Here is a 232,440-nt window from a genome sequence, read left to right on the forward strand (position 1 = left end):
GACATGTAAATCACATATGACAAAACTGGTCCTTTTTCTGAAAACTGTTCCTTTTCTCAAGGATACTGTATCCTTGATTTTCTTCAAAGGGGTTGGAAAACAATCCGGGCTCCAAATTGGCTAAAGTGATACAGAGATGAAAGGGTATTGGGAGGCCTTTTTGTTTATACATGAGACTTTAGACCACATCTTTCATGTGTTAGAAGTGACCTGTATAATGAAAGGGGAGTGGTCAGTCCTGAAAGCTGAATTCTTGTTGTTAGTCAGTTCAGTTCAGCTGTGGGCTGTGTGGAAACTGACTGCTCGATTTTCTCTCCTTCTGCCCTTCTAACTTCGACCTATAAACGTTTGTTTCATTTTTGCTCTGCGTTTAAGGGTTTTGTTTACTGGGACTGTTGCACATATTTTTTGGAACAACATAATTAATGTCTAGTTTGGATAGACTGCAATCTGTAGATATTCTTATTTAGAGTCACAGAGATGTACAGCATGGAAACAGACCCTTTGGTCCAACCCATCCATGCCAACCAGATATCCCAACCCAATCTAGTCCCACCTGCCAGCACCCGGCCCATATCCCTCCAAACCCTTCCTATTCATATACCCATCCAAATGCCTCTTAAATGTTGCAATTGTACCAGCCTCCAACACTTCCTCTGGCAGCTCATTCCATACACATACCACCCTCTGCATGAAAACGTTGCCCCTTAGGTCTCTTTTATATCTTTCCCCTCTCATCCTAAACCTATGCCCTCTAGTTCTGGCCACCCCACCCCAGGGAAAAGACTTTGTCTATTTATCCTATCCATGCACCTCATAATTTTGTAAACCTCTATAAGGTCACCCCTCAGCATCTGACGCTCCAGGGAAAACAGCTCAAGCCTGTTCAGCCTCTCCCTGTAGCTCAGATTTTGTTCTTTGTGTTTCATTCTGTTATTTTGTGAATTTTTTTGTCTGTTTTAAAACCTGGCAGTCAACCTAGCTAACTTACTCGGTAATTTTTAATGTATACTTACTGAAACAAATAGCAAAGTTATGGTCTGGGCTGCCTGCTTAAGAATGTTTTGAGTGGTCTAGCTGAGTTCATAATGTGTATAGTCAATGTAGTGTATTTAAATTTTTTTTTAAATGATACTGTGTGGTTGATCTTTTTTCAGAGGGGTGAAAAACAATCCAGGCTCCAAATTGGCTGAAGTGTACAGAGATGAAAGGGTATTGGGAGACCTTTTTGTTTATAGGTAGACAGGTGAGACTTGAGACCACAGCTTTCATGTTTTAGAAGTGACCTGTATAATGAAAGGGGAGTGGTTAATCCTGAAAGCTGAATTCTTGTTGTTAGTCAGTTCAGTTCTGCTGTGGTCTGTATGAAAACAGGCTGCTTGATTTTCTCTCCTTCTGCCCTTCTAACTTCGACCTGTAAGCTTTTTTGTTTCATTTTTGCTCTGTGTTAAGGGCTTGCTTATTGGGACTGTTGCATGTATTTTTTTGGAACAACATAATTAAGTCTAGTTTTGATAGACTGCGTTCTGTAGGTAGTCTTTATTCTGTTCTTTGTGTTTCATGTTGTGTAATTTTGTGATTTTTTTTGTCTGTTTTAAATGCTGGTAGTCAACCTAACTAACTTACTCCAGGTAATTTTCACTATACACTTTCCGAAACAATTAGCAAAGTTACGATCTGGGCTGCCTGCTTAAGAATGTTTTGAGTGGCCTGGCCTGGTTCATAACACAGAATCACTGCTTCACCTGAAGGAATATCTGGGGTTTTGGATAGTGAAAGGAGATTATGTAAAAGGGTTGGTGATGTATGTCCTCATTTATCTTGTGAAGGGATTTTGAGGTGATTGTCCATTCTTCAGTGGTGTCATGGAGTGATAAATCCCTCCAGAATACTGAAAAGAGAGAGGAAGATATTTTATTGACGGCATCATACTGGAAGTGGTGGTGAATAATCCATTAGATGCAGAAACTGGTAGGTTAGAAGGTGATGGCAAGAGTGAATAGTCCTGGGATGGAGGGGGAATGAGAGCAGATGTGTGGGAAATGGAACAGTGCTGAGTCAGGGGTCTGTCAACCATCGTGGGGAAGAGTAAGGAAGACATATCCACGATGCTGGTTGAAAGTTTACAGCAGGAAAGATAGAAACTGATGTCCTGACAGGATTTAAAATGTGACCAAGTGTGGTCCAGGCAAATGTTTGAACAAACAGGCTTGTGCTGAATATTTGCTGATGGTTATTTCTAGAAATGGAGACAGAAAAGTCCTGGAAGTTTCAGAGGTGAACCTTGTGAAGATGAAAGGAAGACAGTATTCGAAATAAAATTGAAAGTTTTTCCATTTCAGTGTGAAATCTCAATGTACCAAAATAAGAAATGACAAAGTATGACTGGAGCGATGCATGTTCCACATATCCCGCTGAAGATAGGCTTAGCTAAAACCAAAGCAGCAATCCACAAGTATTAGGTAAGAAATTCATCATAGTCTACAAGAGCCATCTTTAGCCATCAGAAAGAGATCATTTCTTATTTTGTAGCTTGAGGGACATCACTCTTTGCAATAAAATGAATAAATGGAGCTGTGTCCATTATCTAAATGATGACTACCTAAAATTTTATCAACAGCTATCTGAGGAAGCAAACATTCTCAGGACTCGGACTTAGACTTGGTCGTGAGTATAAAATCAAATTCAATTTGTAAAATAAATTAATTGCAATCGCCAATCTGTCTAGTATAGGATGCAAGATTATAGAAATATTCTGAGGGAGTTGCTGGTCTGCTAAACTTAAAACTTGCAACATATGACATTATTAGAATGTGATTGAATTACATTCTTGCAACTCCCTCCCAGCTCTCCACTGTTGCAGGCACTGGTTAGTTGTGTAAGTATTGTCCCAGCTAACACAGCATTATATTTGAGAGGCTTCCTATTGAACAAGTATGAATTATGTTGTGTCTAAGTTCACTGATCATGGGTTTTATCTAACCCAAATCCCCTTAAATTAGCTCACCCTCTAGCAATAGGCTGATAAGACATTTGGCAGAGGAAGACTCAAGCATGGCTTTTGAAAGGGAATGTGATACTTATCTGAAGAGACTAGGGGAAAGGTGGGATGCACTGAGCCACATGCCCAGAACGCTGGTCAGAAGTCACCAAAGGAAGGAGCAGCGGTCAGAAAGTTTGTGATTTCAAATAAACCTATTGAACGATAACCTGGTGTCATGTGACTTTTGACCTTGTCCACCCCAGTCCAACACCAACACCTCCACATCATGGCCCAGAGAGTTGACAGGGACGTGACGGGCCAAACATCCTCCTTGTAAACCAAGGCTGTAATTGTTACTTGCTAGTTGAAAATGTGAGCAAAAACCAATCGTGGAATGGACTGAAAGGACTGTGTTTGTAATCTACAAACCTGGAGATACTGGGGACAATGGGGTTAAATATGTGCTTGGAAAGCGGATTTTGTTTCTGAAGGTAGAAGTTTCTGAATAGTGTTTTCTTCAAATAAGAATGTTCACAAACGAAGACTAGTTTGTTTCTCACTCATTTTGATTCTCCTTATGGTAGTGGAGGTGGGTGGGTCATGAGATGACAATGTGTTGGTGACTGAGGGAGGGAAGGGTAAGGGCTTTGTACAAGGGGATCTGAATGCTCTGTGTGTGGGTCACCGACAGGTGGCCCCCGTGAGCTCCCACCCAGCCAGCCCCACTCTGTCAGCTCGGATTTCTTGAGCGCAGGAACCAGGCTTGAAAGTCTTTCAGTCTCCAGGAGAGAGAGAGAGATCAGATCCACACATAGCCCAAGGATCGGCAGGGAGAAGGAGGCTGCTTAATCCAGGGACTGGGAGTAGCATCGCTTCCATTTGAGAAGCTAAAACGTTTATTTTTTTTTGTGTGAAGAAAATGTCAAATAACCAACAACAGCTTCCAGAGGAACAATAATTATATATAAAGCTGCAAGATTGCGCATTAGTCCGAATCAGAAAATCCGCACTTGGGTATACTGGTGATAAAGTTGTGTATCTGAATTCTGCTGTGTATTAAGGGCTGTACGTGAGCAAGGTGAAAACAGTGAGGATGTGAGGTTTGTTTTAAAAGAGCCTGTGCTCTTGACTGTGTTCCTGTGACCCAGCGCCATGTATCAGCAGCAGGTACTGTACAATCCGACCTACTGCCAAGAATCATGAAGGACGGAGGAGAATCTAAAGACCAACAATTGACTGTAAGTTCCTTTCTAGCCCCCCCCCCCCCACAAATGACATTTTGGAAAGCGAATAATCTGTTTGAACATAAACCGTATTCCCTGGGTAGAATTAGCGTTTAAACATCCGCGCCAAGTGTCCACATCCATGGTAACATTTAATGAATTTTCTTTCTTGCATTTATCATGCTTAATAATTCTGCATGATTAGAAACAGAAAGTGACTAGATCTTTGGAAGTACAATAGCACCTTGCCCTCTGGAATTCTGTATCAATACTTGAGTTTCATGGGATGCACTTAACAGGTGCTTTTGAAAATGGGACTGGTTGTTAAATTTCACTTCTGCTCAGTGTTACCATCGCAGAAGAAGGTTAATCTGTAAAACCTGTTTGTCCAGAGTTGTGAATCAGATGTCCTGTGGGTATCAGGTTGTGTAAAATATTCAATATTTTAAGTTCATTTTCCAAAGCCATCCAAATGCCTTGTTAGAAAACTGCTGCTGTCTACCTGATACACTCTTGATAGTATTTATGTAAAGGGAGTATTGATAATATATTCTTAATTGCCATTGAGAGGTAAAAATGATCTACCTTCTTGAATCACTACAGTCCCTATGATGTAGGGACACACGGATGTGTTCTTAGGCAAGTTTCAGGCTTGGGACCCAGTGACAATGGGAGGTCAGCAATATCAGTCAGGATGGTATGTGATTTGAGAGGACTTTACAGGTGGTGGTGTGCCCAAGTATTTGCAGCTGTTCTTCCAGTGATACATATCAGAGACTTGGGTGATGAACTCAAAGGAGCCTTGGTGAATTGCTGAAAAGCACGTTGTAAATGGGTTGCATTGCAGTCCTTATATGTTGTTGTTGGAAGGAATGAATGTTGAAGATTAGATTAGATTTAGATTAGATTCCCTACATTATGGAATCGGGCCCTTGAGCCCAGCAAGTCCACACCGACTGTTCAAAGAGTAACCCACCCAGATTAATTCCTCTACCCTATATTTGCCCCTGTAAACCACGGGGTGGCACGGTGGCTCAGTGGTTATCACTGCCTCACAGAAGCAGGGACCCAGGTTCAATTCCTGCATTGGGTGACTGTGTGGAGTTTGCACATTCTCCCCACATCTGTGTGGGTTCCCTCCGGGTGCTCCAGTTTCCTCCCACAATCCAAAGATGTGCTTGCCAGGTGAGTTGGCCATGCTAAATTACCCATAGTGTTAGGTGCATTAGTCAGGGGTAAATATATGGTAGAGAATGGGTTTGGATGGGTTATGCTTCGGAGGGTCGTTATGGACTTGTTGGGCCAAAGGGTGTGTTTCTGTACTGTTGGAAATCTAATCTAAAGTTAAGTTGTGCCTTACAGATGGTATGCAGGCTTTGTGGAATCAGGAGGTGAGTTCACAATAAATAGCATCTGGTCTGTTCTTGTAGCCACAGTGTTTTATGTGACTGGTTCAGCTCAGTGTCTGGTCAATGGTAACCCTAGGATGTTGATAGTGAGGATTCAGCAATGGTAATGTCAAGGGGAGATGATTGGATTCTCTCCTGTTGGTAATGTTCTTTGCTTGGCACTTATGTGGTGTAATTGTTACGTACCACTTGTCAGTAGTACCTGGATGTTGCCCAGGTTTTGCTGGATGGGCATGGGCTGTGTCAGTATCTGAGGAGTCATGAATGGTGCGAAATATTGTGCAGTCAGAGACAATCCCTATCCATGTCTTTGTGATGGAAAGAATATCATTGATCAAGCAGTTGAAGATGGTCGTGCACAGGGCACTACCCCCAATAATTCCTACAGTGATGTCCTGAAGCTGAGATAACCGAGAGTTAATAATCACAGACATTTTCTGATGCACCAGGTATGATTTCAACCAATGTGAATTTTCCTCTTGAGTCCCCTTGATTCCAGTTTTGCTTGGGCTGCTTGATGCCATATTTGGTCAAATGCTGCCTTGATGTCAACGGCAATCACTCTAACCTCATCTTTCAATTTCAGCTCTATTGTACATGTTTATGGAGCATCACTGAGCAGGTTATTATTAAATAAATAGTCATACTGCATGGAAACAGAGTCTTTGATCCAACTTGTTTGTACCGACCAGATATCCCAATCTGACCTAGTCCCTACTTGATTGACATTTCGTAACCCCTTCCTTCATTTACTGATGAGGCACTAATTGGCTAGATTCTTTTTGACCCGCTTTTTGTAGACTGACCAATTTTCTAATTCATTGAGTAGGAGATGCTAATGATGTAACATCTTGGCCAGGGCTTGGCAAGTTTTGCAGCACAAGTCTTCAATGTCAGAATGTTGTCAGTGCCCGTAGCCGTTGCATATGTCCAGTGCCTTCAGCTGTTTCTTCATATCATATGAAGTGAATCAAACGGCTGAAGACTTGCTTCCATTATGCTGGGGAGGTCAGGAAGAGACTGAAACTTATCCTTAAATTTTTTTTAAGGCAAGGGTCGATAAATTCTTAATCTATAGTCTCCTTATTTATCAACAGGAATAAGTGGGAATGCAAAGTAATCAGATCAATATTGATCTTATTAAATCCCACAGCAGGGTCAAGAGGCTGGATGGCCTAGTGCTGCTCCTAATTCATATCTTTGTATCATCTACTTGGCATTTCTGGCTGAAAATGGTTGCAAAAGCATCAGCTTTGCCTTTTGCGCTGATGTGCTGGGCTCCCTGATCATTGAGGATGGGGGTATTCTTGGGGCTTCCTCTTGTTATTTGTTTAATGGACCACAATCATTCAAGGCTGTTTGTAACAAGACTGCATCACTTCAATTCAATCCATATCCTGTGGGATTGCTTCACCCCGTCAATTGGGAGTATTTCAATTACAAATCTGAATTATTGCATTTAAATACAGTTGAAAATAGAGGTGAATCTGGTGAATTTTCCTAATTGCAATTAACTTAAGAATATAGGACTTAGAAACATATGACTTAGGAACAGGTGCAGACCATTCAGCCCTTCAAGCTGCTGCACATTCAATAAGATCTGGTTGTAGCCTCAATTCCACCTTCCTGCTTGTCCCTGATATCCCTTAACTCCCTTTTCCATCAAAAATCAGTCTAGCTCTGCCTTGAATAATTTCAATGACCTTGTTTCCACTGCATTCTGAAGAGATAGAAGTAATCCTCACTCCCATCATAAAAGAGAGACCTCTTTCTTAAACTGTGTCTCCTGGTTCTGGTCTCCCCAAGAGGAAACATTGTCCTGGTATCCACCCTAGCAAGTTGACTCAACATCTTGTGTGTTTCAATAAAATTTCCTTTACTCCTCTGAATTCCATTAGATATAGGCTCAAACTGTCAATCTTTCTTCATAAGATATACCATTTATTCCAGGGATGAGTGGAATTAACCTTCTCGGAACTGCCTTTAAAATATATATCTTTTCAACAAGGAAGACTAAAACTGTATGTAGAGCTTCAGTTGTGGTCTCACCAAGGCCCAGTACAACTGCAGTAAAATGTCCCTACTTTTATGTTTCATAATCCCTGAAGTTTCGCCAGACTCAAACATTTCATAAAGGTCAACAAATTAATACCCTTTAACTTTTTCTCATTTTTCACTTTATGTTCAATTTCTCTTCCAAAGATGCTGATGTGTCCTCCTTAGCAGAAGCCAATTGCAACCTTCTCTGATCTTGCACTCACTGAACATGCACATTTGCTAACAAGACACATTATGAAGGAAAACTCAGAAAATTTTATTCCCCTTCACTTAAACATTTAAGGGATGAGAATAACTTGACCTATACTTCATTTATGGGTTGAAAAGTATAGCGCTGGAAAAGCGCAGCAGGTCAGGCAGCATTCGAGGAGCAGGAGAATCAATTTTGCAGACATAAGCCCTTCATCAGGAAAATCTTTATTTAGCTTAGATGGTTTGGGGGATGATCTGATTGAACTTTTAAAAATGATTGATGAGATTTAATAAGGTACTTTCTTTTTAAAATAAGATAGTGTCATCTTAAAGTTAGAGTTAGGCCTTTCTGGAATGTAATTGGAAAGGAGCTTTACATATAATGGAAGCCAGATTATCCTCCCAGTAACATCTGTGGATGCTGTGTCAACTGTAGTTTTTGAAACATAATTTGATAGACTTCTAATGGATGAGTATCAAGGAATGTGGAACAAAGGTAAGTAAATGGAGTTTCTGATACAGATCAGCTGTGATTGAATGAAATGGCAGAACAGGCACATACCAGTACTTTAGAAGCTGTAGAGTGCTAAAACTATTGTTCCGATGAGTATTGCCAAGGCCGAAATTATTGAGAGCTTTTCTTTAAGTAGCATCTTATCACATTCACAAAATGTCTCAAAGCACTTCACATGCAATGAATTATTTTTTGAGTGTAGCCATTGTTATGTAGAAAAACATTGCAGACCTTGTGCACTGTTAAATCATTCAAACAGAAGCGGAGACAACCAATTAATATGTGGTGATTTGGTTGAGAGAGGGATTTCAGTTAATGTATCCTTGTACTTTTTGTATCTATTGTAAACAGGTAGCTAGACCAGAATGATAACTCATTCACAAGCACATCTATTTACAAATCTTCGGATACAGAAGTAGTTTGTGCCATCTTGCAGGCTTCAGTTGATAAATGGCAAGTAATATTTGCTTTATATAAGGGCCAGGCAATGGCCATCTGCAGTGGGAGCATCTAACCATTGACCCTTGACATTCAGCAACATTATCTTCATTGAAACTGCCCCTATCAACATTCTGAGAGTTTCAGTTGACCAGTTGGATCATCCAAATTAATACCATGGGAGTCGAGAGTACTATTTGCAACATGCATTGTGGCAACTCACCAAGACTCCTTCTACACAATTCACAAGTCTATTACCTCTAGATTCTACAAGACCAAGGATGCATGTGAATACCATCCCATGTAGGATCCCCTCCAAATCATGGACAATCATAAAATAACACTGCATCACCATTTCTTCGCTGCTGATTAGCCAAAATACTGGAATTCCCTTCCTAATAGCAAAGATAGTACAATTATACCATATCAACTACTGCAATATTAGAAGTTCTTGTGTGTTTTCCCATAGACCACCTGCCTTTAGTCCAGTCTGCAACTGTATTGTTCAGAACATAGCCAACTCAAACCAACAGTGCTACTGAGCCAGTCTTGGTCATGGCCATTGAAATCTCCTAACCAGAGTACAATCAGTGCCCTTGCTACCTTCAGTACTTCTACCACATGGAGAAGCACTTATTCGTCAGCACTGTGGGGGGTTTAGCAAGCTATAATCAGCTGGAGGTTTCCATGCTTATGTTTGATTTGATGTCATTTGACTTCATGGGGTCCAGAGTCACTGCAGAGCACTACAAGCACCATTCCATCCTAACTGTATGCTAATGGACCACTACCCACCAGCAGCACAAAACATCTTCAGGGTTAGTGATTAAGATGGATGTTGACTGAAATGTAAGACTGTGTAAGCCTCACTTGTGTAGATGTTGCTTGTCTCACCTAAGGGATGGCTGTCCTATTTTTGGCATAAATCTCCAGATGTTAGTCATGTGGATTTGACAGGGCTGCCTGGACATTGTCAAGCTCAAATTCAATGCCTTAGTTGGTACTGGAGGACCCATTTAAATGTTATTCTTTCTTTTGTTAACTGGCTTGCTGAGCCATACCAGATGACAGTGAAGAGTTAATCACTTTCCTCCAGATTTGGAGCATATTTAGGTCAAACCAGGTAAGGACTACATGCTGCCTTTCCTAAAGGGCATCAATGAGCCATTTGTGTTTCTCCCATTACTGTTATTGATATAGTACATAGAACATAGAATAATACATCACAGAACAGGCCCTTCAGCCCACGATGTTGTGCCAAACATTTGTCCTAGCTTAAGCACCTATCCATGTACCTATCCAATTGCCGCTTAAAGGTCACCAATGATTCTGACTCTGCCACTCCCACAGGCAGTGCATTCCATGGGTAAAGAACCTACCCCTGACATCCTCCCTATACCTTCCACCCTTCACCTTACATTTATGTCCCCATGTAACACTCTGTCGCTCCAATGAGAAAAGGCCTAGCACTCTCAACCTATCCTCGTATGACCTATTCTCCATTCCAGGCAACATCCTGATAAATCTCCTCTGCACCCTCTCCAAAGTTTCCACATCTTTCCTAAAATGAGGCTACCAGAACTGCACATAGGACTCCAAATGTGGCCTTACCAAAGTCCTATACAGCTGCATCATCACCTCACGACTCTTGAATTCAATCCCTCTGCTAATGAACGCTAGTACACCATAGACCTTCTTACAAGCTCTATCCACCTGAGTGGCAATTTTCAAAGAGCTATGAACATAGACCTCAAGATCCCTCTGCACCTCCACCTTACTAAGAACCCTACCGTTAACCCTGTATTCCGAATTCTTATTTGTCCTTCCAAAATGGACAACCTCACACTTGACAGGGTTGAACTCCATCTGCCACTCCTCAGCCCATCATATCTAAATCCCTTTGCAGCTGACAACAGCCCTCCTCACTATCCACAACTCCACCAATCTTTGTATCATCTGCAAATTTACTGACCCACCCTTCGACTCCCTCTTCCAAGTCGTTAATAAAAATTACAAACAGCAGAGGACTCAGAACTGATCCCTGCGGAACTCCACTTGTAACTGGGCTCCAGGCTGAATATTTACCATCTACCACCGCTCTCTGACTTCGACCGGTTAGCCAGTTCTCTATCCAATTGGCCAAACTTCCCACTATCCCATGCCTCCTGACTTTCCGCATAAGCCTACCATGGGGAACCTTATCAAATGTCTTACTAAAATCCATGTACACTACATCCACTGCTCTACCCTCATCCACATGCTTGGTCATCTCCTCAAAGAATTCAATAAAACTTGTAAGGCAAGACCTACCCCTCACAAATCTGTGCTGGCTGTCCCTAATCAAGCAGTGTCTTTCCAGATACTCATAAATCCTATCCCTCAGTACCCTTTCCATTACTTTGCATACCTTTGAAGTAAGACTAACTGGCCTGTAATTCCTGGTGTTATCCCTATTCCCTTTTTTGAACAGGGGCACATTCGCCACTCTCCAGTCCCCTGACACCACCCCCATTGACAGTGAAGATGAAAAGCTTCACTGAAATGAAGACAAGCTTCTTATTATTTCCAAACTCATTGCACTAGCTACATTTAAATTCCCCAATGGCCATGATACATTTTATGCTCCGGGTGGACCATTAATTGAGGCCTTTGGATGGTAATATTTGAAAACTGAAAATTTAGAGAGTTTTTCATATAGTTCTACTCAACTGCACTTGCTTGGGAACCAACCAAAGCCTGAAGAGTGTCACAGGGACCTGAACAAAACACCTTAATATTTGCATTCCTCGTGCAAATACTCAGCCCTCCAACTGATCTCTCCCTCTGAAGGGAATCTGTGCTGGAGAGCAACATTGGTACACCTGCCAGGATCATAGCGCACAGAATTTCAGATGTGTCATTCGGGTTAAAATTAGTGGTTCAATTTATTTATAGGAATTACATTTACACAAAGGGAATTAAGTATAACAAGTAGATTGCAATGTGGTTATTGTCTTACCCTCTAAATGGTCGCAAAAGCAATTGGCAAAATTTTTTGTTCTGCATCAGAACCATTTAATTGAGTATGTAATTAAACCGTCAAATCCATGGAGCCAGTAACTCCAGTTACTGCATTGCTCAAACTGACAGATACACCAGAGGATGAGCATTGTGGAGAACTGTTGGAGTGTTATTCTGAGCTTTTGCTTCTTCAGGGAATCTTGCTAGCAGCAAATGTGGTTGGTTAAATGAAAAGGTTAATAGTATTGTGTTATCTCTGGCCAAGACTGGCATCCACTAAGTCTCTGCACCAGTAACAGAGCCTGCCAGAATTATCCCTGTGGTGTGGCTTTCAGTGAGGTGGAGACAGGTTTCTGTTGAAGAACAATCAAATCTTTCTCAACAATCTGATAATCAGAGTATTAATTATTTTGCTATTCAGCTGGCTAGGATGAGAATAGCAGCCCTGATGGACTGATTCACTTATCTGGCCAGTTCATGAAAGGAAGCCTATTAGAGTTTCATTTGGCATGATACTCATTTGATCGCTCCAACAATCACAAATATATTAGCCTTCGCAAACTAAAGGTAGTGGCCATGCAAACTCGATCTGACAGTCTCACTAACAAAAGGGGATCACCTCTCCTTCAAACAGTAGCTATCTCGTGTATCTGTTCAGTTTAAGAACCTGTTTAATATGGAAAGTTAAAGAAAATAAATAGCGGTTGAAGTACTGTTCTGCTGACACTTGTGTTTCTCTGAACTGCTCTTTGGGACCTATTTTAAATGTACACTGTTTGGCCAAATATGCAAAGTCATACTTCTAATTAAAATTAACTCCCAACTCTTGGTCTAGCCTGAGAGGTGTGGAGTGCTACCTGAGTCAGAGAGTTGGCTCAGTGTTGGGTTTTTTTTTGGTTGGTTGCCCATATAAAAGCATTGGGATACCTTCCTAGAAGAAATAGGCTATCATGATAGCATTCGTTTATCCAGGAAAAATATCACATTGTGGGTTCTCCAGAAGGTTGCATGTAGCTGTGATGGAAAGTATTATGAATGCTAGTCACCTGCAACAGAGACAATTTCAGAACATATTAGAGTCACTCCTGTGTATTTCACATAGTAACACAACCTGAAGGTAGTAAACAAATGGGGCTGGCAAGACTCCAGCCAAAAATATTAAAACTCATCTATCTATTTGTTAGTGTCCACAATTCCTGTTCCTGGTGGCACCCAAAGAATATGCCCACTATTGTGGGCACAGTAGATTCAAAAAGGAGTTTTTTTTATTGTTAAAATCTGTATTAATGGTAAGGATGCAAGGTAACAGCAGACCGATTGCTAGGATTTTTGATGCAAATATACGACTGCTGATTGTGAAAATAAATCAAGCTTTGTTACTTACAAATACTGATGTATTGTCCAGTTCCAATTGATGTGTCTTCATTCACTAGAATCTGTAATAGTATTCCTGTCTGTCTCATACTTATGATTTGTAGAGGGTGCTGGAATCTCACTTGTTCTGCATTTTCACCAATGGTTGTTCTTCCTTTTGCCCTGTACAGGTGGCCCTACGAATTCGGCCCATCAATGAGACGGAAGTAGAGGAAGGAGCCACAATCATCGCTCACAAAGTTGATGAGCAGGTCAGGTGTTTCCAAATACTTTTACACGAACATGTTTTAAAAGAACTTTTCAGAAGATTACAACTGGTGCCTGGAAGTTGCTGCATAAGAGGTTCTGAAATACCCTCAAAGGAGATCAATTCACATGTTTTATTTCAAAATGTCAGCTAACTGTGACAGTTCTGTATATAATCTAGGATATGTTTATTTCAGATTTTATCATCTCAAGGACAGTTGCAGGCTACAACAGTTCAATCAGTGATTCCTTTCCAAGTATAATTTATCAAATAGGATTACATGTCTTTAAAAAAAATGCTTAAGTGTTTTTGAAAGAACTGTGGATCAAATGGGAAACTTGGAAAAATTAATTTTATATGATATTAAAAGACATGAAAGAAAAGTGTTGTGGCTATATTTGAGTTATATAAAGTAGGAAAGAGCACATGGGAGTTTTTAAGGATAGAAAGTAGGGGGGAGACAATACAGGAGATATTTCAGCCATTATATTAATAAACACCTTCACTATAGATAATGCTGGTATCTCTTCTGGAGCTGAGTGGGGAAAATAATGGCATGTGAAATACTGAACAGGAAAAAATAGAATTTCAAACACATGAGTGGCTAGGCCAGATTAATATAAGAAAAATACTGAGGAGAATGAGGTTTCCCTGGGATGGGCGTGTCCAGACCTGGAGGTTAAAGATTTAGGGTGAGAGGAGAAAAATTTAAAAAGGACCTAAGGGACAACTTTTTCATGCAGAGGATGGTGTGTATATGGAATGAGCTGCTAGAGGAAGTGGTGGAGACTGGTACAATTACAGCATTTAAAGGAATCTGGACAGGTATGTGAATAGGAACGGTTTAGAGGGATTTGGGCCAAGTGCTGGCAAATGGGACTAGATTAGATTAGAATATCTGGTAGGCATGGGCAGGTTGGATCAAAGTGTCTGTTTCCATGCTATACATCTTCAAATCTATATCAAGACTGGAGAGAAGCTGTGTCTGAAACTAGAGAGAAAATCATAGCAACATAAATAACGGCTCACATGAAACCCCTTACTTCATCTGCAATGAATCATAGCCATATAAATCACTCATTAAGTCACACAATGCACAGGAACTCTAAGTGTCATTAATTATATGAAAGCAGTCCTGCAATCATTCTTCATTGAATCTCAGGACTGTTAGATCTCCCCCATGCGCAATATGATTTATCTTCACTACAATGAGGAACATAATATAACTTCTTGAATTTACCACAGGAGATTATTTCTATTTTACAGGGATCAATGCTCAGCTGTTAGCTATTTAAAAGCTGCACTAATTACTTTAGTGAAGAGACCAGCAGTAACATATGTTAAGTTTGCATACAATATGGCTGGTGAAAATGCCAGTTGTGAAGCAGACACAAAAATCCAGAGATCTAGAGCGGTTGTGTGATACAGAAGAAACTGTTGAAATGTAAGGTTATTCATTTTGGCCATAAGAATAGAAAAGCAAATTTTTTTTTTGAAAAGTGTGATTTTTAAAATTTTTGTGTTCAAGGATTATCAAAACTTAGCATTGTTAACTTACTTAAATGAAATTTTAAAATATATAAATAAGTTTGGGTTTTGAATTTTGAGTCAATATTATATGGCTTTTCCGTGTGTCGAAGGTTAACTTGGGCTTCGTCCGGAGCCTCAGTGAAGATGTTACCTAGTAGAGTGACGAAATGTCTGAAAATGAACCTTCTAGCACAGCAAGCAAACCTACATCCTTAACTTAGGTGTTTCTGTAGCCCTGGTGATTTCTTTTTCAAAACCATTTGTAAGAGCTACTTTGGTAGGCTAATGGATTTATATTTCTATCAGGATTTTATGACCTAGCAAGATAGACAATTGTACCTCAAGGTTTTTGTTTGAATTCTTTAAACTAGGCTCTTTTATTTCAGCACAAGGGAACATGCATAGTAGAGAAATTCTGTTTGCTTTACTTCAATTGAGTTAGTTTTGTGAAATCTTAGCATTAACAGACAGATGTAAGCGCACAGGTCCACAGTTCCCAGAAAATGAACTATCGGGGGGTTGTCAATGATTTAACTTTACAGTGTTGCCAATACGGAGTTGAAAGGGCTAATTTGGTTCATGAATTGGAGTTGCCAGCGTTGGAGTGGGATTTACAAAGTTAAAAGTCACACAACACCAGGTTATAGTCCAACAGGTTTATTTGGAAGCACTAGCTTTCGGAGCGCTGCTCCTTCATCAGGTGGTTGTAAAGTGGGGATTACTTGCTAGGGCACGCATTTATTGCCCATCCCTAATTGCCCAAAAAGCAGTTAAAAGTCAACCAGATTGTGGGTCTGGAGTCACATATAGGCCAGACCAGGTAAGGATGGCAGTTTCTTCCCCTAAAGGACATTAGTAAACCAGATTTTTTTTCCCCTCTTAGAATTGACAATGGCTTTAGGGCCATTGATAGACTTTTAATTCCAGATTTTAATTGAATTTAAATTCTACCATCTGTGTGGGCAGGGATTAGAACCGGGTCCATGGAACATTTTCTGGATGTATGCATTAACAGTTTAACAGTTTAATATCACATGGCCATCACCTCCCCAGCTGGAGCATTGTGTCCAATTCTCTAAGTCACCTTTCAGGAGGAATTTTTAAGGCCTTGAGAGAAGTTGCAGAAGATGTTATGAGACTATTATATCCTTGGAACCAATTACAAGGACAAACCAGAGAAGCTGGAATTATTCTCATTATAGCAGAGAAAGTTATGGTTTAATAGAATGTTTTAAAGTCATTAACGATTTCGACACAGTAGAAGCAGAAAAACTGTTTCAAAGAATGAAAGGTAAATAAACAGAAGGCACACCTGATTTTAAAAAGAATCAGAGGTGACGTGGGGGAGCTTCACAGTGAGTGGTTAGGATTTGGAATGCGCTGGCGATCGGAGATGGATATAGTTTCAACGGAGCCATTGAAAAGAAATTCGATAAGTTCCTAATGGCGAAACAATACACAAAGGAATGTGTCGGGTGTGGAAATAACTGAATTGCTCTTAAACACAATAAACCGAATGACCGTCTGTCTTGTCTATGATCTGCTGTATTTAAACTCCCTACCAGCATACTGACATTCCTGTTTGAAGATAACGCTTCTAGTGCATTCACAGGAAAGGTACTATCATGAACTCCCTGTATTTGCAGCCACTCTGAGCTTGGTGTTGGCAAACGTTAAACTCCTTTTGCATTTGCTCAACTTCATAATTCATTCACTTAAAATATAAATCCCCTATTCAAAAGGATGTTCTAATCATTACACACCAGTTGCAGGGAAGTGAATTACCAAACCATGTCTAGCTCAGAAGATCAACTCATACAAAAAATCTTAGAGGTCTCAGGTCAGATTTGTAATTCATTCATAACCCATCCAAATGTGTAAGGTTATAATTAATTCTGAGATGGTGTTATTTCCTGAACTGGAAGGCAGTTCAATTTCATTTTGAAGTTGTTTTAGAGAATAGGCTTCCTTTAGGATTTTTTAAGGTTTTGGTGCCAGGGGAGATGGGAATGTGATTTGTGCCATGGTATTTCCAGATAACACTCTGAGTTGAAGGAAACCAGTCCATGAAGAATTACCAGAATCAACTCCCTTCCCATTGGATTGTAGCACAATGTGTTTGAACACTGACTCACCACACTGCTCAATCATTTAGCAGATGGTGTACACTATATAGTATTCAGTCACATTTTTACCATGAATATAGTCCCCTTATGTGTTGTCAAGGGTTTTTTGAATTTTGAATTTCTCAGCTGTGTGATTCGTTACAAAGGCCACTACTGTGCTTATTTTAAGATGCAGTACATGAAGATGTAGTAGACTGCATGACAGGACCAGGAATTTATTCCAGCTGTGTTAGAATTTCTAAAGGTCCAGTACATGTTTTGTTGCTGTTTATCATGGCTGTCAATTGAGAACACCTGAGCATAGTGCCACAAGTGGGATTAGATTGACGCAGTCCTAAAATGGCAGAGGAGAGATAAATCTCTCAAAGCTCTAATGGCAAAAATCCATCATCTGTGGGTTATAATTGTGTTTACTGATCAGATTATATTCCACAAAGGAACAATCCCAGCAAGAAATGCTTGCTTGCTGCAGTGTCAGCAATGTTTTAATCAGATTGTTGGTAAAGAAGTAAGAGATCAGCAATTTATTTTCCTGTGCATGTCCTTTTCTGGGTTTTATTATTTTTCATGGTACATGAATACCTTCCCATCCTGCAAATGTGCTTGGGGACAGGCTCATGAGTAACAGGTGGAAATGATATTAAAACAAACAGCCATTAAGTGCAATAAATATCAAAAATGCTGGGCAATGTTGATGAGAGAGAAATCGAATGATGTTTAGTTAGAGTCATAGAGTCATCGAGATGTAAAGCACGGAAACAGACCCTTTCATCCAACTAGAACTTGCCGATCAGATGTTCTAAATTAATCATGTCCCATTTGCCAACATTTGGCCCATATCTCTCTAAACCCTTCCTATTGATGTGCCCACCCAGATGCCTTTTAAATGTTGCAATTGCATGAACCTCCATCACTTCCTCTGGCAGCTCATTCCATAAACACACCATGCTCTGCATGAAGAAGTTGCCCCTTAGGTCCCTTTTAAATCTTTCCTCTCCAACTTTAAACCTAGGCCCTCTAATTTTGGATTCCCCTATCCTGGGTTAAGACCTAGGCTATTCCCCTATTTCTCAATCTCTATAAGGTCACCTGTCCACCTCTGATGCTCCAGGGAAAATTGTGAAGAATTTTAATCAGAATTAGAAAACGTTAGGGAAATATCTATGGGAATATGATCATGGTGCAGTCACTGTGACATAGTTGAAAGAAGGACAGGACTGGCAGCTCAACATTCCAGGGTATAGAGGTTTCTGGCAAGAGCTGGGGGCATTGCATTATTGGTAAAGGAAACCATCATCGCAATAATGAGGGAGGATGACTTACAAGTCTTCAAATGAGGCAATTTGGGTAGAGCTTAGAAACAAAATGGGAGATTATTTTGTTGACACTATAACACAGGCCTCCCAAAAGTCAACAAATCACAGAAAGGTAGGAGAGAAACAGGGTTATAGTTGTAGGGAACTTCAACTTTGCTAACATTAACTGAGTGTGAAACGGTTAGACAATGTGTAATCTAGAAGAGTTTTTTGTGCTAGTATGTAAATAGTCCCACTAAAGATGGGGTAGTTCTAGACCTAATCCGAGGGAATGAAGCCCCTTTGAGTGGTTGAAGTTTTAGTGGGTGAGCATTTGGGAGTTAGTGACCATAACTCTAAGTTTTAAAGTTGTTATGGAATGGGATAAGGATAGTGCACAAGTTGTGTCTAAATGGGGTGGGGAGGGAGGGAGGGATGGTGGAGGCTGATTTCAATATCATTAGACAAAATTTGGTAAACTTAAATAGGAGCAGCTACTTGCAGGTAAGTCTACATTTGGAAAGAGGGAGTCTTTTAAAAATAGTATAATGAGAATCCAGGGCCAGTGTGGTCCTCAAAGAGTAAAGAGCAAGGGGAGCAAGTCCATAGAACCCGAAATGTCAAGGGATATCCAGCATTTGATAAAGAAAAAGAAGGAAGCATATATCAGGTATAGAGCATTAAAACAGGAGAGGCCCTTCAAAGGGATAGCATGCAGGAGGTTGTTGGAAAGGGAACTGAGGAGAGCAAAGAAGGCTGTGAAATATTTTTGGCAGATAAGATCAAGGAAATCCACAAGGCTTTTTTATAAGTATATTAACAGTAAGAAAATTACCAGGGAAAGACTGCAACCTATTAGAGACCAAAGAGGTAACCTGTGCATAGAACCAGTGAATGTGAGTTAGGTCTTAATTGAATATCTCTCATCTGTATTCACACAGGAGAATGGCACTGTAGCTGGGGATACCAGTTGGGATGGTGAGGTTCTGGAAAACGTTAAGACTATAAGAGGGGAGGTATTAGATGTTTTAATAGGTATTCAAGTGCGTAAGTCCCCAGAGCCTGCTGAGATATATCCTAGGTGCAATGGGAGGGAAGGGCAGTGATTGCTGGGGCTGTAGTGAAGATATTTAGTATGTTGTTGGCCATAGGTGACTAGACTTTGGTCCAACCCATCCATGCCGACCAGATATCCCAAACCAATCTAGTCCCACCTGCCAACACCCAGCCCATATCCCTCCAAACCCTTCCTATTCATATACCCATCCAAATGCCTCTTAAATGTTACATTTGTACCAGCCTCCACCACTTCCTCTGGCAGCTCAATCCATACACGTACCACCCTCTGCATGAAACAGTTGCCCCTTAGGTCTCTTTTAGATCATTCCTCTCTCATCCTAAACCTGTGGCCTCTAGTTCTGAACTTCCCGACCCCAGGGAAAAGACTTTGCCTATTTACCATATCCATGCCCCTCATAATTTTGTAAACCTCTATAAGGTCACCCCTCAGCCTCCGACATTCCAGGGAAAACAGCCCCAGCCTGTTCAGCCTCTCTCTATAGCTCAAATCCTCCAACTCTGGCAACATCCTTGTGCATCTTTCCTGAACCCTTTCAAGTTTCACAACAAATTTCCGATAGGAAGGAGACCAGAATTGCATGCAATATTCCAACAGTGACCAAACCAATTTCCTGTACAGCCGCAACATGACCTCCCAACTCCTGTACTCAATACTCTGACCAATAAAAGAAAGCATACCAAACGCCGTCTTCACTATCCTATCTACCTGTGACACCTCTTTCAAGGAAATATGAACCTGCACTCCAAGGTCTCTTTGTTCAGCAACACTCCCTACGACCTTACCATTAAATGTATAAGTCCTGCTAAGATTTGCTTTCCCAAAATGCAGCACCTTACATTTATCTGAATTAACTTCATCTGCCACTTCTCAGCCCATTGGCCCATCTGGTCCAGATCCTGTTGTAATCTGAGGTAACCTTCTTCACTATCCACTACACCTCCAATTTTGATGTCATCTGCAAACTTACTAACTGTACCTCTTATGTTCGCATCCACATCATTTATGTAAATGACAAAAAGTAGAGGACCCAGCACCGATCCTTGTGGCACTCCAATGGTCACAGGCCTCCAGTCTGAAAAACAACCCTCCACCACCACCCTCTGTCTTCTACCTTTGAGCCAGTTCTGTATCCAAATGGCTAGTTCCCCTGTATTCCATGAGATCTAACCTTGCTAATCAGTCTCCCATGGGGAACCTTGTTGAACCCTTTACTGAGGTCCATATGGATCACATCTACTGCTCTGCCCTCATCAATCCTCTTTGTTACTTCCTCAAAAAACGCAATCAAGTTTGTGAGACTTGATTTCCCACGCATAAAGCCATGTTGACTATCCCTAATCAGTCCTTGCCTTTCCAAATACATGTACATCATGTCCCTCAGGATTCCCCCCAATAATTTGCCCACCACAGACATCAGGCTCACCAGTCTATAGTTCCCTGGCTTGTCTTTACCACCCTTCTTAAACAGTGACACCACGTTTGCGAACCTCCAGTCCTCCGGCACCTCACTTGTGACTATCGATGATACAAGTATCTCAGCAAGAGGTCCAGCAATCACTTCCCTAGCTTCCCACAAAGTTCTCGGGTACACCTGATCAGGTCCTGGGGATTTATCCACCTTTACCCATTTCAAGACATCCAGCACTTCCTCCTCTGTAATCTGGACATTTTGCAAGATGTCACCGTCTATTTCCCTCCAGTCTATGTCTTTCATATCCTTTTCCACAGTAAATACTGATGCAAAATATTCATTTAGTATCTCCCCCATTTTCTGCGGCTCCACACAAAGGCTGCCTTGCTGATCTTTGAGGGACCCTATTCTCTCCCTAGTTATCCTTTTGTCCTTAATGTATTTGTAAAAGTCCTTTGGATTTTCCTTAATTCTATTTGCCAAAGCTATCCTATGTCCCTTTTTTGCCCTCCTGATTTCCCTCTTAAGTATACTCCTACTTCCTTTATACTCTTCTAAGGATTCACTCAATCTATCCTGTCTATACCTGACATATGCTTCCTTCTTTTTCTTAACCAAACCCTCAATTTTTTAAATCATCCAGCATTTCCTATACCTACCAGTCTTCCCTTTCACCCTGACAGGAATATATTTTATCTGGATTCTTGTTATCTCATTTCTGAAGGCTTCCCATTTTCCAGCTGTCCCTTTACCTGCGAACATCTGCCTCCAATCAGCTTTTGAAAGTTCTTCCCTAATACCGTCAAAATTGGTCTTTCTCCAACTTAGAACTTCAACTTTTAGGTCTGGTCTATCCTTTTCCATCACTATTTTAAAATGAATAGAATTATGCTTGCTGGCCCCAAAGTGCTCCCCCACTGACACCTCAGTCAGTTGCCCTTCCTTATTTCCCAAAAGTAGATCAAGTTTTGCACTTTCTGTAGTAGGTACATCCACATACTGAATCAAAAAATTGTCTTGTACACACGTAAGGAATTCCTCTCCATCTAAACCTTTAACACCATGGCAGTCCCAGTCAATGTTTGGAAAGTTAAAATCTCCTACCATAACTACCCTATTATTCTTACTGATATTTGTGATCTCCTTACAAGTTTGTTTATCAATTTCCCTCTGACTATTATGGCATCTATAATACAATCCCAATAAGGTGATCATCCCTTTCTTATTTCTCAGTCCCACCCAAATAACTTCCCTGGATGTATTTCCAGGAATATCCTCCCTCAGCACAGCTGTAATGCTATCCCTTATCAAAAATGGCACTCCCCCTCCTCTCTTGCCTCCCTTTCTATCCTTCCTGTAGCATTTGTATCCTGGAACATTAAGCTGCCAGTTCTGCCCATCCCTGAGCCATGTTTCTGTAATTGCTATAATATCCCAGTCCCATGTTCCTAACCATGCCTTGAGTTCATCTGCTTTCCCTGTTAGGCCTCTTGCATTGAAATAAATACAGTTTAATTTATTAGTCCTACCTTGTCCCTGCCTGCCCTGACTCTTTGCCTCACTTCTGTTCTCAATGGTACCAGTCTCAGATTGATCTCTTTCCTCACTATCACCCTGGGTCCCATCCCACTCCCCCCCACCTTACTAGTTTAAATCCTCATGAGCAGTTCTAGCAAATTTCCCTGCCAGTATATTAGTCCCCTTCCAATTTAGGTGCAATCTGTCCTTCCTGTATAGGTCACTTCTATCCCAAAAGAGATTCCAATGATCCAAAAATGTGAATCCTTCTCCCATACACCAGCTCCTCAGCCATGCATTCATCTGCTCTATCCTCCTATTCCTGCCCTCCCTGACTCGTAGCACTGGGAGTAATCCAGATATTACTACCCTTGAAGACCTCCTTTTTAAATTTCTGCCTAACTCTCTGTGATCTCCATTCAGAATCTCAAGCTTTTCTCTTCCTATATCGTTGGTTCCAATGTGGACAATGACCTCGTGCTGACCCCTCTTCCCAGTGAGAATATTCTGCACCCTCTCTGAGACATCCTTGATCCTGGCACCATGGAAAAACACACCATTCTGCTTTTTCTCCATTGGCCACAGAAACGTCTGTCTGTACCTCGGACTACAGAATCCCCTAACACAATTGACCTCTTGGAAGCCGATGTACCCCTCGTTGCATTAGAGCCAGTCTCAATACTAGAAACTTGGCTGTTCGTGCTACGTTCCCCTCAGAATCCATCAGTCCCCACATTTTCCAAAACAGCATACCTGTTTGAAATGGGTATATCCACAAAAGACTCCTGCCCTAGGTGTCTACCTCTGTTACCCTTCCTGGAGTTAACTCATCTATGTGTGATTGTATCTGAGACTTTGCTCGTTCCTATAACTGCCATTCATCACATACTGTTGCTGTTGCAAATTCCTCATCGCTTCTAACTGTCTCTCCAACTGATCCATTCGATCTGATAAGATTCACATCCAACCGCATTTATGGCAGATATAATCCGCAGTAACCCTTAAACTCTCTTTAAACTCCCACATCTGACAAGAAGTATATATCACTGCAAAGGCCATATTTGCTCCTTCACAATCTACAGAAAATAACACCATCCTATTCCTCTACAAAACCTGCACCGGGTTAAATTAATAGTTATGGCTTATATTTTAAGTTTAATTAAGAAACTTATCTCCAAAAACATATAATCAAGAAAGAACCCACTGTACTCACTACTGCAGCCTACTTTAATTGAATTTTTTTGAAAAGATGACTAAATATATTGATGAGAGTAATGCAGCTGGTGCGATTTACAGTAAGGTCTTTGACCAGGTCCCACATGGAAGGCTGGTCCAAAAGCTAAGAACCCCTGGGATCCAAGGCAAGTTGGAAAACTGGATCCAAAATTCGCTTATATATAGGAGACAAAGCTGCAGGGGGATTCGTACTTGGAAGCCTCTGGCCAGCAGTTTACCACAGGGATCACAGCTGGGACCCTTGCTATGTTATGTACATCAGTGACTTGGATGTGAATGCAGAAGGTTTAATTAATAATTTGGGTGTTGTTAGTAGCAAGGAGGATAGCCTCTGGCTACAGTCTGATATTGACCAGATGGTAAATTAGGCAGACCAACGGTAGATGGAATTTAAGCTTGCCTTCATTAGTCAGGACATAGAATAAAGGAGCAACTTTATGAAACATTGGTTCGGCCATGGATAGAATACTGTGTGCAGTTCTGAACACCACAAATATGTAATTGTACAGAGGAGATTCAGCAGGATGTTGCCCGGGATGAAAAGTAAATGTAACAATCTGTGATTACAGGGGCAGGTCAGAAGCTGGGAAACCTGCTCTGAGTAACTCACCTCCTGACTGTCCAATACTTGTTCACCATCTACAAGGCACAAGTCTGGAGTGTGATGGAATACTCCAACAACAGCAGCAGTTTGATTGGCACCACAATAAGCAAACATTCAGGCCTTGCACCACTGACGCACAGGAGCAGTAGGACACACCATCTACAAGGTGCAAGGCTCCTTAGACAACATCTTCTGTATCCATATCATCTAGAAAAACAAGCACACCACTCTACTGGAGAATAAAGTCTTATATTTAATCTGAGACAAGATGTTTGAATAATGCTATATTTTGCCCTAAGTCAACTCGCTCAAAAAAAAGCTTCTGCCACGGATTTGCACAACTGGAGATTTTTTTGTTTTGATTTTTGTTTTGTTTGTGCAGTAAGGAATATAGGGATAAGGTGTAAAAGTGGAGTTGATGTGGAAGTGGATCCATAACCTAATTAAATGGCAGATGGGTTTGAGGTTCCAAATGATCTGCTTCTCGTTCCTGTGTTCTCAAATTAAAGTGGCTACATTATGTTGATTTATTTTTGGCCTTTTTTATCACACCCTCTCCATTATAGCTTGCCCATTTTGCAATGAAAACACATTTTTAAAGGATGAAAGTACCACAAGGTTGTCTACTAAGAGGACATAATTCTAACTTCACATTTCAGGCGAATGGCAGCTTCAAAGGGCAGAAAAATCAGTGAGATTATTTGTTTTCTAAAAGTACATATTAAATGTACACTGTTTGTTTAAAATCTGTTTAAATCATTTGCAAATGTAATTGCTAAATGAGGCTTCAGAGTCATATTGGAGCTAAATCATGGTTGTGAAGTCTGCATCCATAATCAACAAGCTGACTTAGTCAAGCATCAGTGACCTGTTTGATATGCATCATAAGCTTTATGGTTGATCTCATCCAAATGAACTTGGCCTCAACTCCATGGTTTTTTTTTGTGCTAGTGTAAGCTGAGACAGGGCAACAGATGGGACTGCCACCTGTGTTCATCTTCCAATGTTCACATTGACTGCTCAGCACTTATTGACTCAGACATTACTCGAACAGTGCAATCAAATGTAAGCCTTAAAGGGACCTGCAACACTATTGATGATAAGTTTAAAAACCTCCGGCTCTGAAATGAAGTTTGTCATCATCAGTGGTTCACACCAACATCAGTCTTCACTGGCTATTGTCCATTTGTTACAATTGCTAATAAAATCTCAAGGTAGTGCAAAGCAAATCTGACCTATGCATGCATGAACATTATGTCTATTTAGTCATGTGATAAGGTGTTTCCTCCCCATGAATAAATTACTTGGGATAGAGAAACAAGTGCATTTATTTGTCAGAGCAGGGACCTGAAAGTGGTCAATTTCTGTTTCATTTCTATCATAGCTCATAAGCTGAGTAGGAGATTTATAAGGTAAATAGGAAAGAGACTAACTGCATATACCAAAGTAAACAGAATGCCATTTGAGTTTTAAGAGATGTGGATCAAAGGCAGGAGTTAGGCCACAGATTAGCCTTGATCTCATTGAATGAAAGAACAGCGGGTGAATGGCCTACTATTCTTCCTATGTTCCTTGATCAACTGTTATGCCTTGCTAATGTATAACCAATCCATGTAGTCAGTCACTATCATTAAAACATTGCAGGTTAAAAGATCTAGAAATCTTTTTCTAAAACCTGTGTCATTTTAGAAAAGATCCTTAAATGAGAAAAGGATAAGGTTAGTATGTATGTATCTGATTCTACTTAAACTGAATAAATACCTCTGTCTATCATTTAAACTTTTTAATTGCCAGACAGGTTCCATTTGGTGACTTGCATGCAATTCTTGAGATTAGTGATACAAGGATGTTTTATTTCTTTCATGAGTATGGGTGTCGCTGGCAATGATTTGTTGCTGATCCATAATGGCTCTTCAGTTGAGTAGCTTGCTAGGCCATTTCAGAGGGCAGTTAAGAGTTAATATACATTGTTGATGAGTCCTGACTCAGAGGGAGACCAGACTAGATAAGGACATTAGTGATGTAGATGGGTTTTTTGCAACAATCAATGATAGTTTCATGCTCGCTATTATTAGCACTAGCTTTCAATTCCAGATTTATTTTTTCTAAACAATCTTTTCAGAGATGTTACTACACACCTCTGGAACAGGTGAGACTTGAACCCAGGCCCCTCGGCTCAAAGAAAGGGGCACTGCCACTGCACCACAAGACTCCATCTCAGTTCCAAATTTATTAATTGGAGACTTAGATTTGATCTTGAATTACTAAGCGAATACCATGACCACTGTTTCCACCTATATCCATAACAGAATGTCCTTTATTCTAGTTGGTCCGAAGAACCTGTAAATTCCTTTAGAATTTGCCTAAGTGTAGGTAGAATATTTCAAACATTCTTATTTAATAATCTTGATGCTTTATTTTCCTTTGGTTATTAATTTCTAACTAATGTAAGGCAAATGCAAGTAGAAAGCATGTAAAACATATGAACACAAGAACACAATAGCAGGCACAGGCTATTTGGCCCCTCTTTGCCTGTCCCACTACTCAGTAAGATTATGGCTGATCCGTCTCAAGCCTCAATTTCTCTTTTGGCCAGCACATCATAGCCCTCAACTCAGTAAGGTTTCAAAAATCTAGAGAATTCCAGACATTCACAACCCTCTGAGAGAAGATTTTTTTCACATCTCACTTTACAATATCTGTAACTATGTCCTCAAGTTTGAGATTATCCCAATAGCGGAAACATCTTCCCAACATCTACTCCGTCAAGCCCTCCTCCAGTATCCAGTATGTTTCAAGATGATCACCCCTCATTTCTGTTTTTTAATTCACTCATGGGGCATGAGTGTTGCTGGCTGGCCAGCATTTATTGCTGCTCCCTAGCTGCCCTTGAACTGAGTGGTTTACTTGGCCATTTCAGAGAGCAGATGAGAGTTAGCCACATTGCTGTGGGTCTGGGTTCATGTATAGGCCAGACCAAGTGACAATGGCATATTAGTTCAGTATCATTTTAATTTTAATATTTTAATATTCATTATTAAATTAGAGTCAACTGTAAGATAAAAAAACTGATGGGTAGTGTCATAAAACCTGGTAAGTTGCTTGTAAAGCTTATGACTCAATGATGGTGGTCAAAAAATGTGGCGCAAGAAAAGCACAGCAGGTCAGACAGCATCTGAGGAGCAGGAGAGTCGACGTTTTAGGCATAAGCCCTTCATCTCGATTATGCCCGAAACGTCGACTGTCCTGCTCCTCAGATGCTGCCTGACCTGCTGTGCTTTTCTGGCGCCACATGTTTCGACTCTGATCTCCAGCATTTGCAGTCTTGACGTTCTCCTTCTATCTTAATGGTGCCCAGCTGGCAGAAGCTCAGTCATATAATTAAAAGGAATCACATTCAGATATGAAGGTTAGAGTGGTATGCAGTTCACCTTGTAACCGAGGACCAAAGGAAACATTATCAGTAAGAGGTAGAATAGAGTCATTTTTGTTTTAAAAATCAACTTTTTTCCCGTAATTTAGCAATGGCACAGAAGGCAATTGCTGTTTGCCTGTTACTTGCATAATCTTACCCGCTGATTATCTTGTGAGACAGAATAAGGCGATTAGTTCAGTATCCTGGTCTGATTGTGTGACTTGCCCAGGAGAAGATCCTTTTCTGTTCATTATGTCTTTGGCTCAGATCCAATGAAGAATTAATCTTAAAATGTACAGTTTTGTATCTACTGCAGCTTGAAATCCCTTCAGTTTCGGAGCAATGCGACAATGCATTCACAAACTGATATATAGGTTCCACTTGTGAAAAATATGAAGGCTGGTCTGAACAAAATGTGCAAAAGTTTAATTTTAACAAATATTAAAATGTAATAAGATGTGTTCAGGTTCAGTTAAGCATTGTGATTTCCAATGCATTCATTTTGAGATTGTACATTGCGCTCTGGTTGTCCACCTAGAGTAGGCACAAACAAAATTTAACATGCAATGAAATTCTGAAAGAATTATTTGACATTTCTAACATTTCAGTATCTTTTAGTCCATGTTTATTTTTGAGTTTTCTCAACATGCTCAGAATATTGAAAGCTTATTTTCAAACTAAAAGAGCTGATTATCTTTCTCTGTCTCTTGGGATATGAGCATCAATGGCAAGGTTTGTTTGCGATTACCCTGAGAAAGTGATAGTGAGATTTCACCTTGATTTGCTAGGTTGTGTGGCGAAGGTGCTTTCACAACATATTATGTGGGGATTTCGAGCTTTTTGAAACAGTGAGGATAAAGGAATGATGATTATATTTCGAAACCAGGATGTTTAGTATCTTGGAGGAGAGAGTTGGAAATGCTGGTTCCAGTGCTCTGCCACTCATAGCTTACTAGGTGATGAAAGTTGCATGCTAGGGATGTTCTGCTAAAATAGTCTGTAATTGTGCATTCTGTACATAGTGTGCAATACATTCATGATGAGTACTTAGGGTAGTGGATGAGAGGCCTCTAAAGTTGATTACTTTGTTATGAATAGTGTCAGAGTACTTGACTATTGTTGCTCTTGCAAACTTTCAAAAGAGTAGATGTCGAAAGTATGGCTATCCAAGATAAGCAATGGCAGCATGGCAGACTCGGTTTGAGCAAGCAGTAAATGCAGTGCTTTCTGGAATGTGCGTTTGACCAATATTGCAGGTGAATCAAAGTCTTTTCCATGTCAGTTTTTTTGAGCTGCGACAGTTATGACAGCCCCTGTTGAGAATTTGCCTCTATCAAGGTGTGCTGTATCAGATGTGGCACTGCTTAGGTTGCATTCTGAAATATTGACCATGGGACATTACACAACAGCACCTTGGCCTACATGGTAATGCTGATGGCAATGACCCTAGTGAAGGTACAGCAGGGTGCTAAACTCTCCTGATGTCTGTCATTGAACAATATCTATATTCCACAGGCCATTAACAGGCCTGAGCAGGGCTGAGACCGGGTCACATTCATTGCTGCCCTGTTCCATTACTTTCCCACGATTCCATTTCTCACTTGTACATTGGGTGTTTGCCAGGTGCTTCTTACCCTTTCACAAAGATAAAACATTTATTCAGCTTTTGAGAAAGATACCGTAGCTTGTCTTTCTTTGCATCCTTTTACCCAATTGTGCCCCTTGTTGCCAAACCAAACAAGGCTGGGAGCTGGTCTTGTGGTGGTAATGAGGGTCAACCCCAGAAAATCCAGCAGTGCTGCTCCTTCCTGATTTTGTCTGATTGCAAAGCCAGCAGCCTCTCGTTCTCCAACCTCAACAAGATCTCCACTATAGTGAATTTCATTCAATTATAATTGCTTATTCTACTCTACAAGTTAGAGATCGATGATGATAAGGCTGATTAGTTACAAGTGAGCAAATGATTTCTGTATGTCATTAGAGATGAATGTCGGGAACTGAGTGCTTGTGAAAATAAATTTCAAAGATCTTCTATACTAAAACTAAATGAAACTCAAGTTTTCACATGCCTGTTATTAGAATCGTAATTCAGCAAAATACAGTCACTGACTTCATATTATGACTACTGCAGAGTTTTAATCAAAAGATGTATTTGTTGTTGATGATGGCAAAACTCTAATTCTTGAAATAACTTCCACTCAAAGAATTTAACTTCTAGTTTTCATGATGACTCAAAATACACTTTTTTTAAATACTGATGTTTTAAAAAAATCACCAACAAAACTTATCAGTTTAGGTGGTGTTGATGAGGAAATATTAAGTGAAGTCTTTTATTCAGCCCACACATCAGGTTTCTATGCTTATTCAGGCATTTCACATCTTCAGCTAGTAAAAAAAAAGCAATGGACCCATTATTGGGAATGTCACGCCTTGTTGACTAACAATAAAAACAGCGTCTCGTAAGCTAAGGGCTGTCTTTATGTGCTGTATCCATGAACTTCACTCAAGACAATTCACTAAGTCATTGGTGTGCAGATGTTTTATTCTAGCGCGGTGTAGCCATGGAAGCAGGGCTCAAAGGTCAGGGGCTGTTCTTTTAGGAACAGTGGACCTCTGGCAGGAAGTGTGCAATGTAACTTGTTACACCAGTGGCTGAAATTGTGTGGAGGACACGTCCACATATTGCACTGATGGAATAGAACATCAACCTGCGAAGTGTTGCATCTGCAATCTATCATTATAAAGGTCCAGCAATCACAAGATTGCCATACCTGCATTATGGTAAACTAATGTAGAAGCTGGACACACCCTCTGCTCTCTGGGCTATCGGAAAAGTTAACAGTCCTCAGGAAAATTGGATAGGTACCATCATTGATCTGTTTGTGTAGGATTTGCAGCTTGTTGACACTCACTGAAGCTAAAGCATTTCATAATTTGTTCCTAAATTATTGTTAGAAGTTCAAGAAAATGAAATTTCAAAACAGTATCATTTGAAAATTTGATCATTTCTGATGCTCCAGCCCCAGCAGCATGCCCTTACCTCTTTCTAATCTAAGCCGCTATAATGTAGCTTTGATCACTTCGATCTCGACATCGCCAGATACATTTGCAGTGCTGTTGAATGGAGGTAACCTCAGTTTAAAAAAAACATACAGCTTTGAAATACCTTTCCAATTTGAAAGCTGGACTCATGAATTTTAAAATTCACTAGATGCTGGGCTATTTAAATTACTTAACTTGCAGTGGAATATGAAATTTGTATAAAATGGGTCAATTGCTAGATTTCTAACCATTGAGTTGACCAAAGAATTGATGGGACTTTTCCAGAAAAGAAGTCGTCAGGCTCCCTGAATCTGAGTGTCTGAGATTGTTTGTTGTTTTTATTCCACAAGTTAATTATATTTCAAGCTTGCTTATTCTTGGTTTTTACTCACGCTACTGGTTAGCCCTATTAACAGAAATCAGAATGCAAATAGGCTACGTGACGAGTATTTTCAGAAAATAAGCTGTAATTGGAATCTTGCTCAGTGAAGTCAGCCATTATCTTCTTGCATTCAACAGCAGGACCAGTGAGGTACATGTTTCATGGATCTGTTGTACAGTAACATAAAAGAGTTGGCACAAGAACAAGAACACCATTGATTTTCAGAAAAAAAACTACTTTAGTTCCCTGTAAGAAGTACAGATACACTGTGTAACGTGTTTTTATATTGCAGGTAAAACCATCATTTAAAACTGCAACTGTTCAGCCAGCTCTTATCATTAAAACAAAAAAAATTTAAGTAATCTTAGTGAGAGTTGAGCATTTCCAGTAATCATTATGAAACTTCTGCAGAGGTCAGTAAAATCATTGTTTCAATGAGAAGTGAGTAATGATCATTCACCTTGCTTTGATCTGTTATGCAATGCTATCAATTACAGAATACATTCAGATATAATTTACTGCGCTCCCAGGTGGATCATTGTATTTGATTTTGTGAAGGTCTTCCAAAAGATTATACGCTGTCACAATGTTCTCTTTGTAGCTTCAAACTGTACCAGGTATTTTGTTTTCTTTCATCTACTCCCCTCCCAAATTAAAAAGTGTCTGATCAGAAACTGCCTTTCCTCATCCTTTGTATAACAGAAGTAAATGGAAATTTAACAACTAAGGTTTATTTTAAATTAAATGCTTGAAATTTTATGATGTGATTTTTGAAAATGACATTAAGATTGTTGTTTCCTTTGGCCCTATCAAAACATGTTTGTGTTAAATTTGATTTACTGTATTTACATTATACTGCACATTAGTATTATTCATCAACAACAAAATAATGGTACAAACCTAACGGTTACTTAGTATGGAGCACACTGTGTCTCGGGTCGGCATTGATAAAGCACTAGTGAGTAAAGATCTTGGAGCTGATCTTACCTCATGTACCATCCCTGAATACAAAATCATTAAGGATATCTGAAAAGTCATTAATAGAACACAAGTTATTAATTACAATTGGTGAGTGAATTGGACAAATGAATATGTGCCAGATAATTTTGAATGCTGACAAGTCCAAAGTACTACACGTCTGTTAGGAATTTAAGCAAGAAATATAAATCATGAATGTTGTTGAAATTGCTAAGGATAAGGTTAAAAGACATCTACACACCACCCATTAAACCTTGCAAGCCAATGCAAAGCAATAAATCAACAAGCCAATGAAGTCAAAACAATTGAAAGTAAGTTAGAGAAGTTTTAATCAGTATTGAAGTGAGAGGCCACTGCTGCATTCAGATCTGAGTGCCAAGACACACAGGAGACATTCAACCAGATGTTCTGATGAGCAACAGATAAGTGAAATGGAAAAGATAAATCTGTATATTACCTTTAAATACATTGTGGACCTTTTTTTTGAGAGATTAGATTCCCTACAGTGTGGAGGCAGGCTCTTTGGCCAACAAGTCCACACTGAACCTCAGAAGTCCACCCCACTCTGACTAATGCACCTAACAATTTAGCATGGCCAATTCACCTGACCTGCACATCTTTGGACTGTGGGAGGAAATCCATGCAGACACAGGGAGAATGTGCAAACTCCACACAGATAGTCGCCCAAGGCTGGAATTGAACCTGGGACCCTGGTGGTGTGAGGCAGCATTGCTAATCACTGAGCTGCAAGGGAAAATAGATTAAAAGTAATAAGAAGTAATTGTAGGATTCATGACAAAGGGGGGTGATCGGAATGAAACGAAAGCTGAGTGGTGGCAGCATAGAAATCTCATTCAAACCCTTTCCAGGAATGAGAGATCTGCATACCACTCACAGATGGATAACTAAAATGGGCCACCCTTAATTTCCACACCCTTATTTTCTTGTGAATACCTATTATTTGACCTTCCAAACTACAGCCCAGGAGAAATGGGAAGGCCATAAAGTCTCAAAGCATTGGTGACTAGGTTCCATTTGCATTTCCGGGAGTTTTGATTTGGAGGGTGCTGCTCTTAGAATATGGCAATCTAAAAGGTAAGTGACAACACCAGGATCAATTTGTGCCCAAATCCATCTTGTGATGTATGCCAGTGCAAAGAAATGTTGAGTTATAGTAATTTGTAAGCCACGTAAACAAACGCTGAACCTCTTGTTAAGTTTAATCAGGGATATTTTGTTTTAGTTTGATCAAAGAATTATCTAAGTATGTGTACTTTGTGTGAATTAGGGCTTTTTTGTAAACCTACAGGATGTATCTAGAAAAGAAATGTTTTGTGAAAGAAGGACATTGCATGCTCCATGTGATGTGATGAAAGGCACTTGGTTAATCATGAAATTAACCTTTTTTTGTTGCACTGCAGAATGTAATGTACGAATCCTGGAGATAAGAAATAAATCTTGTGATGACAGTAGCATGATGCGTTAACAAAGGTTGTATTTTACTCAAAAAGTCTGTTAATTATGTACGTTCTGAAAGACAGGAACTGAATGACTTTGCAAAAAAATTATATTCACTGTAGTGATTGTATTTCACTGTAACTATACTTCCAAGTTTGGAAAATGTATGCAAGGTGTTTGTTTGTTTGAACAGCACCTAAATTTATTACCTTTCATAACAGTTGCATCATATCGCATGCATTATGCGGACTGGAACTGATGCCCAATTTAATGATATAAATATATTGCATACTGTACTTGTAAGGTGCAGAAGTGGAAAGTGTTTGCTCTCCCACATCCCTTTAAAAGAATCAAAAGATCTAGCTAATTTTAAACCTAAGCAACTTTTTTAAAGAGGGCATGAGGACATTTGGGCTCTAGTGTCATGAAGATTAGTGCCACAATTGTTTAGAGTTTCTCAGAGTGGCTCCTTTGAGAATCATTGATTCAGACAGTGAAGTACAAAATTACATAGAACACCTACCAGATCATGATTAATATCTTACACGAAGCTCCTATCTTTTTTGAACAGGAGCCCTGGCTGCCATTTCAAAAAAGCTCAAAGTTGATGGTTTTCTTTTCATGAATTACTTCCTAGGTATGGTCACTGTGGGCAGGGTCCCTCTGATAAATGAAATGAAAGCTCTGTTATATATCTAATGAGGATGAATACGGAGAGGGCAACTCTGAATCATGCTGCAGGGTTTTTATGAACCACTAGAGTAAGGTGATGGGTTCTCAGTTTAATATGGAAAGATGGATGTTCCAACTCAAGTAACATTCTTAGAAGTTCACTTTGCAGAGTCACAAATTTAATTTGCAGAGAGATAGGTGTTCTAATGTATCCAATTCTAGATATGACAGTTTAGGAAGGAGCTCAAACCCTTACAGAACATGCAGAAGAGATTTACTAGTATAATACCAGAAATGAAAATCTTCAGTTACATGAATAGATTAGAGATACTGTGCTTGCTCTTTTTAGGGCAGACAAAGTTGAGGGGAAATTTGGTAAAAGTTCAAAATATTGAAGATTTTGACAGAGTAAGAGAGAAGTGATTTCAGTAACCAAAGGGAATAGCGTTACAGTAATTGGGATGTAAGGAATTTTTAATGACATTGCAAGTCCTTTTGATTCATTGTGTGAAAGCTGTTAGAAGCAGACTTAGTTGTGACATCTAAAAAGGAATCAGTTAAATGCTTAAATACAGCAGCAGTGTGGGCAGTATTACCTCCTTCTGTGCTCTCTCATTCTATATTCAGGAAAGTTTTTCAGGATCGCTCAGTCTTATTTCTTCTAAGTTTGTTAAAAGGCAGACTAGTATGTACTGTTGAGAACAGCTTCATAATTTGATAGATCTTCATACAATCTAATCAAGCTATGATGTTTTGCTACTTGTGTGTACTTTAGCCATATCTTTCAAATGTTTGACTTTAAATATTTACTTGCATCAGCTAAACATTTTACATGTATCATGATTATAATTTCTTGGCAGTTCACTATATGCTGAGGCTGCCAAAGCATTGTTGGCACAGCTGTCTAGTATTAACATGGACATTGGGACCACTGATATGGACATTAGGACCACTGGTGCACTGTCCAGTTACTCCTAGTATTCGGAACCCATTATAGAAATATTGCATCATTTAGACCAACAATTTGGCCTACTGTAAAGTGGTACTGTCGGCATTACATTTTAATTTTGTCGACAGGTAAATATTTGTCATTAAGGATCTGAAGTGCCAAGCCGCAATGAGCAATTATATCCCATTGTTCATGAGGTGACGCAAAATTAAAATGATGTTGATACTGTACATTGGTATAAATTAAACAACCTCATTCTGCATTGGGTGTAAAGGACACATCCGCCTTGGATGTTATCTTTTTAAATTAAATATAGTGAGCCATGTTTTTGCTCCTCTTATTTTTGCGTTTTTTACTTGTTTTTTTTTAAAGCTTCCTATTTTTAATCTCCCTCTAAGTTTTCTAATTCACAAAATAATATTTAATTGCTTTTGCTTCTTAATTTTATTTCTCTCTTCTGGCTCTCTGCCTTTTTCCTCATGATGTTGTTTTTGCCCCAACGCATTTCTCCCCTTTTATCAGTTTTTTCAGGGTTTTATTATTTCAATTCAAAGCATCTCTCTGTCAGATATATCTGCATTCCAACCACTTGTTTTTTCTTAACTATTGATCTTCTTAACTATTGATCTACACATTACAATTCTGCTTGATCTGTTCCTGTACAGCTGCAACACTGGCATCTACGTGACAATGTGCAGGTCAAATCTAATACAATCAATTACCACCCCATTAGTCTGCTCTTCAGCAAAGTAATGGAAAATGACGTCGACAGTGTTCTCAAGTCATACTCGGTACTTTTTATAATTCATTCATGGATGAGGGCATCTCTGGCTAGGCCAGCATTAAATTGCCTATCCCGAATTGCTCAGAGGGCAGTTAAGAGTCAACCACATTGCTGTCGGTCTGGAGTCACAGCCAGCCGGGACTGTTCACATTAGTGAACCAGTTTTACCAACAATTGATGATGGATTCATGGTTGTCATTACTCTTAATCCCCGGATTTTTATTGAATTCAAATGCCGCCATCTATCTGCCATGGTGGGATTTCGAATCCGAGTCCCTAGAACATTACTTGAGGTTGCTGGATTGACAGTCCAGCAATAATACCACTCGGCTGTCGCCTTCCCTAACATGTTCATCAATGCCCAGTTTCGATTCTCCTTGATTCAAGACTTTATCCAAGCCTTGGTTAAGAGCTTAGATGAAAATAATTGCCCTGGACCTCATGGCAGCATTTGACCAAGTATGGAATTTAGGAGCCCTTGCAAAACCGGAATCAATGATAATCTGTGGGGGAAAAAAACTGTGCAGTGATTGGAGTCATACCTAGCACAAAAGATCATTGTGGTTGTTGGAAGGCAGTGATCTCAACCCCATCACACCATTACAGGAGTTCCCCAGGGTCGCGTCCTAGGCTGAACCACCTATAGTCGCTTTAGCAATGATCCATCCTTCACCATAAGGACCTACTATTGGGCATATAATGATGTAAGTATGCCTTAAAATACTTAGTGTATATTTAGATAATTCAATTTAATCTATATCACCATTTATGTATATAATTTCTACATCTGTCTGGAATTTACTTTCATTTCATTCCCCTGCCCTTGTAGAGGTTCGTGATATGGTGATGGGCTGTTGTTAAACGAGGACGTGCCGACAGCAAACAGCAAGAATGAAAATATTTTTTTCTTTGTGAACATAGATCTAACCTGCTCATTACCAGTGTAATGGGATCTTTCAATTGAACTGTCTGAGCTGCTGACAGATGCTGACAGTTTTACAGCTAAACGGGAAACCAAATGTGGTTCAGCTGCTTTATCAGTCATTAATAGTACTTAGGTTTGTGTTGCTGCTTGTTAATAAGCAACTATCTTTATTTTGTGTGGTATTTTCTACATTCAAAACTACACTTAATCTAAACTAACTGCAGTAAAGCGCTGCTTTGTCAATCCTCTGCAAGTATTTATGTGGATCACTTTTTTTGTTCAAACCAATCTTCTCTGGCTCTCCATTATCCTTGTCTGTGGACAGTCATGGCAAACTGTGGATGTGATACTGGGAGATATGTGATAGTTGGAGTCATCCATCCTTGTTCTCCCTACATAGTGGGTGCCTTACTAATTGATAGTTATTCTGATGAGCTCTGGTGAGATTGAAGATTCCAAGACTTATTCATCCCTTATTTTTTTGAAAGATCTCTTTAGTATGATATTGTCAAAATCAGTTTTGAAATTTGAACAAAATAATCTTCTCAATGTAGGAACTGGAATCGGTGCTCTGAGGCCCAACTTACAATGAATCACAATGACCTTGGCAATGAGACTTCAGAGGGAAAGAATGTGTACCACCTGGAGTTGAACAAGTTCCTATGAATCAATAGACCATTTACATGGTCAATCTGAAGAAGTATAATCACTCAGTCTTTTCAATCTAAAGAACTGCAGTTTATTAAACTATTAGACTTTCAAGATATACATGGAGTTTTATACTCGCTTTCATGCCAATCCTATTCTTGATGAGTGGGTTTACGTTTGAGAGGTTGTGTTCAACTGCATAAATTAGAAATGGACAATTCATTAGAGAACCGTGCTGAATAGATCTTGTTCCAGGTTTCCTATGCATTCACAATGTAGTGCCATTGTTACAACTGAGAGCAGCATAGCAACATGGTGCAGTAAGAATAGCATAGCACCACGATCCAAAATTTTGTTTACAGCTATTCAGGCAGACATTTGAGCACAAACTGTTTCTTGTGAAAAGAACTTTAAGTGTTAAATGATTTATACTGCTTGTGGTTAAAGTCTGATTTCATAGAACCTTGACTTTCTAACCAAATGTTTTAATGTTAAAAGCTAAGTTGCTAATGGTTTATTTCTGATGATCATTGAGAAGTGAATATTGAATTTTACTATTTAGATTTTCTCATCGTAATGGCTCACTACAGAATAACTGCATCTTGTCTTGCATTTCTGCAAAAGTATAATGGAAAATGTGATATCTAGAAAAGGTTGTTGGAAATGTGCTGATATTCAGTAAAATCTGTTTTATAAAGTGCTTTGGATAGCTGCTGTATTGTGAATTAACTTCAGCATCTTTTATATTTTACCATCAGCATAATCTATAAACACCTCTTCCATTTTTGGTCTTTCTAAGCCTTATTATCTTTTAGATTATTCCAGTTTCTGACTGTTTAATTTCTTAGACTTAACTTCTTAAAACTTATGAGAATTGTTTCTAAGGTTCTGTTGTTGATAATTACTGTTAGGTATTAAGCTATCTCCAAATCTGAGATTCCACTTTAGCAGTATCACACGTGACCTAATTTAAAAATATGAAAGAAATCATTGAATAATATAGCACAAAAGCCATTCAACCCATTGTTCTGATGCTGGGTGAGCAAGTAAGTATTCCAGCAATGTTATAATTCTGCTGTGCATTTAAGCCTCAAGTGAACAAGATTACACTGCCCTGACTCTTGTTCCCAAGATTTTGCTTCATGCTGTCTGTGGCTGTGACGTTGTCTCAAAGGCCCTCACCTCATCCATCATCAAAACCACTCTATAACTCTATAAGTGTGAACTCTTGCTATGGCTAAGTTTGTGTGTTATGGACCAGTCCAGACCCCATCAAAACATTTCAAGAAAGTAGCCTGAACCCTAACTTTGCTAGTTGTTTTAAGCAGGTGTGAAGTGGATATTCCAGGACAGATGCAGCTGGGCCATTCACTTAATTTTAAACAAGACAGAATTTATTTACAAGATTACCGAATGAAACACAAACAAAAGAGAACAGAATGCAGAACAGCTTAATCTATCTGAAAACCTAACATATTAGCCCAACTTAATTATGCTGTTCCAAATACTTGCAATAATCCCCATCAACACCCCTTAGCAAGGAAGGTAAAATCGAACACAGGATCTTACAAGAGAGGTGTCAAAGAGGGGGAGGATCAGCGTGGATCTACTTCTTTGCATTAAGCAGTTTCACAACATAACTGCTTGCTAAAACCAAACCAAACCAGGGAAAAACGCAGCTGGGAGAACTGGCCAATTACATTTCATTGTAAGATATGAAACTTTAAAAAAAAACTTTGATTGCCTTTTGCCTGAAGAAGTATTTGTTAGCTATAATCAAATTGGCCTGAACACCCACCCAAGCCAGACCTCTCAGAATCGCTGCTTTAACAACCTCCCTGGAAAAAAAATACCAAGGAAACAACCTTGTTAAAGGAGCAGCATTGTCACATGGGCTTTCAAGGTTTTTCTCAATCCTGGAATTTGACCTCTAAACCCATTTGATTAGAACATTTTTGGGTGTGTGGACAATGTTTCCTGCCCTTGAATGATGAGGCTGAGGGCATCCTTGGTATTGGGTATCAGGTCTCGCTACAACAATCAGCCAAGTTGAGGTACTGCGAGTGTCCCCAGGAAAATGAACTGACAGAAAGTGGATAGTGTCAGACGTGGATGCTGATAATATGTTTGAAATGAGCTGAAGGTCACAAAGGGCAGTGGTTTTCTTTGAGAAGAATAGGACTGGCTCTACTGACAAGCTCTATATTCAGATCAATAACTTTGTAAAAAGCTATCTTTCAGGGTTGTCCCAAGGTCTGGACCTGCTGAATGCAGTTACTGCTATGGCTGACCAGTCTTGAACTGGAGGCCTCAATCATTCAATTCCTTATTTTCATATTCAAAGGACCTAATACCAGTCTTAGGTATGGACCATGGATGCCTAGTTCTTTCTGACATCAAAGTGGAAGCTTCTTAAAAATGCATTATTTCATGGAATGTGTGTGTCACCGTCTAGCCAGTGCTTTTTGGTGATCTCTAAAAGGATGGTTATAAACATCCTTGCAGCTTGGAAAAGTGCACCAGGATTTTGAAGTGCAATGACATTGAAGGAACAGTGACATAGTTCCAAGGTTGTATTGGAGGGGAACTTACAAATGGTGGTGTTCCCATGCAGCTGCTATATTGTTCTAGGTGGTGCAGGTCTAGAAATCACTTCAGATGGAGCCTTGGTGAGTTACTGTCAGGCATCTTGTAGATGGTACAGTGTAACAATTTAGCAAGGCTTTTTAACATCATAGCAGGCTACAGTTTTCACCTATAGCTGAAAATAATAGGCCCAAAAGTTTTGAGTAAGTGTGGGTCCTTTGGATTAAGATGTCTCAATTTTCTGAATGTGTTGTTGTTTGATAGTTTGAAATTAGTGCCTTAAGGATTTTAGATTAGATTAATCTTTACGCTTTGTAATTCCAAGATTGGATTTTTTTTACTTCTTTAGGTTAATGCTAAAATTCTGTAATAGAAAATGGATTGAGACAGTAACATTTTATATTTTAAAAAATTACCAAAATTTCACATTGGAAGTTAATAACAATGAAGGTTGGGTTGGACTTTTTAACATATTGGTTCTAGGGTTTAAGCTGCTGGTCTTTTGAGCATTCAGCTGACTGGGCTGGGACTTTGCATTTCTATCATTTTGAGCATTCAAACTGCATATTTTTTCAGGTCACACAACATGATCTATATGAACGATTGATTGTTTACACATTGTTATAGCAACATGTATTTCCATTGCAATGTCTGTCAGTTCCCCATCATGTAGAAGTTAAATGTTAACCAGAATTCAATAACACTCCGAATGAACTGCAGATCAGATTTTAAAATGAAATAAGTGTTGAGTTGCACTGTGGTATTTTGTGATTTTTTAAAAAATCTGAGTCATTGTTGGAATAGACAAGGCCATTCAACTCATCAAACTCATGATGGCTCCTCACCAAGCAATCCAGTCAGTCTCACTCACTAAATCAAACCCTGTAGTCCCATACGGTTATTCCTTCTGTGCTTATCCAATCTCCTATTTATAGCTCCAACTATTTACTGCTTCCACTTCCTCCAGCTTTGTGAGCAGTGAGATCCAAGTTATACCAAAACATTGGAAGGGAGTAAAGAGTAAGGGTGAAAACTCTCTGGTGGTTGGAATCATACCTGGCATAATGGTTTTGGTTGTTGACCATCAGTCATCTCAGCTCCAGGATCTTCTTTGCAGGAGTTCTTCAGGGTAGTATCTTAGGCTTAACCATTTTCAGCTGCTTTGTCAATGACCATCCCTTCATCACAAGGTCAAGTGAGTGCTGATGATTGCACCATGTTCAACACCATTTGTGACTCTCTACTACTGAAGCCATCCAGGTCCAAATGGATCAAGAGGTGGACAGTATTGAACTTTGGACTGACAAGTAGTAAGTAACATTCATGCCATATAATAGATGGGCAATGATCATTTCCAACAAGAAAGAAGCTAACCATTGCCTTGAAATTTAATGCAATTATCATCATTAAAATCACCAGTATCAACCTCCTGGATGTTGCCTTTAACCAGAAGCTGAACTGGAGTAGCCACATAAACATGATAAAACACATAAAAGCTGGTCAGAGGCATTGAATTCTGCAACAAATAAGTCACCATCTGACTCCCCAAAGCCTGTCCACTATTTACAAGGCAGAAGTCAGGAGTGTGATGGAACACTCCCCACTTACCTGGATGGGTGCAACTCCAACAACACTCAAGAAACTTGAAAACTTGACACTGTTCAGGACAGCAGTCCACTTGGCTATCACTACACCCACAAACACTCTCTGCACCACTTAAGATCAGTCACAGCAGTGATTTCCCCTGTACATGCTGTACTAGAGAAACACACCAAGACTCCATAATTAGCACCATCCAAAACCATGACCACTACCATCTAGAGAATGGAGGATACATGTGAGTTTCGCCACCTGCAAGTGGTCTTCCAAATTGCTCACAATCCAGATTTGGGAATAAAACACCCTTCAGTGTCGTTATTGGCGCCATCTTAAGTACAAGTACCTCGGTACAAATCTTAGATGCAAAAGAGGAATTTTTTAAAAAGTAGTTGTGTTACTTTAGTGTTTAAAGAATAAGTTAGAAATAAGACATAGTTAAAGGAGTGACATTACAGTCATGTTAAAAAGAAAATTCAAATAAATGTTACAGTGCAGTAGGATATGAGGAGCAGGAAAATCGACCTTTCGGGCAAAAGCCCTTCATTAGGAATAGAGGCAGGGTGCCTGCAGTGGAGAGATAAATGAGAGTGGGGTGTGGGTGGGGAGAAAGTAGCAAAGATTACAGTGGGTGAATGGGGGTGGGGATGAAGGTGATAGGTCAGAGAGGAGGATGGAGTGGATAGGTGGACAAGAAGATAGGCAGGTAGGACAGGTCATGAGGGCGGTGCTGAGCTGGAAGGGGAAATGAGGAAACTGGAGAAACCCACATTGATGCCGTGGAGTTGAAGTGTTCCGAGGCGGAAGATGAAGCATTCTTCCTCCAGGCGTCGGGTGGTGAGGGAGCAGAAGTGGAGGAGGCCCAGGACCTGCATGTCCTCGGCAGAGTGAGAGGGAGAGTTGAAATGTTGGGCTACAGGGTGGTGGGGTTGATTGGTGCGGGTGTCCCGGAGATGTTCCCTAAAGCACTGTGCTAGGAGGCGTCCAGTGTCACTGCACCACTTGCCATGCCCCACTGCCGCTGAGACATTAACTGCCTCAACCTGTCTATCCCCCTCCCCCACTCCAACCTCTCACCTGCACAATGTGCAGCCCTCTAATCCCTGTCTGCTCCAATCCCAACCTCACCATCAAACCAGCAGATAAAGGGGGTGCAGTGGTAGTTTGGCACACTGACCTCTACACCGCTGAAGCCAGACGCCAACTCAAAGACACACCTCCGCCTACCACCCCCTCGACCATGACCCTACCCCCCATCACCAAACTGTCATCTCCCAGACCATACAGAACCTCATCACCTCAGGAGATCTCCCACCCACAGCTTCTAACCTTATAGTCTGGGAACCCCACACTGCCCGGTTCTACCTCCTTCCCAAGATCCACAAGCCTGAACACCCTGGCCGACCCATTGTCTCAACATGCTCCTGCCCAACCGAACTCATCTCCACCTACCTTGACACTGTCCTAGTCCTCCTAGTCCAGGAACTCCCCACATACGTTCAAGACACCACCCATGCCCTCCACCTCCTCCAAGACTTCCCTGGCCCCCAACGCCTCATCTTCACCGTGGATATCCAGTCCCTCTACACCTCCATCCGCCATGACCAGGGCCTCCAAGCCCTCTGTTTCTTCCTCTCTCAACGTCCCCAACAGTATCCTTCCACTGACCCTCTCATTCATTTCGCTGAACTGGTACTCACCCTTAACAATTTTTCCTTTGAATCCTCCCCCTTCCTCCAGACCAAAGAGGCCCAGCTATGCCTGTCTCTTTGTTGGCCATGTAGAACAGTCCATCTTCTGTAATTACATCGGCCCCACTCCCCACCTCTTCCTCCGCTACATTGATGATTGCATTGGCGCCAGTTTGTGCTCCCGCGAGGAGGTTGAGCAGTTCATCAACTTCACCAACACGTTCCACCCAACCTTAAATTTACCTGAACCATCTCTGACACCTTCCTCCCCTTTCTGGACCTCTCCATCTCCATTAATGACGACCGACTTGACACTGACTTTTTTACAAACCCACCGACTCCCACAGCTACCTGGATTATACCTCTTCCCACCCTGCCTCCTGCAAAAATGCCATCCCATATTCCCAATTCCTCTGCCTTCGCTGTATCTGCTCCCAGGAGGACCAATTCTACCACAGAACATACCAGATGGCCTCCTTCTTTAGAGACTGCAATTTCCCTTTCCACATGGTTAACGATGCCCTCCAACACATCTCATCCACATCCTGCCCCTCTGCCCTCAAACCCCACCCCTCCAACTGTAACAAGGACAGAACACCCCTCCCCTCCCAGTGCTCACCTTCCACCCTACCAACCTTCGCATAAACCACATCATCTGACGACATTTCCACCACTTCCAAACAGACCCCACCACTAGGGATATATTTCCCTCCCCACCCATTTCAGCTTTCCGCAAATACCGTTCCCTCCGTGACTACCTGGTCAGGTCCACGCCGCCCACAAACAACCCTCCCTTCCTGGCACCCTCCCCTGCCAGTGCTGGAATTGCAAAACCTGCTCCCTCACCTCCATCCAAGGCCCCAAAGGAGCCTTCCACATCCATCAAAGTTTTACCTGCACATCCACCAATATCATTTATTGTATCCGTTGCTCCTGATGCGGTCTCCTCTACATTGCGGAGACTAGACGCCTTCTAGCAGAGCGCTTTAGGGAACATCTCTGGAACACCCTCACCAATCAACCCCTCCACCCTGTACCCCAACATTTCAACTCCTCCTCCCACTCTGCCGAGGACATGCAGGTCCTGGGCCTCCTCCACCGCCACTCCCTCACCACCCGACGCCTGGAGGAAGAACGCCTCAACTTCCGCCTTGGAACACTTCAATCCCAGGGCATCAATGTGGATTTCTCCAGTTTCCTCATTTCCCCTTCCCCCACCTCAACCCAGCTCTAGCCTTCCAGCTCAGCACCGCCCTCATGACCTGTCCTACCTGCCTATCTTCCTTTCCACCTATCCACTCCATCCTCCTCTCTGACCTATCACCTTCATCCCCACCCCCATTCACCTATTGTACTCTTTGCTACTTTCTCCCCACCCCCACCCTCTCTCATTTATCTCTCTACTGCAGGCACCCTGCCTCTATTCCTGATGAAGGGCTTTTGCTCGAAACGTCGATTTTCCTGCTCCTAGGATGCTGCCTGACCTGCTGTGTTTTTCCAGCACCACTCTAATCTAGAATCTGGTTTCCAGCATCTGCAGTCCTTGTTTTTACCTATTACATTGCAGTAGCTGACCACCAGCACCACACCCCAGTCCAACAACCATCCCTGCTCCAAGCCCTCAGTCTGCTCCACAGTCTGCTCCTATGTTGCTCCAAGGTAAGTTTTCTCCAGGACTGCTTCCCCAGGTTGACCCTCTTCCTGGCACCAGTTGATGTCCAACAGGGTTGTGCTGTTAATCAGGGAATGGATCCATTTTATGAGTGAGAGAGAGTGTGTCTGATCAGAAGGACAGGGTGTAGAATCTTTTGCATGGAGCTAACAAAGAGCATGAGTAGCAAATATTAGTTGAAGTAGATCATAGATCACCAAACTGTCATGGTTATATACGGCATGAATATCATTATCCATATCAGGAAATTAGAGGCAAATATATCAATCAGAATCAGTAATCAAGGGTGACCTCATTCTAAATATTGACTGGGTAAATCTAATGAGCACCAATCCTACTAAGGAAGAATTCCTGTAATATGTTTGAGGTTGGTTTCTGTAGCAATATGTTGAGAAATCAACCAGAGCACAGGCTATTTTAGATGTAGTATTAATGACATGAGAAAAGGTTAGTTAATAATTTGATACAAAGACCTTTCGGACAGAATTGCCCAAAGTGGGGGTCGGTACCCCAAGTAGGATGATGAGCTAATATTTTAGCGTTATGACCTCCAATACAGCAATGGCCACCATGTACCTCTGACTGAATTATAACTGGATTGCACAGTAACAGAAACTCCCTGCTTACATAGGAACTCGCATGTGCTCTCCGGTCTCCTATTCACCAATTCCTCTCCCCCCCCACCCCACCACTCTCATTTCTCAATTGCTGTTGCAACAATTTTCAAGCCTCAAAATTGGTTCATTGTAGGAGATATTTGGGAAACATTGCTTTAGGGAACAGTGACTATAGAATTCTCCATTAATATTTAAAAAGATACTGTTCAATTTTGAACTATGGTCTTCAGTCTAAACATAAGGACAAGTATGATTGTATGAGGAAGCTGACTGTGGTGAATTGAAACTGAACATTAAAAATTTTGATGGTAGATGGAGAATGTTTAGTATTTAAATAATTAACATATGGTTATCAAAAATACATACATACCTTGAAGAGCCATGGCGAACACAATAAATTGAACATTGACTACCTCCAGCAAAATCTGTTTCACTATCACCTTCTATTTTTATTCTGCAATATTTTGCTTTCATATTAAAGATAGTATTGGATCAGAGGAAGAGACTTTTAAAGTTACAAAAAGATTTTGTAAGTCTAAAGGTTGGGATGTTTTGAATTCAGCAGAGGACAACTAAGCAATCAGTAAAGAAACAGTGTGATATAGGATGTGAGATTTATCATTCAATTTTACATTTTGATTTTTGAATGTTGACTTAATGACATATGGGTTTTTCTTGTCTCTGATGGGTTTAATGTTTAGCCTGTAAGTATTTCTGTAGCCATAGTAATTTCTTTTAATACAATTTGATAGAGGTAGCCTTCAGGACTAATGTATCTTGTGAATCATTAGGAGAATTTACCACCAAACCTGCACCAGGATTTCTATTAGAATTTTCTGGTAGTTTTTCTTAAGCTTTGATGAAACACCCATACTTTAGAGATTTTTTTTGTTTCAGTTTGGGCCAGTTCTGCAGAAGTTCTGTAAAGATGGATATATAAAGTAACACTCCTGAGAAAGAGATGCAATCTTGTTCAAATAGAGTATCTAAAAGAAAGGAATTTAGTAATTGCTTTGGACCAAAAACATTCACATAAGATCCTGGCAAGGTTATTTGAAGCTAAGAACATTTAAACTCTGATGTATAGCAGGAATAAATTATCAGATTTTTCAAACTGTGAATTGAAGTCACAGTTGATTTAAACCCGTTGAGATTTTAGAGACAGTTTTTGTTTCTCTCTGGCATGACTGCTGTACAAGGAAAGCTTTTAAGCACTTTATAGGGGTATTTCTGGATTTTCAGAAGGCTTTTGATAAAGTCCCATTCATGAATTTAGTAAACTATATCAAAGTACATGGGATTAAGGGTAGTATGTTAATATGCAGAAGATTTGTAGAAATCAGAACAGGATAAAAATGGCCAAAAAACTGAAAGAACTGCAGATGCTGGAAATCTGAATTGAATTGAATTTATTGTCACGTGTTCCAAGGCACAGTGAAAAGCTTTGTCTTGCGAGCAATACAGGCAGCTCACAGTTAAGTAGCATAGATAGTAAATAATAGCTAAACAGCAGCATAAACAAAAACACAGGTACAGTCAAATGTTAAGAGTTTGTGAATCCATTCAATATTCTAACAACAGTAAGGTAGAAACTGTTTCGAAACCGGCTGGTGCATGTGTTCAGGCTTCTGTACCTTCTCCTCGATGGTAGAGGTTGTAGAAAAACATTGCCAGGGTGGGATTGATCTTTGAGAATGTAGGCTGCCTTTCCTTGACAGCGGGCCTGGTAGATGGATTCTGTAGATGAGAGGTTGGCCTTTGTGATTGTCCGGTCTGAGTTCACAACTCTCTGTAACCATCTCCAATCTTGAATGGTACAGTTACCATACCAGGTACTGATATATCCAGGCAGAATGTTCTCAATGGGTGCACCTATAAAAGTTGGCAAGGGTATTCACCAAATTTTCTCAGCTGTCTGAGGAAGAAGAGACATTTTTGGGCCTTTGTAACCAGTGCGTCCACATGAAGAGTCCAAGAAAGTTTGTTGTTGGTGACCACTCCCAGGCGCTTGACACTCTCCACTTGTTCCACCTCTGTGCTGTTGGTATGTGGGGGGGCATGAGTAACATCCCGCCAAAAGTCAATAATGAGTTCCTTGGTTTTGCTGGCATTGAGAGCTAGTTGTTCTCAGTGCACCATTTTTCCAGGTCTTCTACCTCCATCTGAGATTCAACCGACTATAGTGGTGTCATCAACGAACTTGTAAATGGCATTAGTCTGGTATTTGGCGACACAGTCATGGGTATACAATGAGTACAGTAGGGGGATGAGTACACACCCCTGCAGTGTTGAGTGTTAGTGAGGATGAAATATTGTCCCCAATCTTCACTGGTTGAAGCTTGTGGGTCAGGAAACTGAGGAACCAGTTGCAGAGAGTGGCGCTTAGTCCAGGATCACTATGTTTAGTAATCTGAAGCAAAAACAGAAATTGCTGGGGAACCTCAGAAGATCTGGCAGCATCTGTGGAGAGAAATCAGAGTTAATGTTTTGGGTCCAGTGACTTTTCTTCAGAAGAGATAAAAATAGGCTATTTTGAGTTTGGTAGGCTTAGAATGACAAGTGGAGTGCCACAAAGATCAGTGCTTAGCCCCCAAATGTTTAAATCTAAATCATTGATTTGGCTGCAGTGACCAGTTTTAATTTTAGCAATTTGCTGATGACACAAAACTTGGAAAGAATGAGTTGTGAGGAGAATGCAAAGCGACTTAAAGGATTTAGACAGGCTGAGTGAGAGAGCAACAGCGTAATAATTGGAAGGTACCATGGATAATGCAAGGTTATGGTAGGGGGTAAAAAGGTGAAAAGTATTTGTTAAATGGCTAGAGATGGGAATGTGGTGATGTTCAAAGGTGTCATTGTTCAGAAGTCCCTGAAAGCTAACTTGCAGCTGCATGCAGTTTGGAAAGTAAGTGGTTTACTAGCCTTTATCACAAGAGGATTGGAGTATAGGAGCAAATAAGTTTTGCTTCGCTCCTGGTGAAACCTCATCTGGCGTATGGTGTATAGTCTGGTGCTCTTGCATTAGGAAGGATATATTTACTGTAGGGAGAGTACAGTAGACGTTTATCAAACTGATTTCTGAAATGGTGGCAGTACCTTTGAGTGGAGGTTGAGGACATTAAGCTGTTATTCTCTTAGGTTTAGAAGAAGAAATGGCATTTCACATATAAACTTCAATTCTTGAAGGTAGAGACCGAGGCAATACAGAGAGGATGTTTCCTCTGGTTGTGGAGTATTAAACTAAGGGATGTCATCTCAGATTTACAGGCAAGCTGAGATGAGGATGAATGTCCACATGCAGAGATTGATGAATCTTTGGAATTCTCTATCCCAAAGAACTGTTCGAACTCAGCCATCAAATAAGTCCAAGTTAGTGAGTGATTGATCTTTAGTTACTCATCAAATCAAAGGATATGGGGATAATACAGGATTGGGGCCTTGATGGGAGGTAATCAGCTCTGATCCAGAATAGCAGAGCTGGCTTTAGGAGCTGAATGGTCTTCTCCTCCTATGTTCTATCTTCCTACTTCTGCTCTGGCTAGCATCTGGCATGGGGGCAGGTAATCTAGAAATTATACCCTCGAGATCTACTTTGTAACTTTCTCCCTGGCTCCTGAAAATCTGTTCTTAGCACCTCATGGTGGCTCAGTGGTTAGCACTACTACTCCACAGCACCAGGGATCCAGGTTCAATTCCAGCCTTGGGCAACTGCCTGTGTGGAGTTTGCACATTCTCCCCGTGCCTGCGGGGGCTTCCTCCGGGTGCTCCAGTTTCCTCCCACAGTCCAAAGATGTGCGGGCTAGGTGAATTGGCCATGCTAATTTGCCTGTAGTGTTAGGTGTATTTGTCAGGGGTGAATGTAGGGGAATGGATCTGGGTGGGTTGCTCTTCAGAGGGTCGGGGTGGACTTGTTGGGCCGAAGGGCCTGCTTCCACATTGTAGGGAATCTAACCTCAATACTTGCCCTCTCTCTAACACAATTGCTGACTCATTCTCTTTTTCCTTGTAAAATATTCCACACTCTCCATGATGTCCTTTAACCTGGCACACTGTATTGGAACTAACAATGTCAGGTTTGGAAATACCTGTTTGTCCCTTTAACTATGGAATCTCCCATTTCAAAAAAAACATTTCTGTGCTTTGCTGTTCCCTCCTTTACTATCCTTTGCCTATTGGTACTGTGGTCTGGTTTGTGCTCCTTCAGGGTATCATTTCCATCTGCCTCTGATCCTGAGTTTTTGTTTGAGATTAGTACAAGCCCTGGATACTCTGGTTTTACTTGCCCCTTCCAGAAGGCCACTCACCTACTGTCTGAACTCTGGTTGCTTATGGGAAGGCCTAAAAGGAACAATTCAGGAAACTCCCAGTAGTGGTGCTTTACAGTGACTGCACCTGCCCCACAAACTCTGAAATCCTTTGCCTGAGCTGGAGGTACTTCCAACATGTGGTCACCCATGAATTGTCTTGAATTTGGGGTGGCACGGTGGCTCAGTGGTTAGCACTGCTGCCTCACAGCACTAGGAACCCAGGTTTGATTCCAGCCTTGGGCGACTGTCTGTATGGAGTTTTCACATTCTCCCCGTGTCTGTGTGGGTTTCTTCTTACAGTCCAAAGATGTGCAGGTTAGGTGAATTGCTCATACTAAATTGCCCCTAGAGTTAGGTGCATTAGTCAGGAGGAATGGGTCCGGGTGGGTTACTCTTTGGAGAGTCGGTGTGGACTAGTTGGGCTGAAGGGCCTGTTTCCACACAGTAGGGAATCTAATCATTTCCTACATTTGTAAATTGATTCTGCACCATTAGTTCATGGCCTGTTTTGTTACAACACTAAATATTTTTTGTTATGCTGCCTGAGAAGTAAGAATTCATTTAACTTAAGAGTTGAATGGACAACAATGTTTGAAGATGCCAAGCCTGTTTTGTTGCAGTTGAATGCTGTTGTCACTTACATGTGGACTCCATATGTTCTTAACATTGGCCTTACCTCACTTCATGGATAATATATATTTCTCAGCATTATTAACTCATTCCAGTGGAGCCCCTAGATGTTTATGTCTAAATCATTGACTTGGCTGCAGTGACCAGTTTCAATGTTACCAATTTGCTGATGACACAAAACTTGGAGAGAATGAGTTGTGAGGAGAATGCAAAGAGAGTGCATCCCAGTGCAGCCAATATGAAAGGTCAACAATCCAAAAAGGTTACTGAGCTCATTTAGCTATACAATGCCAATATTTAAGACACACTCTCACCAATTGTTTTTCTCTTAAGCCCTGTCATAAAGCTTTGCATCTGAATTGCTTATTGTATAAGATTCTGGATATTGTCAATTCTGTGGCAACAAATCAGTACACTAAATGGATACCCTCCTTCAGAAGCACCATTGGTGAAAAGCTAATGTTATTCACATGACTAGAAGCGGGCAGTGGTGAGAATGGGGCCTTTTAAGGTCAGATGGGGAGACACAAAGAGGGAGTGTATCCTGGGTGGGAGGGTGCCCCCACATGACACATGACACAAGGCACATCACAAATGATGTGACCCCTTTCCTTCCTGCCTTTCTACCAAAGATGTTGAGAATGTGGCATCCCCATTCTCCCCTGCCTGCCACTATCCAGCATAACATGGGAGGGAAAAATGGATTGAGGACTTTAAAAGGGCAGTAAATGTGCACTTAAGGCTTTTAATAAGTCAAAGGTGGGCAAGCTATTGGGTACCTGACCTAAATCCCGACATGTTATGTGGGACTAAGTTGGGAATGGGAGTGAGGGCTGGCGTTGCTGAAAACACACCTGGCTAGGGGTTGGGTTTAGTAAAATCTAAAAGTAAGGTATGAATAATTTCAGGCAAAATAGCACAGATGCAAACTTGTAAATCACTGAAAACATTCCTATCTCGTGAACTGGATTTCTGGCTCAGTTCAATCATTCATAAATAAACACCCTGAGTCTTGAACAATAAGCAATTAAGATGTAAAGTTAATGCCAGGGCTGAAGGGAAATACAAATATTGTGAGTATGTCCTACATATTGGCATCATTTAGCTAAATGAGCTCAGTGACCTTTTTGAACAATTCACCCTTAACTTTGGCTGCACTGGGATGAGGTAATAATGCTGAGAAATATACATTAGCTATGCAGTGAAGGAAAGTTGATATTAAGGACATGTGGAGTCCATGTGTAAATAACAATAGTGTTCAGGATATAATTCACCATTGTTTGGGAATAATCTGATGGTTAAACTGTTACTATTTTTATCTTTTGAAACTCAGCAGCAACTTCTAAACTCTGCACATATGTAGTAAAGAGTGGAAATTGCTCCCGGTGATTCCATCCTCTCCATTTGCTATATTGTTGAAGTATATACGACCTATAATCAATGAGAATTGACAAGAACATTCACTTTTTAAAATATTAGATTCACGGTAAATAGCGTTGGAAACAATGCTTTGTTGAATGAGGTGCAGCTGGATTTCTAATAACAAATTTATTGTTGCTTCTAATTGACCTCTCAGGCCCTGAAAAGCTGATATTTGCAAAATGTTAAATTTCTTCAATATGATCAATTTCATATTTTATTTTTGATATTTGATATTTCATCTTCCTACTTGATCCCATGTGTATTTCACAATCATGATTTTTCTTTCTGTAAGATGATGCCAAAAAGTGAAATGACACAACACCTTTAACCTCCTGCTTTGCCACCTGAGAGAATCCCCAATGCGAATAGCTGCTCCCTCCGTTTCTTGACATCACTGTTTCTGATTGCCTCTTTGTGTCCTTGAATTAGCACCAGTTTCAAACTGATATTGAGATGAGTGAAATCCATGCCACAGAAGTTACTATCTATTTTGTGGGCAGCTTTCTTTTTGTGAGTAATGAGTACATTTCTTTGCCGTTGACCATGAAGTCCAATGCACCAATAAGATTTCAGGACTTGCTTGACAGGAATAAGAACATAACATAAGAAATATGAGCAGGAGTAGGCCATCTGACCCATCCGGCCTGCTCTGCCTTTCAATAAGGGCATGGCTGATCTTTTTGTGGACTCAGCTCCATTTACATGTACACGCCTGCTCACCATAACCCTCAGTTCCTTTACTACCTTTTTATCTACCTTTGCCTTTGCCTTACCCATTGTTCATCTTTTGATTTTTGTATTTGTTTCTTCTGTGTGTGAAAGCTGAGCTGTTGTATAACCTAACAGTTTTGTGCAACAGTCAAAATAAAATTGACCTCTTTAATGGATAAGATGCATTCCTTTCCAGACCTTTTAGATTGTGTAGCTTGATGAATGAGCTCACCCTAATGCTTTGTAAGCCTGTCAAAGCAGCATGATTTGGCTTTTGTTTTTGCTTGTTTGTTTTCTTGTTTGCATTATTAAACAGATTATTTCACCACCTCTGAGCCAATTAGCCTCATCTCAGTTTAAAAATTGTTTTAATCTTCACTCGGTATTGGCAGTTTTTCCACCATACAAGAATGGGGTTGGTGAGGATGGAAGGGAATGTGCCAGAGATGGGAAGTACTATCTGCAGTGCCTCTGAATAAGTCCAATGTGACACAATTATCCCTGTTCAATTAGACATACTGTGTATCCATGAGCGGGAGTACTCGCAATGTCAGAAAGAGAAGCTTGCACCATCAGTGACTATGTGCATAATAGCTGCAATATAATTGCACTCATCTTTCTTGGCCTGTTAAGACCTTCTCTTTGTTCTCCAGATATAGCACTCCAAAGTAAATTCTTGCCCACTTTGCTTGCTGTGGATAAGATACATCTTTACATTGAGAAATAGCAGTTGGAAGCAGGCTTACTGTAGCAAAAGGGGTATAAATGACAGATTTGCAGTGTGTAAAGATTGATCTAATCAGCAGCTAAATAGAAGGCAACAATGAAAATGCAGTTGAGAAAAAAATGTATCACACGTTTTCAGGAGCCAACATTTAAAGGTCAAGGCATCCTGACAGCCTTGTGCCTACTTTAAAAGAGACAGGAGCACTATGGGTATTAAGGTATTAGCATTTCTGAAGACGTTTGTTATGAACAACAGTATGACTGTTAAAAATTAATTTACAAAAAACGTGAGGTTTGATTCTGGCACAGAATGAATTGGGTTTCTAGATTACTGCACCTGATCTTGTAACTCATACTCACATCCTAGAAGCTCAGTATTGTGAGCAAACTCTGATAATATCAAGCATATTATGTGTATTAACTACAAAAGTAAGTACATGTTTAAACAAAATTTACGCTAGACTGCCATTGTCTAAACAACTTGGACTCATATTGTTCAAAAGATTTTTAAAGGTTTCTAAAGGTAGTTTTTACAATGAACTTTATATAAATTCTATTAATATCTCAAACAATGTTAGTTCAGTATGGAAAGAAATGCGTAGTATGATTATAGTATTTACACACAAGAGCATGTTGTTGTTCAGCCAATTCAGATAAGCAGTTGGGTTCACAGGAGTAGTGATAAGATAAAGTAATTTCTACTAAATTACAATTATGCAATAACCAGGACCAGATTCATGGATCTGAATAGAAGGAAATTTCTGTATCTTGTGAGGCTGTGTGTCTCAGGGGGTTTGCAGTTGCTGTAACAGATGGACCTGTATACACAGTTGATTTATAGTGGTTTGCATACAGCTGCTCGATTTAATAACCTCGGACCTTTCTCTGCAAAACATTAGAAAACATAACGTACTAAAGTGATTCTTTCATTTCAGCTGATTATTAGTTATTACTCTGCAATAAGTTTATTTAACAAATGATTGCGAGCCATTTGTTATAAAACAGTTAGTACCTATGCTACTATTAAAAATATTGTGCTGATCAGTTCAATTCACTGATGCATTAATGCATATGCAATATGCAATATTAAAATAGCATTTTCACCAATGTTTGTGAATCATTCCAGGACCATTCACAGGAACTAGGAAAATAGTGGATAAAATTTCAAAATACAGTCCAAGATTCCATTCACATTCATTTGCATGAACATGAATTATTTGGGTCAAATTCTGGAAGTCCCTCCCTAACAGTATTGTGGATCTACCTACGTAAAATGAACTGCAGTAATTCAATCGGCAGTTGACCACCATCTTTTCAAGGGCAATACAGTAAACAAATGTCCATTTCCCCTAAATGAATAAAGAGCGTAAGGTATTCCATGAATCAGTAAAATTGGGCAGTGTTATAGAACCTGGTTTTACCTGCTAACATGTTTTGCAACCTCTGGTATATTTGCATTTCAAAATTCCCCTGTTCTTCCACCTCTAGATTTGTTTCGGAGACATAACTGTTAGACGCAAAGAGTCACTTTATACTACAACATTTTCTCATGTTTTACAGTGGAAGATTCCATTGTCATTAAATCTTGCCAAATGCTGTTGATTGAATAGTTATGTGCAATTGAATAGCAATGTGCAGGCCACTGTAACATTCTAAGTAATAAGTGACCTTCACATTCTTCTTACCAAAATGTACAACCTCCTCTTTGCCTGCATTGAATTTTATTTGACATTCACTTGTCCATTTTGCAAAGTTAGGGAATTTACTATTTAGTCGATGCAAATTATGTAGCTATCTAGTAAGTTAAAGATTTTTGAATATTTAAAAGATGTCTATTAGTATCCTTGCACCTAAAAAAATCTTAATTTTCAATGCCTTCTTGAAGACTTGCAAACTGCTGCAATTTGTGGATACTCACATAAGTGATCTGAAGATGTGGCTTTGTCCTAGATTATTTTATCTTGAAAAGACTTCACATTTCTAGAGACATATGAGACAGATATAGCATGTGTCTATGCCTGTTTTGTGTAGCTGGTGCTTTAATCATGGAATCCCCACAGTGTGTTGCAATAGACAGTAGACAATAGGTACAGGAGTAGGCCATTCTGCCCTTCGAGCCTGCACCACCATTCAATATGATCATGGCTGATCATCCTTAATCAGTATCCTGTTCCTGCCCTATCTCCATAACCCTTGATTCCAGTATCCTTGAGAGCTCTATCTAACTCTTTCTTAAATGAATCCAAAGACTGGGCCTCCACTGCCCTCTGGGGGAGAGCATTCCACAAAACCACCACTCTCTGGGTGAAGATGTTTCTTCTCATCGCTGTCCTAAATGGTCTACCCTGTATTTTTAAGCTGTGTCCTTTGGTTCGGCACTCACCCATCAGCGGAAACATGTTTCCTGCCTCCAGAGTGTCCAATCCTTTAATAATCTTATATGTCGCAATCAGAACACCTCTCAGTCTTCTAAACTCAAGGGTATACAAGCCCAGTCGCTGCAGTCTTTCAGCACAAGGTAGTCCTGCCCATTCCAAGAGTTGACCTCGTGAACCTACGCAGCACTCCCTCAATAGCCAGAGTGCCTTTCCTCAAATTTGGAGACCAGAATTGCACACAGTACTCTAGGTGTGGTCTCACCAGGGCCCTGTACAGCTACAGAAGAACCTCTTTGCTTCTATACTCAATCCCTCTTGTTATGAAGGCCAGCATGCTATTAGCCTTCTTCACTACCTGCTGTATCTGCATGCTTACCTTCATTGACTGGTGTACAAGAACACCCAGATCTCGTTGTACTGCCCCTTTACCTAAATTGATTCCATTTAGGAAGTAATCTGCTTTCCTGTTCTTGCCACCAAAGTGGATAACCATACATTTATCAACATTAAACTGCATCTGCCATGCATCTGACCACTCACCTAACCTGTCCAGGTCACCCTGTAATCTCCTAACATCCTCCTCACATTTCATCCTGCCACCTAGCTTAGTATCATCAGCAAACTTGCTAATGTTATTACTAATACCATCTTCTATATCATTAACATATATTGTAAAAAGCTGTGGTCCCAACACTGATCCCTGTGGTACTCCACTGGTCACTGCATGCCATTCCGAAATGGAGTCATTTATCACTATTCTTTGTTTCCTATCAGCCAACCAACTTTCAATCCAAGTTAGTACTTTGCCCCCAGTACCATGCACCCTAATTATGCTCACCAGCCTCCTATGTGGGACTTTATCAAAAGCTTTCTTAAAGTCCAGGTACACTACATCTACTGGATCTCCCTCGTCTATCTTCAGAGTTACATCCTCAAACAATTCCAGAAGATTAGTCAAGCATGATTTCCCTTTCATAAATCCATGCTGACTCAGACCTATCCAGTTACTACTATCTAGATATGTCGTAATTTCATCCTTTATAATAGACTCCAGCATATTTCCCACCACTGAGGTCAGACTAACTGGTCTATAATTTCCTGCTTTCTCTCTCCCACCTTTCTTAACAAGTGGTACAACATTAGTCACCCTCCGATCCGCAGGAACTGATCCCAAATCTATCGAACTCTGGAAAATAATCACCAACGCATCCACGATTTCTCAAGCCACCTCCTTCAGTACCCTAGGATGTAGACCATCAGGCCCTGGGGACTTATCAACCTTCAGACCTAACAGTCTCTCCAACACCAATTCCTGGCAAATATAAATTCCCTTAAGTGCAGGTCCTTCAGGCACTGTTACCTCAGGGAAATTGCTTGTGTCTTCCCCAGTGAACACAGATCTGAAGTAATAATTCAATTCTTCTGCCATTTCTTTGTTCCCCGTAATATATCCCCCTGTTTCTGTCTTCAAGGGCCCAATTTTAGTCTTAACCATTTTTTTGTCTTTCACATACCTAAAAAAGTTTTTACTATCCTCCTTTATATTTTTGGCCAGTTTACCTTCATCCCTCGTTTTTTCTCTGTGTATTTCCTTTTTAGTAATCCTTTGTTGTTCTTTAAAAGCTTCCCAGTCCTCCATTTTCCCACTTATCTTTGCTATGTTATACTTTTTCTCTTTTAACGTTATATTTTTCTTAACTTCTCTCGTCAGCCACGGCATCCCATGACTCCTCCTAGGATCTTTCTTCCTTTTTGGAATGAACTGATCCTGCATCTTCTGCATTATACACAGAAATATCCACCATTGTTCCTCCATTGTCATCCCTGCTAAGGTATTGCACCATTGAAGTTTGGTCAGCTCCTCCCTCATAGCTTTATAGTTCCCTTTATTCAACAGAACTATTGTCACTTCCAATTGTACCCTCTCCCTCTCAAATTGCAGATTGAAGCTTATTGTGTTATGGTCACTACTTCCCAATGGCTCCTTCACTTCGAGGTCCCTGACCAATTCCAGTTTGTTGCACAATACCAGATCCAGAATTGCCTTCTCCCTGGTCGGCTCCAGCACCAGCTGTTCTAAGAATCTATCTCGGACGCACTCCACAAAGTCTCTTTCTTGAGCTCCAATACCATCCTGATTCTCCCAGTCTACCAGTTGAAATCCCCCATAACAACTGTAGTAACATCTTTGCGACAGGCCAATTTCAGCTCCTGATTCAACTTACATCCGACATCCAGACTACTGTTTGGGGACCTGTAGATAACCCTCAAGAGGGTCTTTTTACCCTTAGAATTTCTCAGCTCTATCCACACTGACGCTACATCCCCTGATTCTAGGTGCCCCCGTGCAAGGGACTGAATATCATCCCTTACCAACATGGCCACCCCACCCCCTCTGCCTGTCAGTCTGTCCTTACCAAAGCATGTGTAGCCTTAAATATTCATTTCCCAGGCCCTGTCCACTTGAAGCCACGTCTCAGTTATCCCCACAATATCGTATCCGCCAATTTCCAAAAGAGCCTGAAGCTCATCCATCGTATTTCTAATGCTTTGTGCATTCATGTATAGTATTTTTAATTTGTTACTGCCCTCACCCTTCCCATCAACTCTATTTCACTCAACCTTACAGCATAATCCCTTTTTGAGTTTTCTGCCTCATTGATACAGTTGTCTTTCTTGACTTCCCTTGTTCTAACTTTCCCTTCAATTTCCTTCTTAAACATCCAGTTTTTCCCCTCCCCCCGCTACTTAGTTTAAACGTATCTGTGTTGCAGTAGCAAACCTGCCTGCCAGAATGCTGGTCGCCAACCAATTAAGGTGCAACCCGTCTCTCTTGTATAATTTATGCTTACCACAAAACATACCCCAGTGATCCAAGAATTTAAATCCTTACTTCCTGCACCAGTTCCCCAGCCACATGTTCAAGTCCATTATCTCCCTGTTTCTGGCCTCTCCAGCCTGAGGAACTGGAGGCAAACTGGAGATAACCACCTTGGACATCCTGCTTTTCAGCCTTCTTCCTAGTTCTCGAAGTCCCGCTGTAGTATGTTCCTCCTCTTCATCCCGACATCATTTGTGCCGACATGTACCACCACCTCTGGCTCTTCACCTTCGTCCTTGAGGATGTCCTGCACTCTGTCTGTGATGTCTTTAACCCTGGCACCAGGAAGGCAACACACCATCCTTAAGTCCTGCCTGCTGCCATAAAAACCCCAGTCAGTTCCTCTCACTATGGAGTCCCCTATTACCACGGCTCTGTGTGATATCCGACTCTTCCGCTCTGCCTCCACGCCAACCTTTGACTGACAGACCTGGCCACCCCGCGGACTGACAGTGTCATCTGCCTCTACTGTTTCCAAAAGATTCAACTTGTTCCTGACTGGTACTTCCCCCACGGTCTCTTGCACCTGTCTCCTCTCTGCCTTCCTCATCGTCTGCTCTCGTCTGCCCTCTTCTGGTATGGTTGGTGTAATAACCTTGCTGAAGGTCTTGTCCAGAAAGATCTCGTTCTCTCAGATGAGCCTAAGGTCCTTGAGTTCTTTCATCAGTGCTGCAATATGCTGTGTCAGCAGCTGAATGTGCACACACTTGCCACACTTATACGAGCCAGACACACCAGCATCGTTGACCTCCCACATCAAGCACGTAGCACACTGAACCAGCTTGGCAGTCATGTCTTCACCCTCTTCAACTGTGGCATAATCACTTCACTCAACCTCCTTGTCAAAGACTCCTGAGCTAAAGCCTCACTCTTCAATCCACAGGAACTTCCTTGGACCCTCTTTTTGGGGCAAGTCTGTGGGCTTTAAATTTAGGTTAGAGGAGGACGGTGGGAGGGAGGCCCTACTTTGTACAGACCCACTCTAATAGCAATCACTTACCTTCCCGACCGGCTTTGCGCTTTGCCTTTACTTCCGCCCAGCTCCCGCCGCTCTCTGCTACGAAAAGCAGTTTGGAAGCAGACTATTTGGCCCATTCAGTCTACACCGACCCTCTGAAGAGCACCCCACCCAGGCTTCCTCCCTATCTGAGCCCTGCAGCCCTGCAGCCAGTCCACTATGGGAAAATTTAATATGGCCAATCCATCTGACCTGCCCAACTTTGTAGCTGTGGGAGGAAACCAGAGCACTCGGAGGAAACCCATACAGCCACAAGGAGAACATACATTCACTTAAGGGTAGAATCAAACCTGGATCCCTGACACTGTGAGGCAGCTAACCACTGAGCCACCGTGCCACCCTGGATGAAGGTGATAATATGGGAGGTGGCTAAGTATAACCGAATTAGGCAAGGTTTGGAGAATGTGCATTGGGCGTGGCTTTTTTGAGGGTGAGTCTAAATCTGACATGTGGGAATCTTTTAAGGACCTGTTGGTGAAAATGCAGGGCAGGCATGTTCCTCTGAAAACGAAGGACAGGGATACCTGGTTTTGGGAACTTTAGCCAACAGGGGAAATTATCAGTTTAGTCAAAAAATGGAAGCATACCTATGATCTTGACAATTAAAAACAGATGTAGTCTTTGAAGAATATAGAGAAAGTAGGAAGAAGCTCAAACAGGGAGTAGGGACGGCTGAAAGGGGGTACAAAATATCCTTGGCCAGCAGGGTTAAGGAGAATCCCCAGGCATTTTATATATATATTAGGAGCAAGAGGGAGCTAGCGAAAGTATAGGCCCACTCAAGGATAAAGAAGGGAGGTTATCTGCGGACCCAGCGGGAATGGGTGAGATCCTTAATGAGTACTTTACATCAGTATTCACCAAAGAAAGGGACATGAGGGATGTTAAGGTCGGGGAAAGGTGTGTGGATACTCTTAAGTGGGAGGTCAACATAATGAAGGAGGAAGTGTTGGATGTCTTGAAATACGTTGATATAGACAGGTCGCTAGGGCCTGATGGGATCTATCACAGGATACTGTGGGAGGTGAAGGAAGAAACAGCTGTTGACTTAATGAATATCTCTGCATCCTCTTTGGCTTTAGGCAAGGTTCCAGAGGACTAGAGAATGGCCAATGTTGTTCTTTTGTTTAAGGAGGGAAACAGAGATAATCCAGGTAATTACAGGCCGATGAGCCTGACATCAATGGTGGGGAAGCTGTTAGAGAAGGTACTGAGACCCAGGATTTATTCACATTTGGAAGCGAATGGACTCAGTGATAGGCAGCATGGGTTTATGTGGGTCATGTCTGACCAACTTGATTGAGTTTTTTTGAGAAGATGACAATGATTGAGGGAAGGACAGTGGATGTTATCTATGTGGACTTTAATAAAGTACCTTATGTCAGGCTCGTAAAGAAGGTAGAGTTTCATGAGATCTGGGGTGAGCTGGCCAGATGGATACAAAACGGGATTGGTCGTTAGAAGAGAAAGTAGTGGTGGAAGGGTGCTTTTCGGAATGGAAATCAGCAACAAGTAGTGTTCCACAGGGATGGGTTCTGGGACCTTTGTTGTTTGTAGCATATATAGAGATGATTTAGAGGAAAATGTACATGGTCTGATTGTAGTTACAGATAGTGAAGAGGATAGTCAAGAGATACAGCGGGATTGGGAGCATGACATACAGAGGGATCTAGGTGTATAGGTCCACAGATCCCTGAAAGTGGGAGCATAGGTGGATAAGGTGGTGAAGAAGGTAAACAGCATGCAAGCCTTCAACAGCTGGGGCATTGAGTATAAAAGTTGGCAAGTTATGTTACAGCTGTACAAAATGTTGCTTAGGCCGCACTTGGAATTTTGCATGCTGTTCTGGTTGCCAATCTACCAGATGGATGCAGATGCTTTGGAGAGGGTGCAGAGAAGGTTTACCAGGCTGCTACCTGTTATGGAGGGTTTTAGTTATGAGGAGAGATTGGGTAAACTCAGATTGTTTTTATTGGAAAGGCAGAGGCTGAAGGGTGACCTAATAGAGATCTACAAAATTATGAGAGTTATAGATAGGGTGGATAGTCAGAGACTTTTTCCCAGGGTGGAAAGGTCAATTACAGAGGACACAGGTTCAAGATGAGAGGGGGAAAGTTTCAGGGAGAAGTACAGGTAAATCTTTTCACACAGAGGGTGATGAGGGCCTGGAATGCACGGCCAGTGCAGGCATGTTAGAACATAGAACATAGAACATTACAGCGCAGTACAGGCCGTTCAGCCCGCGATGTTGCGCCGCCCTGTCACACTAATCTGAAGCCCATCCTATCTACACTATTCCATGTACGTCCATTTGCCTGTCCAATGACGACTTAAATGCACTTAAGCTTGGCGAATCTACTACCATTGCAGGCAAAGCATTCCATACCCTTACTACTCTCTGAGAAAAGAAACTACCTTTGACATCTGTCTTATACCTATCTTAAAGTTGTGTCCCCTCGTCCCTATACTTGGAAAAAGGCTCTCCCTGTCCACCCTATCTAACCCTCTGATTATCTTGTATGTCTCTATTACGTCACCTCTCAACCTTCTTCTCTCTAATGAGAACAGCCTCAAGGCCCTCAGCCTTTCCTCGTAAGACATTCCTTCCATACCAGGCAACACCCTAGTAAATCTCCTCTGCACCCTTTCCAAAGCTTCCACATCCTTCTTATAATGCGATGACCAGAACTGTACACAATACTCCAAGTGTGGCCATACCAGAGCTTTGTACAGCTGCAGCATAACCTCCTGGTTCCGGAACTCAATCCCTCTATTAATAAAGGCCAAAACATTGTATGCCTTCTTAACACCCTGTCAGTTTGGGTGGCAGCTTTCAGGGATCTATGTACATGGACACCGAGATCTCTCTGCTCATCTGCACTCCCAAGAATCTTACCATTAGCCCAGTACTTTGCATTCTGATTACTCCGTCCAAAGTGTATCATCTCACACTTGTCCACATTAAACTATATTTGCCGCCTCTCAGCCCAGCTCTGCATCCTATCTATGTCTCTCTGCAACCTACAACATCCTTCTTCACTATCCACAACTTAGTGTCGTCCCCAAATTTACTAACCCACCCTTCTAAGCCCTCATCCAAGTCATTTATAAAAATGACGAACAGCAGTGGACCCAACACCGACCCTTGCGGTACGCTGCTAGTAACTGGACTCCAGGATGAACATTTGCCATCAACCACCACCCTCTGTCTTCTTTCAGCAAGCCAATTACTGATCCAAACTGCTATGTCTCCCACAATCCCATTCCTCCGCATTTTGTATAATGGCCTACTGTGGGGAACCTTATTGAACGCCTTGCTGAAATCCATATACACCACATCAACTGGTTTACTCTCATCTATCTGTTTGGTCACTTTGTCAAAAACCTCAATAAGATTCGTTAGGCACGACCTCCCCTTCACAAAACTCTGCTGACTGTCCCTGATCAAATTATTCTTTTCTAGATGTTATAAATCCTATGTCTTTTAACCTATTCCAACACTTTACCAACAACTGAAGTGAGACTCACTGGTCTGTAATTACCAGGGTTGTCTCTACCACCATTTTTGAACAAGGGAACCACATTTGCTATCCTCCAGTCCTCAGGCACTATTCCTGTAGACAATGATGATTTGAAGATCAATGCCAAAGGCTCGGCAATCTCTTCCCTTGCTTCCCAGAGGATCCTAGGATAGATCCCATCCAGCCCAGGGGACTTATCTATTTTCACACTCTGTAATATTTCTAATACCTCTTCCTTGTGAACCTCAATTTCTTCTAGTCTAGATGCAAGTATCTCTGTATCTTCCTCGCCAACATTTTCATTTTCTATAGTGAACACTGTCGAAAAATATTTATTTAGTGCTTCCCCTATCTCCTCTGACTCCACACACAACTTCCCACCATTATCCTTGTTTGGCTCTAATTTAACTCGCGTCATTCTTTTTATTCCTGACATACCTATGGAAAGCCTTAGGGTTAACCTTGATCCTATCCGCCAACAACTTCTCATGTCTCCTCCTGGCTCTTCTGAGCTCTCTTTTTCCTGACTTCCTTGTAACCCTCAAGCGCCCTAACTGAGTTTTCACATTTTGCCCTAACATAAGCCTTCTTCTTCTTCTTCTTGACCAGGGATTCCACTTCCTTAGTAAACCACAGCTCACACATTCTACATCTTTTTCCCTGCCTGACAGGTGCATACTTATCTAGGACACACAGGAGCTTTTCCTTGAATAAGCTCCACATTTTTAATGTGCTCATCCCCTGCCATTTCCTTCCCCATTCTACGGTTCCTAAATCTTTCCTAATTGCATTGTAATTTCCCTTGCCCCAGCTGTAACTCTTGCTCGGTGGAGTAAACCTATCCCTTTCCATCACTAAAGTAAACCTGACAGAATTGTGATCGCTGTCTCCCAAGTGCTCACCTACTTCCAAATCTAACACCTTGCCGGGCTCATTACCCAATACCAAATCTAATGTGGCTTTGCCCCTGGCTGGCCTGTCAACATACTGTGTCAGGAAGCCCTCCTGCACATACTGGACAAAACTGACCCATCTATAGAACTCGTACTGTAGTGATCCCAGTCAATATTTGGAAAGTTGAAGTCCCCCATGACAACTACCCAGCCTCTCTCACTCCTATCGAGAATCATCTTTGCTATCCTTTCCTCTACATATCTGGGCCTCTACATCTCTGGGACTATTCGGAGGCCAATAGAAAACTCCCAGCATGGTGACTTCTCCCTTCCTGTTTCTACCGTCAGCCCATAATACCTCAGTTAACAAATCCCCAAACATCCTTTCTACAAATGCAATGTTGTCCCTGATTAACAATACCACACCTCCCCCTCTTTTACCATCTTCTTTGTTCTTACTGAAACACCTGAATCCCGGAACCTGCAACAGCTGTTCCTGTCCCTGCTGTATTCATGTCTCCGTAATGGCCACAACATCGAGGTCCCAGGTACCAACCCATGCTGCAAGTTCACCCACTTCATACACTTCAAACCAGGTTCTCGCTTGCCAGTGTCAGATACTTGATTTTGGAACTCCCTACTCTCATCCTCTTCTGTACCTGTCCTACAATTTTGGTTCCCATCCCCCTGCTGTATTAGTTTAAATCCACCTTAATAGCTTTAGCGAATTTCCCACCCAAGATATTGGTACCCCTCTGGTTTAGACGAAGACCATCCTGCTTGTAGAGGTCCCACCTACCCCAGAAAGAGCTCCACTTATCCAAAAACCTGAAACCCTCCCTCCTGCACAATCCCTGTAGCCATGTGTTCAACTCCTTTCTCTCCCTATTCCTCACCTCACTAGCACGTGGCACAGGCAGCAAACCAGAGAAAACAACTCTGTTTGTCCTAGCTCTAAGCTTCCATCCTAACTTCCTGAATTTCTGCCTCAAGTCCCGATCTCCCTTCTGATCTATGTCGTTGGTGCCAATATGGACCACGACTTGGCGCTGCTCTCCCTCCCCACGAGGGATCCCAAAAACATGATCAGAGATAGCAATGTTTAAGGCCTACCTTGATCGACAAATGAACGGGAGGCAAACAAAGAGATAGAAAGCATGCATGGGCAATAGTGGGCCTAAATAAGGATTGGAATTGGCACAGGTTTGGTGCGCCAAAGGGCCTGTTCCTGAGCTCTATTGTATTGTATATCGTATTATATGTTGTACGAGAGAGACAATAGCATTAAAATGAGAAAGAGAGTTGGATTGAGAAGAATAGTTGAGGTAAGATATAAGTTTTCAAGACCCAGAGGGTGATCAAGTATATGGATGGCCAATTGTGCAGACATTTGTGGGAATATGTAGATAAACAAATCCATTATATTTGATAAAGTCAGAGTTACTTGCAGGTTTTCAGTGAAATAATTATTACTAAGTTATAGGTTATGCACAATCCAATGTTCTGCAGCTAAACCTGACCTGTGTTTCATTAGGGTCAAAAAGCTAATCTATCTGTAACCAATACTCTAGGTCAGTTGGTTAATGCAATGTATAATATATCATTGCAAATCGAAACTGCAAATAAATTCAGGCTCCAGGAAAAAAAACATTTTTTTTTAGTCACCTCTAGTTATTACTTTTGCCGTGAGCATAAAATACACTTCCTGTAGGAAATTCACTCATTAAGGGTGAGAAATCATATACAATTGCAAATGCTTAGAGGTCGGAGGCAGTTTAAAGGAGCAAGATTTCTGACAGAAGGGAAAGAAGATACATTGTGGAGGTAAGTGAGGCTTCAGGTAAAGACAACGCAAAGATGAGGATGTTAAATGATACTATGGAAAATTGTTGGTGAATGTTGCCATCAAAACAATTAAAGCCATCAGCATTGTCACCAGAATTACAACAAATGTCATTACACCAAAGAAGCTCAAATTGTGATTTTCCCTCCTATCTCATATGTTTCTGTTCATCTTTTACCTCAGTGCTGTGAGTACTTCCTGCTTCCTACTTGACCAGAAACATAACTAGGACCCATCACACAAATACTATGCCTAAAAAACCAGAATTATGGATTTATATGTGACACCCTTCCAAGTTCCCTCTAAGTTTTCTTTGTATGATCTATAAGCTCCTCTGAACACCACATTTTTATCCAAAGCTGTTCATATTTTATGTTATGCTGGAAATTTCACCTAGCAGATTGACGATGTCACTGTTTGAACTACAATGGATGATCCAATCCAGTTTATTGCATGGCTACACATGTAAACAGCTCAGACGGAATATTGGTCATCCATTGTGTCCCCAAAGTCTTTTCATCATTTACAAGATGAAGGCAAGATTATGTTTGAATATGCTGTACTTGGCTGGAAGCGTACAACTTCAGCTAAACTCAAGAAGCTTGACACCATCCAGGACAAAGTAGCCCACACAGCAGTGCATCCACCTCTCTTATATGTGGGTTTGGAAGGGTCAATACTGAGGAATGTCATAAGCACCACCCACTATCATGCTATCATATACACTTGTGGGTACAGCAGCTTAGGATGTTGGAGGAGTCAGACCTAACATCCAAGTCGGCCTAATCATTTCTGTAACAATCTCTATCGCATGATTGTAACCTGTCATCAAAGAGCTGTTTCTAATGACACCCTTAAGTGGTTTTCATTTCTTAATTAGACGAAACAGGCCCTTCTAATCCTAACATTTAAAGACAATGGTGGCAGCATATCTTTCCAGATTTGAGTTTACGACCAGGTCAGCCATCAGAGCAGATGTAACAGTCTCAATGGTCATCTCATGTTCCTAATTTGCATGTTAAAATGTAAATCACCTCAGAGTGAGGTGCAGATTTGCTTTAGCTGCAAATACAATTGATCCGGTTCAACCTTGAACAATTACTCCCGCTGTAGTACCAACCTTATATGTATAAGATGCACTGCAGCAACTCACCAAGTCTCTTCAACAGCACCTTCCAAATCTGCAAACTACCATCTAGAAGAACAAGGGCAGCAGATGCATCGATCACCACCTTGCACGTTTCCCTCCAAGTCACACACAATCCTGACTTGGAATTATATCACCTTCCATTCATCTTCGCTGGGTTAAAATCCTGCAATTTCCTCTCTAACAGCACATGGACATTAACTACTGTGAGAGCAATTAGGAGTGGGCTACAAATAAAGAACAAAGAAAATTTACAGCCCAGGAACAGGCCCTTTGCCTTCCAAGCCTGAGCTGATCCAAACCCACTGTCTATACCTTTAGCCCAATTCCTAAGTATTTGTATCCCTCTGCTCCCTACCTACTCATGCATCTGTCCAGACGTACCTTAAATGAATCTCCCGTGCCTGCCTCTACTATCTCTACTGGCAACGTGTTCCAGGAACCTACCACCCTCTGTGTAAAGTACTTTCCATGTGCATGCCAGTTAAACTTTCTTCTTTCATCTTGAACGTGTGACCTCTCATTATTGAATCCCTCACCCTGGGAAAAAGCATGTGTCCATCTATCCTGTCTATGCTCTTCATGATTTTGTAGACCTCAACCAGGTCCCCCTTCAATCTCCTTTTTTTCTAATGAAAACAATCCTAGTCTACTCAACCTCTCTATGTAACTAACACTTTCCATACCAGGCAACATTCTCATAAACCTTCTCTGCACCCTGTCTAATGTGTCCCCATCCTTTTGGTAATGTGGCGACCAGATGTACACAGTATTCTAAATGCGGCCAAACCAAAGTCTTGTACAATTTTAACATGACCTCCAGCTCTTATACTCAATACACTGATGAAGGCAAGCTTATCATATGCCTTCCTGACCACTCTCTCCATCTTTGCAGACACCTCAGGTTACAATGGACTTGAACTCCCAGATCAGTCTATTCATCAACTTTTCCCAAGGCTCTTCCTTTTATAGTATAGTTCGCTCTAGAATTAGACCTTCCAAAATGCATCACCTCACATTTGCCCATATTGACCTCCATCTCCACGTCTCCACCCAACTCTCCAGTCTATCTATATTCTCCTGTATTCTTTGACAGTACCCTATGCTTTCTGCTACTCCAACAATCTTCGTGTCATCTGCAAACTTACTGATCAGACCACCAATGCCATCTTCCATATCATTTATGTATATCACAAGCAACAGTGGTCCCAGCACTGATCCCTGTGGAACACCACTGGTCACCTTTCTCCATTTCAAGAAACTCCCTTTGACTACTATTCTCTGTCTCCTGTTGTTCAATCGGTTCTTTATTCACCTAGTTGGAACACCCTACACACCTGACCTTTCGAGCAGTATCCATAGACAATATAATCCAGCCTATCCAACCAAGATTTCATTACATGTTGGTTAGATATTTTACCCCAAATAATTAACAAAGGGATTTTTGTGGCGGTGGTTCAGAAGAGATTTGTATTTCATAACTCTAGCTGCACTTGATGTTGTCTACAAGAGAAACCTACAAGTCTATAACTGCTGCTGGGAGAGAGAGGACTGATTCCTACCCTGAAAAAAGAATTATCTGGAGATGCTAATGGATAGAACTCTGGTCATTTAAAAGATATATTCTCCTGCTTTCATCTTGGATTCTCACCATCATTCACTGGAGATCACTTTGGAGCTCCCACGTAGAATCATAGAATCCCTACAGTGTGGAAACAGGCCATTTGGCCCAACAAGTCCACACTGACCCATTCCCCTACCCCCTTACTCTCCACTTCCCCAGACTAATGAACCTAACCTACCATTGTAGGGATTCTATGATTCTATGTAGGAGCTCCAATCTGAAGAATTTCCATTATTCACTGTGTTTTATCTATTCTGATGTAGATGATGCTGCATTTAACTTAATTAAAATCCCATAAGTATAAATAAATTAGCCCTGAAAGGTGTGAGCAGGAGAGTCAGAATAGCAGTGTTTGCCCTTGAGGTGCACTTATTATCTTGCACTTTCAATTGACAAGTCAATTTGCCATTCATATCATTAGACTAACATCTTTGAAGGTCTCACGTATAGAATTTTGCCAAATGCATTTAAGAAACATTGTCCATGAAGGTTCTAAATTTGCTTTAAAATATTCCAGGATTCCACTGTTATTGGTGATGTCATGCTGGTCACATTGTGATAGTTTATGTTTTAGCGTGCTTACATGATTACCATTGATAATTTCCTTGTGTGATCAATTATCTGCAAATGTGATTTATAGTAAAAGATCAGCTTTAATTAAGGTATCTCCACAAGTTTGAAGTTTGTGCCCCATTTGTGTATCTTCTGACTCCAGATGAAAAGATCATGTTGGTGTCATCCAGAATATTTACCTACAGGTTCTCCTCTACAAATTTGTGGGTAGTCAGCAGTAAAAGTTTTTTTCAAGGACTAGTACAGACTTGTTCTACTTTTTGGAGGCTGATAATTACTTGTTAAAGTTTTCTGCAAGTGAACTCTTACAGATCAAATCTGTAAGTCACATATTGCAGTAAATCAATATATTCTTCGCAGTATATTTCTCACAGATCATTCATATGCTGCTGCTTCTTGCTAACAGGTTTACATTGACAGGGATAGAAAAAGAAAGTGTTACGATCAACTAATTTAAAAATGAGTTTCCTGCATTCATTGAATATCCATTTGTTTTCTGTTGCCCAGTGAAATAAATGTAACCACCCAGTTTGTGTTCTGTCTGTAGCTAAGTACATGTGAATGGGACATTCTGTACAAATCAAAGTCTCTGTATCTGAAATGAGAATCTGCTTGTGTCTGGGATGAGGCGATTCGCTTGAAATAAGTAGGTCATTCAGTCTACTGTGTCTTCGTTAGCTCATCAAAAGAAGCAATCTGATATAATTGTTTCTCTATTTATTCTCTATTTTTAAAAAAATTGTTCCTAGTATGTGAGCAGTGCTGGTAAGGCCAGCATTTATTACCTACATACTTTAGGTTCAAATACTGATAGAATACCGGTTTTATAATGTGTTATAGTATGGCCACAATAGAATGTCCCAGTAACAATGTGATTTTCTGGACTCACTTCCCATCTTTTGTTCTTCTTAAGGTAATACTCAGTCTATTATAATGCATGGATTGCAATGGTTCAAGAAGATAGCTCACCACTACTTTCTGAAGGGCTACCAGAGATGGGTAATTAATGATGGCCAGCCAGTGCCACCCACATTCCATGATTGAATAAAAGAACATCATATTATCAATTTTGCAACCAGTGGAATAAATCAATAACTCTCTGAAAGCTTTTCTTAATTTTGACAATTTCCATTAGATCATTATTAATCATTAGATAGTAGATGGGTTGGAGAATTTTTTCAAAGTATTTAGATTTTCAAAACAATTCTATCAAATGGGAAAATAGCAAATGTCACTCCTCTATTCAGAAAGTGAGGAAGGTTGGATGGGCTGGGACCTTCTTCATTGGACAGTATAGTAGTCCCCGTACCTGCGGAGGATACGTTCCAAGATCTACCATGGAATCCCAAAACCACAGATAGGAGCGAATCCAGTCATTTAAATGAGAAATTTACCTTCCTGGCAACCTCAGTCCCTAGTTCTGGAAAGTTCCCTATAATATGTTCAGGCCTGGTAAACCACCGGTAACTGAAACCACGGAAAATGATTCCGTGGACACGGGATGGGGTAGAGGGGTGTCAGCCTGTAGAAGGTTGAGGGGTGACCTTGTAGAGGTTTATAAAATCATGAAGGGTACAGATAAGGTAAATAGCTGGTGTCTTTTCCCTAGAGTGAGGGATTTCAAAACTAGGAGGGAATATTTTGAAGGTGAGAGGAGAAAGATTTTAAAAATACATGAAGAGCCATTTTTTTGCACATAGAGAGGAAGTGTTGGATGCAGGTATAGTTACAGTGTTGAAAAGACATTTAAGTAAGTATGTGAATATGAAATGGTTGGAAGGATATGGGCCAAGCTCAGGCAGGAGGGACTAGTTTAATTTGGAATTATGGTCTGTGTGGGCTGGTTTGACCGAAGGGTCTGTTCCCATGCTCTATGACTCAATACTGTATAACTGTAAGTAAAATTGCATCTGAGGAGCAGCAGAATCGACGTTTTGAGCATAAACCTTTCAGACAAAACGTTGATTCTCCTGCTTCTTGGATGCTACCTGATCTGCTGTGCTTTTCCAGTGCCACGCTCTCGACTCTGATCACCAGCATCTGCAGTCCTCACTTTTCGTCATTTATATAAATGATTTGGATGTGAGCAAAAGAGGTACAGTTAGTAAGTTTGCAGATGACACCAAAATTGGAGGTGTAGTGGATAGCGAAGAAGGTTACTTCAGATTAGAACAGGATCTTGATCAGATGGGCCAATGGGCTGAGAGGTGGCAGATAGAGTTAATTCAGATAAATGTGAAGTGCTGCATTTTGGGAAAGCAAATCTTAGCAGGACTTATATACTTAATGGTAAGGTCCTGTGGAGTATTGCTGAACAAAGAGACTTTGGAGTGCAGGTTCATAGCTCCTTGAAAGCAGAGTCGCAGGTAGATAGGATAGTGAAGAAGACGTTTGGTATGCTTTCCTTTATTAGTCAGAGTATTGAGTACAGGAGTTGGGAGGTCATGTTGAGGCTGTACAGGACACTGGTTAGGCCACTGTTGGAATATTATGTGCAATTGTTGGAAAGATGTTGTGAAATTGAAAGGGTTCAGAAAAGATTTACAAGGATGTTGCCTGGGTTGGAGGATTTGAGCTATAGGGAGAAGCTGAACAAAGAACAAAGAAAATTTACAGTCCAGGAACAGGCCCTTTGGCCTTCCAAGCCTGAGCTGCTCCAAATCTACTGTCTAAACCTGTCACCCATCTGTATCCCTCTCCTCCCCACCTACTCATACATCTGTCCAGACGCATCTTAAATGAATCTACCGTGCCTGCCTCTACGACCTCTGCTGGCAACGTGTTTCAGACACTCACCACTCTCTATGTAAAGTAATTGCCGCATATATCCCCGTTGAACTTCTCACCTCTCACCTTTAAGGCATGACCTCTTATTATTGAATCTTTCATCCTGGGAAAAAGCTTATCTCTATCTGCCCTCTCTTTACACTTCTGTAGACCTTAATCAGGTGTCCCCTCAATCTCCTTTTTCTAATGAAAACAATCCTAATCTACTCAATCTCTCTTCATAGCTAGTACCTTCCATTCCAGGCAACATCCTCGTAAAGCTTCTCTGCACCCTCTCCAAAGCATCCACATCCTTTTAACATGACTTGACAGCACTTATACTCAATACCCCGTCTGGAGAAGGCAAGCATACCATATGCCTTCTTGACCACTCTATTCATCTGTGCAGTAACCTTCAGGGTACAATGGACCTGCACTCCCAGATCTCTCTGCTCATCAACTTTTCCCAAGGCTCTTCCTTTCATTATATATTTCACTCTAGAATTGGACTTGCCTAAATGCATCACCACACATTTGGATTGAACTCCATCTGCCACCTTTCCGCCCAACTCTCCAGACTATCTATATACTTATGTATTCTTTGACAGTCCCATATGCTTTTTGCTACTCCACCAATCTTAGTGTCATCTGCAAACTTGCTGATCATATCAACAGTGCCTTCTTCCAGATCATTTATGTATATCACAAACATTGGCCCCAGCTCTGATCCCTGTGGAACGCTGCTGGTCACCTTTCTCCATTTCGAGAAACTCCCTTCAACTACTACGCTGTCCACCTAGGTAGAACACTCTGCACACCATGTGACTTCACTTTCTCTATCATGGCAACCTTATCAAACACCTTATTAAAGTCCATGTTTATGACATCAACAGCCTTTCCTTCATCTATCAACTTGGTCACTTCCTCAAAGAACTCTATTAAGTTGGTAAGACATGACCTCACCCGCACAAAACCATATTGCCTATCACTGATAAGCCCATTCTTTTCTAAATATAAACAGATCCTACCCCTCAGCAACTTTCCCACCACTGACATCAGGCTCACTGGTCTGTAGTTACCCGGAATATCCCTATTACCCTTCTTCTACAGGGGGACAACTTGAGCAACTTTCCAGTCCTCCAGCACCTCATCTGTATTTAAGGATGCAACAAAGATATCTGTCAGGGCCCCAGCTATTTCCTCTCTCACCTCCCTCAGCAACCTGGGATAGATCCCATCAATCCTGGGAATTTGTTCACCTTAATAACCTCTAGCCTATCCAACACATCTTCCCTACTTATGTCAACGTGATCCAGACTAATCAAACTTCTACCTCTAATCTCAACATTCACCGTGCTCCTCTCCTTAGTGAACAATGAAGCAAAGTAGTCATTCAGAATCTCACTCATTCTCTCAGGTTCGACACGCAGCCTTCATTCTTTACCTTTTAGTGGACCAATCCTTTCTCTAGTTACCCACTTGCTTCTTATATAAGAATAAAGTGCTTTGGGATTCTCTTTAATTCTGCTCGCTAAAGCTATTTCATGACCCCTATTTCATGATTCCTTGTTTAAGAGTGGTCCTATTCTTCCAATATTCTTCCAGGGCCCATTGTGTTCTTAGCTGCCTGGACCTTATGTACGCTTCCCCTCCTCTTGGCTAGTCGTATGATTTCTCCTGTCATCCATGGTTCACGAATCTTGCCTATCCAATCCTTTACCTTCAACGGGACATGCCTATCCTGAACTATCTTTAACCTATCTTTGAAAGCCTCCCACATATCAGATGTGGACTTCCCTTCAAATAGCTGTGTCCAATCCACATTTCCCAGCTCCTGCCTAATTTTGATATAATTGGCCTTGTCCCAGTTTAGTACTCTTACCTAAGGACCACTCTCATCTTTGCCTACAAGTATTCTAAAACTTACAGAATTGTGGTCACTATTCCCAAAGAAATCCCCCACCATAACTTCTACCACTGGTCCTGGCTCATTCCCCAATACCAGGTCCAATATGGGCCCCTTCCCTTGTCGGACTATTGACATACTGCTCTAGAAAACTCTCCTGAACGCCTCTTACAAGTTCTACCTCATCCAGATCGCTGACGCTAACTCTATCCCAGTCAATGTTGGGAAAATTAAAATCTCCCATCACCATTACCCTATTGCCTCTACATCTTTCCATAATCTGTTTACCTATTTGTTCTGCTACCTCACGCTCACTGTTAGGAGGCCTGTAATACAGCCCCAACAATGTAACTGCACCCTTCTTATTTCTCAGCTCCACCCATAATGCCTCACTACCCACGCCCTCCATCGTGTCCTCCTTTAGCACAGCAGTGATATTGTCCTTGACCAGTAATGCAGCTCCACCCCCCCCCCGCCTTTTACTTCCCTCCCTGTCCTGTCTGAAGCGTCTATATCATAGAACATTTAGTTGCCAATCATCATGCCCTTCCTTCAACCAAGTCTCTGTGATTGCAATAACATCATACTCCCAGGCACCAATCCAAGCCCTAAATTCATCTGCCTTACACACTATACTCTTTGCATTAAAGTAGATGCACTTCAGGCCACCAGTTCTTTTGCGTTCATCTACTCTCTGCCTACTCTTCCTTTTATTAATGCTATCTTCATGATTCTTACAGTCTCCAGTATCCACCTTGTTGCTTACTTGTTTTCTCTTCTGGTTCCCAGCCCTCTGACACATTAGTTTAAAACAGTCGTAAAAACTCCCCCAAACACATTGGTTTCAGTCTGGTTCAGATATAGACCATCAATTTTGTAATAGTCCCACCTTCCCAGAACCGGTCCCAATGTCCAAAAAATCTGAACCCTTCCCTCCTACACCATCCCTCAAACCACGTGTTCATCCTGCCTATTTTTTCATTTCTACGACGGCTGGCACAGGGCACTGGTAGTAATCCCGAGGTCACTATCTTTGAGGTCCTCCTCTTTAACTTCTCTCCTAGCTCCCTGAATTCTTCTTTCAGGACCTCATCTAGTTTTTTACTTATATCGTTGGTGCTTATATGCACCAAGACAACTGGCTGGGGCTGTTTTCCCTGGACCATCGGAGGCTGAGGGGTGACCTTATAGAGGTTTACAAAATTATGAGGGGCATGGATAGGATAAATAGACAAAGTCTTTTCCCTGGGGTCGGGGAGTCCAGAACTAAAGGGCATAGATTTAGGGTGAGAGGGGAAAGATATAAAAGCGACCTAAGGGGCAACTTTTTCACGCAGAGGGTGGTACGTGTATGGAATGAGCTGCCAGAGGAAGTGGTGGAGGCTGGTACACTTGCAACATTTAAAAGGCATTTTGATGGGTATATGAATAGGGAGGGTTTAGAAGGATATGGGCCTGGTGCTGGCAGGTGGGACTAGATTGGTTTGGGATATCTGGTCGGCATGGACAGGTTGGACTGAAGGGTCTGTTTTCGTGCTGTACATCTCCATGACTTTAAACAAATAAAAAAGTTTAAAAAAAATAAAACCCAATAAGTCTCATGCCCTTCTGCCTGTCACAGACTCCTTAATCAGTGGCTGATCTGGAGGCTTAGGTTCATTCCTGGCACCAGTCATGATCTCGGTCCGAGGGAAAGTCCAATGATTCAGAACAAAGCTCTCTCTCTTGTACAGTGTAACGAGCTGCAAGTACAGAAAAGCAAGTTGATTGTGCCGTCTTCAGAACGTACAGGAATGTGAGTGACCCATCACAGGACTTAGTCAAGCTCGCGCGGCTGCCATATATCATCAACAATTCTAACCCATCCTATACAGGAAGAGATTACTTGCAATTGTATAACATCTTTCATACACTCAGGACAAAGTTCTGAAAAGTCAATCAATTGCTACTGAAATGTAGTTGCTATGCCAATGTAACCAAATGGTTTGAATCAAGATGACAGTGGAGTAACAGGGCTCAGCTTGGGGCTTGTCAGCTTTACTCTGTTTTCTTTCTTTTTGCCTTTGATCTTTATCTTCTTTTTACTTCATTCACTTTTCTTTAAAGTCTGGAGAGCAGCAGGTGAAGGCAGAGGTCTCCAGCAACTGTGACAGCAAAGCTAGGGGGAGTCGGACACATTTCCGCCCCAGCCTGGAATCTCCTGGCAAGCGAGGAACAGGTCCCAGGCGGGGAAACCCCAGCCCAGACTTGCAGGCTGAGCCAAGGCTCCAGGTCCTCAGCTAAGCTCAAGCGCCTGAAGGAACGGGCCCATTGGCAAAAGGGATGGAAGATGGACTGGTGGCGGTGTCTGGAGGAGCGTCAGATGGGGAACAGGAGGTATAGAACCTGCGCATCCCCAGGTCCATTGGCTGCTGCGATCATGGGAGCAGCAGCGGTGGAGATCAGTAACTGTGACCTCAGAGCCCCCAGGCCCAGTAGCTTGTTTCAGAGACTCCAGCTGATGTCAGGCAGGAGGAGGAACAGGAAGAAGAAGAGAGAGGGTTGAATTCTATCACAGTAAAATTTTGCATTATATTCAATGTTTCGGGATGGCGCTGGAGTGTGGTAACACTTTGCATATAACATGCAAATAAAACACTTTTGCTGTATTTTTATATATGTGTGATAACCAATCTAAATCTAAACATGTCAAAGTCACTTCAAGGAAAATTTGTTTCAAACAGATTTATGAAATATCAATGTTCTCATTGACAGTGCCAGATCCAAGCATTGAATTGGACTGTATAAAAACAGAAATTGCTGGAAACGCTCAGCAGTCTGGCAGCATCTGTAAAGAGAAATCAGAGTTGAATTGGACTGTGTGCTGTTAATGTATATCTCACAGATTCAGTAGAATATTCCGGAATCAGAACAGATGCTAAACAGACCCATTTAAACTACATAAACTCCAGAGCCTGAGTAACAGATGGTTAGAAACCAATCGACACCGATTATTTTACTGATTTATGAAATCCTCTTATCAGATTTAGTATAGTATCATGAGGTCATCAAGATTTTGAAGTGTAAATATTTTTCAATTACTAAAAGAATCCTCAGCAACTCGGTGTCTGCCACTAAATAGTTTGCACAGCAGTGACAAGATAAAACCAACTTAAACAGCTTTTCAAAAAAGTTGCTTATTTGACAATACAAAGAATATATTTTCATACATATAATACTTGGGATATTTTTGGAAGAAATATCTTGCACTTTTAGCACCTTACTCATTAATGCCCATAAATTACTTTTACTGTGGATTTCAACATAAAAGTAGCGAAGTTGCACTAACAGCAATGAGGTAAATGATTTCTAAACCGATTTTTGGAGGTTTGGCTGATGGGATACCAGAACTCTATTGTTCCTCTTAAAATAACGATAAAATATTAAACATCCATCTGAAAGGGCAGAAGGACAGTTTAATATCACATCTGGAAAGTAATACCTTAAAAAAACGTGTCCCCACCAGTGCAGTAAAGTGTGGCTTGATAGTTAGGATTCTAGTCTTGGGGTAGGAAGGTGACACTACCATTGGGAATATCTGACAAAATCGTCCCTCCTCAATAAGCTGCTGCCACTGTTGGGGGCAGGTAGCGATTTCTGTTCATTTGGCATTGGCAACATCACCCAGCAGCAAGAATGTATCAATCAGCCTGCCAACCCAACATCGTAACCGGATGTTGTTTGCTCCCACTCCCAATCTGAGCAATAGAAGGTTAAATTAAAAAGCAAGTAACCCTGGTCACATTCATCAAATTGCGTCCAGTATCATGTGCTAGACCAGTTAGGAGCCAATCGCCCTGGAACAGGAAAGTTTCTGCCTGCTATCCGTAAAGGAGTTACCATGGTTGTCTATATTTCAGCATTGTCAACAAAAGTAACTGCACTGGTGGTAAAGTGCTTTAAGCTATCTGCAAAGCAAGTTTTACAGGCCATTCTAATGACAGCTGTAACTCAGAAGATTAGTCATGTATTGGCTACTTCCTAACTTTGCATCTTCCATGAAGCCAATTTGAAGCAAAGTCGAGTTTTAATTGTCAAGCACATTAATTTGAAACCACAAGTTTTTAGTTTGTGAGAGGCTAGAGGATTAAGAACCTGACTGTCTGGTCAGGAACTGGCTGGAATTGCTCTGGTTTGACGTTATAAATTGAATGTAGCCGCAGTGATAGCTGGGTATTATACCATTGGTTATATCATTGGTTCTCCATTTTGCAAGTAGGTCTTGTGTTGGCATTGCCTGCTGTTTGGACTGGATTTTAGCAGATTGTGCGAGGCACTTGTGTGGCAGACCGGCAAGCAAGGCAGTTAATGAAGGAGTCAAAAAGTGTGGTGGGCTGATGAAGGTCTTATGCCTGAAATGTCGATTCTCCTGCTCCTTGGATACTGCCTGGCCTACTGTGCTTTTCTAGTGCCACACTTTTTGACCCTGATCTCCATCACCTGCAGTCCTCACTTTTTCCTAGTTAATGAAGGAGCGCAATTTGCTGTATGGATTTCAATACTGAGGAGGGTCAACCAGCGCACTGTGGGAGAATGTAAAATACAATTGTGCTGGTTACCCCGGTATAAATGGATTCAAAAATGATGGAAAAATGAGCAATGACATTGCATTGGAGAGAATGGTAATCAGGAAAGAGGGAGAGGAGGAAAATAAATGATACCATTGAGCAGCAGTAATTATACAGAAAGCTGAGATAGGGGATCCCAAATAGTTTATTGTCCACGGGCTACCAAGGTAAATGACATGGAATAGTAGATAGAGAAGATCCTTGATAAGAAAGCTTTTTAGATATTTTCTAATCAACTTGTTCAAGCATGTTATTGCACATCTCTGGGACTGGTGGGACTTGAACCCAAGCCTCCTCACTCAAAGGGAGAGATACTGCCACAAGACCCCCTTGTATGTGCTCAAATATATCGTCTAGCCAATGTGATCAGCAGGGTTATAACACACCTTTGGAACAGGTGAGACTTGAACTTGAGCTTCTTGTTCAGAGGTACAGATGCTACCACAGCACCACAAGAGCCCTTTATATGTGATCTATCCTGTAGCCTAGCCTGACATTTCACCATGGCTAGCTTAGCTTTCAGGCCTACTTAATAGGTTTTGTTTAGGTTTAAAATACCAGTCCTAGTCCCATTCTCCTTCCTTTCAAACTGAATGTAAAGATCAGTCACATTGTCATTGCTGCTTTTTGGGGGTGCCTTTATTCTGAGATTGTTGACTAGTCTTGTCACATTATACAACATTAAGTCGAGTATAATCAGCTCTCTGTTTGACCTGTGAATGTGCTGCTGTAAGAAATTATCTTAAGAGCATTTGTAAAATACATCTCCACAGAGTCATCAACTTCAGTTCACAGCCAATGAATGGGTGTAGATCCTGCAGGAGTTAAATAAAATGTTTTCCATTCCAAGCACTACCAATTTTCAGTCACAGCGTAGAAGTTTGCTGTTTGGATTGCTGTGGTGTACTAATAGCAAAGCAATTCATTTTATTGTTTAAATGTGCATAACCCTTGCTTTGGCCCAATATTGGCATGTGATCATCATGCAAACAACTATCAGGAGAGACCGACAATTTTCAGGTTTTATTGAAATATATCTGTCAAGCTGCAAGCGCTAGGTTTACTCCGTGCTGCACATTCCATGCAGTAACGTATTGCAGTTCCGTATTTGTGATGGTTTTTAAGTTATTTTTCAAAGCTGTTGGTTTTGTTTTGTTAGTTTCCTTCATTGGCGTGCATGCGCTATATACACATTCTACAAGTTGCTTACTTAATCCATTGGTGCTCGTGTGTACTGCCACCTACATATTTATTTTGAATCATAACACTACTGGTGCACTGAGAGGAACAAAGTCTGCTGATATTTCATTCTGAATATGTATCTACTTCTTCAGAAAACATGGAAAGGACTCCTGATGTAAAGACACTGACTACAAGGTACACATGTGAATTTCAGAAGCTGGTGAAGTGTTAGTAAGGTGATATTATGTGAAGGTGCATTCGCTGACTTTAATCACCCACATCATGTTTTAGAATTTTTATGGTAGTGTGTCCAAATGCTGGGAACTGACCTCCCTGGCTACCTCTACCACTCCCTTCTGGGAGTGGTCCTGATCCCTCATAGAATTAAGGTGCTTCTCTCCATTAGTAGACTATTATCCCTTTTTCCCTGGTGTTTCACTTGTAGCAATAGTATGTGGCATCCAGTAACTCAATGCAACTTCCCTTTTAAGAGGGACAGACTGCCTTTAAGAACAGAAGGCTGGCTGAACTACATGCCCTTAGCATTCTGTGTTGTTCCCTACTGAGCACAGAGGTAGCTGGCAGTGTGGGACCCATTGACCCTACACCACCATCAGGTAAGTTTGCATCATGCCCATCTTCACCACAGTTGGTACAGGCAGCTTGGGAATTCTGATCACCATGCCTAAAAAGGATGCATATTAAATTTTAGCCCAAGTGTCTCCTCATTTGTTGGGTTGAATTTTTTGTGCCTGATATCTTAAGTTGTAAAGGTGTGTGTGTGATTTTAGATGGGTCAGCAATAGATGCCATGTTCCACCTAAGCTGTGTTGTCACGAAGCCACTCAGAGGGTCTATGCGTGCCAATTGGTGTGTAGACACCTTACCTTTTTGGAAAGTTCTTAACACTTTGATTCTAGAAATCACTGTCTGTGAGGTCCATGCAGCGGCAAAAAAAAAATAGAGGGAACATAGGGTCTATGAACATAGGAACATAGGCTTTTGCCAGTACAATAAAGCCAGACATTTAAGTCATCAATAAGTCTGTTTAATATAATTATATTAAATCACCTTTTTAATAGAAGCATTAGCTCCCAATTTAAATAAATGAAGTAATGTTACCATGAAAATAACAAAGAGTACTGTTTCTGGTATGTTATGCATTTATCTGATAACTGCCCAATATTAGAAAAGGAAGATGCTCGAAATTAAAATATGTGCTGCCAATGCTCAGTGTGTCAGATGGCGTCTTTAGAGAGAAACATTAACCTTTCATGTTGCTGGCATTTCATCAGAACAGAAAGAAAATAGAATTGTAAAAGTTTATAAACTCTGAGATGCAGGGAGGACACAGAAAGAACAGAAAAGAAAGTCTGTGATAGAATCGAGCGTAGGAGATAACCAACAACATGACGTAGAAACCAAAGAGAGTGTTAATCAGTATATTAAAGAAATAAAGGTTGTGTCCCGATGACACTACCTCATTGTATTAGGATAAAAATATATCCCTCTTTCTTTGTGGATGAGGAAAGCTTTGTATACAGTCTATAAACCACTATCAGATAGTCAGCATTATTTTACAAAAACCTGAATTTAGTACCTTCTAACAGAACAATTTCAAGTCTTCATTTTCACCAAATGTCTATTCATGAATGCAAGAATTTTATTTGCATTTTTGACCTGGATTGATCCCCGAAATGATAAATTGTTTTATATGTGCTGTCTTCTTCATGTATAGAGTTACTTCTACTTATCCAAATTAGATTAATAACATTATAGTTATAGACCAGTGAGCCTTACTTCAGTTGTGGGTAAAGTTTTGGAAAAGGTTATAAGAAATAGGATTTATGATCATCTAGGGAGGAATAAATTGAGTGGTCACAGTCAACATGGTTTTATGAATGGTCGGTCATGCCTCACGAACTTTATTGAGTTCTTTGAGATGGTGGCCAAACAGGTGGATGAGGGTAAAGCGGTTGATGTGTATATGGATTTCAGTAAGGCGTTTGATAAGGTTCCCCATGGTAGGCTATTGCACAAAATACGGAGGCATGGGATTGAGGGTGATTGAGCAGTTTGGATCAGAAGTTGGCTAGCTGAAAGAAGACAGAGGGTGGTGGTTGATGGGCAATGTTTATCCTAGAGTTCAGTTACTAGTAGTGTACCACAAGAATCTGTTTTGGAGCCACTGCTGTTTGTCATTTTTATGAATGACCTTGATGAGGGCGTAGAAGGATGGGTTAGTAAATGTGCAGATGACACTAAGGTATGTGGAGTTATGGATAGTGCTGAAGGATATTGCAGGTTACAGAGGGACATAGATAAGCTGCAGGGATGAGCTGAGAGGTGGCAAATGGAAAAGTGTGAGGTGATTCACTTTGGAAGGAGCAACAGGAATGCAGAGTACTGGGCTAATGGTAAGATTCTTGGTTGTGTAGATAAGCAGAGGGATCTCGCTGTCTCTGTACATAGATCCCTGAAAGTTGCCACCCGAGTTGAGGGGGTTGTTAAGAAGGCATACGGTGTGTTAGCTTTTATTGGTGGAGAGATTGTGTTTCGGAGCCATGAGGTCATGCTACAGCTATGTAAAACTCTGCTGCGGCTGCACTTGGAGTATTGCATACAGTTCTGGTCACCACATTAGTGGAAGGATGTGGAAGCTTTGGAAAGGGCTCAGAGGAGATTTACTAGGATGTTGCTTGGTGTGAAGGGGAGGTCTTATGAGGAAAAGCTGAAGGATCATCGATAGTCACAGGTGAGGTGCCGGAAGACTGGACATTGGCTAATGTGGTACTACTATTTAAGAAAGGTGGTAAGGACAAGCCAGGGAACTATAGACTGGTGAGCTTGACGTCGGTGGTGGGCAAGTTGTTGGAGGGAATCCTGAGGGACAAGATTTACACGTATTTGGAAAGGCATGGACCGATTAGGGATAGTCAACATGGCTTTGTGTATGGGAAATCATGTCTCACGAATCTTGAGTTTTTTGAAGAAGTAACCTAAAGGATTGATTTGGCAGAGTGATGGACGTGATCTATATGGACTTCAGTAAGGCGTTCGACAAGGTTCCCAATGGGAGACTGGTTAGCAAGGTTAGATCTCATGGAATTCAGGGAGAACTAGCCATTTGGATACAGAACTGGCTTGAAGGTTGAAGACAGAGGGTGGTGGAAGGTTGTTTTTCAGACTGGAGGCCTGTGACCAGTGGAGTGCCACAAGGATTGGTGTTGGGTCCACGACTTTTCGTCATTTCTATAAATGATTTGGATGTGAGCGTAAGAGGGAAAGTTAGTAAGTTTGCAGATGACGTGAAAATTGGAGGTGTGGAGGCAGCAAAGAAGGTTACCTCAGATTACAATGGGATCTTGATCAGATGGGCCAATGGGCTGAGAAATGGTAGATGGAGTTTAATTTAGATAAATGCGAGATGTTGCATTGTGGGAAAGTAAATCTTAGCAGGACTTATACACTTAATTGTAGGTCCTGTGGAGTGTTGCTGAACAAAGAGACCTTGGACTGCAGGTTTGTAGCACCTTGAACGTAGAGTTGCAGGTAAGTAGGATAGTGAAGAAGGCATTTGATGGGAGGTCACATTGAGGCTGTACAGGAAGTTGGTGAGACCACTTTCGGAATATTGCATGCAATTCTAGTCTCCTTCCTATCTGAAAGATGTTGTGAAACTTGAAAGGGTTCAGAAAAGATTTGCAAGCATGTTGCCAGGGTTGGAGGATTTGAGCTATAGAGAGAGACTGAACAGGCTGGAGCTGTTTTCCCTGGAGCATCGGAGTCTGAGGGGTGACCTTATTGAGGTTTATGAAATCAGGTGGAGCATGGATAGGGTAAATAGACAAGGTCTTTTACCTGGTGTGGAGGAGTCCAGAACTAGAGGGCATAGGTTTAGGGTGAGAGGGGAAAGATATAAAAGAAACATACAGGGCAACATTTTCGTGCAAAGAGTGGTGTGTGTATGAAATGAGCTGTTAGAGGAAGTGGTGGAGGCTAGTACAATTGCAACATTTAAATGAATAGGAAGGGTTTGGAGGGATATGGGCCGGGTGCTGGCAAGTGGGGCTAGATTAGGTTGAGATATCTGGTTGGCAAGGACAGGTTGGACCGAAGGGTCTGTTTCTGTGCTGTACATCTCTATGACTCTATGACTTGACGGCATTTTTATGAGAGAAGAAGGTTGAGAGGTGACTTAATTGAGACATACAAGATAATCAGAGGGTTAGATAGGGTGGACAGCGAGAGCCTTTTTTCAACTTTGGTGATGGCTAGCATGAGGAGTCATAGCTTTAAATTGAGGGGTGATATATATATAGATCAGATGTCAGGTAGTTTCTTTACTCAGAGAGTAGTAGGGGTGTAGAATGCACTGCCTGCAATAGTAGTAGACTTGCCAACTTTAAGGGCATTTAAATGGTCATTGAATAAACATTTGGATGAAAATAGTATAGTGTAGGATAGATTTGCTTCAGATTGGTTTCACAGGTCGGTGCAACATTGAGGGCTGAAGGGCCTGTACTGCACTGTCATGTTTTATGTTCAGTGTTCTAACACGAATAAAATTAATCAGAACAATTACTCTTCACTGCACATAATGTTAATTGTTTTCCCTTTTGGGGACAGTGCAGGCACAGACATATCCCATTGTTTGTTTTCATTTATTGTGAGCTAAATGACGGCAGAGGTACAGCTGCCTGATGTTAATATGTAATTAAGCTTTCAATGAATGTGTTTCTGCGGAAATTGGTTCGGCGAACAGTGTCTGCCATGTTCCAGTATCAAAGGGAGATGTTTCTTTTAAACTCTTAAACTGCTCAGACATGTTATGTTGTGCCTTTGGTGCAAGTGGGACCTGAACACAGGTTTCCTTGACTCAGAGATAAGGAACCTACCATTGTGCGTCAAGAATTTAGTATTAAAGGGATTGGCTGTGTTAAAGTGATGGAGGGAAAATTTAATCAGCTCCTATTTTGTTTATGAAACTGGAATTGCCTTTGAAATAAAACTGGGCCGTGTTGTTTTGTGAAACCTGTTTGCACTGAATTTCTTTCCATATATTCTGAAGCATTTTTTACGGATTTTGTAGCAACGCTGATTTTGCTGACAGCTAAAGTCTATTAACTTAATATCACTGTTTGTTGACTCCAACAGCTGCCCACAAATACCTTGTCTAATATATTGCAGACATGCTGATTTATGCACAAAACCTGGCACTAAACTTTGATTAGCAAGGGGATCAAGGGTTGTGGGGAGAAGGCAGGAGAATGGGGTTGATCAAAGGGTGGAGCAAACTCAGTGGACTGTATGGCCTATTTCTGCCTCTCTATCTTATGGTCTAAACTGGGTTACAAATCCATATCCATTTAGGAGCATTTTGTTGCTTGCGTAAGTGATGCAGAGATGCTCAAAGGGGGAATTTACCTTTCTTTTTATCTGGTTACCTCCAAGGTCAAATGTGTGGAGCTCATGGAGTTTTTGTCACAGAGAGCATTGATTCAACCTTTGCACCTTGTCCTCCTTAACGCAACTAAAGCACCCAATAAAATTTAGCTCTACCTCTCTCAAGCTGTCCATTACCATCATGGTCAGTCAGTCTATGATGAAAGGCTTATACCTGAAACGTTGATTCTCCTGCTGCTCGGATGCTACTTTACCTGCTGTGCTTTTCCAGCACTATACTCACGGCTGTCTATGTCACAACCAGGCTAGAATTATTTGTGATTTCCTCCAATTTTGTCCAGTTGTCTATTCTTGATGACTACTCCCTAGTGAAGTATCTTGGGATGTTTATGCAACGTATATTACATACATGCAATTAATTAACTTAAACATTATCACTCATTTATATCAATATTGTCGGTAATGTGATCACATTGCGCTCAGTTGAATGAAGTTTTACTTTGTTTGTGAATCCAATAAACCTAGCTTTAGATCCCAACCTAGATCCCAACAATCTCAATGACGGGATTGGAGACTGTTTTATTGCAAAACAATGCACCCCGAATAATCAGGAAGTTGCAGCAATCACTTTAATGGAATTGGTTTTCACAGATTAGTGAGTTTTAAACTGCAGACTGCTCGCCTGTTACAGCTGATAGCTATTCTTTCAGATAAGGCTAATGTGTTGTATTTAAATGCAGGACCATATGGTGTACTCCCGTCGTTGCTGAGGACAATAGAAGTGGTTGCACAGTGGGAGTAGCTTTTGTTTCTGGTTCCAGGTGGCAGGTGGAACCCCTGTGAACTCCTGAGCTCTATGTGTACTGAATTTCCTCTATTAGCAAATTAACCTCTTCTGTTGTACCCACATCTTCAGCCTTCCCTTTCTTCTCTAAAGCTAATCATAAATTAATCCATGCATGTCAACGAAACACTGCTAATGCATTTCAGGTGGATTATTTCAGTAGGTGTTTCTTTGTCAAAAATATAAATTGGAGATACATATTCAAGATCCAGTGGTGAATGTCGCTTATTTAACTTTTACAGCAACATGCATGTCTTAAAGGCTTTGCACTTAAATAAGTATTGAAAAATTTGCTTGGCGTGTTCTGTTGTTTCTCTGGAAAGTTGAGATGAGAAAGAAGTTCAGCTGTGATCTGATGGAATGGTGGTGCAGGCTTGAAGGACGTTAGGACCTACTACACCTCCTATTTCCTATACTGTATTATGTGAAGAATTGATACATTTTGGACACTAGGAGTTTGTTGGGCAGCTGTATTGAAACTGCACCTTGGATGCTGCCTGAACTGCTGTGCTCTTCCAGCACCACTAATCCAGAATCTGGTTTCCAGCATCTGCAGTCATTGTTTTTACCCTGTATTGAAACCAGACCAGTAGCCCAGAACCCCCAGGTATATCCTCTGATCACTGAGAGTACGAGAGAAACTGAGCCTGTCTGATAGCATCTGGGGAGGGAGAATCAGAAATAAAGTTTCGAATCTGATATGACTCTTTTTCAGAACTGGGGTCATGGATTTGAATCCCATCGTGGCAGATAGTGAAATGTGAATTAATTAAAAGATCTGAGATTCTAAAGTTAGTCTATTTGTGACAGTATAGTCTTGTTGTGAAAATCTGTCTGATTCACTAATAGAACTCCTTACTAGATCCAGCTGATCTGTGACTTCAGATCGACTGTTGCCCTGTGAAATATCCTAGTATGCCACTCAATTATCTCAAAATCACCAGGAAATAAGTAGTGAAACTAGACAGACCATCATCTTCGACCTAGGCACCTAGCTGTTTGTACTTTTGAAACTATTTTTTCGTAACTTAGGGCTGACATATTGTTTTTGAATTCTGTAAATTTGAGTATTATATTTGTAGTGGAACTGGATAAATGTTAAATACCATATATGCTTGAGTAATCGTCAAACTTTTTTGACTACTTTTTAAGGTAAATTTATGGGGTCAACAATTACATGAGTACTTGAGGGTCTGAAATTCATGCCCATCATTATTCATATTGTATCATTAGTAGAAGCCCAATGGATCTCTAAACGAGTAAAGAAAATAACACAGTAACTCTGAAAACCAGAAGTGGAACTCAATAGCTAGCAGTTTGGAAGCCCAGGAGCGGAGTGGAACAACAGACACACTGGAAAGCTGGAGCAGAATGTGACAGCTGGAACACTGACTCATAAATATTGATCTGTTATCCGTGAAGAACCAGGATCAATGTTTGTATGAGATAGTGTAAATTTTCAGATTATTTGGCTAAAAATAAAGGGTCAACTTTTGCATGATATCGACTATTACTCGAGTATATACTGTATCCACCTTGTCTCTCTCGTACACATGGCATTACCCCAAAGCAGCTAATCTCTTTCAATCACTGAAGGATATGCTTCATTGAGCTCTAAACAATGTATTCTATCAATTTGTTGATGATTGAGAATAAACTGACAGGGGGATAATTGTCACAGTCAATATGTCCTACTTTTTATCAGCAGGATGGAACATAGAACATAACAGCGCAATACAGGCCCTTCGGCCCTTGATGCTGTGCCGACCTGTGAAACCAATCTGAAGCCCATCCAACCTACACTATTCCATTATCATACATAGATATACCTAGAGAATTCCATTTTAACCAAATAGATACTAGTAAAATCGCTCGGCTGAAATAATGAAGCTAAGGCTGCGAATGGTTCTGGAGCAGAGGTCTTTAGCATTGCGATGGGAATGTTGTCGATGCCTTAGCCTTTGCTTTAACGAATGCACACAGCAAAATTTTTGATATAGAACATAGAACAGTACGGCACAGAACAGGCCCTTTAGCCCACGATGTTGTGCCAACCATTGATCCTCATGTATGCACCCTCAAATTTCTGTGAATCATATGCATGTCCAGCAGTCTCTTAAATGTCCCCAATGACCTTGCTCCCACAACTGCTACTGGCAACACATTTCATGATCTCACATCTCTCTGTGTAAAGAACCCGCCTCTGACGTCCCCTCTATACTTTCCTCCAACCAGCTTAAAACTATGACCTCTCGTGTTAGCCACTTCTGCCCTGGGAAATAGACTCTGGCTATCTACTCTGTCTATGCCTCTCATTATCTTGTATACCTCAATTAGGTCCCCTCTCCTCCTCCTTTTCTCCAATGAAAAAAGTCCAAGCCCAGTCAACCTCTCTTCATAAGATAAGCCCTCCAGTCCAGGCAGCATCCTGGTAAACCTTCTCTGAACCCTCTCCAAAACATCCACATCTTTCCTATAATAGGGCGACCAGAACTGGACGCGATATTCCAAGTGTGGTCTAACCAAAGTTTTATAGAGCTGCAACAAGATCTCATGACACTTAAACTCAATCCCCCTGTTAATGAAAGCCAAAAACACCATGTGTTTTCTTAACAACCCTGTCCACTTGGGTGGCCATTTTAGGGGATCTATGTACCTGCACACCAAGATCCCTCTGTTCCTCCACACTGCCAAGAATCCTATCCTTAATCCTGTACTCAGCTTTCAAATTTGATCATCCAAAAAGCATCACCTCACATTTATCCAGGTTGAACTCCGTCTGCCACCTCTCAGCCCATCTCTGCATCTTGTCAATGTCCCGCTGTAGCCTACAACAGCCCTCTATACTGTCAACGACACCTCCAACCTTTGTGTCGTCTGCAAACTTGCTGACTCATCCTTCAATCCCCTCATCCAAGTCATTAATAAAAATTACAAACAGTAGAGGCCCAAGGATAGAGCCCTTTGGAACATCACTCACCACTGACTTCCAGGCAGAATATTTTCCTTCTACTACCACTTGCTGTCTTCTGTTGGCCAGCCAATTCTGCATCCAGACAGTTATGTTCCCCTGAATCCCATTCCTCCTGACCTTCTGAATGAGCCTACTATTGGGAAAGTTAAAGTCACCCATTACAACAACCCTACTACGTCCACACTTTTCCAAAATCTGCCGACCTATGCTTTTTTCAATCTCCCTGCTGCTATTGGGGAGCCTGTAGTAAACCCCTAACAAGGTGACTGCTCCCTTGCTGTTCCTAATTTCCACCCATACTTACTTGGTAAGCTTCCTCGACAATGGAAGCTTCTGTAGCTGTGATACCCTCTCTGATCAGTAGTGTTACACCTCCGCCTCTTTTTCCCTTCTCCCTATTATTTTTAATTGCTCTAAACCCTGGAATCTACCTCTTGCTATTGCCTCATCTGCATCAACTCTCACCTCTGATATACAGCTCAGGTTCCCACCCCTTGCCATGCTAGTTTAAACCCTCTCTAACTACTCGAGCAAACCTTCCACTCAGGACATTGGTCCCCTTCCAGTTCAGATGCAACCCATCCTTCTTGTACAGGTCCACCTTCCCCAGAAGGCATCCCAATTATATACTTATCTGAATCCCTCCCTCCTACACTAACTGCGCAGCCACGTGTTGAGCTGTGCCCACTCCCTGTTCCTCGCCTCACTATCTCGTGGCACCGATAGTAAACTAGAGAACACTACTATGATCGTCTTGCTTTGCAGCTTCCATCCTAACTCCCTGAAATCACTTTATATATCCTCAATCCTTTTCCTGGCTATATCATTAGTGCCAATATGTAACACGATTTCTGGCTGTTCGCCCTCCCCTTTTAGAACCTTATCCACCCGATTGGAGACATCCCGGACCCTGGCACCAGGGAGGCAACATACCTTCCAGGAATCCCGATCCTGACCACAAAATCTCCTGTCGATTCCCCTAACATCAAGTCTACATGAGTACTTTCCTATTCTGCCCCCTTTCCTTCTTTGCCACAGTGTCAGGCTCAGTGCCAGAGAACTGACTGCTATGGCTTTCCTCTGGTAGGTCATCCCCCCCCAGCAGTATCCAAAACGGTATACTTAATGCTGAGGGGAATGTCCACAGGGGATCTCTGCACTGTCTGTCTGTCCCCTTTCCTCCCCCTAACTGTAACCCATCTATCCTTGTCCTGAGCCTTAGGAGTGACCAACTCCCGGTAACTCCTCTCAATTACCCCCTCAGCCTCCAGAATGATCCGTAGTTCATCCAGCTCCAGTTCCAATTCCCTAAAACGGTTTTCAAGGAGCTGGAGTTGGGTGCACTTCCCGCAAATGTAGCCAGCAGAGACATGTGCCACGTCTCCCACCTGCCACATTCTGCAGGAGGAGCAAGCAACTGCCCTAGCATCCATATCCCACTATCTGAACACCCACTCAGCACTAAAGTAGAAAGCTTAGTTCAAGTTGCTATAAAAATAATAACAAACTTATATTCAATAGAGGAAGTTTAGAATGAACCTTACCTTATTAACTAGGTTAGAGGAGGAGGGTGGGTGGGAGACACTAGAGTTGTAGAGCCTCGGATTTATTAGTGATATGAGTGTTCTAGGAGAAAGTGAGGACTCCAGATCTGGAGATCAGAGTCAAGAGTGTAGTGCTGGAAAGGCACAGCAAGTCAGACAGCATCCAAGGAGCAAGAGAATCGATGTTTCAGGCATAAGCCCTTCATCAGGAAAGATTTCAGTATTCTGGTTGAAACTAGCATTTGACATGCTGGGGTTCAGAGGGAGGTATTTCTGCTGGCGAATGGTTGAAAATCTTTTCACTGTCTTTATACACTTGTTTTGTGCTTAAACAACATTCACAATGGAGCCTCCACCTCTGATTATTTAATTAATTATCCAGCACTATTCACAACTTGATGAGATTGATCAGCGCTTTGATCTGATTTCTGGATTGTGGGATGGCTTAGCTCTGTCCATAGCATGTCGCTTCCACATTTCAGCAAGCATTTAGTCCTGTGTTAGTTTTTCTAGTAATTTCTGTTTGTGTTCCCAAGAAAAATGAATTCACCAGCAGTTGGGCAGCGCCTGATGTCTTCATTGCAATTTCTTATTTGGGTTCTACAGCCATTCCTTTTTCTCTTGTTTTATTCCCAGCATCTTTCAATCATTAAAAATAAATTAAGTGGAGAATATGGAGAGTGAAGAATGAGGAGAAAAAATTTCATGTTTCTATACACTTTGAGCTACTTCAAAGTTTTGTATGGTTTTACCACATTGGCACCTCATATTTTAGATGGGTCCAGTGTTAACATGTGATCATACAGTCCTCATTGAACCAGGTTTGATGTCTTACCTGGATGGTGAAGGAAGCGTGAGGAGTGTTGGGTCTTGAGGCCACACTTTCTGATGGGATGCAACCCTGATGCTGCTGACGCCTGCAGCAAATTGTGGATGCCCTATTTTTGAGAACTAGCTCCGCGCTGAACCTATCCTATTTAGCACAGTGGTAGTGTCATGCAACATGAGATAGCGTGTCCTCACTGCCCAGACAGAACATTGTGAGGTGTTCGCTGCTACAAAAGCTGTCAGATGTTTATTGAGGATGAGATCAGCAACTTCTCCTTCTTTTTGGAATTCTATCTAACGGCCATCCACCCAATTAGGCAGTGACCTTGACCCAAAACATTTACTCTGCTTTCTCTCCACAGATGCTGCCAGGCCTGCTGAGTTTTTCTAGTAATTTCTGTTTGTGTTCCCAAGAAAAATGAATTCACCAGCAGCTGGACAGCACCTGATGTCTTCATTGCATTTTCTTATTTGGGTTCTACAGCCATTCTTTTTTCTCTTGTTTTATTCCCAGCATCTTTCAATCATTAAAAAAAATTTAAGTGGAGAATATGGAGAGTGAAGAATGAGGAGAAAAAATTTCATGTTTCTATACACTTTGAGCTACTTCAAAGTTTTGTATGAGCCACTATATCGCAGGCTTCTTCCAATAGCATTCGTAGTGGTCCAATTTGATTCTTTTATGACATTATCATTGCAGTTTGATCCAGTGAGAACCTATTTCAGATGACAGTTAAGATTTCACCAAAAGTTTTTGAGGAGTTGGAATTATGTATAGATCAGAAAGGAGATGGAAGAAGAATCTCTTTCCTGAAGAGTATTAACGAATGAGATGTACCTTCATGATAACTCATCTTATGGTTAGCATTACTGATACTTGCGTGTTTTTTAAATAAATGAGTTAAATTGTGGTCCCTGAACCTCAAAGCACCAAGGACCCGGGTTCAATTCCAGCCTCAGGCAACTGTCTTTATGGAGTCTGCATGTTCTCCCCGTGTCTGCATGGGTTTCCCCCAGGTACTATAGTTTCCTCCCACGGTCCAGAGGTGTGAGGGTTAGGTGGATTGGCCATGCTAAATTGTCCACAATGTCTGGCCTAGGTGGATGAGCTATGAAAATCTAGGGTTCCGAGGGATGGGGTAGGAGGGTGGATCTGGATGGGATTATCTTCTCAGGGTTGGTGTGGACTCGATGGGCTGTTGCTTCCCCACTCTAGGGATTCTATGTGAATAGCTAATATCTAAACAAAAGAGAAGGATAACTGAAAGCAGGACTGTGCAAAAAGATGCCATTGGAACAGCCACCAACTACCGAGGCAAAACTTAAAAGGAAGGGTATACTGAGAAATGTATGAAGTTCTGTGTTTCAAAGCCCTGCAAACTGAAGTTAGAACAGGGAAAGATGAGAATGATTTTCCATCAAACTATAGTGAGGACATAAAGAGAATGGCAGTACCATATATTCAGTGTAGGAGGAGCAAGAGAAAAATATTTAAAAATGTCTGTCATTTTTATTGCAGTGTGTGGAATACTGTATTCCTCAGGTAGGCAAACATACTAATGGGTCTCTGCAGTTGCTGGTGCAAATTGACTTTTGGGGAAAAAAATATGAAATTTTGCTTCTCCATATCATTTTGTAAAACAAAATATAAACACATTGTTCAGATTTAAAGCTAAGTTGGCTAGCCATGTGGATTTCAAGAATGGAACATGGAGTTTGATCCTAGCTCTGCTTGAAGTAAGTATTTTTGAATCTACCTGTTCAGAGATGTCAAAACATATGCCTGGAAAGGTGGGACTTGAATCCAGGTCTTTTAGCCTGGAGATAGGGACACTACAACTGAACTATAAGAGCCCTGGCTTGAGGTAGACTTGAAGTCTTTCTCCTTGCCTTGCTGAGTAATAAAATGATCATCATGATCAAGAATACTTTTAAGAGAAGACTTGAAATAATACTTTTAATATTGTGGCTTATACTCCTTGAAGTGCTTCTGAGGCTAAGGCATTTAAAAAGGATTTTTTCACCTCATTCATTACTCCCAGCGTTTTTAGATGAGAGAAGAACATTGATGATAAGACTCAAAAAAAAAACAAATGCTTCAAAACCTAATTTAAAAACACCCTGAGGACATCTGACTGGTGATGAATTCATGTTTATTAAATGATTAGAATCGTTCAGTACAATTTTAATGACATAGACTTGCTCAGCACGTTTGGATGTTAGTGAGCCTGTTAGGCAAAGCATTTATTTAATGTCCTATGCTTTTTCATGAACAACTTATTTGCTTCTTTATTGCTTTCATTTTTTTTCCAGTAATAGACTCCAAAGAAAGATGGCAGGTTGCTGTGAGTCTTGTCTTGAATTCACTGTTGGAATTTATTTATTACACTCTGTATTTTGCAGCACACGGACTCTGAGAAGAAAGGTGCATTTTTTTTCTTTTTTAAATCCAGATGCTGTATATTTTCCTAGAAAAGTTTTTTTTGTTGAATTTAGTGAAGTTTACAGCTTTGATGTGGTACAGGTTTTGTTTTATGTTGTTTACAGCCATAAGTAGAGTTTAATTCAGTTCTGTTGGTTTCCTCTGCACTAAATATTAAGGGTTGGCAGGATCAATTTTTTTATTGTTAGACATGGCATTGGTTCAGGTAAAGAGAGCGAAGGACTGTACCAGTCCTTATAGAAGGACTGTACCAGTTGAGACGTGAGTGGAAAGCTTAGCAACAATTCTTGGGAGTTTAATTTCTTAGAAACCAGCCAATGACCCTCTGTCACAAATTCAATTCTACAAAAGGGCCTGAATTGAGCCATGTCATAGACACTTAAAATCACTAATTTTTAGCACACAATAATATGATAACTAATGCAGTGCTATGGCACATCATTAAGTGCACCTTTATTTATAAATAGTAATACTCAAGCTGAAATAGTAATGCAAAATCTACATTCAAGAATGTCATTGAGTTATGGACACAGCCTTTTACTGTAACATCAATTTTCCACATCATTAATATCAAAGAATGATTGGAGCATTTCAAGAATTAGGAGTAGGAAATATGATGCTCTGTGTCTACCCTATCACTCAGTAAGATCATGACTACTCAGACCTCATCTACACTCTCCCACCTGATTTCAAGACTCCTTGATTCCCTTAGAGTCCACAAATCTATTGATCTCAGCCTACAATGTACCTGATGATTAAAGATACAATCTCAAGTGCCTGAAGGGATGGTTGAGAATTAATGGAATGAGGGAACAGGTGATGGATTAAGAGTTAATTGGGTGTGAATTTGCAGTGTCAGTGTGGGGAACTTGTAATCAGCAGGGTGAGAGCTTATGGCATTGGTTAACTGAAACAAAGCTGAAATAAGAGTATGGATTTGAATTCTGTTCAGAGTTTAACATTAAGAAGTGAAAGTTCAGCCCATGAACAATGTTTCACTCCACAGATCAAGGTTTCAGGTTTCATTCTTTGTAGATTTCATTCAGACCACCAGTCAACAACCCACAAGCCAGGGACACAGCCAGACAGAACGGAATCAGGATGATCCAGGTAGTGATTACAGACGCTCTCAACAGATTTCACAAATACAGACAAGAAATTGCGTGGCAAAAATCGTTAATTTCAAAAGCCACCAATCAGGAATAGGCCCGAACCATAGAACAGGCCGTCACCATAGGACAGAACAGGACCACACACTGCAAAAAAAAGAACTAAAATAAAAAGTGGCCAAACTAACACAAAACAGAGAAGACACCACAACACACACCTGGGTTAGAAACCTCTCCCACAGGCAGCTCACAGACACGGAAAGAACAATACTGGCCTAGGGACTCAACTACAACCACAGGGATGCCAAGACAGCAGACTTCCTAGCAGCACTAGAATGCACACTCAGAAACAATGGACTGACAGAAGAGACACAACAAACAGTGAGACAAAGTATCGTACCTCTAATAACAAGGAAAAGGCAAACACATAACCTCAACACCAAGGAGAGGGAAGCACTAAAGTCACTAAGAAACGATAAGAACATAATCATACTACCAGCAGATAAAGGCAGAATGATGGTCATTCTGGACAAAGCAGACTACATCCAAAAAGCACAACAACTACTTGCAGATACCAACACCTACCAAAAGAGGGAGTTTGACCCCACCCCACAGCTCACCAATAGGATTAACAACACACTGAGGATTCTGCAAAAAAAACGGACAGTTAACCAGTTATGACCTGTGAAATGTGAAAGCAACAACACCCCCAGATTCTATGGACTACCTAAAGTGCATAAACCAGACATCCCACTCAGACCCATAGTATCACTACCAGGGACACCATCACACAAACTGGCTAAAGAACTACAGCAGAAACTGAAACACCTGATCAGCGGATCCAGACACTCTATACAGTCAACACAGGAATTCTTGGACATCATCAGAAATATACACATAGACAAGGAAGAAACCATAGTCTCATTCGATGTAACGGCACTGTTCACCTCTATTGACAAAACCCTAGCCAGAGAAACAATAGCCAACCTAGTGGACATACAGAACAGACAACAGGATGTTGAACCTATCAAGAAAGACGGCATACTCAAACTACTGGACCTCGTGACACACTTCACATTCAACAACCAAATGTATGAACAAATCAACAGCACACCCTTGGGCTCACCCATCTCTGGACTCATAGCAGAAGCGGTAATGCAAAGATTAGAACAAAGTCTTACTGCAAATTCAACCCAAACTCTGGGTCAGATATGTGGATGACACTTTTGTAATCATTAAAAAAACAGAAATAGAGAACACACACCGGATCATCAACGCCACACCCACAGGAACCCGATTCACTAGAGAGGAAGAAAAGGACAACCAGCTCCCATTCCTAGACGTGATGGCACAGAGAACACCGAACGGAGAATTCGCCACAAAGGAATACAGGAAAGCCACACACACAGACCAGGTCCTGAACTAAGAAATCAATCACCCCAACACACACCAAAGAAGTTGCATCAAGACACTATTCAAAAGGGCCACAACACACTGCAGTACACCAGAACTGCAAAAAGAGGAAGAAGAACACCTATACAATGTATTCGCCAAAAACGGATACCCGCGCAATTTCATCAACAGATGCCTAAGGGAAAGACAGCGGAACGAGGACATGCCACAACCCAAAGGACTGGCCACACTACCATACATCAGTAGCATTTCTGAACTGACAGCCAGACTACTGCGACCACAAGGACTCATAACAGCACACAAACCAATAGCCAGTCAGACAACAACTCACCAGAACGAAGGACCCGATTCCCAGCATGAGCAAAACCAATGTAGTGTACAAAATCCCATGCAAGGACTGCACAAAACACTACATAGGATAAACAGGAAGACAGCTAACGACCCTCATCCATGAACACCAACTAGCCACGAAACGACACGACCAGCTATCCTTAGTAGCCACACACGCAGATGACAAGCAACGTGAATTTGACTGGGGCAACACTACTATTATAGGACAAGCCAAACAGAGAACAGCCAGGGAATTCCTAGAGGCATGGCACTCATCCATAGATTCAATCAATAAGCACATCGACCTGGACCCAATATACCGACCACTGCAACGGACAGATGGAACTGACAACTGGAAGCGGCAGAGACAAACCACTATAAATGCCAGAGGAAAGATCACAGAAGCGCTTCACAGGAGGCTCCCAAGCACTGAGGATGTCACCTAGACGGGGATGAAACGTCTGCAACACAAATACCCGGCTCGGCAAACAGAACCACAACAACGAGCACCCGAGCTACAAATCTTCTCACAAACTTTGAACCAATTACCTATCCTAGTCCATCCACATTGATGCTACAGTTAAGAAAACACACCAATGTCTCTACTTCCTCAGAAGGCTAAGGAAATGCAGTATATCCACAATGACTCTTACCAATTTTTATGAATGCGCCTTTGACAGCATCCTATCCAGATATATCATGGCTTGGTATGGCAACTGCAATGCCTAAAACTGCAAGGAATTGCATAGAATCGTGAATGCAGCCCAATCTATCTCACAGACCAGCCTTCCATTAACTCTGTCTACATTTGCCCCTGCCTTGAGAAAGCAGCCAACATAATCAAAGACTCCTCCCAGTCCAGTTATACTCTCTTCCACCCTGTTACATCAGGCAGAAGATTCAAAAGTTTGAAAATACATGCCAACAGATTTAAGAACAGCTTCTTCCCTGCTGTTATCAGATTTAGGAACAGACCTCTCATATATTAGAGTTGATAATTCTTTGCGTCTTCTCTGTAGCTGTAATGCTACATTCTGCATTCTGTTCTATTACCTTGATGTACTTACGTGAGGTATGATTTGTCTGGTTAGCATGCAAAACAATACTTACCACAACAATACATCTCAATACATGTGACAATAATAAAATCAAATCAAATCTGGTACAGTGAAGAAAAAAGCAACGTCTTTTGCAAATATGATTTCATTGACTTCATTAGTGGCAGCTGCAATAGTTTGGTTTGATAGCTGGGGCTACTATGAGTGTCTAGCTGGATTTCAAAAGCTTCAGAAATACTGATCTGAACAATTGGGACAGGTTCATAGTTTGATGCCTGTTTTAAAAGGTTATTAAAAATGACTTGCCTTGGATGTGGTTGGTGAAGTAGATGTTTCTGTCACAGTTTGACCACATAAGGAGATTTACATTTTTAATGGATTTTTTTTGTTCAGTGTGCAGGGTCTTTGAATGACAACTGAATTAAATTATTAGAGGTTTACACCTTTTTATATTCCCTGAAAGACATGGCTCAGAGGTTCATCCATTCTGGGTACGTGGCCAAGGAGATTATATGGAATGCATAGAGTGGACTTGGGGCGTATATGAAGCCTTGGAGATAGGAGGGCTGATGTCCTGGTAAATACAACCACCTGATGAAGGAGCAGCGCTCTGAAAGCGAGTGATTCCAATTAAACCTGTTGGACTATAACTTGGTGTTGTGTGATTTTTGACCCAGTAAATAAAAGCAGTCTTTCTAATTCCTGCTCCTCTAGGAACTGCAGAATGCCTGTCTTGAGGTGCTCTCTACTTCTCTAAGTATTGCTGACTAGTGTGGGATCCTCCTCCTTTCTTACTCATCTGGATACTACTGGCTGCCTGTCTCTTTTGTACTCTGCTAGCCCACTCCTCCAGATTTTACTAATTCCCTAACTTCCATAACTTCTTGTCTGCTCCTTAATCTCGGTAATATATCATGGGACCAGCTAGACAGCAGGCCACAATAACATAAAAGCAAAATACTATGGATGCTGGAAATCAGAAATAAATAGAAAATGGTGGAGATACTCAGCAGGAAAAGGTTATTTTAAATTTTGTTTTGTAGAAGGGTGTAGTACTAATTACCTTAGAGAAAGGAATTTCTGGGAAAGAGGGACCACAATATGATGATTTCAAACTGAATATGAAAGTAACACTTTTATATTGGCAGTGATAGTCTAATACTTAAAGTCAAGGAGATAGATAAGAGGGACCTGGTCCAAAGAAGAGTCACTTGACTTGAATCGTTAACGCTACTTTCTGTCCAGAGATGCTGCCAGACTGGCTGAGTTTCTCCAGCAATTTCCATTGTTTTTTTGATCAGATTTCCAGCATCGGCAGTTCTTTGTTTTATTTTAGATGGAAGAGTCATATTTGACAAGGTAGATTTAGAGGTAGTTTTAAAATGGATGGCAGCAAAAATGAATTGGAAAAATTTACAAAAATATTTTCTAATTCTCAGTTAATAAACATTCCATTGAAAAACTGCAACAGTTAAGAATGGCATCAGAATGAAAAGGTGTTACAATATTGTCAACAAGTGTAGCAAGAATGAAAATTGAGAAATGGTCTTAGAAGCCATCAAGGAATGATCGAAAAGTAGTAGACAGAGAAAATGGAACATAATATAAGCCAGCAAAATATATAAACGTAGACTTTTAGAATTTCTGGGTGCGCAGCAATGAAAATACATGTTATAAATAAACATTGTTCCTGAGACAGGAGAAATTATAATTGAAAACATTGAATCAGAAGGTGTTAAACAAATATTTTGTGACTGTCTTCACTTCAAAAGTCACAAAAATGCTAGAAGTAGTGGGAAGCATGAATTAAAGAAGAAGGAAGAACTTAAAGTCATTTGTTTTGGGAAGAAAAGCTGCAGAGAAATGCATGAGATTAAAAGCTGACAAATCCCTTGGACTTGATCGCCTATGTAATTGGATTCTAAAAAAAAGTGTCTGCAAGGAGAATGAATCTACTTGTTGTGACCTTGCAAAATTCTGGAATGATCTCAATAGTTTTAAAGTCAGGAAATGTAAAATTATCATTCAAGAAAGAATGAAAAAAGAAAACAAAGATGAAGATCAGATTTGTTAGTCCAATGGCAGATGCAATGAAAATACTCGAAAAAATAAAGAAAGTGGTAACAGGCACTTGAAAAATCACAAATACATGTGAAAATGAGCCAGATGTAATAATGACCAGGTAAGACAACACTGACCTTTTTAATGTCCAGTGTTTTCTTTGGTTAAAATTATTGTCAATATGAAAGTCAGATGAATTATTATGCAGCTTGATATTAATCGATGCATGGTTTCCATGTTTCATCGCTATGGTAACAATGTAAGTTATTCCAACACTTATACCTCCCACATCAGAAGCCCTAGGCTTTTGAGCCACGATAACCTCGGGATGTCTGATTTGCTTCCAGCTGAGAATGCCCAACCCTAATATTTCATTGTCCAAAGGATAAAAGTTTGTACTGTGAATGTCCTATAAGCTCTAGAAGGTTAATTTGATTTTTGATTCACTGCAGTTCATTTTGAGATCTCCATGGCCATTAATTTCCCAGATGACAACTTTTCATGATTAGTTTTAGTACTGTATTGCTGAAGTGATCCAATTTCATGGCAGTATAAATCTCCCAGCTCCTCAACCATGACTTTTCATTAGGTAAAATAATGAAATGATATCTGCAGGAAAAATAGTCTATAGACAAATTGCATTTTCAGTGAACAGGAGACTGAACTACCTTAAACTCTCAAATATTGCTTTCCTCCACTTAATACTGAGTCTAACAAATAAAGTTAAATTGCACATTGTTAACAGTTCAGAGGTGTCTCATTTGTTCTTTATTAAATGCCTAGTAAAGTTAGTCTGGGGCAAAAACTCGATCAGCTAGAATTTTTTAATGTGTAACATTTAAATAAACACTCGATAAAGTGCTTAACTCATTGAATACCTCTGCAATCCTGCTACAGCCATCAGTGTGCTTTTGTTGAGCTTGAAATACAAATTTAAAGCATAGCTGTGCATCATGTCTTGAACAGCTCAAAAAATTGGAGAGAAAGGAACTCTGTGGAATATAGTCAGTAAGGAATGGGGTGAAGAGACTTGTGCTCAATGTGACAAGTATTTTCTAATTGCCAGAAATAACATCTTCTATTTGTTACAACAGTTGGCATTATAATAAATCTATATTCTTTTCCAAATCTATCGTTTATTCATTTATCACATGGCAATACAAGAAACAGCTTCTTCATATTGTTTCCAAATGATGACTAAATCTCGTTATTGCAAAATTCAAGTTGGCATGCTCAGCTTTTTCCTATTTCTGAAATTCTGGAGAAGGGTCAGGAGACATGAAACGTTAACTGTGATTTCCCCCACAGATGCTGCTGTGTTTGAACTATAGGGAAAAGCTGAATAGACTATGGCTGTTTTCCCTGGAGGGGTTATCTTATAGAGGTTTATAAAATCGTGGGCATGGATAGAGTAACTAGGTGAATTTTTTTCCCTGGAGTAGGGGAGTCTAAAACTAGAGGGCATAGGTTTAAGGTGAGGGAGCAAGATATAAAAGAGACCTAGGGGCAACGTTTTCACCTGCAGGGTGGTGCATGTATGGAGTGAGCTGCCAGACAAAGTAGTGGAGGCCGGTGGTACAGTTACAACATTTAAAAGGCATCTGAATGCATATTTGAATAGAGTTTAGAGGGATATGGGCCAAATGCTGGCACACGGGGGTGAGTTTTAATTAGGATATCTGGTCAACATGGACAAATAGGACCAAAGGGTCTGTTTTCGTGCAGTATATCTGTATGGTTATGACTATGACAGACCTATTGAGGTTTTACAGCAAGTTCTGTTTTTGTTTCTGATTTTCGGCACTTGTGTTTCTTTCAGGTTTTTTCCCCTATTTATTGCATTCTCAATCTCCCACAGTTTATTCTTATTTTGACACTTCTGGGATGAAAACTGAGACTTGAGGACTTATTTGATCTGCTGCAATGATAAAGGTCTCTTTAGAAAATAGCCATTCGCCCACATTTTGAGGAGATGATATTGCTGGTACAGTGCAATTTTATTTCCTGTTGTATGCGTTAACTTTTATTCAGTAGTGAATCATAAGTAACTGAATCACGTAAGAGATTTTCTTTGTTGAAAATCCAAATCTACAGTATTGTAATTTTACACCAAGCACTTCTTTAATGTCATTTGCAAAAAAATAAGCCACTCAACAAGTTATCAAGACTGCTTGGGAAGTCAATGTTGAATTATGGATACGACACAAAATAATCACTTGTTATGCCATCATAATTCACATTATCTGCACTTATTACTGTGAGGGACATTAAAATGTTATTTCATTAAACAGTTAATCTTTATTGTGAGTCAGCAATTACTTGAAATGGGACAGTACCATCTCTGCAGCAAGGTGAAAATTAGCATAATCAACTGAACTCTTGGGAAGCTTTTTGAAAGAAATTGTGTTTATATCTAATATTGAAAGTAGAGCTAATCTTGTGAAGTGTTGAGATATAAGCATTCATAATTTAAAGATTGTGAGGTTATAAATTGAAAACATTTTAAAAATGTGTCCAATGTCCATTCTATCTAAGAGCCCGAAGTCTTACTCCCAACAATAGCAAAGTTTCTGGGCACAAATATTGGGGATTTTGTTGTTTGTGCAGAGCCCAATCCATCAGCACAATGTCTAAAACAAATTCTTTTAGTTTTGAAACAATTTTTAAAAATGAACACGGTTTCACCAGTTCTAAGGAAGGGTCACTGAATCAAAACATTAACTCTGATTTCTCTCCACTGATGCTGCCTGACCTGCTGCGCCTTTCCAACCATTTCTGTTTTTGTTCTCTGGTGGCGGGTTGCTCATGCTCATTTCAGTCTCACGGCTCTCTTGCCATGTGGGATTTTGCAGGGAATAACTTTCAAGCATCACAGAGTGAGTGCACAATGGAGAGACTCCTAAGGTTGTTAACTTGTACTCTTATGAGAATTGTGAATCAGAAATGAAAACAAAAACTGTTTTAATTTAAACTAAAAATTAAAGCCCTCAATGGTTAACAACTTGGCAGCCAGATTGAGAAGCCTGAAATAAAAAAAAGCCAAAATTATAATTGTCAAATTTCAAATATCCTAAACTATTCATTCAGGTGGCACAGAGGGAAACAAAGAGAACTCATTTGCTGTAAGGCCATGATGGGTCTTTAACCTGAAATTACATTTATGAAGTGAACATCTTAACAGCTGCAGTCAATTGGAATTATTTTAATCATCGGTTATTGAAATTGTATATTTGCTTGCTGTCTGCTGGATTTTTGTTATTTCTCTTACCTTGTTGAAATTGGGATTATAGTGTGGACTGAAATTATTCATAAGCTGGTCCTTACTACACCAGTTTTGGTATGGAACAAACTCAATAATAAAGGGCCTCCTAGCTTATATTGAAAATGTGCCTGAACCCCATCCTTTGTAACACTCTTGTGCCACTCTGAGAGGAGTTGACTTAGTGACATATTTGAGAACCCTTTTGTCCTCATAAATGTTGACCCAATTTTATCTGATTTCAGCAGATTTGTCTAGCATGACCTCCCATAACTATCTCCATCAATCCTGTCTTTTCTTTCCTGGCTTTTCATCCAGCCCTTTGACATGCGCTCGGAACTGCAGAGGGTGCTTTCGTTAAATTGATTGGATTTTAATGACAGTCATCTGTCAAGCTGTGGGAGATAGAATTTGTGTTAAATCAGAGATGAATGCATTATGCACTGTGTAATGCGGTTGAATGTGGGTGGTAGATGAACTTTTACGGTGGGGGGGTGGGGGAAGAAGGTTTGAAACAGTAGAATACATTCTAATGTGCTAATATAAAGCAAATCTGATGGAGAACTTGTGCTCTGTGAAGCCATTTTACTTCCTTCAAAGATATTATTCATTTCCTTTTCTTTATACTATTCAAAATGTAAATTAAAGCAATTGAAATTGGAAAGTTTATATAATTTCATGTGTCATATATTCTCATATTTTAATATTATTGAACCAGCCTAGAGCAGCAATCCATGAACCCATCTTTGTTCTGTTCCCCTGCTGGAAATGTGAATACCGTAAAGATTTATATGCCAGGATACTGAAATTAGCCTGCTTTTCATTACAATTACCATCAAGGTTGCAAAAGGATAGGAAGGGCAACCTGTTCCAGAGGAATCATTTGAACTAGCCTTAAATACCTCTATTAAGGTCAATTCTGTTGTTCTGCCTTTTCACTCAAATGAATAAATAAAAAAAATTCTGTTGACAGCCTGCTGTTTATCAAGTATGTGATGTATTGAACATCAGCTGCTGTGACTGATTCTAAAGGAGGAGGATGTTTTGCCGTTCCCTTTCTTGGGTGCTTTTCTTGTTGCTGTCCTTCTTGTTCCCAGCAGTTCTTGCATTCGTATGATGGTTTCTCCTTGTGTTCTGTGAATTGGGGAGGAGGAGGAGAACAGAGTACATCTGTGCAGCTGGTGGTTTTACTAATCCAAATGAGGGTGATCTAACTGTTGTTCACATGGCAGCCTACTACTATATTAGGAGAATAGAAGCAGGAATGGGCCATTCAGCCTGCTGTCATATTCTGCCATTTAGTTGGAGCAGGCTGTTCTGAATCTTAACTTCATCTTTTTGCCACGGTTCTATAATTCTTCATGTTTTTGCTGAAAAAAAAATCAATCACGGATTTGAAATTTGCAATTGACATCTTGTACCAAAAGGACTAGGCCACAAATGGTCATCATCAAGTCATCTTCACTATAATTCGGAGGATAAGTGATTAAGTATTTAACAGCATCACTCCCTTGGCTTGTTTGTATTGGATAGAAGAAGGACAATGCAGATTGGAAGCTTTTGTTATGAATACCGCCAACAGAATGAAGCAGAATGCTTTTCAGAGCTGTATAACAAAAAACAGTAGAAGCAACAGATTGCATAAAATAAGCATCTCCTATTTCAATAAAATCTTTTTAAAAAATATGTAGAGCCAAAAATAGGGTGACGCTCCACTCCTTAAACTTATTGTACAACACATTAATAAAGAACACAAGTTGAAGTTTTTGGACTCAAATTTCCTCTGCCTCAGTGGATTCACAGTCATTAAAACTTTTCAAACACTGACTAGCATATTGTTTTAATGGTGTGCTGTATCTAGGTTGTTCCTGACAGCTCCATACTTTTTGAAAGGTGTTCTCATCAGATTTGGTGAGTTCAAATTAAATAGGATGTGTCAGTCAGTGTATTACAAAATGCTATTCACTCATTCTGCCAGCTTCTTTCCTTCCTGGATGTCAGTGAAGTCTCTAATTCACCACACAGGCAGACTCCTTATCTTAACTTGTCTATTTAGCCAGCATGATTTTCCCAAAGGGCGGGGGTGCTGAAGCATAGTAGGAATAAAATGTTGAGGAATTTTATTAATTACCAAAAACAATACATGGCTGGAATCCCATTCTGTTCAAAACATTGTCTATATGGGAGGAAACACTGGAGCTCAGTAAATAGACATTGCCAAAACTCGGTGTTATCTCTGGCTTTGTCCACTTCTCCATCTGCAGAGAAAATATTAGGTAATGATAGAAGTATTAAGTAGTGACCATTTAAGATGACTGTGCTGCTTCCTTATTGTGGCAATTGTTTTGTTTTACTGCCATTACAGAGGGAAGGAGAGTCAGAAATTCCAGGTGGAATCAAAGATCATGGCCAGACCCTTCCCTCCCTCACCCCCACAAAACAATGGTGCTTTTGCAAAAAATGTGAGAAAATTAAATGAGATGTCCAGCAAGGGCTGTCTCAACGTTGAGGCTAAATGTCACATTTTTCAACCAATCCTGGATAGCAAGCTAAAATTCTTGCGAGTGGCACAATGTCGGTTTGCAGATTATAACCAGCACCAGAGCAGGCCATTGACCTTCCTGCTGCATTCCTAATGGTTTCTCCGGATGATTGAGACTGTCCTGACTGGGTGGTAGGTCTGGTCTAATGGCCCTGCTGGTGGGAGGGTGAAGGACAGACCTCCTCTGCACCATCACCTCCAATAAGGCCTCTAGTTTCCTCTTCACAAAGTAGCGCGCTAATTTCCCCATGTTTACCAAATTTGGAGGAAATACCACAAACCACACAGCGGAGCTTTGGATGCCAGTGGTTGGCCAGGTGCAAAATGGCCTTTTAGATATAGCACTGATGCCAGCTACAGATACTGGTTCCAATAACCCCCTTGGGAAAGTAACAATTTACGATGAGTTAATGTTTTCTGAGAATCACAACAATAGGTATTTCTGTTTAGTGTTTATGGAAGAGGCTATATAAAACAATATTGCTGAAGTTTAGGTATTCACTCAGCCTCGCTTTCAACTTTAATTTATTTTCTTCAACAGTAACTATAGTTACTTTTTTGTGAGCAGGAATTAATAATACGCGTTTAGTGCATTTCTGATGGGTATATGAATAGGTTTGATGGGTATAGAAAAGGAGGGGTTTAGAGGGAAATGGGTCAAGTGCTGGCAAATGGCACTAGATTAGATTAGGATATCTGGTCAGCATGGACAAGTTGTACTGAAGGATCTCTTTCCATGCTGTACATTTTTAGTACTGTATGCTGCTGTTCTTGTGGAATTGGTTATGTTTAGAAACATGGAGTTCAGTAGAAATGGCGCAGCGTTTCACTGAATAATTTACACTGGGATTGAAATGGTGAGATTTTGCTGCAGTGATTTTCTGTAACATGTGACATGGGTGTGTCATGGATCTGTCTGCTCCCAGGCCCAATTATATTCTGTAATTTTGCTGTTTTTAGCTTGTTTACACACAAGGTCAATATCTCTTTCTTTCTGTGAGTAACTAGAACGAAAGCTGTATTAGAGTGGTCAACAAAGTGGGAAATTTGAGGAGGCATTCATTATTGATAGGAGAAAAGAGCTAAGTTGGAGATGTTCGGTCACAGTCACAAAGAGAGCACAACTTTCCAGGCAGTGATTCTGCAAGCCTCATTTTTTTTCTTTTTTTTCACAATGATTTCATTTTGTAATAGTTTTTTATTTCCCATGTCAGTAAATAAATGTTTTTGACAGGGTCAAAAGCATGGTATGGATTACTGCTATCATTGGAAACAGATGATTTTTAAATGTTTAGCATTCCTCTATGCATTTTGAACAAAGGATATTTACCCTACTTTTATCCTACAAAATTCTATTACACTATCTGCAGCTAATGTGTTCCCTAACTTCAAGTGACAAAGTTGTTGCTCCCCATGTGAATTATGAGCTTTGTAGGGATTCACAATAGCCAATTTAGAGACAAGTACTGGAAGTGGAGGGAGATGTGTGGAACTGAATTCTATTATAACAAGCTTTTCCCTTGAAGTTCAATTGTAGATTGGATTGTGGATAGCTTGCTGTAATCCATGACCAACTATAAAAACAATGAGCAGAACGAAAGGCATAAGATTCTAAGGGGGTTTGACAGGGTAGATGCTGAGAGGAATCCAGAATCACATAAAGCTTAAAAATAACAGGTTTTAGGTGAAGATGAGGAGGGATTTGATCTCTCACGGGGTTATTAGTTTTTGAAATTCTCTTGCACAGAGACTTGTGGAGCCTGGGTGATGGCATATATTCAAGGCTGTGTTAGAGAGATTTTTAGTTGACAGTGGAGTAGAGGCCACAATCAAATCAGCCATGATCTTATTGAATGTTGGAGTAGGCTTGATAGGCCAAATGTCCAATCCTATCTCTATTTTTTAAGATCTCATGAACCTAATTAAAGAGAGTCAACAAGTATCTGTGGAGTGCAGATCACGTCTGTCAAAAGCAATAGTTCTCAAACTTTTTTTTTGGTGGAAGGACTCCTTTTCATACTAGGAACCTGGGGATGTGCGATATCAACTCGAGAAAATTGCACACTTGGTAATCTTGCATTTTGGAGCCTATTCTTGAACTTAAGTTTCTTTTATTAATCCATGAAGTGTGGTTATACTGGCAAGTCCTGAATTTACTTTGAGTTGAGCCATTAATGCACTAATCTCCCTTAATTGACAACTCGTCGCTGTCCAGTACAAAACTTGCCTCACCACAGGGCAGATGCATAAAAGATGACTTGTTCCTGATGAGAGGATAGATCTCACTTTAGTGTGATTCTGCCACAAACTTTTCCATTCCTCATATCTTTTAGGTCCTAATAGGATTGTGCCCATTGGCTTCATCTCAGGAGTTCAAACTCAAGACTAAGTAACTGAGATGTAATGGTACGGGACCTTAATCAGACCCTATTGAATACTCTGTTCTGTTTTGGGCACTAAACCTTCAGAGTAGGTACAGTAGCAATTCACCCCAGAATGTTATCATATCTTCAATTGCTGAATTATTGACAGGTTGGGCAAACTTGGTTTGTATTTTCTTGATTATGTAAGATTAAGTTGAGACTGAATGGAGGTGGTTAAAATGATATAGGGATTCCTTAAGTTTAATGAAGAAAATCTTTCTCCTTTTTTGAAGCAATTCAGAGCAGAAGCATGTATTTCTAAAACTTATAGTGGAGCATTTGGGATTGAAATCAAGAAGCATTTTTCCTCTCAAAAGGCATTGGAAATCTGGAACTCACATCCCAAGAGATTGTAGGTGTTTGGTCATTTTTAAAACTGATGTTGATGGGCATTTTTTCAAGTAAGTGCACACTAAATGTCCAAATGTTAAAAATATGAAAGAATCTTTGAATCTTATCGACCAACTTAAAAGCCTTTGACCTTGTGCTTTGAGAGAAAAAAAATTAGCTGGGTCACTTTAAAATAGTCACCAAAATCACATAGTCTGAAAGTAGCCAAGCACAGTAGTAATTTGACTGAAACTGACTACCCAACATTGAAAGGCTGTCCAAATCGAATTGCCTAGACATTGAAATTCATCATATCTAATGTGCAACTCACAGAGAGACCTGCAAATATAGGAGGAGTTGATTCGAAGATGTGGGAGCAGAAGTAAGCCATTCAGCCCACTGAGTCTGCTCCACTATTTAATGAGATCATGGCTGACCTGATCAACCTCAACTCTACTTTCCTGTCTTTTCTCTATATCAATGTTTAACAGGAGGAAATTTCTGCTCTCTTGGATATTTTTTGTATTGTGTTTAGATAAAAATTTTGATTATATGCAATATATCGGAAGGATGTTATGGAGTCATAAAGTCATAGAGATGTACAGCATGGAAACAGACCCTTTGGTCCAACTCGTCCATGCCAACCAGATATCCCAATCCAATCTCGTCCCACCTGCCAGCACCCGGACAATATTCCTCCAAACCCTTCCTATTCACATACCCATCCAAATGCCTCTGAAATGTTGCAATTGTACCAGCCTCCACCACTTCCTCTGGCAGCTCATTCCATACGCGTACCACCTTCTACGTGAAAATGTTGCCCCTTAGGTTTCTTTTATATCTTTCCCCTCTCACCTTAAACCTATGCCCTCTAGTTCTGGACTCCCCAACCCTAGGGAAAAGTCTTTGTCTATTTATCCTATACATGCCCCTCAATTTTGTAAACCTCTATAAGGTCACCCCTCAGCCTCCAACGCTCCAAGGAAAACAGCCCCAGCCACTCCCTATAGCTCAGATCCTCCAACCCTGGCAACATCCTTGTAAATCTTTTCTGAACCCTTTCAAGTTTCATAACATCTTTCCGATAGGAAGGAGACGAGAGTTGCACGCAGTATTCCAACAGTGGCCTAACCAATGTCCTGTACAGCCGCAACATGACCTCCCAACTCCTGTACTCAATACTCTGACCTAAAGGAAAGCATACCAAAAGCCTTCTTCACTATCCTATCGTCCTGCGACTCCACTTTCAAGGAACTATGAACCTGCACTCCAAGGTCTCTTTGTTCAGCAACACTCCCTAGGACCTTAGCATTAAGTGTATAAGTCCTGCTAAGATTTGCTTTCCCAAATGCAGCACCTCGCATTTATCTGAATTAACTCCATCTGCCACATCTCAGCCCATTGGCCCATCTGATCCAGATCCTGTTGTAATCTGAGGTAACCTTCTTCACTATCCACTACACCTCCAATCTTGGTGTCATCTGCAAACTTACTAATTGTACCTCTTATGCTCGCATCCAAATCATTTATGTAAATGACAAAAAGTAGGGGACCCAGCACCGATCCTTGTGGCACTCCACTGGGTCGTAGGCCTCCAGTCTGAAAAACAACCCTTCACCACCACCCTCTGTCTTCTACCTTTGAGCCAGTTCTGTATCCAAATGGCTAGTTCCCCCTGTATTCCATGAGATCTAACCTTGCTAATCAGTCTCCCATGGGGAACCTTGTCGAATCCCTTACTGAAGTCCATATAGATCACATCTACTGCTCTGACCTCATCAATCCTTTTGTGAGACATGCTTTCCCACGCACAAAGCCATGTTGACTATCCCTAATCAATCCTTGCCTTTCCATATACATGTACATCCTGTCCCTCAGGATTCCCTCCAATAACTTGCCCACCACAGACATCAGGCTCACCGGTCTATAGTTCCTGGCTTGTCTTTACCACCCTTGTTAAATAGTGGCACCACGTTGACCAACCTCCAGTCTTCCAGCACCTCACTTGTGACTATCGATGATTCAAGTATCTCAGCAAGAGGCCCAGCAATCACTTCTGTAGCTTCCCGCAGAGTTCTCGGGTACACCTGATCAGGTCCTGGGGATTTATCCACTTTTAACTGTTTCAAGACATCCAGTACTTTGCAAGATGTCACCATCTATTTCCTTGCAGTCTATATCTTCCATATCATTTTCCACAGTAAATACTGATGCAAAATATTCATTTAGTATCTCCCCCATTTTCTGTGGCTCCACACAAAGGCCTCCTTGTTGATCTTTGAGGGACCCTATTCTCTCCCTAGTTAGCCTTTTGTCCTTAATATATTTGTAAAAACCCTTTGGATTCTCCTTAATTCTATTTGCTAAAGCCATCTCATGTCCCCGTTTTGCCCTCCTGATTTCCTCTTAAGTATACTCCTACTGTCTTTATACTCTTCTAAGGATTCACTCGATCTATCCTGTCTATATCTGACATATGCTTCCTTCTTTTTCTTAACCAAACCCTCAATTTCTTTAGTCATCCAGCATTCCCTATACCTAGCAGCCTTCTCTTTCACCCTGACAGGAATATATTTTCTCTGGATTCTTGTTATCTCATTTCTGAAGGCTTCCCATTTCCAGTCGTCCCATTACCTGTGAACATCTGCCTCCAATCAGCTTTTGAAAGTTCTTGCCTAATCCCATCAAAATTGGTCTTTCTCCAATTTAGAACTTCAACTTTTAGGTCTGGTCTATCCTTTTCCATCACTATTGTAAAACGAGTAGAATTATGGTCGCTGGCCCCAAAGTGCTCCCCCACTGACACCTCAGTCACCTGCCCTGCCTTATTTCCCAAGAGTAGGTCAAGTTTTGCACTTTCTGTAGTAGGTACACCCACATACTGAATCAGAAAATTGTCTTGTACACACTTAAGAAATTCCTCTCCATCTAAACCTTTAACACTATGGCAGTCCCAGTCGATGTTTGGAAAGTTAAAATCCCCTCCCATAACTACCCTATTATTCTTACAAATAGCTGAGATCTCCTTCCAAGTTTGTTTCTCAATTTCCCTCTGACTATTGGCGTGTATATAATACAATCCCAATAAGGTGATCGTCCCTTTCTTATTTCTCAGTCCCACCCAAATAACTTCCCTGGATGTATTTCCAGGAATATCCTCCCTCAGCACAGCTGTAATGCTATCCCTTATCAAAAATACCACTCCCCCTCCTCTCTTGCCTTCCTTTCTATCCTTCCTGTAGCATTTGTATCCTGGAACATTAAGCTGCCAGTCCTGCCCATCCCTGAGCAATGTTTCTGTAATTGCTATGATATCCCAGTCCCATGTTCCTAACCATGCCTTGAGTTCATCTGCCTTCCCTGTTAGGCCCCTTGCATTGAAATAAATACAGTTTAATTTCCTGCCTTGTCCCTGCCTGCCCTGACTGTTTGACTCACTTCTGTTCTCAGCTGTACCCGTCTCAAATCATTCTCATTCCTCACTATCTCCCTGGGTCCCCCCCGCCTCCCACCTTACTAGTTTAAATCCCCCCAAGCAGGTCTAGCAAATTTCCCTGCCAGTATATTAATCCCCTTCCAATTTAGGTGCAATCCGTCCTTCTTGTACAGGTCACCTCTACCACAAAAGATATTCCAATGATCCAAAAATGTGAATCCTTCTCCCATACACCAGTTCCTCAGCCATGCATTCATCTGCTCTATCCTCCTATTCCTGCTCTCACTAGCTCACAGCACTGGGAGTAATCCAGATATTACTACCCTTGAGGACCTCCTTTTTAAATTTCTGCCTAACTCTCTGTAATCTCCCTTCAGAGTCTCAACATTTTCCCTTCCAATGTCGTTGTTTCCAATGTGGACAATGACCTTCTGCTGGCCGCTCTCCCCCGTGAGAACATTCTGCACCCTCTCTGAGACATCCTTGATCCTAGCACCAGGGAAATTTCCGCCACCTCCAAACAGACCCCACCACTAAGGATATATTTCCCTCCCCACCTCTATCAGCATTCCAGAAAGACCACTCGCTCCGCAACCCCCTCGTCAGATCCACACCCCCCACCAACCCAACCTTCACTCACGGCACCTTCCCCTGCAACCGCAAGAAATGCAAAACTTGCGCCCACTCCTCCCCCCTCACTTCTCTCCAAGGCCCCAAGGGATCCTTCCATATCCATCAGAAATTCATGTGCACCTCCACACACATCATTTACTGCATCCACTGCACCCGATGTGGCCTCCCATACATGGGGGAGACAGGCCGCCTACTTGCAGAACGTTTCAGAGAACACCTCTGGGACACCCGCACCAACCAACCCAACCGCCCTGTGGCTGAATACTTCAACTCCCCCTCCCATTCCGCCAAGGGCATGCAGGTCCTTGGCCTCCTCCATCGCCAGACCATGGCAACACGACGCCTGGAGGAAGACCGCCTCATCTTCCGCCTAGGAACCCTCCAACCACAAGGGATGAATGCAGATTTCTCCAGCTTTCTCATTTCCCCTCCCCCCACCTTTTCTCAGTCCCAACCCTCAGACTCAGCACCGCCTTCTTGACCTGCAATCTTCTTCCCGACCTCTCCGCCCCCACCCCCTCTCCGGCCTATCACCCTCACCTTAACCTCCTTCCACCTATCATATTCCCAACCTCTCCTCCCTACCTTTTATCTTAGCCTGCTTGGCACACCCTCCTCATTCCTGAAGAAGGGCTTATGCCCGAAACGTCGATTCTCTTGTTCCTTTGATGCTGCCTGACCTGCTGCGCTTTTCCAGCAACACATTTTTAAACTCAGAAACTGGACCGTCAGATACCTTTGTTAAAAATGGATTGTCCTTGTTGTAGGTCAACAGCCAAGATTCACACATTGAAACACCACTCTTAGAACATAGAACATAGAAAAATACAGCGCAGTACAGGCCCTTCGGCCCTCGATGTTGCACCGATCCAAGCCCACCTAACCTACACTAGCCCTCTATCCTCCATATGCCTATCCAATGCCAGTTTAAATGCCCATAAACGGGGACTTCTCTTGTGGGAAGTCTTTGTTTAAACTTGGGTTTGTACTCCAGAAGACAGAAGAAGGAGTCCTTCTGATCAGAAGTTGTGTCCCTGATTCTGCAAAAGCGATCAACACTGAGAGAAAAGCAACTGCAACCCAGGATGTTTTAAAATGTAGAAACTTGCAATGTGCAAGCAGGGGTTAGGAAAACAATTGAACCACCTCAATGAGTAATTCCTTCGCAGAAGGAACTGTATGTGTATTTTTTTCAATTCTACTTCCCCTCACCACTTTTCCTGTTCTGCATGCCAATGGGTATTAAGATAGAGATGTTTACTGGCATACATTGATGTGACAACTGGGTAGCACTAAGCTTTCAAGGTGAAGATATGAGTGTCAATTATAATAGCAGATGACACTTGGAACTTAACTGCAAAATTAAAATGCTGCAAAGCTAAATTTGGTTCCACCAATTGGGAGTAATGGCTGTGTCCTTGAGATAATGTTACAAAATACATATTGTAGGCAGTTGCAAAGCTTGATTTGATACAAAATTATTCATTTTTTATTTGTTCATAGGATATCTATACCTCTCATTGTTTTATAAACTTTTACCAGATCACCTTTCAACCTCTAATGCTCTAGTAAAAAAGTCCCAGCTTTTTTATAGCTCAAACATTGCATACCCAGCAACATCCTGGTAAATCCCTTCTGAATCCTTTCAAGCTTAATAATATAATTGGCTAGGCCAGCAATGATTGGCCATTCCTAATTACCCAGAGGGCAGTGAAGAGTCAACCACATTTTTGTAGGTCTGGAGCTACATGTAGGTCAGACCACATAAGGATGACAGTTTCCTTCCCTAAAGGACAATAGTGAACCGGATGGATTTTTCCCCAACAACCATTTTATGGTCACCATTAGACACTTAATTCCAGACATTTTTGTTCTGAATTTAAACTTCACCGTCTGCAATGGTGAGATTCAAGCCCAGGTCCCCAGGACATTACCCAGGTCTCTTGATTAATAATCAAGTGACAATACTGTTATGTCAGTACCTCCCAGTATGTAATGGCACTGTATAATGATTAGCCTGCACTGTGCTAATGAAAATCCATAATTATAAGATATTGAAGTGCAGTGGTTCTGAGGAAGAGTCACCGGACCTGAAACATTAACTTTGACTTCTCTTCACAGGTACTGTCAGAGCTTTTCCAGCAACTTCTGTTTTTGTTACTGATTTACAGCATTCACAGTTATTTCAGTTTTTATTCACAACAATTCTTTATTGATCAGTTGTAAAACCTTTATATTCTTTGAATCCCTAACGTGCAGATATAGCCCATTTGGCCCATTGAGTCTGTACCAACCCTTCATAGTGCATCCCACCTTTTCCACCTAACCCCAAATTAACCAAGGAAGGAACCCAGAACACCTGGCAGAAACCCACACAAAAGTGGGGAGAAGTGCAAACTCCACACAGAGTCACCCAAGGGTGGAATCGAGCCAGCGATCCTGGCACTGTGAGCCACTGGGCCACCCAGGTAAAGGCGACATTCCTCTCACAACAGTGGTACTTGTACTGAAGATTTAACGTTGCATTATCTAATATCCTGTAAATTTCTTCCAATTACTACAGCAGAGATTCACCCTGTAGCATACCTTTGAAAGTGTATTTAACACTGTTGGTTGAAATTTCTGATATTCTTTGACAAAAGCGTCCTCAGTTCACTTCTAATACAATATATTATGGCTCCTTTACAGATGGTGGTGCTAATGGATCCAATGGAGGACCCTGATGACATTCTGCGAGCCAACCGGTCTCGAGAGAAATCGTACATGTTTGATGTGACCTTCAATTACACAGCATCACAGGTGAAATTTCTATTACTGTACAAATGGGTTTGAGAAATGTATCAGCCATGATTGAATGGTGGAGCATGGGTTGGATGGCCTCATTCTGTTCCTGTACCTTATGGTCTAAAACATTGGTTCTGCCTCATAGTGATAGCTCTGTTCATGTTTGGTTTCCTCTCATGAAGGTCTAGAAAAAGTATCAATCATGCTTAAGGAATAACTAAAAAAGAATTTAAAAAAGACACCATGGAATTTATAAGTTTGAAATGAGAAGAATGTAGTGTGCGACTGTGAACAATGTGAAGTTGATACCACATTACACAATACCAGATGCAAACCAACAACTGCTAATCTCGGTACACCATCCTACAACTCATCCTGTTTATCCTCGATCACAACATTTTCACGTTTGACAACCAGTTCTTCAGTCAGGCTCATGGAACAGCCATGGGGACCACATTTGCACACTAATATGCCAACATTTTCATGCACAGGTTCAAAAAAGACTTCTTTTCTATGCGGTACCTCCAACCAACACTATACACCAGATATATTGATGACATTTTCCTCCTCTGGACCCATGGCGAGGATTCAATGAAACAGCTACACAGTGATATCAGCGAATTTCATTCCACCATCAAACTCACCATGGACGACTCTTTAGTGTCTGTCTCATTTTGGACACATACATCTCCATCAAGGACACCTTAGCACCTCACTCTGCTGCAAACACACAGATAATGTCACAATGCTACACTTCTCTAGCTTCCACCCGAAACATGTTAAAACAGCCATTCCCTATGGACAAGCCCTCCGCATACAAGGATCAGTTCAGATGAGGAGGAATGTGACGGGTACTTGGAAGCTCTCAAGGATGCCCTCATAAGAATGAGGTACGATGCTCAACTCATCAACTGTGTTCTAGCGTAACACAGCGAGAAATCGTAATTACCTCTTCAGGAGACAGACAAGAGCTGCAACGGATGAATGGACACTGAACAATAATCACCAGCCAGGAGTGTTCCCTCCCAATCAGAGAACACTTCAGCAGTCTGGGACATTTGACCTTGAACCTTCAGGTGACCATCTTCCAAGGTGGACTTTGGGACAGGCAACAACGCAAAATGGCTGAGCAGAGGGTGATAGCCAAATTTGGTACCCATGGGGATGGCCTCAACCAGACCTGGTTCATGTCACACTACAGGTGACCCCATTGCATTACTCTCTCGCGCTCTCTCTGTCTCGCTCAAAAAATGCATGAATCCATGTAAGTTTCTGTAAATCCTTTTTTTAAAATAGAATCAGTCTGAACATTGGGACACAGACAGACAGACTTTAACCTCACACCTTCAATGCGTTATCTGAGCTGACATGTCACCTATTGTTAAAATTCACTTGAGAATGTAACTTGAAAAAGAGTTCTGCGATTTAAATATGAAAAAGCTGAAACCAATGTGGGTCATTTTAAAAGGTGAGAGACTTAGCAAACAATCCAGGTCTTTTTCAATTTATCATTTCAGTTGCAGTGTACTGGAAGCTTTTGCTATAAATTCTGTGTCTCACGATTTGATACTTCACAACCACCTGGTGAAGGAGCAGCACTCTGAAAGCTAGTGCTTCCAAATAAACCTATTGGACTATAACCTGGTGTTGTGTGATTTTTAATTTTGTCCACCCCAGTCCAACACCGGCACCTCCACATCAGATGCAAAGAAGGACGCCTAATCAAATGTACCATTTTGATGATACAAACCTAGAAGTGGGCAATAGTGAAGAAGGAATCTGACACTTTTAAAAAAAACTTAAATTATTCAATTTGCATTATGATATTTGAGTCTGATGATTATACTTTTCGAATGATTCACATGTAGATTAAGATTTGAATACGTGACCCTCTGATAAGGAGACTAGTAATTTTTAGCTTTCACAGCCAGCTTGAGGAGCTCCACTCAAGCTGTGACTCTCCCAGTACATACTCTGAAGCAAAGGACCTTATTTCCCATTAATCTACAAAATCAAATCCCTAGTGCGAATTTGATCAAATTTGAATTGGTGCAGCTCTTCAGTTAGGCAAGGCTGAAATTGAGTCAAACCATGGATATACTGTAGTGAGCACATCTGAACTCATGTAATTACGAACTCCTACTTTAAGTCCAATGCTTATCTTGACTGTATGTACTATTTATATTACCCCTCTTTTGTATGCTCCCAATTTCCATGAAGCCTTTCTGTATACATTAACTTTTCCTCTTGGATAAGATGTTTTATGTACAAGCGGTTTCCACATAGAAACTGAACTGACCTCATGACCTTTAACTTGAACCAGTGTTGTAGTCTTCCTTGGCATTCCTTCAGCAGTAATCCAAATATCCTTTTGATGTGTCTCTAATATTTTAAGAGGAAGTGGTGCAATTTATGCATAGAAATGCACTCAGCATCCAGTAATGAAGATGGTTGGGTTATTTCACTCTGAAATTGTTGCACCATTAAACCCATAATTAAGTAATATTGTTCTACACATTATCTGTTCCATTAATTTCAAATAATAACTTATTAATATTTGCATTTTTCAGGGAGCTATATATTGTTAAGCTTTGATATGGTTTTACTCTCCTATACTTTGATAATAGGTTTAAAAGTATAAATCTTTCTTTCTTCATAAATTCTTAACTTCCTCATCCAAGTGTGTGATAGGACACTGTACTGTGTGTCTGAAGATATACATTATAGTTAATCAGCCCTCTGAAACAAGTGCATACTACTTTTCTTGGGATTGTTCAAGGATAGAGCAGGAAATTGCATTCTCAGTAGTTTTTATAGATAATATTTCACTGAGGATAAATCTGGATGCCATTTCATTAGTATAAGCTCTGAAGGTTTTGAGACTGATTTCAGTGGTGTCTGACTGGATAACGCCCTTGTGATTGTAGCTTCTGTTTTCGTGTACGTAGTGCTTTTATATTTAGTATTCTATTCTAGACTCAATATAGACTTGATCACTGGAAAATTCCAGAAAACGTGTCACAGAATAAAATAATAGAGTTTTCTAAAAGATAAACTGCAATAACTTCCATTTATATAGCATCTTGGTTGCAGTGAAAACTTCCAAGATTTTTCATGGCAGGTACTGTATTTAATACAATTCTAGCCCAAACCACATGAGAGGATGTAGCCAGCAGATGACCAGAAACTTTACCAAGAGGTGAGTTTGAAGGAGTGTCTTTCAGGAAAAAATTAGATGCCTAGAGGTTTAAGCAGGGAATTTGAGAGCTTGGGGCCTTAAATGCTTAAGACACAGCCAGCATTAGAAAGGAAAGTGACTTCTTAATAAATTTAGAGCAGTAATTTAATACATGACAAACAAGATGTAATTTTCTGAAGTGAATGTTGTAATATGGGTGGTGGAATGCCAGTTAATCAGATGGTTTTTTCAGCTGGAGTCCATAGCTTTCTGGCAGTTGCTGAAGGCTATGTTTTGTCAACATGCTGTTGAATTAGTAAAAATAATACTATTTCATATCTGATTATTTCACATGGATCCATGAAAAGCAGATTTGGCTGCTTCACAAAGTCACAAGCTGATATTTCTAGATTGATACAGAGCAGAAATGACAGCAATAGTATGCCTGGAGCTCAGAGTTCCCTTCCGCTACTGACAAAATGCTAAGTTGAACTGAATGATGCATGCCAAGAATCGATAATAAGAAAATCTGGGACATTAAAACATGAGAGTCTAACCAATGGTGTAACCATTTTAGTTAGAAATCCAACATTATTCTGTATCATATGCAATATGCTTTGTTGGCTTTCACCATTCTAAAATATCTACTGAACAACGATGCTCAGTGAAATATATAATAAGCTACTTAATAATTGACACAATACAGTAAGAATGTAATTTGTACATAGTAACTTATAGCTGTAACATATAGCTGTGGCATAACAGTAATGTATTGACCTCTCAGTGGACAGCAGGATTGTCTTTGGATTGAACTGCAATCATGTACAAATGTCCTTCCTAGTTTGTTGTAGTCATGTGACCTCTACTATAAGGCACACACACTGTAGGCATGCATCTTAGCTTCACTTTCAATAAAGTCCTCGTGTTGAACATACTGTTGTGTGGAACACTTGAAACATGGTGTCAGAAGTGGCATTGAGGTGAGTGTCCAGAATTGAAATTAAAAAGTACAGCTAGAGAGCTATGAGCTGTCACTGAAAAAGTTAAAGAAAATCAAATATTACACTAAAAAAACTTCTCAAGAGAAAATGGCTTTGACTTTTCTCTAACGAGCCCCTCCCTAGATGACTAGGATATGAGACAGAACTGGGAATTCTTCCATCAGCAATGGCAGTATTATACAATTGCTGACGGATTTGTTGAACAAACCAGGCAAAGTACAAGTTGCTATAGTTTTATCACTGTAAAGAAGAGACTGTTTCAAAATACAATCCATCCTAAATCTCTCTGAAGAGCAGAAGAGCACATGGCAGAAGTGAATGGCAGAACTCAATATTCAGGAGTAAAGTGAAAAAGAGTTCATTGATCAGTGCTTAACAATATAAACGCAAGTGCAGAAACCTGTGAATTAGTGCAAATAAAAGTTGAGCTGTGTAAAGTTAGATTCATTTTAGGCATAAGAAAATCTGTCATGACAGTGCAACCGTTAAGGGAAGCGAATCTGACTCTTGAAGAACTCATAAACATGTGCAGAAGCTCTGAGCTTGTAAATAACAGCTACAGAACATAGACGAAGAACAGTTGAGTTTGCCAACAGGTAAATGTGGGGAAACAGCAGAGACTTATGCACATTGTTGATAAGCAACTCACACCTGCCCACTATCATAAAATCAGTCTGCACCTTACACATGCAATTGTGTCGAGGAAAACAAGAAATAACCACAGAACAGCCAACAGAAAAATCAAGTTAAAAGGACAAGTTGGAAATATTGCAGAGGTTATCACATAAGACAAAAGAAAGTATACCCAGAGTGGGGAAAAAAACCCAATGTTTTAACTTCAAGAAGCGAAACCATTTTTGCATATAGAAGTTTATAAAATAATGAGGGTTACACATAGAGTTAATGGTAGTTGTCTTTTCCCTAGGATGAGTGGTTTCAAGACTAGGGAGCATATTTTTAAGGTGAGAGGAGAGAGTTTTAAAGACATGAGGAGCAAATTATTTGCCCAGAGGGTGGTTTGCATGTGCAATGAACTTCCTGAGGAAGTGTCAGATATGGGTACAATTACAATGTTTAAAAGACATTCACATAAGTACATGATTGGGATGGTTTGGAGGGATATGGGCCAGGAGCAGGTAGGTGAGACTAATTTAGTTCAAGATCATGTTCGGCATGGACTGGTTGGACCGAAAGATCTACTTCCATGCTGTATGACTCTTACTCTATGAAAGGGTTTAGCAAGGAAGGTGATAAATATGTCTTTAAAGGCAATTGTTATAAAGATGTCAGGCAGTGATTTGAATGACTCAATTGTGGGTTACTAGGGAGAAATTTGGATGTTTCAATCTACACCTTACACTGGGCTGTGAACATTAAATCTGAAGGAGGACAATAACTAATAACTATTGCAATGAAGACAACAGTACAAGAGTATCAAATGAACATGCAGTGCCAGATAGACATTGGTGTTTTTCACAATATTATGAATTCCACGGATATGTGTAATGTTAGACCATAAGACATAAGAGTGGAGGTAAGGCTATTCGGCCCATCGAGTCCACTCTGCCATTAATCGTAGCTGATAGGCATTTCAATAGACAATAGACAATAGGTTCAGGAGTAGGCCATTCTGCCCTTCGAGCCTGCACCACCATTCAACGTGATCATGGCTGATCATCCTTAATCAGTATCCTGTTCCTGCCTTAAGTCCATAACCCTTGATTCCACAATCCTTGAGAGCTCTATCCAACTCTTTCTTAAATGAATCCAGAGACTGGGCCTCCAATGCTCTCTGGGGCATTCCACACAGCCACCACTCTCTGGGTGAAGAAGTTTCTCCTCATCTCTGTCCTAAATGGGCTAACCCGTATTTTTAAGCTGTGTCCTCTGGTTCGGCACTCACCCATCAGTGGAAACATTTTTTGTTTCCTGCCTCCAGAGTGTCCAATCCTTTAATAATCTTACATGTCTCAATCAGATCCCCTCTCAGTCTTCTAAACTCAAGGGTATACAAGCCCAGTTGCTGCAGTCTTTCAGCGTAAGGTAGTTCTGCCATTCCAGGAATTGACCTCGTGAACTTACACTGCACTCCCTCAATAGCCAGAATGTCTTTCCTCAAATTTGGAGACCAGAACTGCACACAGTACTCCAGCTGTGGTCGCACCAGGGGCCTGTACAGCTGCAGAAGGACCTCTTTGCTTCTATACTCAATCCCTCTTGTTATGAAGGCCAGCATGCTATCAGCCTTCTTCACTACCTGCTGTACCTGCATGCTTACCTTCATTGAATGGTGTACAAGAACACCCAGATCTCTTTGTACTGCCCCTTTACCTAAATTGATTCCATTTAGGTCATAATCTGCCTTCCTGTTCTTGCCATTTACCTGCACTCTCCCCATAGCCCTTAATTCCTTGTGAGGTTAAGTATTTATCAATCTCTGCCTTGAAGACATTTAATGTCCTGGCCTCCGCTGCACTTCGTGGCAATGAATTCCACAGGCCCACCACTCTCTGACTGAAGAAATGTCTCCTCATTTCCATTCTAAATTGATCCCCTCTAATTCTAAGGCTGTGCCCATGGATCCTAGGCTCCCCACCTGACGGAAACAACTTCCCAGTGTCCACCCTTTCTAAGCCAAGCATTACCTATAAGTTTCTATTAGATATACCCTCAATTTTCTAAACTCTAATGAATACAATCCCAGGATCCTCAGCCGTTCATCGTATGTTAGGCCTGCCATTCCAGGGATTATCTGTGTGAATCTCTGCTGGACACGCTCCAGTGCCAGTATGTTCTTCCTGAGATGTGGGGCCCAAAATTGGTCACAATATTCTAAATGGGGCCTAGGTAGAGCTTTATAAAGTCTCAAAAGCACATTGTTGCTTTTAAATTCCAACCCTCTTTAGATAAATAACAATATTACGTTAGCTTTCTTAATCACAGATTCAACCTGCAAGTTAACTTTTAGAGAATCCTGGACCATCACTCCCAGATCCCTTTGTACTTTAGCTTTATGAATTTTCTCACCATTTAGAAAATAGTCCATGCCTGTATTCTTTTTTCCAAATTGCAAGACCTCCATTTGCTCACATTGAATTTCATCAGTCATTTCCTGGACCACACTCCTAAACTACCTAAACCTTTCTGCAGTCTCCCCCACCTCTTCAGTACTATCTGCCTGTCCACCTAACTTCGTATCATCAGCAAACTTCGCTAGAATGCCCCAGCCCCTTCATCCAGATCATTAATATATAAATTGAACAGCTGCGGCCCCAACACTGAACCCTTCGGGAGACCACTCGTCACCGGCTGCCATTCTGAGAAAGAACCTTTTATCCCAACTCTTTGCCATCTGTCAGACAGCCAATCCTCAATCCATGCTCACCTCCAACACCATGGGCCCTCACCTTACTCAGCAGCCTCCTGTGAAGCACCTTATCAAAGGCCTTTTGGAAATCTAGATTTTAAAAAATCTATTGAGTTTCCCTAGTCTGACCCACTTGTTACCTCTTAAAAGAATTCTAACAGGTTTGTCAGGCATCCCCTTGCTAAAGCCATGCTGACTTGTTCTAATCCATGCCTGCACTTCCACGAATTTAGAAATCTCGTCCTTAACGATGGATTCTAAAATTTTGCCAACAACTGAGGTTAGGTTAATAGGCCTATGATTTTCCATCTTTTGTCTTGATCCTTTCTTGAACAAGGGGTTACAGCACTGATTTTCCAATCATCTGGAACTTTCCCTGACTTCAGTGACTTTTGAAAGATCACAACCAATGCCTCCACTATTTCCTCAGCCACCTCCCTCAGAACCCCAGGATGTAGCCCATCCGGGCCAGGAGATTTATCAATTTTTAGACCTTTTAGCTTTTCTAGCACTTTCTCTTTTGTAATACCTACTCAACTCAGCCCCTGACTCTCCTTAATTGCTGGGACATTACTTATGTCTTCCACTGTGAAGACTGATGCGGTCTTATTAAGTTCTTCAGCGATTTCCTTATCTCCCATCACTAGCCTTCCAGCATCAACTTGGAGCAGCCCAGTGTCTACTTTTGCCTCTCATTTGTTTCTTATGTATTGAAAAAAAATCTTTTACTATAATTTCTAATGTTACTGGCTAGCCTACCTTCATATTTGATCCTCTCCTTTGTTATTTCTCTCTTTGTTATCCTTTGTTTGTTTTTGTAGCCTTCCCAATCTCCCGATTTCCCAGTGCTCTTGGCCACTTCATTGGCTGTCTCTTTTTCTTTGATACATTTCCTGACTTCCTTTGTCAGCTATGGCTGCCTAATTCCCCCTGGATAATCTTTCTTTTCTTTGGGATGAACCTCTGCACTATGTCCTCAATAACACCCAGAAACTCCTGCCATTGTTGCTCTACTGTCTTCCCCACTTGGCTCTGCTTCCAGTCGATTTTCGTCAGTTCCTCTCTCTCTCTCTCCAATAAAAACCTTTATTTAACTATAACGCTATTACACCCGATTTTGTCACCTCTCTTTCAAACTGCAGACTGAACTCTACCATATTATGATCACTGCCTCCTAAGTGTTCCCTTATTTTAAGATCTTTTATAAAATCTGGCTCATTACATAGCACTAAGTCTGGAATAGCCTGCTCCCTCGTGGGCTCCACCACAAGCTGTCCAGAAAGGCCATCCTGTAAGCATTCCATGAAATCCCTTTCTTTGGATCCACCGGCAACATTATTCACCCAGTCCACCTGCATATTGAATCCCCCATGATCATTGTGACCTTGCCTTTCTGACATGCCCTATCTATTTCCTGGTGTCTTGTACCCCAGGTCTGACCAATGTTAGGTCTGTACGTAACTCCCATTATGGCGTTTTTGCCTTTGTGGTTCCTCAACTCCACCCACACTGACTCTACATCATCTGACCCTATGTCATTCAGTGCCGTAGATTTAATTTCATTCTGCCCACCTCCCTGTCTTTTTGATAAGTTGTAAATCCTAGGATGTTTAACTGCCAGTCCTGAACCTCCTGCAACAACCTCTCTGTGATGCCTATCACATCATAATCATTCATGATGATTTGTGCCGTTAATTCATCTACTTTGTTACGACTACTATGAGCATTTAGGTGAAGTGCCTTAATGCTAACTTCCTTATCATTATTAGAGATATTGGAAATCATAAGATGTCCTAAGTTATCCTTCCATTTTGTTGCATTCCTAGCCTGCCTCAAGCTTAAACCCACTTGAACACATGCTATCCTGCTGCTTATCTTTCCATTTAACTCCATACTCCCTGTCACTTTAACTCTCCCCACCCCCCAACTGAGAAGTTCAAGGTCCTACTATTTATCCTTTTCTCTAGAACACTGGTTTAGAGATGAAGTCTGTCCCAACGGTACAGATCCCCCCAGTAACAAAACTGATGCCAATGTCCCAGGAAATGGAATCCCTCTTTCCCACACCAATCCCTTAGCCACGTGTTTACTTCCCTAACTTTCTTATCCCTATGCCAATTGGCAAGTGGCTCGGGCAGTAATCGGGGATTACGACCCTTGAGGACCTGTACTTCAATTTCTTTCCTAATGCTTGATAATCCCCAAACAAGTCCTCCACCCTAGCATTGCCTATGTTGTTAGTCCCAATGTGGACCACAACAACTGAATCCTCCCCCTCCCACTCCAATATCTTTCAAGCTGATCTGGCACTGGGCAGGCAACACACCATGTGCACTCCCGATCCGGCTTGCATAGGATACTATCTGTCCCCCTAATTATAGAATCCCCTATACCAACTACTTGTCTTTTTGCTCTCCCCTCTTGAATGGCCTTCTGCACCATGGTGACCTGGTCAGCTGGCTCATCCTGTCCAGAGCCCTTTCCCTCATCTGTACAGGGAGCAAGAATCTCATACCTGTTGGACAAAGTCTAGGGCTGAGGCTCCTGCACTCCTGAACTCAGAATTCCTCTACCTACCTCACTTTCAGTCACACCCTGTTGTCCCTGAACACTTCCCTGGATGAGCCAGCTGACCACGGCATCTTGGTCCAGAAGACCATTCAAGAGGGGGGAACAAAAAGGCAAGTAGTTGTCCATGAACACTTACTGAATTTGAATTGCTTAATCTACTAGGTGTGACTGCCTCCTGAAACAAAGTGTCAGGTACCTCTCCCCTTCCTGATGTGCCGCAGAGTTTGAAGCTCAGATTCCAGATCATCAATTCTGATCCAGAGTTCTTCCCACAACCAACAATTGCTGCAGATATAGTCACTGCCATTCACAATGGGTCAGCCAGCTCCCACATCATACAGCTACAGTACATCACCTGTCCAGCCAAACTACTAATTTAATTAACTTTAATTAATGTTACACCAGACAGTGATTGAAAAGTGAAACTCTTGAAGGTAAACTAGAAGTTCTTTGATGGAAACATGCTTACCCTGAGAGGATAAATTAACCTGTAAGATCAATGCTGGAGCAAATCTAGATCTAGAATTTCAGATATGAGACAGGATGCGATAACCATTCATCTCCACAGAAGCAAGTTGAAAGCTTGAACTAATAACCCTAGCTACCGCAGAGGAGACTTAAAGTAGTTCTCAGATCATATCGACTGATACAGATAAACATGCAAGCGAGTGAGGGTTCAACAGCAAGAGCACAAATGAATCCTGATGCTGAAGATGAAAAGATTGCCTAGTCAGATAACGCCAATGGACCCAAAGGAAAGAGGAGGTGTAAACGATAACAGTATAAACCAGTAGAATCATCTGAGAAGGCTTAGAAACTAAATCAAAGAGCACATCATTCCAATCTGTAGAGATTTGAAGCAAATACAACAATCCACATTTGTACCATCACAAGACACTAAACACTTTAGAGATCATGTGTGCTAAATGTGTAAATAACTGGATTAAAGTGGGACTTGCTGGAATAACACAGTTGCTAATGTATAAAAACAGCTGTATGTGCATGGTAGACATAAGACCATAAGCAAAGGAGCCAGCTGTAAGCCTTTTGGCTCCTCAAGCCTGTTGCACCATTCAGTAAGTTCATGGCTGATCCAATATCCCTGACATCCACTATGCTGCCCTTTCCTTGTAACCTTTGATTCCTCTACTGATCAAGAATCAAACTCAGTCTTAAACATACACAGGGACTCTGCCCCCACAGCTTTCTGTGGCAAGGAGTCCCAAAGACACTCAACCCTCTGAGAAAAGAAATTCCTCCTCATCTCAGTCCTAACTTGGCACCCCTTCATTCTAAGACTATGCCCTTTAATCCTAGATTCTCCCATGAAGGGAAATGTTCTTTGAGCATTTGTCCTGTCACCCACCTTAAGAATCCTAAACGAGAACACCTCTCTCACTTATAAATTCTAGTGAGTAGAGTCCTAACCTGTTTAATTTTTATGCATAAGATAATCCTTCCATACCAGGGATCATCCTAGTTAACATAGAATCATAGAGTCAATACAGCATGGAAACAGACCCTTTGATTCAACCAGTCCATGCTGAACATAATCCCAAACTAAGCTAGTCCCACCTGCCTGCTCCTGGTCCATATCTCTCCCAACCTTTCCTATTCGTACTTATCCAAATGTATTTTAAACGTTGTAATTGCACAGACATCCACCACTTTCTCCCTAAGTTCATTCCACACGTGAACCACCCCCAAATAACTTGCCCCCTCATGTCTTTTTAAATCACTGTCCTCTCACCTTAAAAATGTGCCTTTTAGTCTTTAAATTCCCCACCCTAGGGAAAAGGCACTACTATTAACTCTATTTGTACTCCTCATTATTTTATAAACTTCTATATATTGCATCTCAATTTCCTACACAGCAGTGAATGAAGTCCCATCTATCTAGCATTTTATTGTAACTCTAACCTTCCATATGCGGCAACATCCTGGTAAATCTCTTCTGAACCTCTCCATCTGAACAATATCCTTCCTATAATTGGGTAACCAAAACTGGACAAGTATTCCAGAAGAGGCCTCAGCAATGTCCTTTAATGCCTCAACCCGACTTTCCAACTCCTATATTCAAAGGACTGAGCAATGAAGGCAACATGCCAAATGCCTTTCTAACCATCCTGTCCATATGCAATGTACCTGAATTATGTACCTGAACCCCTTTGTCTCTCTGTTCCATAACACTACCTGAGGCCTTACCATAAATTGCATAAGCCCGATCCTTGTTTGTTGAACCAAAATGCAATACCTCGCATTTATCCAGATTGAACTCTATTTGCCATTTTTCAGCCCTTTGACCCTTTGATGAAGATCCTTTTGTTATCTTAGAAAATCTTCCTCACTGTCTACTACACCACCAATTTTGGTGTCAACCACACACTTACTAGTCATGCTTTCTATACTCCCATCCAAATCATTTATATAAATGACAAAAAAAGGACCCAAGTTTGGAGTGGCTTAGTGGTTAGCACTGCTGCCTCGCAGCACCAGGGACCTAGATTCGATTCCAGCCTCAGGCAACTGTCTGTGTGGAGTTTGCAGATTCTCCCCATGTCAACATTGGTTTTCTCCAGGTGCTTCAGTTTCCTCCAACAATCCAAAGTTGTGCAGGTTAGGTGAATTGGCTGTTCTAAATTGCCTATAGTGTTCATGGATGTGTAGACTAGGTGCATTTAGTCATGGGAAATATAGAGTAATAGGGGAATGGGTCTGGATGGGATACTCTTCGGAGGGTCGGTATAGACTTGTTGGGCCAAATGGCTTGTTTCCATGCTGTAGTGATTCTATTCTATTCTGTTCTGATCCCTGCGGTACACTGTTGGTCACAGGCCTCCAGACTAAAAAGCAACCCTCTACTCATCACCACTCTCTGGTGAGTGGAGGGTTGCCTTTCAGACTGGAGGCCTGTGACCAGTGGTATTCCGCAGGGATCAGAATTATGTATTCAATTGGCATGCTCACCCTGAATCCCATGTGACCTCACTGTACTAATTAGTCTATCATGCTGAACCTTGTTGAAGGCTTTAGTTAAGACCAAGTAAACAACATCTCCTACTCTGCCCTTTTGGTAACTTAAATAAAGTCCTTGTGTTGAACTTGCTACTGTGTTGTACCCTTGAAATATGTTGTACTGTGGCTATCTAGGCTGATACTATGGTCTGCTATCAGTACTCTCCAAATGCAAATGTTTGTAGATATTATATCAAAATATAATGAAATATTTTCAATGTGGGCATAGTAAAGACCTGGTGCTTATGAAATCAATGAGTTGACTTTCTGAATAGAAATGATTAGGACTGAAGAGACAAATATATTGATATTTGGAAGAACATCAAATGCAAATTTATTGGATGTGTATCTCACCAGATTAATGTACTATATTGAGAAAGAGGTGTGATATGAATGAAGTGCAAACAGTAACAAAACATTTGTAGGATAAAGCTCAAAAGGACACTAATTGAAAGAAAGTCAATAAGTTATAACAAGGTAAATAAACCATTTCCAGTGGAAGATGTTAGGCAACGATGTAGTTGCTGTGACAAATAATGCTCTGTTTTGGTATGGTAGCTGCTCCTTTTAAACCTAACACTGCATGAAAGTTAAGGAAGCATCAGATTAAATAGTGCAGTTTATTTTTAAATTTGTCAGTATCGAGTCTAATTTCATTTATTTAAGTATCTGCAGATCATGGTACATTCACTGAATTAGAGTATATAACAAGTCACTATAATAAGTGCAAAACATTAAATGAATCTGTCCTCTGAGTGGAATTAAATTATTCAAACCAGAATTTTCACAAAAAGGTTCTTTGTTAACTTTCATAAATCATACAGAGATTATTAAACCAAGTCTGTATATTTTATAGTGAAACCGATTTGCATGGATATAGTTTCAGCTGTAACTATGCATATATTTTATCTTCCTTGTTCACTTATCCAATGCATGTGTAACAAATCTACTTTTAGTTTGAAGTAATATGATATGTTTATCGTGGCTTGGAGATGAGATCTGCAGAAATTTAAAATCTGATTGAAGATTTGTAGCTCGGGTATCCGTTGTTGTGGTTCTGCTCGCCGAGCTGGAAGTTTTTGCTGCAAACGTTTCGTTCCCTGGCTAGGGAACATCATCAGTGCTGTTGGACCCTCGTGTGAAGCGCTGCTTTGATGTTTCTTCCGGTATTTATATTGGTTTGTTCTTGCCGCTTCCGGGTGTCAGTTTCAGCTGCAGTGATTTGTATGTGGGGTCCAGGTCGATGTGTCTGTTGATGGATGTTCTTGCCGCTTCCGGGTGTCAGTTTCAGCTGTAGTGGTTTGTGTATGGTGTCCAGGTCAATGTGTCTGTTGATGGAGTTTGGGGATGAATGCCATGCTTCTAGGAATTCTCTGTCTGGCTTGTCCTATGATAGTGGTGTTTTCCCAGTCAAATTCATGTTGCTGGTTGTCTGAGTGTATGGCTACTAGAGATAGCTGGTCATGTCGTTTTGTGGCTAGCTGATGTTCATGGATGCGGATTGTTAGCTGTCTTCCTGTTTGTCCTATATAGTGTTTTGTGCAGTCCTTGCATGGTATTTTGTAAACTATGTTAGTTTGGCTCATGCTGGGTATTGGGTCCTTTGTTCTAGTGAGTTGTTGTCTGAGCGTGGATGTTGGCTTGTGTGCTGTTATGAGTCCTAAGGGTCGCAGTAGTCTGGCTGTCAGTTCTGAGACGCTCATGACGTATGGTAGAGTGGCTAGTCCTTTTGGTTGTGGCATGTCCTCGTTCCTCGGTCTATCTCTTAGGCATCTGGTGATAAAGTTGCGTGGGTATCCGTTTTTGGCGAATACCTTGTATAGATGTTCCTCTTCCTCTTTTCGCAGTTCTGGTGTACTGCAGTGTGTTGTGGCCCTTTTGAATAGTGTCCTGATGCAGCTTCGTTTGTGTGTGTTGGGGTGGTTACTTTCATAGTTTAAGACTTGGTCTGTGTGTGTTGGTTTCCTGTGTACCCTTGTGGTGAATTCTCCGTTGGGTGTTCTCTCTACTAACACGTCTAGGAATGGGAGTTGGCTATCCTTTTCTTCTTCTCGTGTGAATCGGATTCCTGTGAGTGTGGCGTTGATGATTCGGTGTGTTTTTTCTATATCTGTGTTTTTGATGATTACAAAGGTGTCATCCACATATCTGATCCAGAGTTTGGGTTGGACTTGTGGTATGGCTGTATGTTCTAACCTTTGCATAACTGCCTCTGCTATGAGTCCCGAGATTGGTGATCCCATGGGTGTTCCGTTGATTTGTTCGTATATCTGATTGTTGAACGTAAAGTGTGTGGTGAGGCACAGGTCCAGTAGTTTAAGTATGCCGTCCTTGTTGATAGGTTCGGCCTCCTGTGTTCTGTTATGTATGTCCAGTAGGTTGGCTATTGTTTCTCTGGCTAGGGTTTTGTCAATTGAAGTGAACAGTGCCGTCACGTCGAATGATACCATGGTTTCTTCTTTGTCTATGTGTGTATTCCCGATGATGTCCAAGAATTCCTGTGTTGATTGTATGGAGTGTTTGGATCCGCTGACTAGGTGTTTCAGTTTTTGTTGTAGTTCTTTGGCCAGTTTGTATGCTGGTGTCCCTGGTAGTGATACTATGGGTCTGAGTGGGATGTCTGGTTTGTGTAAAGGACTAGCCACTCTACCATACGTCATGAGCGTCTCAGAACTGACAGCCAGACTACTGCGACCCTTAGGACTCATAACAGCACACAAGCCAACATCCACGCTCAGACAACAACTCACTAGAACAAAGGACCCAATACCCAGCATGAGCCAAACTAACGTAGTTTACAAAATACCATGCAAGGACTGCACAAAACACTATATAGGACAAACAGGAAGACAGCTAACAATCCGCATCCATGAACATCAGCTAGCCACAAAACGACACGACCAGCTATCTCTAGTAGCCATACACTCAGACAACCAGCAACATGAATTTGACTGGGAAAACACCACTATCATAGGACAAGCCAGACAGAGAATTCCTAGAAGCATGGCATTCATCCCCAAACTCCATCAACAGACACATTGACCTGGACACCATACACAAACCACTACAGCTGAAACTGACACCCGGAAGCGGCAAGAACATCCATCAACAGACACATCGACCTGGACCCCACATACAAATCACTGCAGCTGAAACTGACACCCGGAAGCGGCAAGAATAAACCAATATAAATACCGGAAGAAACATCAAAGCAGCGCTTCACACGAGGGTCCAACAGCACTGATGATGTTCCCTAGCCAGGGAACGAAACGTTTGCAGCAAAAACTTCCAGCTCGGCGAGCAGAACCACAACAATCTGCAGAAATGTAAAAATAATTCCAATGACATGAAAAGATGTTATTCACCGGATCACACTGCTGGATTAAGACTTTTGTGGCTGCTGAGGTGGAGCTTTGAATCCTAGATGTGCTACAATAGGGAATAAAAAGATTTGATAGGCCATTGTTTTGGGTGCATTACCAAATTAAGGATGGCACAGTTAGCATTGCTGCCTCACCGTCAAGGACCCATGTCCCTGGGCGAATGTCTGTGTGGAGTTTTGACATTCTGTCTGAGTGGATTTCCTCTGGGTGTTTCAGTTTTCTCCCATAGTCCAAAAATGTGAAGGTTAGGTGGATTGGCCATGCTAATTTACTCTTGGTGTGCAGGCATGTGCAGACTAGATGGACTAGCCATGGGAAATGCAGGGTGACAGGCATAGAGTATGGGATGAGTTGTGGTATATTCTTCGGAGAATTGGTATGAACTTGATGCACTGAATGACCTGCATTCACTGTGGGGATCCTATCATTCTAAGAAACACTTTACTTAAATTGTAAGAGTAATGGAAACACTCCAAAAGACCTAGGGAGAGGGGACTTGTAAATGTGATCTGAGGTATAACTAGCAAGTAGATTAGGAAAGGATAAAAAATGTAACCATGAAATTGGCTTGTCTTTTACAAGAAAGGAATATTTGAGAAAATCTTGGTTTTAGAAACTAGGAAATTGAATTCTTACAAAGAGCTAATATTATAATCACTTAATACAGCATATCATTCAAGCCTAGGTAAGGGCAGAAGTTATGTGTTTTTAAATTGACCATGATTGAAGCATTTTTATTAGTAAAGTTAGTGTGCATTCTTACACTCAGTCATTTCTACCAGTTTAAATAATCTCCAGCAGCAAGCTTTTGGGAATATTCGATAAAGTTAATGTATTATCATACACTTGCTGTGGAAGTTTAAACAGGAGGCCTCACACATATTATCAAATACACAAAGATTAGATACCAATAAAAAAAGTGCACGTTGATTGCAATTAACATTTTTTTATAATATATTTTTATTAAGAAAAAATAGATTTTTAAATATTGCAACAAATACAAAACAATGCAATTCAAAACAGTACAAAAATAGTACAAAACTAAACCCAAATAATAATGAAAAATATTCCCCAACTCACCCTCCTATACGAATGTATATACATATATAGAGAAGTATAAAATTGAAAAAAAAAACCTAAACTAGCTATTTCACTAAATAAATAAATACCTAACCACAAACAAATAAATAGTAATAACTCAGCCCAGCCAAACAAAACACTCATACATTCACAGTTCCTCCTCCCTGGATATTGGACTCATGAAACACAATCGTTATGGCTATATAAAAGCCCTTGTTAGTGTGGCAGATAAATCTGTGTCCAGGAATATCAAAAATGGTTGCCATGTCTTATAAGAATTCTCAGTTTTGTGGTGTACCATATTTGTGAGAAAATCCAGGGGAATATTCTCCATAACAATCTTCTGCCAACCTGACGGGCCTGGGGGGTTTTCTGATATCCAACCTGGCAAGATATTCATCCTTGCACAGAATGTAAGAATATTGAAAAGTTTTTTCTTATGTCAGTCTGCAGGAAATACAATGGGTAGGCCCAAAAGGAGAGAAATAGGGTCCTTCTCCACCCCTACACCTAAAATCCTCCCCATTGCAGCCACCACAGCGCTCTAATATGTTTGAAGCCTGTCACAAGACCAAAGACAATGGGTAAGACATGCAGACCTTGCACTTGGGACATGCTGAAGATACCTCTGGTTTAAATTTTGACAAATGGTCTGGAGCCAAGTGGACCTTGTGGAGAATCTTCAACTGTAAGCATGGGTCCTATTGCAAATTGATATCTTCCTTGCATTCTCCCAAATATCCTCCCATGCCTCTGAAGGAACTTCAACACCCAGCTCTCTTTCTCACATCTTGCAGAGTTGATCAGACTCATCTGAGGTGGCATCCCCAATTGGTGATATAGAGTACTGACAGAGCGTGTACTCTTAGCCCTTAGTACCCCTCTTTCTATGTCAGAGTTGTAGGGATCAGTCAAAAGTATGGTTTTTTTTGAATAAAATCCCTTGAAAAAAACGAAAGAGGTCTCTATTAGGTAATTCGTACTTCTGTACTAACTGATCGAAGGACATCATTACATCTCCCTCAAATAAGTCACCCATGCAAGATATACCCCTAGCTGCCCAACATTTAAATCCTGAATCTATAATACCCAGTTGAAAACCCGGAATATCCACTAAAGGTGTAAACAAAGTTGTTTTGCCAATATTACCTTCCCTCTGCCGAATTGCCTTCTATGCTTTAACAGTATTGATGGCTATTGGGTTATGGTAATATTCCCTAACTGTCCTCACCTTGTCCAAAAACAGCAAACTGGTAAGGGGGCACCTTGCCTGGGCGGCTTCGACATCTAGCCATATTGAAAGAGGGTCCCCACAAACCCAACCCGAGCTTAATTGGTAATTTTTAATGCCCAGAGGGTCTACTCCCCCCAATCTGTGAGGCAACTGCAGTTTGGCTAATTTAATGAGGGGCCATTTACAGTGCCAGATAAAGGAGCTGAACCAACCGTTCAGTCTCTTGAGTGTTTTTTTGAAAATCAGGGGGAGCATCCGTATAGGGTATAGCAAATGAGGGAGAATATTCATCTTAATAAGTGCTAACCAACCCAACCATGAGACTGGAAGTGCCTCCCATCTTTGGAGATCTTGTTTAATTTTTTCAAATAATTGAGTAAAATTGACTTTGAATGGCCAGTCCAGAACTGGAGTAATTAATATGCCCAAATACACAAAACCCCCCTGTGACCACCTAAATGGGAATCTATAGTCACTCTCAAGAGCCAACTCTTTCGTAAGACCACCCATAGGCATAGCCTCTGATTTAGCAAAATTAATCTTATACCCTGAAAAAGCGCCAAACGCGTGAATGCATTGTATCAGGCAAGGCACTGAGACTGCTGGATTTGTCAAGAAAATTAGAACATCGTCTGCATACAGCAAGATCTTATGTAATTTTGACTCCACTTCTGGAGCTGATATATTGAGATCCCCATGAATGGCCTCTGCCCAAAGGTTCAATCACCAACCTAAAAAGTAATGGTGAAAGAGGGCAGCCCTGCTGGCTGCCCCTAGAAATATTAAAATTGCTTGATCATACCCCATTGGTAATGACTGCCGCAAGAGGTACACTGTAGAGAACCTTTACCCATCTTATGAAAACTTCGCCCAGACCAAATTAGTTTAGGATATAGAAAAGGTACGGCCACTCAATTGGTCAAATGCCTTCTCTGCATCTAAAGAAATCACCAATCCCTGTATTGACTGCTGTTGGCATGCTTGAATTACATTAAGTAGCCACCTAATCCTCCACCTTATTGGAGGATCTGTGACCCTTTATGAAGCCCATCTGATCCTCTTTAATAATAGAGGGTAACACAGTCTCCAGCCTTAATGCAAGAGCCTGAGAGAGGATCTTAATGTCCACATTTAAGAGCAAGATGGGCCTGAATGAAGCACAGTCTTCCGGATCCTTCCCTTTTTTAAGGATAAGTGAAATATTGGCTCTCTCAGAGATGGTGGGAGACAATCATGACTGTATGAATCATTACTGAGCTGAAAATGTGTTGCTGGAAAAGCGCAGCAGGTCTGGCAGCATCCAAGGAACAGGAAATTCAACATTTCGGGCATAAGCCCTTCTTCAGGAATGAGGCTCATTCCTGAAGAAGGGCTTATGCCCGAAACGTCGAATTTCCTGTTCCTTGGATGCTGCCTTACCTGCTGCGCTTTTCCAGCAACACATTTTCAGCTCTGATCTCCAGCATCTGTAGACCTCACTTTCTCCTGTATGAATCATTAAACATATTCAGCATCGGGCCTGACAGTATACTTATAAATTCCTTATAGAATTCACTGGGAAGTCCATCAGGACCGGGCACCTTTCCACTCTGAAGCTGCCTCACAGCTTCCTGCACTTCTTGCTCTGATAATGGGACATTGAGAAAGGACTGTTGTTTGAGAGTCACCCGGGAGCTTCAAATCTCTAAAAAAAGATTCGATTTTGGCCTGCCCCTCCTCACGATCCTCAGACTGATATAACTGAGAGTAGAATCTCTGGAACGCCACATTAATCTTTTTAGAATCACATGTTAGGTTCCTAGGCCCTTCCCTAATCACTGTAATGGTTTGTGGGGCACTTCTCTTTCTGGCAAGGTATGCTAAGTATTTGCCTGGCTTGTCATCATGCTCATATAACCTTTGCTTTGCAAAAGCCAGCTCCTTCTTTGCAGTCTGCATGAGCACAGAATTTAGTGTAGACCGCAGTACCGTAATCCTCTGTAGTTTGACCAATGAGAGTCTGTCAAAATGGGCCTTCTCGGCTGCCTTCAACCGTGCTTCAAGGACTCGTTGCTGCTCACCGTTCTGCTGCTTCCTACTGGTGGAATATGAAATAACTAACCCCCTGGCATAAGTTTTGGCAGTTTCCCGGAGAACAGATGAGCTATCAACCAAGCCTATGTTGATGTCTAGGAATGCCCGAAATTCCCGAGAGAAATACTCCACAACCTTACTGTCCATGAGAATAAAGGTGACCATTCGCCAGTATCTTGAATCCATTGTAACATCCTTAATCTTAATCTGAGGTACACTGGAGCATGATCAGAGAGGCAATATTACCAATTATACAGGATGCCACCAGATCCAGGGTTACCGCAGGGGTCAGAAAAAAAATCAATCCTTGTGTGACATCTATGCGGATTGGAGAAAAGCGTGAAATCCCTACCTGTAGGGTGGAGACACCTCCAGATGTCCACCAACCCTAATTCCCCACAAAACCCAATAACTGTTTAGTTTGTGCAGAGGGTATCGAGGGACCTTTAGGCAACCTGTCTACTGTATGGTCCATGAGGCAGTAAAAATCTCCCCCTATAATGATGTGCCGAGACTTGAGACTTATCAGTTTAAAAAAAGCATCTACCAAGAATTTAAGAGGATGAGCTGGGGGACAATAAACATTTAACATGCCATATTCTTCCCCATTTATCAAGGCTTTAAGAATTACAAACCTCCCATATGTGTCTTTAACACAATCCAACAATTTAAATGAGAGATTTTTCCTAACCAATATAGTCACTCCCCTACTCCTGGTATTAAATGATGAAAAATAAACTCGGTCAAAGCCATTCTGCTGTAATTTCAGATGCTCCTTGTCATCCAAATGTATCTCCTGTAACAAAGAAATATCCACCTTCTCATTTCTAAGACTCAAGAGTATCTTCTTGCACTTAATTGGTGAGTGACTTCCCTTGATACTCCAGGTACACCATTTAATCAAATCATTAGCCATAATCTTCTGCAATTACATTTAAATTCCAGAGAGGAGGAACCCGAACCATAAATTGCTGAGCCTTAGTGTCGCATGGTCCACCAAATATAAAAACCACATAAACTAAAACCACTACATTTAACAAACATACAAAATTATTAAAAATAAAAAACAACTAAAACCAGAAAACAAACCAACATATAAAACGCCAATAGCACTGAGTAGAGGAACTCACCCCTGCCCGGAGGGGGCAACTACCCATCCCGAACTGCCCATAAATAGGCATCTAACCATCTCAACCACCTTTACTTCTCCCAGCTAGAGCCGCATCGCAAGCACAATCTAAATAGAATAAACACCCCATAGAATATCAATATGAATAAAAAAACATTCTTTATAAAGAAAAGGGGAATAAATACCCCACCCATCCTTTGGTATGTCCTAACTTAGAAATTTAAAATGTACATCTTAACCACCGCCAGACATAGTTTGAACCAAATTATTATCAGTAGAGGAAAAAAAAGAGGGAAAAACAAAGCTCCAGAATGATAAACGCATACCCAAGCAACAGTATTTATATATACTACATTTGTTTAAATTAGGTTAGTTTGTCCACAAAGTCTCTTGCCTTCTCCGATGTGTCAAAGAGATGCATGGATGCATCTAAGGTGATCCGAAGCCCTGCCGAATATCTCAGGGAGTATTGAATCCCAAGCTCCTTCAGTCTTCTCTTGATACCATTATACGATTTTCGTTTCCGGATCACCGCTGCTGAAAAGTCCTGAAAAAACGTGATCTTAGACCCTTTGTAAATTAGAGCCTTTGGATCCTTCCCTGGAGTCTGGAAGCCTCCATGACTCAATCCTTATCCCGGTAATGATGGAACCGCACCAGGAAAGGACGAGGGAGTTGACCCAGACCCGACCTCCATGCTGCGACCCAGTGAGCCCTCTCTATCTTCAATCCTCTCATGCCAGCCTCCAAGTCAAGGAATTTCGGAAGCCAATCTTCAACAAATGCCGCAGACTGCTCACTTTCCTTAGCCTCAGGCAGACCGATGATCCGAATGTTTTTTCTCCTGCCCCTGTTTTCAAGATCATCCACTTGGTCACGCAATTTACAAACCTGCGTCTTCAGGGCTTGGATCTCTTTCTTGAATGAACTGGCATCAGCTTCCACCACTGTGACCATGTTCTCCACCTCATCCGCCCTCTTCTCCAGGTCTCCCAGCTGCTGCTCATGCTTCTGCAGCATGAGTGAGACTGGTGCCAGCTTCTCTTCAATCTGTTTCCCTAACATCTCGCGAGATTTCGAGAGCTGGTTCACCAGGTCCTGGAGAGTAATCGGCTCCGAGGCTGCTGCAGGCTGAGCTGCAGGCCCAGCCTCAGATGCTCCTCCTCCCTTTTTAGGCATTTCTGGACAACTGAAAATACAGGTATGTCAGTTTTTAAATATTTCTTTGGGCTCCACAATCTTTCCAATGCTCCAAGAAATCTTGATGACCTGGGTTGGGTGGGTTAAAGGACCATCCTGCTCCTGCTGCAATGCGAAGCTCTGCAGTGTGATCTTTTCAGATCGCCACCATCTTATATCCCCGCAATTAACATTTTTAGCCTTCTTGTAGCAGGCCTATAGTTTCTTAGTTCCTAGGTTAGATTACTTACAGTGTGGAAACAGGCCCTTCGGCCCAACAAGTCCACACCGACCCGCCGAAGTGCAACCCACCCAGACCCATTCCCTTACATTTACCCTTGCACCTAACACTACAGGCAATTTAGCATGGCCAATTTGCCTAACGTGCACATTTTTGGACTGTGGGAGGAAACCAGAGCACCCAGAGGAAACCCACACAAACACAGGGAGAATGTGCAAACTCCACACAGTCAGTCGCCTGAGGCGGGAATTGAACCTATGTCTCTGGTGCTGTGAGGCAGCAGTGCTAACCACTGTGCCACCGTGACACCCGTTAATTGTGGAATTGATGTTTTAGATGGAATGGTGGTCTATAAAAAAAAAGCACACAGTTGTCAGTGTGCTGCAAGGCTTTTTCCGTCTGAATTGCCAGGAGATGAAATGTCAGGCAAACATGAAGTCAGAACAGGTTTTAGGGAGGAGGGGGCAATAGTTTTTCTCTCACTTACAAGGTATACCTGTTTTACTTTGTATCTGTAGCTATCTTACAGCTAATTTGATTACACTTCTGATGATATCTTTATTGGTGTTCCTGGTCAGAACAGCCTTTCCTGTAACTTTTAAAAGCAAGTAACAAAGTAAGACTATCTTATCCATCTGGCCTGTTACGAGTCTTAAGTCCTTTTCCGAATAAGTTGATATGTTGAGTTGATACATATTTTTTAATGTGACTTTTCACAAGTTGAGATTCATGAGAATGTCTTTATTGCTGAATGGCCCATATCCTTTGGAATGCCTTTTAGGAAAGGGCATTCATTTTGATGTCTCAGTGCCAATGGTGAAGCATAAAGATGGATCAACTCATCTGAGATAGTCCTGTTTGTTGACTGTTCATCCTTAATAAAGGGACATGTAAATTTCACACAAGGCTATGATTGTCCGTACTTAATTAAGTGATTGCTTGAGTTTCAGATCTGTCTGCAGCTGATATAACAAAAGTATGCCATCAGTAATCTTTAAAGTTTTTGTGGCAATTTCAAGACAAAGCTTTTAAGTTTGCAATATTTTCAGGCTTGTACAGGGGTCAATGAAACACAATTTTAAACTATGATATCAAATTTCTGTAAAAATACAATTATTACTGTAGGCTTGTGATGATTCCCCATTAATTAATTAATTAATTTTGAGAAACGGGGCTACTTTCTGCTCCAGACACTCCCTGTTAATGTAAACCAGATTGCCGATAATTTGTCAAAGTGAGGCGGCATCCTGGCTTCCAATTAAAGGTTGAGCCAGTGTAAGGAAGTTGGTACAAAACTGATACAGCACCCCAAGGTGGCATCCTGCAACCTGGAATTGGGTGATGAATTAAAACAGCATTACATTACACTTACATGGAATCAGAGAAATTACTTTTGGTGATATTACCAGATGATGCTACAAAATTAGTGGGATAATGACTTCTTGAAGGAGTGATACCATGCAACCTATTAACCACTATTTGCTGATATTGCCAACCGTAATGTTAGCCTGCAGTCAAGCTTTTCTCCTGTGATGATTTAACCAATCAAAATATATTAATACCATTAACATTGTCTGCTTAAACCAAGTTTTTTTAAATTGAATTTGCTACAGAAGAAAGTCTGCAAACATGCATTTCTTTAGTAAGTGACTGATTTTTAAAACGTTAACAATAAAGCATAGGCACTGCTGCTTTCTTTATACTTATGAGGTGTCCTACACATAACTGCTGTGTTACTAAGTTTGTGTCCTTTGATGCTTACTGGCTGGAGAGAGTTAACCATACATGTAGTCAGACTGTAATCCGAGATCAATGAGGTGTGATCAGATTCAGAGCCTAACTTTGCAGTGTTAAAAATACATAAAACCAGGTTATAGTCCAACAGGTTTATTTGGAAGCACTAGCTTTCAGAGCGCTGCTTCAACCCCCTGATGAAAAAGCAGTGCTCCAAAAGCTAGTGCTTCCAAATAAACCTGTTGACTATAACCTGGTGTTGTATGATTTTGAATTTTGTGCACCCCAGTCCAACACCAGCATCTCCTAATTATAACTTTGCATTGATTTCAACTTTAACTAATTGGCATAATTTGGAGAAAGTAAATTGTGGCTTCATCAGTCCTGTTAAGGAAAATAGTCTTTGTTGAAATAAACAGCAAAAATTGATGTCCATAAACAAATGCTGAGAGATTATACACCCCAGAGTTAGTAAGAATACAAGGCAAACCAATTAGCACTGAGATAGAGAGGAATTTCTTCATCCAGAGAATGGTGACCTGTGGCACTCCCTTCCACAAAAACGAAGTTGAAGCCTAAATACTGTATGATTTCAAGAAGGAGTTGGATATAGCACTTGTGGCTGAAGAGATCAAAGAATATGAGGAAAAGCAGGAATAGGCTACTGAATGGAAAATCAGCCATAACCACAATGAACGGCTGAGAAGGCACAAAGAGCTGAATGACCTACTCCTGTTCCTGCTTCTATTCTCAATGCTTCTAGTGGTTTGAAATCAATAATTAAGTGAACAGACAGGTGTTTCTGCAACCATAGACATGACTACAGAAAAGAAAATTGCCTCCTTGGAGCCATGATCAATGGTGTCACTAAATAGCTGCAGGATGTTTTTCTGGGGGAGGGTAAACAGCCAGTTATTGTAGTCCACGTTGGTACCAGTGACACTAGTAAGAAGAGGAATGAGGTCACTTGAAGCAGTGAGCAAGGGACTAGGGAGAATAAGGAACTGAAAGAAATTAGCATGCATTGCTGCAAACATTTATTGGTCAGAAAGTTGGAAATCCACTGTACTGATGGTGTTTTAGAAGTGGTTTAGAAGAAGTGACTGGAGAGATGGGGATAAATTGGTGATCGGCTTCCAACATTCAATTGGTTCTTGAACAGTTTCTGCAGAATCAAAGTTGGGAAATGGACTTCCACTATTTAAAAAAGAAAGGGCCGAGAGTGGGGAAGTACAAGCTTGTTAACCTGACATTTCTTGTTTGGAATACATTACAATCTATTATAAAGTTTATGAAACTTAATTATGGTAGGATTGGACAAAGTCAACATCAATTTTTGCAGGGCAAGTCTTATGTGACAAACAAGCAGAATAATTATGTGAGAACCAATGAATGTCGTTAATTTTGATTTTCAGATGGTCTTTGATAAGGTCACACAAAAATGAGTAAACAAGACTGGAACAGCATAGGGTTGGGAATAATGCAATGGCATGAAATGAGAATTGGTTACTGGACAGAAAACTGAATATGAATAAACAGGTCATTCTCAGGTTGGCAAATTGACGAGTGGAGTTTCGCAGGGATCTGTGCTTGGACCCCTGCTATTGACAAACTACACCTATAACATTTCCAAGTTTGGTGAGGACACAAAGTAGGTGGGAATGTGAGTTGTGAGGAGGATTTAAAGGGGCTTTCAGGGGATTTAGACAGTCTAATTGAGTGAGAAAAAACATAGTAAGTGGAATATAATGTGTCAAAATTAAAGTTATTCACTTAGGTAGAAAAATCTGAAATGCAATGTATTTTCTAAACGATGTGAGATTGGGAAGTCTTATTATCCAAAGGGGTCTATGTATCCATGTTGCTAATTCACTAGAAACTAACTTGCTGCTGCAGTATGCGATAGGGAGGGGCAAATGTTATGGTGGTATTCAGTGCAAATGGATTTAAGTATAGGTGCAGAGGGCTTTTGCTGCAATTCTATAGAGTTCTGATTCACTAGATTGATACCTAGGATGATGGGAATGTCCTATGAGGTGAGCCAGATTGAGAAAATGAGCCCTGTGTTCTCTAGAGTTGGGAAGAGTGAGAGGTGACTCATTGAAAGATAGAAGTTTGGCAGGATAGTTACAAGAAGGATTCCTTCAGTCAAAGCCAAGTGAATATAGGAAAAAGATGTGGAAGTTTTGGAGAGAGTGCAGAGGAGATTGACCAGAATGCTGTCTGGACTGGAAGACATCTCTTGCGAAGAAAGTATGAGAGAGCTAGGGCTTTTCTCATTGGAGCAAAGAAGGATGAGAGGTGATTTGATAGAGGTGTACAAGATGTTGAGAGGCATAGATAGAGTGGACAGCCAGAGACTTTTTCCCATTGTGGAAATGTCTATCACAAGGGGGCATAATTTTAAGGCAATTGGAGGAAGGTTTAGGGGAATTGTCAGAGATAAGTTGTTTACACAGAGAATGATCGGAGTGTGGAATGCACTGCCAGCAGTGGTAGTAGAGTCAGATGCATTAGGGACACTTAAGCGATTCTTGGATAGGCACATGGAAGTTAGTACAATGAAAGGTACGTAGGTTAGCCTGATTTTAGAGTAAGATAGAAGACTGGCACAATATCGAGGGGCGAAAGGCCTGCACTGTGCTGTACTGTTCTATGTTCTATGAATTTCTGGAATTCTCTACCCCAGAAGGCTGTGGAATCTCAGTCATCAAACATGTTCAAGATAAAAAATTGCTCAATTTCTAGATATTAATGGCATTGTGATATATAGGAATGATGCAAGAAAATGGTGTTGTGAAAGGAGATCCGCCATGATCTAGTTAAATGGCAGAGCAGGCTGTAGGAGCTGAATGGCCCACTCTTCATATTTCTTTTTCTATGAAACTTTATGCTGTCACAAAATACAAAGTGTTAAATCACTGCATTTTCCTAGCATGTTTATTCTGCAAATGAAATATTGTGAACGCATACTGCAATGTGAAATTTATGTGTTTGAACTCTGCAAGAAATGCTTGAACCAATGTACAGAACACGACGATATTTAAATTGTGGAAAGTTCTTAATTGCAGTTATTGAACACTGCTCAGCTCAGAAGAGGTAATTCTGTGCTGAACTGCTATTCATATATATCATTTGCTGGCAACAAGCAATTGTAGCAGTTCAACTGAATAGTAAAGCTGTAAGTCACACATTTCAGCTAACCTCTGATCTTGAATTCATAAATCTTCTGAGTTCCCTAGGAAATCGAAGCCATCCAGTTGAGTGCTTTGGCAGACTGGGTATAAATAGTTTGCGCAAGTTCAGTCAGTAAACAATCGCTTTTAGCTTCAATTATATACCACAGTTTATAGAACCTAGGGATGTGGAATGCACTGGGTCTTCCCCCAGACCGTGTCACTGTAAACGTTACTTACTTGAAGAGGTTTTATTTTAACCCTGTAAGTACTGATGGCCAATTGCTTTTTAAATTATTGTTCAAATGTCTTCCTGGACTATGTCTACATCACCAGTTTATTCCAAGTTCTAATCATAAGAAACAAACAAAATGAGAATTTCTTCATTAAGACAGTTGAATTTTTTAATTCTGTTGCTCAAGTGGTTATGTTGGAACTCTACAAAATTTGGTTGGCCACAGCTGGAGAGCTGAGAGCAGTTCTGGTCACCACACCATAGGTAGGATGTGATTGCCTTGGAGGGTATGCAGAGGAGATTAACCAGCACATTGCCTGGGATGGAGCATTTTAGCTATGAAGAGAGGTTGGATTGGAGCAGAGAAGGTGGAGTGGGAACCTGATTGAAGTGTTTATGAGGGACGTGGCCCGGATGAATAGAAAGCAACTGTTCCCCTTAGTTGAAGGAGCATAATTTTAAGGTGAAGAGCAGAAGGCTTTGAGGAGATTTAAGGAAAACATTTTTCAGTTAGAGGGTGGTGAGACTCTGGAATGCACTGTCTGGGAGAGAAGCTGAGTAAGGAAACCTCACAGCCTTTAAAATGCACATGTATGCACATTTAAAATGTCTAATATTAAGGCCATAGGCTAGGTGCTGGAAAGTGGGATTAGTCTAGATAGGACAGTGTAGACTTGATGGGCCGAAGGACCTCTTTTGCGCTGTTTGACTCTATGACTCTAACACAGCTTTAATAAAATACCAAACATCATTTTAAGTAACATTCCTATCGGCCCCAAAGCACAAAACTAATAAATATGAGCTAAATTGCTAATTTGAATTTTGTTGACATGTTTAAAAATGTTGAATAGGCATTACTGTTCACAAAATAATTATCTATCATTCCAAAAGCAGGAATCCTATCTCTGGCAAATAGTATAAAGTATGACTTGTTAAATATTTTTAATATACAAGGCCCCAGTAAATGTAAAAACACACCAATGCTTTTTATGAGAATGAAATGAAGTCTATGAAAACTGCTTCATTTGCTGCTGATAATATACGTTAATTAATTACATAAAGACATTATTGTATGTTTCTTATTTAACTCATATTTTCATCTTTTCAAGGATGATGTATACCGTGCTACTACCAAGGGTCTGATTGAGGGCATTATTTCAGGGTATAATGCCACAGTTTTTGCCTATGGACCAACAGGTCAGTAGCTGGTTCTTCTCAGAAGTGTAAATACAACATTGTTTCAATCATTAGTGTTTCGAGAAAAATGTTGAATATTGGGACTGATTTGAAATAGAATTTGACAGGTTCTTCTTAACTGTTTAACATATTCTATGCACATGTAAAGATGCAATGTATTTTATTATCAAATATATTCCTATGTGATCCACTTATTCACTTAAATCTGTTGAATGGCAGTGTATTTATCTTCTGAAGCAGTGGTCTTCATTTATTTAGATGATGGAACAGGAATGCTAATATTATCACAAAGTTAAAGTGTTAGCTTGAAAATTTTTATCCTAATGTTTATTTTGCTTCTAAAATAAATGCCTCAGCGGTGATACCAATCTAATCAACAGTGGCTGCAGCCACCAACATCAGGACAGGACACTGGATTCTATGGTGATGACTAATCTCGGGAACATGAGGAGCAAAAGAGGTTTTGAGCTATCAAAAGAGTCAGTGGTGACATGTCTTGTAGATGAGGGATGTGCACACTTCTCCATGTAGTAAGGCGTGCTGCACTTGATAACTGAAGCTATGTCTAGCTTCATCCTCAGAATCTGTAGCTCTGTGGGAAAGGTGTTCGGCTGGCTGGATGACCAGTACATGGCATCACAAAGGAGTGTCATTCCATGATTGAGAGGTGCTTGTGTTGCACTGTGGTGCACAAAGTTAAAAAAATCACCCAATACCAGGTTATAGTCCAACAGGTTTATTTGGAAGCACTAGCTTTTGGAGCGCTGCTCCTTTTACCAGGTGGTTGTCTGATGAAGGACCTGTTGAAAGAGCAGCACTCCAAAAGCTAGTGCTTCCAAATAAACCTGTTAGACTATAACCTGGTATTGTGTGATTTTTAACTTCCCACCCCAGACTCACACCAATCGTTCATTGTATCCAGTACAAGCATTCTTTAAACTTACATGACTGATGATGAACTGATGATTCCCACCTCCCATCATGGGAAGTTGCACAAATAATGGTTCATCTTTGGCCAGCATTGACCTCTTTATAAGCCATTGCTGCTAACTTCAGCATCTTTCAGATGCCAGTACTCAATTAGTAAGCATCAGTGGCATGGTACAAATCACCTTTGATCAATATTTAAACCCCAAACACATTCACTTTACATGCTTTGTAATTAGCCAGTCAAGTGATTGCAAATGAAATATAGCTGGAATGCAGCTTTTGTGTTTAGAGTCGTAGAGGTGCACAACAATGAAACAGATCCTTTGATCGAACTCATCCATGCCGACCAAATATCCTAAATTAATCTAGTCCCATTTGCCAGCACTTGGTCCATATCCCTCTAAACCCTCCCTATTCATATACCCATCCAGATGCCTTTTAAATGATATAATTGTACTTGCCTCCGGCACTTCCTCTGGCAGCTCATTCCATGCATACACCACCCTCTGTGTGAAAAAGTTGCCCCTTAGGTCCCTTTTAAATCTTACCCCTATCACCCTAAACCTATGCCCTCTTGTTCTGGACTCCCCTAACCCAGGGAAAATACCTTGTTTATTTACCCTATCCATGCCTCTCATGATTTTATAAACCTTTATAGCGTCACCCCTTCAATGTCTTGCATCTGACAAATTTGGATCCTGTGCTTACATCCTTCAAAGTGACATTGGCTCCACACACCCTGGGCATTGTCCCAGCCATTCTCTTGTAGAGTTCAGATCAAAGCAATGACAAATAACGGTGGGGAGTACAGCTTGTGGTGGTCAGTGTTGGCACTGGGCTTCATCGTCTTACCTTTGCATACAGCTCTCTCCTGAGCACCAACATTGCACCCTAATGATACCCAATGTTGGTGGGCCACAGTGGTGGTCACTATCACTAACCAGTCCCATCTCCCTTCACAGCCTACCATTTTCTCTGATGCTGGTCTGCTTCCCACTGTACACCGTGAGCTCCCCACCTTTCCCCCCACTGCAACAAATGGTTGTGCTGGCTATCCATCCCCACCAGCCTTGACTTCCCTACCCTTTATGGCAGCTAGCCAATGCTGCCCCTACAGGCACCCTATTGCACTTTGCTGAACGATCAGTTGATTAACCCCCATGACCAAGCCAATGTTCCCTTGGCTGCGCAGCTACTCTAAGAGTTTACACATGTGATTGGTGTACTGACACAGATGGCAACATTGTTTTCCAGTTCTGCCATGCACAGGCCTCAGAGATTCACACAGATGAAAACAAAATGAGTGGAAACACTACCCCTGATCTCTGGCTGTCTTCCCCTAGACTTGACTGACCTCAACCTCACCAATGTTTCCAACTACTGGACTGATGCTACATTATTCCCTGTCTGTTAGCTCTCCAGGACTGACTGCTCCCACTCCCTGTGTCTGCCTGGGTTTCCTTCAGGTGCTCCAGTTTCCTCCCACCATCCAATGATGTGCAGGCTGACTAGATTGGCCATGCTAAATTACCCATAGTGTCCAGAGTTGTGCAGGCTTGGTGGATTAGCCATGGGAAAGGCAGGATTATGAGGATAGGGTGGTGGGCTGTGTCGAGGTGGGATGCTGTTCAGAGGGTTGCTGCAGACTCGATGGGCTAAATGACCCTTTTCCACACTGTAGGGATTCTATGCTATGATCTATATCTCCTGATCCAAGCAGCCAAACAGATGAATGACAATGACCGAACCCCTGATTGGCATCCATGGCTGAAGGTACTGGGATCTTCTGACTGACAGCAGCTCCCTTAACTGGATTGAGGGCTAGGCCCCACCCATATTCCAACATGGCCATTTGGTGAGTGAATGGGCAGTGCGTTTGTCAGACAGGCAGCTGGCACACACTGTAGGTGTTGTTGAATTGGTGTCTTGGTGTTGCACACAGCAAGATATCCAGCCCTCCCTCAGACAGATCCCGACAGACAAGCAGCCTGTGTGTGTATCTGTAAATAAAGATAAAGAATGCATCAATACGACAGAACTGATCATGCTTGGTGCTGGCTGAAGTGCCAGTGTGCTAACAGACACAACATAGCAAGGAAATGCTGAGATGTTGTGAGTTGCAGGTAGTTGTTAAGTGAGTGAGCGTTTAGAGAGCAAGCAAGCAGCTCTAAGATACCCCCTGGATCAATCAGTGTGCAGGGTACCTGACCCAGTGCACAAAATGTCCTTGCACCAGCCTTTTAATACTGGTTGCTGGTGAGCCCTGCAATGCAGATCTGTGCTTTCTAAGTGGCCTGTAAGTTGAGCAGAGAGCTGCCATAACGTTCATGAAGGCTTGGCAAAACTCAGGTGCCAGTGACTATTGACAGGGGGTGAGTCCGGCTGGTGGATTGTGCCCTGTGCCCTGAGATGGTATTAGGTGCTGAGCAATATAGAGTCTGTTTATAGCTAGTGGCTGAAGTGGAGCCACCAGGTACTCATTCTGACTTCCATGTTGTCTTACATTCTCAATAGCTAGCTTGATTGGTGCATTTGGAAAGGTAGGAAGCTGAATATTAATGAAGCTAATTCTGTTGTTAATAAGGTATTGAGGGGGGGATCTGATTGAAACTTACAGATTACTGAATGGCCTGGGCAGCATGGATGTTAGGATGATATCTCCATTAGTAGAAGAGACAAGGACCCAAGGACACAGCCTTAAAATAAAGGGAATACCCTTTAGAATGGCGATAAGGAAAAACATCATGAAGTCAAACAGTGGTGTTTCTGTGGAATTCATTGTCACAGAATGCTGTGGAGGCCTGGTCATTGAGTATATTTAAAACATAGATAAGTTCTTGATTGCTGAGGGGATCAAAGGTTGCAGAGAGAGTGGAGGAAAATGGGGTTGAAAAATGTATCAGAGCTGAAAATGTGTTCCTGAAAACACGCAGCAGGTAAGGCAGCATCCAAGGAGCAGGAGAATCGACGTTTCAGGCATGAGCCCTTCTTCAGGAACCCGAAACTTCGATTCTCCCGCTCCTCGGATGCTGCCTGACCTGCGCTTTTCCAGCAACACATTTTCAGCTCTGATCTCCAGCATCTGCAGTCCTCACTTTCTCCTTGTAAAATGTATCAGCCATGATTGAATAACAGAGCTGACACGATGGGCTGAATGGCTTAATTTCTGCTCCTATGTCTTTTGGTCTTCAGGTCTTATGGTATTTAACATCAAAAATCCTTGTTAAATGGCAAATCTCCACTGCCTAATGAGAATCCCACCTCACTGCTCAGCAAATACTGCATATGCAGCCCCTTGTTCCTGATGTCAAGTTAGGCCTTGCTGGACTTCCTGCCTAATTGTATCACAAATCTCATCTGTAAGACTCCACCTGTGGTAATTGTCGTTGGGTAAATAAATCAAGTGGATATTTTGTACACAATAGCATGTCACAAACAGCAATAAGATGAATGACCCATGGTTAAGGGTTAGTTGTTGGCCAGGAGAATGTCTTCAAACAATCTAAACACGATCTTAAAAATCCGCATGAGATATAGGAACGCATGGGCCTTGATTTGAAGTCTCAATCAGAACCTCTAATAATGCAATATCGCCTAGTTGGAGTATCTGCCTCGTTTCATGAAATTAAAGTCGTACAATAAAGTTGAGCCCATGACCTTCTCACCCCAAAAGAAGATGTGACAGGCTTAGCCAATAACAACATAGGTGTCACTAATGAAAGTATTATAATTGTAGGTTACTCGACAGTGATGTGCGTAATGATTCATTACTTTGATTCAAATCACTACCAGGTTTTGGCTGATTTCCAGTTTGCAAGATAATTCTGACGACCTTCTAAATACTGTATCCAATTGGGCTGAGCAATAAAATTGGCCTTGTCAGGATTTTTGGCTGCATTTCGTTGCTTTTCAAGCAGACAAAAAGCAGCCTGGAAGAAGATGTATTTCATGTTCTTGCTAAGTGTTTTTAAAGCCTTTCATTAAGATTGTTGAAGTGGTAATAATGTTAGATCACAATCCCATTACATTAAGAGGGATCGTCTCATAAAGATGTAGCAGGATGTTGCTAATGATTAGATGCCCACAAATGAGATGTAGTGAATTTGAGCTTGGATACGGCAATTTTACAGTGAGTTAATTAAATGCTGCATCAATGAGAGTGCATTGGGTCCCTTAAAATAGTTTGTTCTGCATATACCTGACTTTCACTGTTTTCCTAATGGTAAATGAAGGCTTTGAACATTATTTAATTTTTATAAAAAGGACTAGTTCTTTTGCCCCACAGAAATAAAAGTTTGACTCTCCATCTTTACTTATATTGGTACTTCACAAGAGAATTGAACACCAAACAGGAGGTAATTGGAAGTGTATTCATAGTGAAACTCATTGTGAAATGTAGCAAGGTGAAGGGCTGAAGGAAAGGGTTAAGAAGCATAATGGCTACATGTTTTATCATGGCCAACCAAAATAATGCATTTCACCTCCTCACTATATCTCATAAGTGTAAAACATAAACGAAATGAGGAGCCAGTTAATTGGCGCTGTTAGGATGAATGTCAGCTTTGGGATTTTTTATTACTTTCATGAACTGGCCTGGCATATCTAGGTTTAACATCTCATTGACAAGACGGTTAATAATGCAATTATTTCAATGTTGTGTTGGGTAAACTGGGACTGTTAGAGATGAAAACCTGGAGCAGGGTCACTACAAGAAGAGCATGGAGGCCACGTTACAGAAAGGATGATGGTCGTATTGATGTCTGTAGAAGCTTCTGTTGAGGACAAGGAAGAGCAACAACACATCATAGGTGCAATCACACAGATCCCCTGTTTTTGGACAAAGTTGTCCAGTGCACAAAATGAAAAATTAGACTGAAAGGATTGGGACAGAGGTGTAAGAGAGATAGCTGTCTTATGAGGACAGATTAAGTAGAATAGACGTCTATGCATCGGAATTTAGAACAATGAGTGAGGTGATCTCATCCAAACATTTACATTTTTAAAAGTGTATGTCTGGTTAGATGCTGAGTTGCCCCTGACTGGAGATTCTTTAACAGCAGCTTACTTTTCCCAATTATGGTTGGCCATTTGGGACTGAGCTGAGAAAAGATTTCTTCACTAGAAGGTTTGATATAGTTTATTTATCACATGGATTTTGTTAAAAAAGACAGTGAAAAGTCTTGCATAGTATTGCCACTCTCTAGCGCCATCTTAAAACAGAGAAAAGTAAACCAAAATATAGAATATAAAGGTAGAAGAATAAAGAAATAAAGAAAAACTGTTCAACTTTACAGTCCTTGTTGTTCAGTGCTCTACCATGGGACATGGGTCTGTTGGCTGAGCACGAGTCCCTTTCACCACACTGCTGCCACTGGAATGAGAGTCACCCACTCTTCTGTGTCACCTCACCTCCATTGACGCCCTCGGCGCTATGGGTCCTTGCTGGACTTTGCCAATGCAGATGCCACCGATGCCACTAGGTACTGTAGTGGGCCCAAACCCGACTCTACTGCTACCTCCGTGAATCTGCACTGGATGTAGGCGCTGCCAGCAACCCAAACTCACTTGTGCCACCACCATGAGTCAGATTGGACTACTCTGGTCCACAAGGGGCCTACCTGTTGACTGCCATGAGTCTGCGCTTGGTCCACTCACTGCCAATGCCATCACCACGACCAAGTTCTTCAACAGGACGTAAGTAAAATAAGAGAAAAAAAGAGAAACAAAAAGAAAATGGGCAGTGCAGATGAGCCCCTGGCTCAGAAGCTATAATCTCCTGCCATCTTACTGTAAACCGGAAGAATTGTGAACTTTAAAAGTTTGTATTCCTAAGGACCATGGATTCTCATTCTTGGGCATATCCAGCAGTTATTCTTGGATTCTAAGGGTCTTGGGGTTATGGGGACTGGCAGGAAAGTGGAGATGAGGTCAACAGTCAGTTATGGTTTTATAGAATAGTAAGCTGAAAGGGCCATATTGTACAATCTCTTAATTGGGATCAGCAGAAAGTTGGCACTGACCGATTTCAAAAGATGGGGATGTTAGAAAGGTGTTTTTTTAACCCATATTAGAAAGCTTAGCAAAGAAGAAGGCGGTTCTGGATCTGATAACTCAAAATGATCCTGGGCGTATGGAAAGCACACCAGTAGGGAAGCATTTTGGAAATAGTGCCCATAAATCAGTTAAATTTAGGATAGTTGTGGAAAAGGATAAGAATGGGCCAGGAATAAAAATTCTAAACTAGGGAAAGGCTAATTTTAAGAGAGGATTTGATTTGGCCCAAGTGGACTAGACGCAGCTATTAGCAGATAAGATTAGATTCCCTACACTATGGAAACAGGTCATTTGGCCCAACAAGCCCACAGCGACCCTCTGAAAAGTAATCTACCCAGACCCATTTCCCTCTGACTAATGCACTTAGCGCTAAGGGCAATTTAGCCTGACCAATTCACCTGACTTGCACATCTTTGGACTGTGGGAGGAAATCAGAGCACCCAGAGGAAACCCAAGCAGACATCGGGAGAATGTGCAAACTCCACACAGACAGTCACCCGAAGCTGGAACCGACCCCAGGTCCCTGGCGCTGTGAGGCAGCAGTGCTAACCACTGAGCTACCCGTGACGCCCCTAAAACTCACAAGAGTCTGGAATTTACTTGCTGAAAGGGTGGTTATGCCAGAAGCTCTCATAACACTTAATCTGTATGTAGATATTCCCATGCATTGCCATAGTCTCCAGGCCAATCTTGTTTGATCGTCATAGATGGCTTCTTTCTGTACTGTAACTGTGCCCTGGGATATGCAGTTCTTCCCAATTATGCTCTAGCATTATTGCTTTTGCTTTTCCTATTTAACTTTTTTCTCTCTTCTTTATTCTCTTGATCATGTCTTAAATGACCAGACTTACTGTGAAGCCACTGTCTGTGAAAAAAGACAAAGAAATAAAATAGATAGAAATTGCAGAATTTAGATTTGCACTTGATCATTTTACAAGTTGCAAACTTAACTCAAATGCTATTCGCAGTACATGTAGAATTAATTATTTGTGTTCTGAGCAGGGTATAAACAGCAATTTTTTCTATGCATAAATTTGTTCAAAATTCTCCAATAGGGAATATTACATTTTTTCTTGCTATTTTTTGTGGTTAATAAAATATGGCCATAATTTCCTGTCAAAATTACAGGAAGCATATTGTGCACCTCATTGTTTTACACACAACCAAAACAGTAGTTTCAGGTGGGGCGTGTGCTGTTAAACTCAAGTGCAGGTAGTTCTGCTATTACATGGTAGTTGCATACTTGTGTGATCCCACATTATACAAAAATCACGCAATACAAATACACTTAAAATATTGGCAATGTAATCGGGTTATAGCCAACACACACTTGAAAAGTTTGCATTTTAGAAAAAGTGTTCACTGTTCACCCAATTGCATTAATGAAAGATACATTATAGCAGAACTACCTGGACCTAAATGTTGCTGTCTGAGTTATGACTCATCAGCATTAGCGTTGCAAAATCAGCATCCACTCGCTATCTGCCTCCCACAGAACAGCACCAAGTACACCTTGCATCATCTAAACTTGCCACAAAATTAAAGTTTATTCAGTTCATTCGAATGACTTTTTTAATGACAAGAGAAAGTGATGATTACTGTCAGTCAACCTCTGACATTCTGAGTTGGAGTCTCATTCATTCAAGTTTCAATTACTGCTGGAGCTTTTCAAAATTATTGCGCTGTTCATTTCAGACTCATTTGACTTAACTGGTAGAAATGCATCTGTACTTGCTGCTATACTCAGATCTCAGGTGGCCTGTTTCCCTTACTTCAATGTGATCAGCCCACATTTGCAACAACTTGCTGTGCAAAAACATTAAAAACCTATTGGACAGCTTCCATGATTTGCCCTGCTGCAGAAAATTATACCCAAATAGCTTGGGCAATCAATTTTTATATTAAAAAATTGACTTATGTATTTCATTTGTCTAGGTGCTGGGAAAACATACACAATGTTGGGAACAGATTACGAACCTGGCATTTACGTACGAACACTCAATGATTTGTTCAAGTGTATTGAAGAAACTAGTGATGATATGGAGTACACTGTTTCCATGTCATACTTAGAGGTAGGTGTATATTAATGGCATTCAGGGCACCTTCTCCATTGCTGTTTGCAGGACACAGAGGAAGTTTTGTAACCATAGAAACCTTATTCCTCTAAACAGTTGCATTTCAGGTGTAATTTCACTTGTTTTACTGTCAGGATCAACTTCAGGAAACAACTTTTATCCAGAACATTCTCACTTCTATCACTATCAGAGAGCTCTTGGGGTACTATAATTCATACTTGATGGAGATCACTCAACCACTCATTCCTGGAAGTTGTGTGAGGTTGGTACAAGATGACATTCTCTCATTAGTTCTCTCTTATTTTGTTGGGAAATGCAAGTGATGGAAGTAGAGCTCTAGAAAGTTTCTAACTTGAACATTTCCATATTACATTCCTGAGCATGTCTTAGGTTCATACAAGCTCAGCCTGCTACTCATATTCTGTCCTGCAACAAGTCCCTATAAACATTGACTCCTACTTATGTTGGTTCCCAACCTCACAATCCACAATTCTTAACATTCTCATTTACGTGTTCAAGTTTATCTGTGGTCTTGCCTTATGTTGTTTCTTAGCGAGTTTTGAGCAGATTTGTAGCTCAGGTTGAGGTTTTGGATGTAGGTTTGCTCACTGAGCTTGGAGGTTCATTTCCAGACGTTGTTTCTGTAACCACTTCCAGGCTTACATCCCCCAAGGACTTCGCAATCCACCCACTCTGAGCTCTTGTGCAGTTACCATTTTTAGTCACAAATTGAACCATTTTACTTTGAAACTCTAGACTTTCTTTTACAAATCCTCCCTTCTCCCCCTTCTTTTATGATGTTCCTTAAAACCTAGCACTTCAACTATTTTCAGTCACTCATCCTAATAGCCCCTTCCTTCTCTGGTGTTAAACTTTATCTGATTATGCCAGTGATATGATGAAAATGTAAATTTGTAGGCCCCATAGATTTTCTTATAACACTCGTTCAAAATGTCAGGAGAAAACTTAGACAATAATGGTGGATGTATTCCACTCAACATTTTTCAGAGGCTGAAATGAAATTGTAAAATACTATGGTGGAAATTGTAGATCAGACCCTGCATTCATGTTGTTGGTGCATGATCTCAGTCACTTGTTCTCTATTTTTTAACCAATTTGTAATTTATTTACAATATATGTGGAAACTAAACACATCACGTGATTTGGCAACTGGATACCCCTCATTAGAACTTGAGACAGCATTCCACGTTATTGGAATCAAATCTTAAGAGGGCAAAGCTAGTGAATTACCAACAAATCTACACTACATCCTGACTTTGAACTACACCATTGTCTTTTCACTATTGCTGGGCAAAACTCTTGTAACTCCCCCAAACAACTACACTATGGGTGTACTTGCACCATATGGACTGCACTGATTCAGGAAGGCAGCTCACCACCACCTTCCCAAGGGTACATAAGGATGGTAACAAGTGCTGACTTTGCCAGTGTCACCTACAACCCGCAAGCAAATAAAACAAATACAGCAGCCAATGACTGCACAGTTTTGATTTATAGAAACCTGCTGCTTTTCTTTGAATCAGGCTGTTGATGGATGCTGGCCATGTATTTATTCAATACTCATTTGTTCCTATAAATGGGCTATTGGTGCCAAAATAATGAATGCCATTCAGTTATGAGCTTTAGTTAAACTATTTTTAAATGAAATTTAGACAGTAGTAAGATATGTAGCTTGATGATGTTGCTTATGTTCACATTTAAATAAATATGAACAGAAAGAAAATCAGAAGTGTTTTAGTTTATAATTTCATGTTTTTTTCTGAAAACATTGATGTAAGCTCCTCTCACACCCAGTTGCACCTCCTTGCTATTGGTTTCATGACAGGTTGTTAAACTGTGGCTTGTTGTCTTTGAGATTATTGCCATGGTGATGTGATCCATTGGATGCAGCATAAAAGCACTCCCAGCTGATTGAGTATGCTAACGCAATAGTAGAATTTGTAACAGGAAGCTAGGAAATGCCAACAAGCCTATTACTTAAGTAAGTGACAGGAGCATTGCAAATATAAAGGTGCATGACTCTTCAAATATTCTGAGTATTTTTTACAAGTACTTAAAGGGACGGCTACAGAGTCAAATTTTGTCTTAATTATTAATTTCCGAAGGAGCTGGGAGAGTGGGGGTTAGCGACTCTGATTTTCCACCATAAGTTTGTAAGAACAGTCCTGGAAATGTGACAAAACTAATTTTGAAATTTACACCCTAACCATGCAGATTTAAGCAAAAAGTCCTTGTTGTTTAAATGCACACATTTAAAGTCAATTAAATAGGGTAAAGCATTAACTGCCACCATTGTAGTGAATGCTAAAGTCACCAGTTACAGAATGTTAAGTGCTCCATCCATTTTGTGCCAGAACAGGTTTTCAGTGCAGGGGAAGTGATTACACTGGTGATAAGTTCCATTGATATCCCTTGGGTTCCCGAAGAGTACAAGAGAGTTCAGGTATAGTTGGTAAGGGGGACATTAACAGACTATAAATGGAATTCTTCCAGGCAGCAGTGTAGTGGTGATATTCCCTGACAAGTAGTCCAGAAGCTAACATTCAAGGAATGTGGCTTCAAATCCTACCATGGCAGATGGTGAAATTTGAATTAAATAAAATGCTAATAAATCTAATGATGACCATGTAACCATTGTCAATCGTTATAAAGCCTATCTGGTTCACTAATGTTCTTTAGGGAAGAAAATTTGACACCCTTACCTTTAGTGGCTCACACGTGACTCCAAACACACAGCACTGTGGTTGATTTTTAAATGCCTTCTGGGTAATTAGGAATGGGAAATAATGCTGGCCGAGCCAGTGGTACCACATGTCATGAATATATTGAGAAAAAGCAATGAGAAATGTTCCAGCCAGGGTTAAAAACAAAGACATTAGCTCCATATAAACCATCTAGCAAGTAAATGACATTTATCTGCCTGTTCTAGTTATTAGTGTCAGACATGATGCTAAACATAGTGGGATTGAGTTTCCACTTGGCTCTTCTGGTTTAACTGGAGTAAAAGATCATGGAATTTTAAGCATGCACGGTGATAACAAAAATCAGATTTCTGCAATCTTTTGTGCTAATTAATTTTTTAAAAAATCGAACTTGAGGTTGATTCCATCCACAATGTTGACTGTGCTCCCATGATGAATTAATCCCTAAAAGGCGTTTCTGCTAACCGTACTCCTTTATAGACCATACCATCCATATAGGCTTCTGGTCTCTAGAAATTAAAAGCTGGTTCATTTGGCAAAAAGGTGCTCTTAGAAATTGTTTATAAGTTTTTTTGGAATGCAGCTTTATTTTTAAAGTTCACTAAAAACCTGGCTCATCCCCAAAGAAAACAAATATTTTCATAAATTTTTAAAAAGTCATTTTCAATCATTTTATCTTGGTTTAGTCACAGATGGCTCGCAGACCGACTCTGTTGTTAAAGATGTGTAGTTTATTTGTGATAAACCCATTTTCACCAACATGAATGCAATCGTACCCAGTTCCCAATCTTAATTATGTCAAGGAATATTTTTAAAGTAATTTAATTATGTTTGAAAATGTTTCCTGACCGCACTTGTTCATGACTGATTTTACATATAGTGTTTGCAAATTAGCATGAGCAAAATCTCAAGAGAGAAAAGAAATAGGTGCAATTTTAGGTACAATTTGCACCAGACTGGTGATTACGCACTTTGTGGAAATATTGCTTTACTATAGCCCAATCAGCATTTCCTCATGGTATTCTATACAAAACAAAACATTCACTCATTCGTGGAATATGAGTCCAGTTCCAGCTCAGACAGAATGGATGAAGGTTGTATTTTAGTGCAGTATATTGTTATTAGGTTTCTTATCTTCATTTTTTGAACACTGGGGAAAAAACAGCTGTTTTCAATGATGCTAGTGAAATATATTTTAAAACACTTTGGCAACTGAAATCATTGTGTGGAGATGGGCCTTTGCTTTAGGTGAAGTGACACTGTTGCTACCTGGCAGTCTCCCATCTGGATTTGGGCCTAGCTGGGTGGTATCCCAAGCTTGCCTGATGTGCTCTGCTTTATACAGAGATTCATCTTTTCTGTCTAGGTGAATACTACATTCCAAGATGAAAGGTCAGTCTGTTATTATACTGCTCTGCTGTGTCACACAACTTCAGTCTTCTCATCTTGTTTGGAAATGACCCCAGGTTTTTGGGTGAATGTATTGTTAACCTGATCCCTGGAAGGTTCCCGGTTGAAAGGCTTTTTGAATGCCTGTTATTTCCTTATCTGATTGAGATAACTATGCAGCTAAGCCATTAAGTATAGATTTATTGCATAATTGTTACATCGATTGCTCATAGGAGTATTAATCAAATTCTTAGTTCATGATATCATTTAATCTATTTTCTTCCAAATTGTTCACAAGTAGCTACCATATAGGACTAAAATTCTAAACTATTTAAAACCTCTGAGAAAAAAATTATTATCCTGGCTTCCTTCAATGAGAATAATTATTAATTTTACACAAAGCAATATTTATAACTATACTTAACATGCTAAGTAGGGTGGCACGGTAGCACAGTGGTTAGCACTGCTGCCTCACAGCGCCAGAGACCCAGGTTCAATTCCCGCCTCAGGTGACTGACTGTGTGGAGTTTGCACATTCTTCCCGTGTCTGCGCGTGCAGGTCAGGTGAATTGGCCATGCTAAATTGCCCATAGTGTTAGGTAAGGGGCAAATGTAGGGGTATGGGTGGGTTTCGCATCGGCGGGTCGGTGTGGACTTGTTGGGCCAAAGGGCCTGTTTCCACACTGTAAGTAATCTAAAAACAAAAGTTACAAGTGTAAAAATTTATGATGTAATGAAAGCTATTTAAAATTAGAATAGCTCCAGTAATTTCTGGCAGTTCAGACTGATTAATCCTGCTTTCAGTTATCCTTACAACTGCATATTGAATTTATGCTCCTTTGTCTCGGCTTTTATGTAAACCTCCAAACTACTTTTGAGAAATTGCATATCAACATTCAAAATAAAAGTAAAAATTAAGTCATTTGTCCTTTATGCCTGCTCACCTTTCAATAAAATCATGGCTGATCTTTGTGTTCCAAATTCCACATTCCCATCCACCTCCCAATAAGCATTGATTCCATTACCTAATAGGAATCTATCCATCTCTGCCTTAAAAGTATTTAATGATACTACTTCCACCACATTCTGGAAACGAACTTCCAAAGTTGCCCAACACCTTTAAGAGAAAAAGTTTCCTTGTATCAATGCTCTAAAAATAAAACCTCTCATTTTAAAAGTGTTTCCTAATTCCGAACTTGCACACAAGAGTAAATATCCTTTCCACACTGTTATAAATTTCAACCAAATCACCCTTCACTCTTCTGAGCTGCAGTGAATACAACCTCAAACTGTTTAATCTTTCTTCATAAAACAACCCATTTGTTGTAAGTATCAGTCTAGTAAATGTCCTCTAAACTGAAACAAATTTCTAAACCAGTAAAGGAAATGATAACAGATTGTATTTGTGCAATACAAATTCACTACAGGCTCAATATACTCAATCATATACCTTTTTATTTTTGTATTGCCTTGTCTTGGAGGTGGAGATGTTTCTCTGTTGATGCCAGTCATCACACCTAATCCTGCTTCAGCTGGAAGCATCATATTGTTTCCTTTCACCTGGCAATGTGAAGATGATTTATATACAAAGTTAAAAATCACACAGCACCAGGTTTTAGTTCCACAGGTTTATTTGGAAACACTAGCTTTTGGAGCGCTGCCCCTTCATCAGGTGATTGTGGGGAATAAGATTGTAAGACATAGAATTTATAGCAAAAGTTTACAGTGTGACGTAACTGAAATTATATATTGAAAAAGATCTGGATTGTTTGTTAAGTCTCTCAACTTTAAGAATGACCATGTTGGTTTCAGTTCTTTCATATGTAAATCACAGAGCTTTTTTTTAAAGTTACATTCTCAAGAGAACTCTAACAATTAGTGACTTGTCATCACAGGTAATGTATTGAAGGTGTGAGGTTCCCTGTGTAAGACTGTCTGTGTCACAATGGTCAGGCTGATTCTAATCTAACAGATGGATTTACAGAATCTTATATGGATTCATCCAATTTTTGAGCAAAGTGAAATATAATTCTGCAAGTACAAATTCACCGCACAAACTTATTTGTATATGTGTGCATGTGGGTGTGTGTGTGTGTGTTTGTGTTGGGGGGTGTGGGAGGAGTACAGTTATGAGTGTCTGTGAGAGAGTGTGTGTATGTGAGTGTAAAGGGGTATAAGCCTGTGAGAGTGTGTGTGTGCGGGAGTGTATGTGTGAACAGATGAGAGAGGGTCTCGTGAGTGTGTGTCTCAAGGAGACTGTGAGTGTGTGTGTGTGTGTGTGTGTGTGTGTGTGTGTGTGTGTGTGTGTGTGTGTGTGTGTGTGTGTGTGTGTGTGTGTGTGTATATAGTGCAGTGGAATCACCTGTAGTCTGACATGATCCCAAGGTCCCGGTTGAGACCATCCCCATAGGTACTGAACTTGGCTATCAGCCTCTGCTCAGCCACTTTTCATTGTTGCCTGTCCTGAAGTCTGCCTTGGAGGATGGTCCCCTGAAGATCTGAGGTTGAATGTACCGGACCACTGAAGTGTTCTCCGACTGGGAGAGAACATTCCTGTCTGTTGATTGTTGTGCAGTGTCCATTCATCCGTTCATTGCCACAGCTTGGTCTCACCAATGTATCAGGCCTCAGGGCATCCTTGCTTGCAGTGTAAGAGGTAGACAACGTTGGCTGAGTCGCATGAGTACTTGCCACGTACACAGTGGGAGGTGGCCCCACTCGTAATGGTGGTATCTGTGTCGACATTCTGCCACGTGTCTTGCAGCGTCTACTGTGACAAGGTTGTATGGTATTGTCAAATCATGATTTATGTAGATTTTTTTTTATCTCTCTAATGATAGATACTTAATCCTCTTTCCAAAAAATGCAAAAAACATGGATAATGAAAAGATGGAAATTGTTTGTGACTTAGATTTGGTAAATATTATTAAAGAAAAAAAGAAAGCTCTGTTATATCCCAGAAACACCAAGTAAAAGTGTTGTCTTCAGAATCAGTGTGTATGGTTCAGAGTTCAAGCTATTGTGTATCAACTTGAAGGCTGCTGCTGTTAAGAAATGTTTTATTGTCTCTCGATCTGACTGTTTGAAATGCCATTTTATCTTATCCTTGACAAGCATGCTCCACAGTTGATGCTGGACTAGATTTACAAAACCTAGGAGATTCCTGATGCTAAAACGTTACTTAGACATTGTGCGGTCACAATGGAGAAGAAGCAGAAATGTGAACCTGAGAAAAATTGCATGTGAAATACAAAATAGCTTGTGTTAATCTCTTTCCATTATCAAATCAGATTGTGATGATGCCCAAAATGTCCATAGGTGGTTTTTAATAATTGCTTTAATTATAAATGATATATCATGAAGTGCAGCCTTTAGCAGTTATTAATATAAGCATTTGTAGGTCTCTAATGTGCAAAAGTGCTAGACTCTGGCTATTTTCAAAGAGACAGACAAATCCTATTGCAAAGTAATGAGTTGTCAAAAGATCAAGAGGGAACTAAACTCCAATGGTAGATATTATTTTCTTCAATAACTCACCTTTCTTTCATTCTTATTCTTGGAAATGCTAATCAACTGTTTCTTCTCTTTCTAATTAGACAACTCTCTACTCATGTATTTGCATCATTTGAGGCATGCATCCTTTTCATGTAAAGAATTGTTAATAGAAAATTATAAATGATAACTCCTGAACATTGTCTAAATCACAATCACTGAGATGTCAAAACTCACTGTGTTTTTTTGTATAAACAATTCCTTTTCTTCTTTGTTTTGAGAATGGTCTTTAAAGAAATCTGCTTATTGCAGGCTGCAGTATATAATTAACTGCACGTAGTTGCAGTTCCAAGATTAGTTTCTTTGTGTAAGTAAGAAATTAGTGATGTCACTTCAGTGGACAGCAACAGCTGCACAGAAACTGAAGAAAACAGATGGTGAGTCAAGTTTCATTGTTAATATGGTCAATTAAATGAATTGATAAAATGTTCTTGGTAGAATTTTTAGTTGTTGAACGCACCATGGGCAGACTATTATGTGGTCCCGAGGTTGGAATGTGTGGAGCTGTGGAATACTGAGGGAATATGAGTATTGCTAGGGAAAATCAAGTTCATCCTTTCTCCCTGGAAGGTCCTCTTGCTAACGCTGCTGGCCCGGGGAGACAGTCTCAATCTCTGCAGAAGAAATCCATCCACACTTTGATCAGGGATCGGCACCTCACCTAGTATGTCTGACTGGCCTCATTAACTCCAACATCACTTACTTAAATACCATGAAGGCTAAGGAAAAATGAGCTGACTTTCTCACTGTTTTTAGGTAGTAAGATGACACCAAAATTGGAGGTGTAGTGGAGAGCGAAGAAGGTATCTTGATCAGATGGGCCAATGCGCTGAGAAGTGGCAGATGAAGATTAATTTAGATAAATGTGAGGTGTTGCATTTTGGGAAAGCAAATCTTAGTAGGACTTATACACTTAATGGTAAGGTCCTAGGGAGTGTTACTGAACAAAGAGACCTTGGAGTGCAGGTTCGTAGCTCCTTAAAAGTTGGGTCACAGGTAGATAGGGTAGTAAAGAAGGCATTTGGTGTGCTTTCCTTCATTGGTCAGAGTATTGAGTACACGAGTTGGGTGATCATGTTGCGGCTGTACAGGACATTGGTTAGGCCACTTTTGGAATATTGCGTACAATTCTGGTTTACTTCCTATCGGAAAGATGTTGTAAAATTTGAAATGATTCAGAAAAGATTTACAAGGATGTTGCCAGGGTTGGAGGATTTGAGCTACAGAGGTTAAATAGGCTGGGACTGTTTTCCCTGGAGCGTCAGAGGCTGAGGGGTGGACCTTATTAGAGACATGGATAGGGTAAATATACAAAGTCTTTCCCTTGGGGTAGGGGAGTCCAGAACTAGAGGGCATAAGTTTAGGGTGAGAGGTAAAAGACATTAAAGAGACCTATGGGGCAACTTTTTCACGCAGAGGGTTGAGCTGCCAGAGGAAGTGATGGAGGCTGGTACAATTGCAACATTTAAAAAGCATCTGGATGGGTATATGAATAGGAGGATTTTGGAGGGGTATGGGCCAGGTACTGGCAGGTGGGACTAGATTGGGTGGGATATCTGATCAGCATGAACGAGTTGGATGGAAGGGTCTGTTTCCGTGCAGTACATCTCTTTGACTCTATGACTAATTAAATCATATTAAAGTCAAACAGGACAATCCTCAATTCAGTAGCTGGTCAGTCAGACCTGAGTCTTGGGTTGAGTCAGAAGTTTATATTTGCGTTCAGTGCTTTTTATTGGTGGTTTTCCCCCACTCATGGAGAGGGAGAGGGATATCTGGCTAGCTTTCTGGATTTTGGAGACCTGGGAGTGTAAACTGCTCTACTCTCAGTGTTGGGACAAACAATGCCTTAGAATATTCCAGAGTTGTTGTTGGACAGTTTCTTTTCCAAAACAAAGATGCCTGGTGCTAACTAGACTTAAACAAAAATCAAATTCAGTTTCTCCTAATCCTAACATGTTATTTAGTAACCAGTGACTGAAAAGAGGTCCGATCGACAGTTGATTCTTTCCCTACAATGTGGTAGTACAGAATTGATGGACTAAAGGGACTTTTTTGTACTGTACGATTCTGAGATTCCAAACTTCTATTTTCCAGTGTATGCATCAAAACAGAACAAAGGTAGTCCTTTCTTTTCTGTTATGGATAACTTGATGTAAACATTTGCATCATGGTCTGACAAAAAAGGTGCCTAAATTAGGTAATAAACATGTTTTTTTCATTACATGGTCTCAAACTCTGTTCAGTGCTTATTGGTGATACCAGTGCTTATTAATGTTTATTGCATTGTTGCTACTTTGCTCTACTTAGAAACTGTTCCAAAAGGGTGATAATCTTTTTAACTCGGCCTGACAACCTCTACTCTGCAAAGGTTTACTGAACCGCAGACAAACATAATTTAGTTGAACAATAAACAACTTAAAAACTTGGACAAACCTATATTTTCAGCAAAGTAAATTGTGTATCGGAACTCATTTACTGTACATGGGCCTGACTGCCACATAAGTCATGTTTGCCTCATTCCTTTCTGCAATATATTATAAGAAATCACAGGGATGTTAATAAGTATTCCACAGTCTTTCATCTTGCCTCAGCTATGCGCTTACATTTCTACAGAACTTAGATGACAATCAGAGGAAGTGCGTCAAGCTGCTGTATGTATTTTCTCAACATTTGGCTGTGCAAATGAATACTAAAGCTAAATCTGCACACTGAACTGGAGGTTCAGTGGCTATAGTGTGCTTCAGCAATACAAATCCTTGCATGAGCTTTGAAAGTCACAATTACCCTTTGCAGCACTTCAGACAATTTCCAAATGTGTGGAGTAATATTTTTGAGCTGAAGATCTTGTGTATTATGTAGACTCATTTCCTTTTCATCTTCACTGGCAACAGAATGGGTGCAGATCACTTGTGGAATATGATGCAGTGGACAAACAAATGATGGGAACGAAGAATGAAAGCCAAGTTTTATTAATTTTGCTGCCACAAAACCTTCTTCGATTTTGTCTTAAAAGACAAGTACAAAGATTTTCTGAACTATTTGTGATTTTCTTATATTCTTTCTTCTTTCTTTTCCTTCTCAGATTTATAATGAGATGATACGGGACCTACTCAATCCATCATCTGGCTTCCTAGATCTCCGAGAAGACTCCAAAGGTGGGATCCAAATTGCAGGAATTACCGAAGTGTCAACTATTAATGCCAAAGAGGTAACAGACAAAGGTTTACCATTATCTTTTGCTATCAACAGCAAAGTATTTCTTCTACAGTTCAGGTGGTGCAGGAAAACTGTGGTGAATTGTTCATTATTTTTGTACTGCACCTTACATTGATGTTTCATTAATCAGGGAACGAAGTGGAAGAAATTAATCCTTAAAATAGCAACAAAATGTGCACAAGGTCAAACAATTAGTACCCTTGTGAGACAGAAAACAGCTGAAAGAACCAGAGTAGATAAATACTTAAGGATGGTAAAGGGTTATTGATAAACAAATATCTAAAGGTTTGAAGAATGTTTGCCTTGTTCAAGTTACATTCTAGTTATACATATTGATTTGTCAAATGTATAAATGGGAGGTTTTTTTGACGCTTTTGGCCGGACTTCTCAAAAGTTATTTCTAATCTTTCTCTCTTTGCATCTTCCCTGCGGCTGTAACACTGTATTCTGCACTCTGTTCTACTACCCTGGTACACCTTGTATGGTACAGTCTGCCTGTATAACACACAAAACAACACTTTTCACCGTATCCTGATACATATGATGACAATCAATCAATCAAACGTGGAATTGCATAGTTAAAAATGCTTAATGATTAACAAACAGCAACTAAATGACAATTGAGCTCAGGGCCTAGTTAGACACAGGTAGCAGCTCATCAAAAAGCAGAATACTGCAGATGCTGGAAATATTAAATAATAGAAGAAAATGTTGGAAATACTCACAGGTCCAGCTGCAAGCATGGAGAGAGAAGCAAGAGTTAATATTTCAGGTTGCTGATATTTCATTTCATTTTCATTCCCCTCTTCAAAGATGTTTTGTGACCTGATGAATATTTCCAGATTTTTTTTTGTTTTTACTTAGGGGAGTAACTCAATGGCCTTTGAAACCATGTAGTTGTAAGAGCAAAACACCCAACAGTGTCATTTGAGATCAGCATATTCAAAAACAAAATCTCCTTCTACTGATATATTGATTGATTTACTGAGATGTTAATGATGCTTTGTAAATTAATTTTATTTAGTATTTGGTGACATTTTTACTGCATGTGATCTGATAATTGATTGCACGGAATTATCATTTGGCATATCTGTTGTGTACCCCTATCTGAAAGGGCTTCAAACTTGAAATTACAACGTTTGCATTGTAGCTTGTGATAGAAATAAAATTTTAATTTGAGGTTGGACTATGTGATATTGCATTTGGTTTATTGTCTGCAATAGCTCTCTTGTAAATGGATTTCTCATCAGTTATTCTTCTTTTTGGAATGTAAATCCAATCTGTGGCACACAACCCTATTTGTTATATACACAGTTCATGTGCAATTCAGTTGTGTTTTGACTGAATATAGTATAAAGTACATTTAGTGTAAGTTTTTCACTCATGCTGTTGGAATAAAATAGCCAGTAAATATTTTTTAATTATGAAAAAAAGGGATTACATAATTAGTAGTACATTTCATGGTGTATTTATGAGGTTTGACCTGTATTTATGATGGTATAGAGTTGCTCGGCTCTTCTCAATTTTAGTCTATAAATTGCTGTGCTTTGTAATTCAGATAGATTATTGGTTGGGTTAAGGCTGTACAAGACATTGGTTAGACCACTTTTGGAATACTGTGTGCAATCTGGTTTCCCTGCTATAGGAATGATATTGCGAAACTTGAAAGATTTGCAAGAGTGTTACCAGGACTGGAGAGTTTGAGCTATAGGGAGAGGCTGAATAGACTGGGGCTATATTCCCTGTAGTACTGGAGACTGAGAGGTGACATTATAGAGGTTTATAAAATCATGAAGGGCATGAATATGGTAAATAGCTAAGGTCTTTCTCTGAATGGAGAAATCCAAAACTAGAGGGCATAGGTTTAAGGTGAGAGGGGAAAGATCTAAAAGGGACTTAAGGGGCAACTTTTTCATGCAGAGAGTGGTGCGTGTATGGAATGAGCTACCAGAGGAAGTGGAGGAGGCTGGTACAATTACAACATTTAAAAGGCATCTGGAAGGGTACATGAATAGGAAGGGTTGAGAGGGATATGGGCCAAGTACTAGCAAATGGAATGAGATTGGGTTGGGATATCTGGTCGGCACTGATGAGTTGGACCGAAGGATCTGTTTCTGTGCTGTATATCTCTATCACTTTTAAATATGTTATAATGAAATAAATGTATTGTCTCAAAAATGTCTAATTATCTATTTTCTGATATGAATTTGATCTGTGATGCTTTTGTATCACTATTACTTAATGTCATGTGCCACATAGATGTGAAACATTTGACACTTTATATATTTAGCCAGGGTAATGCATGCTGTTGGAGGATCACTCATATAAGAAAAATATTATACAAATATTTGACATAATCAATACATTAAAATTGTTGACTGTGCTATGATACATCAATATCTGGAAAGCTATGGATTATGCAGAGTGAACTATTAAATTTTAAGGTCAAGAACAGCAATGCGCATATTTGCATTAGAAGTGATTATTTATTACTATCTTGCCACTTATTTTGTTAAAATGGTTCTGTTTGTATTTCACCTGGAAATTAGTAAAATGACTAAAGATGTTTACTAAGAACAATATCAAACAGAAATAAGGGTCAACTTTTTCACGCAGAGGGTGGTACATGTATGAATGAGCTACCAGAGAATGTGGTGTAGGCTGGTACAATTGCAACTATTAAGAGGCATTTGGATGAGTATATGAATAGGAAGGGTTTGGAGGAATATGGGCTGGATGCTGGCAGGTGGGACTAGATTGGATTGGGATATCTGGTTGGCATGGACGGGTTGGACCGAAGGGTCTGTTTCCATGCTGTACATCTCTATGACTCTATGACCAAGCCGTGTAGATGTATTAGGACAGTTGACAAAAAGCATGCTCAAGATTAGTCTTTAAATAGAAATTTGGAATCGAAATGAAAGAAAGCGTTTTATGCAGTGAGTGGTGCCTGACAGTCTGAGAGGAGATTTTGTTGTGGCTTTCAAAAACAAATTAAAAACACGTGGGCCCCAATTTACAAATATCTGACTTACAAACATGACCTCATAATGGAGTGTAATTTTAAAGATATGACACATGAATATTTCCTGTACTTATGACTGGTTCCTTTATATTGTCTTTGCAGACAAATCAACTTGTGAACAGACTCCAGATCATAACCCATTTGCAACCTGGGCATTGCCTGTAAATAGCTGAAGAAACCAAATCATTGGAGGGGTTTAAGGAGAGAAGAGGTTTAGACAGCCAAAGGCATTCTTTTTGTTATTTTTAATATTGTTATGTAAATATAGTCTTTAGTTAATACCTCGTGTCAATTGAAGATCAGATGCCTGGCAGTTTGATGCATTTGATGATAATGAATGTCAGTGTTGTTGCAAGGCCAGTCTGTACTAATGGATCCCATTGAAAGAAAACTCAAGATTGGCAAGTATCTTATTGAGATAGGAAACTGAACTTGGAAAAATCAGCAAAAAGTGAAAGGATGTCTTTGGTCAGTGTGACAAAATTGTAAATTGGGAGCAGATTTGGCGACACAAGGTATAAAATGAACAACTGCCATTGATGAAATGATAAAAATGAGTGCTGCTGAAGAAAGATCAGAGCAGAGAGAAACAGATTGTGATATATTGGATAATCAATATTCAAAGATGAGTAGGCAGGCAAGAAAGGCTGTAACGTATTGGATAACATTGAAAAATTGTGTTAACATTGGCTTTTAATCCTTCAAAACAATGATCATAAGCCATGAGGTGACAAAAGATTGATGGGAGTAATGAGGATAAATATGGTATACACTGTACATGGACTTCCAAAAGATGTTTGATAAAATGCCACATAAAAGTCTTGTCAACCAAATGTGAACTCATGGAATAGGACCAGTGGCAGCCTGGATACTAAGTAGACTGAGTAAGAGGAAACAGAGTAGTGTTTGTCTTTTGGGCTAGAGGATGATATATAGTGAGGTCAGCACCAGAGTTACTGTTTTGTTTATCATATTAATGATGAAGACTTGTGTGTGCAAGGCACAATTTCAGAATTTGCAAGTGACACAAAACTTGGAAATATTGTAAAATGAGTGGGGGATATGAAGGACTTGATGACATAGGTGAACATGTGGCAGAGGGGTTGAAGTGATAAATCTGAATGGGAAGAACAGAAACAGATGGGGCAAAACAAAGGTAACACTGTAAATAAGGTACAGAATCAGAGAGACCTCTGGTTATATGTGCATAGATCATTGAATGTGGCAAGGCAAGTTGACAATATGAAGGTCAACACGATCCTAGTATTTCTATATTAAAGTGCCACACACACACAAACAAAGGAGTTATGATGAACCTGTACCAAATGCTATTTGGACCCAACTGGTGCACAGTGTCCAATTTAGAGCATGATATTGTTGGGATGTAATGAAATAAGAGAGTGTGCAGAAAAGATTTATCGGAATGGTTCCAGGGATTACACTGATAGACTGAAGAACCTGTGATTGTTCTAGTTCAGGAAAGAGAGAATTGAGTGGAAGTTTGATAGAGGTGTTCCAAACTATGAGGGGTCTTTACAAATTAGTATAAGGAGAGACAGTTCCTATTGACAGAAAGGTTGATAATCAGAGGATACAATTTTAAGATAAATGGCAAAAGGTTTGAAATGAGGAAAAACGTTTTTATGCAATGAGTGGTTGGCATCTGGAATGTGCTGCCTGGCAGTCTGGCAGGGGAAGATTCCATTGTGGCTTTCGAAACCAAATTGAACACAGGGGGTCTCCGATTTACAAATTTCTGACTTACAAGTGCTTGCGCTTACAGACATGATCTCATTTGGGAGTGTAATTTTAAAGATCTGACACATGAACAATTCCTGTATTTCCGAACAGTTCCTTTATATTTTTCTAAGTTGTGTTCCAACTTACAAATAAAACAACTTAGGAACAGACTCAAGAATGGAACCCATTCGCAACCTGGGGATTGCCTGAATTTAGCTGAAGAGATAAAAGTTTACAGGACTGCATGAAAAGGGTAGAGGAGTGTTTCCAGATGAATTACTCTTTCAAGGAGTCAGCACAGACGTGAAGAGCCAAATGGCTTCCTGCTGTCCTTTAACCATTCTGTGATTGTATTAATATTGGTAGACAAATGCAAATTCTGATCCAGACCACCGTCCAACCGTACAACTTGTTTCTGTGGTTAGTTTTAACCATGCCACAGTTGACAGCCCCGTATCCTGTATTTAACAGGCACTAAATGCAAATTGATTATTGGAAAGCAAATGCTTATGGCTGCAATGACAGACCAACAATTGCCATTCAAAACTGGTTCAGATTAGATCATTCTGAGGTCAGCAGTTAAATCAATGAGCATCCATTTAGAGCTGTCTTGTGTGCCATTTTTTTAAATTTGCAAACAAATGTTTGGTGATTTAATTGTTAATGTGTACATCTTTCGGAAATCAATTCTGTTTGGCACTGAAGTTATACGATAGGACATTTCTGATAAAAATACAACCCGATATAGGCTTGTCACAATGTCATAGATATATTGTCTGCAACAGATTAGAGAAATTAATGAGCTCCTAAGGAGATTATTTGGTGAAGATCAGTGCAGGGACTAAGTGCTTCTTAAATTTCCATCACTGTGTTCTTAATTAGAAACATACAATAGCAATTAATAATGCTATGCTTCCTGATTCTCACTCAAATATTTACATCCATAAAGCAGTTGCTAACCTTCAAATATTTTATGTTAATATGTTATGTGAAAATGCTTTATTTTAATTCTGTCAATAATTGGTGTATTAATTGGTGAAATGCAGGAATATCAGAAAGGTCACGTTCAGTTTTCCATCAGGCATGCATCAAGATCACTTTATCTGATAGAAAGAAACTCCATATTATTCTAAGAGATGAATTCCTTCCATGCAAGTATTTCTTGTCATGTAAACACTGGTAATGGTAGATGTATCCTTAAGAAAGGTCAAAATGATTTTGAGGGAGAGAAGTTTCTGAAAGTTTTTTTTAAAAAAATGGCCATTGATGATCAAGGAAAACCTCAAGTTGAATTCAAGCTTGTACTTGTTGGAGGTGGTGGTTTTGGGAAAACTACTTTTGTGAAGTACCACATGACTGGCAAGTTTGAAAAAAATATGTAGCAACATTGAGTGTTGAAGTTCACCCAACTGTGTTCTATACTAACAGAGGTCCCATTAAATTTAATGTTTGGGATACTGCTGGTCAGGAGAATTTTGGTGGTCTCCATAATGGTTATTACATTCAATTATTATGTTTGATGTAACCTCACAAGTGACGTACAAGAATGTGCCTAACTGGCATAGAGACTTGGTGAGAGTGTGTGAAAACATCCCATTGTGTTGTGTGGCCACAAAGTTGATGTTAAAGACAGAAAAGTGAAGGCAAAATCTATTGTCTTCCACAGGAAGAAAAATCTTCAGTACTATGACATTTCGGCTAAAAATAATTACAACTTCGAGAAGCCATTTCTGTGGCTTTTCAGAAAGCTGATTGGAGATCCCAATTTGAGTTTGTTGCTATGCCACCTTTGGCACCACCAGAGGTTCAGGTGGACCCTGCATTAGCAGCACATAACAAGCAAGCCCTGAAGACTGCTCAAAGCACTGCTTTGCCAGGTGAAGATGACAACCTGTGATTTAATGGCTGGAGTAAAAAGTGAGGTCTGCAGATGCTGGAGATCAGAGCTGAAAATGTGTTGCTGGTTAAAGCGCAGCAGGTCAGGCAGCATCCAACGAACAGGAAATTCGACGTTTCAGGCAAAAGCCCTTCATCAGGAATGAGGAAAGTGTGTCCAGCAGGCTAAGATAAAAGGTAGGGAGGAGGGACTTGGGGGAGGGGCGATGGAGATGTGATAGGTGGAAGGAGGTCAAGGTGAGGGTGATAGGCCGGAGTGGGGTGGGGCACGGAGAGGTCAGGAAGAAAATTGCAGGTTAGGAGGGCAGTGCTGAGTTCGAGGGAATCGACTGAGACAAGGTGGGGGGAGGGAAATGAGGAAACTGGAGAAATCTGAGTTCATCCCTTGTGGTTGGAGGGTTCCCAGGCGGAAGATGAGGCGCTCTTCCTCCAACCGTCGTGTTGTTATGGTCTGGCGATGGAGGAGTCCAAGGACCTGCATGTCCTTGGTGGAGTGGGAGGGGGAGTTAAAGTGTTGAGCCACGGGGTGGTTGGGTTGGTTGGTCCGGGCATCCCAGAGGTGTTCCCTGAAGCGTTCCGCAAGTAGGCGGCCCGTCTCCCCAATATAGAGGAGGCCACATCGGGTGCAGGGCGTCCCAGAGGTGTTCCCTGAAGCGTTCCGCAAGTAGGCGTCCCAGAGGTGTTCCCTGAAGCGTTCCGCAAGTAGGTAGCGTCCCACAGGTGTTCCCTGAAGCGTTCCGCATTTAATGGCTGGGGTCAAGCACCAGCAGCCTAATTTCATAGGCTCTGTCCTGTGATGCAGTATGTTTGCCAGTTCATTAGCTGAACAGAACTTAACTGCTTATAATCTTGAAATCTTAGGGGAGCTAAAGGAGTTGTAATTGGGAGTGAATGGTGTACAGTATGACAATTTCCTTCACACTTGGACCTGTGCACTTGATCCTAAAACTGTATTGATAGACTGCAACATTGGCGTGTATGCATAATTTAATTTATGGTGCAGGTGGAATCACAATATACATTGCTACAAGTTGTATGTTAATGTCATTCCTCCATATTTTGTTAACTTTTTGGTTGGATCATAAAGTTGTGATCTTAATAAAGTTATATTCCAACTACCTAAAAAAAAGGTCAAAATAACAGATTAACCTTCACTGGCTTTGGAACTCATTTCTTTGAAGTCTAACTATTGCTTTGTTTGGGTTTAATGAATTTGATTCCTTTACCTGGGTTCAACAATTAACAGCGTTCCAAAGGCAAAGTACTGCAAATTCTAGAAATGCACAATATTTTTAGAAAATGCTGCAACTATGCATTGATTCAGCCAAAATCTGTGGAGAAGGGAACAGAATTCACTTTTTTGGACAGTGATCTTTCAGGAGAACTTGAAGACATTACAGATTGAATAGGTTTAAGCGTACAGAGAGGCAGGGAAAGGAAGGAGAGCAGGACAGAACAAAAGAATGGAAGGCACGAGTGTCATAAAGAACAGGAAAGCTTTGCAAAGAGGTGAATAATTGAAGAGAAAGCTAGTTGGGAGCATAAGGGAGGATAGAATGCTGATGTGGTGAGATGAAGGAGGCCAGGAGAAGGCTGGGGTGGAACATAAACACCTGCAAAGACCTGTTGGCCTCTGTTGCATGTTTACGTGTTATACATTCGACATAGTCTGAACTGAACCTTTTCTTTCTGGTTAGATAATGCAGCTGTTGGTGAAAGGCAACAAACAGAGAACACAGGAACCCACAGCAGCCAACAAAACCTCCTCTCGGTCTCACGCTGTCCTGCAAGTCACCGTTAGGCAGAAGAGTCGCATCAAAAACATTTTGCAGGAAGTACGAATTGGGCGTTTATTCATGATTGACCTTGCAGGATCTGAGAGAGCTTCACAGGTATGTCACATGTGCTTCTCTTGTAAGCTTGTTGCAGTATTTCAAAGTCACTTGTGCTTGTTCTGCAATGGGGACTGGGCATTGCTGGTAAGCCCAGAATTTCTTCAACATCCTATTTGCCATTGGCTTTCAAAACAATTCAGAGCGCAGTTTAGAGTTATCCACATAACTGTGGATCTGGGTTTACAGCTGTAGAGTCATAGAGTATGGAAACTGACCCTTTGGTCCATGCTGACCAAGTATCCTAAACTAAACTACAGCTGTAGTTCCATTGTCTGCATTTGGACCATATCCCTTAAACCTTTCCAAATGTACACGTCCAAATGTCTTTAAATGTTGCAATTGCACCTGCCTCTATCACTTCTTGTGGCAGCTCATTCGATTCACACATCACCCTCAGTGAAAAGCTTACCCTTCAGGTCACTTTACCCTCTCACCACAAATCTATGCTCTCTAGTTTTGGACTCATCCTTCCCTTGGAAGAAGACCTTGGCCATTCACCTTTTCTATTCCTTTGTGACTTATTGAACTTCTGTAAGGTTACCCCTCAGTCTCTAATGCTCTGCTTCCATGGAAATATGTCCGAGTCCAGCTTTCAATGATACTTGCATCGTTACCAGTATGGGGACTAGCTTTTAACCTTAGATGTTTATCAACGGAATTTAAATTCCATCAGATGCTAGGGCTACATTTGAATTGGTGTGCCAGAGTGTTGGTATGAATTACTACTCAGCAATATTACTGCTTTGTTACTGTTATCCCTGTTAAAATAAATCAGAGATTTACTAGAGTTACAGAGATGTACAGCACAGAAACAGACCCTTCAACCAGATATCCCACTCCAATCTAGTCCCACCTGCCAGTACCCGGCCCATATCCCTCCAAACCCTTCCTATTCATATACCCATCCAGATGCCTTTTAAATGTTGTAATTGTACCAGCCTCCACCACTTCCTCTGGCAGCTCATTTCATACACGCATCACCCTCTGTGTGAACAAGTTGCCACTTAGGTCTCTTTTATATCTTGCCCCTCTCACCCTAAACCTATGCCCTCTAGTTCTGGACTCCTCTACACCAGGGAAAAGACTTGTCTATTTATCCTATCCATGCCCCTCATCATTTTGTAAACCTCTATAAGGTCACCCCTCAGCCTCCTACACTCCAGGGAAAACAGCCCTAGCTTGTTCAGCTTCTCCCCATAGCTCAAATCCTCCAACCCTGGCAACATCCTTGTAAATCTTTTCTGAACCCTTTCAAGTTTCACAACATCCTTCTGATAGGAAGGAGACCAGGATTGCACACAATATTCCAACAGTGGCCTAACCAACATCCTGTACAGCCGCAACATGACCTCCCAACTCCTGTACTTAATACTCTAACCAATAAAGGAAAGCATACCAAACGCCTTCTTCACTATCCTATCTACCTGCGACTCCACTTTCAAGGAGCTATGAACTTGCACTCTAAGGTTTCTTTGTTTAGCAACACGCCCTAGGACCTTACCGTTAAGTGTGTAAGGCCTGCTAAGATTTGCTTTCCCAAAATGCATTTAAATTAAAATCCATCTGCTACTCCTCAGCCCATCGTCTCATCTGATCAAGATCCTGTTGTAATCCGAGGTAACCTTCTTCGCCGTACACTACACCTCCAATTTTGTTGTCATCTGCAAACTTATTAACTGTACTTTTTAAGCTCACATCCAAATCATTTATATTGGTATTAGGCAAGAACTTTCAAAAGCTGATTAGGGACTGATGTTTGCACATAAAGGGATGACTGGAAAATAGGAAGCCTTCAGAAATGAGATAACAAGACTGCAGAGACAGTATGTTCCTGTTAGGGTGAAAGGAAAGGCTGGTAGGTATAGCGAATACTGGATGATGAAAGTAATTGAGGGTTTGGTTAAGAAAAAGAAGGAAGCATATATCAGGTATAGACAGGAGGCAGTAGGAGTATTACTTAAGAGGGAAATCAGGAGAGCAAAAAGGGGACATGAGATAGCTTTGGCAAATAGTTGAGGAGAATCCAAAGGGTTTTTACAAACACATTAAGGTCAAAAGGGTAACGAGGGAGAGAATAGGGCCCCTCAAAGATCAGCAAGGCAGCCTTTGTGTGGGAGCTGCAGGAGGTGGGGAAGATAGTGTATTGCATCAGTGTTTCCTGTGGAAAATGACATGGAAGATATAGACTGTAGGGAAATAGATGGTGACATCTTTAAAATGTCATATTACAAAGGAGGAAGTGGTGGACGTCTTGAAATGCATGAAAATGGATAAATCCCCAGGACCTGATCAGGTGTACCCTCGAACTCTGTGGGAAGCTAGGGAAGTGATTGCTGGGCCTCTTGCTGAGATATTTGTATCATCGATAGTCACAGGTGAGGTGCTGGAAGACTGGAGGTTGGCTAATGTGGTGCTATTGCTTAAGAAAAGTGGTAAGGACAAGCCAGAGAACTGTAGACCAGTGAGTCTGACGTCGGTGGTGGGCAAGTTGTTGGAGGGAATCCTGAGGGACAGGATGTACATGTATTTGGAAAGGCAAGGACTGATTCGGGATAGTCAACATGGCTTTGTGCATGGGAAATCATGTCTAACAAACTTGATTGAGTTTTTTGAAGAAGTAACAAAGAGAATTGATGAAGGCAGAGCAGTAGAACATAAATGAAAAATTTGAGAAAATATAAAGCTGAAGTGATTGTCATAAATATGCTTTGGGCCTTATTTTGGCACTAAAATGGTATTAACATTCTCAATACGTTCCTGTAGTTAACACCTATAGGTTGCTGCTGCACAGAATGTTTTCTGGAATTCTAATAAACTATCCAGAATAATTAGGCAGGATGCAAACAGAATGGAGTTGGGTAAATGTTACATTCCTGCTAAAGTGAAAAACACACAAAAAAGGCATTTTATTGTATTTTAATTGCATTGATACAGGTATAAATTAAAGATTTTTAAGATCACAGTCACAGAGTGATAGAGATACACAGCAAAGAAACAGACTTTTTGGTCCAACTCGTCCATGCTGACCAAATGTCCAAAATTAATCTAGTCCCATTTGCCAGCATTGAGCCCATACCTCTCTAAACCCTTCCTATTCATATACCCATCCAGATGCCTTTTAAATGTTGTAATTGCACCAGCCTCCACCACTTCCTCCAGCAGCTCATTCCATACACGCACCACCCTCTGCATTAGATCCTTTTAAAATCTTTCCCATCTCACCTTAAACCTATGCCCTCTAGGTTTGGACTCACCAGTCCTGGGGAAAAAAACTTTGTCTATTTACTCTATCCATGCACCTCATAATTTTATAAACCTCTATAAGATCACCCCTGAGTCTCTGATGCTCCAAGGAAAATTCAGCCTCTCCCTATAACTCAAGCCCTCCAACCCTGGCAACATCCTTGTAAGTCTTTTCTGAACCCTTTTAAGTTTCACAACACCTGTATAAGAGTTGGCGGCGGTGGGGGGTCATGTTGTGGCTGTACAGGACCACCACTTAGGCCAATACTGAGTGCTATTCTGATCTCCCTGCTGTTATGTCATTGGGATGCAACTTTTTTAGGGTTAGGAAAGTAAAAGTCTTAATCCTTAATTACTTCAGAATGGTGTCAGTGTTGTCAAAATGATAATCCAGAACACATGTTTAGAAGGACATAATTTCTCAAAACTCATGGATTAAGTGTTGGTGAATCTAACACAAGTAATTAGAGTATGTTTTTAAAAACCAAAGAACTGCGCTGGCTGGAAATTCAAAACAAAAATAGAAATTGCTGGAGAAACTCAACGGGTACAAACTTGGTTAGAGACAAAAGAAAACTGCAGATGCTGGAATCCAAGGTAGACAAGCAAGAAGCTGGGAGATCACAGCAAGCCAGGCAGCATCAGGAGAAGGGTTACACTCGAAACGTCGACTTTTCCACCTCCTGATGCTGTGTTCTACTGAAGAAACTCAGCAGACATCGCAGCATCTGTGGACAGAAAGCAAACTTAACATTTTGAGACCAGTGGCCCGTCTTCAGAACTGATTGTACTGAGGAAAATTCTGAAGATGGCGTCTGGGTGGAGCGGAGCAGAGTAAACAATGGGTGGAGGTGGGGCCCAGAGAAAGCAAACAGCTGTTGGGCAGACAAAGAAATGGGTAAAGTTCAGCATGGGAGAATCAATAGCTGCTAATAGGGACCATCATTAGGTGGCAATGGGTTGGTTGTGGTAGCAGACCATGTGATGACAAGGCCTGGTGTTTGAGGGTTGGAAGAAAGAATGGAAGAAGATGCTTAGGCACTAACATTATTGAACTCAATATTGAGTTAACATTTCAACATGTTATCCCAATTAATGTATCTACATTTGAAGAAGTTGCTGTGGAGCAGAAAGCTATGGATACTGGAGGTAGGTTTTGAGTTCAGCTTTCCAGAATCTCCAGTGCTTTGCATTTTTTGTTGAAATAAAGTAATTTTTTTAAAGAATTACTATTTTAAGATGAATTGAAAATGTTAAATCTTATTTAAGGTTGAGGCTTGAGCATGAGCTACGCTGAGATATCTCCTTAGCATGGCTGTGGTAGTCACATTACAATTGGCTAGACTGCAACTGGGCTTACAGAGCAGGAAACTTGATCCATTATCCTGCTAGGTATTGATCTAACTGCTAAAAATATTTATGTGTAAAATAGCAGATAGGCGAATCCTCTTCTGATTGAATATCCCATTATTAGAATCCCTACAGTTTGGAAACAAGCCCTTCGACCTAGCAGGTCCACACCAACCCTCCGAAGCATATCCCACCCACACCCATTCCTCTACATTTCCCCCTAACTAATGCACCTAACTTACACATCCATGAACATTATGGGCAATTTAGCATCACCAATTCACTTAACCTGCAAATCTTTGAACTGTGGGAGGAAACTGGAGCACCCGGAGGAAACCCACATAGACACGGGGAGAATGTGCAGACTCCACACAGACATTCACCCGAGGCTGGGATCAAACCCGGATCCCTGGCGCTGTGAGGCAGCAGTGCTAACCATTGAGCCGCTGTGCCGCCTATCCAGATTCCCTTGAAAGATTCACGTGATAATAATTTAACAAGGTGCTAGAGGGTACACTGCATGTTCCGAGGCCAGGGTGAAAGAAACTGTTTGAGGAAAAAAATCACTTTCTCACCAAAAACAGCTATATTTTTGATTTGAAATTATATGCTATGGTAATTTTAAATCAGATTTGTTTTCCTTGTTTGGTTGCTGTAGTAATTTGTAATAAATACTGCATAACCAGATTAATCTATGCTACAAGTCAGGGTTTTGACACTTCCAAAAATGAATGTCACCGAAAAAAGTTCAATTGTATCTCATTAGTTGTGTTAGATATCTGCTCATTAGTATCCTGTTCATATCATTATTGTTTCGGTTAGTTAGTAAGGAAACCATTCACTATGACGTGATGTCTTGGAGTCTTTATTTTATAATTACCATAATTTGTTGAAATTATCTCCTTGCACTGAATTATATAATTTTCTGTTATGCTTTTGTGCAATACCCACTTTAATATTTAAATGACGATATAATAAACCATTAGCTCACTGTAGCACAAAAGCCACCAATTATAGCTGTAGCAGAGATAAAGTAAGAAATGGCTGTACTGTGCCAATAGATTAAAAATCCATCATACCCTATACAGTTTTGTACAGGTCATGCCCCTGTTTCAAGCAATTTTAAAACACAATTCTAGAATGTTAAGGCTATTAGTGCTGTTATGGAAATAAATGTTGAGTGTAGTTGCAGTAACTTAGATCCATAGCCTTATGCTAACTGACACAACAGTGGCAGAAGGGCAGAAAGGAATTGGGTATGCATTACTCAGACTGGCTCACACCACCACCTACTGGCCATAGACAGGAATGTGGCTTTGGTTGACAGCTTAAAAAACCTGAATTGCAGACAGCACCTGTGGAAAGAGAAACAGAAGTTAAAGTTTCAGATCAATTGACATTTTTGCACAATGACTTCTGGTCACGTTTGTGATTGCTTACGTTTTATTGCTTTCCTTTGTCAGCTGTTACTGTGCAGGCCAGGACTGACCAGTTTTGCCAGTTTTGCTTCCTGAGATCGATTTACATGACTGTTCTTAAAAGATGTTTCTCTCACCATCAGTGGCTCTGCCAAGATTGAGTGTGAATCATGCAGTGTGGACAGAAAGGTTTGCCCCCAGAATATGAGCCATAATGGTTAACCTGGAACATGGCTAGTCAGTATTTGTAACTAACAATAAACAAGCTCAGTAGTTCAAATGTGAAACAGTGTTTGCCTGTTAATATGACACACCTTCCTTTAAAAGGACAATTATAACTCCAGAGTCGAAAAGTGTGGTGCTGGAAAAGCACAGCAGTTCAGACAGCATCCAAGAAGTAGGAGTATCGCGTCTCAGGCATAAACCCTTCGTCAGGAATGTTCGTTCCATTCAAATTATAGCTCCATTCAAATAACCTGTACAGAGTTTTTATTTGCAGCAAAACATGATGGAAAACAAATAACAAAATATCTGGGTCAAGCATTTCATAAATTTTGAATTAATGAAAACAGAAACTGCTGATTTTACCTGTTTGTTTTCCAGAAAAGATTGTGTTATAATTGAAATGGATCGGTAATCTATTGTAAAATTTGCATTTTCAAACCACTCTGTGCATTTTTCATACAAATTTTCAACAAATGACTTCAATCCCCAATGACATGGTTCTGTTGATACTCATCAACATATTCTTAAATAATAATAATTGGGCTTCTGGTATTACCAGAAAGGTTTCTTCATTATATGAATGTTTTGAATGATTAGGGACACATATATTGAATATATCCACATGGCATTACAATGATTATGTAGTGGTTGCTGTTGAAAGAGACCATGGCGTGTGATGTATATCTGCTTTTGGATGAAGGAATGGGTTACTCTGGGCTGCTGCAAATGGGGGAGCATCATCCCATGTAAAATGCATTTGTCACAGCAAGATAACATGACTGCTAGAGAGGCAGCAAAAGGCTTCAGGGAAAGGAACATTAGAAACCTAAGCGTTATAGATAGATAACTTACAGTGTGGAAACAGGCCCTTCGGCCCAACAAGTCCACACCGACTTGCCGAAGCGCAACCCACCATACATTTACCCCTTACCTAACACTATGGGCAATTTAGCATGGCCAATTCACCTGACCCGCACATCTTTAGACTGTGGGAGGAAACCAGAGCACCTGGAGGAAACCCACGCAGACACGGGGAGAACGTGCAGACTCCACACAGTCAGTCGCCTGAGGCGGGAATTGAACCCACGCCTGTGGCGCTGTGAGGCAGCAGTGCTAACTACTGCGCCACTGTGCCGTCCCGTTGTGTGACCAGTGAGCCTTTATTTTTATCAGACTATAATATCAATTCAAAATTAGTTAGTAAAAGCTGAGTGTAACTCATTCACCAGTATGAAGGGTCAAAAGTAGTTGGGGTGTCAAAATTACTAAAATGTATACAAGAAAACTTTCTTGATCAGTGTATATTAGGCCTAATGATGATCAAAGAAGTGCCTGTTTTTGTTCTGTAGAATGAAGTAAGCTGTGGATATTTCAATGATAGTGCATTTGGGAAATAGTGATCATAACATCATTAGGTTTAGGATAATTATGCTAAAACAAAAGGTACAATCAAATGTAAAAAATACTTCAGTGAAACAAATGTGTTGTAAGGAGATCTGGCCCAGGTAGATTGGAATCAACAAATCAAGCTACAAATATAGGAATATAGGAATTGGAAGCTCATATTGCAGCTGTAAAGGACATTGATTAGGCTACTATTGGAATACTGCATGCATTTCTGGTCTCCCTGCTATAGGAAGGATGTTGTGAAACTTGAAAGGATTCAGAAAAGATTTACAAGGATGTTGCCTGTGCTTGGTGAGGGGTGCGGGGTTTGAGGTGATGGGAGAGGCTGAACAGACTTGAGCTATTTTCCCTGGAGTGTTTGGAGGCTGACGAATGACCTTGTAGATGTTTATAAAATCATGAGGGACATGGATAGGATAAATAACCAAGATCTTTGCCCCAGGATGGGGGAGTTCAAAACTAGATGGCAGAGGTTTAGGGTGAGAGGGGAAAAATTTTAAAGGGACCTAAGGGGCAACCTTTTCATGCAGAGGGTGGGGCGTGTATGGAATGAGCTGCCTGGGGAAGTGGTGGAGGCTGGTAAAATTACAGCATTTAAAAGGCATCTGGCCAAATGTTGCAAATGGGACTAAATTAATTTAGGATATCTGGTCAGCATGGATAAATTGGACTGAAGGGTGTGTTTCCATGTAGTACATCTCTACGACTCTAATTATGATCTTCAACAAGGAGATACATTGTCTTGAGGGAAAAGAAAGGATCTCCAAAACTACAATTCCCAGAAAACTAAATATGTAAAGATAATGAAACAGAAAAAAATGAAGCTGGCTTCTGTTGATGCATATTGGTACCAGGTAACTGACAACTAATTATGAATTATGACATTTCATGGTGACTTGATGGCTCCTCAGCACTGTTTCAACGTAATGTCTTTCTTGTTGTAAGCCCAGTAGATGGTTGTTTTTGAATGGTTTGCTGCTGGTTGTTGCCAGGCATACTATTTTTTGCTGTTAAGGGGGCTGATTGGTTAGTGATACCAGCATGATGCCAGGTCAATTGATTGGGTTTTCACTATCAGGATGACTCATGGGCCATTAACAATAATGGATAGGTCCTGATTCTGGAATCATTGGCCATATTCCCAAGCTCTCCACATTTTTAGGCATGCTTTTTAAGAGTGCATCTTGAACTGTACCCTGCAAATCTTACCTGGCTGAAGACAGACATGGTCTCATTCTTTGTCACTTTCATGGAGCCAGATCAGATTGTTAAACAGTCATGCTTCACAGAACTTTAAAAATGTTGTGAATCATGGTCGGCATGAGGGAGTCATTTGAGAGCTAAAAGGTCCTCCTTATGCTCTCAATGCACTCTCCCCATCAAGACCTTGCCACTCTACCTAACCCTTGAAGATACCATACTTAGCTACGTCTGGTGCATCGGTCTCCACCTTATCTAAAAATGATGATTATGTGTCACTCAGGGTTCTTTATTTATATGCAAATGTATGGAATACTGATTACAGCTCTCAAATACTATTCCTCCATTCCTCTCTCCTCAGAGTTTTGGTAGCATGTCTTTGATGATGCCAAGGTTATCATCTCATTAACAAATGCATTCCCATGATACTTACACCAAGTGTCTTATCAATCTCACATCTTTAACCTTTCCTCACATCTGAAATCACAGGTGCACAAACATAAGTACATTTAATTTTCCACATTACACCTCCTGAACATAACTGATTTTTTAAAAAAGATTTTGAGGTGTGGAAAATCAGATTTATAAACGACAGGAAAAATCTTCAATTGGATTTAATTCAAAGCTTTGTATTATGGTGATCTGCTCTGAGCCTTTGAAGGCCCCACTGTTGTAGTCAGCAGTTTCATCATGTATTCAATAAATTTGTTGTAATTGGTTTAATTTTTCTGTTGTTTTACAGACGCAGAACCGTGGAAAACGAATGAAGGAAGGAGCACACATCAACCGGTCACTGTTGGCACTTGGAAACTGTATTAATGCTCTGAGTGAGAGGGGAGGAAATAAATATGTCAATTACCGAGACAGCAAGCTGACACGATTGCTGAAGGTATAAGGGTGTGTGTGTGTGTGTGTGTGTGTGTGTGTGTGTGTGTGTGTGTGTGTGTGTGTGTGTATATACACATCAAGATTTGAATTACGTGTATGTCAATACAATGTCACCCCTTTTCACTACCACTTGTTATGGACCAGGCCAGACCCCCTCAAAACATTTCAAGAAGGTAGCCCAGACCCTGACGTGGCTAGTTGTTTTAAGCAGGTGTACAGTGGATATTCCAAGAGAGAATCATCTGGTCAAACCACTTAGTTTTAAACAAAACAGAATTCATTTACAAGATTACTGAATGAAACACAAAGAACAGAAACAAAACACAAATAACCTATCCTATCCAAAAACCCAACAGACTATCACAAATTAATGATGCTGTTCCAAAATACTTGCAAAAATCCCCATAAACGCTCCTTGGCACAAAAGGTGAATTCAAACACAGGGTCTTACAGGATAGAAGTCAGAGAGAGAGAACCAGCCTGACCTCGCTTCCAGCAACCTTTCATCACTACTACTGAAAAATAAAACAGGGAATAGCTCAGTTGGAGATCTGGCCACTCCCCTTACATTGTACAAGTGTTTTTTTAAACTTGAGCGCCTTCTGTCTGAGGCAATATCTGTTAGATATTGTCAAATTGGCCTGAAAACCCAACCAAACTCAGACTTTTTGGAACCTGTATTTTTACAACCTCCTGAAGAAAAAAACTAAGGACAACCTAACCTTGTTAAAGGAACAGCTTTGTCACACACTCAAGTATTACTTTCAGCTTTCCATGAATTTTGTTGCAGGATATGTGAAATCAAACTGTGACTATTGCTATTGTTGAGAATAGGTATAATACTTCATTAAACAATAAACGTTTAGCATAAAACTGCAATTTTATTGTTAACGTTCATGTTATTTAAGTTTATTGGGTTTTCAGTACCTCTTCTCAACAATCAGTTCCATTAACAGGCAAACACCGGTTTTCCATTTCTCAGTTTATGTCCTTCTTTCCCACGGCAGGATTCTTTGGGTGGAAACAGCCGGACTGTGATGATCGCTCACATCAGTCCAGCCAGCCTTTCCTTTGAGGAATCACGCAATACCCTCACTTACGCAGACCGTGCCAAAAACATTAAAACCAGGGTAAGAATCAGGCAATTCTGTCAATACACGCATTACATTATTTCCACCTTTTAAATCTATAATACATATCTTTAAAGAAATTAATAGACAAAGAATCAAGAAAAATAATCATTTTGAGTTACTTCAATGTCATTTGTCTGAATCATTCTGCAAATTAAATCATTATTGTCTAATGTTTCTGTAAAAAGGGGCACACTTTTGAAATTTTTCATCTTGCATTCATCAGGACGGATTAAGGAATACCAAATTTCAAAAGGATCAATAATTTATATTTCAGGAGAACAGAGAGCTGATTTTTGCAGAGTTGACTGATTGATCAAGGCATTATCATGGAGAATGTACCTAGGAACTATTGTCTCTTGGGCTTCTGTTTAATTTTACAAATGTGAAATGCCTGGATAGTCCTTGTTTTCCTGCAAAGGATAGGTCCCTATCTATGAACTTAGCTATTAGCAAGTGTAAGTGAGCCGCATGGCAAGTCCAGCATGATCTTAATTTGGTTGTCAGTGTAATTCATTGTACATTTTAGATTAGTCATAGTGTTTGTACATCACAGAAACAGACCCACAGTACAACTCCTCCATGCTGACCAGATATCCTGAAGTAATCAGCCAGCATTTGGCCCATATCCCTCTAAACTCCTCCTATTCATGTACCCATCTAAGTCCCTTTTAAATGTTGGGCAGAAGTGACTACTACAGATGGTGGAGATTAGAGTCAAGATTAGAGTGTTGCTGGAAAAGCACAGCAGGTCAGGCAACATCCGAGAAGCAGGAAAATTGACATTTCGGGCATCAGAAATGTTAAATGTTGTAATTGTACTAGCCTTCATCACTTCCTCATTCCATCCACACCCCACCCTTTATGTGAAAATGTTGCCCCTAAGGTCCCTTTTCTATCTTTCCCCTCTCACCCTAAACCTGTGCCCTCAAGTTTTGGATTCCCCTACCCTGTGAAAAAGTCCTTGTCTATAAGCCCTATCCATACCCCTCATGATTTTATAAACCTTTACAAGATTGTTAAGTAAGTGTCATCCAATTCCAGAATCACATCTAATATTAGACATTGTGTTCCAAGATTTTAAAGCACAAGTCAGTTGAGTGTAGTCATGACACTCTCTGTTGTGAATACCTGAAGGGATATGTTATTTAATATGATCCTCTAGTTAGTAGGATATACAGTCCATGCTTGTGGGATCATGGTGACACAGAAATTCATATACCACATTACCAACTCAAAAAGACATTCTGTGTGCTGCACTGTTGATCATTGATTTTTATTTTGAGGGGCCTTGTACATAAATGAGTATCTGTGTTTCCCTCTCTTGCAGTAGTGGCTAACCTTGGAAAATAAAACATGGCTTTAAATCATCTTTAGATTTCCTGAGGTTTTAAAACAGGCTAAATTGACTCAATCCCTTCACTTGCACCTACATTTTTTTTCTAGTTTATTTATTTATTTGTTATTTCTTCCATTACTTCTTCTAGTGATTAGTACTGATTTTCTGAAAGATCCAAGTCACGCCCAGTTTCTATATTCCTCCAATTGTTTTAATCTTACAGTAATTTTTTTACACTGTTCAAGTGCATTACTGTACACAAGCTTCTAAGCGTATGATTTGTAAGTAGGTCAGAAGTTCAAGTTCAGTTCATAATTCAGCTACATGAATAAATAACATTCAGAATGTTCCACTGTATCTGAGACAAAGGTGATGCTTTCTTTTCTCTGGTTCAGGTATATGCCTATTAACTCTTCATGAACAGCTTTTAGCTTCAGGCCTTGCCAATCAAAGAGCATCGAATTGAATAACCTCCAGTATTTTTTAAAAATTGGGTATTTGTAAGGTTTAAAATCAATCTATTCCCAGAGTTCTAGCCTTGACTCTACAGAATAGCAATTCAATTATTTGGAAGAGGATCAAAATTTTCAGAATAGGTGTAGTTTCTAGAATGGGAGAAAGTGAGGACTGCAGATGCTGGAGATCAGAGCTAAAAATGTATTGCTGGAAAAGCGCAGCAGGTCAGGCAGCATCCAAGGAACAGGAGAATCGACGTTTCAGGCATGAGCCCTTCTTCAGGAATCTAGAATTTAGTAGTTTCTAGAATGTTTGTTAGTTTTTTTTGACATGACTTGCTGCATCTTTTTTTTCCAAAACATAATGGAGTCATTATTTCACAACAACATCAACTTATTTTGTTCTTTTCATTGCATTTTTTCTTCACATGGAATGACCTTGTGTCAATAAATGAAAATTCAGAGTAAAATGCTAAGAAATGTGTTAGGTTACCGCAAAGGACAACAATTAGATTTTGATCCCAAATTTGGGAAAGAGGCAATTTCTTTTACAAGCTATAGTTGGAACTTCAATCTAGTTTGTTATTGCCCATTGAATAAGGATCGTTTTGGCATATCCAGTGTCTAATGAGAGTTTTATTTCGTACACCAGGTAAAACGCAATTTGATGAACGTGTCCTATCATATTGCACAGTACACCAATATTATCTCCGACTTACGCAGTGAAATTCATCGTCTGAAGAAAAAGATAGACACGCAACGGATACAGCAAACAAAAAATGATAAAGCTGACATACGCAATGTGCAAGGTGAGTGACTAGTTGGCAGTATAGTTGGCAGTCTGAATAGTTGGCAGTATCTTCTGTTGTACAGGAATAGGTACTGGTCCCAATCTCCTGCTATTTTTTAATCACTGTCTGCGCTTGCTTGAGAGTTAATGGGGATATAAGAACATGGGAATCTGTGGGTTATAAGCTGACTAAAGTTTCAACATAGTATTAGCCTGCATATAACCATGACTTCGTTCCCCCTTCCTTTACAGTCCGTTCAAATAACGCTTCAGGTTCTATATGCTTTAAAAAAATCAGGAAAGGGAAAATTGATGGGGCAAAGCAGGTGTAATCTTACATTTGACTGGCAAGGCCCAGCAGTAAACATTCCACAATCCAAAGATGTGCAGGTCAGGTGAATTACCCATGCTAAATTGCCCATAGTGTTAGGTGCATTAATCAGGGGTAAATGTAGGGTTAGGGGAATAGGTCTGGCTGTGTTACACCTTGGAGGGTAGGTGTGGACTTGTTGGGCCGGAGGATGTGTTATCATACTGTACAGAATCTAATCTAACCTAATTTCTGATAATGGGATGTTTAACTGTAATTGGTCCAGAGTATGGAATATAACTTGTAATAGTCCATGGGCCTATTCCACCCTGCAACTTTGGATGACATTGAATAATAATTTTACGGCTTATCATGGCACTTACTTTATATGCAGCCACCAAAGCATACCCTTGCCTTCCTACCAGTTGGATAGGATCCTGCTATCTGGGTTATGTTATTTCCTACATGCAACACTTGACCTCTCTTAAGCAGTACCATCCACAAGCCAAAAGGGCCATTACCAGACCAGACCAGTTCTTCATGATGACTTTTTCACTGTATGGAACAGCTAGGGCAGCCAATGAATTGATTTACATGCCCCATTGTTGGAACACCTGGCAAATGAGACAGCTTTAGAATCCAAGGCAACTGGACAAGCACTAGCTGAGGTCTCAGCTGAGCTGGTGGCTCTCCAAACTATGACATTGCAGAATCGACTGGTTTTGGATTATCTGCTAGCCTCGCAGAGAGGAATGTGCGCTGTTGTAGGTCAGGAGTGCTGTACTTACATTCTAGATGCCTCTGAGAATATTACCAACCTGGCTGTCCATATTAAGCAACATGCTGACCAGATACAAAAGATTGGCAGGGAATTCCATGATTATAACCCACCGGGTTGGTTGGGCTGGTTGGGTCATGGAATATTTGATTGGATCTTTCAGGCCTTTTAACTGATATTACTATTGCTAATAGGAATACAATTGCTTGTTTGCTTCTGCCAATGTATTTTCAATCAAATTGTTAATATACCTGTAACTGTTTGTCATGATATGACAAAAAGAGGAAATGTGGAACAGATAGTTACATGATGGGAAAACTGGCCAACCCCTAGTTGTAACACAGCACGAGCTAAGACTAAACCAAAGGTCAAAGCAATGCTAACCTTAGCAGGTCTTGCATTAGGTTAAGTCCATATCAATTCTTAAACCTTGGTAGACCTCAGCAGAGCTTGAGTTGGCTGGCTCTACATAAATTCTGGAATACTGACTAAGCCCAAATAAAGATATTCCACAGAATCCTCTGAGCCCCCAACAAGGACGAGATTATGAGATGACATATGTGGCACAACGTTTTGGGAAGTCAGCATGATAAACCTCGGAAGTAATAACACAGGTCATAATTCAATGTACCGGTCTAATGGATGGCTAATCTCTAGTGATAGTTATTGATAGCTGTTGATAAGTTTTAAGTATAAAAAGATACCTGCTTTTCTCTCTGTAAGAGCGAACTTGTGAGAGAGACTCAGAGCTGTAATCAACTATATCTCTTTTCCAAGATCAGCCACTTCCTTGCAGCTTCCTTGTTAATAAAGACCGATTATTTTGTCAGATCAAGTTTTGTTGAACTTTTGTTGAGTTTGTTTGTCTCTCACAGTCTCACTGTTCCATCGCTGTTTTCAATCCATTTCTACAAAAGGCCTTTGTTTTCCTTGTGGGGTCAAGCAAACATTGCTGCCTGCCTCTACAAGAATTTTATTTTCAAGTACCAAAGTGCCCAACAAGCCAATTAGGAGCACAACAGGCCATTCAGCCCCTTGAGCCTTCTCCGCTATCTAATAAGACTATAGCTGATCTGATTCTGGCCTCAACTGCTCATTCCCACCATCCACCTGATAAGGTTTGACTCCCTTGTTGGGCAAGACTATGTCTACCTTCTCCTTAAAAAACATTTAATGTCTCTGCTTCCACCACTCTCACAGGAGCAAAGTTCCAAAGCATGAGGACAGCTTGAGTGAAAACATTTTTCCTTATCTCTGGCTTAAATAGCAGACCTTGTGTTTTGAAACTGTGTCCCTAATTCAAGATTCTCCTGTAAAGGGAAACTCACCAACCTCACTGTCAAATGCATCGATAAGATAAATTCTTATTCCCATAAACACCCATGGACACAGACTCAATCTGTCCAATCTTTCTCATTTAACCTGGGTGGTATGGACTGGTGATATTAATTCCTTTGCTATTCCTGGGGGAAAGGAATATCCCATTTCTGCATTAGTCTGTCCACCAGGATCTACACAAAGAGTGGTGCCAATTTTCCCTTCTGTACTATGTTTGGGGCAAAGTGAGGAAGCTTACAGGGGAACCCTGGAATAATAGTGTTTGACTGATTGAGCAATAGTCTTTTAAAGAGGGTGATGCCAGTAAATTCTGGGAAGGACAGGTCATAAGTTTTGTCTAGAAATGAGTGAAAGGGGTTCCCTTGTTTCAGGGTGGGTAGTTAATGAGGTGAGTTTGGTAATTCATGATGTGATCTCGCTAGTCTTCGCAGAGAGAACCCTTCCATGCAACTTGATAAAACTATCACTTAGCCAAAGAAACATGATCCACCCTCTAGTACATTACCTTCTGTGTTTCAATTGACATCTGGGGTATTTGAAATCAACAGAAGCAGAATTAGAAGAATTCAACAACAATCTTAATAATCATCAGTGCTCCGCTAAACTTAAAGCTTCGACCTAAAAGGGAAGGATTGACTTCCTAAAAGCCACAATATTCATATTGGGAAAACTCATAGGTTAACAAAAAACCTGAAATACAGCAATATAGCAAAATACATTTTCTGCAAACTGGTGAGGCCATAACTAATCCGTTCCATATTTGTCTCTATCATAGTCACTGTACCACAAGGATATGAGATGTAATAATTCATAAATGCAAATCTTTATGAAATAAAACTGTTAGGGATTAAATTATCCACTATAGCATCCACTATTCCTTTGCTGGAATATTTAAAACTGCTAACCACACTTTTCAGCCAATCATTCCCCTTTTTAGCCCCTTTCTACCATTTGCAATCCCTCCCATCCTTTGTTTCTCTTTGTAGCACCTCTTCCACTTTGTAGGTCTTCTCCACCCACTTCACCCCTTATAGCTCCACCCTTTGCAGCCTTACTTGCCCACCCCACAACTCACCAGAGTCCTGACCCCTGTCCCTGCGCCCTGGCCTCACCGCCCTCTGGTTCCAATACCTTCAGCCTCAGAAACCTCAATTCCTCAAGTCTTCCTTCTCTGGCCTGCAAGCCTTGCTTACTGCTGCTATTCATCACTTCGCTGCTCCTTTTCATAGTGTGTTTTGAGGAAGGTCATTCAACTCGACATGTTTACTCTGATTTCTCTCCACAGGTGCTCCGATACCTAATGAGCTTTTCCAGCCATTTCTTGTTTTTGTATCTGATTTTATGTGTCTGGCTTTATTTCTCTCATATCAAAACTTCTTCCTCCTAATTAACCTTGATTAAAGTCATCCATAATTATTGTCATTTCTTTATTGCAATTCACCATATATTTCTTTCCATACACCTTTTCATCCAGTGTGATAACTGTTGAAAGTCGATATTCCGCTCATTAAGCAAATCTTAGTTTTTCCAGTTCTCTGTCAAACCGAATCTATGTCTTGATCTCCAGAGCTTAAATGATCTCTCTCTATGGTGCAATTGCCATCATTAATTAACATTAGTTAATAACTAATTACCATTAGTTACACCTTTACCTTTTCCTAGCTTTGCATCCTTCATAAATGTTATGTGCACAGACTGGTCCAAGACTTTGTCTGTTTACAGTTTTGTCTCTGCTGAGGTTATATATCTTTATTTCAGTCTCTGCTATCAGTTCACATGTTTTGTTCCAAATGCAGTATACTTTCAGACAAGGCTTTAGTTCTGCTTGTACTATTTTTATAACCTCCAAGCCAGGTTGGTGTACCAGTGGGCCTGCAGACCAAAGTCAAAAAGTGTGGTACTGGAAAAGCACAGCTGGTCAGGCAGCATTCAAGGAGCAGGAGAATTGATGTTTTGAACATAAGCTCTTCATCAGGAATGTGCAAGGGGTCACAGGGGGCTGAGATAAATGGGAAGGGGTTGGGGCTGGGAGAAGGTAGCTGGGAATGCGATAGGTAGATGAAGGTAGGGTATCGTGGTGATAGGTCGGAATGGAGGGTGGAGCGGATAGGTGTGAAGGAAGGTGGACAGGTAGAACAGTTCAAGGGGGCGGTGTCGAGTTGGAGGTTGGATCTGGGGTAAGGTGGGGGAGAAGGGAGTTCAGGAAACTGGTGAAATCGACATTGACCCCTTGTTGTTGGAGGGTCCCAAGGTGGAAGATGAAGTGTTCTTCCTCCAAGCATCAGGTAGCTAGAATTTGGCAGTAGAGGAGGTCCAGGACTTGCATGTTGGGAGAGTTGGAGGGGGGGAATTGAAGTGTTAGGCCAAACAACAGTGGGGTTGATTGGTGCATGTATCCCGGAGATTTCTTTGAGTTTCCGCAAGTTGGCGTCCTGTCTCCCCAATATAGAGGAGGCCACATTGTCAGCAACTTAGAGGTGCAGGAAAATCTCTGCCAGCTGTGGAACGATCCTTTAGGGCCTTGGATTGAAGTGAAGGGGGAGGTGTGGGCGCAGGTTTTACACCTCTTGCAGTGGCAGGGGAAGATGCCGGGAGTTGAAGGTGAGTTGGTGGGGGACGTGGACTTAACAAGGGGAGGGAATGGTTTTTATGGAATGTTGAAAGGGGTGGGAGGGAAATATATCACTGGTGGTGGCGTCTGACTGTAGATGGTAGAAATCGCAGAGGATGATGCATTGTATAGGAGGTTGGTGCGGTGGAAGCTGAAGACTGGGGGATTCTGAAGTTGTTGCGATTGGAGGGGTGGCATTCAAGGGCGGAGGTGCAGGAAGTGGAAGAAATGCGCTGGAGGGCATTGTTGACCACATGGGATGGGAAATTGCTGTCCTTGAAGTAGGAGGCCATCTGGGATGTTCTAGAGTGGAATGGGTCATGCTGGGAGCTGATGTCGCAGACTCGAGGAATTGGGTGTAAGGGATAGCGTTTTTAGGACAGAACCCCACCCCGGTCTTAACCTTCCACCGCATCAACCTCCAGATACAATGCATCATCCTATGCTATTTCTGCCACTTACAGTCAGACCCCACCATCAGAGTTATATTTCTCTCCCTATCCCTTGCAATATTCCAGAAACCATTCCATCCATGACTCCCTTATTAGGTCCACACCCCCCACCAACTCACTTTCCACTCTCGCACCTTCACTTGTCACCGCAAGAGGCGTAAAATCTGCACCCACACCTCCCCCCTCACCTCCATCCAAGATCCCAAAGGATCCTTCCACATTCAGTGGAGATTTTTCTGCACTACCAAGCACCTCATCTACTGTGTCCATTGCTCTCAATGTGGTCTCCTCTACATTGAGGAAACAGAACGCCAACTTGCAGAGAACAACTCCGGGACACATGCACAAATCAACCCCAATGCCCTGTGGCCGAACATTTCAATTTCCTCTCCCATTGCACCAAGGACATGCAAGTCCTGGGCCTTCTCCACTGCCAAGTTCTAACCACCCAACGTCATCTTCAGCCTTGGGACCCTCCAACCACCCAGGATCAATGTCGATTTCACTAGTTTCCTGATCTAACCTCCCACTATCTTATCCCAGATCCAGTCCTCCAACCTGGCACCGCCTACATGTCCTACCTGTCCATCTTCCTTCCCACCTATCTGCTCCACCCTTCACTCTGACCTATCACCATGACACCCTACCTTTATCTACCTATCGCATTCCCAGCTACCTTATCCCCAGCCCCACATCCTTCCCATTTATCTCTCAGCCCCCTTGGGCCCTCCACCGACATTCCTGGTGAAGAGCTTATGCCGAAACATTGACTCTCCTGTTCCTCGGATGTTGCTTTTCCAGCACCACACTTTTTGACTGAATCTATAATCCTCACTTTCTCTCTGCGACCACAGAGCAGCCCACCAAGCAGACTTATCAGGCCTACGGTCAGGGTTTCAGTGTGAGTCAGTGACCCATGAAATATTAATTGTCAGTTACCTGCAAGTAAGCTGGCTTAAAATCATCTGTATGGAAATAAATTGAATAGTCAAATGAGATTCAAAGCACAAGCACATTTTTAACCATCTGAAAGTTTGAGTGTAATCACAATATATTATCCAGATGTTCCAAAGCTTTTATCTTCACTGGATAATTTTCTGCCACATATGGTATTTTTCTTCTCTGTATTACATGATTCCATTCTGAGATGATGTAATCCATATTTTTCTTAGTTTGTAGGATTGTGCACCAGGAGCAGGCAAATTAATTTGAACCAATGATACAAACTTCTGTAGTATGGTTTATAGAGTTAGACTAGAATGGGGATTGGAAGCCTTGAAGTCTTGAGAAGTGGTGCTTTTGCATGCTGTGTCATGTGAAGGAAACTGTTAATTTTATTAATTTTGTTCTTTTAGCTGAAGTACAACAACATTCCTCTCGATATGACAGACGGGAGATGGAAAGGCTTCGTGAACATCTAATTACTGCCTTTCGAGAACAGATGGACATCCGGCGTAATCTGCTGGAGCTGGACAGCAACAACATGCAAATTCAAGTTGACACATCCAGGCACTTACTAACTATTGCAGAGTTAGTATAATTCATATTTCCCCCAGTACTCACTGGGAACATTGTTTCCTGCCAGCTTGCACGAGGCTGAATATCTAAGGAGGAATAAAAATGTAGAATCAGCAGAGAAGATGATAAATCTCTCAAGATTTTTGTTTCATGCAACCGGTCATAGAGACAAGACACAATTTGTATTACCTTAAAGCCTTTAAAGAGATCAACAGAAGTAATACAACATTAATTAACTCCATAACCTTTGTCTTTTGTAGATCATTGTTGCTCAACTACTGATCATGTATGACATTAATAACTTGCAGAGCTAATGAAACATGAGTAAATCTTCTACTGCAGTCAATTATATTGTAGTTTCATGACTAATAAGATTATTACATGCTGCATCTTTCAAATTGTAATATTGTTCATGGATTTGATGCATCAGCAAGCTAAGTTCATCAAACAATTTGCAATTTGTTGAGCAGGAGCTCAACATATGAATGTTGGTTTCTGTTTTGATGCTCGCAATAGTGAATACTCTGTTGATATTCATTGTCACAATGCATACACAAATAATTACTCAGCAGCTAAAGTACCAGAGAACAACTTGCACCTATGGAACAAAAATCTTGCAAAGAAAGGGTGATAGCATAACACAGATTGCAGTTAGTACTACTTATAAGTTATTGATATGTGGAACCTAAAAGGTCTGTGGGTGCATAAGGTAAGACAGAAATGTAATAATAGCCTAAAAATAATATTTGCTTTTCCTATTTCAACAATGGCAATACAGAAAAGGTCAGTGTTGATGGAACAATGTTGGCCAAAGCTGGTTATTTGGTGGTGAACTAATTAAAGTGTGAAGTAAAATTCATCTGATTGTTCCTGCAGCTGGGTACAAGAAAAGGCTCGACGAGCCAAAAAATGGAGGGAAGAATACCAAAAGGAGATCTACAGCAAGGAGGACAGTGAGAAAGATTCAGACACTGGAGATGATCAGTCTGATGTTCTGGAACCAGCCGAGGTCGCTGTGGCTCGGGAAAGCATTGCTGCACTTGTGGCTGAGCAGAAGAAATTAAAATGGCAGAAGGTAACCAACTCAACAGCTGTTCTATAAGTACTGTTTATTATAAAATAGCTCTTGAATTTCCAGGAAGTAATATGGTTGCTTAATTTTGATTTAACTTTGAACGCCTTGAAACAGTGATTTGAATTTGAAATAGGTTTTGCACTTTCTTAGATGGTTGCAGAAATGTAATGATGTATATTAGCTGTGATGGCGATTATTAAAAAAACTTTAATACTATTTTCATCATTTGGTCGAAATATATTGTGCAATGAATTGCAGATTGTCACTTACTTTACAGAAATGCATTTATTTATGGATTGAGCCCAGTGGCTTTCATTGGTAGCTTAGTTCACTAGTCGAATAGTTTATTTGAAGAAGTTTTGTATTTGTTGCTTTATTTTGATTATTTTTGTTACCAATCTTTGTTTCTGTTTATGTGGCTTATTTCCTATGAATCATTCACAAAGCCAATTATAATTACAAGCATTTATAAAACATCTTTTTAGATGAATAAGTCTAGTTGTTGTAACTATATCTAAGTGAAGGTACTTTTAAACAATTTTTAAATAAAAATTTGCTGACTTTATCTTGTACAAAAAGACTTCATTTTCTCAGGCCATTGTGAGGAATAAAACGTTTGTACTGGGCCCTTTTATTTTGACAAATAGCAGTCCTTGATTAAACCAAGTTCAAAACACACTTTAATATTTGTCACACAGTGCAATCTTACACAGATGTTTTGTCAGTGTGCATACCCCTCAATAGCCCTATCTTTCCTGAACCTTCCGTTTTATGCTCACCTGCTCTCCTCCTAATCCAAGTGTAATTATTTCATAAAAGAGCCATTCTTACTTGGGACCAAAGCCCTCAGTCACCCTGCTACAGTATGCCATGTTACATGTTACATAACATGTATGGGTCCATATATTAAGGATATTTTACAGTTAGAGACTGTAAACCCTGCTTTCCTGTTTTTATATTGATCTCCTTATAAAACATTGTGACTTTATTTTTGTTTTTACAAGCATTAAGTTTGCCAGTAAAAGGAATGACCCTTTTGTAGCATCCACAATCAATTAATTGCAATATGGTAATCCAGCATAAAATGAATACACAGAGCCAACTACATTTATTAAATCTTGACTAATCTTATGCAGAAGTTATTAATGTGTTTTATGTGTTTAAATTGTGCTTCACTTCATCTTTTGGAGCTTCAAAACTCTTACCAGTTTCTCCCTGTCCCCTGAAGGTTGAGTTGGAGAAACAATTCACTGACATTCGATCACGTGCTCATAGATTGGAAGAGCTCCTTCCCAAGAGGATCAGCAGTGAGCAACAACGAGAGGTTTTGAGCCTGCTTTGTAAGGTGCATGAACTGGAAATTGAGAACACAGAAATGCAGTCCAATGCTTTACTCAAGGACAATGTCATACGGCAAACTGATTATGTCATTCAACGTTTTGAGCAGCATCGGCAGCTGTGTGCTGAAATTATTCAACAGCAACGGCACATCATAGATGGTATGAAAACATTTAATTCCTATAATTTATGCATTTTGTTCTTTTGAATAAGTAGAGATAATCTGCTTCACAATCTATCTTTGAAAGACTCTACTTATTTGTGTGTATGTGTATATATGAACTTATTGGCATCTGTGTCAATGCAATGCACAAAGGAATATAGACTTTGCATGCCAGAAATTCCCAATAAAATTGCAATTATTCTGAAAACATAGTCACAATGTTATACTACCAATGAACTTCCTATTTATATATAGAATCATAGAATCCCAAAAGTGTGGAAGCAGGCCATTCACTCCATCAAGTCCACACTGACTCTCCAAAGAGCATCCCACCCACACCACCCCCCATTCTCTAACACGACATTTCCCATGACTAATCCATCTGTAGACAGTATGTATAATTTAACATGACCAATCCACCTAACCTGCATAGTGGGGATCAACCTGTCAGAATGAGCACAAGTATTTTTTTTCAAGTTTCAATTTTGCACCAATTGTGATTTTGCCTCTCTGAAATGAGAGCATAGAAACATAAAAGATGGGAACCGAAATAGACCGTTTTATCCCTTGTTCTGACATTCTTTATGATCATGGCTGATCATTAAGCTTAATATCAAAATCCTGCCTTCCCCCATATTCCTTGATCCTTTTACCTACGAGCTATATCTGCATCCTTCTTGAGAACACATTGTGTTTTAGTCTGAACCACTTCTTGTGGTAGTGAATTCCATAGGCTCATCACTCTCTTGATAAATAAATATTTTCTCATCTCAATCCTATAAGTTTACTCCTTATCTTTAAACTATGACCCCTATTCTGGAGTCCCACACTCTTGGAAGCATCTTTTCTGCATCTAATCTGTCTTGTCCTGTTAGAATGTTATAGGTTTCTATGAGAATCCCCTCATTCTTCTGAACTCCAATGAATACAATCATACCCAACTCAATCCCTTCCGCATTCACCAGTCCTGCCAACCCAGGAATCAATTTGGTAAACTTCCACTGCATTCACTCTGCAGCAAAAACATTCTTCATCAAATAAGGAGACCAAAACTGCACACAATATTCCAGGTATGGCCTCACCAATGCCCTGTGTAATTGAGGCAAGACATCCTTCTTCCTGTACTCAAATCCTCTCACTGTGAAGGCCAACATACTGTTTGCTTCTTTACTGCTTGCTGCACCTGGGAGCTCACTTTCAGCAACTGGTTCACGAGGACACCTGCGTCTTGTTGAACATATCTTCTCTCTCAATTTACAGCCATTCAATTAATAATCTGCCTTTCTGCTTTTGCTACCTAAGTGGAAAACCTCAAATTTATCCACATTGTCCTGCATTTGCCCGTGCATTCAGCCCATTGAAGTTCCAGTGTAACGTTTCCACATCCTTCTCACAGTTCACCCTTTGACCTAGCTTTGTGTCAGCAACAAATTTGGAGATTTTGTGTTTATTTCCCTTATCTAAATCATTTAATAAACATTGTGAATAAGTAGTGCCCTAACTCTGATATATCAAATGCTTACTGATCCCTGTGGTATTCAATTTGTCACTTCGTGCTATTCAGAAAAATGCTCATTTACTTGAACCCTTTGTTACCTGTCTGCTAATTAGCTTTCTGTCCATCTCATTACACCATCCCCAATTCCATGCACTTTAGTTTTACATAATAACCCCTTACATGGGACTTTGCTGAAAGACTTCTAAAAGTCAAAATAAATCAGTCCAGAGGCGCCTCCTGATCAACTCTACTAGTTACTTCCTCAAAGAATTCCTGTAGATTTATCAAGCATGATTTTACTTTGTAAATCCATGCAATTTGGGTCTGATTATACCACTGTTTTCTAAGTCCTCTGCTATAAAATCTTTGATAATGAACTCCAGTGTCTTCCCCACTACTGACATCAGCCTCACCAATAAATAGTTCCTTGCTTATGCGCTACCTCCCTTTTTCAAAGTTGGATCACATGAGCTACTCTCCAATCTGTAGGATCTGTTCCAGAGTCTAAAAATCTTGGAAGATGACCACAAATGAATCCACTATTTCTAGGGCCACTTCCTTAAGTACTCTGTGTAGATTATCAGGTCATAGGGACTTATTGGCCTTCAACCCCACCAATGTGCAAACACCATTTCTCTACAAATGAAAGGTTGCTTTAATTCCTCCCTCTCACTAAATCTTGTGTTCCCCATCATTTCTGGGATGTCATTGTTCATGTCCTCAATCGTGAAGACAGAAATGAAGTACATATTTAGTTTGTCAACCATTACTTTGTTCCCCATGATAAATTCCCCTGTTTCTGACTGTAAAGGACCTATGTTAGTCTTCACCAATCTTTATCTCTTTCCATATCTGTAGAAGGTTTAACACTCAGTTCTTATGTTCTCTGCAAGCTTACCATCATACTCTATTTCCTACTTCTTAATCATTCCTTTGATCCTTCTTTGCTGATTTCTAAACTGTTTCCAAACCTCAGGATGTATTGTTTTTTTCTTCTTGCCAATTTGCATGCCTCTTTTTTGCATCTGATACTATCTCTAACTTTGCTCATAAGCCATGATTTGGCAATTTTTCTCTTTTTACTCTTGCACCAGATAGGAATAAACAATTTTTGTAGTTTACCCATTCACTCTTTGAATGTTTGGCATTAATTTCAATAACATTTATGGGTGGCACAGTGTTTCAGTGGTTAGCATTGTTACCTCACAGCACCAGGGACCCGGGTTTGATTCCTGTATCGAATGACTGTGTGCAGTTTGCACATTCTCCCCATATCTGCATGGGTTTCCTCCAGGTGTTCCGGTTTCCTCCAAAGATGTGCAGGTCCAGTGGATTGGCCATGCTAAATTGCCAATGTTAGATGCATTAATCAGGGGTAAATATAGGGTAGGGGAATGGGTCTGGGTGGGTTACTCTTCAGAGGTTTGGTGTGGACTTTGTGGGCTTAAAGGCCTGTTTCCATACTGTAGGGAATCTAATTCTAATTTCCCAATCTATCATAACCAACTCGCGCCTCATACATCATAGTTTCCCTTGTCTCAGAATCAACTACATCATTCTCCAGCTTGATGATGAATTCTACTTATAGTATTGCAATTGTTCATCATGACTACAATATGAATTATTCCTTTTTCATTGCATAATACCCAGACTAAAATGGGCTGTTTTTCAGTTTGTTCCTCAGTATATTCGTACAAAAAATGATCTTGCATACACATCAGGAATTCCTCCTCCAAGGTATTATAATTAACGATTCACCATTTGCATAAGCAAATTAAAGTCACCCGTAATTCCTTTGCCCTGTATGCATCTATGATTTCCTATTTCATGTCATTCCCAACAATTGGTGGTCTATTAACCACCCTCACTAATGTTTTTTGCCCCTTGGTGTTTCTCAATTCTACCCACACAAATTCTACATTATCTGAGCTAGCATTTTTCCATATCTCTTGCCAGATCACAACCTACTAGTTCCTCCACAGTTGGATGAGTTGTATGAAATTTACTTGAGAGAGCTGGATGAAGGCAGCCTGGACCGGATTGTCGCCATCCACACTGTTACAACAAGAACCCTGAAGGTATAGCATAACTAGTGAGCAAATAGAATTATTAACTTTAGGTGAGAAAAAAACCTTACACTTTTCAGAGGGTTACACAATCAGAGTTAATGCTCTTTGAAGATTTATTCCTTTGTTCTTGAACCGGTTAAGTCTTTATGTAGATTGTTAAACTATGCTCATTTTCAATGCAGTGCAATTTTTAAATTTTTTTAACTTCTTATTCAGCATTTAAAATTCACAACATACGTTGAAAATAGTTTATTGTGATGAATGTAGCATGAAAATTGATGAGACTTTCAGTTCAATAAACAGGTTTGTTGGAGGGCAATATCAAACAGGGGTACATTATCTAGAAACTAGGACTCTTTATGTTAACAGGGTTGACAGCTTCTTCATCATTCTGAAATGGACTAGACTATTGTTTATAGAGGGGTTACAACTGAATCATTTTATTCTTTTTATTTTTAAAGGTGTTGTAGGTATTGTTGGCAAGGCCAGCATATCTTGCTCATCACAATAGGTTAGATTCCCTACAGTGTGGAAATAGGCCCGTTGGCCCAGCAAGTCCACCATGACGATCTGAATAGTAATCCACCCAGACCCATTCCCCTACCCTATATCTACCCCGACTAGTGCACCTCACACTACGGGCAATTTTAACAAGGTCAATTCGCCCTAACCTGCACATCTTTGGATTGTGGGAGGAAACCGGAGCACCTGGAGGAAATCCTTGCAGACACGGGGAGAACGTGGAAACTCCACATAGTCACCCAAGGCTGGAATTGAATCTGGGTCCCTGGCACTGTGAGGCAGCAGTGCTAACCACTGAACCATCATATAGCTTTTGGAATTGAACAGCGTGCTTGGCCATTTTAAGCACATTGTTATGGTTTTGGAAACACATAAAGGTCAGATCAGTTGGAATGAAATACTTTCTTCCTTAAAGGACACTTGTGAATTAGATGGACTTTTATGTAAATCAGTGATAGTTTTATGGTTGCCATTTATGGGGCTAGCTTTCAGTTCTAGATTGTTTTTAATTGAAGTTAAATTGCTGTGATGGATTTTGAATTCATGTCCCCAGAACATTTGCCTGAGCCACTGGATTATTAGCGCACTAACCATTGTGCTACCATTTCCTACTGAATCCATTAGCACATAAAACTGGATAGAGTGGTTGATGAAAAGTTGCCCGCACTATTTGCAGGATTCAAAAAGCTCCAAAAGCTCTGATATAGCAAGCAGAAAGCATGCATTAAGTTACAATCCCAAAATATGTCACCTTCCACATTGGTAAAGGTAAATAAGTCGATGTGCAGTGCTTATGCCTGCAAATAATTGCATTTACAAAGAGCCTGCTTTGAAATCGCATCCCACAATTGGTTTCTTTGAAGCTAATGCTGGCTGAATTCAGGAAAATCTGGTTGACATGCAACTGAACAAGTTACCCTCAAACTGATCACTTGCTGGGCCACATCTAACAAGTAATTTTTAAAAAGTTAATGCTCTGAATCCAGAGCCATGTATTGCATATCTGTTTCTGCCAATCCCACATTCACAAGAATATATGCAATTATCTCTGTCCAACCCCTTCTCTGTCTTCTCTAACCCCTTGCCCAGTTTCTGTGGTTACCCAACCCCCTCACTCACAACATCTACACACTTGATCACTTAACTACATCTCAGCCCTTATTCCATTCAAGTTTTAAATCCATGTCCACACCTTGCGCATTTGATTTCATTTCAGCCCAAGGCTCAATATGGGTGTGTCTTAGGCCTGAGCGTTTCAGATACAATGATTATTCCCTGCACCCTGATCAAAAAATGAAGGCAGCTGATCTTCTGGGTCAGAAATTCTAAAAAATTACAGTTCATAATTATCCTCAGCAACTTATTTTAGCAGCAATGAATATGTTACATATCCTGCCAGACACACAAAACATGTGTGCATACATCATGCTAGAAACAATACAAGCATGAATTTCCACCAATTAAAGATTAAGTGTATCATTTCTCTGCACTTGTCAAATATCTGGGTGGAAAAATCTAGGTAGAAATTACAAAGAACTGTATGAGTAGAATTACTGTTCTTTTATCCAACAGTCAAGCTGCCAGCACTTACTTTCCTTCTAGAAATTCAAAAATTGTGTTTTACTCAATCTACTGCTTCTTTGGCATTATTTAGATTCCAATCCCTAGTACTTACATATGTTTTTAACAGATTGCTTCATTATACATCTGCTGGATCATTTGGATATCTTGAGAAGGAAGATGTATTTACCCTGGCAAAACGCCAAATCCTATTTCAAATCAAAACCAAACATTCATGACTGAGACTATAAATTATTCAACTGTCAGGAATCCCAGAAAATGCAATGATAATAATCCATGCATTTATTCCTTCCATTTGTTTCAACCAGGATCTGGAGATATTTCTGTAGCAGTTACAAATCCTTTGCACCAGAGATATGACATCATGATAGCTTCTCTAGTTGTGTGATGGAAAATACAAACACCTATTTTTTTTGTCACTATCACTGTTCTGTCAAACATGCTACAAAATTCAAGTCTGCTCTAGATATTCTCTGAGGTTGAATTTCTCTCCTCTAAGCAGATTCTTGGTCTCTAATAATCAATATTGGCCAATTTCTAGCCATTTTTTAAAAATCGCATTCATTCATGAGGTGTGGGTGTCATTTATTACTGATTCCCACTTGCCTTTAAGAAGATGATGTTGAACTGCTTTTTGCTGTCCATGTGATGAAGGTGATGTTGTGAGGAGAGAGACCTTGAATTTTCACCAGTTTCTGATGATATGGCACCATAATGCTTCCAAGTAAAGATGGTGTATACCTTTGAGGGAAACCTGCAGATGGTTGGTATTCACAGTGTCTGCTGCATTTGTCCTTCTAGATGATATTTGTCGTGAGATGTCAGGATGCTGTTGAAGGGATCTGGGAGAGTTGCTGCATGCATCTATTAGGTGACAGATCAGTTGCCAGTGAAGCAGGCTGCTTTGTCCAGGTGGAAGGGCTTTGGGGAGTGAGGAAGTGAGTGATACTAATCTCTGACCTGCTACTGTGACTAGTCCAGTTCAGTTCCTGGCTAATAGTGATCCTTAGATATTGATGGTAGGGAACTAAATGGTGGTAATGTCATTAACTATCGTGGGGAAGTGTTTAAACTTGCTTTTGTTAACTTGATACTTGTGTGGCTCAAATGTTGTCAACTGAATATTATCACAAGAACATAAGAATAGGAGGAAGTAGTGAAAGATGAAAGTATAGATCTAAGTCAGGATATTGTGTAGCATGAAGGGGAACTTACAAGTGGTGGTGTAACTGTTACTGGAGGGAGTAGAAGTTGAAGGAGGTGAAGGCCTCAGTGCAGTACTGGCACTGGCCACTATTCCCACAGTGGTGTTACTGGAAGGCTTCTGGTCTGATTGTCTGGATGCTGCCATTGGCAGGATTTCTGATTTGCTATGATTTGATTCAGTGAGGCACCCAAGATGTCCAGGTAAGTGTCTGATTCCATTACAGTAACATTGAGCCTCCCATAGAAAGACAGTATGGGTCTTCCACCGGTTCTCCATTGATCATTGTCACTGTAACTAGATCCCATCCCAAATTATATATTAATCTATAAACCCTTTATTTAAGAAACTAATATAATACTAGAATGAAATGTCATTACAGTTAAATATTTTATCCTGCATAATAATTCAGCAGGTTTTTCTGGATCACATGAAAAACAAACAAATTATCACAGTTATGTGAAGTGTCTTAACTGTTAGTTTGTGGGGCACAGAGAAATTGAAAAGCCATCTCTATTTGCTTTGGTTAACCTGCTGCTTGTGAACACAGCAATTATTCAGATTGTTAATCTCTCTGACTCCCAGGATGGTTCGGTCACAAATATGGCTCAGAGGCTGAAGGTGGGAGAGCTGGTGCAGGATGTGGACTCTGATCAGGAAAGTGTGAGAACAATTGGATCTGAAAAGCCTTACCCTTGGCGAAGGAGTTACAAAGATGTGTTACCACCACTGGTACCAGAGCCGGAAAGGTAACGTTAACAGGGGCAATAGGTTAAACCAGTAATCGAGAGGTAATAGAATTCCATTAAATGTATGACTTGCCTAGTTAAATATTTCTTATAAATACAGAAACGGTTGAGTGATATTTCTAAATTTGAATCCTAATTAGATAAATAAGTCACAACAATGATGATACATTACAGTGCTTGCATGTAGGTGCTGATGGTCAACTGTTTGATCCACAGCAACTACACCTGCAGTAAGTGCAATTTAAGGAAATCTGCCTGAATTGATGTGCAAGATTCTGAGCTTTGGTCTCCAGTATGTCAAGGAGGACAACGTTTACATGGTTAATTCAGTACTTTGTTCCAGGAGGTTGTCATACCATTTGGGCCAGCTATTTTTGAATTGGACCATAGTCAGGGACAGGGAGATGTGACTGCAAGTGAGAAAGTTATGTGGACACGGAAAGTAGGGATGGAGGAGTCTCAGCCTCTACAATAGTCCAATAGGTTCGTTGTTCTTGCAGTTTATGTGGATCAGAGCAGGGAGTACAGGGGAACCTCGATTATCCCAACGAGATGAGAGGGCACTATTTTGTTTGGATAATTGATTATTCTGTTAATCAATTAAATGCCCCTCTGGGGCTCAGAAAGTCTGCCCCCCACCCCCCGTTCAACCCTGCCCCCCTCCCCCCCCGTCCAACACCGACCCCCCTCAACACCATCCAAAACCTCCCACCGCCCCCACCCTCTCCTGCCCCCGCCCCTTCCAACCCCGTTCAACACCTCCCGCATCCCTCAAAACGGTTCCCCTGCCCCCAACCCCATCCAACACCGCCCCCCCACCTCCATCCCCGTCCAACATTTCCCCTGCCCCTTCTCTGGGGCATCTAGACTGGACACCAATGATAAGACTGCTGCTGCTGGTGCTGCCGCTGCCTTTGTGGGGTAAGTCTCCAAATAGCATGTGCGCACGCACGCACACACACACACACCTTTTGACTGCAACTTTTTGACAGGTTCCATCTCTGCCCTGTACAGGTCAATGTTGGTCAGATTATCTGGGGAAGGTGGAGGAGGGGGGTGGGGGTTACTGTACACCCCACTGTCGAACTCCAGGGAAAGTGTGAGGAGAGAGAGAGGGCGGGAGATAGTCATTGGAGATGGTGCCTGTTTAACCACTGGAAACAAGAGACGCAATCACTATTGAAAACAAGTCTTTGATGTGCTGTTTCTATTGGGACCACGAGACCTCCTTCAGATAATCTGATTTTCGGATAATTGGTATTAGATAATTGAGGTTCCTCTGTACAGGGTGGACGAGGAAACTGAGCATAGTGCCTTCTTTCAGGGAGCCATTCAAGTGGGTGACTAAAAAAAATAGTGGGGAGAAGGTAGAAGGGATATTGATAATATTCTGTGAAGTTTTGAACAGGAGTATTAAGATTTTTACTGTGTCAAGGAGGGAGAGAAACTCGCAGCTGGAGTGGAAGGATCTAGTTGTTGTAGTCCATGTGAGTATCTGATACATTGGCAGGACTGAAAGATTCTGCTGATGAAATATGAACAGCAAAATCACAAAGGTTATAAACTCTGAATTACTACCTGAGGACAAGATAATTGACATAAAGGTAAATAAGATCATAAAGTTGACCACATGCTGAAAGATTGATGTAGGTGAAATGGGTCTTGATTCTTATGGTGCTAGCACATATATTAGGGAAGAAGAGAGTGTACACTTTAGACAGTTTTCACCTAACCTGTTCTGAGACTAATGTACTATACTGTATAAAACCCATTCTAGGATTTTAAAGGAGCTTTATATAAAATAGTGGGAGAGGTCACATAAGGACAAATTGGAACGTTAAAGAGAAAAGTGATAGACAGTAATGCAGGATTGAGATACAGGTAGTGAAAACCAGTGTGGGATGGGAAGGACAGAGCATATAAACACGAGTGTGTTGGCAAATATGGTCACAGTAAGATAAAATGGCTTTAAATTAACAGAGAGAATGAAGGGTTAAGGTGAAGGAATATTTCGTCATTCAAACATAAAAGTTGAGGTAATAGAAAAATATACTGATATGGTTCAACAGAAGCTGGTGGGACAGGAGGGGACAAAGAGTTTAACAGTAATAGAGCAACAGAACAATGCATATTCAGGGAATAGTAGTTAAAAAAAGTTAAAATTGCAAAATGGAGAGTGGGAAATAAATAATACAGGCAAGTAATATTTTGAAAAGACCAACAGCATAGAAAAACAGATGTAGGTTTGTTAATAAAGACTAACATAAGGACATTTCTGAGAAACGATCATGACTTTGAAAATCAGAGGTAGAAACAGTATGAGTGGAAATTAGGAATGGGAAGAGTCAGACTTAAAAATCACACAACACCAGATTATAGTCCAACAGGTTTATTTGGAAGCACTAGCTTTCAGAGAGCTGCTCCTTCATCAGATGGTTGTGGAGTATAAGACACAGAATTTATAACAAAAGTTTACAGTGTGATGTAACTGAAATTATATTTTGAAAAAGACCTGGATTGTATGTTAAGTCTCTCATCTTTTAGAATGAACATGTTGGTTTCAGTTCTTTCCTATGTAAATCATAGAACATTTAAAAGTTACATTCTCGAGTGAACTTTAACAATTGCTGTCATGTCGGCCCAGATAATGCATTGAAGGTGTGAGCTACCCTGTGTAAGACTGTCTGTGCCGCAATGGTCAGACTGATTCTATTCCAAAAAATGGATTTACAGAATTTTACATGGATTCATGCAGTTTTTGAGCAAAGTAAAATTTAATTCTGCAAGTACAAATTGACCACACAAACTTATATGTGTATGTGTGCATGTGGATGTGTGTGTTTGGAAGGTGGGGGGGGAGTTATGAGTGTCGGTGACAGAGTGTGTGCATGTGTGTGAATGTGAGTGTAAAGGATTATAAGTCTGTGAGAGGGTGCATATGTGAGTGTGGGAGAGTATGTTGAGCATATGAGAGAGGACCTGCGTGAGTGTATGGGTCTATAGGTGTGTGTGTGTGTCTATCTGTCTGTGTGTATAGTGCAGTGGGGTCACCTATAGTGTGACATGAGCCCAAGATCCCAGTTGAGGCCATCCCCATAGCAACCGAACTTGGCTATCACCCTCTGCTTGGCCATTTTGTGTTGTTGCCTGTCTGCATTGGAGGATAGTCACCCGAAGTTCTGAGGTTGAATGTCCTGGACCACTGATGCGTTCTCTAGCTGAGAGGGAACACACCCGTCTGTTGATTGTTGTGTGGTGTCCATTCATCCGTTGCCATGGCCTCTGCTTGGTCTCGCCAATGTACCATGCCTCAGGGCATCCTTGCCTGCAGCGTATGAGATAGACAACGTTGGCTGAGTCGCATGAGTACCTGCCATGTACAAAGTGGAAGGTGCCCCCACGCGTAATGGTGGTATCTGTGTCAACACTGTGACATGTTTTGCAGCACCTATCATGATAGGGATGTATGGAGTTACCCTGAAAGCCGGGCAGTTTGTTACGAACAATGATCTGTTTGAGGTTTGGTGGTTGTTTAAAGGTGATAAGTGGAGGTGTGGAGAAAGTCTTGGTGAGGTGCTCATCCTCATTGATAATGTATTGCAGGCTGTGAAGGACATGGCGTAGTGTTTTGGTTCCTGGGAAGTACTGGATTACGAAGGGGTACCCTATCGGTTGCAGCTCTTGTCTGTCTCCTGAGAAGGTAAAAACAATGACTGCAGATGCTGGAAACCAGATTCTGGATTAGTGGTGCTGGAAGATCACAGCAGTTCAGGCAGCATCCAAAGTGCAGCCATTATGGTTTATTGCTGTGGTGGAATTGGTGTCGGTGAGTTGAGCATCATACCCTGTTCTTATGAGGGCATCCTTGAGAGCTTCCAAGTTCCCATCACATTCCTTCTCATCTGAACAGATCCTGTGTATACATAGGGCTTGTCCATAGGGGATGGCTGTTTTAATATGTTTCGCGTGGAAACTGGAGAAGTGTATCATTGTGAGGTTAACTGTGGTTTGCAGTAAGTAAGGTGCTGAGGTGCCCATCCTTGATGGAGATGCATGTGTCCAAAAATGAGACAGATAGTAGAGTGTAATCCGTGGTGAGTTTGATGGTGGGATGAAACCCATTGATATCACTGTGTAGTTGTTTCAGTGACTCCTCGCCATGTGTCCAGAGGAAGAAAATGTTGTCAATGTACCTGGTATATAGTGTTGATTGGAGGTCCTGCGTAGGGAAGATGCCTTGTTCGAACCTGTGCATGAAAATGTTGGCATATTGGGGTGCAAATTGGGTCCCCATGGCTGTTCCTTGTGTGTGTGGATGAAGAATTGGTTGTCAAAGGTGAAAACATTGTGGTCGAGGATAAACAGGATAAGTTGTAGGACGGTGCTTGGAGATTGACAGTTGGTGATATTGAGTACTGAGAGTGTTGCCTCGATGCCATCATTGAGGGGGATGCTGGTGTAGAGTGCAGAAACGTCCATTGTGTTGAGGAATGTTCCTGGTTCGACCTGTCCATGGGTGCTGAGTTTGTGTCAGAAATCTGTAGTGTTGCGACAGAAGCTGGATGTGGCTTGTACAATTGGTTTCAAGACGCTTTCAACATAGCCAGAGAGGTTCTCACACATGGACCCATTGCCTGATACGATGGGACATCCTGGTGTGTTGGCTTTGTGTACCTTCGGAAGGTAGTAGACGTCACCTACATGAGAAGTATGTAGGATGAGAATATATAGGGAACTCTGAAGGACTGGATCCAAGGTCCTGATCAATGTGTTTAGTTCATGGGTGTGCTGTTTGGTTGGATCGGCCGGTAGTTGCTTGGTATTCCTGGTTGTATAGTTGTTGGTACACTTCCTTGCGGTAACCTTTTCTATTCTGAATGACGATGGCTCCTCCTTTATCTGCTGGTTTGATGAGAATGTTGTGATATATTTTGAGAGCATGGATGGTGTTGCGTTGTAATTGGGTGATGTTCTGCTCTACCTTGTGGGTATGGCTGATGAATCTTGCATTTACATGTCAAGCCCAGGGCAGTGCCTCTCCGATTGAGTCCAACTTGACTCCTTCTTTGGTCGCTCCTCTACACATTGATCAGGAATTTGGATCCAGTCCTTCAGAGTTCCCTATGCCCCCCCCCAAATCCCACATACTTCTCATGTAGGCAACTTCTACTGCCTTGCAAAGATACACAAAGCCAACACACGAGGACATCCCATTGTGTCAAGCAATGGGACCCTGTGTGAGAACCTCTCTGGCTATGTCGAAGGCATCTCGAAACCCATTGTACAGGGGACTCTCTGCATGCTGTATCTGCCTGCTCACTACCTACTCCGCCATCTAATTTGTAGCTCAGGTTCTCACCGCTCCCCCCCCACCCCCCCAGCTCCCCCCCGCCCCGGCAATCTAGTTTAAACCTTCTTGAAGAGCTCTAGCAAAATTCCTGCCCAAAATATTAGGACACCTCCAGTTCAGGTGCAACTCGTCCTTCTTGTACAGTCCCACCTTCCCCAGAAGGTATCTCCTACAACCATTTTGCAGTTATATGTCCATCTGTACTCGCCGTCTATTCCTCACCTCACTAGCACGTGGCACTGATGGTAATCCGAAGATTTACCTCTACTCCTCCTTCCTTTGAGCTTCCAACCTAACTCCCTATATTATCTTTTCAGGCCTTCCTCCCTTTTCCTATGTCATGGGTATCGATGTGTACCATGACTTCTGGCTGGTCTCCCTCCCACTTAAGAGCAGTATTTTAGGTTATCTTTATTAACACACTGGGTAAAAACAATGACTGCAGATGCTGGAAACCAGATTCTGGATCAGTGGTGCTGCAAGAGCACAGCAGTTCAGGCAGCATCCGAGGAGCAGCAAAATCGACGTTTCGGGCAAAAGCCCCCACCAGCTCATTATATTCATTAATACTGGGTTCCCATTTATTCATTCATAACCCTTTTCTAGCCTGTTATTCACTATAACACGGTTATATTTTACTATCATAAGATAGACCAAATTTAAAACAACCCTTTTCAAATCCATTACTGCATTTTCAGCCCTTGCTACAAGCAGTGTTTACCTCTAAATAAATGTAGCATACAGAACAATACCAGCCCCATCAAGTCTCCATGAAGCATTATAATATTAATCAGCCCATCCCAACCATCTCTTCGACCTGAACAGATTCCCCAATTAGTATTTTTCTGTTAAATACCTTTTATCTGGGCCATTATCAAACTGACAAAACGGCGCTTCCATAGAATTGCTCGAATGAATGAAACTTATACTGACAAACAGGAAATAAATCTCACATCCCAGCTGCAGTAATCAGCTTAATCATTTCTAACTTTCTTAGAGCATATAGGACTAGCATTTATGCTAATATTTACAAACTTAAAAGGACTAACACCTCCGAATTATGCAAGCAGACCAGACCAGACTATTAATTCCATCAGAAGTAGCAGTCAGCATTTAGCACGTTTTAACCCATCACCTGTATCCGAGGACAAAAGCCATTCTGGGACCTCTGCTGTTTGTGAGTTTTATAAATGACTTGGATGAACAAGTGGAATGGTGGCTTAGTAGGTTTTGCTGATGATATGAAGGTTGGTGGAGTGGTGGATAGTTTGGAAAGCTGTTGTAGGTTGCAACGAGACATTGACAGGATGCAGAACTAGGCTGATAAATAGCAGATGAGGCTCAACTTGGAAAAGTGTGAAGTGATTCACTTTGGAAGGTCGAATATGAATACAGAATATAGGGTTAAAGGCAGAAGTTTTGGCAATGTGGAGGAACAGAGGATCTTGGGGTCCATGTACAGAGATCCTTCAAAGTTGCCATCCAAGCTGGTAGGTTTGTTAAGAAGGCATATTGTGTGTTGGCTTTCATTAGCAGGGGGAGTGGGTTTAAGAGCCTCGAGGTCATGCTGCAGCTCTATGGAGCCCTTGGAATATTATGTTCAGTTCTGGTCACCTCATTATGGGAAAGATGTGGAAGCTTTAGAGAGGGTGCAGAGGAGATTTACCAGGATGCTGCCCGGACTGGAGTGCATATGTTAGGAGGAAAGCTTGAGGGAGCTAGGGCCTATCTCATTGGAGAGAAGAAGGATGAGAGGTGACTTGATAAAGGTATACAAGATGTTGAGAGGCATAGATAGAGTGGATAGACAGAAACTTTTTCCCATGGCGGAAATGTCTATCACAAGGGGGCATAATTTTAAGGTAATTAGAGGAAGGTATCGGGACAATGTCAGAGGTTGGTCTTTACTCTGAGAGTGGTGGGTGCGTAGGATGCACCGCAAAGAGTGGTATTAGAGTCAGATACATTAGGGACATTTGAGCGACTCTTGGATAGGCACATACTCTTTAATGAAGGGGATGTAGATTAGTTTGATCTTAGAGTAGGATAAAGGGCCAGCACAATATCGAGGGCTGAAGGGCCTGTACTGTGCTACTGTTCTATGTTCTATCTCACACCCCCTGCCCCCACCCTATCTTCTGCATATAAGTCAACATTTTCCTAGCTACCATCAGTTCTGAGGAAGGGTCACTGGAATTGAAATGTTAACATTGACTTCCCTTCACAGATGCTGCCAGACCTACTGAACTTGCCCAGCAACTTCTGTTTTTGTTTCTGATTTACAGCATCTGCAGTTGTTTTTTAAAAAAATGTGAGTTTATTCACTTTGGTCATAAAAATAGATGAGCAGAATACTTTTAGAAAGTCTTGATGTTCAGAAAGGGTGTGATTGTACAAGGACCACAAAGGTTTGGCATGCAGGTTCATCAAGTAATTAAGAAAGAAAATAGCAATGGTATTTGAGTAAATTAAGAAAGAATCTTGCAACAAGAGCATGGGATATAGGGAGCAAGTGGGAAACCCAAGATCAGCCATGATTGTACTGCATAGTAGGGAACATCTAGTTGACTTCTGGTCGTATTTCTTCTGTTTCCCTGCCACTAGACTGACTTTCAACTGTTGCCTGTCAGGCATTTACAATAGGATCTAATCATTAACTTATAGAAAGACCTTAAAAAAGAGAGACAAAAAGGTGCAGCCAACCAAACTGGACAAATGAAACATCTCACAACTCTATGAAAATGGCAAAAAGCTCTTTGACATTTTAAAAAAAATTAACATTCTAATCCAAACCTCACCAGGATTAAACTTTGGTTTTGAAACATTTGACCTTTGATCCCTGAAAAACTAAGGTCAACTTTTCTATGAGTTCATGAAAATTCAGAAACTTTGGAGGCAAATATCATACACCAGCTTTTACATTGGATCAACTTTTGCATGCATTTTTACAGTATCTAATTAATTGGAATTGACTACAGTGACAATTTCTCCTCAGTGTTTATTCATTTTAATGTTCTTCCTTTGACATACCAGTGACAATAACAGAGTGTTTAAAAGCAGCCCACACGGTCAACAGAGAAAGAGTTCAATGGTGATGACACATCCTCCAATCCAAGTGAATGGAATGCTAAACCAAGAGGTGAGTTGGTGCACAAGAGTGCAACAGGTTCTGGCACAGCATTCATTTCAAAGACTTCAATCTCAAAACCACGTTCCCAGAAACCTGTATAACTTGAAGGCTATGGCTTTCTGTTCACCAATGTGTTATTAACATTGCAGGAATGAATTCTTCAAATATAAGGTCATGCCATTCTCTTGGTGTGGGTAACGTTTTTCAAGTCAATTAATTTCGTGTTGAACGTGAATTGGGTATGAATCGGTTACCATGGCAGGAATATTGTTGCCATGGTATTCTCCAGTTCATATGAACATCTGCCTTTTTTGCTAAGATTAGCAAATGGTAAAATACACCTGCATGCTACAAAGGAACATTGCATCACATGTCAACCAATTGACCCATAGAGCCTGCTCCACTATTCTAAATCCCAAATTGCTGCCTTTTCCCCTTTGTGATCACCTAGCTATGCGCACTTCCCTAATTATAGAGTCATAGAGAGGTACAACACAGAAATAGACCTTTCGTCCACTTCATCCACACCGACCAGATATCCCAACTTAATCTAGTCCCACTTGCCAGCACCCAACCCATATCCCTCCAAACCCTTCCTATTCATACACCCATCCAGATGCCTTTTAAATGTTGCAATTGTACCAGCCTTCACTACTTCTTCTGGCAGCTCATTCCATACATGTACCACCCTCTGTGTGAAAACGTTGCCCCTTAGGTCTCTTTTATATCTTTCCCCTCTCACCCTAAACCTATGCCCTCTAGTTTTGGACTCCCCCAACACAGGGAAAAGACTTTGTCTATTTATCCTATCCATGCCCCTCATGATTTTATAAACCTCTGATGCTCCAAGGAAAACAGCCCCAGCCTGTTCAGCCTCTCCCTTTGGCACAAATACTCCCTGGTAACATCCTTGTAAATCTTGTCTGTATCCTTTCAAGTTTCACAACATTCCTCCGAGAGGAAGGAGACCAGAATTGCATGCAGTTTTTACTTTGGATCATATTGTATAATAAAGTGATACAAACAAAACGCGAATTAAATGTTAAATCTTTTACTTGTTCCGCTGCAAATCTTCCTTCAGACAAATCAACAGGAGAGTCTGGTGAGCTTTAGTGAGATGAGCAGTGCCAGCAGCCATTTAAACTCATCACCTGATAGCACGGAGAATTTTGCAGATAACCGACACAGCCAGACAGAGTTCCTCAAAGGTATGAAGACTCAATGTGGAACTTTGTAGCCGTGATATATTTTGGATAGCTCGTTCATAGTTAGTGTTGAACCAGGTTGATGGTTCTCTTGCTGGGAGAACAAAAGAAGAGAAATGGCTGCAAAGAAATAGCAGTTTGGCACCTGGTGACCTCTTCCTCACCTTGGGGTTCCTGATGTCCTAACTCAGTTGAAAGATGAAAATGATTATCCAGACTTTTCTCCCACCACCAAAAGGTATCAACAGAAAGCAGGGTAAAGTGGTAGGGAGGGCTATAATGAGATACACACTTCTGATTATGCTATTGGACATTTTCTGTTCAGTGCCCACATTCCCACTGCCGACACAACCAACCGGAATCTTAGCCCCTTGACTCTCCCATCTTTAGCTAAACAATGGGCAGCTAGAAGACTGACTGATTTCTTTATGTGCTGTGGTGCCCTTGGCTTTTGTTTTGTAAGAGGAATTGCAGTGGGATTGCTGTAATAAGGTTACTAAGCATTGAGAAGCAGTGAAAACCTGGCAAGTGTTCTCTCTCCACCTAGAGTAGGTTCCTCAATCTTGACCATTCTCACTTCATGCAATTATTGATTTAATACCCTGAAAACATCTTCTTTTTTCATTTTTGACTCCATTTCCTTTTGGTTGGTTTAGTGCAGTGCAATTAAATTTTATTAGAAGCTGCCTCCCTCCATATCGGCTGGAACCCATTCTGCTACATAAAATTACCAGCTGGAAGGGAAGAACAACCCGCTAGCAATTCTGGTCAGTAGCATTGTGGAGCATTGCTGAAATAAATACGTAGTGTAGGATAGTTATGGGAGTACTTAATGAATGGCCGGACACCACGGATGCTCAAAGGAACAGAGGAATTTTGGGGTGTTTGTCCACAAATCCATGAAAATGGCAGAACAGGTTATTAGGATAGTTATGAAGGAATACAGGATACTTATCTCTATCAGATGAGGCATAGATTATAAGAGCAAGGAGGTTGTGTTGAAGTTGTACAGGACTTTAGTTAGGCTACAGCTGGACTACCATGTGCAGATCTGGTCTCCACAATGTACGATGGATGTGATTGGACTCCAAGGATGGAAAGGAGATTCATCAGGATGTTGCCCGGGATGAAGAATTTCAGCTGTGAATAAAGACTAGATGAGTTTGGGTTGTTTTCACTGGAGCAGAGAAGATTGAGGGGAGCCTGACAGAGGTGTATAACAAGGGAGTATGATTTTAAGATGAAAGACAGGAAGTTCAGAGGGGATTTGAGGAAAATATTTTTCACCCAGAGGGTGCTGGGAATTCAGAATGCACCACCTGGGATGATAGGAAAGAGAGGAACCCTCACAACCTTTGAAAAGTGAGCACCTGAAATAATATGCAAGGCAAAGGATCTGAAAAGTGGAAAGATTTACTGTAGCTTCAGCAGTATAGGCGTGGTGGGCTGAAGGGCCTCTTCAGTACTGTTTGTTTATATGATTCTATGAGGTCAAACCATACCCCCTTTTGCAGCAGTCATGTCCTGGGATTTAAATATCCAGCAGCCACTTTGACAGCTGCTGTGAAATGTAAGTGTGCAAGTGAAGGTTTAGGATGGCCATTGATTCAAGAGTATGGATGGGAGAGGTGATTGTCAGGGCCCAGCAGGGGTTTGTGTCGAGAGCAGAAGCAAGGTATCATGGTGCAGTAGCTGGAGGAGTGGGGTTTGTTGGCTACTGGGGGTTCAGGCTGGCAGTGATGGTGATTTCCAGGGCCAGCTGGTGAGTGGGGTGCCAACAGGGAATTGGAAGCGAATGTTGTGTCCTATAGGTCAGGCCAGCGGCAGAGGAATTGTCAGGTACTAAGTGTGGGGGATGGAATTGTGATGTGCTCGGGAGTGGGGGATGTCTAATTAGGACAGGTGATGGTTATCAAAGGGCCCTGCAGGTGTAAGGGTGTAGATGAAGTATTTGTGTTGAGCTGGGGTCAACTAAATAATTGCCTGGGAGTTGCACGGGTTTCTAATCATCTAATACTTCCAGAGTGACTGTGAACTTAGTGGAAGCTGAACTCTCTGTATTTTAGAATGTTAATGGGTTTTGTTTTCAGAAGGTTCTAGTTGCAGTGAAACTACACATCAGAATCTTCAATTTCCCAGGAATTTCCATACAGTCAGCTACATCCGGGGCTCCATAGAATCCCCAACACACAATTCCAGTCTATGCTCTTCCAGTGACTCTCTGGCCTTTGGAATAACACGGGCTATTATCTGTTTTAAAGATTGCCACCCCTTGTGTTACGAATGCAATATACTTTAAGAGTACTTTAAGATTATTGCTGTACTGAAATAATTAATGAGTTCCATTTTCAATAGAACGCAAGCAGATGTTGACGGGCACCAAGAACATCGCAGTCAAAGCTGCACGGCGACGTTCAAAAGCTCTGGAAAATGACAACAGGCTACACATTCTGGAACCCATGCAGGAGAAAACAAGCATTTCCCTGCATTCGATGAAGGAAAATGAAGAATCATTTTACAGAGGCATTCCTGAACCATCACTGACACTGTACAGAAACCAACAGGGTCAACTTATAAAGCATGCTGCTAGTGAGGACAATCTATCCACCAGTACTGGTGAGGTGATCAACCATGTGCAGGCTAATAAGGAAGAAAGCCAACATGACTGGTCTCAATCCTATAAAAAGGAAAACAAAAAGGCAAGTAGAAGGCAGGACACATTAGAAGCCAAGCGGAAGAAAAGAAGATCGAGGTCTTTTGAGGTTAACGGTCAAGGGGTTGGTATTTTGATTATACAGAAGTGAATTTAAATTTGTTCTTTATTCTTGTTTTTCTGAGTGCACATTTGATGGTTCACAAATTCTGGCTGAAATGAAATGCATCAATAATAATGCAAAAAGATCAGTGTTTGATACTAAAACATGCCCTTTAAATTGGTAATGTATTCATGACATTAAACATTGACAACTTAACCCTATTAGAGAATTGTGTTGAACAATCTGCAACAATAGCTCTGTTGTGTATGTTTCAGCATTGATCACTGACTATTTTTGAAAAGTTGGAGTTTTATTGGTGTTATAAACTGAATAAACTCTTTACAAGCAACATTCGAGAATCGTGATTTAATGCTCTGAACACAAATATAAAAAATTATACTGTGGGATGCATTTCCCTGACAATAATGCCAGTTAAAATTTGTGATTGCTTTTCAAATAGTTAAAAAAAAACAGATTTTATGCACATTAATGCTTTTAAAATATCTCAAGTTCACCTCCATACCTAGCATATTCTGTGTGGTATAATATCAGAAACTTTACAACTGTGAATAGGACCCATGTCATTGAATTTAGTCATTTCCCATTCACTGCTGCCATAAAACCAATAATTTGATTTTAGCATAAGTTGAGATTGGCGTAAATATATTTGGCAGTACTGAGGACAGTAAATTAATATAAATATTATCTTTCCAAAAGATTAAATCTCATTTGTTCTCTTTGCTGTTTTCTGTACTTTATGCCTGACTTTGATGCAATTTTGCAATGATCTTACTTTCTTATTATCTTCCCAGTTACCCCATCCTAAGAACATCTCATCCCGCTTCCAACCATTGGAGAGTATTTCCGATAATAGATTTAACGTCAATGGCCAATGTCAGTTACGGATACATAGAAATCCAACACACAGGCCTGGGAAAGTGAAATTTCCTATCAGTCATTATGCAGGTAAGTTGGACATTTATGGTATGTCTCACTGTTCCACAAGCTGTCAAAAACATTTAGACTACCATGATGACCAATTTGCCTGACTGACTGCTATTCAGGACAAGAACAATTCACACCATGTTCCATTATTAACAGAATATAACTATTTATAGTCACATTCAAAACTTTGTCAGAGAAAAGATTCCTAATCTACTACCATATAACTTAAACTGTGTCCCTTTACAACCCCCAAAGTCTACATACCTATTCACAATTAAGACAGACAAAAAATGTTTTAACATTTTTGAATGTATTCAGTTTTAACATGTATTCTGGTTGAAAAAAAAACAGGGAACAAAACTCTGAATATCAACAATCCAGATTTCAAGGGTGGGTTAGGCTATGTCACACAGTTCCTCCTGAAATTTTAGCACTGATCACATGCTGCTTTCTGTAAAGCAAAGCTATGGGACACAATCATTCTTCACTTGAATGACCCGATGGACCTAGGTGTTGTTAGAGTTCTTTTATGTAAGCTTTTTTGGTTGTGCTGTCTTTTCTCTACAATCAGCTAAAGAAAAGGAAATGTTTTCTGCACAGACTCTGAATGTCTTTGGCTGTCTTTGTACTTGCAACCAATTGGGGATTGTCATTAGATGGAATAACCTTAACTCAAGGACTCTAGTTGTTACCATGTCTCAAGGTATTTCACTGATACATCAAAAAAAACATTGTCCTGCATAGCTGTGCAAAACATAAACCACTTGATTTTTCCAGGTTGTAAAACTTTCCGAGGTATTTCAGTTATATAGCAGTCCTATTTCCATTTTAATTTATATTTCTAAATTTAAAAAAATATATAAACCAAATTATTCTTCCTGTAGCTATCATGGTGTGGTAATATATTTATAATAAAGCAAAAAACTGTGGATGCTGGAAATCTGAAACAAAACAGAGATTGCTTGTGAAATTCAGCAGGTCTGGCAGCACCTGTGGGGAGTTACCATTTCCAGTGCAGTGACTCTTCATCAGAATTCAGATGGTAATATGTCAGTTCATGGTTACTTTATTTGTGTGAAAGTAGTAAGCTGTCTGTCGCTGTTGCTTTGTATAGGTGAAAGTGACCTTCAGGTGCTGGAGGTTGTCAGTACCCCACCCAGCATCATCTATCAGAGAAACACCAATGGGAGAGGACTGGCTGTACAGAAGAAGGTCAGAGGTGAGACTAAATTGAGTGACCAATAAAAAATACATGGCAGAATATTCCCTTCCCTGGTGCATCATAAGCAATGCTGAGAAAGGAGAGAAATAATCATTTTAAAATTTACTCATGGGACATGGACATTGCTGGCTGGCCCAGCATTTATTGCCCCTCCCTAGCTGCCCCTCCCTAGCTTGCTGGGTCATTTCAGAGGGCAGTTGAGAATCAACTGAATTGCTGTTGGTCGAGAGATACATATGGGTCAGACCAGGTGAGGTTGACAGATTTCCTTCCCTGAAGGGCATTGAGGGGCCAGATAGGGTTTTCCAACAACCAGCGATGATTGCATGGTCATTGGTAGATTCTTAATTCTAGACTTTTATTTTAATTGAATTCAAATTTGAACCCACAGTCCCAGAACATTAGTGAGTTTTTGGATTAATAGTCTAGTGATAATACCACGAGGCCATAATTTCCGTTGAAAGCAAATCAAATAGATGGAGTGAATTAAAAAGTCAGTATGTCAGTATTGAGAAAATGTTTTGTGATTTTCCCCTCACATCTTATATGGAGATTGATGCATCTCACTACTGAGCACTGACTATTTTGTTATGGGCCAGGCCAGACCCCCTTAAAACATTTCAAGAAGGTAGCCCAGACGCTAACTTTTCTGGTTGCTTTAAGCAGATGTAAACTGGATACAGAGGAACCTTGATTATCTGAATACCAATTATCCTAAAATTGGATTATCCGAAGGGGATCTCGAGGACCCAATCGAAACATTACATCAAAGACGTGTTTCCAACAGTGATCGCGTCTTTTGTTTACAGTGATTAAACAGGCAACATCTCCAAATGACTGATCTCCCGCCCTCTCCCTCTCCCCATACTTTCCCTGGAGTTCTACAGAGGGGTGTACCCTAAATCCCCTCCTTCCCCAGATAATCTGACCAACATTGTCCTGTACAGGGCAGAGGTGGAACCCGTCAAAACGTTGCAGTAAAAAATTGTGTGTCTGGCTGTGTGTGTGTGTGCACGCTATTTGGAGACTTACCCCACAAAGGCAGCTGCAGCAGCAGCAGTCTTATTGTTGGTGTACACCCCAGCTGTCCTGGAGAGGAGCTGGGGGTGGACGGGGTGGGGGTCGCATGGGGGCGGTGTTGGATGGTGTTGAGGGGGAGGTGTTGGATGGGGGTGGGTGGGGTGATGTTGTACAGGGTTGGGGGTGATGTTGGACGGGTGGGGGGGTCTTGCGCGCTGTGTGCCGCTGCAGTGTCCTGAACGGGGAGCTGACTTTAAAAGCTCCGAGCCCCAGAGGAAAGGCATTTAATCAATTAACCGAATCAATTATCTGAACAAAATAGTGCCCACCCATCTCGTTCAGATAATCAAGGTTCCCCTGTATTCCAGGAGTGATGCAGCTGGTCAAACCACTCAGGTTTAAACAAAACAGAATTTGTTTGCAGACTACCAAATGAAACACAAACAACAGAAAACAGAATTTAGAATAACATTGATTTGAAAACCAGATCGACACAATCTAACTTAATAAAGAGCTGTTCTGACTTCCTGCAATATCCCTAAATACACCCCTTGGGAAAAAGGTAAATTCAAACACAGGTTCTAATAGGAGAGATGTTGGAGAGCAAGTCAGCCAGAAAACTTCTGTTGAATCAGGGAACCTTTTCCCCAGCAGCTTTGTTGGCCACTCCCCTTTCATCGTACAACTGTTTTAAAAACAAATCTGAAAGGCCTCCTCTGATTGTATCTGTGTATCTCAGTATCTGTGAGGCATAATCAAAGTGGTCTACTCCAGACAAATCAGAACCTCTATCTTTTACAACCCCTTTTGAGAAAAAAAATCAAGGACAACATAACCTTTTTAAAAGAGCAGCATTGTCACAACTTTCAATGTATTTGCATTTCATTAAAGCTTCAACATGTCTTATTTATGTGTCACTTTCAATTCTTTTCTTCTTCCCTGAAAAAATAGCACAAATTCTTGAAATGTACATCAGAGCAGGCTGCAGCTCACCAAATTATTATCTCCATTCTCATTCAACTGCTTCTTCATAACGTTGTCCCTGCAAGCTCCAAGGCCACCACCTTCTAAAACCCTTCATCTATGCAAGTAAGCATAAGCAAACCACCCACCTCACCACAGCCACATCATCATGATGCCTGCTCTGGGTCCAAATCACACACATCAGCTCTTAAGTACTTTTTTTTTGGAGCTCAGAAATACCTGGGCATGCTTCTGCCAACTTTTTTATTATTCACTTGTGGAAATGGGACATCACTGGCTGGCCAGCATTTTTACTGTCCGTCCCTGGTAGCCCTTGAGAAGGAGGTGGTGAGCTGTCTTCTTGAACAGCTGCACTCCACCTGCTGTGGGTTGACCCACAATACTATTAGATTAGGTTGGGATATCTGATCGGCATGGGCGAGTTGGACTGAAGGGTCTGTTTCCGTGTTGTTCATCTCTGTGACTCTATGACTCTATTTTGACCCAGCAACAATGAAGGAATTATGATATATATCCAAGTCAGCTTACTGCATTGGCGAGCAGTCAAGGAGTGGAAATGTTGCTGAATAGCACTGTGTAACATCATGTCACACCTGCAGCATGTACCAACAGTTTATGCAGCAAATATATTACACATGTTACAAGCGAATGGCCATAAGTGAAAGTCAAAGAGGAGCAGTCATGGAATTCTTATAGTGCGGAGAAGCCTATTCAGTTTGCACTTATTGGTGATTTAGGAGTAGGAGAGGTGGTAAGGGTCCCTATTGAGTAGGAAGCACTGAGGGCAGGAAGACTTAGCAGATGAGGATGAATGTGAGGGGAGAGAAGATGTTGGTATTCACGTTTGCAGACTGCAGATCATTGATCATCAGCCTGTACTGCTGGGCACCCAATTCGTCAGGCTGATTTGGTTTGATAAGTAGCTTTCTATGACCTTCTGCAGGAAAAGGATTGTCCTCCATTCACCAACGCCCCTAAGTCAATGTCTGCAAAGTGGGAAGCGAGTTTTCTTTTCCTGTGGCCCATGTCCTGAGTGATAATAGTCGAACAGTACAGTATGAGGACCAATCCCTGGTTTGCAGTGTCAAAGCAGTGAACAACTGGGCCTTAAATATGGGTCCCAGATGTGATGAACACTTCCAATTCTTGGGCTGCACATTTCACTGAGAAAGGGTCCCTGGACCCCAGTTAGACAAATTAATTCGGTGAGGAGTGAAACATTGTGTGAGAAAAATCACTCAAGCTATGGCACACCGCCATTGTTACAGAACCAGAGTTACACAACTCATTAAATCAAATTTGTGTAGTTAGAACAATGATGTTGCAATAGCAGTGGGTCAAACAGCAAGGGATCAAAGACGGTAAAGATTACGTTGAATATTGTATTTAAGTTACAGAGGAACATTAAAGAAGTTCTGCTTGTTTTGATTGAAAGAAGGAACTTTAATGTGTTTTGACTGAAGTTTTTAGATTGGAAAAGTAAGCAACCAAAATAGATTTGAAGGAATCAGTCATCCTGTTGAAGCATTCAAACCATCTGGAATACAAATTAAACATTAAAATGTTGGGATCAAAAAGGCAAATTAATGGAAGTTTCCCTTCCTAGTCAGAATGGGTTGAAGTAAGTGTGTTAAAGTGAACAATATAAATGGATTCCAGATAAAAATTACCAGGAATCTGAGGAACAAGGGATGGATATGACAAAAGAGGTATGTGCACTTGATCTCTAAATGACTAAGTTTGTGAACATTAAAAACCTTCACCTAAAAAGATAATCATCTAAGTATGACACACTTATCTAAGGTAATCCATCATAACAGAGTAGACTAGTGATGTCCCAATTTAATAATTACAAATGTAATCCTGGAGTCTGACTCCTGCTCATCAAAATTAAATCAAGACTAAGCATGTTTGTTTCCGTGTAACCACAGTGGCTGATGGAATTTCATACAAGCTGCATTGCCAGTAAAACAATTGCACTTGGAAAGAACCATTTACGTTCTCAGGCTCTTCCAAAGTACTTCACAGCTAATTATTTATTAATAAAAAGCAGACGCTGAAAAAGCTCAGCAGGTCTGGGAGGAGCATCTGTGCAGAGAAATCAATGTTAATATTTCCAGCCTGGTGACTCTTGCTCAGAAATGAGCTTTTTCTGCAATTTTTGCTTTTGTTTCTGATGCACAGAGTCATAGAGATGTACAGCATGGAAACAGACCCTTCGGTGCAACCCGTCCATGCTGACCAGATATCCCAACCCAATCTAGTCCCACCTGCCAGCACCCGGCCCATATCCCTCCAAACCCTTCCTATTCATATCCCCATCCAAATGCCTCTTAAATATTGCAATTGTACCAGCCTCTACCACATCCTCTGGCAGCTCATTCCATATACGTACCACCCTCTGCGTGAAAAAGTTGCCTCTCAGGTCTCTTATATATCTTTCCCCTCTCACCCTAAACTATGCACTCTAGTTCTGGACTCCCCGACCCCAGGGAAAAGATTTTGTCTATTTATCCCATCTATGTCCTCATAATTTTATAAGCCTCTATAAGGTCACCCGAGTAAAAAGTGAGGTCTGCAGATGCTGGAGATCAGAGCTGAAAATGTGTTGCTGGTTAAAGCACAGCAGGTTAGACAGCATCCAAGGAACAGGAAATTCGACGTTTCGGGCCAGAGCCCTTCATCAGGAATCCTGGAGATTTATCCACCTTTAACCGTTTCAAGGCTTCTAGCACTTCCTCCTCTGTAATCTGGACACTTTGCATGATGTCACCATCTATTTCCCTACAGTCTGTATCTTCCATATCCTTTTCCACAGTAAATACTGATGCAAAATATTCATTTAGTATCTCCCCCATTTTCTGTGGCTCCACACAAAGGCCGCCGTCCTGATCTTTGGGGGGCCCTATTCTCTCCCTAATTACCCTTTTGTCCTTAATATATTTGTAAAAACCCTTTGGATTCTCTTTAATTTTATTTGCCAAAGCTATCTCATGTCCCCGCTTTGCCCTCCTGATTTCCCTCTTAAGTATACTCCTACTTTCTTTATACTCTTCTAAGGATTCACTCGATCTATCCTGTCTATACCTGACATATGCTTCCTTCTTTTTCTTAACCAAACCCTCAATTTCTTTAGTCATCCAGCATTCCCTATACCTACCAGCCTTCCCTTTCACCCTGACAGGAGTATACTTTCGCTGGATTCTTGTTATCTCATTTCTGAAGGCTTCACAGCATCTGCAGCTCTTTCAGTAATTATTTGTTAAAATGCACTCACTGTTAAAAAGGCAAACATAGCAGCCAAGAATTGCCATGCTAGCAATGAGTTAATGTGATTGGTGGTTGTGCTTAGGAGATGGATGTTGATCAGGATACCAGCAGAATCTCCTCCTTGTCTTCAAATATTGCAGTGCGATCTGAACAGGCAGGGAGGATCTATAAGTTAACTTCTCATTGAAAGGTACCATCTCTCAACTCACGGCATTCTCTCACTATTGCATTGGACAGGGTAAAAACAATGACTGCAGATGCTGGAAACCAGATTCTGGATTAATGGTGCTAGAAGAGCACAGCAGTTCAGGCAGCTTCCGAGGAGCAGTAAAATCGACGTTTCGGGCAAAAGCCCTTCATCAGGGCTTTGGACAGTCAACTTGTATTAAGTTCTCAAGGCCCGCGATTGAATTAGAATCTACAATCTTCTGATCTAGAAATAAGAGTTCTACAACCGATAAAAGTTGACAATTTATTTTTAAATCTAAAGCTTGAAGTGTTTTCTCTTCCTGGTGTTGAGAGGGTGTATGTTGGTCAGGCAGATGAAACTGTAATATAGTTTAAAATTATTTATCATTCAAATAAATACTGATAGACTTTTTTTATCACAGGTCCGACAATTGCAGTATCAGATGTGGCTAGCTCAACATCTATGTTAAATCAACCTGGAAACTTCAAGAAGCCTCTGAACCGTAATCCTCAGCCACACTTTAACTATAGAGTGACAAATGGAAAGAATGATGTCAGAGCTAGAAAACATTAATTCAGTGACAGATAGAACTTTGTCATGTTGCTTGTAGGAAATAAAGAACACAGGATATATTTGACTTGTCTGGAGCAATGGGACATACGTACAGTAAATCCTTGGTATCCAAGAAATCATGAATCGCAAATCGCCTATCCGCGCCAAAAAAAATCAACAAAATTCAGCATCCATAGGCATATCCATGACTTTTAATCTATCTTAACTGACTTTTAACTGAGCTCCGCAGTCAAGAATTTCATCATTTGTAGTGGTTCTCAGGAACAGAACCCTCGCAGATATGGAGGATTGAGTGTATATGAGATTGCATATTTTCTGTTACTGTGTCTTTTGATTATCTAAATCAGTGAATTGACTTTTGTCTTGATAAATATATATTAGGGAAGTGAACTGTTCCGTTTTCATTCAAAATGGGGAAAGGAATTCCAAGCTTCACAATGTTTATCCTTTGCCTTCATTCTAATTTTCTAGAAAAAGATCCTGCTGCCAATTGCTATAATTAGTGGACTCGATGATTTCTTCATGAACATTCATGTAACATTGTCCACAATTTTGGATTGCACACTTAACCTAAGGAATCAAAACACAAAAGTATTCTTTATTCTTCAAAATAAACAATGTAGTCAAGATATGTATTGATGTTACAAAATTTAATGTACAGAAGTGAACCAAATGTTTCAATTTTTTTACCAAACCCTGTGAATTTATGAATGTTCTTTTTTAAAAAAACAAATACAAAATTGATGCCTCCTCCTTGTTTCATCTAGGTAGAGAACAAGCACTCAGATCAGATAGCAAATAGCATAGTTATTGAGTTTTCGACCAAAATGTAAATAAATAAATCAGACAGAATATCCTGGGAATACTCAGCAGATCAGGCAGCATTTGTGGAGGGACAACCAGCGATAATGTGTCAAGTTGATGACTTTATATGCTTTGATGAAAGGCCATCAACCTGAAAGGTTTTAATTTGTTTAGTCCAATGTTCATGAGATGTGAACATTGCTGGCTAGGTCAGTGTTTATTGCCCAAGCACAACAGCCCTGTCGAAGGTGGTGGTGAATCACTGTATCTTTCTCTGTACAGTTGCTGCCTAACCTGTTGAATATTTTCAGCATTTTCTGTTCTTTCATATTTCCAGCACCTGCAGCATTCTATTTCTAAACAAATAAATGAGTTTTGTTTTGCTCAGTAGCAGGTATTTGTCACTAATGCGTCAGGCACATTAAGTGATGCTTGACTACAAATGAATATTTATCTTAGAGATGTGTTTCTTGGTCCAACATAGCAAGCTATTTCAAAACATCATCTCATGAAAAGATGAAATTTCATGTACCTTTTAAATGACATTTATTATGTAATAAATTTTTATTTGCTGATCATTTTCCCCTTCAGATGAAACATTAATTGTTTACCTCAAAATTATGTAAGGTTCTGGCAATATTAGTAAGTGAATGTTTGATAGGAAAGTGTCATTATACCGAATGAGTTGGATGGCATTATTTTTGTGTTTTCTGATGATGAACAGCTTTTGGGGCAATTGACCTCACCAATTAGGATATGAAAGGCTCAAACTCATAACCCTTATGCTGGGAATATGTTATTGATCTACCTTTGTTTTTCACAAAGCAGTGGAACCAAAGTAACTTTAAAGCTGAATGGATAGAAACCTACATTATACATGTAAACAGCAGAGACTGTTAACACATTGAAACTGTAATATTTTAAAAATGCTATTCAGAGAATGAACTTCATTATACTGATATCAACCTGACAATTAATATCTATAGTGGTCAATATTTTTAGATCCAATCAAAATAGACCCACGTAGATATTTCATTTGGAACTTAAAACTATAGGGTACAGCATGTATTCAGATTTCTGTTAATTTTATCATTTGTTTATAAAAACATATCAGTGCAACTACCAATAACTGGGGAGCTCTTGCAATACTAATTTACTAATCTCTGAATTTAATAAATGTAACTATTACATTATTTACATTTTTAAAGTAATTCATGCATGAGTTCATTTTTTCTGCTATGACTTTGTAATATTTATTAGTTGCAATATCACTTTTTATTGATTCCTGTTAACAATTACTGGTGGTCTGAAGAGACTATCCAATTAGTCCATCATAGTTAATAGTGCACAAACTGGAGTAATGTTCTGACAATTAATCCTTGTTCACATAAATATTGGAACAATGTAATAAAATTATTGTTTAAAATTCCAAACATCAACAAGTTTTTTCAATATCTAACCTGCATTATGAACTAACATTGTTGGCAATATGAAAGGACAAATTAAGCTATCCTGGAATGGGCTAGCACCTGTTCAACATTTCATTTCTTGCAGTGTAAATGGTAATGAACCTCTTATGGTATTATTCTTTTGACTTCCATTTATTTGCCTTAGAAATTTGTCCTTAATTAATATAAAGTGCTTAAAGGTTATGTGATGTGTACAATTATGAAAATTGTGTCAGCAAATGTTGTTATTTATGTTATGGATGGAGACCTTTTTACAAAGCATGAACATTTTGTACAACAAAATTACTCATTTCTGATGTAGAATGTCTATATGTTTAAGATGAATTTCTTGTGGAATCATTGTTGTATCATAGATATTAGATTTAGTGTCATTCCTGAATTAGGCACAGACAGATTTGGATACACTGGAATATACAGAGCTGTCCATAGTTATGTATATAAAGGATGAGTAGACTTTACAGTGTAAACACTTCATCTGAACTGGAAATTCCATGTTAGCTCGCTTACAACTGTGGATAAGACAAACAAGGGTGAGGTTGTGCAGAGAGTCAAATACACATACTAACTTGTGTTGAAGGAAACATAATAGGTTTATATCTGTAAATAGGAGACCATGTACACAAATAGATCTGCCACATGTTTACAGCCTTGTTTTAATTTTTAGCATTTCCAGTTTTTTAAAACTTAAATTTTACAAGATAATATTTGACTAATTCATTTGAATACTTATGAGTATTTTTTCTGAAATAAGAAGATTCCTTAAAAATTGGAGTCCTGGAGTATTTGAATTATTTATTTTAAGCTTATTTTCCTTTATATCCTCTTGACATCATTAAATAACTATATTTATTTGAATATTAAAAAATTCACTTTTTTCCAAAAAGTGATTACTTGCAAGTAAGGAAAAGTACAATATCTCATATTCTCTCATCATTGAACGCTTTCTTCACAATGAGAACAAGTGAGTAGTATTCACTAGCTAGATGCAGCTGAAAACTTCACGTTAAATAAATGCCAATAAAAGGAATATTAAATGATATAGGAATAAGTAGAGGATGGGATAAGTCTAATCAGTTCATGAGAAGGAAAATGTTGTTTTAATTTATCAAAATAGAAATTTCAGTGCAGCAAAATTCTAATAATGTAATGCTGGTTAGGAAAGACTCATTATTGAGAACACTGTACTCTTTTTAAGCCATTCTTGCAGTTCTGTATGAATCACTGTCAGTTGTCTGTTTGTGAACTGTTAAAAGAGATGTCTGAATATGAAGCAGTTTTCTAAATTCACTAAAATTATGCAGTGAAATGAGTAAATGGCATGAGGCTGAAGCATTTGCATTGAGAGTCTTTCACATCAAAATGCCACTCATCCAGTCTTTTTCCTGCCTATTCTAGCAAAGCTTAACACATTTATAACATTGATACTTTAATAATGTGTCACACCCCCACACAAACTTGTAAAATGTACAGTTGTCATTTTTAATTCTTCTGTTTTAGATTGTTTTCCAACCATTTTGATTTGTACTTTTGTCAAATCATTTACTAAAACCATCTTATCAATCGCATTAAATGCAAAACACTATGGATGTTGGATATCTGAAATAACAATAGAAAATGCTGGAGAAACTCGATATGTCTGGTAGTGTCTGTGGAGAAAGAAGCAAAGTTAGCATTTTGAATCGAATATAGAAGAGTCATATTGGACTCAAAATGTTAAAATCCATTTCTCGCTCCACAGATGCTGCCAACCAGACCTGCTGAGTTTCTCCAGGAATTTCTGTTTTTATGACCAAGAATGTTTGTCATCTGCTGTATACTTACACTTATTCACATATTAGCTTTGACGAGATGGATCAGTTTATAAAAGGTTATGGAATCATACTAATTAAGCCATCTCTGACCGACCAGCTACCAAACAATAGATCTGTGTCAGATCTTTGATAGAAAAAAACATATATTTTAGCCCAACCAACTATGAGTACACAGGAAAAACACTTTCCAATGATTAAGTACATATTTAAGTCTTGAGTCATTTTTTAATCTTTAGCATATCTATTTTCTGTATCTGCAAAAGTGCAGGATTTATAATTTTATTTGTACTTTTGACATTGATTCAAAACAAATAAAGCGTTGTCCACTTTGAAAGTCTGATCGCTAAGTGTGCTGAATTGTTATCTGATGTTTTGAAGAAAGCACCTACAACTAATTTATCCGGAGAGGAGGAAACCAAAGAAGTAATTCATTTAGTACTATTTTGACTAATGAACATAAGTGTGGAATTAATCTTTTAATGCAAAATGCACAATTCCTCTTCAATTTGTTGTCAGCAATCACTCTGCAATGAGCACAATTGTCCATCTAGGAAATTCCATGTCACTGGTCCTGGGATCTGTGGGTGTTTGTGTGGCTGATGAGCACAATCCGATCACCTCATCTTCAACCTCACATTTGACAGGTATTTCCAGAAAGTGAAATTGTTCTACGCCTTGAAATCATTGGCATTCCTTTTTCTGGTTTGTTTTCTATCCCTCCTGTTGCTGACGCATGTTCTCAAAGAATTGTGTTCAGACAAGAGCTTCCTCCAAGTCAGTTTCTTCTGTATGCATTGACATAGAGTCATACGGCATGGAAACAGACACTACAAACCAACTTGTCCGTGCGGGGAGACCTCCCAATCTAACCGAGTTGTGTTTGGACAATATCCTTCTAACCCTTTTCTTTTCATATACCCATCCAGATGTCATTTGAATGTCATAATTCTATCTACCTCCACCATTTCCTCTGGCAGCTTATTCCATACATACACCACCCTCTGCATGAGTAAGTTACCCCCTAGGTCTTTTTACAATCTTTCCCCTCTCATCTTAATCAAATTGCCCTATAGTTTTGGACTCCCCCACCCTAGGAAAAAAATACCTTGGCTATTCACCCTATCCATGTCCCTCATGATTTGATAAATCTCCATAAGATCATCCCTCAACCTCTGCTGATGCAGGGAAAAGTGTTCCAACTTATCTAGCCTCTCCTATAATTCAAACCTTCCAGTCCAGCATTTCCTGATGAAGGGCTCTGGCCCGAAACGTCGAATTTCCTGTTCCTTGGATGCTGCCTGACCTGCTGTGCTTTAACCAGCAACACATTTTCAGTCCAGGCAACATCCTTGTAAATCTTTTCTGAACTCTCTCAAGTTTAACAACATCTTTTCTATAGCATGGAGACCAGATAGGTACACTGTATTCTCAATCACCTTATCTCAGCTTAAGGAAGGTACTCAAAGGAGCCAAAGATTCCCTGAAGGCTTCCCTCAAGAATGCAACATAAATAGGAATTATAGATTTGGTGAATTACTTAGATTACTTACAGTGTGGAAACAGGCCCTTCGGCCCAACAAGTCCACACCGACCCGCCAAAGCGCAAGCCACCCATACCCCTACATTTACCCCTTACCTAACACTACGGGCAATTTAGCATGGCCAATTCACCTGACCCGCACATCTTTGGACTGTGGGAGGAAACCGGAGGAAACCCATGCAGACACAGGGAGAACATGCAAACTCCACACAGTCAGTCGCCTGAGTCAGGAATTGAACCCGGGTCTCAGGCGCTGTGAGGCAACAGTGCTAATCACTGTGCCACCGAGAATCTTACATCAGTGATGGCTAAGTTGTTAGAGGGGATTCTGAGAGACATTATTTACATGGGTTTAGAAAATGAGGACTGCTTAGGGATAGACAGCATGGCTTTGTGTGGAAAATGCCACCAATGCCTTGTACAGCTGCAACATGACTTTCCAACACCTATAGGAGAAAGTGAGGACTGCAGATGCTGGAGATCAGAGCTGAAAATGTGTTGCTGGAAAAGCGCAGCAGGTCAGGCAGCATCCAAAGAACAGGAGAATCGACATTTCAGGCATGAGCCCTTCTTCAGCCCTTCCCAACTCCTATACTCAATGTTATGACCAGTAAAGTCAAGCGTGGTAAACACCTTCTTCACCATCCTGAAGAAAGGGGTGAGGGAATGTGAAGGCTGGGTTGGACGGGGTTGGGAAATGGACAGTTGTGGGGGGGCGGGAGCTCGGAGCAGACTTAGCAAGTGCTCGCTGTGTCAATCCCATTGAGCTGATGGAGGCTTCAGCAACGCTGCAGGTCCCTTCCACAAAAATGTGTATCTGCTCAGAAACAAACCCTGAGACAGAGAGAGGAAGCAAGGCAGGCAGAGCCAAGTAAAAGGAGACTTCAGAAAACTCCGAGACCCACAGGAGAGGTGTTGAATCAATCATCCGAATGAAATAGTGCCTTCCCATCTCGTTTGGATAATCAAGGTTCCTCTGTACACCGTGTCCCTCAAAATCCCCTCCACCAACCTACATATCACTGACATCAGGTTCACTGGTCTATAGTTCCCTTCTATACTGTATTCTTGAGGGAGACCTTCAGGGAGTCTTTGAAATACTTCTTTTGTCTTCCTCTCCTTTGAGTACCTTCCTTGAGCTCAATGAAGATGATTTGCTTTGGTAGTGAAAATTCAGGTATCCTCAGCGTGTGGGTCCACAATTAATAGTTAATACAATTATAATGTCAAATTTCACGTCTTTCGGCCTGCAATTACTCATCGCTTTATCTTTTTTATTCAGTGCAAATATCCGGTTGCTTTTACTTTCTCCGGACTATGCAGAAACGCACCCTGAGGTAGTGTGGACCAGTGACAGAGCGTTCGCAAGCCCCGGGGCTGGGCTGACACTCAGGCAGAGGGATACAGGTGCCACTAGGGGACGCCCTCGGCTGCGGGCGCTGGCGGCCTGGGAGGAGGCGGTATCTCTTGTGCCGCCCGCTGGTGCCCCGACACCCCCGGACTGTTTACGGGGATACCGGCGGCAGGAGACAATGAGGCTGAGGCCCTGTCACCTCGTGTTTCCGACTCTTTCTGCGTCGATTTAACCGCTCTTCAAGGCCGAGGTCGCGGATCGGGGTCGACGAGGGGGGCAGCGAGCGGGCTTTTGCTGTAGCTCCAGAGGAGACGGGGCCTGATAGGGATCAACCCCCCATCCCCTCACCCACCCTCACCCCCCGGGCTGTCAGTGACAGAGGGACCCTCACACCCCCCCACCCCCGGGCTGTCAGTGACAGAGGGACCCTCACACCCCCCCACCCCCGGGCTGTTAGTGACAGAGGGACCCTCACACCCCCCCACCCCCGGGCTGTTAGTGACAGAGGGACCCTCACACCCCCCACCCCCGGGCTGTTAGTGACAGAGGGACCCTCACACCCCCCCCCCCCTCGGGCTGTCAGTGACAAGGGGATCCTCACACCCCCCACCCCCGGGCTGTCAGTGACAGAGGGACCCTCACACCCCCCACCCCCGGGCTGTCAGTGAC

General features: G+C 40.8%; 1 protein-coding gene and 1 pseudogene across 1 annotated transcript; both read left to right on the top strand.

Annotated features, from left to right (window-relative positions):
* The first annotated feature begins 4,182 nt into the window (after positions 1–4,182).
* On the top strand, positions 4,183–225,064 carry kif19 (kinesin family member 19). The gene is made up of 21 exons (XM_060844824.1): positions 4,183–4,221; positions 13,362–13,442; positions 115,111–115,221; positions 144,912–144,999; positions 153,919–154,055; positions 164,808–164,933; positions 173,300–173,494; positions 183,083–183,229; positions 184,236–184,358; positions 186,805–186,961; positions 193,787–193,961; positions 194,826–195,024; positions 196,253–196,523; positions 199,980–200,101; positions 203,985–204,148; positions 212,532–212,637; positions 213,710–213,836; positions 216,189–216,610; positions 217,402–217,555; positions 218,649–218,753; positions 224,642–225,064. Exons 1-21 carry the CDS (start codon positions 4,183–4,185, stop codon positions 224,791–224,793), a joined length of 3,201 nt encoding a protein of 1,066 aa, XP_060700807.1. The 3' UTR covers positions 224,794–225,064.
* LOC132827798 (GTP-binding nuclear protein Ran-like) lies at positions 170,963–171,603 on the top strand (annotated as a pseudogene).
* Positions 225,065–232,440: the final 7,376 nt, after the last annotated feature.

This window comes from Hemiscyllium ocellatum, chromosome 25, assembly GCF_020745735.1.
Source record: "Hemiscyllium ocellatum isolate sHemOce1 chromosome 25, sHemOce1.pat.X.cur, whole genome shotgun sequence".
In the NCBI taxonomy this organism is placed as follows: domain Eukaryota; kingdom Metazoa; phylum Chordata; class Chondrichthyes; order Orectolobiformes; family Hemiscylliidae; genus Hemiscyllium; species Hemiscyllium ocellatum.

Bases quoted from the DNA above. Each gene is read 5' to 3' on its own strand.
- kif19 (XM_060844824.1), top strand. From the start codon at position 4,183: ATGAAGGACGGAGGAGAATCTAAAGACCAACAATTGACT. The intron at 183,230-184,235 runs GTATAAGGGTGT...TTCCCACGGCAG, and splicing joins AGCTGACACGATTGCTGAAG to GATTCTTTGGGTGGAAACAG. The intron at 213,837-216,188 runs GTATGAAGACTC...CATTTTCAATAG, and splicing joins CCAGACAGAGTTCCTCAAAG to AACGCAAGCAGATGTTGACG.